Source organism: Odontesthes bonariensis, chromosome 9, assembly GCF_027942865.1.
Source record: "Odontesthes bonariensis isolate fOdoBon6 chromosome 9, fOdoBon6.hap1, whole genome shotgun sequence".
In the NCBI taxonomy this organism is placed as follows: domain Eukaryota; kingdom Metazoa; phylum Chordata; class Actinopteri; order Atheriniformes; family Atherinopsidae; genus Odontesthes; species Odontesthes bonariensis.
Window position 1 is genome coordinate 19,082,584 of NC_134514.1, and position 284,250 is coordinate 19,366,833.

Genomic DNA, 284,250 nt, shown 5'->3' on the forward strand with positions numbered 1-284,250 from the left:
GGGGTAAAGATTTAAAAACAAAGATGAGACCAAAATAAACCGTTACAAAAGCGAAATAAAGCCAAAGTGTGCAGAAAAACAATATATGCTGATGATCCAACTAAGTCCAGCCTGTGGTGTCATAACCTGGGCTATTATGTCTTATTCTGCACCCGACTCAGTCATCATTACCGTAGATGAAGCAGAACATGGCAACAACAGGATGAGCTCGGTTGTGAAAAGAAAAATGTGCCAAGTTGTTTTCAAATAGAGACCATTTAAAGAAAAAAAAAGAAGAGGATTAATGCAGCAAATACAACATTCACTGTGCGTGATGAGGAATATGAGGCAATTTCGCAACATCAGTTCATTACCGCTGCCATTTTCTCTGCAACTGCATCCTGAAACACTTCTGCGAGTGTCAGCCAGCAAACAGTATGAAACCAGAGCATCACGTGGGGGTCGTGATTGGAGATCTAAGCCAGACCAAAAGGGCAGGAGGTGGAGTGTAGAAAGCAGAACAATAGCTTGTTTTGGCCAAGGCCCCACGGTGTTGCCATGACATTAATATGTGGCAGCATCTGCACTCGACAGTGACATTTCATCGCGATTCATTAAAGCAAGGAACAAATGGTGTCACATGGGCATGATTCCAATAACATTGCAGCTTTATACGACACACTTACAGTTGTAAGGTTGCTTTTTTAAAAGAACTTCAAACATCACCAGCTGTCTTCACTACAACCACAAAGCTGCCCAAAAGAAAACTCAAAGGACATTTTTAAAAGCAACATTATTGACAGAAATGCAAAAAGGGAGATTCCTTGATGTTCACCGGAGGCTGGTAATCAGCCTTGACAAGAACGATCCGAACACAGCGCCATGTTGTTAGAGCAGCGATGTTCAGAGTTTAATGCGCACAGAATAAGAGAAAACACTTTGAGTTGTGGAGCGTGTTCACGGCGCTTAATCGGTTGCTTTTTAAAAAGAACTTCAAACATCACCAGCTGTCTTCACTACAACCACAAAGCTGCCCAAAAGAAAACTCAAAGGACATTTTTAAAAGCAACATTATTGACAGAAATGCAAAAAGGGAGATTCCTTGATGTTCACCGGAGGCTGGTAATCAGCCTTGACAAGAACGATCCGAACACAGCGCCATGTTGTTAGAGCAGCGATGTTCAGAGTTTAATGCGCACAGAATAAGAGAAAACACTTTGAGTTGTGGAGCGTGTTCACGCCGCTTAATCGGCTTTAAGTGCTTGGACCAGAAGGTAAGTTTAAAGGTTACAAAGGTTTTGTTTCCTTCGATCAGCAAGCACAGATGTTCGCGTCACAAGTTGAACATGCTGCTGTTTGGAAGGTTGGAAAGCCTGGTTTTAGGGCTCGAGATGACAAAAGGTCCACCGTTACAGCCACTAAGTGAAGGCATTAAAAAAAAATAGAAAATAAAAATTCACTATAATCAACAGTTTTTTACAACATGAAAACTCACTGAATATTGTGTCCATTTCATCTTTAATCTGCGACTTGTTTTTAGTACAAATAAATTACGAAAGACACACAAATTAACCGAAACACTGATTGCGCACACACAGACACACACACACAAAAAAAAAAAAAAAAATGTCATTGCCATATAAGGACGACGAGCCTATGATAGGAGCTGGAAGAGGAGGCAGCTGAGCAGCAGGCATGTGCACAACAGTTTGCTGTATTCACAGATCTCAGACCTGCCGGTTTAGACCTCCACCTCGGTCCTGTCTCACATCTATTCCCCCTTATTGGCATCTTTCAACTGAAAGGCAGGATGGCACAGATCTACAAAAAGGTTATAAAACACAAACATCTTGTGTGGACGCCGTCGTGTCGAGGTCACTGAGGTGATGCGGAGGAACGAAGGAACTTCCTGCCTGTCTGAAAACTCCAACTGCAGACTGAAAGCCATCGCAGAGCACAGCAGCGCAACGCTGTCGTTTAGCTTGTTTTTGTCTTCTTCTTCTTCCGGTCATTTCACAGGGTTTTAAGTGTCCTCACATGAGCAGCAGCCAGCGTGAGCTGTCGGACATATTGTATCTGCCACTGACTGCTGATGGACAGTGATGTCACTGGGGTGGGAACCCGTCTCCCCCTGTTGTCACTGCAATCGATCCATTGAACCAGTCGAGTCAGATTCTGCTCGATGCTGGTTTATCACCTTAGGATCTGCTAACACACAGACGTGGTGCGTGGACAGTGCTGTTGCCAGACCTGAGGGCTACAAGCTGTTTTAAGTATAAGGGTTTAACTGTATTATTATAACAATAAATAATATAAAGCCAGCAATGACTGATTCATTCATGTTTGCTAAATCATCTTTCCCATATGGCCATTACAAAACCGCTCTAAGTATCACTCTATTATGCACTTTGTGAAAGTAAAATCTGCTCTTTTTGTTCTTCTTCCCCCAAACGCTACATCAAAGTATTTCTCTGAGTTGTATTTATCTATTAATAGTTGTAATCTAATTGAGGATTAGCTGGATATACCTAAATTTTAGTATACAGACTATGTCATTTATATGTAAATTCAAAGTATCTTTGCTAGATTTAACAAACTGCCAAACACTGGCAGGAAAGCAGGTGTTAGGAAGAGGCAAAGGACTGTTACATGTTTACTGAGGTAGCAGGCGGTTCTTAGTTGAGGAGATTTGGTGGAAAACACATTCACCTCTGCAGTGCGAGTGTTAAACAATAAGAGGGTTTGCGTCCCACTGACTTTTTAAAAACTCAGTGGCAAACAAAGGAACAAACAAAAAAAAACAGCATAATGTGTATATAACATATTCATATCTATACAGTATAGGAACAAAAAGGATATCGTTATGATGTAGCTAAAGATGTTCAATATCCGTTTGTTTTTAATGGCTGTGTACATGTGTGTTGGAGGGTTTGTTTTATGAGCAGTGCATCCTCACTTTTCACAAGCTAAATTTAGCTGAAACACCCAGTGGACAATAAGGCGTTTGGTGACATTTTTAAAAGGCATTGTATTGTTTGTGTGAAGATGCACACAAACAGTCAAAACTGCAAATGAGGGGAAGTTGTTTCTTTCAGCATAAGGGATGTGGGATCAGTGTGTTAAGTGAGACCTTTTGATTACACTTATACAGTGCATGTACCTGTCCACAGTGAGAGATGGACATATCCCTCTGTCTCCCAGCTATGAGAACGTCACACGCACACACGCACTCCCCCCAGCAACACACACACACGCACACACACACACACACACACACACACACACACAGGCAAAACGGTACCAAATCTCAGCCACAGGGTGTTAATGCGGAGTAATAAAGAGTTTACATCTCTTTATCCTTCTCTTTTTTCGTCTCCCGGGTGCTGCTCTTTAAAAAGTCGCTCCTGAGGAGCCGGCAAAAGAGGACAATATTCATTGCCGTCATGATGGCCATTCCCACGCTGCCCAGCGTGTAAGCCAGGAGAGGCACGTTGTCCCTGTTGAGCACCAGCCAGCGGGTCATCCAGGCCAGCGTGTTGATGCGGAACACCACATACGTTCCCAGGTTGATCAAGGCGTTGACACGGTAAGGGGTGCCTGTAGCCATGTTGGCCATACGCAGGTTCTGCCTGAGGTGGAGGAACACGGAGTTTACCTCCACCAACAGGGCCACCACGGCAAAGCCAACGTAGCGACATGACAGCACAGAGAGGCCGAAACAGGTGATCACCTGCAGAGGAGGACAGAAAGAGACAAAGTTACAGTGTGGTTATGACATTCAAAAAACATCATCAAGTGATCAAGGTCTCATCCATTGCTTCATAAAAGAAAACTCATCTGCTGATTCTAACACTACAGAGGTGGTGACATAACCTCTTTACGTTACATATTTCCGCTGCGATTCCTTCGAAAGGTCACCACTCCCACAGCTCGTTTCTGCTGAGCAGTGCTTATGAAAGTCTGTGACGTAACTGACAACTCATCTCCACAAGGTGGCAGCAACGAACCGCGCTGAAAACGGTAACCTTAGGCAACACGTCACGGCAGCCCCGTCTGCTGACTGCACTCTGAGCAGTTTGGTGGAAACGAATTACAGAGAGAATCTGATGTGTTTGGACAGAAGGGAAAAGCTTTATCCAACATGCTCCCAAAAACTCAAAATATCATTCAGATGGTCTAAAGTTGCATTGATCCAAAAGAAAATAAAAAAATCCTCATTCAGAGCACAGCTTGGGCATTCAGATTAAAGATATGCCCTTAACGGGGAGGTTTGACCTTCAAAAACAACCAAAAGAAACAAGGGCTCTAAAAAGGGACCACAATCCATCCTGTTACTTTTCACAGCACAAGTGATGGCTGTCAGCATATCTAAAAAGGCACTGCTGCTCTAATATTACCTTTAACAATCAATTCCTCATTTGAGGAGTTAAAAGATTTTCAGAGAGGACCCTAATTCACTCGGGCTAAGCACTTACCATCCAAATCACATTGCCAGCTCAATGACAAACTGATGGCAACACCGACACTGATCTCAGTGAAAGCACCGTGTTTAGCAGCAAACAGCCTGCCACATCAAAGACAGTTGTGTCAACAGGGCCAAAGTGTTTTGTTTTTTTCGAAGCTACACGCACGGACAACACACACGCTCACAAATAAGTGAGATCACGCTGCAGCGCCGGGCGGTCATTCGGCACTTTGGGAGGACAGGTGCCTCTCTGACGCGGACTCTGAAATCTCCCGGTAAGGTGACCCGTTTCAAAGATAAAGAGTTTTGTAACGAGTGGGCGTGTGAGGAACTGCAACCTAAATAAAGGCGCATAATTTTTCATTCATGTAATCTTTCTTTTTTAAACACAACCAATGAAATACATCTCAGGGGCTCAAACTCATTTTAATCTAATTGCAGCAGCTTAAAAGTTCCGTAATCAGTATTTGTGCTCGCCATTATAATTTCTTTCGGCTTTAGACTGAATCCAAAATGCTGAGCAGGGGGACGAAAATAAAATTGAGTCATGCTAAATGACAGGATATTGAGTCAAATCCTCCATGTTGTGACAAATGTGAGAGCAAACCGCCCAGACACAACTCCAAAGTAACAGGGAGCAGAGATGAACAGGACAGATTCTTATCATTTGACACACACAATACATCATCCACTGAGTGATGTTTACCAACTAGTACCAGCAGCATACTTGTGATGCCTACAACACCAACTAAAAACAAAACTCGCCACCTCGTTATGAATACAAACCCATTTTGACAAGTACGATCAGAGCGAGAATCACATCTGTTTAAAAAGATCAGCAAAGAGCTGACAGATGAGGAAACAAACGAGTGTATTGTTCACATTTACAAAATTGTTTTCAGTTTTTTTAAATCAAAACACCTGCAGTAAATTTAAAAAAAATCTGAGGGAGAGGTCTGTTTCAGGCTATACAACCAAACAAGAACCCCACTCATTCATGTACAAACATACCGAGACCTGCCCAGAGCTGCTGCCCACACAAAGTAGTGGTCTTTGAAGCGGGCTCATCTAAAGTCTAATCTGATCTTGGAAGATAAAACAAACACGGGACAGAACACGGGACAGTAGAGGTCAAAACATACCCTTATACAATGCCTTTATAAAGCGATTTGATAACGAAGGCTTGAAGTTACATCAGGACGTTGTAAAAGAAGTGGATGCGCACATAACCCCTTCTACATTTGGTCAATATGAGATACTTCCGGAGGTTTACATAAAATGCCTCGCACGTGTCTCGTTTTATGGTGGTTAGCTCTTTTATTGGCGTTTGTTCTGTTCATGTTCTATCTGCCAATGAGTCAGCCGTCGCCTGTAAACACAGATAATACAGCAGCTCTCAAAGTTACAAAAACTCTAAGCTCAGTAATCCGTCAGCTTTCCAAGGTTTCTGAAAAACCATAAAACCAAGAACTCAACCATAACCTGGCAGGTGCACGAAGTGACTGAAAGCTGATCAGACCATATCAAGTCATCATCAGGTGAAACGTCCCCTTACGGCCGAGCAGCTGGCCAAAATGATCCTGTTGATCTGTGCGAGCATGGACGGGGTCTCTGCTGGTCATCCATAAAGAATAGGGGCCAACTCCCACTGTCAGTACTGTTGTCAACACTCTAATCTGAGGGGGACTCACACTAATCCCTCCCTCGCCAGCCCCTGGATCTATCATGATGGAATTGATTCAGCATTAGATGGATTTGCTAGACAAAGCTCTGCTGAAGCATGGCTTTTTTTTTTTCTTTTTTAACATAGAGCAGCAAAGCCTGCAGGGTTCATCTGGAAACTCTGTTGGTCCAAAACACATATTTGAACAGTGTTTAAAACTAGCACACGTCAAAGGCCAAATGCAGGTTAAACTTTGGTTTGTCAGGCAAATAAATCGAGTTGGAATTGTACCAAACGGTTAGAAATTATAAAGACATGCCAGTATGAAGAATCACAGATGTTTTTAAAGAAGAGGATTAAGATGAGTTTGCATTGGAACAACTGGGGGTAATTATTTCATCTACGACTGGCAGGTGAGTCAAAAAGACAAAACAACTTAACTGAAAGTGTAACGTATGGCTCAGATATCTGAGGAAGATTACGTGATATGGTACGGCATTTTGAAAGGGGAAGAACCCAACATATTCAGGGAAATATGTCAACGGGAAGATTTTGTGAATAATTTGATCATTTGAATATTGCTTTGGGCAAACAGCCAACAACAAAGAGGGTTAGCTTTGATGAAAAGATGAGCAAAAGAAACAATCAGGACAGAAAATGTTGTATTCTTGAGTTTCACCCCTCAGTGTCCTACTCCTCCATTTAGTACAGCACATTTTTCGGGTGGGTATATAAAGCTGAAAGGGAGTACATGTTTTGCTGTTACTTTGTCAAATTTTGATACTTTACCATTATATGACATCTCAAGTGCTTTTTGTTGCCCCCAAACTCAACAAAGAACTTTTAAAGTTAATTTAGCTTAGGAATATAAAGACTCTTTCTGGTTGTTAAACCTACATATTAGCCACCCGTGTGAAATCAAGGCAAAGGGCTGAAAAACAAAGAGGTGTGTTTGTTCCCTGCATCGTTCTCCCCGTGGGCTCAATTAGGCATTCTCTAAACCCTGGTGAGAGACCTTCAACTCTTAAATTTCAGGGGAGAAACGCTGAGTTCAAAGGTGGTGGGTGACCACGGAAAACAGTGATATGGAGATGGTGAAAAACTGACAAAAAGGAGGCCCGTCAATTTCAGCCATCAGTGTCACAGGAGGAAAATACATTGACAATAAATCAAAGTCTGGTTCACATAAAAAAATTAAAAATAAAAACTTTTGCCAAGATGGTAGATATTAGCTGCTATCTGTAAATGACCCACCATGGAAATCTGTTCTCTAAGGAGAACGCCGACAGGAGACCCTAGTCCCTAGCCACCTAGCGATAGCTGCACCTGTTACGGTGTTTACTGCTCGGAAGCAGGGGACTGCTTGGTCTGCTCTTCGGTCTGCACAGTTTTACATTGGACGCATTGATATCAAGGGAGGCAAAAATAGCGCCAAGCGAAGTGAGGTCTGACTTTTTCCTGGACAACATTTTGTGATGCAAATGTATTACTCTTTTGAACGGATATTTTTTTGAGAAGCAAAACGCTTTATTTTTTTGACCCCAGCCAACTAGCCGGACTACCTTCGTGGACCCCAAAACTCGGCTGGAATTCGGCTCACAGGACGCAGCGGGGGGTAAGTCAATGTTCATAAATGATATTGCTAATATGGGATGTCATACAGCTTCATGTCAAAAGAGGCGAACTATCCCTTTAAGCAAGTGTTCTCCTATGGGCCGTGCACAGACAAAGCACATTTTTGTGTATCACGCATTTGGTTAATCTCTTAGAATTAGGCAGCAGCAGGTTGGCATGCTGCGTCTATGAAACAAAATATGAGATGGAGCAGAAGAATTCAACTATTCTTCTTATATGCTACTGCAATCAGGTGGAGACTGTCTAAAAATGGCCTGCAGTCAGAATTGAGGGTTGATAGCACCTGCTCATTCACCCGAGTCCAACTTTAACCCCTCACACCTCACGAGCAACAGACAGTAGCCGGTTTTGGACTGTAGGAACCTTTGGCAGTTCTAATAACCTTTTAATCCGCGGGGCCGTTTTCTCCCGCATTCGGACATACAGGAACTTGGGGCTATCTCCCTCAGTTCCTATAACCCTTTCAGCTACTTCTCCAAGGCTGGGTCTTTTCAGGGTTCTATAGGAACACATCTGACGGAGGTGTTTGGTGGTTGGTAGCTACGCCCCATGTCATGCTGTCACGGCTGAAATGTTTACTCATACGACACAAACACAACTGGAGGGTGTTTAATAAGTTAAACTTACACGTTGTCTCCTTTGTCTGCAGTGCTCTGCTCTCCTTTCTTCCTTCATGAAATGAAAAAGTATCACCTGCGCTCGAGCCTTCATCTCCTGACTCTCTCTGTGGGCTCTTCCAGCCTCGATATTAGACGCCTGATGTGATCGTCCATGATTAATATCACCATCATGCAGACCATAAACACGGTGGCCTCCCCGCTCTCCATATTAGCTTCTTTGTGGTGTTTTTTCTTCTCTCCTTACTTTTACCGGGTTTTGTTTTGTTGTTGAATGTGGCGCTAAACGGCTAAAGTAACACGTCGCTGACGCAGACGGCTGCGCACGGCGCATCAGTCCCGACCTGGTCCCGACTCATGTGCGAATGCAGACTGAAACAGTTCCGCTGGGGAAGGACAGTTATCAGAACGAAATTCGAGTAGGACAGTTCTGATAACTGCGTTCTTAGAACGGTCTGTCCGAAAGCGGCTATTCACAACTCATGTGTATTCCTTTGTAAACTGCCCTGTCTATCTAAAATGACCCGCTTTTTTTATTTTTAAACAGTTGGAGTAGACTCAAAGATATGACTTAATATATTAAACCGGTTCCACTCTCTTCAGCTTATTACTTTTCAACCAGGCTCGGTCAGGGGAGAATTTCAAGTTTGGCGAGTCTTTTGTTCAAATGGACAACGTGGGCGTTGAGTGACAATGACGCCACGTGGGAAAAAAAAAAAAAACGAAAGAAGATGGCGCTGGAAGTTGAGGGAGGTCATCACAGGAGTTCAACGCGGTCTACACCAGCGTCTGTGTGTGAAATCTTCTCGGAGCCCACAAAAAACAACAACTTCTCCTCTAGATTCTCTTAGCAGGAGGGGTCAAAGGTGTCTGGGTGTTGTCAGACGTGGTCTAAAACAGGTGGGTGGAGTGTAAACAGGCCTGGTGGGAAGGGGGGGGACAACAGGACAACAACCTCTCTCACCACAAAAACCTTTCATCTCGGGAGGGAAAACCAAGTAGCTCTGGTTCATCCAGAAACGGGGGAAGGGCAAAGCGAGTTATATGTTTGGTGTCGATGTAAATACATAATGCACATAATTCAAAACAGGAGACGTGTGAGCGAAGCTATATCTTATTTAGGCTCCGTGTTACCTAAGAGTTCTGAGTCAGGGTGACCGTAGGTAAGGTAAGTAAAAGAAGATGTTTGTGCAGGACACAGACATAGAGATTCCCGGACAAGGCTGTTTTTGGCCACATACTCAAAGAGCACCTTAAGGTATAAGAGTCGGAGAATCTATTGTCCACAGGAATCCTCCTGTAACGTTTTCCATTTCACCGATTTGTTTTCAGTGCATGAGGCCTTCACTTTACATGGGCGTCCTCTTAAGCACCTAAGAACACAACACTGTTTCACTTAATGGACAGGCAGCACTTCCTTAGTGAAGGCCATAAAGAGACAGGAAATAGCCTTGTGAAGTTGATGGAAAGGAAACCTCTAGGAAGCTCAGTGGAGACATGACAGCCATATGGTGATAGGTAGTCCAACAATGGGGTGATGAGCAGGTGGGAGGGCCGTAAAAAAGGCTCAGTCTATGAAAGAAAATGGGGGGGGGCTTGAGCCAGTATTTATACACACGCAAAGCAAACGGAGGAAGTCCAAAGTTTGAAGAGACACTGGCTTATCTCAAGACCCAGGGAAGGTGGTCTTAACAACTATCATGCAGCCTGTGTTAACTCTGGTCAGCTGACAGCTGCACAGTAAACCACTTCAGCCCCTCCGTGTCACAGACATCTGATCAGAAACTCAAGGGATGCGCACAAACACAGTTATGGTAAATATGAGGAATTAGCAATGTGTGGCTTTTCATTTGTAACTGTATGTGTGTGTGTGTGTGTGTGTGTGTGTGTGTGGAGGGGGGGTTTCCATCGTATGACTGATGAGTGACTTTTGGTAAATTGTGGTCACTTGAGGCATTCAGGCACTGGGTGTGACAGGGTGAGCAGTGGCTTGCATTGACTTCGGTGTTGTGTATGCGTCAGCCATTGTGACATTTCTCAGAGAGGTTAGAAAAAAAAAAACAAAAAAAAACCAGGAGTGCCTTTTCAGAAACATCGAATATACATTGTGCCCATTATGCTCCTGTAAACTCCTAAAACTGTATGACTTTCCTTGTATCAGCAACACCTTGGAAACAACGTGATCTTATACAGAAATGTTCAACTGTGCATCTGTAGCCCCTTTCACACGAAACACATAAAATGCTGGGCGTGTACAATGACGTAGGCACTTTCTCGCCAGTCCTTCCAGCAGAGGTCCATCCTTCACCGTCCCCGAAATGTGGCGGTAAATAATGTCCTCTGCTCGGGGGCTGAGGAGCTCGCGGACCTCCTTGTCTCCCCAGTTGGCCAGCTTCAAAAATGTTTCGAACTTGATGTAAAACAGAGTGAAACTTGTCCTCACCTGTCGCTGTTGTTCTGAATCAGCTGTCCATTCTGTCTTTTAAACTCCTCACGTCACGCCCACGTCCGACCCGCGTCAATTGCTTTCACACCAAATTCGGCAAAAGGACTAGGGTCCGACGCGTTTTGAAAGGCGAGTCGAGTTGACACGCCAGCCCGGGTCGGCCGTGTGAAAGGAACAGCGGACACGCTAAATTCGCGAATTAAACGCGAGTTATTCCTCAGTGTGAAAGGGGCTTTTGAAAGGAGCTGTTTATCATTTTGAGAAATTACTTCCTTTTTTTTTTTAAAACTGAAGATTAGATGTGATGATTGACACCAGTCTCAGATCTGAGCAGTAAATAAGTGTACAGTAGGATGCAGTAAGTTAGTTTGACTTGGCACAAAAACTGGATAGACCGGAAAACATTTAAATTTGGCTCCCGCAGTTTCAGCATTCATTCTTAGGAAAAAAACTAAAACAAACCACAATCTGTCATATTTAGATCTTTGTACAGATTTATGGACCAACCTTTTGTGAGTGTGTGAGTACTCTGCTTCCTGAAGACAGAAAGGTTTTCAACAATTGTGTTAAGAGCGTAGTTTTTCAGTCCCAAAATAGTCCTTGAAGCGATGAAAGTGTACAACACACAGATGATTTTACACACACAGCACTAACATGAGAACAAAAACCCTGATACTAACGACAGAAATCTCACGTTGCTATGAAACACACACACGACAAAAACAACAACAATGAAATGTTTAACTCCTCCTATTACAAATCCTCAATCTAAGGTTGTTACTACCCTGTGACTATACTCTCACATACTTTCACACCCACATGGAAAGTACTCCGGTATTCCCAAAGCAGTTGGATCTCAGCCAAGTTTGTTCAGTCTTTTTTCATGCTTTGGTTCAAGGTGTGTCGACAGGTGTGGCACCGGCACTTGCTTTAAAAAAAAAAAAAAAAAAAAAAAGAATCTCAGTTTACCAAGCGTCAGCTCCGTCCGTTCTCTAAACCCACTATTGGATAAATAGCTCCACTAACAGCATTCCTGGTCGTTATGCCAACTGGAACAAACGTCACTTTCTTTCCTCGCCCAACTACTTTTTCCCCTCATTTAGGGCAAGTTATGGAAGTAATGCCACGAGTATGTATGATTGTGCAATAACCGCTCTTCTCTGACTCCTGAGGGCCGAAGACACTGCATTGTAAGCGCTCATCCACACCTCAGACAAACACCTTTTTATTGCACAGTCTTGACTCCGCACGCGCTCTCAACTCTTCAATTTTCAGAAACAAAACTTCTGCTCTTGAGATTGGACCATTTGTTCTTTCATTTCAAATTCCAAAAGAATAACAACACTTCCCTTTTTCCTGTCTTTACTGCCACTCTGGATGTTCAGTATTACTCTGGTGAGTGCAGTTTGCACAGGCGGGCATTATGCAAGCTTCCCACCATCAAATGCACATACATATAAACAAACTCATGCCTCAACTTCATGGCTCTACATTTACACTGTTAACACAGAAGACCCGACTTGCCCAACTACTCCAAACAGTAAAATTTTAGGCTTCTAAAAGTGCCTCTTTACAAAAGAAGGCACGTCCATAATTTGGTGGATATCATTATTTGTTGCCTTTGCCTTAGATCAGAGTGAACTGCCTCTGACCCTGAAACAATGGACAAGGAAATTCCTCAATATAGGACATACCATGAGGGCGTAAAGAAAAGACACCTCGCCACACAAACCAGATATAGCTTTACCAACGTACAGAGGCTCTCATTGGTTCGTAGCCATGTGTGGGGGCGGAACAAGCTGCAGATTAGGTGGATGAGTGGGAATGGGGGAGATGTTTGGAAGTCATACCAGGATAGAGGGGTGGAGAACAAGGCAGCGTGTGTGATATATGGAGTAGGGCTGCAGCACAGAAACACTGCGAGGGGGTAGCGGACATTTGCCGAAGCCATGTCAGGAAGTATTGTGTGTGTGTGTGTGCGAGTGTGTGTCGCTCTTGGGAGCCTGAGGTTCATGTGGAGACCAGATGTCTGCCCTGCTGTCTGGATACACACAGAATAGGGATACCCGTGGGGTTCCCGCCTAGAAGACAAGGAAAGTGACTAACACACAAACACACGTAGCAATCACTCCTGGCCCAAAACAATCCGATGCACATGTTCCACTTTGTTTTGCAATGTGTTATCTCTGCCACTGGCCTTCATTGTCCTCAGTGTGTGGCATGATATTGTTGTCTTTGTGTTGCACAAGCCATCTCAGCTCACTCAGCTGTTTGTTTTACTCATATTTCAGCTGAAACAAAAAGGAGTTTCCAGCAGCTTGTGGTGTGCAAACGTGATGTTGAAACTGGAGACGTGGCGAAGTAACGCTCGTTCCACGTGGTGCGTCACGCCAAAGTGTGGGTCAACAAGGAGGAGCGAGAGAACCCACAGATTGTGGACGGCTAGATAGACATCTGTTCTCTGGCTACCAATAAACAAAAACATAAATAGTAAATGCTGCTGCCATTAACAGTCGAGATGATCCAACTGTTCTATGCACAAAAAGGCAACAATCTTAATTAACATTCTTGCAGGACAAAGTGGAAGGACTAGCTATAGTGAGCCAAGTACAGACCTAATAAACCAAATGACAAACATGGGGATACAGGTTAATCAAGTTCTGGAGAAGTCAAGGATATGGATGATCTGTCGCAGACTTCCAGTAACATTGGCTGTGACAACCAAAGTATGTTGAAGCTTTAAATGTGGCATCCCCTGATGGCTATGTGACACTGCTTCACACTCCTCCCACAAATATCCATTTTCATTGCTGGTAAACTGAGACCATTCGTGTCTGAGGTTGGTACAAGACCACGAAGACCAAGACCGGACTGCAGTCAGATGTGAAAATGTGGATTTTTAGATTACAAACACATTCACGTGTCGCATCAGCGGCTGGAAATCAACCCGACTCCTCAACAGGTTTCTACAGTATACAGTGTGTACCACCCAGCAGTGGAAAGAGGCTAAAAAACACCCACCTTAATAATTAATGAGAGTCTGTAACAAGTCTTTTTTGGTGGCTGAACGACCTCTTCTAAAAACCTTGACTATAACTTAACTTTTAGTGAGCACATTATACAATTTCTGCAGTCACTGTTCTACGTTTGTTGTGATTTATACCTGAAAAGTCACTTATACTCTATATTTGTGACTTGCCACTTTGGTCGATCTTTGCAATTAAAGAAATTGCAGGTGACACCACATGCCCACGGCTTTAGATGGAGATTACATAATGCAGACAGGAGTCAGCACTGAAGCTTAAAGAGCCAATTAGCCTGCGATGCCCAGAGTTGCTGTGGACGGGCGTCCACTTTGGCCCACGTGTGTGCGAAGATAACCAAGTTCTGCTTAATGAGAGAGGGGTGAGCAGCAGACGTGCTGCAAAACTTCAAACCCCTGCATGTGAGAGGGCAAAGAGAGGGCAGAAGGACTAAACTGATCCCTGGTCTTTCTAGTGCGTCTCATCTATCACATTTTCTAAAGAGAACAGTTGGATATAGCAACTGTTACTCAAGTTCTTTCCTTCTTGGAAAAAATGATCTGCCTTTTGGCCTCCGTTTGGCATCCCTCTTCTCACATTTTTAATTACAAGCTCACTATTTCCAAGAGTCGTGGGCAAATGAGGCTAAAACACACTCAAGGGCTTTTCTTTTCTTTTACAAGAGCAGCAAACAAACCTTGGTACCTCATTAACAATTTCCCAGTAAATTCAGCTCAAACTATATTAAAAACTACACACCATACTGCTCAGTCACATGAAAAGGGTTATCATCGTATCATTGCTTTTCAAAAGCCCTGAATGGCACTTTATGTCGACAATGTATTAGAAAATCTAAGGTACTTATAAGAGGCAGCGCTATTTGTAGCAGAGATTTTAGATCTTCCCATTATCCAAAGGTTGCTGCAGACAGGACCTTGTCAGGCATGAGTGACTGTGGCATGGCCCGCGTTTCTCTCAGACAGCAATAAGAAGCTGTAATCCCAACTTCAGTCAAAAAGAAGGAAAAAAACTTTCCATGGAATGTTTGACTGTAATTTCTCCCGGATGGCATGAACAGAGATCAGCAATTCTCTTGTTAAACCACATGCTGGCTCACCATTCACTTTTATAACAGATGAAACCCTCTCAGCCGATTACAGACGTGAAGACAAAGAGAAGCCATCTTTATGTGTGGATTAGAGCAGACAACCTAAACAAGGAAGCAGGAGGGTCAGCAATAAAGAATAGAGGGTTTGATAGATCAAACAGGGATTGGTCGGGAAAAATAAAAGTCTGATTTACAATCCAGAAACTCTCTAATGGTTATTATAAGGCTGTACTTGCTAAGGTTACTGCCATTAAACTAGACCAACATGTCAGTACTGTACATATTGCGCTTCACTATATCACGCCACTGAGAGTGCGTGACAGGTGTGGCGGCTACTGTGACACTCAAAATGTATTTTTACACTTGTTTTCAGACACAGGCCACCTCCCGACTCTGCAGGGAAACAACATTCAGCAAAGGTTTAAAATAAAAAAAATAAAAAAAGAAGAAACAGTCATTTCTGACCTGTATTGTTGTGCAAATTAAATTAATTAAAATTAATTAATTAAAAAGTTTCATTCACGACACACCATCAGATGTCATCTTGTTTGTCTCCTCACACGTGAATGCTTTGCATGCACCGTGACTTATTCACATTGGGACGTTTGCTAGAAGTACCTCATTAAATAACTTCAGGTCACTGTGTTGCTTCCCTCATCACAGAGAGTTCCACTATTCAACCACATTCCTACCTTTACATTTTGGGTTTGTACGTGTCATCATCCGGGCAACGACAGGTTGCCTTATTAGTGTTGTACATATGAGAAAAATGGGGGCGGAGCTTAACCAGAGAGCAGCCTTCTGCTGTATGAGACGCTGGTCCTGCTGGGTTCAGACTTCAGATGATCAGCGTTTGCATATCAAGCCCTGACTTGGTTGTGTTGCTTTTTGAGCACAAAACCAAATTTAGGACAAACTTATGAAAAGGACGTGGATATAAAAGAAAGAAGGTACGATTTGGCAGAGTTTGAAGAAACTTGAACAACTTGCACAAGACTTGAAGAAATCGGGCAGTGAAAATAAATAATTAAATAAATAAATTCGGAGAAAAGAATGAATAAAAGTCTTGATGATGGTACAATGAACGCAGCAAATGGAATAAGGAGACAAAGAGTTAGCTCCCTGAGAAGAACAGAGAGCCATGTGAATGAAAGAGTCTCCATCCCTCCCACACTCTAATGACGAGTTGAGGCCAGCTGGCCAAAGCACCCATTCACTGGACTTACAGGAAATGATTGAGAAAAAGAAGAGACTTTCCGAAAAACAGAGGACAGCCACCTTCTAGTTGACTCTGTCAAGCCTTTTGCCACCAATAAAAGGCCATCACTGGAACTGGTTCTGAGACCTGATCCCAAGGGAGTATCAACATTTTCCACACCAGAACACCGTCTATTAAATGACAATAAAAAGGACTGTGCCCCTATCGTTAGCAACGTATAACACAACACCTAATAAATTCACTTGAGGAAAGATTTTAAGTTTTTACAACAAATCCACAATCAGACCTTTAGCTTTCAAAATGCTTCTCAAAGTTAATGACCAACAACCTTAAAAGTTTGCAAAATAATTCTTCATGTGTAATGAACTCTACTGATGGAGGTGAAACCAGCAAAGGAAATCTCAGAAATGCTCCGACTTTTCCTGCAGGCACATGCACACATTTAGTAGGCTCCCTGTTGTGTTGGCTATCATTCCTTGTGGGTTTTTTTTTTGTTTTTTTTTTAACAGGGAATTCCTAAATCTTTGACTTTTATCATTTGACCAAGGCGTGTGGGCTGGGAGATCATGACGTTTCCCCCTGTGGGTTTGTAAAAAGACGCTCCCATCGTCAAGTTCCCGTTTTTGATGCGGGTTGTTTCTGTGCATACGACTTCTAGGTTTGATGCAGTAGAAGCCAAATACAAATACAAATCTACTCAAACTCCTTAAGCAAACATTTTCTGTGAGGCGAGTTGAAAAATATGCGACAATGAGAGAAAGAGCTTGGCAACAGAAAGCGATCCACAACATCATGCCACTGTTTTGGATGTGGGCCATGAAGCTGGAGGTTACCTCAGGTTATTTCTTTTGGTAATTTCTTTCCTCAAACAGGAGAGCATCTCTCAACATGGCAGCATGCTGAGGATCACCATGTCATGAAGAGGACGGCCTTTCACTTGAATCTGAGTAATTGTTGGGCAATCGTGTGAACTAATGGAGTCGAGTAGAGTTTAATGTCCCAAAGGACTGAAAGAAGGTTGAATGCTTCAGGGCGAGGGTGTGGGGGGAGGCTGTCATAGTAGAATGATTGTTCTTTGTAACCGGACAAGAAAGACCTGTATTTTGTCCTTCTTAACACATGTGCTTCCTACAGGTGCATCAGTGCATCATTTGTACGTCAGGTAACACTGCGTAAATTTAAAAAAAAAAAAAAAAAAAAAAAAAAAAAAAAAAAAAAAAGCACAAGGGTGACCGCTACAAGCGCACGCTGAAAAGCTTCGGACTGCAATAGTCAATGTGAAAAATCTTTGGCCAAAATATAGTCTTGGATCAAAGCTTGTTTTTATGTGTCGACGATGTTTGGAGCACCTACCACGATGTGATGAAAGAGGAGCTCCCAGGACTGACTCAGCTTCTGGTTGCACACCATGTCAAAGAAGTCATAAATGAAGTAACCTGTGGGGACAGACCACATTTGGCGAGAGTTAATGTCATCTTCTGGCTCAGCAAATCATTAATTAACCAAAACGCAACAGATTCTTTGGACAAGTGCAGCCTTGAGCTAATCAAGTGTGTCAGTGGGGCCCTGCTTCCATGACGACAGCGACGGCAACCAGGATGCTTCTTGGAGTGGGGCTATTCATATCCGCCACCCCCACCCCCTTCCCCGCCACTAGCTGTATCCATGGCGACAGCTTTTAAAGAATACTGGAAAAATAATGAAAGGTTGAGCATGGGTACGGCGAGATGCGAGGGAGCTTGGGGCTTTGGTGAGCCTGGAATAACCCCATTAAGCTGGAAATGTGACACCAGGACCCTTTTGTTGATGTGACATCATGCTTGGGTTCTTCTCGCTGCAAAAAAAAAAAAAAACCCACCTGCTGCAGAACCAATAATCTGGGATATCATCTGGGTGTATTTGCATGAAGTGGTCTGCATAATTATTCTTACAGTGTCAGTGTTAAAAATGGAGAGGAAAAACCTCAAATCAATACTGTCAGGGTGGAGTTTGTCTCAGGTTTCTTACCATAATCAGTCAAACAGAGGATGTGACTTCATGAACTGAGTGCCACTTAACTAACATCTCATATCTTGCCCTTGTAGATCTATAATCATGCATTCAGTAGTGCTTGACAATTATGCATTTAAAAGCAAGCGGGTGTTACAAATGAGAAGGGGACACAGAAATGGATCTTGTTTTTCCCCCCAAGATGGGCACCATGGGAACGATGCCAATGTGAAGCCCAGGCTCTGTACAGCTAATGTTCACACTGAGAGCAGGGAATCAGACGCGGCTTGACTTTCAATGGCTTACAACCCAAAGCTTGAAAATGAAAAAAAAAAATCTATATATGGGTCATAAATGCTTTTTTCAGTTAAAAGACCGTCTATAGACAGTGGAATGCTTGAATTAAAGCATCAATCCTATCTAAAAACCAGTTAGTCAAGCCACATGTTTTCAGGTCGATGCATGACCTTAGTGACTGCTAGAATGGCTGTAAAACCTGATTAAGATATCTGGCTTCGACTGATAATGACTTTGTTGCTGCGGCTTTATGCTTTTGGGTCTGCAAACATTTAACTTGCATCGCATTATAGGTACTCTGTTGTGCTGTATCAACACTCAATCCCTTTTTGTATTGGTGCTAACTCACCACTCAGTTACAGCGAATGAGTGAAACAGCGCAGGAACGACTCTTAACTGTAAGCAACGTAAAAATGTGAGCATTAATGACAGATGTTCAGTTTTGCACCCATAAACATTAACCGTAGGTGTGAGACATCCTCTTAGTGGACGAGGGGAGAATGACTTATGGCGCGTCACTGTGAGGTTAGGAGTGTGGTAACACAGTGAAGAAGAATGAGCAACACTCTCCTCAGAACTGGGAGAGGTCTCAGAATCGCACCATATATCTGGTGAGACGGTTCAAGTGCACGTGTCCGTGGGGGCAACTCTAAGCTCTGTTACCACGGCCATCCTATGTGGACGGCTTGCATAAATCAACTGGCTTTTTGCGTAGCTGCCATTTTGGTGATGTCACATGAAGGGGTTACGCCTGGTGCCTGGGACTGATTATAATGCCCCTCATTGATCTTCACATACCAACACTGCTCCTCGGTTTGCCAGCTTCCAGGGTCGGGATTCCTGGAAGAATGTCAAACATCCCGGGAATCCTCTGGGATCCCTGGTTGCCCCGCACAAATCCCCCCCCAAAAAATTGCAGATTTAAGGGTGCTCATGTGGTACTGGTTGCTCTAGAATAATTGAAACATAAATGAGAAAGAGGAAAAACATGGCCAGCTGCCATCTAAAGAATGTGTGGTAGCATGCACTCCAAGGTTTGAGAACTCATAATCAAGTTAAGACTAAATTTAATTTGTACAAGCCTATAACTTGGTTTACAGAGAGTAAATGGCGATACTTGGTGTAGCCTGCACCGATATACCAGTAGGACCATTCGTTTGTCTGTTTCCCTGACAGAAAGATGATCAAAAACACCATCAGGTTGAATTTCAAGAAACTTGAAGGCAAATAGGAGCATGGGCTAATAAAATTATTATATATTTTTTTTTAAAAACAGCTCGTAAAATGTTTTATGCGGATCACGAGCACTTTATTTTGCAGAGCACTCAGAGACACTCATTACGGCTGGGAAAATGGCTCCTGGTTCTTTGCAAGAAAAGATTTTTTATACAATCATATGATTTTAAAAAAAGTGTACTGTGGCTGCACCTTTTGCCATTCTCTGTCTAAAGTAAGCTTCGGTTAAGTTCATCTATCTTTAAGCCCCCCCACCTAAAAGGCCAAAGTCTGCTATGATTGTTAAGCTGTCCCAGCAAAAATGAGGCGACTGGTTATTCATGACATCTTGTTTTCATTGAGTTTATGGGGAGTTTCTGTGCAACATTATCTCAGAGCTGTATGTAAAGCTCATGAGCAGAGATAACACAACCACCAACAAAGAAAAAGATTGACACAGTTGGTCAATATTCAAATAACCCTCATCTCCTGCATCTATAGGCTACAGAGGACATAATCATATGCACTTAATGATCCATGCACGTAAATGTTCCCTCTTAATAAACACCCGGCTTCTCAGTGACATATATATATATACACACACACACACACACACACACCTCAGGACATCCACTTGGTCTGGATCTCCTTATTTGTCAGCATGTTTGTGAACAATTTCATTGATATAATCGGAGCGGTTCAAGTTAACAGTTGTAGGCCTAATCGGCGCCAGCTGCTGTCGGACAAAGCAAGCGGTCACTCGTGTCTTGTTCAGTGCGCCTGCAATGTCATGTCTGCTATATGTGCAGCAGCCCTGTCAGAAAAGTTTCCACTATGTCCGATTGTCCCACATTTCATCACAGATCTGCTGCGTTGTGTTAGAGTGGCGACAGACAACTCCACAGTTTTTGTTTTGTTTTTAATCTAAGATAGATCGATCTTTTTTGCATGCTTTGCTTTGAAGCATTGCTTTGTGCATCTTGGAGGACAGATGCGCCTTCCCAAAGGATGGGATAAACACACTCAATATTCAGATACACGAACTCAATTCGACCGCGCCTAAACGCCTCAGAAATGCTACTCACCGATTGAAAAGGACACCAGAGAATGTGAAAACACAGAGTGGGTTTCGATCAGATCTTCAGCCATCTGCGGGTGAAGGAAAAAGCTGAAAAGATGGACACAGAAGTGAAAAAAAATGTCTCGGTCTCGGGAACATTTACAGCAACACTTTCATACTCAATTCAACAAGTTTTAAGAGGCTTATGGGACGTGGGTAAACAAATGACAGCATGCAATACCAGAAATAAAGGTAAAAACACAGTGATTAAAGGCACACCATTAACCAACACGCTCGCGACATACTCAACATTTCCAAAACCAATCATTTTCAATCTGAATAGAAAAGGGTTTTATTGAGTTCGACCTACCAGAGCACAGCCCATATCGCCGTGATGAAACTGTGCACGAAAGATGTGGAGATATTTCTCCATTTCCACGCATTCCTGCAGGCGGACTCGGGCATGGGGAGTTTACCGACCCCAGCATTCACAAGTCTGAAGAATGCGAAGGAGCCCCCGGTGGTTAAAATCACAGAACTTAGCTCCATTGCTGAAAGGTTTATGTCTAAAGCAGCGAGGAGGTTTCACAGGCCGGCGGGTCCACGATGTGAGCGGTTGGAAAGCGGCGGAGACAATTCCGAGCGTAGCACCACGGCCCAGACCGACACGCGACAGCGGGCTCCTTGTTTGCGACGGTCGAGACAATCACTTTAACATGCCGGTGTTTCTTCAGTCATTTCCGATCACCCGGACTCAGAGAGGCTTTCAAAAAGCGTTTTTTTTTTCACGTTAACCGTCCAAACAAAAAAAAGAAAGGAGAAGGCGAGGACAAATGATTTCCCACTGACACAGTCTAAAACACTGATTTCTAGTTTTCTAAATGAGTCCACTGTTAAACCTCTGTGGTCACACGCAGAAGCGCCGGACGTGAATGGTGAGTGTGGACTTGAAGCCTTGTTGACAGTTGTGAAACCGCCCTTTTGTAAAGCCTCATCCCCTTGCTTGTGTAACTTTTTGACATCAACAGAAACCAAGCAGCCTCTCCCCGCCCTACTATAAAGAGGCGCGGCCAAAGAGCACGTTTTACGTGTGGAGCGCCCTTCAATTGCTGTCGGAAATGATCTACCACCACCCCCCTCCCATTCAAATGTCTCTGTCCTATCCAGATTAAATGCACAAGCCCAGAGAGAGACTGGAAAGTGAGGCGAAGGAGAGGAGTAAATGAACATCTGTGGAAATAGACGAGACATAAACCAAATCCCCAAAAGTGAGTCACAACAATAAAAGGAATAACAAAAATGATCAGAAAGGGATAGTTTTGCAACAAAGAGGTGGAAATCAACTAAAAGTTTGGACCCAAATTTACCTCAGCCAGTCACAGATTGGTTACAAAGAAGCATGTTTCAAAAAGGAGAACATAATAATACTAACAAAATAATTACAAGGAGGTGAACGATCAAAAATGATCACGAAATCTTAAAAACCATCTAAAAGATACACGATCAGCGGAAATTTTTTAACAGAAATCGTTTGACCTCGTTTTGTGTCTCTTTCAGTCTGGATGCCTTGCCCACTGGATTGAGGTGAGGGCCTTTCACACATCTGTGCCAACGTGCCTGTTGTTTCATTTCATCAAGTCCGTTGAAAAATAAATAAAAAACTTAAATTACAAAAGGAATGCGAAACATGCAGATAATTCCAGCCATGAGTTGCTAAACATGTTTTGTAGGATAACAGTTTAATTCTGCTTGGAAAACATTTAACGTCTGAGGATGTTGGCCTCTCTTTATTTCCTAATACAAGGAACATTGTTAACAGTGAAATAATTATATTTTCCTACGACACAGACATAAGCTTAATTTCCCTAAACTATTTCAATCTTACAATCACAATAAAGTGCCACATATTATGATACTGCATCTGCTGATGTGTTGTATCATTAAAAACATGTATATTAGGAGACATAATTTGTAAACGTATCAGTGGCCACAGCAACGGACAAACAACACAGAAGTCTTAGTTTTCAGTCCTTGTTAGCTTTGTTCTGTTTGACTCCTTAAATCCAAATGGATTCCGGCAGTGTGGGTTATGCCGCCATTTTTAAGAGAACCAGAATTCACCAGAAAATACATTTCCCTCCAACGATGTGCAAACTTACACAGAGCTCTTGAACGCAACTCACCTCATAGGCTCAGAGAGCCCCGCGGATTTGTGGGAATATTTGTTTATTTCATGTGGAGCTGGAAATCGTGGAAACTATTACAGAGGTCTGATTTTATGGGTGCACTCGTACTGTTTCATATTCTGACTGAACACTGAAGCATGAAGACATTTCACCGGTTTTTCATTGAGCGAGAGACCAGGAGGGAGCTGCTTTCATTCAAGCCCAACTGTGCACATGAATGGCTGATTGCATCTTTGGCGACGCAGCGACACCCTCCGGATAAAAACACGAGGCATTATGGTTACATGTAGATAGTTACAACACATCCCACCACCCCATTGGAGAAAGCAAGATACTTTTTGTCGAGCAAGATACTTTTGTGGAAAGTGGCCAACAAAAAAGTGAGTACGGTTTTGAAATTTTTATATTATTAAGTGTTTTAATTTTCAACTCCAGTTCACAGGTTCACACTGCGCTTTTTCTCTTCTATGTATTAGATTTGTAGCTGTTGTTGGTTCGGCACTGGAGCAACAACACGAATAATAATTCAAAAGAAACAGTCAGGTATTTTTATGAAGCGAGAATAAAAAAAGTGAAATGCTTCTAAACTGAGTATCAAGTAGCTGGAAAATTAGCTGAATCTACCAGGAATTACACGGTTTCACAACAACAGTCTTTAAGTATTATTGTGCGTGTATAATCCCGTGTTTTGGATCATTTTAAAAAAAAAAGTTTTAGATAGCTGGGTTACAGTTTTCCATTAAAGAAAAATAAATATCATTATCTCGTGGCTGTAATTTGGCAGCCGTCAGAAACCGTTTGACGTTTAAAGCTGAACTTTATCCATTTCTGTTTTCAGTCGAATCGTTTTGTCACATAGACGCTAACTTTTACCAAAGTGCTTTAAATATGAATGTTTGAACAAAAGGCTGCGAGCAACTCAAAGTGTGAAAACGACCCAAAAACAGTAAGTTAGAGGGGCGCCGTTGGCAGGTTGTCACGTAAAAATGTCCGTTAAGCGGCCAACAGTTCGCTGCTAAATGTTCCTTCCGATGAAAATCCGCTGCCGGTATTTTCGTGTCTGCAACCATCGACCTCTCTGACTGCCGTTCAGTCATCTCCCATCGCTTCGACCCCATCCTGCCGCTTAGGTGGATCACGGATAGCCTTTTTTGTTTGTTTTGTCCCTCCTCGGTTACTGTTGGTAGTGGGAGGTGCTCGCGGGGAGCACGTGGGATGGGCCGGGTGTCACAAGGGGAGTTGTGCTGAAAGTGCCGCTGCTTGACAACACAAGACACTACCGTGGACCAGCTTGTAGGAGCGGATGCTGCGTTTCTGACCGCTGACAGCTGAAGGAGGGCACAGGTGAGCGCAGCATCACGGAGCTTCGTGTTCGTGCAGTTTTTATATGTCTGATGCACGTTCATTCATGTAAATAACATCTGCCGACCTGTCATCTGTGGAAGGTGTTGTTGGTTTATTTAATCCCTTCTTTTCTAGCTACACATATACATGGATTTAACTGAATGAATGGACTTAACAGCAGATAAATGTGTCATGTAGCTGAATGACACTGTGGCGAGCTCAGGTTGAGATTGGCAATGAAGAAATGAGGGAAAGTGCTCACTGAGGAGAAGTGCTCTCTTATTGGCATAAAATAGCCATGAAAATGAATGACTCTTGCTCGTGGTGCTATCCTCACAATGTCGAAAAGGGAGCAGCTATCTAACTAAAAGGCACATGAACAGAACAATTGCGATCACTGTACTGAACTAACCCCAAGTCATAGCCTTTCAGGAAAGGAGAACGGAAAAAAAGGCAATTATTGCACAACAATCTGCAAAGCATCATGGGAACCCCATCTATCCATTTCCTTATACCTACAGTACTTTATCTGTGTTTTTTTTCTGGTTTTATAATGAACATAAAGGATAAAAGAGGCAACGATCAATACTGTTAAACTTTAACTAAGTACTTCTTTATTGCTCTGTATGTGTATATTAGAACCACCCATTATTAACTGCAATTCGGGCCTTTATCGGTCTGATAATCCGCCTGTTTGCTTAATTTTTTCAGGAATGAATAAACCAGGTCAAAGTGAACAGCTGGAGGAGGTGACGGAACTGGTTTGTCAGGAGGCTGATCTCCAAGATGGACAGTGAGTAGCAGTTTGCCTTCTCACTTGGAAAGCATCGCATTTAAAAAAAAAAAAAAAAAATGATCAAGGTACTGCCAATCGGTCACACAAAGCTTCACCACCTCTCTCCCTTTTTGCACTTTTGTTTTTGTTCGCAAAGAATGAGAGAAGTCACCGTGGGGGATCAGAAGGTGTTGTTGGTCCGTACCCGGGGTCAGTACAGCGCTGTTGGAAGCAAGTGCTCTCATTACAACGCTCCTCTGGTTAAAGGTAAAGCCCTGGTTTTCTTTCAGACAGTTTCTCTTTGCATGTGCACAACAAGGCCAGATCTGAAATAATGACTTTCCAGGAGCACTGGTGGGTGAGAGGGTGAGATGTCCCTTTCATGGTGCCTGCTTCAATGTGAGAACTGGAGATATTGAGGAGTATCCGGGTCTGGACTCTCTGCCCAGTTATAAGGTAAAGCACAATTTAAAAACAACATGTCACATCAAATCTATCCTCCCGATACAAAAGTTAAGCTGATTATTTATTTATCAGGTAAAGGTTGAAGATGGCAAAGTTTATGTTTCCATCAACAAGAAGGTAAGCGACAAAAGTCACAGGCACTAAAAATGATCAATGTTTTCTTTAATCTATTCTTTAAAAAACTAAAAACCATTTTTCTCCTCAGTCTCTGGAGCTGACGAGGCGAGTGAAAGAGATGTGCACGATTCAGCCAGACATCAAACATACTATTCTGCTTGTAGGAGGAGGTGAGATCAAGACATAGAGAGAAGAACGGTTCCCTCTCCAGAGCCATTTTATCTGTCAGTTTGGAGGAAACATCTGTGCTGTTCTTCTATTTAAAAAAAAAAAAAAAAAAAAAAAAAAGAGTTGCATAGCATGATCGCTCCCTTTTTAACCTTATCTTTATAGCTCTGTGCGTAGCTGCCGGTCTCAGGGTTGTGGCCTCTTCTGATTCATGCGTTAAAGTGCCCCAGGTTGGGAAAACAAGGCACCGCGGGTAGTGATACTGCACTAATGATACTGATAATGTAACAGTTAGTCTGAGAATATTAGATGAGTTCAAATCACGTGGTAAGTCACATTCTGACTCCATAAACACAGGGCTTCATTGTGCTTTCTTCTGTGGGTTTGGGTTAAGAAGGATTTCTTTTCTCTGCAGTGTTTTATACTTTCTTTGTCACTGCTTTTGAATCACAGAAAACGCCAACAACAAGTTGAAGTTGAATGTGGGTAGGATGGGGAGGCTGGATTTTTCTACTCTCATCTGGTACCGTGATGAAAGTTTACCCTGCGAATCTGAACATGTTTCATTTTCAGACCGAGGCGGTGCCAAACAAAGTGACAGGCTTGAGCTGCGTCATTTCAGACACCCCAATCCTTTTTTCTCAAGCACAAAAATGTGTCTCCTTCAAATACACGGCTTGCACGTCATTAAAGATGTACATCAGCAAGCTTGTGACCGAGATGAAGATTAAATTCAGACAGTTTCACACCGTGAACATCAATTATGGGATTTCTGTTCAGGCCCCGCCTCGCTGGTTTGTGCTGAGACGCTTCGACAAAACTGCTACCAGGGACGCATCATCATCATAACCAAAGACAGCCTGCCTCCGTTTGACAAGACAAAACTGAGTAAGGTAAGTAATACGGCTAGTATTTATGTCTTGCCCTTTAAAGTAGTAGCTTTGGTAGTTTATTTTCAGTTTATTAAGTGGTATTTCCCCTTTCAGGTTATGCATGTGGACAGCAGCAGTATTCTCCTCCGGACGAGTGACTTCTATCAACAATATGGGATAGAAGTGTGGACCCGGAAGGAGGTGGGAAGCAACACCGGGAAGCTGTGCGAGGTGTTCGGGATGTGCTCTCACCCTCTCGGGGATAGTACATTTTGCTGCGAGTGCTCAGTGTGTGTGTGTTGGGGTGCAGGTGGTGTCCGTGAACCCAGCTGACAAGGTGGTGAAGATGAGCAATGGAGCTTCGCAGCGTTATGACCAGCTCCTCATCTCAACAGGCTGCAGGTGAGACCCGCCACCCTGTTCTTTTCCTTCAAGACATTTAGAAACGAAAGCAAACCCGCAGCAGGTTTTGAACTGATTGAATAAATGTGTGAATGTTTTGTTGCGATGGTTCCATGAAGTGCAGCCGTTTAAAGGAGTCCTTTTTTTTTCTTTCTTTCACAGAGCGCGGCCACTCAGCTGTCCTGGTTCCGACTTGAAGGGAGTGCAGTTGCTGCAGAGCTATGAAGATGCTCAAGAGATTCACACCTCGTCCCTCGGACAGAAAGCCGTCGTCATCGGAGCGTCCTTCATAGGTCTTCGCTGTTCTTCTTTATCGAGACGTTTGATATTTAAGCTGACGCAATTTTCCTCAGTCATGGCAAACTCTCGCTGCTCAACAAGATGTTTTACTTAGTAAAAGTATGTTAACACTGCAGATCACTCAGGTTTTTTTGATTTACAAATTAGGTATGGAGGTGGCGTCATACCTGTCAGACAAAGCTGCCAGCGTTGCTTTGGTTGGCAATACTCGATACCCATATGAGAAGTCTCTGGGACCGGAGATTGGCAAGATGAGCATGCAAGTATGGAACAGTGAGACAGTTATTTTTTTCCAATCATCCTCTCTTCAATAATTTCAATGACTGAAACACTGCTTCTTCTCTTAAGATGTTGGAAGAAAAAAATGTGAAGTTCCACATGAACGACCAAGTGACCGAGATCAGAGGAGAGAACGGCAAGGTAACTCAGCCTTTATTCTGCTCGTGACGGCTGGATATTTTGGCTCGTCATCATAAAAGTGGAAAAAGGTGTCACTCGTAACAATAACGATAAATGCGAGTCTCTCCGTGAGACAGTATGGACAAGAGCAGCTCCCTGAAACAGAAGCTTCTAAATTTTATTCTGTGATATCTGTAATGTGTCAGAATATCCATCAAAAACGTTAGCTCAGTACTGCTATTATTCTAAGGTACATCATGTTATAAATGACTAAACTCTCTCCTTTTTTTTCCAGGTGAAGGAGTTGGTCCTGAAGAGTGGCACAATCCTGGAAGCTGATGTGGTGATTGCCGGAGTTGGTAATGGTGTTCTCCTCCAAAGTGTTGGGATGTTTAATTAATTTATTTGCACAATAATGATGAACTCTATTGTGCTAAAATGCCAGTATTATAAACCAAGATAGTTATGACCTCTTTGGAGAGGAAGGCCTGCAAGGCTCATTCAGACACTTTCATTTCTGACACTTACCCAGTTAAACACAACAATGAGCAGTCATTCAGGACATGTAATTCCTACATAAACAGATGAAGAAGCCTGTAATGCTCTGCCAACAGAAAAAAAGGATGAATAAAAAAATCTTTCTCTCCTCAAATCCTACAAAGATTTCAGTGAAATAACGTAGACCTCTAAATTTAGGAGGATTGTTTGATATATGACAGGTATCGTTTCTATTCCCGAAGATGAGCAAATGTGTGACAATAACACAACGTATTGAAGATCTCGTTAAAATACACATTTTTATCGCGAAAGACGGTAACTATTCAACAAACAAAGTAACTTGGAGCTTCCTCGAGGTGTGATGCAAAAATCAAACGCTTCCAATATGTTTTTTTTTTCTTTTTTTTTGCAGGCGTAATTCCCAATTCCGACTTTTTAGCAGGCAGTGAGGTCGCAGTGGATTCAAAGAAAGCCGTGATTGTTGACAAGGTAACTAACGCACTCGAACAAGCGTGAGGCCTAAATCCAAACTCACATTTTTGATACTCAAGCACCAACACGACTTCACAGCTTAGATTGAGGCATCCAGCCTTTTTGTTGAATTTTTTTTAAACCAGATAGAAGTATTGCATATTATATAAACTTCACAGCTAAGGTGTTTGAGTGCTTTGTGCTGCGTGTTCCCTCAACTATTCTAACAGTTCATGAAGACCAATGTACCGGACATTTTCGGTGCAGGAGATGTTACCTCCTTCCCTCTGACCATTCGTGGTGGGCAGCAGATCAGCATCGGCCACTGGCAAATGTCACAAGCTCACGGTAAGAAATACCTCCGGTCTCTTGATTTCTTTCATTCTGCGCAGATATTTCTTCACGAACATGTTATGGGTGGAACTGCTGCGACACCCGGCTTTAACGTCATCGCCGTTTTGTTTTTTTTCTGTACCAGGAAGAGTAGCAGCTCTGAACATGCTGAAGAAACCGGCCACAATTGAGTCTGTTCCTTTCTTCTGGACTGCTCTGCTTGGAAAGAGTATCAGATACACAGGTCGAGTTTTCAATGCGACTCTAATGTTAGAATATTAAAGATGTTTCTGCTCGTACCGAATCTCACGTCCCACTCTTACCTCCTCTTTTCAGGCTATGGGGAGGGATACACAGACATCATATTCAAAGGCAAAGTGGAAGAGAGGAAATTTCTGGCGTTCTACATCAAGTGAGCAGCTGGGCAGTAATTCTTCATTCAGCCAAAGACTAATTCTTGCTATCGATGTTAACTTTGTCTTTTTGTTGCTGACAGGGATGAGGTGGTAGTAGCTGCGGCCAGCTTGATGTTTGATCCCGCTGTGGCTCAGGTCGCAGAGCTGATGGCAAAGGGCAACGCCTTAACAAAGGCCCTGGCTCAGTGAGTGGCATCTTTAACACTGACTGGACTGCAGTCTGATCTACCATTTCAATCCGTTTGATACATGAGATTGTGGCGGAATTCTGAGTTGTGATTTTGAATGGTAGAACTGACAATATGATCAAGAATCTAACCGTTTATTCCTCACGTCCTGATCTGTGCAGAGCCGACGATCTGAGCTGGCTGCAGATGTAACCAGATGTTTCCAGAAGCAGAACCTCTCAGCGATGGCGTATGTCGCCTTTCTCTATTGTTTTTCTCTACCTCCTTCTTTCATAGTACCAAATTGGATTGCTCCATTTACTGCCTCTGAAGAACCAATCAGACTTTATTTCTGCTCTCACTCAACAGTGCTGTTACCATAGCAGCACATAAAGCTCTATTGAATTTGCCCTTTGGGCACTCCACATAATCAGGTTTCTTTGTAAGGAGTGTAGTGGCCTTTATAGTTAGTGTTTACTTCTAGTTTAAAGTGGTTGCCGTCAAATACAGCGCGCCAACACAAACGTCCAGAAAGATTTTGTTTGACTATATTTAGTGGTATAGTTTTTTCAGGTGAAATAACAGGTCATCATGCTGGGGTTCAGCTCTGCCCAGTAACACATTCTACCCGACGGATTTTTGAAAAGATGTAAATCAAGGCACAAATGAACCATAAAGATTAAAGAGTTCAATTGCTCTTTGAGCCTGGATAGAATGTATTTAGAAACCACTTAAACCAGATAAATATTTGTTTGATTAAAAACAGACATAAAATTATCGAAGAAAACAGAACAGAACATTCCTAATAAACATCTACAGAAATAAAACCAGTACAGTGTCTCTATGGGGTAGGGGGTGGTATTTATATACATTCTTTTCTTTTTCTTTGAATTGTTCTGGTTTTCCCTTAGAAAATGAAATCTTTACTTGCTTTCCAAGATTTTTACTTTGTTTTACTGTTATGGACTTGGACATATTTCCAACTCTGTAGCCTTTAAAGATGAAGAGGTAAATATAAAGTATAGTGAATGAAACTCGCAGTTTTTAGAAAGTCCACTTTTGGTATTATTGTCGTTTTGTTTTCTTGCAGGCAAACAAAATTTGGGTGGAAGAATATGATGTTAATCATCGGTACCGGTTATTTTACATTCATCTGAAACTCAAAAGACATCTGGTATTATCATATCCGGTAAAACGTTTACACATCAAGCCACATGGTTTGCTCAACTATGGAATCCTGCATGCAGCAAATAGTGAAAAACATGCAGAAAGTCAGGGACTCCTCTGTTTCATGTGTACTGTAATGCCTTCATTTGTCGTCATTGAACTGTTTACATGTCTCTCATTGTTAACCTTTTGTCAGTGTTTAAAATATGAATAAAAAATGAAGGCAAAGCAGTAAAGAAAGCAGTTTGTAGCATTCTTTAAACATCTCATTTACCTAATTTCATTTCACTTATCTGTCAGGAGTTTCAACCCCCTGATTGTGTATTGTGATATATTTATTATTGGTCTGTCGGGGTTTCTGTGTCCCCTCGCATTATTTCTTATCTATTAATAACTTAGCTGGATGGGCACAGAGAGCAATACTATAAATACGATTTCTAATCAAATTTCAAACACATCATACGTTATCATCCTGTCTAAAATTTGTATTTCTGTTTTAGTGTTTAGTTGCCAACAAATCTGACATTTCACTCTCTTATGGGTTCACTCTGTTGGCAGTGAGCACACATGATACAGTTTTGTTATTCAAAATTCTGTCGGCACTCACAAATATGTCTTATGACGACTTTTTGTTTTGACATTGCACATAGGGACATAGGACTCGCACTAAGTGCACTTTATTTTCATCCTCAGACAATATTTACAGGTATATATTCTATTTATTACATTCTCATTTCATTATATCTGACTTTATTCTATTTTATTGTGTACAGTTTTTTTACTCTAATGTGTGCTTTTAAGCCGTGAGTCGTAAGAAAATTTCGTTATCTTGTAAAATGACAATAAAGACTCTTGATCATTTAGCCCTTGGTTTTCCTCAGTATATCTGATTCACTTGTGGCTGTGATCTTCTTCAATCAGTGACTAGAATCCACACGTAATTAACAACCAATGGCAGGTAATCAGTGCTATAAAATCTTGTATTACACTGTTCACACACTGGATGCAGCAGCCTCTTATTTGCCTGTTTTGGAGCATTGTTTCACAGAGGACCCCCGTTTGTCAGCCAGCAGAAACGGGTTGAGGTGGCAGCACTGAGAAAATAAACAACACAATCGTCACTCAAACAATCTGCAACCAAAAAAAAAAAAAAAAAACTTTATAGCCTTATATTCACAGTATATCTGGAATATCAGCCACCTGTGTCGACTCGGAGCTGGAACTGTGTTTATCGAACATCTGGACTTTGAAATCCGAGGAGAACCGGGAATTCTGGAGGATCGCTGCCATCTCTCCATTTACCTCCACTGCTACGTCTTTCTGCAAGGGAGAACAACAAACCCTGACCTTGGATATACATGCATTATATCTTAAATTAAGATTATTTTGACATTTATTGGACGGACAGTTTACTGCCCCAGGTCAGTAAACGTCTCTGTGTAAATACTGATAAGGCAACACTTCAGTATTAGCCTTGGCCATCACACCTTAAAACAGTTGGAGGAATGAAAGTCCAGCTGATCAGGGAACTCTGCCACAGTGCCTTTGTACGTCACAGTCGCACCTGACATCACTGGACGTTTGGGCAGCTTAAAGAGCCTGTAAGTGCCCGAAGCATACCTGATGTCACCTGGAAAGCAAAGAGCTCAGCTCAGTTGAAGAATCGTTTTTTTGTCCCGTGCTGTCTAAAGTTATTCTTTTGTTACCTGCTTTTGCCTTGAGCTCACTGCTGTGGACCTCGATGTGACTCGCTGAAACGAGATGCGGAGAGCTGAAACCAACGTCGTGAGCCAGGGAGATGAGATCTTTCCAAAACAGAGAGCCACTCATCCCCTCTCCTAAGCCCAAAAAAAGAGGCGAGTTTGTAGAGAAAAAAATACCGTGTGACACTGATGCCTCCCTTTTAGTTCACTAAGGAGGAGCCATTTTACCCCACAGGACTGGATCCTGCTTCATGTGATCGGGAATGACGCAGCTGGCATACATGTCGCTGAAGTAAAGTTCGCCTCCTACCTGTGTAAAACCAGGGAGAAATTAAACACGCTGCAGTCTGAAGTTTGTACACTTCTTTGCAGTAAGGTGTGGCTACTCTTCGGACTTACCTTTAAGACGTCGTACGCTTGTTGTAGCACGTTTCTTTTATCGGGGCACAGACAGATTACACAGTTGGATCTGCGATTAGAGAGAAAAACCCTGGTTTAATATCTTGTCAAGTCTTTTCCAGGTAACAGAAGAATAACAGCTATAATTTTAACCTACATCACAACATCTATTGAGTCCCTCGGTATGCCTGCCTCAATGAGTTTCTCCATGTACCCCTTGACAAAAGTGATGTTGGGCTCCTCATAGCCAAACTTGCACTGATGGTACTCAACATACTGACGGGACGCTGTGATCTAAAGAAATTGAGGTGAAATCAGTAGTAAAAACAGGACAGGGATCTAGTGTGATGCGCCCAGCTGTGTGTCATTACCAGCTCCTCCGTCATATCGATCCCAGTCACATGTCCACTCGGCCCAACAAGTTTACTGAAGGCATAACAGTCCCGTCCAGAACCACTGCCGAGGTCCAGGACTCTGCAACCATCGAGCTTCGCTGGAAACGGAAGACCACATCCAAAGAACCTGGAATAGATTTATAGTTGGGGAGGGTTAAATTTGCAAGATAACAATGCCTTTTTAAAGAGAGACAAACCCCTACTAACACAGCCTGCAGTCATTTTCAAGATTTAGATTTTAGAAAGTCAGTTCAAAGTCAGTTGGCCAGCAGTACCTCTTGGTGACTTCGGGGTGAACCAGACTCAGAGCTTCTGTGACACTTCTGGGCGGCGGACGGCAGGGCAAACTGCAGGAGGTAGCACTTGTTTGTAAGTCACAAGATGACTCCAGTCGACTGCCATAGTATTTCTGAGTGTGTGACATATAAGTTTACAAATTTAATATGATGAAAGTACCTTTACAGACGCTTCTTTAACACTTAGCTGCCTTACAGACTGTTGTAGGTCTGATTCTATTGCTATTTGATTTCTTTAATTTACTCTCGAAGCGTTCATTTTCCTGTGATGTATTCATACATATGGGCATCAGATTAGTTCAAGTATGAATTGGGAAGAAAACATTTGGTGAAGTTCAAAACTGGCACAGATTTAACAGTTTTCAAATATGTATTCAACACAGCCGTTTGAATGAAAAACTAAGATACTTCAAGACCTCCAAAGACAGCAGTAAGAAAATCTGTGATGACAATTAACGGAACAAACAAGTGTTACATAATATCCGCGTTGCATTGGGGAAACTTCCCCATAAACTTCGAAATGAACGCAAAGCTGGTGTTTCTGATCTACACTCGGCTCTGAAGTACCTTCACGTTGTCGCGCACGTCGTCGCTTGTCGCCATTCCGCTGTGAAACCGTGAGATGCAGTCACAAACTAGTAGAAAGGCAGATGTGTGACCACAACATACACACATATATATATATATATATATACACCACAGCTGGTGTATGTGCCCGAGAGCAGCCTTTTCCGCTTCGCTTTTTCAGAATAAAGGCGTCATCTGCTATTCTATCCACCAACAACAGTGTTGTATATCCTATGTTTAGATTGCATTTTTTTTGACATGACAAAGTTTCAGTAAATAGAAATGGAAAATCATCATAGGATACACAAAGGTCCACTAAGATGATTTTACATTAGATTTCAGAAAAATGCATGATGCCCCACAGCCAATAAACAGGACAGAACATAAAGAAATCTGAGCTCGTGTAAAATGATGAACTTGATGATGCCATTGATAAGTTTATGAACTGGTATGAGGTGAGGGAGAGGAATAACCTGTGCTTGTCCTCCATGTTTGTTATTTAAACCCAGCAGGGTTGGTTTTTTAAACCTTGCTGGACGTACTCCAACACTACAGGGGGCAGTAGTGTGACGGATGTGTGATCATCCGGGTATTCACAAGAAACCGCTTGTTCTACGTTTGCGCATTTTTTTTTTACGTAGATTCACGTCCACTTCATGAGAAGAAGCGTTTAAATCTGGCGTAAATCTTGACTGTGAATTTTACGGTAGTGCGTTAATCGTGCGGCTCGCGTCGTGGGTTATGCAGTTGTGTGAAAACAGCTCAACGCAACACTGACGCGGAAAAAGACAATACGCCTTAAGAAGAAGAAGGAAATGTTGTAGTAGTTGATTTAAAGTGGTTCAAGGCTGCGTTCGGCGTTAAGAAGACGCCTTTGGAGTGAAGGTAGCGAGGTGTGTATTGTTGAAGACGCTTTCATTTTTGTTCATGATTAACGCGCAGCCGTTAGCCGCTATGCTAATGTTAGCATTTGGCTAGCTTATAGCCCCACGCTTGGCACATATTTGATCATTTCCGTGCGTCGACTAGTGTGTTAAATACCACGAGTGCAGTTTATTGGGACGAATTGTTAACAAAAACCCGATGTTATATTGCAAGTTTTCGTCAAATTTCAGGCGAATTATGCAAAGTGTGATGGTGTGTAAGTGTTTTTTTTTTCTTTCTTCCGCTGGGGAAGCCATGTTGAGCTGAATTAACAAGCATGAGGTTATAGTTACGCAAATAACTTACTTTGCCCTAATTCTTTGTTATTTATATAGAACAAATAGTCAAAAGCTTTAATGTTTAGGAGTTATTTCGACTCAATAGGTGTTTTAAAGAAAAAACAATTAAATGTTATAAAGTTTCTCGTTCAGGCTTTTTTTTCTTCTTCTTAGTAAAAGTAAAGGTACTTATTTTTTTTTAGGACCTGAATACCCATTTCTTAGTGTATGAATAACATGCAGTCCAGTTTTCCTGATATGCAGTAATTTTCATTTGGTGTATTTGTTTTGATCAGTGAGGCAACATGGCAGCTACCTTTCCCTATAGAGGTGTCCCTCCAGGGATGCCACCAGTTGTTCCACCAGGTGTGCCCCCAGGTGTTCCTCCTCCTGCGCCTGTCCCAGACTACATGTCTGAGGAAAAACTGCAAGAAAAAGGTATATTTGTTGTCATTTGCTTTTGCATTCATGTGGCTTTCTAATAAGAAATAAGTTATATTATGGGTGGATGGGATTAAATTTACAAATGTGAAATGTCACCCAATCTCACAGCAAGAAAATGGCAGCAGCTGCAGGCAAAGCGCTACTCGGAGAAGAGAAAGTTTGGCTTTGTGGATGCCCAAAAGGAGGACATGCCACCTGAGCATGTCCGCAAGATTATCAGGGACCATGGTGACATGACCAACAGAAAGTTTCGCCATGACAAGAGGGTCTACCTAGGGTAAAACTGAATTCTGTGTTCTTGCTATATGGATTCAAACCCCTGATAGAATTTAATATTTGTATGTTGTGCAGGTATAATGTAATACCTGCCAAAGTTTTAAACTAGTTGCCTTTATGCACCCCTTATTATTTCATTGTTATTCAGGAAGATCAGTTGTACTGTAGCTTCACTACATCTCATCTCATGTCTTTGCCCTTGTTGAATAGTGCCCTCAAGTACATGCCCCACGCAGTGCTGAAGCTGCTGGAAAGCATGCCGATGCCCTGGGAACAGATCCGAGATGTGCCTGTGCTCTACCACATCACCGGAGCCATTTCCTTTGTGAATGAAATCCCCTGGGTCATCGAGCCAGTCTACATTGCCCAGTGGGGGTAAGAGAAAGTTTGGACTTCCTTGCTCTAGTTTTGTGGCAGCTGTTTGATTATTCACATGATTGTCAAGTGCAATGTTGATATTTCTTTAGTATTGGGGATCATTGGTAGTTCTTATCTAAACGCAGCACCATGTGGATCATGATGCGTCGTGAGAAGCGCGATCGACGACACTTCAAAAGGATGCGCTTTCCACCATTTGATGACGAGGAGCCGCCTCTTGACTATGCTGACAACATCCTTGATGTGGAACCCCTGGAGGCCATCCAGATGGAGCTTGACTCCGAGGAAGATTCTTCAGTTGCGGAGTGGTTCTACGAACACCAGCCACTCAAAGATACTTCCAAGTGAGCCTTCACAACTCCCTTAAAACTCTTAAAACTTAAAAAATGTTTCATATTCAGCTGATGTTTAACTTGAAAGGGAAAAAAACTGATTTGTGCCTTTTTGTTTTGTTTTTTTTAAATTTAGGTTTGTGAACGGAACAACTTACCGGCGCTGGCAGTTCACGCTGCCGATGATGTCAACACTGTACCGTCTGGCCAATCAGCTTCTGACAGATCTGGTCGACATGAATTACTTTTATCTGTTTGACCTGAAGGCCTTCTTCACTTCCAAGGCCTTGAATATGGCCATCCCAGGAGGACCTAAGTTTGAGCCGCTGGTCAGAGACATCAACCTGCAGTACGTACCTCCCATCTGTATCAAACAATATATTTTTATACTGGACTGTGGAAGTCACTTGGCTTGAATACCATAGAGGCATTTGCTCAACTTGTTTTTATATATATTGTTTTTTATGTTAAATGTTTTGTGCTTTAGATGATCTCTATGTTTCTCTTGCAGGGATGAGGACTGGAATGAGTTCAATGACATCAATAAAATAATCATCCGACAGCCCATCAGGACGGAGTACAAAATCGCCTTCCCCTACTTGTACAACAACTTGCCGCACCATGTGCACCTCACCTGGTAAAAACCGAATTCTTAAAAACTGAGCTCATTGAAATGTAACATCAGTCAATCCATGATACACAGATGTGAAGTTAAATGGTCAACTGAATTGCTTATTATGTTCATCCGCCATATTGGCTGTAAAACGAGACACTTGTGTTTCCTAATCTGCAGGTATCATACACCAAATGTGGTGTTTATCAAGACGGAGGATCCTGATCTACCAGCGTTCTACTTTGATCCGCTGATCAACCCCATTTCTCACAGACATTCTGTCAAGGTTTGTGTTGCAGATTATCTTTGGCAGTTTAGGATAAAAGGAATATTACCTTCACAAAATATCAAGATGACTTTTTGAGTTAAATCCTCTTACAAAGGCGCACTTGCATTGGTCTGCTTGCCTGTGCGTAAGAACTGGAGGAATAATAAAATGAGTGGTGACCTTTGATATATTACTGGCTGCAGCTGCAGATAACCCCTTACCATTCTGATATCGCTTCTGATCACGTAATGGTTGAACATTTAGCCGAATAATGCGATTTCTCTCTTTACAAGTAAAGGCTCTAAGGTTGTTTTTCTATTGTTTTGCCCCACTCAGAGTCAGGAACCTCTACCCGATGACGATGAGGAGTTTGAGCTTCCCGAGTATGTGGAGCCCTTCCTCAAAGAGACCCCCCTCTACACTGACAACACAGCCAATGGCATTGCCCTGCTCTGGGCTCCGAGACCCTTCAACCTCCGTTCTGGTCGGACAAGGCGAGCCATCGATATCCCCCTGATCAAGAACTGGTGAGAAAACTGTCATGTTGGAGCAAGAGTGAACTTGCTCTGCTTGACTGATTTTTATTATTATTTTTGTTAAATCAGATGGGTTAGCTTTGTGGGAAATGTGTTGTTAATCTATTCCAGATGTCTGCACATCTACATTTTATGAAAAACAGAACAAATTTGTGCTTTTAAAATGGTCTACAGGTACAGAGAGCATTGCCCGGCAGGACAGCCAGTGAAAGTACGTGTGTCGTACCAGAAACTGCTCAAGTACTACGTGCTCAATGCTCTCAAACACAGGCCACCCAAGGCCCAGAAGAAGAGGTGAGCATCATTGGATGTGGTTTTCTGTTTTACCTTTTCTGTTTTTTCAATTTAAAGCTGCATTTGCTCATCAGTCAGTTTTTTTTTTTCTTTAAGTTTTTGCCTTTGTTTTCTTTCAGATATCTGTTCCGCTCCTTCAAAGCCACAAAGTTCTTTCAGTCCACAAAGCTGGACTGGGTGGAGGTCGGCCTGCAGGTATGCAGACAGGGTTACAACATGCTCAATCTGCTCATCCATCGTAAGAACCTCAACTATCTACATTTGGACTACAACTTTAACCTGAAGCCTGTCAAAACGCTGACGACAAAGGTACGATTTCCAGAGTAGATCCACCCGCTATTAAACTTGGATAGATTCATGTCTCAGGAAAATTAAAATGAAGTTTTAGGCCAAAAAAAAGTGCTCATTACCACATGAACCTTTTTTAACCTCCAGTTGTTGTTGTTGTTTGTCCTCCAGGAGCGAAAGAAGTCCAGATTTGGAAATGCCTTCCATCTGTGCAGAGAGGTACTGCGTCTCAGCAAGTTGGTGGTGGACAGCCATGTGCAGTACAGACTGGGAAATGTTGACGCTTTCCAGGTTGGTTTGATTCAACTTTGCACAGTTCATCCCATTTAATTAAGACAAGTTGAGCCACAGAGTATATCTAAGCACCATGTCTTGAGTTAAGGGGAGTTTCGTCATTGTGAACAAATGTTTCATGTCATGGGGAAAATACTTTTGTTTTTGTTTTTAAAGCATTTAACATGGCTTCAAGTTGGTATTTTCTGTTCTTCAGGAAGTGTCCTTAGTGTCTCTATTTTAACTTTAAATAAAATTCTTTTTTCCTGCCTTATAGTTGTCTGATGGGCTTCAGTACATCTTTGCTCATGTGGGACAACTGACAGGCATGTACCGCTACAAGTACAAGCTGATGAGACAGATCCGGATGTGCAAAGACCTGAAGCATCTCATCTATTACCGGTTCAACACCGTGAGTAAACTCATGATGCATTTGAACTGCTTCGACACAAATGGGAATTTATTTTTCTATCAAAAACTACACTTGAAGCCCTAAACCTTTATTGCGTTACCTTCTGTTTGTTAAATCAGGGTCCAGTGGGCAAGGGTCCAGGTTGTGGATTTTGGGCCCCTGGCTGGAGAGTGTGGCTGTTCTTCATGAGGGGCATCACTCCACTATTGGAGAGGTGGCTGGGGAATCTGCTGGCCAGGCAGTTTGAAGGTATGTATACATATATCTGTATTAACTGTTTTAGCTACTAGAGATGTGATGCGCACATTTAGAGATGGTCTGTGGGAGGATATGTGCCAGTTTTAGCAGCAGCTTTTTACTGTTTTTCACAACAGGACGTCACTCCAAGGGTGTCGCCAAGACTGTGACCAAACAGCGCGTGGAGTCTCACTTTGATCTGGAGTTGCGTGCCGCAGTGATGCATGACATCTTGGACATGATGCCCGAGGGTATCAAACAGAACAAGGCCAGAACCATCCTGCAGCACCTCAGTGAGTCCTGGAGGTGCTGGAAAGCAAACATCCCATGGAAGGTCAGTGCTTACTGTGACAGTCTCAATCTCACTACATGGAAGTAGATTGTTTGAGACAGTAGCCCCTTTCACACTGCGACCCGCTACCTTAGCGGGTCCAAACTGCACCTGCGACCCGCGTCGAGCAATGTGAACGCTTGGCGTGTTGGTGACCCGTGTCGCCTGAAGCCGAGTTCAGGGGGCGTTGCCTAGTGGCAGAGCGTCACACGAAACACATAAAATGCTGGGCGTGTACAATGACGTAGGCACAAGCCATGTGTCGGAGGTAGGCTTAAATAGAGAAGAGAAGAGTAGAGTAGAGTAGAGTAGAGTACTATTTATTAATCCTGAAGGAAATTAAGGTGTCAAGTAGCAAACATATATCAATACAAAAAACACAAGGCACTATACACAACATTGCACATATAACAGCCATATAACTCTTCCATATATTACACATAAATCAGCCATATAGCTCTTCCATACAATCAGCAAAAAAAATCACCTTGAGGACCTCGTTTTTGCAATTGTATATGCAGTTCATGAAGATGTTATTTGACGGGGTGTGGATGGTTACAACGTGGGATGCTGCCGAAGAACATATGCGGAGAATACAAGAGCACTATAGTCCCCGAAATGTGGCGGTAAATAACGTCCTCTGCTGGAGGCTGAGGAGCTCGCGGACCTCCTTGTCTCCCCAGTTGGCCATATTAAAAAATGTCTCCAACTTGATGTAGGCTAAAACAGAGTGAAACTTGTCCTCACCCGTCGCTGTTGTTCTGAATCAGCTGTCCATTCTGTCTTTTAAACTCCTCACGTCACACCACGACCACGTCCGACCCGCGTCAATTGCGTTCACACCAAACTCGGCTCGGCAAAAAGACTAGGGTCCGACGCGGGTCCAAAGTCGAGTTGACGGGGCAGCCCGGGTCGTCAGTGTGAACGCAACAGCGGACACGCTAAATTCGCGGATTAAACGCGGGTTATTCCTCAGTGTGAAAGGGGCTATTGATTCAAACAAGTACTTATCCCTGTGAATGCTAAACTACAATATTTTCCTGAATTTGGGACTGAAATTGACCATTTCTAATATAAAGGTGTCAGTTTTTGAATTTTTCTTTCCATGTCCTTTCAGGTGCCAGGCCTCCCCACTCCCATTGAGAACATGATCCTGCGTTACGTGAAAGCCAAAGCTGACTGGTGGACCAACACCGCTCACTACAACCGTGAGCGTATCCGACGAGGAGCCACTGTGGACAAGACGGTGTGCAAAAAGAATTTGGGGAGACTGACCCGTCTGTACCTGAAAGCTGAGCAGGAGAGACAGCACAACTATCTGAAGGTAACATGCAAGAACATTTATGCTCGTCTGTGCTTGTAAACTAATTAGCTGGTTTTGTTAAATTCTAATTCTTTTTGTATCATTTAACCTTAATATAAATGCTCTGGTTATTACTTACTATTGAGCTGTATGTATTGTCGGTCTGCTTGTTTTTGGACTCCTCTTACAAAGGCGCACTTGCATTGGTCTGCTTGTCTGTGCGTAAGAACTGGAGGAATATAAAAATGAACGGTGGTTTTCTATTTGCTGGCTGCAGTAGCAGTTTGCTCCTCACTGTTCAGATATTTGCTCCGATCATTTTTAAAAGAATTATTAAAAACAACTTAATACACAAGCAATGAAATGTAAAAGTGCAGTTCCATCACACCATCTAAACAGCCAAAGCCTTTAATCTCACACTTTGAAACATCTTTATTGAATTTTCTTATTTTTCTGCTCACAGGATGGTCCCTACATCACAGCAGAAGAGGCTGTGGCCATTTACACCACCACTGTGCACTGGCTGGAGAGTCGGCGGTTCTCGCCCATCCCTTTCCCCCCGCTGTCCTACAAACACGACACCAAGCTGCTGATCCTGGCACTGGAGAGGCTCAAAGAGGCATACAGGTAAACATGCTTGGAACATGACCAAATTCATCGGCAAATGTTTTCTGTCCAAACACTTGTTTTATGTACATTTTTTACTTTATTTGCCCCCCAGTGTGAAGTCTCGTCTGAACCAGAGCCAAAGGGAGGAGCTGGGTCTGATAGAACAGGCCTACGACAACCCCCATGAGGCCCTTTCCAGGATCAAGCGTCACCTGCTCACACAGAGAGCATTCAAAGAGGTCAGTTCAAAGGGGTGCAGATACTTTATGGGATGTTTTTTATTTTTTTTTACCGAGGATGTTTCTTCCTTGAAAAAGTGGATTTGAAGCAGAGAAAAACAATCCGCCTTTTTTCCTGGTCTTGTTCAAGACCTTTTTTTTTTTTTAAAGACGCATGTCTCAATTCACTATATTTGAATTATTTAAAAGTGTCAGAACACTGTCTTCTTTTGCAGGTTGGTATCGAGTTCATGGACTTGTACAGCCACTTGGTGCCAGTGTACGATGTGGAACCCCTGGAGAAAATCACTGACGCTTACCTGGACCAGTACTTGTGGTACGAGGCAGACAAGAGACGCCTGTTCCCACCCTGGATCAAACCTGCTGATACCGAACCACCACCACTGTTAGTCTACAAGTGGTGCCAAGGTAAGGCTCGCCCCAGGCTTTGTTACATAGGCAACGAGTTGGCGTATCGTATCTAAACATGCTGTGGAACAATCCAGTATGGAAACTACAAATTTGGAAGCTCTCAGATGCCTGAAGCTTGTTCCTTCCAGCATGGTCCCATTTGTTTTGTTTTGTTTTGTTTTTTTTCTCCGAAGGCATCAACAACCTGCAGGATGTGTGGGAAACGGCAGAAGGAGAGTGCAACGTGATGCTGGAGTCTCGTTATGAGAAGATGTACGAGAAGATTGATCTGACGTTGCTTAACAGGCTGCTGCGTCTTATTGTGGACCACAACATTGCTGACTACATGACAGCCAAGAACAATGTGGTCATAAACTACAAGGTAAGCTCTCGCCTGTTTAAAAACACTCTTCCCATTGTGTGCCAGTTATGCTTTTCCTGGTATTTGAGCTCAGCAACCCCATCCCCCGTCTCTTATTTTTCACATAGGACATGAACCACACCAACTCGTACGGCATCATCAGGGGGCTCCAGTTTGCCTCATTCATTGTCCAGTATTACGGCCTGGTGATGGACCTGCTGGTGCTCGGCTTGCACCGTGCCAGTGAGATGGCCGGCCCACCTCAGATGCCCAATGACTTCCTCAGTTTCCAAGACACCGCCACAGAGAGCGCCCACCCAATCAGACTGTACTGTCGCTACATTGACCGCATACACATCTTCTTCAGGTGGGATTGAAAAGCCAAGCGGTCATGATTGTTTTACCCAAAAGGTATCAGAAAAATCGAAATTGTGACGACTTTTTTTTTTAATATATATAATTGGTCTTCCAGGTTTTCTGCTGACGAGGCCAGGGATCTGATTCAGAGGTACCTGACGGAGCATCCAGACCCTAACAACGAGAACATAGTGGGTTACAACAACAAGAAGTGCTGGCCTCGTGATGCTCGCATGAGACTGATGAAGCACGATGTCAACCTGTGAGTTTATCTTTAGATCTTTTGAATTTTCAGCCGGTAATTTGTTGAAATTAATCTCATTCTTTGTGAAACATTTGATTGGTCTGATTCCCAGTGGACGTGCGGTATTTTGGGACATCAAGAACCGTCTGCCCAGGTCTGTCACCACAGTCCAGTGGGAGAACAGCTTTGTGTCAGTCTACAGCAAGGACAACCCCAATCTGCTCTTCAACATGTGTGGCTTCGAGTGCCGCATCCTTCCCAAGTGCCGCACCAGCTATGAAGAGTTTACCCACAAGGACGGAGTCTGGAACCTGCAGAATGAGGTGAGAAATAAACAGCAGATTTGCTAATAATTGCTTTCAGAGCTTTAGCAACTGTCCCCAGCAGTTATTATTTTTATTTTTTTCTTCCCTTTAGTGGCTTTGAAGTAATCTTGTTGTGTTTTACCATTGTGTTTAGGTAACTAAGGAGAGGACTGCCCAGTGTTTCCTGCGTGTGGATGATGAATCAATGCAGCGTTTCCACAACAGAGTGCGTCAGATCCTGATGGCCTCCGGATCCACCACTTTCACCAAGGTTGGCAGAAATCTTTTGTTCAATAAACTACCCTGGTGACATAGAATAGAAATAGAATAGAAAAATACTTTATTCATCCCCCAATGGGGAAATTCAAATTAGTCAAGTAGCTCAAAAAATGTTAAGTATTTACAATGATTGTATATTAGCAACAATAATAATAATACCAATTCTAATAAAAATACTACTACTACATGCAGGTGGATAAAAGTGAGAACAAAAAGAAGCCTTTATAACAAAGTCACCGTGTCTTGTTTTTAATTCCAGATTGTGAACAAGTGGAACACCGCTCTGATCGGACTGATGACGTACTTCCGCGAGGCTGTGGTCAACACACAGGAGCTCCTGGACCTGCTGGTGAAATGTGAGAACAAGATTCAGACGCGTATCAAGATCGGCCTCAACTCCAAAATGCCTAGCCGCTTCCCTCCTGTAGTCTTCTACACTCCCAAAGAGTTGGGTGGCCTTGGCATGTTATCCATGGGTCATGTGCTTATCCCACAGTCGGATCTGCGGTAAGTTCCCATTCAGCTGTACCTTTGTTTTTGTAAATATCTTTAACTTGTTTCTCTTGTGTGTCGCCTGGTCATATCAGCCACTCAATTGTCTCTTGTTTTACCAGGTGGTCCAAGCAAACAGATGTGGGCATCACACACTTCAGGTCTGGAATGAGCCATGAGGAAGACCAGCTCATTCCTAACTTGTATCGTTACATTCAGCCGTGGGAGAGTGAGTTCATCGACTCTCAGAGAGTCTGGGCTGAGTATGCCCTCAAGAGACAGGAGGCTATTGCCCAGAACAGGTACGCTGCTCAAAGGCTCGTCAGTGCTGACGTGTTTTGATTCTTTGGAAATGCTCTTCTTTACTGATTTAGTAGATATCGTTTTGACTTGAAATGCCTTTTCTTTGTTCCAGGCGTCTTACCTTGGAAGATTTGGAGGACTCGTGGGACAGAGGAATCCCCCGGATCAACACGCTTTTCCAGAAGGACAGACACACACTGGCTTATGACAAAGGCTGGAGAGTCAGGACAGACTTCAAACAGTATCAGGTATGATGCAGATGCCCCCTGATGTGTTCATCAGACGGCTAATAAATTATATTCAGCATATTCAGAGTGCCTTTTGATTATATTACATGTCTGAAGTCAAGAAGGTTTAGATGGCTAGACATGGCTAGATTTTATCAGGACCAGTGACAATTAACACCCGTTGTTTTCACTTAAATATGCCTCTTAACATAAATTGTTTTAAATATTTTTAACCTTAACAATGAACACCAACGTGCACCCACTGATTGTGTTGGTCTTTCTGACTTGGGTGCAGGTGCTGAAGCAGAATCCGTTCTGGTGGACTCACCAGAGGCACGACGGTAAGCTGTGGAACCTGAACAACTACCGCACAGACATGATCCAGGCTCTGGGTGGCGTGGAGGGTATCCTGGAGCACACCCTCTTCAAAGGCACTTATTTCCCCACATGGGAGGGTCTCTTCTGGTGAGAGCGCTTTAACCCTAAGAAGAATGAAGTTGCTTTTAAGGCTGCTTTCAAAGAAAAGAGAAAAAACGCATTTGTTTTTATGTTTGATTGAATGCATGAAAAACACTAATTGTCTTTCTGGGCTTTAGGGAAAAGGCCAGTGGCTTTGAAGAGTCTATGAAATGGAAGAAGCTGACCAATGCCCAGAGGTCTGGTCTCAACCAAATCCCCAACCGTCGCTTCACACTTTGGTGGTCACCCACCATCAACAGAGCCAACGTGAGTAAAAACCTGCCGATGTCGAACGCGATTGTGTTCATTTTTGTGTCGGGAAAATCTGCACCGGTTTACAGCATTTGTTCTCCTTCTGTTTCTAGGTGTACGTGGGTTTCCAAGTACAGCTTGACTTGACAGGAATCTTCATGCACGGCAAGATCCCCACACTGAAGATCTCCCTCATTCAGATCTTCAGGGCTCACTTGTGGCAGAAGATTCATGAGAGCATTGTCATGGATCTCTGTCAGGTAGGTTTCTGTTAGTTTACTCTACTTATGTCGTTCAACAGGTTTATTTATTTATTTTTTTTGTACTTCTGAAGTAAAAATAAATGTCCCTCACTCTTCTCGTAGTGTGAATAAATGTATATTGTGTTTGGTGTTCAGGTGTTTGACCAGGAGCTGGATGCGTTGGAGATTGAGACGGTGCAGAAGGAGACCATCCACCCCAGGAAGTCATACAAGATGAACTCGTCCTGCGCAGACATCCTCCTCTTTGCGTCGTACAAGTGGAACGTTTCCCGACCGTCTCTGCTGGCTGACTCAAAGTAGGATTTTTCACTAAATGTGTTATTACAAGCTGAAAGTGTAATCTGTGAAACTCTGAAAACGTCACATAGGGCGTTTTCATTTGCTGTGGTTAAAATGCACATTAAAGCCAGTTTGTTTTTGCCTGAACTAAAATGTCGTCCTCCCACAGGGACGTGATGGACAGCACCACCACACAAAAGTACTGGATTGACATTCAGCTCCGCTGGGGTGATTACGACTCTCATGACATTGAGCGCTACGCCAGGGCCAAGTTCCTGGACTACACCACAGACAACATGAGTATCTACCCCTCCCCCACCGGAGTGCTCATTGCGATTGACCTGGCTTACAACCTCCACAGGTGCTGATTGTCGAATTTACAGATTCTTGACTTTCTGTAGTAGATTCTTATGGATTAGCTTGTTTGAAGACAGGCTCAAGTTTTATTCCTCATGTAATTTTGATTTAGCATCGACACTAAAAAACAAATTGATTTTACTGCTCAGCTGTGTTACATTCACTTTTTTGAAAATTGGAAAAAAGTGGTAAAGCCTGTTGAGCGATTGCTAGCAGCTTTGTTGGATTTTGGCATCTGCTTGTTTATGTCTGCAAGTATGTTCTTCAGTTCCCTTTCAACTCTTCACACTAGCTTTTAAAATGCCTTTACACGGTGGCTTGAAGAGTGTTGATTTTCTCTCCTCTAGTGCTTATGGTAACTGGTTCCCTGGGAGCAAGCCCCTGATCCAGCAGGCCATGGCCAAGATCATGAAGGCCAACCCTGCCTTGTATGTGCTCAGGGAGCGCATCCGCAAAGGTCTGCAGCTGTACTCCTCTGAGCCCACTGAGCCCTACCTGTCCTCACAGAACTATGGTGAACTCTTCTCCAATCAGATCATCTGGTTTGTGGATGACACAAATGTGTACAGAGTCACTATCCACAAGGTGAGAAGTGTTGAGAAAAGGAGTGTTTTAATGTTGTAAATATGTTATATTTACAAAAATATATAAACTATATATATGTAATATGTTGAATTCAGTTGCATATATTCTTAATATTTTCCAACAGACCTTTGAGGGTAACTTGACAACGAAACCCATCAATGGAGCCATTTTCATCTTCAACCCCAGGACTGGACAGCTCTTCCTCAAGATCATTCACACATCTGTGTGGGCTGGACAGAAACGTCTGGGACAGGTGCAGCGACAATAACCACACAGTTTCAAAAACTTCAATCATTCTGATTGTTTCAAGAAAATTTCTTCTTTTAATTGATAGAAAATTATCTTTCTACCAAATTGATGCAAACTTCAGATTTCTTTCTCTCTTCTTAAAAAGATTTGTACAAACTTTAAATTCTACAACTCTGCTTGATTCTGAACACGAACACCCTTATCAACCCTTTCACAGGTCTTGCCCATAATTTGCTCTGTTTACTTTTAGGAAACTAATTTAACTAGATCTTCTTTTTTTTTCATCTCATTAGCTGGCCAAATGGAAAACTGCTGAAGAAGTCGCCGCCCTGATTCGCTCTCTTCCTGTGGAAGAGCAGCCGAAACAGATCATTGTAACCAGGAAGGGCATGCTGGACCCTCTGGAGGTGAGACTCTATTTATGCTTAGAACTGCTATGACAATTGAAGCAATGAATGGATCATCTGTGTAGATTTTTAACGTCAAAACCACACTTCTTTTTTTTTTTTTTTTTTCTCTCTTTCAGGTCCACTTGCTTGACTTCCCCAACATTGTGATCAAGGGCTCAGAGTTGCAGCTGCCCTTCCAGGCCTGTCTGAAGGTGGAGAAGTTTGGAGATCTGATCCTGAAGGCTACGGAGCCACAGATGGTGCTGTTCAACCTTTATGATGACTGGCTGAAGACCATCTCATCTTACACAGTGAGTTTCACTGCCAACTAGGAGACAGATCAGGATTAAATTGGTCAAACTGAGAATCTGCAACATCACGGAAAAGGAATCTGCTTTTTTTTTTTTTTTTTTTTTGTTTAAATAGTGATGACAAGACAAATTTTTCTTTGAGGTTAATCCCAACCAAACGCTTGTCGTTTTGGTGATGGCAGCTCACTCCTCTATGTAACTGGAGTGTATGGTTGTCTGGTCTACTTCTAGGCATTCTCCCGACTCATTCTGATCCTGAGAGCGCTCCATGTCAATAACGACCGCGCCAAGGTCATCCTGAAACCCGATAAAACAACCATCACCGAGCCCCATCACATTTGGCCCACGCTCACCGATGAGGAGTGGATCAAGGTGGAGGTGCAACTCAAGGATCTCATTCTGGCTGATTATGGCAAAAAGAACAAGTAAGAATTGTTCCAAGTTAATTTGGCTGTTTTCAGTACGTCAGAATTACTATCTTTAAGGAAATGAATCTTTTCCAGCTCTGCAGAGCCAGATAAGTCTAGACTTACATTTTGCAGTAATAGCATTTATCTTCTTTCAGTGTGAATGTGGCTTCACTGACCCAGTCTGAGATCCGTGACATCATCCTGGGTATGGAGATCTCTGCTCCGTCACAGCAGCGTCAGCAAATTGCGGAGATTGAGAAGCAGACCAAAGAACAGTCGCAGCTCACCGCCACACAGACCCGCACCGTCAACAAGCACGGCGACGAGATCATCACCTCCACAACCTCAAACTACGAGACCCAGACCTTCTCTTCGAAGACTGAGTGGAGAGTCAGGTGTGTTGACACTTAGTTTAAACTTTACGCTTTGTTTTGAAGCATTTCTGCACTCTGGGATGAGTAATAGTGTGGCGTTCAGTGTTAGTTTTGAATCAGACGTGATTTTATTATTTTCTTGTGGCTATAATTCTCCTTTCTCAGGGCCATATCTGCCGCCAACCTCCATCTCCGAACCAACCACATCTACGTGTCGTCTGATGACATCAAGGAGACAGGTTACACCTACATCCTGCCCAAAAATGTCCTCAAGAAATTCATCTGCATCTCAGATCTGCGAGCACAGGCACGTATCTGCTATACTACACCGCCGACGCAGTAGTGAAATATACTGCTGCATAATATACTGCTCTGTGTCAACGTCCTTTGTCAAGTCTTTGCAAAATAAGGAGGAGAATTACTGTCCTTGTCCTGAAATTCCAGATTGCAGGTTACCTGTACGGCACCAGCCCACCAGACAACCCCCAGGTGAAGGAGATCCGTTGTATCGTCATGGTGCCTCAGTGGGGAACGCATCAGACCGTCCACCTGCCAAACCAGCTGCCTGGCCACGAATATCTCAAAGTACGACAGGCTCGGAGACCTCTCCGGCTCATTATTGCTCAAATATGATAAATGTCACTCAGCTTATTTGCTGGCGTTCTAAAGTGCACCTTTTGTATTTATTTCTTTTTCTTTCCTTGAACAGGAAATGGAGCCTCTCGGCTGGATCCACACGCAGCCCAACGAGTCACCGCAGCTGTCCCCGCAGGATGTCACGACCCACGCCAAGGTCATGGCAGATAACCCTTCTTGGGACGGAGAAAAGACCATCATCATCACTTGCAGGTGAGTTTAAGTTCAAGATGGCTGCTCTCTTGTGTTCTGTAGTATAATATGGAGCTGTATTTTTGTCTTGACATGCCTCAGGAGTAAGCGGGGGCCATGGATACGATCGCTGCGCTCAATTTTTGTTTTTCCAAGGAAACTGAAAACCTACATAATGTTTAAACTATAAAGATTTTAAACATTGTGTCTTGATACAGAAAGCAGCTTGTTGCACAACATAACTGTGTGTAAAAGTAGAGTTGTCTCTTACCGAAACGTGTTTTTGTTTTCAGCTTCACACCGGGCTCGTGCACACTCACAGCTTACAAGCTGACACCCAGTGGGTACGAATGGGGTCGCCAGAACACGGACAAGGGCAACAACCCGAAAGGCTACCTGCCGTCCCACTATGAAAGAGTGCAGATGCTGCTCTCTGATCGCTTCCTGGGCTTCTTCATGGTGCCTGGGCAAGTCTCCTGGAATTACAACTTCATGGGTCAGTAGCCTTCGTCTTCACTTTTATTTAGCTTTTGGGGAAGCTGCCTTAAGTATAAATCCTCGCCGCATCTCACAGGCCCTCAATGTTGAATTTAATTTGTGACAAATCAGTTCATTCTTTGATTTTCAACTCTGCCCACGCGTCAGTTTACTTGATTTTTACCACAAATCTGCTTCACGGCTCAAAAGCTTTTACCGTCAGGTTGATGAAGTGGTGGATTGACATGAGTGTATGCCTGTTATGCTCCAGGTGTGCGCCATGATCCCAACATGAAGTACGACCTGCAGTTGGCCAACCCCAAAGAGTTCTATCATGAAGTCCATCGGCCATCGCACTTCTTAAACTTCGCCTCGCTGCAGGAGGGGGAGATCTACAACGCTGACCGTGAGGACATGTTCGGCTGAGAGTCGGCGCTCTGCTCTTATGTGTTTTGTTGACGGGTCTGCCAGAATCCTGTGGAGTTCGTCCAGAACAGCCTCTGTATTTTTTTCTTATGAACACATGTAACTGTGATGTTTGGGGAATTTTTATGGAAAGGCTTTAGGACCTTTTAAGAATCTTTTTATTATTATTTTTTTCCTACAAATGTTTTGTTCCCGCTCCTATTACTATTACAATAACATTTTAGTAAGTCTTGGAATTTTTGTGACTCGTTGTAAATCTGTGTAGTTTTCCGTACACAGGACTTTGGGGTAATATTTGACATTATTTCGGAAAGTTGAAGACCTGCTTCCTCTTTGCCTTTGGCGAAATTGAAATGAAATTGAAAGTTGCATTTTCGTATCGGTTATTCCCCGTTACTGTGTTCTTCTGTACATCCTGTGACATTGTAGCCTGGGTTTAAATAAAGATCACCTTTTTATAAACCTTGTTTTGACATTTTACTCTTAGTGCTTCTTCTGAAATGTAGACTGGGGGAAGTAAAATATTTCTCTTTTGACTTCCTTCCCTCTTTGATGGTTCAAAATAGCTCCACAAGAGCACTCAAGTTTTGGTTTCACTGGCTTGTTCAAGCACGTATCTTGGGTGTTAAAGTTGGACTTGCTGTTAAAGACCTGCTGTATTTCACTCTGGTTTTTAGTGAAGCTTCCATCTTCCATTTAATCTCACTGCTTCCTATTGTTGCTTTGATAGTTGCTTTTATAGCAGTTCTGCCATTTATGGATGGTTATAGGTCAGAGTTCCTGGCAGCAAATATAAAGACGAAACCCAGCGTTCACGCTCTACTTTGTGCATCAGTATGCTCGACTTGGCAGGCGAGTTGATGCATGTATTTGTGCTCTGCTCGCATTACATTGGTCAGAAGTGTAGGAGGATCCTGGAGCGGGCACACTGCAGAATCCAGCCTGGTAGCTCTACACCGCTGCTTGTGTTGTGGTGCGCTGCAATGTAACCGCTTCAGTAAATGTGCCATTAGAAGAAAAGCAAGGAAAGTTCAGACATGTTATTGGCGCGTTGAATTGGACACCCACACAAGCTAGTTCGAAAGTTTTCGCATAAATCTTGTCACACGTCGTGCTGACGGGCCAGTGTCGGTTTCGATTGCAGAAACGGAGCATGTGAAGCGAGTTGTCGGGCTCAGACATGGAGTCGCACACGGAGACCCTAAGCACGCAGGGCTGCTTCCACACGACTTTTTCTGCTCTGACCGTCGACGATGTGTATGAAATAGCCAAACTGGTCGGCACCGAGGTGGAGAAACTTATCGATGGCTACGGCAAAGAGAGCGTCGAGGGTCTGGTGCCGAAAATGGTGAAAGTCCTGGAGCTGCTGGAGAGCTTCGCCTCCAGGAACCATGCTCACCAACTGAGGGAAGAGGAGCTGCTGAAGACCTTCGAGACCATACAGCTACAGCAGCAGAAGAAACGCGGAGTGAAAGACGGCGAGGAGGGCTACGATAAAAATGAAATACGGGTAAGAATGTAGAGCTTTAACTCCTGCCACCATTTTGTAAACAGTACACAAACTGCGTTTTACTCGGTGTAAAGTGGGTGCGCGCGCGTTGTAACCTCGTTAAAACGGTGCACTAACTTTAATGTACACCGTAACGTACATTTCTGGCGAATAACAGCTACTTAACTGACGGGCAGAAAGGGGTCTTTATAGTTAACGCCCCCCAAATGTGTTGATAATACTCTAATTTGAGCTGCAATAAGCTTTTAAGTGGTTTATATTTGGGTAGCTTAAACGGACACTGTTTATTTTCTTGACGTTACCTGATATAAACTGTTATGCAGTAACTTGCCATCATGATGATTTATTGATATCAATCCGCCAACCAGACACAGCAGCCGGTTGCCACTGCCTCAAGTCAACCACTGAACTGACAGCTACTTCAGTTAAAAGAGAGGACTTTTAATGAAGCTTAATATTTCATTATTTCATTCATTGTTATTAACAGCAGTGATTTAGGTTGTTTTTGTGTTGAATTTCGCAATGTTACTGTTGTCGAAATAGAGACTAGTATTTGTAAGTTGCACTGACATTTTTCTGGTATTTGGATACTTAAGTAGCATAGTAGCAGTTATAATTTTAATTATTGCTACACATCAAACCGAAAGCAAACTATTTACCTGTTACCAACACTCAATGTGGATGAATAACTATGATAGATGAATAAATATTACTACGCTTGGTTAGTAAAGAATTTCTATTTTGTTCAGTCTCCTCATAAAGTGAAAACTAACGAGCCACTGCTGTTGTTCAGGAAAATACACACACACACAAACTTATCCACTCTAACTTTTTATTTCCACTCTGATGAGTTTGATTTCTGTTTTTTGGGGCTTGTGAGTTACATGCAGGATATGCTTGAACACGACACGAGGAGCAGACATAAGCTGCACAGAAAAGATGAGGTTAACCAAAAACAAGTACTTACCACAGAGCTCTGTTCAATGAGGGCGAATATTGATCTGAGTGCACCCAAAACAAAAAAAAAGGAATTAATTAAAAACAAGGAAAATACACACACATTCACAAGAAAACATTGTCATGACACATTAGGTCAATCCATCATTTGAGTTCAGCTTGGATTGATAGAGGAGTATTACATAAACACAGCGCTGTCGTGTTGAGTCGACCTCTGACCCATAACAGATGGTTTTGTAATGTCAGAGTAGCTTTTGTTTTGAAATTCCTGGCTTGATCACACTTTAAAAGGACAGAAAGTAACTATTGGTTCATGCTGTTGACCCGGCATCGCCGCTCAGTTTCTGTTACATGAAACGCCTTGTCCTTTTACACATCTTACCCTTTACACTTTACACCAAAGTGTGTTTTAGACCTGACATCATTACCCCAAAGTGCCGTTTATGGAGAGGTGTGGCTCTGGGTAATCAGTCTTTGTAGCTGAGACGTTTTGGAAGCAATATAACATCAGCACATCTGTAAATGCCTAACAACAACATGACACACCCGCTTTGTTCGATCCACATTCCTAAGTCCCTGTGGGATTTTCTCTTGCGCACGGGGCAGTTACATCAGGCCTGGCTCTGAGGTTATGGTTTTGCAGTCTCTCCTTGTTGCTCTGTGCAGGAGCTGCAGCAGAAGGAGCAGCAGTGGAAGAGGAGGTGTGAGGAGCTCCAGGTCCAGGTGCAGCACCTCCAGGAGGACAGAGAGGAGCTGCAGAGCAGGCTGAAGGGCAGCCATGCACAGGAGGGTATGTAAGCTTTACTTCAGTAAACTTCAGTCCAACGTGAAATATTGCGCTCTGGTTCTTCGACAGAGTTGAGGTACAAAACTGAAAATGTCCGGGCCTTGATTTAGCTCCGCCATAATGTACATTATCTCATTTTTCACAAAGAGAAATACATCCAAACATAGTTCGAGTGTTTCTGATTTGCTTGATAAAAAGCACAGTTTTTTTTGTTGTTTTTTTTCACCTGCGTTCCAAACAAGCAAATCTACCTTCATGCCTTCAGGCTGCGCCGTTTTTTTTCTCCACTTCAGTCCAGGAATGGAAATCTATGTAAATATCTCAACTGTGTCGAGGCTTCTCAGCCAGTTAGATTGCACATTCAAAACAGTGGGTTAGCAGCAGGACTGCATGCCGCCGCTAAAAGCGGTCGAGCTGGTCGAGCTGGTCCACACAGTGTTTGCAGTGCAGATATTTTGCTGTGTTTTCGCAATCTCTCACGGGTACGAGAGGGCTCAGAGGAAGGCTGTGCTTAATCCTGTCAACACACTGAAAACTTGGCTGCTGTGCTTGGTTTACATTTGACACTTTTGTTTTATATTTTTGAAAGATATAGTGAAAGAGAGAAGACATCATGTATGATGCTGCGTTCACTGCCTGTCTCAGACGCAGCTTAGTAAGGTGACCCAGATGGTGGAGTCACACTGCTGGCGCTTGTTTTCTTATGCTGAAAAGGAAAAACATGCTGGCTCAGTGTTTGTAGGATTTATTTGTCAAGAGGCCATGAGGCAGGCGAATGTGGATCTGAATTTATCCCGTGGATGTTCCTTATCGTCACACAGCTGAGATCAGGTTTAAATATTGCGTTGGCGGTTTCAGTTCATCAGCAGAGGTTTGGTTTTAGGAGGTCACTTTTGTCTACGGGCTCAGTTTATCCAAAAATCACAAAAAAAACACGCAGTGAGGTAGATTTGGTTTTATTTGCCCAGGTTGAAACATCCACCCAGAAATTTTACCCTCAACTCCACACAGTACAGCAGTGGAGAATAGAGAGTCTTTCCAAAATAATGTTTTAGTTAAATTAGATAACCAAGTCTTCAGTCCCAACTGTTGTACTTTACATATTTGCTCCTATAAAAACTGTGAACAGTGATTTCTCTCGCTCTTTCCTAATTCCTTGGCACTATGGCACAATTTGTTTGGTAACTGTCCACGATTGAGTTGATAATCTAGCCATTCCACGCCTGAAGTCGTGCCACAGATTTGATTTATAACAAGATTCCAAACAAGTTGTGTTATAATGATTTAAAAAAAAAAAAAAAAAAAAGAGGGGAAGGGAAGCGTTTTCACTGAAACAATGCACCTTCAAGGCCAGTGTTTTCTTTTGCCCGTGTGTGTGTTTGTTAGATCGCGTTCAGCGGCAGGAGCGGGAGGTGATGCTAAAGCTGAAGCAGGTGGTGGACAAGCAGAGAGATGAGCTGCGGGCCAAAGTCCAGGAGATTGCCACCGTGTCCAAAGAAGTGGAAGCGGTGAGGGCACGCCAAACACTCGTGGCCACACACTCTTACTCATTAATAGGCTAACTTGTATGTAATTGTCTCCATGTGATCACATGACCACAGTACCAACAGCAACAACCCTGTGTGTGATCACATGGACACGCAAGCACTGAAATAAAAAATTATGGTTGAGGTTTTAAAAATGTATTTCCTTAAACTCAAGTTACCCTTCTCACAGGAAAAAAGAGCAATTTTAATGTGATTGTCATGCTGAAATTGTATGTTTTGCTGGGGTTTTTTGTTGTTTTTTTTGCGTACGTTGCTTTGTAATGTACACACACAAAACCACACATTCCTGAAAGGGGAACTTACAAATGACCGTGAATGTCAAACACTGAAAGATAGGAAGTGCTTGAACTATCAGGGAAAGAGGGCAGAGACGATGCACATAGTTACCAGTTGAAGATTACAGACAGGTCCGGCCACTGTTTTCACCCCCACACAGCTACTGTGTGTGTGTGTGTAAGTGTGGGTGTAGGTGTGTGTGTGTGTCTCTCTCTGTGGGGGTTTTGGAATGATTGTTTGCACTTGTGTGTGTCAAGGAGCTTATATCACATGATTTAAACAGCAGCCAGAACTGGGTGTGTTTGTTAATACTTAGCTTTCTGCTCCCATTTAGTTGTCCTAAATGAAAGGAAAAGAAAAAAAGACCCGTAATCTTCAGCTGAGGGAATGACCTTTAGGTGACCGTGGATTCTTCTTGATTTTACTCATCCAATATAGACGTAGTATTTTTTTTCTTTCAATGTTTTTCGTCAAGAAAAATGCGGCATTAGTTTTGTTACTATGTCGTTTTGCTCCTCTGCCCCCCCCCAGACTTTCTGTCCTGACCCCGCACATAAAGTGGGTTCACCGCTCCTCTCCTGCTGCTGTGGTTGGATACATTCAGCCAGAATGACTCTGACCGTGGCGCTTTGATTGTCGCCGTTTTCATAGCTGCGCAGAAAAATTTTAAGCGTTTGTTCTTGCTTTGCTCTCACGGCCGCTGATGTGTGTGCTTGGATGTTTGTGCAGCTTCAGGAGCAGTTGGAGCGCTTCATGAAAATGAATGCGGAGCTGCGACACAAGCAGAATGTGCTGGAGGCGCAGCTGAAGAGCGTCGTGGAGAGGAAGGCCGACATGGAGGCTGACCTCAAAGAGAAAAACAAAGAGATAGAAAAACTCCAAGCACATCTGGATAGTACCAACAGCAACAACCCTGTATGTATTCCTCCTCCTCCTACAAAAAAAGCGCTCAGTTTACTCTGTTTTCTTTGATTTTAAAGCCTGAGAATATGATAATGTACTAATAACATATTCTGTAGGTAAGAGTACGTCCAGGGGCTTTTAGTTATGGTATGAAAAATCAGCATTCACTGACTTGCGGGTCAAAAAGATCTGGGAATGAAAAAGAGTGGACATACACTCTAAAATCCCCCCAAAACAGAGAATGTAGTGATTTGCAAGTAATTGATACACCATATTTAAATGATAGCAGTGCAAAGACAATTAAATTAGAAGAAATTAAATTAAATGAGTTTTTTCGTTGACATATGTTGTAATATTGAATACAGTGTTAATAACAGTGCCAGTAGAAGACTGAAAAAGTTGCGTATTGCCATCAACAACAAAAAGAAAGCACTTTGTCTGGACTTGGCCTGATTCTCCTGACGATTTCTGGTGTGCATTTGAGCAAATGGTTGTAGATGGGCTGAGTCTTCCTGTGAACTCCGTGAAAGACGCTGTGAGCTAAAAGTTTTACAGTTTAAGAATAATGTTTCACGACAAAAAAAAAAAGACAAATGCAAAGAATATGGCAAAAGAATCCAGATAAATCTACGTGGACAAGGAACGAGGCTGACAAACGGCATCAAATGGCTGCGATCTACAGCACTGCGTTAAAAGGAGACATATTTCTGTCGCGTCACCGTCAGTGAACGCGTTTTACCACAAGACGCAAGTTGAAGCTGAGAACGGAGAGAAAAAGTTTAAATGAACAAGCTCCAGAAATCCCAGGCTCGTTTAAGGTGGACTGAACAGCATACGCAGCCGTCCTGCAGCAACACAGATGTCATGTCAGATAGATGGATGGATAGATGGATGGATGGATGGATGGATGGATGGATGGATGGATGGATGGATGGATGGATGGATGGATGGATGGATAGATAGATGAATGGATATGCTTTCTAACAGTTTTCCTTCAAACTACACAAACTTGTTTCCTCAGTTATATGAAGAGGTGATGCAAAACAATACTTGGACTGCTCCTGTCCCTACTTTTGAAACCTTTTACTTTTGTCAATCAACACCAAAATGAACAAATAATATTAGAAAAACAATCATTTCTGAGTGTCAACATCTGAACTGTTTTCTTTGTAGACTGGGCTCACAGAGTTTTGTAGTTTGATGAACCCGCTGATTCTCCTTTCAGTCCATTGCAAGTCAGACAGCAAATAAGTCGGGCAAAAAGTCGACAACTGACCAGAAGGATCCCGATCAGCCATGCTTCACCAAGAAGGAGGTGCGTGACATCATTTTTGAGAGGAATGAGCTGAAAACTAATCTCTTCCTTGTGCAAGAGGAGCTTAACTACTATAAGAGGTGAGTCTAGCGTGTGTGTGTGTGTGGACATTTTAGTTTAGATTCTGGTCTGCTGGTTGTTGAATATGGGGGTTGTATAGTTTCCTGACACTGATGCATGTAAACATTAGCGATGTGTGTCGTGTCTCTGCAGGGAAATCTTGAACGAGGAACGATGTCCAGGTTTCCTTTTAGAAGCTGTCCGCTTGGCCATCAAAAAGAAAAGAAAGTTTATTAAGGCCAAGATGCTCGGGATTCCTGTTAATGACTGCAGCAGCAGGTCTGCCAATAGATTCCACATATCCGGTATTCCCAAAAGGGTCTGTGAACATGCTTCAAAGGTGAAGAATCTTTACTTTTTCTCTCCAGTGATGAGGAAGACAGGAGTTCTCTGTCGGGGCGGACAGAAGTGGACGGCACAGAGGTGGACGGCACTGGCAAACCAGCAGAGTCACGGATACGAAACCTGTGAGTTCATCTCCACGGCTTTACTGCTCTGCACCGTTTGGTGTTTTTATTTCAGCGTCTGCCTCTGCTTATGTTTTGTGGCTGTGTGAAAATCTGATTTCCTCACATGCCTGGGTTGAAACTGTTGATTGAATTGTTTTGACTATTCAGGCATGTGATTCACTGAAAGCGCTGTTAGTTCCGCTGAGCATCGGCTGAAGCACGATAGTGATTACGTGTAGAATCAGACAAAACATGCTGAACTTTACCACGCTACCTCTTGTTAAATGTAAATAATGAGCAGCAGCATGGAAGGCCCAAACCCAGCCTCTATTAGAAATAAAGCAGAAAGAGTTGGACATCAGTCTCCCTCCACTGACTCTGCCGCTGACCTCAGATAGTCTCTATTACTAATCTATATTTAGCTGTAATCCCTGACTACACATCTGACCTCAGGCTTGTCTCTTTCACTCTGTCGGCTGCAGCTTTGGCTTCCTGACGCTGTCGGGGAGCTTCAGGAGTCCCACCCACGTAAACAACTCCGCCTCCAGCTGGGAAATCATCGGAGACACAGAGCAAAGTGAGGAGGAGCAGCGGTCGTCCTCTTGAGCTCGGTACCAAGTTTGCACTGTGAGATTTCTTCACATTTGTCAGATGCCCTTCTTTCCTCAAGTCGCAATCTTGTACCAGAACACGCGCTTGTGGTTCAGGGAAACAATTATTAGGACACATGGATGCAAACTGCGTGAAAAACGAGAAAGGGGGAGTGATTTTTACTCAAATCCTTCGGTTTTCTCACTTCAGTGTCTGTTTTAACCGCAGTTATCACCCTCTCTTAATAAGAGGGAAACTCCTGAACTGTAATTTTACAGTATAAATTGTACAGTATTAAGAAGAACACTTTTAGATTATTCCTTTTGTAAGATTCAGGTTTTAAAGCAACAATCATGTTGTTCTTCGAAAAAAGTTTTATTGTTCATAGGTATTGAGAAATATAATTTTACACACATATATTTATGTACAACCTCAGGCTTTTAGCAAAAACCAAAGACAGCAAAAGTTCGAGCAATTCCTTAAACTCCTCCTCCGCAAATGTTTTACGTCTTTATTTTTTTTTCCTGGTGGAAAATGAATCTATTTAAGGGAAAAGTTTGAAACGCGAGTGAAACTTTTTGTATGTTTGCAGCCAGATTTAAGTGACTCTGAGCACTGAACTGCACACAGACCCACAAAAGTTTCAAAAAAGTGAAAGGACACGTCTTTAATACATCGCTTATAACCTTTCACAGTGTTAAAACTGTAGATGAAATGTGCCAAACTAAATGAAGCCCTGTGGAACAGGCTTTTAATTTCTCAGTGAACAAAACCATAGATATTCAGCATTTCTTGGTACCCTTTTTGAAGCCTTAAACTTGTTCTTTAATGTAGACAAAAATCACAAATCCCATGTTTTGACTTTCTCCATCGTATAGATTCATCTTCCAAGAAAATAAATGAATAGAAGTGAAAAGAGCAATTTGAGGTAGGAAACCCTTGTTGACACAACACGGGATGTCCCGGTTGGTCGCTGTTGTGCGATTAAACACAGTAAAATGTGTTCATCTCTGCTCCACAAGAGGGCAGTTGCTAGTTCTCTGAAAAGTGAAGACATTTCTCCTTTAGAAAGGATCCTTTTAACAACTCATACCTCCACAGGGAAAAAGTTGAAGCCTTTGCTGAAGTTTTTCTCACAAGCTGAATCACTTTATGCACAAGGAAAAAGAAAAGCAGCATCCATAGAACCAGGTTCTTCCATCATTAGAAATGTATTTTCTTCTTCTTCAGTCATCAGTCTGTGGACAGAGCCAAAGCATTTGGTTTGTGTGTATTCAATGTTGTTTCCATCTCTGTGTATTTGGCCGGAGTAGCGGCCTCGCAGGTGAAACTAAATGTTTGCCTCCTCGGAGACTCGTGAGGTGGATGAGAAATGAGAAATGACTGAGAAATGTGTTGGGTGTTCTTTGGCCTCATGACCTCCGGCTGACATGTTTGTATGAGGCCAACACGTTGGCTGTGTCCGACCCCTCCTCTAAATGTCTCATCCCAGCACTACTCAGACAGGCCAGTGGTTACATGTCATTGAGGGACTATAAATGAACTCCAGAGAGAATCATCTTCTTTATATCTATTTTTGTAAGAATGCTTGTAACATTTCTGCTGATGACACATTTAAGAACTGACCCACCCCCAAATGTTGATTTTCTCAGATGTTGAACTACATTAAACTCAGAATACATACTGAATTGAATGTGTCAGTGTCATTTTTTTCTTCCTCATCCATGAACCAAGCTCACGTCGTTTCATTTCAAGATTAATTTTCTGGGATCTCAAAGTTATCATGTGACTCTTGCACAACTTGTAAGAGATGACGAAGGCTTTCTTCATCATCTCCTGTAAGACTGTCAACAATAGATTCTGGGAACAAGGTGCACACCAGAGGTGTGTATTGGTGTTCGTTCGCGCCCTTCTTGTGTGTGTGGCGAGTTTTGTGTGTTACTGTGCAACCATCCTTATAAAGCTCTGTGTCTGGCTGAATAGAAGGAAGTGGCTCTGACTTCCCCAGGAAACGGGGAGAGGAAACCCGGAGGCTTCGACCTCTGTGGCTGCTCTGGAGCCACAAGACGACTCACCGGAGAGAGAAAGAGAGGGTGGAGGGTGGACAGAAAATAGAGATACCGCGTCTCATTGTGCTCCCCTCTGGAAGTAGCACAAGTTGAGGGGAAAGAAGGCCGAACGCTAAGACAGGAGCATTTTTGGTTTCAGGTTGTGGTTGTGGACTTTGCGTGGAGATGAAGTTTCTCAGAGCTCTGAGTGCTCTGCTCTGCTGCTCGTTGTCCTCTGCACAAACACTGGATCCTGGAGGGAAGAACGTCTGCAAGGATACGAGGTACGCTTCACCTTCACCTTCACCCACACCCGAAAGACGTGTGATGTTTTACTTAGTGTGGACAGCAGCAGCTAGCCAATTAAATCAAGTGTTAGGCAAGGCAAGGCATCTTTATTTATATAGCGCATTTCATACCACTGGCAACTCAATGTGTTTTACATAAAGACAAGGCATTTAAAAGAACAGCATAAAGCAGCATAAAAACAAGCAATTTAAAGAGAATAAAAAAAAAAAATAGAATAAAAAATTAAAACTGACTTAAGGTTTACTGACTTCAAACGTTACTGACTGAAGGTTTTTGGTAATTCTGGTCTGATTGAGAAAATCCAGGTACACATGCTCTTGTGATTCATTTTAGTGCCATGAGATTGTGACTCCTGAAGTCCACCTTCTTAAGGAATGTTGGGGTCAATAGTTTAAGAACAGGCTGAAAGCCTTTTTATTTTCAAAGCCTATTTCTGGTGTTTGCTGCTTCTTTTTAGACGTCTGTGTTTTATTTGAAAAGTTTCCGATTTTTCAGGCTAATTCAATTGTGTCATGAATATTCAGGGCCCCCTCCACCCTGGTCTGTTGCTCTGGATGGCATCAACAGGGAAAAGAGTGCACTATACGTGAGTTCATGTAATCTAATGACCCGCTGTCTGAAGAAATGATGCCGTTCTATCCTCCGTATTTGGTTTCTTGGTTTCTCATTGACTTGCATGCTTTGTGTATTCGTGTATTTGTATTTGTGTGTGTGTAGCTGTCTGTGAAGGTGAGCAGGCCTGTCTAAAGAATGAAGTTTGTTTATATCCTGGAGTGTGTCGCTGTCCACCTGGCTACTACGGAGCACAGTGTAAAACACGTGAGTTACAACAAACAAGAGCAGCCGTTTGGCATCAATGAACCCATGTGAAAGAAGTAATCATTGAGGATCTTATTGGATAGAAAATATGAGAGTATATGAAGTATAAAATAAAGTGATGAGCAATCTCTCATATTTTTTACATATTGCCAGGAACAAATTGAGATGGCAAACATAAATAGAAATACAGAGTTCATATAACTCTGAATTCACAATTTGGTAAGAGCACCATGATTCTTCAACAGAACCTGAATGAGAAGCTGTTAGTTGTTGGAAAGGAACAAAATAAAGGAAATAAATCGGAGCTTATCCCAGCTGTCATTAGGTGAGAGGCAGGGAACACCCTGGACAGGCCACCAGTCCATCACAGGGCCAGAACAGAGACAGACGAGACAAACAACCATCCACGCTCACACTCACTCCTAGGGTCAATTTAGAGACACCAATTAACCTGACCTGCAAGATATTGGACGGTGAGAGAACCCAGACGTACATGTGCTACACCCATAATATCTGCCATGAATCTGTTTTGAGATGAAAACAACTGTTTGACATCTGAAATATGGATGTGAAATATGCTGTTTTTGTTTAGTTTTTCAGTTTTTTTGCCACATTTGCTGTTTAAACGTTCAAAAACTGAAGTACAGTTTTGAAGAATAAAATGATCAAGCAGATGAGTCCAAGCTCATAAAATGTTATTCCAGCATTTGAGTAAATGTTTTTTGTTCAGTGTCATTGCTAAGAGAAGGTTTTTCTGGCCCTTTCAAGGTTTCCACCCTAAATTGTGTTTCAGGCTTGTCTTCAAACAGAATCAGATGCTTTTTTTTTCTCATCGGGCTACAAAAACAAACCAATTCTTCACGCTTACAAAGCAGCACAAGGACACAAGTATTCAGACCCGTTGTCCTATCACTCACAGCAGAGACGTGCTACTTTTGTAGTGTATAAAAATACATTGCTTCTACTCCTGTAAGTTGTCTTGGAGAAGCTTCTACAAGTCATTAAGCGTAATTAAGAACCCATGTGTTTATATAAGGTGTCACATTGATGATGTGTGGGTGAGAAATCTTCCAAACAACAGTTTGGCTACTTTAACCAATAAATAATGAGGCGTCCTGGTGCTCTGTCATGGTGGAACATTGAGGTAATCAATTTGAATTAGTCTGAGGAAAAGTATAATTAACATGAAAGGGTCTGAAGATGTCTGATCTGCACTGTTTATATCTTCTGCGTGTGTATTTCTGCCACCAGGATGTCCCACTGAATTCTGGGCTCCTGACTGTCGTCAGGTGTGTCCGTGCTACCCAAATGGCCGCTGTCATCCTGTCACTGGTGAGTGCACCTGCAACCCCAACCGCTGGGGTCCGCTCTGCCAGTACACCTGTAAGTGCACCCGACATGGCCACTGCCAGCCCATCCACGGAAACTGCACCTGTGAGGAAGGCTGGTGGACGGCGACCTGCTCCAAGCCATGCCTGTGCTCGGGGGGGGCTAACGGCACCAACTGTGACCAGCAAACAGGCCGGTGTCAGTGCCGCAGGGGCCACTGGGGGATGAAATGTCCCAACTACTGTAACTGCAACCAGTCTCCGTGTAATCAGCGTACCGGTATGTGTGAGTGCGTGGAAGGCTCGTGGGGTCCCAGCTGTGACAAGAAATGTAACTGTGACCTCACACACAGCAGATGTGACCCGAGCACCGGGCAGTGCTTATGCAGCCCGGGATACCAGGGCGCTTTGTGCAGCGAGCCCTGTAAGGCTGGGACGTACGGCAGTGGGTGTAAAATGAGGTGGGTATTTGTGTAGGTAAAACACCTGTCTGCCTCCACCATGAACTTCTGCCTCATTTCCTGACTTTATCTCCTTTTTTGTAGTTGTGGTCACTGTAAAGACAAAGAGCCGTGCTCTGCCACTGATGGAGCGTGTGCTGCCTGCGAACCTGGCTGGAACGCCACCCGATGTGACCACCAGTGCACGTCTGGTTTTTATGGTGACGGCTGCAAGAATAGGTGTCCACGATGCAGGAGTAACGAACCCTGCAATCCACAAACTGGCAAATGTCAGCGTTGTGACCCTGGCTGGAGCGGACCCAGGTGTGCATGCTTGTTTAAGGCAAACAGGAGCAAAAGAAATGACTAAATAAATAACATACAACCAGTTACAATGAAATGGAATCCAGATTTTTTTCTAGTCTATTCTCTCAGTCGATGTTGATATAATCGCAGCCTACACTGTTTTACTGAAAGACAGAAATATAATATCAGCAGATTGGATCAGATTAATCCTTGAGGTTAGCTTGTGATGAGTGTGCATCACCCAGCTCTTTTTCATTGGTTCACCTTTACTCACGAAAAAAAAAGAGATTCATGAAGTCATACTTTATAGTTATCGCTGGCAGAGCTTACGTGATCCTGTGTTGAGATCTGGAAGCTATGTGCACAGCTGTTTGTTGGAGGTTTGAACATTTGTGAGCTGACTCTAAGTGCACACGGACGATCCAATCCAGTAGAGAACAGATGATATGGATTTGGTTTGAAGGCTTAAGTTGCAAAATTAGCATGTTGTGTGTCTATATGTGTGATAAAACTTAGCTTTTTTAAAAATGTGTTCATCCAAAAGTTATCATGTGATCCTTTAAGGGTTAAAGTCTGGATGAACGGTGTCTCATACAGTGTATGTGTCAATACAAATGTCTGAGACCTGAGAATTATTTCCACCTGGAATGTCCGTTAGTCCTTCGTGTGAGGGACAGCAACAAATAAACGGGGATTTTTGTTTTGTCTTTGTCCAGGTGTGAAGAGGCCTGCCCTGACAGGACGTATGGAGACGGCTGCAGCTTCCTGTGCAGCCCATGTTTCCATGGTGACTGCAACCACGTGACAGGAAGATGCGTCTGTCAGCCAGGCTTTCAGGGAGAGAGGTGAGCTGGCATGTCGAGGCTCTAATGAACGCAGTGTTTATCCACGGATAGCATGTTGGTTTTTACTTAAACACACACACACACACACACACACAAACACACAAACAAATCAACCGGCCACCCAGAGTCCCGTTAATCTAACTAACTTTGTTTGGAGAATTTGAAACAAAGAAAAGAAGGAAAAGCTAATGTGATACTAATTCACTCTGTGTTTTAATTCACACTCTAATTTTGTTGAGTAAGAACCTGAAACCACAGCAGATTGATTAGAGCCTTTATTCTCAAGGTTGGCTGACCCTGAAATATGTGCAATAGATTTGTGTAGAAATATAAAAACTGGGGAAAAAGCTTTAAAACGTGCTCATATTGTCTGAGGTTTTAATCACACTGATAGCTGAACAGTCCCCACTGTAAAATAAAACCCCAAAAAACAAACAGATTGGGCCGCCCTACAAAACCAATCAGAAATGTCGCTATTTTGTTCACGTTCAACTAATCTCACTGGAAGCTAAAAGCTAAACCTAACCGGCCAAGTTTACATGCCTCGTTACATTGTCCAAACGGTTTAAGTTTGGGCTTTTACCAATCGTATGCTGTAGCCGTAGCTAACTTTGGCTTCAAAGCTCTCAAACATCAAACCTATTTTTTCCCTATTTTTGTTTCTTTTTCGTAGCCCGTTAACTGACTGGCTGCTGGTCTATTGAAATGCATTCAGAGGTTAGCAATGACCTTTGGAGATTGAAAATGAACCAAAAAGACCTACAGACTTTTTGACATATGACATGTTTGAAATGTTTCTACATGTTCTCCTCATCAAGGAGGTATTTTAGACAAAGACAGTTATATAAATTCATGCTTTGGCAGATAGCTGAGAACTGCGGCGCTGTGAGCATTACCTCTATTCAGTCTGGCAGTATAAGGTTAACACTGTTGTAATCCCTACAATTCATCCTACTTTTAGATGTTCTGTACTAAAATAGAGCATGATTCACACACAACCCTCTTTGTTTAATGTTGTGGCCTAATTATGTGATTCCCTGTATTTTCCAGCTGTAACAGCAGCTGCCCTGCCCTGCAGTTTGGACTCAACTGTTCATCTGTCTGTGACTGTGGCGAGGGCGTCAACTGCCATCCCGTCACTGGTGCCTGCCCCAGCAGTATGTTCAGCCGTACCGATGTATGTGTATGTGTCAGCTATGTGCGCACGAGCCTAAAGTTCATCACGGGATCTGTAATGTGTGTCTACCAGGCGGTCAAGGTGCGGTACTGGCTGGTGTGCTGGTTCCTTTGCTCCTGCTGCTTCTTGCTGTACTGTGCTGCTGTTTGTGCTGTGGAGGAGGTCCTGCTGATGCCAAAAACAGGTCTGCTCCCACCCTTATTCATCATGTTCACTGACCACCAAGTGGAAGCTAGAACATGTGTGCATTTCACTGAGTGAAAACAATTTCTGCTCAGCCACACTTATGTCTAAGTTTCATCTGTATTTATTCTAAAAACACACATTTTCTGACAATAACTGTTGCTGATGTACCATCACAGACAGATCACTGGGTGAGAGTTGAAAACCCTTCTCATTAAATCTGTGGTCCCTCCCTAACAACCCTGAGAAATTTAAAGAAGGTTCATCATCGGTTCACATGCTTTGATGCATCATATCATCTCTTATCACACTCTCCCTTACTAGCTTTATTTAGGCTCCTGTCTCTTTAAGGCCCCCAGAAGGCTCAGCCTCTCTCTTGATGCCATTGCTCAGCTGATTGGTCAAAAATGGCAACGTGAAAGACAGCTGCTAATTTTTTTTACCCCCTCTTATTGGCTTGTGTCTCTTGATGATGTAATTTGGTAAAAAAAAAAAAGAAAAACGGGGACTAGAAATGAGGAGTTCAGGGAAGTAAATCTATTCTGTGAAAGAGAATAACTTTTTTTGCTGCAGACTTTTGACTTGCAACAATGATGCATTTCAGTAGTGAAATTCTTACCATTTATGTGAACCCACTTCCTCTTAGTGCGACTGTAGCTGATGGCGGATTGTCAGTAAGGATGAAATATCACGTCTACAGCGTCTTGGCAAACATTGGTGCGGCCCTCCCCTGTATCTCTGACTGGTCCTCTGGGCTGCCTCGAGTCACTGGTCAGTACATCCCACAGTATTCGTAGTAATGTTTTTCAAAATGCTTTGCAAATGGAAAACTTTCGCACAAACCACATGCTCGGACAAAGACTGCATTCATGCAGGTTAAGTGATAGTGACAATGGGCCCTTTTGAGTCTCCATGGTCTGTGGAAGAGTGACTGCATGAGTTACAAACTCAGCGTGAATTCAGTAACTGTCTGAAAAGCAGGGCTGCGTGGAGTGTCAAAAATCATTTAATCATTTAACTCTCTTCGACTCTGTTTTTGCCCTTTGTTGTGAAAAATGAACCCAACAGCACCATTTTAAACTTGATTGTTAAACAACTGACTGACACACTATTGAATTTTGATTTACAAACGTTTTTTTTTCAAAAACAAGCCTTGTGTGGACTGTGTTCAGCATTATTTAAGATATTCTCTAATCGACCTTTTATGCCTCTCATACACGCAGTATCTCATCATGACCCAGAGCTGACTTTCAACCACAGCTTCATTGAGCCTCCGTCCTCCGGCTGGGTGACTGAGGGGTCATCCTTCGACAGTGATGAGGAGGAGGGAGAGGCTCTCTACTGTGTCCCTCCAAGAGAAGGTAGGGGCAGAAATACTGTTGAACTAACTTAACATCGCCCCCCTTTGGTAGTGAGCAGAACTGCCACCTCAAAATTACCTCTGACGTTGTTCCGCCCTCAACTCTCTACCTCTTTGACAGACATCCCGGCCGTGGCGGGTGGAGAGTTCCAGGAGATGAGCTCCAAGTGTAACATGTTCTTAGACCCATCAGGCTTCAGCATCGAGGACATTGCCTCACCCTTCAACATTCCCCGTACCTCCAGCAATGCCAAGTCAAAGCGACCATCTGTGTCGTTTGCAGAGGGCACCCGCTTCAGCCCCAAAGAGAGACGTGGCTCTGGTCAGGACCTCGGGGCGCCCCAACGCAGCAAAGCTAAGACGCCTTGGGGGGTTCTGATGCTGTCCACTCTTCAGGGAGGCACTGCTAGAAGTGGGGAAGAAGACGGAGGAGAGGATGAGGAGATGGAAGATGGGGTGGATGTCCAAGTGACGGACAATCAAGAGTCAAGCTGTGAGGTAGTGGAACAGGAAGTAGACAGAACCCCATCCCGGGCGACCGTGGGGCCGTCAGGGCGAAGACGGACGATGTCCAACACAACTGGTCACAAAGGGACCCTCGCCTCAGCATCAGAGGCCTCACATAAAGTTACCACAGTTTACGTGACGGTGGGTAAGGCCGGTAAGCCCATAACCAAGGCAGAGCCAAGCTCAGAAGGGCCCGTTCAGGCCATGCTGCGGAGACTTGGCAGCCTCCAGAGACAAAGGGACCAGGAGTCTAGCAAGTCAAAGCCAAAGTCGGCTGAAGGGATCACCAAGCCTCCCAGGAGGAAGTTGGGAGCTCGAGCGACTGTGTGGGAGCACGGTGGACCACCCGCAGGGGAGCCTGGAATATGTAAGCCTGTCAGGAGGAAGCACAGTTCCCAGAATCCCTCTGACTCAGCTGGTCCAGATGATGCTCCACCATCAGAGGGCGGCGCTCTAAAACGACCGCTGTCGTCCATTTTGAAGAGCTTGCCAGAGGCGGCCCGAGCTGACTCAGGGACAGATCTGAGGGCTGAAGGACACTCATGGCAGGGCGTTGATGCAAATGAAGAGCAAGCAGAGAGCAGTTACCTGACTGTCGGACCAGCAGGAGACACCACAGAGATAATCGCCAACGAAGGAGCTGTGGTTAATGTGAACGATGAGCCCTGCTACGAAAATGTCTTGATTCAACATTCATAACCTCAGAGAAACTATGTCAGCAGGTCTGATAGTAAAACAACTGCGTGTTTATTACTCTGAAGTCATAAAAGAACGATGGTGCTTTTACTACAGTTTTACGGAGGTGCGGTTTACAGGACTACATTTCTACCGAATTCCTGACAAAACATCTTAAAACACAACAGCTTTCAGCGTAATTGATTTAAAGAAAACTGAGACTACAAATCCTGTGACCCCTGTTATCTGGTGGGTTACTCGGATAATACCACTGCTTGCATTGTTTTTATTTACTTCAATGATACTGTTCTGCTTCTCACATTAGAAGGAATAAAGAAATATAAAGGCACATGACAGAAATATCCTCACGGCTGTGAAAAAGGTGTGTGATCAGAGTGTAGTGAACTGTGCTGCTGCTCCGTCAATGTGTGTTTTGATGTGACTCATCCTTCAAACATCTGTAAAAAGCCACAAAAACCAAACTGGGTGTCCACTGTATTATGAAGAAGCTCGGCTGTATAAATCTCCGGGTTTGTTTTTACTTCCTCGACCTCCTGTCAACGTTTCCCTGAGCATGAACCCACCTGCCGTTTATTCTGCCTTTCACGCACGGAAACCCCCATCAAAACTTTAATGTTTCTTGTCATTCAGTGTTTATATGATAACGAGGAACGATACGAAACGAGTAACATGTGGTGGATAAATGGTCTGAAAACACAACACTGAACAAAGCAATGACTTGTATATTTGAAAAAAAAAAATCAGAAAGTTGACAGATGCAGTTTTCTCTCTCAGGTTGCTGAAGCTTTTTGGCTTTCTAAGTTGAGCCTGTTTAGACTGTAGTTGCGTTTGACAGAGTTGGTCAGCTCATGATGAAAACGCACGAGATGACCGTTCAGAGAGTCAGACGGCTGAACTTTGGCCGTGTTGACTTTCACTGATCGCCGATGTTTGCAGCTAGTTACGGGTTATAAACATGTATGACACACTTTTTACGCTCAGACTGTTTCTGTGAAAACGACTCATCGGTTACACACTTATTTAGCCACAAAGAACACAGAAATACATTGAATCTCTGGGACTACTTCTTCTCTCCTCCGGTGGTGTCTGAACAGCCGAGCCAGTACTTGGCGATGGATCTGGGGTATGGCGGCACGGCGGGATCGACTCTCTTAGTCCTGAGGTCCACTCTGTAGTATTTATCTAGAAAGCACATTAAAGAGGGCAGTCACTTAACCATTTCACTTCCATTTGCTTTGAGTAAACTTTATTTGGTCAACTTCTTCTCCTGTGGACTCATTTTTAAGAGATCAAAACCCTGCTTGTGTGACTGAATCATAAACTAGAAAACAGCACCACTCAATAAGAGAGTGCAAACAGGAATTTCTGTGATTTTAGTCATTTGATTCTTTGTCATGTGGACAAATGCAAAGCATGCGAAACTCGTTACTTTAATAAGTCTTCTGTGATGAGACAGACGGAGAGGGAGGGATGATCAAATTAGCTGTAGCCTCCTCCAGCTGCCTGCCCTCTTCGTCATCAGTTTGCCTGAAACCTCTCTGTGTACAGATACGACCTGAGATGACTTTTTGTTGATTTGATCTAACTAAGACTGAAGTGGTGAATTAAACGTGCTGAGACATGTCACAAAGATAATCCATCACCCTAGTATGAGCATTCAGTCGTTAACGTGTGGATCAGAAATGGCCGTGCTTTCTTTGGAATGATGGGAAAACCTGGTTGCACCTTGCAGTCATGATGTAGATTTGTAAATCTGACCAAATTAATGTCCTCCTTTGGATAATGAAGTTAAAATGGATTTGATTGGATTAGAGCTCCCATGAGGCTTTGGCATTGTGCCAGTAAGACAACAATTCTCATGGGATATTTAGTTAATTACTTCTTACATTCTTTTATTTTGCCGTTGTATGTGGTTCTGTAAGCTTAATGCTGAATGTTTCAGCTCATTGCCGGACAACTATTATGGTGCAGTTAAACCACTGGTTGTTTGTCAAAAAAAAAAAAAAAATGGCGGTAGTTTTGCTCTTTCAGCACTTCAGATGAAATATATGAAGTTTTGGTAATTTGAACAAGTCACCCTGGGCCATGAGAATATGTAATGAGCTCATTTTTTTTTTCTTCCCGACAGAATTATGAAACTAATTTGCTACACAGTTTTATGTCTGACTGTGTAAATATCATTGTTGTAACACCCTTCCACATCCGAATGATCCCATTAAGGAATCTGTTCCTGCTGTGTTACCTCCTTTGAAGAAGAAGACGCTCTGTACGGGCATTTCCCCCTGGAAGAGCCTGTCATCTCTTGAGTCGTAGTTGCCTCTGTTGTTCGGGTTGTAACGATCTCTCCGCCTGTCCTGGTCCCAGTCCTGGTTCCATCCTCTGTCCCAGTCTCGTCCAAGCCTCTTCTCCATTTCCATCCTCCTCTCTGCCATTCTCAGACCCATCTCCATCCCTCTCTCAGCAAACTCCTGACCCATGCTCATCCCCTGCTGTGCCATGGACCCCCAGTAGGGCGAGCGGTTTCGCCTCCTCTGGCCCCACTGCTGGCCCCACTGCTGGCCCTGCTGTCGACCCCACTGCTGGTCAGGCTGGTAGTCGTGTCGGCGTGCTGTGGGAGGAACGTAGAGTCTACCGGCCATGGCTGCATTCACCGGTGACTTGAGGCCTTTCCAGTCTTTGTTAATGAAGTGGTGTTTGTCATGATGCTGAGGCACTGAAGAAGTTAAAATAAATTAGGATGCAAGCTTGCTTCCCCTACAAACATAGTCTATAACAGCTCGACTTACTGTCAGAGAAAAGCTCGCTGAAGAAGTGCTCGTAGTTGTTGTAGTAAACATCTGTGTAGCGCCTGAACAATGTGGACGGAGACCTCTCAGACATGGTGACACACTCCTCATGGGATGGCTGGTGCAAAAACTCGTACACGTAATACTGGTCCGCTGAAAAAAAAAACAGCAATACAGAACAAAAACTATTGTCAAACTTTTGAACCTGAGCAAATATCCCAGAATAGTGCAGATATGGCTGGAAAATTATAGATAAAATAATATGGGGCCGCACATTTGAAGAAGAAGACCTTCTCTTTTCCATGGTGACCGGGAGAGGGCAGGGCAAACGCTGCGTCCACATAATCGGGAATCTTGTCAAAGCCCACGCTGATATCTCGAGGATAGTCATCCTCCAGCTCGCCATCGTCAAACCTCCAGTACTTGTTTCCCTTGATGAAAGTTTGGACACGTTCAAGCATTACGTTATTTGAGAACTGACATTCAGTTAACTGGTACAACTCACCTTAAAGATGTAGGTCTTCCCCTGACAGTTCATGCGTGTGAATGCGGCATCAATCGGCCCACTGATGCCCCACACATCTTTTATGAGCTTTGGGTAACCGGCAACCACCGACTTCTGGTCCAGCTCAAAAAAGTACTCCCCTGCAACGGAAAAAAGGCTGAAAGGTCATAAACAAGAAATCCCAAGAGGAACGCCGGTAAAACTTTGGGTTACATCAATGTGTTCCTCACCTCTGAAGGCGTAGGTGGAGCCATTTTTAACCTGCATGAAGGAGTCAAAAGGCCTGCCGCTGCAGACCTTAGCGTCTGGGTCTGGGGCTGCAGTGGTGGGAACAGTGGTGGGAACAGTGGTGGTCTCAGCGGTTGTAGGAGCTGCAGTCGTGCTGGCATCCTCGAGTTTCACAGTGTGTGAAATCGGTGAAACTCTTTGACTTATTATCAGTGGGGGTCTGGTCATTTGCAGAGTGGACTCTCTCTGCTGTTGCCGTCTGTGGTTGAAGTCTGGGACGGGACGCTGGGTGGACTTGAACTGACGGCCGGCGACTACAGAAGACTGGTAGCCTGCTGAACGTCCAGGAGCTTGAGTCGTGCCTTCAGACGAGTCATCGTCATCCTCTGCAAACACAAACGTGTCTCCACGAGCTGAAGAGAACAACAGGGATGTCAACATCCTTCTTTCTCTCACATTGACACGGGGAGCACTTGACAACATGACTGAGGATTTGGAGGTTTCTTACTCATCATGCCACAGATGGGCTCAAAGTCAGAGCAGCAGGATTTGTAATACTTGCACATGGAGTCACACTGGCACTTCCTCTGAGAGTCAAAGCCGTTTTCGCAGCGGTCCAGACAGGACTCTTAAGATAGAATGACGGATTTCATTCACTTTCACTTTTTGAACTGCCTCGGTCATACGTCATTATTCTGAGAGAATTAATGTTGTTTGATTGATAAAGTTAGATATGATTGCAGATCCAATGAAGCATTCGTGAATGTAATTACAGCTGAAGATTTCTTGGTTAATTGATCAATACATGGCAACATCGCTGTTAAAATGAACATGTTTTGGCTTTATAAGCATAATAATTGGCAAACTTTAATTGTTTTATAAGGTTTCAGAGGTGAATTTGTTTGGATTTGGACACTTCAGGTCATTTGTGATTCACTTTTCACTTGTTTCCTAAAATTGTCAAGTGAACCAAAAGGCAAAATTGTGGCTCTTGTCCGTTTAAAGTAAGTTACGAACAGAGGACATTTAACGGTTATGTCTATTTTCACACGTAAATCGTTGATTGGAATACAATTTCTTTGAATTTTTACAATTCTTATCTTTAAAGCAGGTTTTCTCAAAATGAGATTTTTACATTCTCATCCATAAATCTCAATATGAGACACTAAACCTTCCAAATTTGATTTCTACTAATGTTTTGAAGATTTTCACAGATGAATTGTGTTTGGATCTAATTCAGACACAATTTCTTGAACATTTTATGGCTTTTTATGGCCACTGAGGATGTTTTCTGATTTACTGAGAGTTGAAAAGAGATTGACGGCCTAACGTGCCATCAGAACATAAGAAGATTTTTAGGAAATCTATCAAATTTGCACATATTTCAATAGACCACTTTTCTTTTTTTTTAACATTTTAGACAGTTTGTATCACAAAGATCAAATGCTAAAATTCAGCTGTGATACAGATCAATAATCGTCCCATATTCACCTACAGTGTCTTGCCGTGACTCTAAACATAAGCAGAGTTTGGACTGCTGTTCAGATCTATGTCGTTTGAAGACACCGGCTGATGCACTGGTCACTCGTGAACAGTTCTTAATGCATTGCCCATCATAGTTGGCTAAAGAATGAATTAATCATAAAAACAATTGTCTGATTACCTGTTAGGATATTTGTTATTAGCGGTGCTTAAAAGTTACCACACAGATTAAATGAATTAAAACTCCAAAGAGGCAATTTTGTTAGTAGAGTTTACAGCTTTAACATGCACAGTAGTTACAATATAGATTTGAGTACATTAACAGGCCTGTGATAAACTAAAACTGAAACATGAATAAAATCTGATTTTTAATGTAATACTCACCTTGTGCGACGAAGGCCTCAATAAGAAGAGCGAGCAGCAGGACGGCACACGGCCTCATGTTGCCTCTGTGGTGTCAGCAGCCAGACTGAGAGACTAACGATGGACCATGCGCTCCCAGTTATTGGAAACATGTGTCAGTCACCCCAGTTCCCTTGTTTACTTTAATCTCATTTGCAAACCGCCTTCTACTCGAGCAAACAAACACAGCGAGAGAAAGAGATCAATTGGAAACAAAAGTTGAAGACTACACAATCCATCGACCTCTGACCAAATTCTTTTGTGTTTTTACGACATTCAGTGTTTTTTTTTCTCTTTGCAATTTACTCAATTAGCAAAATAATGATGTGTCTTTACTGAACGTGTTAAGCATGAGTTTAACTTGCTGTGTGATGTTATTCTGAGGCTGGCTCTTACAACAGTGTAACACAAGCCGACAACTCAGAAACAATCTCACAGCTGTATAAAAACATGTGACTGCAGCCTTAAACTTTTGTCTCTTTGTGCATGTGTTTGTAGACCCGCCAAGCTTGAAGCAGAACAGATGAACGACTCCAGAGAAAAAATAAGAACCAACAAACACGCAGACAGACAGACAGACATTCCCCATTACTTTGATAATTAATGGAAGTCTTTTACCTCGCAATCAAAAATAAATAAAATCCCGCGCCTTCAGGCATCAACTCCAGGCTGACCAGAAAAACTGCCGGGCTGCAGAATCTCCGACAGATCACTGGTGACCTTTTTTTTGTTGCCACAAGTATATCAGTCACCTCTGTTCTGTTTGCCGTTCAGGGTGTCATCACATGACAGACACACAGTAGCTGCAGTGGCACAGGGTGAGGAGGTCAGCTGACAGATCCACAGGGTGAAGGTAGTAGGTCACATGGCAGGACAACAATATATAAGGTGCCTTGCAGTTTCCTACGTGAGGCTTCCCAGGATCAGGTGGAAAAAAGATACAATACAAATCTTTTCATTTCCTTACTGACATTTCACCGGCTTGACTCACTCCTGCAGTCATCTACCGTGAACAGCCTTTCTGATTGTTGTGGATGATGTTGAGAGCATTCCTTCAAGTCATTGGGATTTGGAAGGTAATAACCAGCACAATACTACCGCTTTGTGAAATATCCATTGTTAGGGTTAGTTAGGCCAGATCACCTAAAGATACTCTGGATCTATATATTGAACCTGCTTCACAGCAGAGGCCCTGGACCTGATGGTGCAGCTTTTACTGCTGTTCAATGTTGTCATTCCTTCTCAAAACTCTTCAAATGTGTTCGGGCATTAAAGAGACCAAGTGATGAAGAGTTTCAGGTGTCATTTTGTCCCATTCTTCCATGCAAACACATCTTAAGGCCTGGAGCAGTATGTGATCATCAGTTTTTTTTTTTTTTCACACATTCACCTTCTTCTTCCATACTCGCACATTTCTAATGTGTGCAGAATGAGCTTTTGCATGGTCATGTTGGGAAAAAAAAGAGATTAATAATCTTAAAGGCAGCATGCTGCTCTGAAATAATAATAATAATAAAAAAGAACTTCTCCTGCATTAATGCTGCCATCACAGAGGTGTAAGAACGCTGAATAGTTTAAAGATATTCTGCACTTTAATGGGAGATATGTGCAAATCCTTCCAATCTTTCTGATGAACCAGGACCCCTCTTGCTGTGAGGCGACTGCAAACCACCACGGCCTTAAACTTCCCAACTGTGTTGCATGATTGTATTGCAAAAATGGATGTACGTTAGCAAATATGATGAGGCCAATGAGAAATAAACAACATCTCTTAGGTTCAGGTCCGCAATTCAATAAAAGTCAAAGTGAATGTTTGTGTTTAAAAAAAAATAAAAATCACACATAATACTGGTAGATTCTACACATGACCTCCAAGACAATATGCTGAAGAATTATCAATAAATATCCTAACATTTGTGGCTCCGAGGTTCCTCCAGCAGAGGGCCCGTAGTGTTTACATTCTGCTGTACAGACAGCCTTAATGCGCATGTTTGTCACCGGCTGTGATGAGGGGGGAAAGGAGGGTGAGCGCCTCTGTTCCTGAGTATCCCGCGGTAATATCCGGAGGTGAAGAGGGCATAAGCAGCCGGAGGATGCGAAACGAAGAATGCGATCTGGAGCTACAGGAGAGAAGTATCATATGTGCTCCTGATGTATGAAATCGAGGCGTCTCAGAGCATTGTTGTCTGGAGGAGAGAAAACCACAATCCTTCTTTGTCCTCAAAACCTCAATGAATGAAGAAACAGACAAGAGTTGATTTCCCTCATCGGTAAAGGGCAGAGTGGCTCACTGTAGCATTGTGCATTTATTGTCCTGTGCCCGGAATTGTTTCCTTCTGTAGGGTGAAAAAAAAACGACTTTAAGATATGATGAGGATAAAGGAGACAAAGCAGCGGATGTGGAGCCAGAGCTGAGAGCAAAATCTGCTTATGATGACAACCAGATTGGGGTGATGCAATTTGGTCAAAGCTGTCACTTTTGATTTGCAGGGGAATCTTTGGTATATCTGCAGGAGCGGGTGTGTTTACAAGGCGGACAGCAGACCGCATTACGGGTCAAAACAAACACCCTCCGGTGCTGCAGGACAGGACGCATCCGCTGACGCGCTGCCGGTAGATGCTCTTTTCCCTGACGCTCTTCCTGTTCAGGATCTATCGACATCTCTCCATCATGTTCAGCTCAGAGAGACTCACTGTACCGGATTATGTCAGTCGGCTGCAGAGAGGGAGGAGCGGCTCCGGAAGCGACCCCAAGGCGGTCTCTCCCGGTATCAGTGCCGACGTCCAGGCGGTTTTGGACACCTCAATCCCCGCCCTGCGCTCCGCCGTCAGGAGGCTGAAGTTGGCAAACGAAAGCTCGGATTCAGACGAAACCCGCAGGGCCGTCGCGGAGATCTATCAGCTGGTGGAGGAGGCTTGGGTTTTGCCTACAGTAGGCCGTCAAGTGGCCGAGGAGATCTGCAACAGGATCCGGCTGGATGGAGGCCTGGAGCTGCTGCTTCAGCTCCAACAGACACCTGATGTGGAGATCATCTATGAGTCTGCAAAACTTCTGGAGCAGATACTGATCTCAGAGAACAGGTACTCTCTCTATGCAGTGTCGGTTTGAACACCTCTGCAACAAAAGCATGTTTCCGTTTTAAAGATTTTCTGTTGAGTTTCAGCTGAGATTGCGTCACATTATGACAGAGAGAACAATGGAAGCAAGATACCAACACGACATGTTGGAAGGCTGTTTTCACTGTCTGTAAAATTAAAAAACCACATAAACAGTACTGTGCAAAATCTCAAGAGACAAAATCTCTTGAATTTGAAGCCAGATGTTCTTGTGGCCTTGATAAAGAACTATTGCTCTAGTGGCCTTGAGCAATAGTTCTCCAGGCTTTCTGAAGGTTTTTCAAAGACTGCTTTTCCAGTCCAGTTCTTGTGCCTGAAAAGGCACCCAAGTGCTAACAAACAACTTTGCAAAGAACCTAATTCAAATTGTATCCTTGGGCACTTTGTTACTAGCAGCCTGTTGAAAAGCGACATGATTTGTTTAATTTCTTTAGTTTAATCCACAAACAATGCCAAAGACAGACCAGCAACCACCAACAAGTTGATTTCCAAGGAGGTATTAGTTGAAAACTTGTCATATCTCAGCACGGTGAGCAGTTTGTCCTTAAAAAAAAATCAGGGTACTGGACAAGTGAAGGACAAAAGAAGTTGCAGGCATAAAACATTTCTATGTCCAGCTCTGTTATGGCTATTTAACGTTTGGGCATATTTGTCTCATTGTTGAACAGTTTAGCTCATAAAAGCTTTAACACTGTGAAAAACACCCAACTCAAAAAAGACTTGTTTGAATCAACCAAAACTACAGGCCTCTGAATTCATAGTGAAATAAAGTAGGAAAGCAGTCCTCGTGTTTGAGAAGCTGAGAAAGGTGAAATCTTTGCTTAACATATCACTTGAAGAACGTCTGTTAATTTCTATTGATACACTAATTCTTAAACTGGTGTTTTCAGCACAAATGAGCACATTTGTCTTAAATTGGAATCATATCATACCACAAACCTCTGTTGGCAGGGACTATGTTGCACGCATGGGTCTGGGGGTCATTCTCAACCTGACTCGACAGCAGGAAGATGCCCAGCTGGCTCGCAGTGTTTCTGGCATCTTGGAGCACATGTTCAAACACACAGAGGAGACGTCGGTCCACCTCATCTCTAACGGCGCCCTGGACGCCCTCCTCTTCTGGTGTCGAGGGACAGACCCCACCGTGCTGCGTCACTGCGCCGTGGCCCTGGCCAACTGTGCCATGTACGGAGGCCACCGCTGCCAGCGATGGATGATCGAGAAGCAGGCGGCCGAGTGGCTTTTCCCTCTGGCTTTCTCCAAAGAAGATGAGCTCATTCGCTTCCACGCCTGCCTGGCTGTGACCGTGTTAGCTGCAAATCGAGAAATCGAGAAAGAGGTGGTGAAGTCCGGAACCCTGGAGCTGGTGGAGCCGTTCATCGCATCTTTGGACCCAGATGACTTTGCGCGCAGTTTATTGGACAGTGCAGACTGCATGCAGGGGAGGACGGCGTCTGACCTGCAGCACCTCTTGCCTTTACTGGATGGCACAAGAGTGGAGGGAAAGTGCATTGCAGCCTTTTATCTTTGTGTTGAGACCAGTATCAAGTCCCGTCAGCGCAACACCAAGGTACACCCACCATGCCCCTGCCACAGGACTCAATTTTTACACATGTGTAGGTGCTTTGCTGTGACTCATAATTTCTTCTCCTTTCAAGATATTTCAAGAGATTGGTGCAGTGCAAAGCCTAAAAAGAATCGTCATGTACTCCAGCAATGGGACAGCCTGTACCCTGGCCAAGCGGGCGCTGAGCATGATGGGAGAGGAAGTGCCGAAACGAATCCTGTCATGTGTGCCCAACTGGAAAACCTGTGAGGTCCAGACGTGGCTGCAGCAGATTGGCTTTAGTGCCTACTGCGACCGTTTCCAGGTGAGTAAAAAGTGAACGAGTGTCTAAACCACAGAAGGATGAACTCGTATCAGTTAGATGTTGGTTTGTCAGCGATGTGTCTTATTTTATAGGAGCTTCAGGTGGACGGAGACCTCCTGCTGAACATCACAGATCAAGATCTGAGCTCCGATTTGGGCATGGCGGCAGGCCTCACCCGCAAGAGGCAAGTGATTTAAAAAAACAAACAAGAAAAAAACTTTCAAAACACAAGTCTGAGGCAGTGTGACGCTGACCCTTTGGTTTACGTCATCATCCAGGTTTCTGAGAGACCTACGTGTGCTGAAAACTTACGCCAACTACTCCACGTGTGACCCAAACAACATGGCCGACTGGTTAGCCGAGGTGGATCCTCGGTTCCGCCAGTACACCTTTGGCATGGTCCAGTCAGGAGTGGACCGCAAAAATGTCCAGAACCTGACCGATCAGCAGCTCCAGCACGACTGCCACATAGACAACGGGGTCCACAGGGCAAAGATACTGTCTGCCAGCCGCAAACCGTTAAAACCATGTCACACAGATGCCCAGCCTCCGGGGCCCGACGTCTTCATCAGCTACCGTCGGACCACCGGCTCCCAGCTGGCCAGGTCAGGACTGAGAAGGAGAGAAAGCTGGATAATAGAGTTTATTGTTTTTTTGTTTTTTTTAGAAAAACAAAAGCCACATGTCAAGTGTTTAGATAAAAAAAAAAAAAGGTGATATATTTGTCAATCTTTCCTCAGTCTTCTGAAGGTGCACCTGCAGGTTAGAGGATACAGCGTCTTCATCGACGTGGAGAAGCTGGAAGCCGGTAAATTTGAGGACAAACTCATTCAGAGCGTGCAGAGGGCCCGCAACTTCATACTGGTCCTGTCTGCCAACGGGCTCGATAAGTGCATGGGTGACACCGGCATGAAGGACTGGGTGCATAAGGTGAGAGGAGTCCCACTCTGGGTAGGTTAGGTGACTTAGATGTTCTACATATGAGTTGATTGGTTGCCTAAAAAAGGGCCCTGCACATTCAGATGGTTCGTTAGCTAAAGTTTGACAAACGTAGACAAAAGCGAAATCGCAACAGCCTTCTGGGACACACAAAAAGTTCAAAATAAAAGCTTTCTCTGGAATGCTGTTCTGTGCTTTCTGTGCTTTATAAATTATGTTGCTGTTGGGGAAAATAACGTATAAATCAATATGTTTTGTGCACTGTTTTCTGTGATATTTTGTTGATTTGGGACCTGCGTTTCGCTGCATTTTCTAAAATCTTCCTTTTAGTTGTTAATGGCGGTACGGTAAAGGTCACCGATGTGTTGGGGCTAAAACAAGGATCACAAGACGCTGCGCTCTCAAGATTCCAGCCGTTAAGGTTTTGTATGTTCAGACTTCACACTTTTCACAAAGTTGAGGAGAATATTGTTTATTTTGCAGGAAATAGTCACGGCCCTGGCTGGCAAGAAGAACATAGTTCCTGTCACAGACAACTTCATGTGGCCTGACCCCATGTCACTACCTGAAGACATGAGAGCTATTCTTAACTTCAATGGAATTAAGTGAGTATCTGTACACTCAGCTGTACTTAAGACGGCACATTCTGATAAGGACCATTGCGTTTATCTTAATCACGAGCGGCGATCCTTTCAACTGTGCGATGACAACGCAGTCTCCGTTCACGCTATTATTGATCTCTCACAGCCTCGTATCTCAATCATGAATATTTTATCGGTGCATTAGGTGTTTGGCAGATTTGTTATATAACCACGTGAGTAACATTGGTTAGTTTTTGCTGCCTCTCCACACAGATGGTCTCATGAATATCAGGAGGCTACGATCGAGAAGATCCTCCGATTTCTGAAAGGACACCAAGACCTAATTGATGGGCCAGACGGCTCCAAAGGGCAGAAGAAGAAATGAGGGGACACAGACAGATGTTGACCACAGCTATAAAGACTATTCCTGATGCCCAACTTCCACATGTCCCACAGAGAACGGCCTGTCAGCCTTCCCCGCTCAGCCCAAATGCACTTGAAGCGAATGATGATTTGATTATATGCTCACACAAATGCTTGGTGAATAGATTTAATCTTTAAACAACAAATAACATAGAAAAGGGAGTTTCAGATTGTAAATAGTTAACTGTAAGCCTTTAATGTTAGTGCCCACATACTGCTGTATATGTGTAACCAGGCTCAGTATACCAGTGGCGGCTGCTGACTTTTAAAACAGGGGAAGCCCATATTACGCGTTCAGGGTTGTAGTGGCTCGTGCCATCCCAAAGCAGAAGATAGCAAAGTTAAAAAGAAATAGTTATAACATAGCTGTGTCTAGTATGACAAGTATGCCCAGCAAATACACAGAATGAAGGTATAGACTTTGAAAATTCACACAGCAAGGCCAAAATCAAGTATGATCGAATCTAAGGCCTGTAAATGGCTGGATCTGTGGCTGGATCAGAATCTGTGGAGCATTTTTCCCTGTCATAATGAATATTTAGAGTTTGATGGTGGTGGTAAGTATTCTTAAAAAAGGTAATATTTGTGAATGGGCAGCATGAATTCTGGAAAGAAACAACTAAAAGTATGAGTGAAACTCCGACAGCACTTTCACAGACAACCAGTCTCTTTCGTATCCGCTTTGGGACTGAAGTTCCAGCGTGCTTCTCCCCGCTTAAAAATTCGGCTGCCACAACATCTCTCATGATTGACAAACACTAACTCCAATCATCACGACACAGCCCCTCATATTGACACGCCCACGTCTATTCTACCCCCAGAGACGCCGGGCAGCCTCGGAAGTGATGAGTTTTTGTCGATTTAGCCAATGATGACCTAGAATTGTAGAAAAAAACTTGACTCTCCCGCCCCCTCCTGAAGCCTGGCTGACAGTGGCGGCTTCATAACATGATTTCCTCAGCGAACGGCGGCGATTTCAGAACAAATTACTTCAATAAGCTACAGAACAACATGTTGTAGTTATGAAAGTAAATGCAGTATTGGGCATATCTTGTGTTTTGTGAATAACTGTTTTATTGTCAATTTAACATTGAAGATGTAGCAATTTCGCCAGAGAATGGGAGAGGCTGCCCGGCTTCCCGTGTTGTCTCTGAATAGCCGCGGCTGCGCTGCAGTATACGCCTTCTGTATCTCAGGTAAATAACTGTGATTGAACCAGCCGCCAACGGCGCTCGGCAAAATCCTCACTGGGAATTCCTGAAGCATCAACTAGATAATCCGTCTCGACCAAAGTTGCTGTACATGCAGTTATCTTTTGTGTAACCTGTATACTGTAAAATAAATGGACTGAAGCAGATCTCTGATCTCAGTGATGTTACTGTTTTCTATTCTTAGTCTGTAAAGGCAAAGGAAGAGTGAATATGATGTCATCCTGCCCAGGAAAAGATGAGCCATCTCCAATTTAACCAGACGCGAAACGTGTAGAGACAGTGAAAAATAACCGTGTGGTATTCAGTGCATCTTTTCAGTACTCAAATTAGTAAATACTTTAAAAAAAAACAAAAAAAACTGTACAATTATGTGACGCATCACACTTTCTTCTATCACTGCTAACCTGAAACCAAAAAGATTTTACATCATTTCAGTGAGACGGATTTCTAAACAGGAACAAATCTGAACATCAGGCTTTTCAAACTTAAGACGGTTGCATGACTGAGACAAAGAATAGACATTTTTAGTGGTCATCTTTGTTACACAGTACCTGTGAAGGATGGCTTTGATCACTTTACACACCAAACTGCCACCCAGAATCAACAATGATCCTCATGCAGATTCATTCACGGTATCCGTTTGTGCATTTTTAAACCGACTGGCTGCTTTTGTTTCCTCAGTGAACGGTCTCCATTGCGAGGTTGGCGGCTTGTTTAAGTTGATCGCCCACTGGCCCTTCACATTAGCGAATTTATTTTTTCCTAATAAGGAGTTGATGGAATTGATGACTGGACTTTATACTCTGCCAGTCTACTCTTTATAGTGAATACAGTCGTATTGGTCCCTGCAAATATATATGTTCTTTAATGAAGAAAGCCACCAAACACAAAGAGGAGGATTTTTCCTGAAGTTGTCTTCTCTCATGTAAATGTCACCGTACAGTCTCATGTGGTGGGTGAACATAGCAGTATTACCCCAACGGGACTCTTCCTTTATGGTGCCATAAATCGTTGTGTGCTGGCCCATCTGTTGAGTGGATGTGAAAAACAACAAAAAACCTCCCTTTCAGTGGGCCTGCTTTTCTCTTTACTGCCCCCCTCTGGGCCTCTGATTCAGGATGCAAATGAGGGTGGGCCAATACCTTCACTTATTTTCATCCCTTTTCTTGATAAAGCTCTTCATTAGACGGGATGAAAAATCCTGTGGCACACAATGCTGAATGCTTCGTGTGACATTTTAACAAAGTGTATCGTGCGATACGTTTAAGTGACAAATCCTGACATGGTACAGGTTTTAGAAATTGTTTTTTACAAGAAACTATTTGCTGGGAGTTTTAATTCCCCAGCACATGTCAGAGAATCAAGTGTATTCTGGTTGTCACCCTAGGGGATTACTGCGGTAATCAGGAACTACACCCGTTTCAGGTAAATGAAATGTTGCAATGAATGAATAATCTACTAAAAACAGCATTGCACAGAATTTAACTATGTTTTTAAATCTTATATTTAGCAGCGGTAATGTATGGTGTACCATTACATCTACCAAATTCAATAGATTAGAATAGAAATATAAGGGATGCATGATGCATTAGGAACACATTCAATCTCAAAATAAAATCACAAATGACATCTTGTTCATCGTGCCATTTGTGTGAATGTGAACATAAAACAAAGCTGAAACCTCCTCTATCACGTAGACAGAAGAAGTTTCACCGTAAAGTCTATCAGGAGGCTGTTCCTCGTCCTTTGGTCTCGATCTCTTTGGTGTTGTTATAAGGAAGAATTTCATCATTGAGCAAACTAATAAAAACGAACTGGCACATATCCGTGTTCAGACAACAGTCTCCCAGCATCACAGACACGACGGATGCCTCTCTGTCAGAGCTGCTCCCCTCCCTGACTGACAGCAGGATGAATGTTAAACCTCTGATGGGATCCTGCCCTCTGCTTCTCCTCTGGTCACGATCCTGGGGACTCTCTGTGGTCTAACCTCTGATCCAAACATTGCAGAGTTCTGGACAGACAAACATGAAATATCATCAATATTTCATTGCCCGGATATTTACTGCAAATAAAACGTAACGGTTGACGAGAAAAGAGCAAACTCACCCAATTATTCCTGCAGGGATGAGGAGGATGATGGCAGCAAAGAGGAAGGGGAAGCCCCTCATGAAGTGCAGGGTGGCAGGGTAGAGGGAGTTGAAGAGGCCACTGCCCACCAGAAAACACAAGCTCTCTACACAGGCAACGGAGGCAAATAGTGCACCTGGGAAAAAGCACATACACGCACAGCTAAGTATACAACCTGTGGGTCACAAGCTGTCCCATGTGACAAAGACCATGCGTTCAGATCAAACTGCACTGTCATTCTGTCCCTGCACAGCTGACACACTGAGCCAGCTCTCAGTTCCAGATGTGTGCCGACTGCTGCTGGTTTCCTAAATAAAACTCTGTGTATGCCACTTTAAATTTATAGCCTCCTAAAGGCTATTTGCTTATTTACCGGTCGAAACATTGTTTGCATATGTTTGATTACTGTTTTGTGCTGCTGGCTGTGGAACTAACTGCCCCTTGGGAATAATAATATATTATTGTGTCCCCCGATCTCTGAAGCACCCGGGGGCACTAAAGCCTTCGGTTTTTCACAACCTTTGCACACAATCAGGAGCTGACCTTGCTCTGATGGGTCCACCAACTTGGACAGCTTTGACCTGAGCACAGGAGTTGCAGCCATGAAGAGGAAACACAGACCATAACCTGGACAGAAAAATGAACAGATTTGCACAACTACATTGTTCAGTATCACTGAAATAATAACGAGTCAATAGAACCCTTGTAATATTGTAAATCAAACTGTAAAAGATCCCATTAGTTGCCACGAAACACGATTAAAGGCTTGTTAACTATTATAATCTTTCCCCGGGACAACAAGCAGCGACTGTAATGAGTTTTTTTTTTTTTTTTTTCCCACTGGCTTGAAGTCAACACACACAACATCTGTTCAGTCTATCACTTTGCAGACATGTACATATGACAGCACTATCTTAGTAATAATGTTAGAGCAGGGAAAGACATTTCAAGAACTCATTTCTACAAGCTGTTAACAAAACATCTAAAAGTTACAGACACGCTTTCGAGCCTCTCACCTGTGAACATAAGCTGGGTGGTATCTGCCACAGAAAACACCACCAGCCCAATTACATTTGAGGCCAGACCCACAAGAGCCACCCACGAGTCCTCCAGGCAGCGCTGCATGATCTTCAGGCCCAGCAGACTGCTTAGGTAGGCCAAGTGCTGAGCTGCCGATCCATAGCCAATGAGGGCCGACCCCCAGCACAGTGGCGAGCTCAGCTCATACAACACATACAGCTCCTTGCTGCCGAAGTGAACCATCACCACCAGAAAGAAGCACAGCGTGTACAGCCACAGCTTGCCTCTGTGAAATCTTCCGCCACTTTCGCTGCTGCTGCCTCCTGTTGAGTAGAGGCGCCAGACAGCTTTATGGTGGCGTGTGGTGAGGAGCTTAGCACTTGGGTCTGGCAGGACGGACTCACGGACAAACAGGTAAGCGTAAAGAGCTGAGGCCAAGTTGATGGCCAGGGCCAGCCAGAACGGGTTGATGTAACTGAAGAAAAAACAGCAGAATTAAAGATTATGTTTTCTTTTTTTAAAAAACAGATGGCAAAAATGTTATTCTTGAGCATAGTCATTTCTTACCCTTGTGCCCGCCGCCACTGACCTCCAATGATGCTGGCGAGCATCCCTGAAAGGCCCAGACAAGCCTCCAAGACTGCCACCCTGAAGGTGCGGGACCTCCTATCACTGACGTCAGCCACATATGCAAAGCAGCCAGCCAGAATGGCATTAAAATCACCTGAGAGGCCACTAAGCAGCCTGCCCACGAGAAGGTAGACCACTGGCAGCCTGAGATACATCACCACAAGGTAGACCCCTACCTGCAGGGCCAGGCCAATGTTGGGGATGATGAGGACGAGCCTGCGGCCTGCGAGGTCGCTCCACGAGCCCAGCAGAGGTACCACCAGCAGTCCGACAGAAAAACCTCCCAGACTGATGTACAGGTTCCAGTGGGCTGTCAAGGTCTCCACCTCCTGAAAAAGGACCAGTGTAAAGAGCAGAGTGAACAGGTGGAGCCCTGAATTAGCCCAATCAGATGCTGTAAACACCACTTCTGGTGTTCTGTTCTGAATGCTCATCATATTCCTCTTGCTTAGTTTCAACTTGTGACAGTTGTTCCTCTTTGTTGAACGGCTTCAGGCCGCCACAGCGACTATTTAAATCTCGTGATTGCTCTAGTTACCTTTAAAAAAAAAAAAAAAAAAAAAAAAAAAATCACTGCATGTGCAGTTCAAGCACAGATGATCCGGGATCTTTGAACTGTTTCTTAAAGAAAACCAAAGTGTAAATAGTAAAAAAAAAACTGGATTCATCTTTTTTATGTTTATTTATTGGAGCGCTTCACTCTGCCAGAATAATTAATATATTCTGATGTTACTTTTTATTCTACGGAGTGCTCATGTATTAGTTTTAATTGCCAATAATGTACAACAGGATTGTTAAAAAAAAATGCAAATAATATACTTTTGCACGTGATGCTTTTCAACATCAATTACTTGTCAAAGTAGCACTAAGATGTCGTGTTTGTCCTTTTGACTGCTTTTCATGCAGCTTTCTCAATAACTGATAGAACTCAGGAGAAGAAAAACAGCGTTTTTGGCACCGTTTCTTCAACTAAACCAACAGGTAAAATTCATTTGCAGAGTTGTGACTTTAAAATTGACACCTTTTCTCGGGGTGTTGCTTCTGTCCGCAGCAACTTACAGACCTTTTTTCACAGCAGAAATGATAACACAATCTACTTTGCAAAGAATAAACGACTGAAGGCTGGACTTTATTAGGGGGAGACAGGGCCGTGGTCCCGCTGCTGGTGCCACAGGAAGCGCTTCAGGACACTAATAACAAAGAATTAATTAAGGTAATTAGCTCCACCTGACCCAGAAACTTTACACCGTTTGTGAAATCTTCACATTTTCAGCAATATGTCAAATCTGAACATTTAACGAGCATTTTCCAGTAACTGTTCACAAACTAAAGGGCAACCCCGCAGCTCCTTTATTTATCGACCTACACAAGTTAACTTACGGGTCACCCTGACTCTTAGTATTTCATGATACCGTTAAAAAGGACTTTGGTTGACTACCTTCTGCAGAGGGTCGGGGGGCACTGAGCTGTTGCCGCATTCCGACCTTTTGGAGCCATTGTAGCCGAGGTCGTCGCTGATGCGGTCCCACAGATACTGGGTAGACAGGGGGGCCTGAAGGACCAGAGAAAACATGGAGAGAAAGAGCACCGGCTCCACGGACACCGGCGGGGTGCATGTTAAAGACGGTCGTGCAGCCCTGGTCGTCGGTACATCAGCCTCCTCTTTGTGGCCGTCTGTTGAAGCGGCGCTGAGGACATCTCCGGGCAGGATCGCTGCGGTGTCCGACTCGTCCATGTCGAAACCGACTGTGCCTGAAACTATGTATTCATAAAGTATCTGGCGACCTTGTAGTCATAGCTACAAAGCTATGTGGCGTTTCTTTTAGCTAAAATAGGCTGAAGGTAACTTATCTACTAGCTCAGCCAAAGGAAGGAAGTCGCACAATAAAGCAAACAGTCAGCGCCCTCTTCTGGACGAAGGGACGAACTACAGTTAAATTATTTTGTTATGCTCGAGCAAGTTGGCAGTGGCCGCAACAGGTAACAGTTTATCGATCCACCTCCAGCAGCATACAGTCAACTATTACCACTCCTAAATACATACACATAGGTTGAATATGTATAAAAGTTTGCCTGCTAACCACAAACGTCAGCGTTACATTTGACCACATCCTGTTAACTGGTATAAGGTTTCCTCAAAGGTGAAACAGCAAATGTTTATCATTCAAACACGTTAACTGAACTGAACTAAAAGTTGGTTTAATATTGATTGACCTCAGAAGACCTCAGAGCTGGACTGATGTGGTCCACTTTTTTGGTCTTAGTGAGGACTCGAGCAGCAGAGTTCTGAATAAGCTGCAGTTGTCTAACTGACTTTTTAGGTAGACCTGTAAAGATGCTGTTACAGTAATCAAGCCTACTAAAGATGAATGCATGGACTAGTTTTTCCAGGTCCTGCTGAGACATCAGGTCTTTTAACCTCGATATATTCTTAAGGTGATAGTAGGCTGACTTTGTTACTGCCTTAATGTGTTTTTCCAAATTTAGGTCTGAGTCCATCACTACACCCAGATTTCTGGCCTGGTTGGTAGTTTCTAGGTGTATAGATTGAAGTTCTGTGGTGACCTGTAATTGTTTCTCTTTGGCTCCAAAAACAATTACCTCAGTTTTGTTTTTGTTTAGCTGGAGAAAGTTGTGGCACATCCAGTCATTAATCTCTTCAATTCATTTAACAAGAGCCTGTACATTGCCTCGGTCTCCTGGTGACATTGTAATATATATCTGCGTGTCATCTGCATAGCTATGGTAGTTTATTCTGTTGTTTTTTATAATCTGTGCCAGTGGGAGCATGTAGATGTTAAACAGAAGAGGTCCCAGGATGGAACCTTGGGGAACTCCACATGTGACTCTTGTGTGCTCAGATGTAAAGTTACCTATTGACACAAAGTACTTCCTGTTCTCTTAGTATGTTTTGAACCAGTTTAGTACAGTTCCGGAAAGACCCGCCCAGTTTTCCAGTCGTTTCAGTAATATATTGTGGTCAACTGTATCAAATGCAGCACTGAGATCTAGTAAAACTAAGACTGACATTTTTCCACCGTCTGTATTCGGACATATGTCATTAAACACTTTGGTCAGAGCAGTCTCAGTGCTGTGGTTCTGTCTAAAACCTGACTGGAAGGTGTCATAGCAGTTATTTTGTTTTAAAAAGTAATTAAGCTGTTGAAAAACTGCTTTTTCAATGATCTTACTTAAAAATGGGAGATTTGAGATGGGCCTGTAGTTGTTCATTTGTGTCTTGTCAAGATTGTCCTTTTTCAGCAGATGTTTGATTACAGCTGTTTTTAGTGGCTCTGGAAACACACCCGACATTAAAGACAAGTTCATGATCAGTAACAGGTCTGACTCCAAAATCTTTGAGACCCTTTTGAAAAAAGCTGTTGGCAGGATGTCTAAACAGCAAGAGGAGGAGTTCAGCTGTCGTAAGATGTCCTCCAGGTCTTTGCTGTTAATGGATTGGAACTGTGTCATGGTGTTTTGGGTTTTCGGTGGAGACGGTACATATGTTGAACCTGCTGCTGATGCACCAACTGCTTGTCTAATATTTTGGATTTTGTCTGTGAAGAATTTGGCAGCTCATTGCAGGCCATGGTGTAATGAAGTTCAGTTGCCACTAACACAGGAGGGTTTGTTAGCCTGTCAACTGTAGCAAATAAGGCCCGAGCATTATGACTATTTTTGGTGATGATGTCAGAGAAGTAGGACTTTCTTGCATTCCTCAGTTGTAAATTATAAGAGTGAAGTTTCTCTTTATAGATGTTATAATGAACCTGGAGATTTGTTTTTCTCCATCTGTGATCAGCTTTCCGACACTCTCTTTTCCCATTTTTCACCAGTGTGGAATTTCGCCATGGAGACTTCTTCCTTTCCAGAGATAATAGCATCCATAACATTTAACATTTTAGCATTAAAACTACTGACAAGCTCATTGACTGAACCCCTGGACGGGGCAGGTGTTAAAGAGAAGACCTGGTTAAAGATCTCACTACTGTTTTCAGTTATACACCGTTTTGAGATCACTGCTGTTGAGACATTTGTGTGCAGTGAAATCGTACTCTCAAAGAAAACACAGGAATGATCAGACAGACCCACATCAGACACAGAAACCTTTGAAATGCTCACACCCTTAGAGATCAGTAAGTCTAGAGTGTGGCCCCTATTGTGCGTGGCCTCTGTTACATGCTGAGTCAGCCCAAAGTTGTCCAGAGTGTTACTCAGGTCTTTAGTCCCTTTGTCCTGAGGGTTGTCCACATGGATGTTAAAATCACCAACAATAATTACAGTCAAAATCAACACAGATCATAGAGAGCAGTTCATTGAGGTCATCAAAAAAGTCTGCACAGTATTTGGGGGGCCTGTAAACATTCAGAAACAGGACTCTGGAGGAGGCCTTTAGCTGTACAGCCACATATTCAAAGGACTGAAAACTTCCAGGAGATAACTGCTAACATTGAAATGATTAATTAAATAAGACTGCCACCCCTCCTCCTCTCCTGCTCACTCTGGCCTCGCTGATAAAGCTGTAACCAGGAGGGGTCGACTCAATGAGAACAGCAGCGCTGTTATTTTGCTCTAACCAAGTTTCAGTTAAAAACATCAAATCCAGGGTGTGCTCAGTGATAAAATCATTAATTAAAAGTGTTTTCCCAGCCTAAGACCTAACATTTAATAAAGCCAACTTGAGTGTTTTAGAGGTATTATTTGCCCCCTCGTGTTTGGGAGCAGTCTGTGGCACACAAGGTATGTTTACTTTTTTTTAAAGATCTTTCAGAGTGCAACTCTCTGTGTTTTGACTGGGCCACATTTCTCCTTCTGTCACCTAAAAGTACAGAAATTATAAAACCTTCTAACAAACAGGGTCCCAGCTTGTCCTGGGAAAAGTCACAACTGCCATAATCCTCGCAGCCCGGATCCTCTACACATCACACATCAGACTGCGGAGACAGAACATGATGGCGGCGTGGAGGGACAGGAGGGGGTGGGGCTGGGCGCCGTTGCTTCGGCTGCTCTGCTAGGGGAGGGGCTCGGTGGCGAACCTTTGGCCGCTCTGGTGGGGGGTTTATGGGGGACAAAAAGGGATTGGGCTGGGGGGCAGATCTGAGCCCAGCGTTGACCCGCTCCATCATCTGCTCAGCGAATTTCAGGGGAGGGGAGGGGAGGAGGGAGAAAGGGAGGGTGAGGAGCGCAATGACCTGTCAGGGGTTTGGGGGCCTGGGGAAGGTCCTGGTCCCTGGTCCTGGTCATTGGTGCTGTTGAGAGGGTTGGGGGCAAATAAAGACCCCTCTTCTTGCCTCTGATGTCTCTCCTTTCCGAAGCTCTTCTCGGGTGGGGGCAGATGGAGTTCCTCCTCAAGGTTTCTGCTGGGCTTTGTTTGTTCCTCTCTATGAGATAACTCCTAGTTTATCTCAGTCTTGGCACCGGGCACAGATGGATGACGTAGGAAGTAAAATAGGTTGGAGGTGAACAGTTTCACCCCTGTCTTGTTAAAATTAAATCCATTTGCCTTAAAAAGAGGCCTGAGTTCCCAAAAAATGTAAAAATTATTGATAAAATGCACTGAGTGGTCAGCACATGCCGATAAATGCCATTTATTCAGTGCCAACAACCTGCTGAATCTTTCCTCTCCTCCTCTGACGGGTGGTACAGGTCCACTGATGAATACAGCTGCATTCAGCGAGCTCACTGCGTTTAATAATCCAATAAAGTCCCGTTTCAGAACCTCAGATCGTTGCTTGGACACATCGTTTGACCCTCTATGCAGAACAATGTTTGTCACAGTTGGATATTCATCTGCAATTTCAGGAATTCTCTCCTTCATATCGTTGACCATATCCCTAGGATATTGTTCAGGATGAATTCCAACAATAACCTCATTATTTTCTGTCATCTAAACACTGGGCACATTTGGCTGCTCGCAGCAAACCAGCACTATAGAGTTAATAATGATTTAATGATGTGAAATAGATTGAACTCTAGGCTCTTGCTGGATCATATACTGTTCAGGTCAGTTTGACATGAATAATTACAGGTAAGTACAGGGAAATGCTGGAAATGAAAGCAAACATTACCACTTTGTTATGAGTTGGAAATTCTCTTTACTGTAGACGGGTACTTTCCTTTGTGTAATCTTCTCGTTGAGACATGAGTCAACATTTTGTCATGAGCTGGGAAAGAATCAACCTGTTAACACAGCAACATGCAGTTTACATTTAGTTAAGGCTGCACATAAAGACTTATTTCAAATCTTATTTCAAACACACACATCTGTCTTGTAAAAGACTTGGACATTAACTATAGTACTGTAATGTGATCATCATTACCAGTTTCAATATTAGCTCTAATTGAAACTTTTTATAATATATAGCTGACTTCAAACAAGTGGGGTCATCAAACATATGGATGTGCAGGCCAATAGTTACTATTAATGAATGTGGTAACAGATGTACTGCTTGGCAAAAAGTTACCACCTGGATTTAACTGAGCCAATAAGGAGAGTGCCTGTCATCTTTGCCATTTGTTGAGACCACGACAATGTTTATTAAGATCCACACACGCAAAGCAAACAGAGTTCAAGCTGCTGGAAATAGAATGATATGTTTTTATCTTCCTTGTTGGCATTGGCACATTCCAAGCTGACACTACCCTCATTCATCAATCTCAAATTGTGATTTGCTTTAGGGAGCATGAGGCATAATTTGGTCGTTCAGTTGCCAAGAAAGGTTTTTATTTAATACATTTCTTTTCCCCTAGGAGTCCAGGTGAGGAGGAGACGTGGAGGTAGAGGGCTGTACAAATCCCAGTCTGAAAGGCAGAGAATAACATTAATATTTAAATCATGTGGGCCAAGAGCTGATTGGCTCAGAGAAATCAAGCCAAAATGTTACTGTAATATATCAGAGGAGGGGAGCAGTTGTGTGGAAATTGAGAATGAAATGTTTATGACAGTGAAAGTGTGAGAGCCTCATAAAGGAATGAAGACACAATTAGAAAGATTATGTGCAAATATTAAATTAAAAGATCAATAGGCTGTGCTTTTATGTTACTCTACATGCAGTTTCAGAAATATGAAAGGTCATGTCGGTCACGTTTGTTAAGATGTCAGCGCTCTTGAACCAACATTATTAAACTGACTTGTTATCATGTCCAATCTTTAAAAGCATTTGAATAATGAGGATAATTCATTTTCAGTGTGAAAGTATTTGTTGTTCAACTCTAAGGGACCTTCAAATTTGTTGACCTTTTTACAAGAAGACATTAATCATTGCTTTTTGACAGAGACAATAACTTCAGGATGGGGATCTGGTTTGCCAACATTTTACCTTGTGGGTGGTTTTTCACTGGAATCAAAACCTCCATTAAGGCGTTTACCTTTTATCACCTTTTGTCATCACTCTCCCTGCCGCAGGACTGTATTCTCTCAGTGAAAACATTTTATTTTCTTTAGTTTTATAAGCTGTAGTCACGCTAGTTGTTTCGAAAGCATTCATGCAGAAACTTTCTCTTTTTTATATTCACACACTTCTGGATCTATGGCTGCATGTCTTTTGGGGTCTACTCGGGCCTTTATTATTCTGTTACATGAAAAACTATCAAATCAGCTTTGCTGTATGTGGGGCTTAATGTGAGCTGAGCGTACATCTCTGTTTCATTTCATTTTCATCAGGCTGCCTCCATCCTTTATCATATTATTGATAAACATTATTGGTCCATATCCGTCCCACTGTCACCACACGTTCCACATGCGTTTAACATCCAAAATCAGCCCGTTTCTGTCCAATGTGGAACAAAATGGATAATTTAAACAACTGCTCAGCTCTTACTGTCCTGCAGTTTGTCTGAGCAGGCCTGATTTAAAGGATTTCTATTTAGTCTGAACAGCGTGCAGGTTTCTGCAGCTTTTTTAGCACATTGTTACATTATTGTTCCCTAAAGTTAAACTCTTGCAGATGAGACGAATGACATTTTGTTTTATCTCAAAGGTCCAAGTTAACATGAGCTCACACGTTTGTGTCTCTCTGTGAATTAAGAAAACTCAGTTTCAGCCTTTTTTCTGCCCGAGTAGTTGTTAACAGGAAGTGTTTAACAGTAAAAACACACAGCAAAATCCAGCAGCCTCTTGCATGTTTACCAAGACAACAAAAACTAGTGCTGCTCCTCCCGTTGTTATTTTAGCAGTTTTTACTTGGCTGCAACAACAGTTTTTAGACTTAGCATCCAAAACCTACCTGTTAAACTAGAGAAACAAGTGCAAAGGTCTAAGTACTCTCACGTAATAAAACCATGCTGTAAATGCTATGTTGACAACCTTTGTACCAGCAACAAAATGAATAAAACGTGAAACTTTGGTAACAGGGGATTTTATGAAATTGTATCTATTATGATGTGCATATTTTCCCTTCCATAGTAACCTGCTATTCTTTGGAAACTTAATACAGGTATTACTATAGACTAGTCTTACAATCACTTACGTCAAATTAAGATTTTACTGCTGCCCTCATTCTCTGAATCCGCAGAGTATGCTTGGAACATGGGTGTAGTTTTAATACAACCGTATCCACATCTTCAATGCAGTAGTTTACTACTGCATTGAAATGAAAGATGTTTGATAATCCATCCAGATTAAAGACATTGGTCGGGAAGTATGTTTGTGGTTTTACATTCATGTGCAGGAAATAAATCAGCGCCCTTAGATCTCAGACCACAGTCTCTGTGTTTCTGTCTCAGCTGAACTCAGTTCCTGTAAAGTCACGGCTCTCTGAGTGGATGGTGCACAGTTGTTAGCATGGTGCATGCAAAAGGAAAAAAGAGGAAATATTCAGAAAAAAAACCAACTTTCTTCGCTCAGTATCACATGTGACACAATTCGTTTACAATGAATACAGGACGCAGTAAAAACAGCCAAAGTTAAACGTGGGAGGGACAGCAAAGGGGAAGAGACACAGCATAAAAAAAGCAGATTTACTACAAATGTAGCCTTGGAAAAATCTGTAAAACAAAGGGGAAACCTGAGTTTAAGAACTTACTGGTTTGCTGTAGTTTTCTGTGCCTCAAGTGCTCTAATAAACCTTTTTGTGGTTATGTTTAATATATAGTCTACAGTGAGTATTGAGCATGTCAGGAAGCACGATCCATAATTATTATTTGATAGTCTTGATGATACTGGACTAGTAGACACTGTGTCTGGCTGGCATCTTTTTCTCAGCGACGGGCATCATGGAAATAAGACAATTGTTTCAAACTGTATAGCGGCCGTGAGACAAAGAAGACTCCAACAGTTGTTTTCAGATTCTTGTTGACTCTTACTGGACCTTACCCAGGTGTTTATCCAGTATCTGAAAGGCTTGTTCACATTTTAATAGACTTATTTTGAGAGTGAACCACATCTGTAAGATATCTCTGTCCATACTCACATACTGACACATATGAGCAGACATGTGAACAAGAGTAAAGACCACAGAAGACCACTGCTGGCCTGACCCTTGTTGCTTTTTATCTAAGTGCCTCTAAGTGTTTGTTATAACTGGAGAAACAGGTAGCCGAAGTGGAACCCCACCCTACGTCATCCCCCTGATGGTTGCTCTTTGACACAGACTTGTCTTCTGGTCTTGGACTGACTGATTTTTGTAAAATGAATAACAAAGTTATTCATTAAAGACCACATGAAATGTCTGGAAAACGACCTGGAAATGTAATCATATCACCTTCCTCTTCTTCTGGTGAGGCAACATAAGTAGGTCACAGTTTCTGCTGGGGTGAAAGTCCATTAGGCGAAGCAGCAGGACTGGACAAGTTCTATTCAAGCGTCTATTTTCACTCAGTATTTGTACGTGAATAACCTCTGTTAACATGATAGTAAGCTGCAGTAAATGTAGAAAAGCTTAAAACTCCAATATGTAATGTATGTTTACAGTGGACACTTTGGGCAGTTTACGAATCGATTGTTTTCACTTCCTAACTAGATTTTTATTTACTTGGACGAGGTAAACATTGTCCGATCACCATTGTGTTTGTTAAGAGCCTTCTATTCATCATTACTCATATTGTATTTGTACACCCTTTTATAACTCTAAGCTTTTATATACCAGGACAAAATGAAAATGATATTCTGTTCTTTAAAGGGCCTCAAGTGAACAACAAACTATGACATGTTATACAATGTTTTTATCTATTTAACAAAAACTAAGGCAAGTTGCAGAAGCGGTGTGTGTAAACATTAAGTATGACCCATGCAAAAATGGTAACAATACCATTTTTATTTTCTATTTTTTCTATATTTTCTAAGTTTGACTTTCTATCCATTGTGGAGGAATTTGGCCCACTTCTTCACAACGTTGCTTCAGTTAATAGAAATCTGCAGGTATTTCTTCATGCACAGCTCTTGTAAAGCCCGTCCACAGCATTTCAGTCAGGTTGAAGTCTGAATTTTGACTTGACAATTGCAACACCTTGATTATTTTCTCTTTTCAGTCCCTCTGTTCCAGATTTGTTGATGTCTTTGGGATTGTTCTGTTGCATGGCCAGCTTTCAGTCAAGCTTTGTCTGTCCAACACATGGCACCACATTTGACTCTTGAGTACATTGGTATACAGAGGAGTTTGTTGTTGAGTCCGTGACTGCGAGGTGCCCAGTTCCCATGGCTGTAAAACGAGCCTCAATCATTGGCTCTCCACCACTGGGCTCAACAGTTGGTTTGAGGTGTTTGTGCTGATGTGCTGTGTTTGGTTTTCTCCTTTGGTCTCGTCTGTCCAAAGGTTATGTTCCCAAAGTCTTCTGGTTTGAACAGTTGCAACTTTGCAAACACAAGCTGTGCTCTTTTTAGAGAGAAGAAGCTTTTTCCTACAACCCTTCCAAACAATTCATACTTGTTTAGTCTTTTTCTAATTGTACTGTCATGAACTTTAACGTTTAACATGGTAACTCAGGCCGGCGGAGTCGTAGCTCTGTTGAAGAGTTCTCAATCTTCCCAGAACATTGGCAACTGTCTTGAAAGTTTTACGTATGTGAATAAGCTTTCTCAGTGTTGAATGACGGGTTCCAAATTCTTTGTAAATTACCTTACAATCCCTCCCAGGAGCAAATAATTATATCATATATAATTGCTGATGTCTTTTGTAAGTGCCAAAGCAGAAGATAACTTAACTCCAGTTCTTCTATAAACTTGTTTAACCCTCATCTGGATGACAGAGAATCTACTCTGTTTTGCTTCTGGTTAATGATGGACTCTGTCTTGGTTTATTATGTTTTATTATCACTCTTTCAATTATCAGCATTAGGGAGAAAGAGTCATTCTTTTATTTTATTTTCAATGTTGCTCTTGCTTGAGAGATCCCTTTAAACGTGACATTAAAAAACATGATGACAGAGAGGCATATGAGGTAATTACAGCTGAAGACAGAAAGTTGTCAGGATGAGCCCTGCTGGTATTTTTTGTGCTTGTTTCCTGTACGCTGCTGGTTCTGTGGTTTTCCAGGTGGCGTCAGCTCATACCTGGCTGTTCAGCAAAGACAGTGACTACAGCTGGGGTTTTTGAGATGCAGAAAATATATATTATTTGTGTATGAATCAATAGATATCGTTCTCCTTGATGTAGGGCAGTAACTCAACTGTTGCTAGAACAAATGATCAACATGATAATCAGTTCTCTGCTCAGTCTTTAGGGTTTATCAATATTTTCTGGACAACCCAATGGAAAGTACTTATTCACTGCTGCATCGCATAATGATAGAAATGCAGTTTCATTGACGATGTCTGCTCTCTTTGCTTTGCTCTGCAACTTTCAAATGTACAGTCAACAACTTTCATAAGCAGCGAAAACTCACTTTGCTGACTCAGTGCTTTAAAAAAAACTTAATCCCAGCTCCTTCCTGAGCTGTAGCCTGATAGTCTCAAGGTCAAGCCTGTACAGCAGTTCATGTTGTGCTCTTCCTTAGACAAACTACTTATGCAGCATGAACTTTTCTTTCGTCCTTGGTAACTTAAGTTGAGCGTGTCCTGCTCTTGCCTATAAGCAACGAGGCATTTGCTGTTGCTCAAAAAGTGGAAGGGTAGTGTTTTGTACACAGTGGGGTGACACAATGATTAACACGCATTTTAAAAGGTGCAATGCAGACTTTGCGGAGCCCATGTCCTTTTGCCAACTAGACATGAATAATGATGTCACAGCTTACCTTTTTCTTTTTATCTATATCGAGAGCATTTGTGGTCAGTAAGTTATCTAGTGGCAATAAAAACTTAGGCCACAGCAAGATAGAATATAATATTTTAGACTGTACTTAACAGTAACTATGAAATAAGAAGCCGTCAATAAAGTTTTTCAACTCTTCTTTTCTTATTTCCGTACTATCTGACCTCTGTTATAGGCTCTAGTTCAAGCCCCCTCACTGCCACTTGGTCAGGACTTTGACCAAGTGGCAGTGAGGATGTTGGAGGATGCTTTGCATTAGCCCACTGAGGTGATTTAAAGCTCATGAAGACCACATCTGCCTATAAATGTTGGATGTTTACATTTCTTCCCACACTATTGAAATGAATATGGACTGCCTCTGGACTGTGGCTGGGAGGAAGTCTCGCACAGTTACAGAACATCCCTCCATCTACCATCTCCACCCTGGAGTGTTTGCGGAAGGTTTATTTTAGCACCCACAGCTATGAAGTTTGAAAGGCACATTAATACCACATTGTAATGGAATTATATGTAAGCAAATACTTTGGCACAAACAGAGCTTCCTCTCATTTGACAAAAGTGATTAGACAAAGTGGTGGGATGCAAGAAAATGATGGTTAGATGATGCAGCTGTGTGACATGTTCTAAAAAAATGATGTCTCTTTAAAAAGACACTCTGAAGTAAGGATATCTCATTTTGTTAGATGCCTGCCACTGCAACCCCTCCGTCCTTGTGTCTTTTCCCGACTCTTTTGCTTGCATCTCTCGTGGTAGGGACTGAGACGAGAGGAAAAAAGTTAGGTGGAGGAATCAAGTGTGTGCAATTTGGGGAACAGAACAAAGGGGGAAGGCAGGAATCAGAACCAGTGCCGAAGGATAAAATGTGACACAATAAAACAGGAAGTGGCAAACAAAACCTCAAGTCACTCAAGAAAACACTTTTTTTAAAATGTGAATCTTAAGAGTGCAGCAAAAGCTTTACTCAAATCATTCAGATCATAGTTTTTCATTTGCTGATCCCAATGCGTTATGAAAGTATTCACAGATTTTTTATTTTATTCATAAGTTTTTAGTGTTTGTAAAGACAGAGCTTCTTCTTCTTAAAGCTAGTAGCAGCCCCTTAAAGCAGCCCCCCCACTGACTGATGTTAAATCATTTGTTCTAAAATCCTTTGATACTTCCATCAGCTCAGTCATGATCTGCGTGAGTGTCCTTTTGTTCCAGGCAAATGCCAGTGATTCACTCGCTGTATGTCACGTTTCCCTGCACCATCTCTGCATCGCTGACTTTCATACAGCTATACCTGATGGCATCGCCCTCTTCTACGACACCCTTAAAGTCGTAGACATTGTGAGGTCGATCGAAGATTAAACATGATCTATAAGGCTGCATACTGACATACCACAAATAATGTTTTGGATAAAGGGTCATATCCAATTTCTACGTAAGCAGCTTATATTAATCCCTTTATTGGATATTTATTATCTGTTTGCATGAACACAATATCCTGTGTATTACCATGGAAACTGTGCTCAGGCAGAATGGTGAATTATTGATATCATTAGATTGGTTTTACTTTCATGGTGTTGACAAAACATTGTATCCCAGTGGATCGAGAACCATTTATAACATTATGTGCATTATGATGTGGTAGTTCTCTATATGTTTATGGCATAGACTGGAATCACCCTGAGGTTTGCTGGAGTCAGAACCATGAGACTGCCTTTAAAACATGATGTGGAGCCATGTTTCAGCTCAATATCTGTCTGAAATGTCTTCATATTCACCAGGAATCAACCACAGGAGGTCTGTTGTCTTTGTGTTTCATTTTGAAACTTATTTGTTTAATTCAGCAAGCACAGTCTCTGATTTCCTTGGAATACGGATATTCTAATCGCGACCCTGTGGTGTAAAGTTTGTTTATGGTTTGGTTGAACCAATTTCAGTCCATTTGCATACAGTAAATCATTATCCAGACGGTCAAGTAAGTGGATCAGAAGTTGATGCTTTTACAGCCAACAATTCCATTTCCATTTCAATTTTCCATTTGTGCTGCTTTTTAGTATGAAAGGTGCTATATAAATAAAGTTCGATTTGATTTGGATTTGATTCAAACTAGGATTAATGTTGTCTTAACTCACAAATCATGATATCTAAACAAGGGTTTATGCATGCTGATTCTTGTCAGAATTGCAGGGAGTGTCTTGTGGCCAAACGTTCACAATGTGAGTTCTTGTTGTGTCCTTAATAACAGTGTTACACCGTCCTATAGTGAAGATCTAAGATTATACAAATGTAAAAACGTGTTCTTGTTTTTCATCATTCTGTGTGGTAAAAAGTTTAACTTCAGTTTTCGGTCTGCATGAAGGCTGGACAAAAATGTCTAAGCATTTTAAACATCATTCCTATTTTCTTAGTTGGTCACTTGGAGATTAATCTCACAGCTCTAAACATAGCAGCTACTGAGATTAATTTTGTTTTCATCAAAAAGACGAATTTTCAGCTTCAGGGAAAAATAGACATTTACAGTAGCGATGCAGCTAGTTCATGGGTTCATTGTTTGAATTTAATGATGGGCTCAAATCTCATTGCCATCCAAAGGATTAGGACCACTAGGCCCCCAGTTGATTTAAAGAGAGCAGTGGGGACAGAAGGCAAATCCCCTCAAAGGGTCAGTGTGGGGAAAAAGGTAAAATGATTGAAGGTAAGGAAATCTGTTACAGGACACTGATTGAAACATTTCATAGAACTTCTTAGCTGGGGCCGTATATCGACTGTACGTGAAGCCCTGAGGCAAAGGAGATTTTAAAAAGGTGGAACCACGGGACACTGAGGTCAAAGGTTTGAGCAGTTATGAAATCCAAAACATTTTTGTTTAATCTATGGACCATGCCTCTGGGAAGGGCTGAACCACGGCAGCGCTCACAGGAATATCTTTCTTTCTCTCTCTCTCTCTGTCGATAAACTAATTCTCACAGTTATGGAAGTTCAGGAAGGTTTGATGGATGGCTGTTATCAGAGGTAGGACAACATATTCATGTTCTGATATGTTCTGTCTCTTTGTGTAAACGGCATGAATGAGTCCCAGTTTGTGTTTTCTAACTTTTAACGTTACAACTGGGCTGTATATTTCTCAGCTCGAAAGCTAACGTTGTTTTTTAACTTTTGTTGAAGGCCCAATGTTACGGCCCATTAACAAAAAACTAGAAAGATGTGAATGAATAATTATGTGCAATTATCAGGCATTATGACAAGCTCAACCTCTGACTGTAACTTGCACTTATTTTTCATAACTTGCCATGAAATGGTAATATAACATTTTGAGAGCAGTCATTAGAAGAGGCAGCTGCACATTTTATTATGAAATATCCCTAGGACAGGGAAAGTTATTACTGAATTTATATAGGCTCACCTTGAGCCAGAAAAGTAAAATATTCAGCGATAAAGTGCACTGCCTCGGGGACTCTGAATGTTTTTTAAAAGACAATCATAAATCTCTATTTCAGATAACTTAAAATACGGAATTTGACTTTCATTCTGGGTTAATCTTACACTAATCTTCTGATTTACAAACAGATTTATTAGTGGAGAAGACCATCATGATTGTTATGAAAGGTAATAAAAAACATTTTTGTGTTGTGGGGCTGTAATGGTGAACATGTTTACTCTACATTTAAAAAAGCAGGACAAGCCTGGGTTTATGTAAGAACTTTCACCAAAGGAATTCTTTAACAGATGATGGTAACAGAAAACTGCATGGGTGTTGCTCATGAGAAAAAATAATAAGAAAAATTAATCAATCAACCCTTTCATGTAATGACAACATGTTCTAGTAGGGCACATGGAGGAGCACAACACTTTTAAGGGAAACATTTGTTTTCAGATTTCCCTGAACGTGAAATGATGTGAAGTCAAAGGTTTGTCGGGATGAAATTACACTGAGCCTACTGTTCTTAGACTGACAGCTCTAGGATACTTAAAACCTGTTATTTGATCAGTCAAAAAGCCTGGGAGCAAAGTCTTCTACGGTTCAGTTCTAACTGTAGACCTTCTTTGCATTTCAAACACTTTAGATGCTGTGAAATTTAAAATTTGATAAAAGCATCCTGCCCAGGGTGTACTTTGCCTCTCGCTCCAGCCCCCTCCACCCAAAACCCTTAATTAGATGCAGCGGGTATGGAAAATGAATGAATGATAGATTGAATATGTACAGGGGCAACAAAATTAGATAATTAAAAGATTAGATATATCTAAAGAAACCTCTTTTCCCTTTGTAGATTGCCTTGGTTTTATATGTTCATGCATATGTAACGGATACCGTGGCAACGGCACCGTAATGACAGATTTACTGCTGTAACACAGGAGAGAGATGAGGAGACGGTGTTTCCGGTTCTCGAGCTTTCTACAGCAATTTATTTAAATAGTCTTCAACAAGACTAATTTTATGTTTCACATATTACATATTCAATATCCTCTTGACATCACAATGTTTCAGTGTACATGTCCGTACAAAATCATATCAAATCAAATAATGTCAAATGCAAAGTTCACAAACTCTTCATACTTGTATCCAATTTAATAAAATGAAATATATAAACAATGGTAATCTTAACCAGCTAAATGTTCAGGATCCTTATAAACTCCCATTCACAGTATTTTACCAGTATTAAGTCAATACAGTACTGCAGGGCATGCTCAGAACTAGATAAAATGTTTTATATCAATTCAAATCTCCTTTTTAACTTATACACATTCGTATATGAACTGAGTACAAAACGATTTAACTGATGGTGGAAAGCTAATATACAGTAGCTAACAAGTACACTTCAAAATAGAAAAAGATAAAACATTTCGGTGTGCACATGCACGGTGTGTGTGTTAAAGGGGAACTCCGGGGCATTTGAAGCGCAATCCCATTGCTAGAGGTTGTCAAATACTGATAGTAGGACACAGACTGGTGCAAATCGGCGCTCTCTGTGCGGCGATTGCGCTGTTTGCGCAGCCTGTCATGCGAGGCTAATACGTGGTGGCTAAGGGGCAAGTGCTAACCCTTCCACGTAAAACAACAACTTGCACACTGCAGAAACGTCACACCACTTTATAAAACCATCCGACAATAAAGTCACAAGCCTTACCATCAAAACCATATGCATGGTTCTCACATTAGGCTACTGGCATGGGGACGTTACAAAACAACTTTATAAACAGCATGTAACTCACCGGTTGTTGGTATGCTCGCGCATGTGAAAGCCCAAAAGAGTCGATGGACGATAATCCCATATACAAAACAATTATCTTCTCTAGAAAAACTGCGTTCAAGTATTTAAAACATTACAACAATATTACTGGGCATGTATTGAAACTGCCGTTTTGACAAGAAATGACGGTATGCCGGGTTGCCACCGTCCTGCGTGCTTCTGTCTCGGCTTGTATGGTGTCGCGGGGCAACTGATTTGTCACTCACAAAACAAGTTAAATTGTCGCTAGATTCAGCCAGATTGAGCCCGAAAGTTGCTAAATTGCCAAACCCGTCACCCGACTCTGCCCCCTGCTGGTCTGGAGTTCTAAATGCATAAATTCTGAGGATATTTTTTCCCCAAAATAAAATACAGTTATATATTGTATTTAGAGAACACCACAGTTCTTATTTCCCACCACACAAATGCGACACTTTTGTGGTCGTCACACATAGGTTATATATATATAAATATTTATAGGTTATATATCTGTTCATGCTTTCTGCAGGCTTTGGAGTAACACAGGCTGCCATGCAGACAGTAACTTTTTTCTGGAAAGTCCTCAGTTTTCTCAACAAAACAATGAAAATCACACCCTGGATGTATTATGGCTCTGTAGTAAAAGAATCCAGGTGCTAAACTAACCTGTCTGTAGTTTAGACATGTCACCCTCTGAAAACATTTGGTCCACTATACACTGAAAAATATAACAAAGGAATTCTTTAATAGACGAATTATGATCAACTATTTAAAAAGTAGGTAATAACATGCAGGTTTTCCTAGTAGAACTAAGCATCATAATAGGATGAAAAGAGTCATTTTACCTCAGGGGTTTTAAGTTTGTGGCTAATTGGCGTAGAGCAACAACGGGAAAACATTTCCCTTTCAGAACCACAGTTATTGGTTTCCTCAGCTGTCAAACAAGTGTTGTTAAAAGAAAAGTTGATACAACGGAGTTAAACATACTTCTGTTCTAACTTTTTGATATATGCCACCGTCATCACATTCAAATTGAACATAGGTTATTAAAAAAAAAAATCAGATACTATCTGATCAATCCACTTATCAGTCCATGCAGTGATAATTGACCCTAGAGTTTTGCCTGTCAAATTTGCCATTAGTAAATTGGCGCCAGAGTATGTGACCATATAATTTCAACCACATCATCAATAGACAGACAGCTTGGAAGGTTACATTTCACACTCTTGGCTTTCTCCAGGTCAGGCACTTTGTTGGATCCAAGACCTTACTCTCTCTCGACCCAGTCATGTACAGTGATGTTGAGAGGTTCCTCATTTCCCGAAAAGGTCTTACCCTTTTTATCTCTTCCTTCTATGCACTGCTCTACTCTCTTAGTCCAGGTGATATCACAAGCATTGCACAGAACTGGGAGAGAGATCTTGACACGGAGTATATTGAGGATGACTGGCAAGAGGCCATTAAAGTATTTAAATCCACCTTTCCACATAATCAGAACTCTCCCTGAACCTCATGTTACTGCAGTAGATAAATACAGTATGCCAACGTTGTTAGCTTGACATCACAAATGCTAAAAAACAGTTATAGCATGGATACTTTCACGCACATAGACTGCATTGAACATAACATGTAATGCCATGTAATATTATAAAACGTGATTACCTACAAAGAGGATTTAAGCAGTTCCTTCCTCTTGTGATTTTATTCCAGTAGAGCAGTGGTTCCCAAACTTTTTGTGGCCAAGGCACACCAAAAGACAAGTAAAAATCTCAAGGCACACCTGTGTGCAACATGACACTTATAACACGTGTTATCATTCATATCATGTAAAATATCTATAAATGTGCATCATTATTTACTAATGCCAAATAAAATGTGACAAAAACAACTATATTACTCATGAGATATTTATTAACGAAATATTTAAAAAATTAATTTGAAACTTTATCAAATTAGGCTTCATCAAAGCAGCAACACATTCATTTAAACCAGACAGGTCACAAAATTAAAAATGAGGCAAAGGAAACTCAGCAGAAATCCAGCAGAGAGAACTGTCAATGCAAGGAAGCTGCATTGTCCATGGTTCTAAACTACAATTTATCAATGCAACATTTCAGCAAGAAGTTGCTCAATCGCGTGGTGGGAGATGCTTGGGTACTACGATGCAGAAGCATTAGCTCACTAGCAGTTAAAGGTAGGGTAGGAGATCCTGGATTTTGAGCGAAGCTGCATTTTAAAAATACATAGGTCAAAAGTCCCAACCCTTTTCTTCACTTTCCCCCCGAAGGCACGCCTCTAGAGTACATGAACGCACACGAGCACGAAGGTGCACGAGCGCTGTTCTGACAGCAAGCATCGATCGTTTGCCGTATTTAGTATTTAGTATTTAGTATTTAGTTTATGCTAACTATACGTTTAATAATGCTAGGTGCTAGCCAAGCTGGCTCTAGTTTAGCTTCCTGCCAAGCTTCTGGACACATAATTCGTTCATGGAGCAGGGTACGCGCACAGGGGGAAGGAGGGGGAGGGAGGAGCAGATTGCAGTTTGATAGACGGCATCAGAATTCAATCATCGTTATGATGATCATCAGTATGATTGGATAGTGTTTTTCCTAGATTGTACGTTCTAGAGGCCACTAAAACTTTTCATTTTTGTATCAAAACCATTAATTAATTGGTTGCAATGGGGGTGTGAAGAGTATTTCAAGCAATATGTAAAAAAATGCTCCAGAAAAAGAACCCCTACCCCACCTTTAAGTTAGTATTAGCTAACTAGGAGTTAAGTTAACATTAGCTAACTTCTCACGACAGGACGCACTCGGGCTGAGGATTGCTGACATCCCCGGTCCAACTTAAGCCATTAGACGGGTAACTTTCATGATACTGTGAGCTGACAGTTTATTTTCTCTTTTCTTTCGGTGGTGGGTTGTCGGCAGTCTCTGCACTGGTGGTTGGTGGTTTGCTCCGCACCAAAAAGCGCTCCATTTTCCCTTTCTCTGTTTTAATGTTGTCCTTCAGCCTTTGATGTGTCACAGTCTCATAATTCCCACCTGCGCAACTGCGTTAACAGTGAAATATGGGTTCTCTGAGGATTTAAAAAAAAAAAATTATGGAGTTTTCCCAGTGTTTGGTAACCACTGCAGTAGAGTGAGCGGATGAAAATTCCATTCACTTGATGAAACCCTGATTTGCACATAAGCGAAAAACAAGTCTACCCACAAACAGATGTGAGCCAAAGTGTTTGGCTTCTTGTCTAAACAAGGTGAGGCTGTGTTTCAGTTTTATGCTCCTAAAATCTGGAACAGCCTTCCAGGCTACATGCCCATGACAACGGTAACGGCAGATAAACGCAGAACATTTCGACAGATGTGCCTATCTTGCACACGGCGACGGCGTTTTTAGGAGTTCAAAACGGAGAAAACGCAAATGCCCTCCAGAGTGGAGATCTTGAAAACGATCCAAACCTCATCTCCTTCTCCCTTTCCTTTTTATTTCTCAAACTCCTCTCATCAGAACCATCTTTAAAATGTGTGCAGGGCAGGGGGAACAAGTCCTGCCCCCCTGAGAAATGCCCTGTCCATCCAAAGAAAACTGGCCAGAAAAAAAGGCCACGATTTATTATCTCTGTTTGTATCTTGTATTGATAGAATAAATGCAGGTGGTGATTGAAAAAAAGCATATATCTGCAAAGTTGATAGCTTTATTTTTTTTTTTGTTATGGTGTTTCCCCCCCTCCGTAACCTTAACCCCTTGCTGCTGAATAAAAAAAGGCGATTTTCACATTTTCGGTTGTTTTGACATGAATGAATTTGTTTCAGAATTTGCTAAGAGTAACCGCAGACTTGTACTGTAGATAATGGTCCAGGTCAAAGGTCAGCTATTCATGAATACCAGTAGATGGTGCATCCCAACATTTTCAATGTCAACATTAAATTTCCATTCAGCATAGCCAGGCTTTTCAAAAAAAGTTAGTTTTGTTGGAAGGTGGGGACGGATGGGTGTGGGGGGTGGGGGGTTGCTGGTGCACCATAAGCTCATCTGGCCCACAGCCTAATATCATAATGACTACAATGGGCTATGTTTCTGTTCTAGCTCTCATGTAGTAATCATATGTTGTATACCTTTGATTTTATTGATAGCTTGCTGTTGGTTGCATACATCATACAAGTTCTACATTTCTTTACAAAAAAACCCCCAAAAAACAAAAACAAACAAACAAACAAACAAACAAATTCATAAAAAAAATTCCACTGAGCCACAAACGAGATCTGACATAGGCCTACTCTGAATAATTTATAAACAATTTAAAAGTATTCCAGATGGATGTGACTGTCTTGAAATTGCCAAGATAGAGTGGTAGTTGGGTTTCATCCTCTCTTACCTTAACCATGCCTCTGAGTGTTGAACACTTTGTTCTTCTGCTGGACAATGGATGTAGATTTTAATTCCGGTATACAACAGGACTGGAGGGTAATAGTATTGTGGTACTCTCTGCTTTATTTATTCTCTTTAGCAGTTACTTGGTGAACACATTTCTTGTGACCCTGATGGCATTGTAATGGTGCGTTTGCATGCATCATACAAGTTCTACATTTCTTTACAAAAAAAACAAACAAACAAACAAACAAAAAAAATTCCACACTGTTAACAAAATTGACGGTCATGATTTATGCTAGTGTGACCATATTTTCATTACCGAATTATTACTATTTTTATTATTATGCTTGAAGTTGTAGTAGTGGTTTGCCACCGATTTTTTTCAGGTATTGTTTTCTGCCCCTCCAGATGAGCTAACTGCCCACCCACACATGCCATTCTGGTCACACCTCTGGTGCAGGAGCTGCACAGTGCTAATGGGATTATAATCAATTACATTTGTAAAGCACTTTTCATTTCATACGGAATCTCAAAGTGCTATGCTGATGGTGGCAGACTACTGGATTGTAGCCACAGCTGCCCTGGGGCACACTGACGGAGGCAAGGCTGCCATGCATCGGCGCCATCGGCCCCTCCGACCACCACCAGCAGGTGGTCAACCTAACATGCATGATTTTTTGGACAGTGGGAGGAAGCCGGAGTACCCAGAGAGAACCCACGCATACACGGGGAGAACATGCAAACTCCACACAGAAAGGCCCCAGCTGGGTGTTGAACCTGGAACCTTCTTGCTGTGAGGCAACAGTGCTAACCACCACACCACCGTGCAGCCCATAATTATTATTATTACTCTACATCATGGTGACTACGACAACCTCATCAGTGGTTATCTCACTTAGTCATGAAGTAAACTTTTTGTTGCACAAGAAACTGACATTTCCGGACTGACGGCATCTATCTATTCAAATAGCCTGTGCTTTCAGTGTTTTCTTTCCTGCATCTGGCATGTTCTTGTACTTTTTCAATCTTCAAGTGTCCAAATTATCTGGCTTGTGTTTACTTTAGAACATTTGTTTGAATGCTTTAGAGTCAAGGGAAACTGTAAGAAAGCAGGGCACGGCGCCCGCTCAGTGCCACTGGCTGTGATCACTGGTGTATCTTATTTCCCATTCAGACAAGTAACCATTCAGCGAGGCAAAGAAAGACTGACGAACAGAGAAAAAGAGCGCTGCCAGCTGCCAATGACTGCACCAACAAATCTTTGGGAACCTGTTGGAGCAGGTTTTTCTTTCTATATTTCTTATCACTGAACTAGTCTGGACAAGTGCCAGACACACACACTCATTCATTCATACACACACGGAAAATGACGATGATATTCTGTACTGCCCAAATCCGAAACCAACCCATCAACTATTTTCATACACATTTAGAGAGGCAATTTAATCGAAGTGCCTCACTGTCAGGGTGACGGTGGCTGGAGGTGCACAGATCTGCAAGGGAAATGGGATCAGTAGAGGCTACAGCTCTGAATGAGAAACAACAAACACAGAGCCGGTTTTGAATCCAAAAGTTAGGTGAGTTTGTCTGTCAGTTTTCCAGTAGCAGATAATATGGTGGAACAATGTTGCAATTTTTGCCTTGATGTACACTTTGACATTTATCTATTTCTTAGACACACACTACACTACTGTATTGTTAGAATATTGTTGCAGTTCTGCAGTGTTATTGGTTGCGCTGCTGTAGAAGCTGAAGGATGGCTCATATTTCTAAACTTTGAGTGGCAGCCTCATGTCATGCAAACACAAAGTCATATGATTCAAACAGTTGATCAGATATATCTGCTCACGTCCTCTGGTGACATTAGACACGGCAAACATGTGGTCATGTTGTAAACATTTGTTGACAGCTTGTGGTGAGAAAGTGAAGAAATGTGCTGATGGTAAGCTGATTGTGAAAGATGATTTGTGAATGTACCAACTGTGTGACTGCCTGTGATTCTCATGTTGGACTTAAAATTTCTCAATGAAAATCTACACCCAGGCTCAAGATCCTTGGAAAAATGCACCAGATACACTGTGTATCACGTAGACGGAGGTTTTTTTTTTCATTCACACTCAGACTAGTGAGATTCCTGAAACCACAGATTCTACACTGCATCTAAAAAAAAAGACACAACCCGTCCTCACCAGGCGAAACCACAAACTGTTCACTAGTTCAAACCAATCAGACAACACTGGTAAGTGCTTTGCAGGTGTGTCAACAGCCAGCTTTTTTTAATAGTTGCAAGATTGGTTTTAAGATGTTTTCGCTCTGATGGAATCTGATGGAAGATCAGCCAAAGCCGCAGTAAAACCATTGCCAAGTCAGTGCTGACACAGAACACTTTGAGTTGCTGTCTGAAGATCAGCGGCCAGTACCACTACGACTTTAGAGCCCTCAGATGACTAAGGCTGCGATTCGGAACTGAGTTAGATTGAATGATTAATATTGGGTTTATAAAGTAGAAGTTGGTCAGCATCAGATAAATGAAAATGCATTTTACAGTTTGAATAGAATAAAACAAGAATAGATCGTCACAGATTAGATGCACCCTCAAGATTGTACAAGAAAAATGTTATGTCAGTATTTCAGTTGTTTGTTTTTAAACATAATCATGTTCTATGAGTGCAGCTAAAATGAAAAGACTGATTTGTAATAATCAGGGTTTTTTCAATTGTATTTTTCAGATTATTATATACATTATGGTAAAACGAGATTATATCCTTGAAGTCACGGAGCAAATTTGAAAATAGAAATGCATGTTTCTTGATAATTATTGTTAAGCCAGCTAAACCACCTCTTAAGTTGTTATTTTTTTTTATAATCAACCTCTCTGTGGGTCTTATGACTAATTTACCACCCCTCCAAAACTGGGAAAACAAAATGTCCATTTGACAAATGAAAATTCAGAATTCAGGATTTCAAATGATATCTGACAACAGAGGCAAAATGCCGCAAAGAGATAAAGTGACATTTTCTCTGTAGGCGTGCAAAAACAATGTAAAAATACATGTTCATTTCAGGACTTAAATGAATAGTATTTTCTGAAATGCTTTGGCAGAAGAAAGAACCACATGTGAGATTGTTGAGAGAATTGCTGCAAGAATGCAAGAGAAAAATATGCACTGGTTATTCACATTCAAGAGCTGCCATGTTTAAATTGATTCAAATTAATTTCCATGAACCATTGTAGCAACAAATGGACACTTATGAAAAATTGAAATACGAAACATGTGCCCCTCTGGTCGTTTCAATCATCGGTGAAAACAGATCAGTTTCTGATCCTGACTTGGCAGGGCCTCACAGGCTAAATGTGATCTTGATAACATTCACTACTGCATGAAGGTGTTCTCCGAAATCCTCAAACACTTTTCAACTCTGTGGATCAGATTAAACTCTTCAAGAGGTGTCAGAGTACATAAAAAATAGCCTGCTCTCCCTCTCCTGCAAAATGCATTTACACAAATCAAACGCTGTGAACAACCACCTATGTCCGGACATATGTTAAAATATTGTTTTTTAAAGTTTTGGCAGATGTTGCACAAACTGAGTAAAGGCGTTGCCCTCATTTTGGAAAGGAGCTTCAACTTTGCAAGCAGCTGATTTTTAAAAATAACTGTTTAAAAGAGTCTTTCACAGGCTCTGGAAGTCTCTTCAGTTTTGCATTGGCTCTGGCTGGTGGCACTGTGTCTGTCAAGCAGGTGAGAGGTTTTGTTGCCACGGTGCTGAAAAAAAGCAATCTCTCAACTTTCACCCTGACACATAAGCCTCCTTTGATTTGAACAGAAAGAGCTTTGATTGCTACTTCTCACTCCTTGCACACGACATACAGAAGAGCCTGATTCCGCGTGGTCTGCCTCAGCGCTGTTCAGCTTTACGTGACCTAACAGTTATCATGGTTTGTTGGCAGTTTTAATGAGCTTGGCTTATGTCAGGGTTGAGGATACCTTTACTGGAATCAGGGCCACGTGTCTCTCACCTCCGCTGGGATCACATTACATTTCTTCACACTCAGTCCAATAACCTGTACTGGCTTTGAAATGAGTCCACCTGCTCCCATGCCTGCACTCATGCTGTCAGAGGATGCAGTGTAGTGTATCTCCTAGATTTACAGTAGTAAAATGACACTGAAGATATGATCTCAAAGGATCAGTGAACACAAGTGCTTTTTCAAAACATGGGAAAACTGCTTCCTGTTGTGTGGCAATAGCAGCATCAATAAAAAAAAACACTAGTTGGGTTTCCCTGTATCATTTTATGGCACAGTTTGAAGGGATTGCTTTCTGGCTTGGAATTATTTGAGATGACTCCACTCTCAGATGTCTCCTGTCTTCAATGCAACAGCCAGCAGCATGTTAGCTTAGCTGGGAAATCAGAAAACTGAGCATTTGATATCTTTCCTAAAGATGCCACAGTAAAACATGTAATCCACTTGTCATTTTTCAGATTCGGCATAAATCAAGTAGGCCAGATTAATTTGTGAACCTAAAGGTGTTGGTATAATGTGAATTTTGCAGTGGTAATTGTCTAACAAAAAATGACAGCAAATTAAATCTTATTTTTCATTTCTCAGCATTAAAGACTTTAACTTTAATCCCCCAAGGACAGATAGCTTTGTCTGACATGCAATTAAAGCTCCTTACAGCGTTTTTTCTGCAAATGATGACACCTTCTCTTTCAAATTTAGTCTCTGCTTTTTGTTTTCAATCTCTTCACAGGAGCAGATTTTGCCAGAGAATGCCATTCTCAGCAAAGTTTTCCCTCAGCAGCAGCAAGTCTCACACATCAGTCCCTCAGGCCAGTCTACACACCTGTGAGCCTCGTGGAACGTCTTGCCAACAGATGGCAGAATATCAGGTATGAAGTTGCCACGGGCATTTCTCTTTTAACTCAAATGACTTCCACTGTGCAAACATGGAAATACAAAACCCTTTCTGACTGCTTTGTGTTGCGTCTAGTTGCTGCCTGATGAGTTTGTGATTTAAACTGAACATACATACTTTGTCAATGGTCTTTGGTGGGTTTTCCAGGGTCAAATGTCTGGACTTGTCTGTTCTTTAGGCAAACTAAAACTTTTACCAGTACACTTTGTAAGGGTTGCGAGTCAGGCAAAAAGGCTGAGAAGGTTTTTTTTGGTTTATGTGCCATGAGAGAGCAGAGTTGCCGGTATCGGCTTAAGAGGACTCCCAGACAGTCCCTTGGTATTTTCTTTTCCTCTTGGTTAAAAAAAGAAGAAGTGGAGACAAGATTCCTATGACAACAACACTTCTGATAAGTTTCTTAGAAGTTCTTAAAAGTTTATAAAAAGTTCCAAGTTCTTATCATTTGGAATTAGCATCTTTAATGATGTACTTACTGTCACTCCCCAGACTAAAGAGGACAGGGACGCCTGCTTCCGCCACAAGGAGGGTAACACTTTCAGCTTGACGACTGCTGCTCCGAACAGGAGACACAGTGCTGATGGGACCACCTGTTCAGGATCAGGGCAAGCATCAGAACAAGGCCCTGCTGACCGTTTCCACCCGTACCGTCGACAGTTCAGTGATGGAGCAGTGGGTGCAGCAGACTGTCTCCAACAGTGCTCCTCTTCCTTTAGAAGTCTGCAGGAAGTGTGCATCCCTGACACTTGTTCACGCAGCAGTGAAGTCCTAATGACTTGGGATCACTGCGATGGAAGCAATCAGGTTTTTAGATTTATGGTGTGCTCTTTTTGTAGTCAATAACGTGTCAATAATCAGCATTGTCAATCGTTTAAAAAAAATGTGCTGTACCATTGCTCAAGTTACCTCCAAACAATTTTTAAAGTTGTCCTCTTTTTTCCAGAGTTCATACCCAGAGCTAGCAGCTGTACCAGCAGAGCCCTCCAGCTTCCTGTCTCAAAGCTTTCCGTTGTACAGCTCAATGAGCCCTCGACAGCAGGTCAGTCAGTATGCTGCTGAACCAAGAAGGGGTGCAGACCGGATGTGAACATTATCATTATTATCATTTTGCTTTTTCTATTATGACTGATCTGAGATTATGAGAGATCTGTCTGTGCTAGATGTCAGGTTGTGATTTTTTTTGTGTGTGTGTGTGTGTGTGTTTGCCTGTGTGGGTGCATGTGCTCCACAGGTCTTATCAAAACTGTATCCTAATGATTATCAACCAAACAGCTCTAAATATTCTCTCCAGAGTGTCTCCACTCAATCACACCAGGAGAGCACCACGCAGTCCCTGTTTCCTAAGCCCATTTACTCATACAGGTAACACTGGATATCACACCAACACTTGCCTGCATTTATTATGTGGTCATGGTTAAAGCAACAATATGCACAATTCTGAAGGGATTGTTTTTTTATAGATTACTCTGATATCTGATACTCTAATTACTGTTACTTTTTGCTGGAAAAATAAGAAAAATAAGCTCCACTGCATACCATTGGGCTACCTTAATGATGGGTGCATTGTTTATACAAATGTACACATAGATATAATGCTAATGTGAAATATCTTCTTCATCACTGCAGCATCTTGATTTTTATGGCTCTGAAGAACAGTAAAACAGGAAGTCTGCCAGTCAGTGAGATCTACAGCTTCATGACTGAACACTTTCCATATTTCAAGGTATTACTACACACACTGATTTTAATAAGTAAGTGACTAAGTATCACAGAAAAATAAGAATCTCAGAGAAAATAAACATCACTGAAGGAAAAAGGAAAAGATGAAAACTTATCGTGTGCAAAATAAAAAATATATAGAAATTGTTAGTCTAACGGAAATCATACAAAATCAAGCGTCTCAAAGCAGGCTAACTAACCAAGATAAAGCACCTGATGTTTGAATCAGTCCTGTGTGTAAATGCTCGGATAAACTAAAATAGGCCTTGATCCTCTGTACAGGCTCTAAAGTGCCATCTTTTTGCATCTTTTTGTTAAAACACTGAAACGTGAGCGTAGCAAAAAGAACACAAAACAAATTTTTGTAATTTTGTAATTTACAAATGAAAAGCAGGTGAGGCAATCAGCGAGGGAGACAATGTGTGATACAGGAAGTAAACACAAAGGAATACGCCTGGCGTAAATTAAAAAAAAAATTAAACAGGAAGCAGGGCAAGAAAGTGAAAAAGTAAATCAGTATTCCACAAAACTAATCAAAACATAAAAACTCAAACCATGACACCACAGAGCAATATGAGGACCGCCGTTCCCCCACAGGGAACGTTACAACATATCTAAATTTTTGCCAGGATCTGCTTTAAACCCAGAGTGATAATTCAGTTTGGTATTAATTTGGCAATTTGGCAGTGAATTATATCTACATGCCATGACAAGTGCCCACTGGGCTGAATATAGAAAACATTTTCAAATTAGCATGTTATGGTGTTTGGAATGTTGTTTTTAAATCGCCTGCCTTATCTATTTTCTGACTTTACAGCCTATGTTTCAGGTTGTGGGCAGCTGTTTGGAAAGCAGCCATTTATACTGTAACCTGTATAAACAGACATCTGTATATGTCGTTAGATTATAGCCGATGGGTTGCCTATATAGTGCCTTCCTGAATATGTATGTCATGAAATATTTGAGCTCGTTCCAAAGATGAGTCTCAACTCATCTGATTTGTAGGTAGCTGGAATCCTTTGGAAAATCTGCTCTGATCATCAGGGTTCAAACGTCCTGCAGCTGCCTCATTTAATTCATATTAATACACAAGGGTGGACTTCTAACTTGATCATGCCTGCAAGCTGCTTTCTTAACAAAAAGGCATGTGTAGCACAGAGTAGCAGGTATTTTATGGGGATAGTTGATGTCAGTTTCAACACACAAACCAACTACAGAGGAAAAAAAAGAGAAGCTATTGTTATCAAAATGTACACAAGTGTATTTTTGTCGTAATGTTATTCATAAAGATTATTAACCAGACATATAACCTCATCCAGGGGGAATAGTGCACTAATTAGGCTGCAGAAGTTGGTCTTACAGAAGTGTTAGCACAGCCCTGTTGAATTTTTTTTTTTTTCTTTTCTACAGTACTTTGAATGTCCAACATGACAGACTCAATCGTTCTCAACATCTAGGATAGCAGAGAAATGTAGAAATGTCAAGAAATTAAACTTTTCCTGAGGATTGTTACAATGTTGGAACTTGGCAAGGCAAGGCAAGGCAAGGCAAGGACACCAAAACGTAACATAAAACTTAAGACATGAGTCTGTAGCGTTATGCACTGATAATGGATTATATAACAGAAAAGGGGCACCACCTCCCAATTTCATTATTAACCTTAATTTGGTTACAGTCCTGGGAGGAGAAACTGTTAAGGTTATGAAATAAGAAGTCTCACTGAAATGAGTTCTGTTCTGAAGAGACAACCGATGCTTAATAACTTGTCTGTGACGCTCTGATGAATTATTACAAGCATTTATTTAACATTCTACAAGCATATATATAGAGTTGATAAAGGGACAGAATATGGGTAATTTGCAGTAGTTATAATGAAATACGGTTGGGAGAGAGAGATAGCTAAACTAAGAGGGATGAATGATGGCTTGTTATGTAATGCTAAGTCTGGCCTTCATCCGCAGGTAAAATGGGTATTCACTTCGGCCGGTTGCTTCCTAAGGATTCCAGCTACAACCACCACTTTCCAGAGAAAGGATTCAGCATGTCCACCGCTTTTAAGGATTTTAGAATTCAGCACCTTACTTCGTGGTAGAGTAGGAGATCGCGTGGGTCTTTTCTGATGAGCGTCGTTGTTGGAGGCCGTGTTTCTGTGGTAACCAGCGGGGTGATGTCAATCACTTCTTCTTCTTCTTCTTCTTTGAGCAGAGTGTCTGAGATCGGGCCGGTGCTGTCCAAGCTTAACCAAACACTCGCGGGTATCGGAACCAGACTTAGATTAAAAAAAGGCGAAGTCTAAAAATGGGAATTAATGGTTAAGGAGCAAACAAAAGAAGCTCCAAGAGGACGAGGGAGTGAAGACAAAAAGCTTAAGGATGTGAAGACAAAAGAGTGGTCAAGGATTTGAAGACCAGAGAGGTCCAAGAGTCACAAATTTGAAAAACAAGAGAGGCCGGACGAAATGGCGCGTCTGCGTTTTAAGCTTGGTGTGACGCTTCAGCTTTCGACCAATCAGCGTTTAGCTGACCCTTAACCAAAAGGCTAAAAAGGGGGGTTGAACTGTAAGCTCAGAAAAAAGGGGAATTCTCTCTTCCAAACGTATTCACCTATGTTACACTGATTTAGATATAATAAATAATAAATATAATGTTCATAACAGACAATAATGTTGCATAAGAACAGGCATAAACACAAATATGAGCATGAAACGGTCATCAACACAGGATACTTCACATTATTACACTGAAAATTATATGACAATCTTTTGGGAATTCTTGTTAATGAAGGCAAATGCAACTTTTGGTTAATACCTGTAGAATTTAAACCATTGGATTAGGCATTGCAATAATGAAAACATTAAAACATACATGGTATTTTAATTGTCTGATTACTGGCTGATACAGAGAAAAGTGTCCGTTATTCATGTCCTCTGGGTGGCAATGTGGCTCCACGGGAGGATTTCTATAAAAATAATGTTTTAGTAACTTCTTGAATAATCTTTGTAGAAAAATGTGGAATGTCTTAAAATGACCTGTGGACTCATCCAGTCCCGATTTTCACCCTTTTAGTCCAAGAAAGCCGTAGCTTCTAGTGGATTTTCACTCTCTGGGAAATCGAGAACTGAAACATTCCTTTGGTTGAAACAAGGAAAAAGGAGTAGTTTTTTCTCACAAATTGTGTGCAAACGTGTGCCATCCACAGATGGTTTGAGGATTCATTGTCCCATCTACATGCATGTTTAAAGTTAAAATCTGTGGATTATTTGAAGAGCTCAGTGTTGTATGCAAGATGTTTGTTTATAAATGGCAGTGGCACGGCCACCTTGTACCTTGCACATGTTTAAAATAAAAACATGAATATATTAACCTGTGTATTATTTGAATAGCTTAGTATTGAATGTACAATAACAGAGTAGCTATGTTTATACATGGCACTAGGCCCCGTTAAATATAAAACACAATTGTATGCCATATAAATAGTAGGGGGGTCCCTGGCCTGAAAAACGTTGAAGACCCCTGCATTAAGAGGTTTTTTTCTTGGTCATAAAGTTAAATGTCTCTTAGTTGTCAAGAAGGAAGAAACAAATGTCCTTTCTCTCCCTTCCTGAGCATGCTACAAGTCCCGTGACATTCTCAGGTTTTTACAAGTCCAGCTTTACTGTAAGAAAGAGCCCACCACAATACCACATCTTAGACAAATGTATTATTTGCAGGTTTAGATTTAAGTCATTTCTGTGGAGTGAGATAGAAACTGCGTCTGCGGCTGCGTCAAGGAACTACAGCCTCTGAACATTGGGAACCTGCGTAACCAGTCGAGCCTTATGTAATTCTACAAGTCCTATTCCAGTCTCTTTGGATTTATGCAAATCTAGCTCATTGCACATGTAGCGACACAAGGCGTGATGGTGAGGGCAGTTTAAAGATTTTAATGTTGCCAGACAATGTTTGCTTGTGAAATATTAAAATCTAATGACTTTCTATGGGTTTGATGGGAATATTAAATTAGTTTCAATTTGGAATTTGATCCGCTAGATGTTACTATATTGCAGACACTGGACCTTTAAAAGCAACAATTTGCCACCTTTTTAATCTCATGTAATGACTGTCACTAATAATTCGTAACTTTGGGTTTTGAATAGCTTTTCTGTCAGAGCAAGTTATTTAAAGACTTCCCAAAAAGAGAATAGTTTCAGGGGTCTAAACAGCCAGCCTGTGGTATGATGCATACTGGTATGTAGAAGCTGTAGCATGAGATCATAAAACTATGGTTTCTCACACATCTCCTAGATCAAATCATCCCTCTCTGCTTTCAGACAGCTCCTGATGGGTGGAAGAACTCTGTGCGACACAACCTTTCCTTGAACAAGTGCTTTGAGAAGGTGGAGAACAAAAATGGGAGCACTTCTCGCAAAGGCTGTCTTTGGGCTCTTAATCCGGCCAAGGTGGAGAAGATGCAGGAGGAGCTGCATAAGTGGCGTCGCAAAGACCCTCTGACGGTCCGCAGGAGCATGGCAAGGCCAGGTGGGCTCGCAAAACATCTCAAAAATCGTCTTTGCTCGAGAACATGTCTATTGACTGAAAATCAAAACTTTGCTTTTTGCAAATCCGTTTGACCAAAATTTGTTCTGTGTTAAAGGTCTCAAACTGTAGTTTAAATGAATCAAAGCTGGATTCTAATGTGAACTTATCGTCTTGCCTTGCCTTTTTAAAACTCAATTTGAAACACTTTTTTCATAGAAGATCTTGATCGTCTACTGGGAGAGAAGCCAGAAAAGCTCAGGTCTTTGCCACCATACACTTCGTTATCCAGAGTGACCACTAACTACAACACCACTTGTGCACCAGCCCAACTTCAACCAGCATGCCAACACCCTCGACGTTCACACTACACCCAAATTCGACCTCAGCAGCCCTACCACCTCCCCCCTGCAGCTCCTCATCCCAGCAACTCATTTGGCCTGTTTTCTCCCTCTGGAGAGCAGTGTGAAGCTGGGATCCCTTCGGCCGGGGGTTGTCTGAACTCACTCATGGCTGGAAGGATGCCACCTCTTCACAGTGCTGCCTTGCAGACTGAGTACAGTGTTGGCCCGAGGGGCATCCAGGACATGTTGTTGGAAGGAGACACCAGTTATGACATTGACACGCTCAACCCCAGTCTCACTGACGTGCAGCTGCAAGGTAAGTGAATCACAATGATACAATATGACAGATGGAAAAAAAAAACAACGACTAATAAGCAGAAACTAACTAACTCTCGCTGTGGTAATCTTATCAGACTGCACACTTCTTCAAGGCAGAAAGATTTTCTCAGCCTCATGAAATATCAAAACTTTGAAATGTTCAGGTTAGACAGGGAAGATAGTGTTGGGCTAAAGCTGACATTTAGGCATCCTAATGTAAGGAAGATTAGTGGACACAGGAATGTGAGCACGACATCTTTAGTTTTGATGACCATGTATGTTTTTTTTAGGGTTTTTGCCTCCCTAAGGGACTGTGACTAGTGAAAAATATCATAGTAGAAGTCAATAGTAGATGGGAGACAAGATAGCGCCACACAAGTGATGCACTTGTGATAGGAACCCCAGTGTTCCCTTTTTAAGAAACAATTACTCAGTTACATAGTTTGGCCACCAGACAGTGCTGACAAGTTTACTCTCTGTCTGATGTCCAGCCGAGCTGAACATGACTGGAAACTGCTGCGTCAAGCCAATGTTTGTGTTAACTCTAACAGAACTTTCTCACAGAGGACATTTTGGCATTTTAGCATGAACTTTGTTGTAATGAAGCGTAGGAGAAAGTCCTGAGAGCGCAGTAGTGGAGCAGCATGCACATTACCAGGGCCCTTCAGCTATGAAGTTGAGTTACGAAGTCTATTATCTACTGCTCTGTTTGTGCTAATGTTAGATGTTAGAATGTTAAAATAAATTGGTCTGGTTGCAGTCAGCCAGTGATCAATAAAACTCTCCATCTCACAGAGCACCTTTGCACAAAGGATGGGTGTTCTGTGGCTTAGCTTAGTTATGCAAGGTACCTGGCTAAGCCTGCACTCCAAACTCTGCCAGGTTTAATTCAGGACCAAGCAAAGAAGTAGAGAAAAAAAGGAGAATTCCATCTTTTGTCTATTTATTGGAAAGCAAATTGTTGTGCGACAGCTGCATCTGCGCTGAACAGCAAATGGTGCTTTCCAAAATATTACCCTATATTTTCCTTTTTGCAGGTAACTTGTGGGAGGTGTTAAGAGAGGACAGTCTGGCGTCGGAGCCACATGTTGCCACCACGACCTCCTCTGCCACTGTTGTCCTCCAGGACCATCACGTCCAGTCCAGCTGCCTCCACGCCCTGCCTCCTTTCAGCCACATGTCAGCGGGGAACGATAGCGGTGGCGGTAAAGCAGCGTATGAGGATGAGGACACAGACGGAAGCTGTTGGAGCGGACTGCATCCTGTGGGCTACTCAGGAGTAGAGAGTTTGGCGGGGTACCTGACCTCCTGTACCACATCTGTTTCCTTAATGTAAACCTTTGGGCTCTCCATCCACTCTGACAACTGATGAACTAGTGCATGTGGTCCTGTACGGAGAAAACTGTTGCAAGCAGCTTCATGCCACAGCATTTGCTTGATGGTGTTAAATCCATCAGATCCTGTATTTGTCACTGCATGGAAGAATATATGGGGGACGTGGCCATCAAGATACTCGTTTAAGAACACATTTCTTTCTTTCATTTTTAAATTTTTTTTTCCATGAATCTTTGCTATTTCTTTTGATGAACTAGAACATGATGAAGTTACAAATGGAAAAGTAAACGGGGAAACATTTTTTTTCTACATTCCTCACTGAAAGTCTGTCAGATTTATATGCAAACACAACCTTTAACTGTGTTGTGCTTTTTATTTACAAATGTCATATTTCTGTTGTTCTTAGGTCATTTAAGATTATAAATTGTTTTATATTGTCAGCTTTTTTTAGTCATTTGATATAAATTAGGTCAACTTTAACCGCAGTAAAGTCAGAAAATACTAAAAGAGCAGTTAATTGGCTACAATCAGTATTTTTGTACCAATGTTTGAAATGTCAGTATGTTTAGTTAATGACTAAAAACTGTATTGTTTTTTTCATTCTCATTGTTCATAAAGCATGTTTTCAGTTGCAGCAGGTAGATTGAGGTATTTATTTTTTTTGCTCTGAAAAAAGCAAAAGCAAAAGCTCACGGTACACAACACGCTCACACAAGACGAGAAACAGCGGTGTGTTTAACAGCCAGAAAGCCACAAATATCTTTCGGGAGTTGCTGAAGACCAAAGCCAGAGCTAAATGGAGGTTGATACAAGGATGAAACTGATCAGGTGCTCCAATACACGACTCATAATTACTGACGACTTGTTGAATTATTACCCGAGACCCCAACATCCAGATTTACTGGTTTACACACGCCGTCAAACAAACTTGATTCGTTGATATTCACCATTGGATCCAATTGGACCTGAGCAAGTGTCAAGCTGTTAGTTGGTTGACCCTGATGTCTAATAAGAATGTTTGTGTGATGACTGAGGACAGGTGGTGTCATGGCAGCAGTGCAGTAAGACTGTTGTCACAGAAGATGGCAGCAAAGACTCTTTGTGAACCGCAGCTTGTTGCATCGGAGAAATAGTCTTCCTCTTATCGTCTGCTATTATTTTAGCTTTAATGTTTACAACATTTTGTAGGCTGAAAAACACAAGGGTAATATTGTTGAGGGTAGTTTAGTAGCATGAGCATCAAATGTGATTGGGCTAATTAACAAAAGGCAAGGTCATCATTTTGGAGTCAAAGCTTTCCATTTAAACAGTAAAATAATGCAATTAAAACGAGAAAAAACAGCGACACTGTAACTGCAGTATACCTTAACTATGTCTCCTTTGAGTCATGTCATGTTAACCGGATAAATGTTCACCCTTTCTGACTGTAAATGATTTTCTAATATGGCTGAAGGGTAAATAAATGTAAATCAAGGTTACGCAAAAATCCCATATTTATTGCAGTGATGGAATTTCAGCTGTCAAAACTTTACATACTTTTCCATTTTATACTTAAAACATTTATCATTATAGAAGTACACACAGTGTTCAGTACTACAGAGAACGTACCGGATATCAAAACTGGTATCTGACTTTTGGCTACCGTATGTTTTCTGACACCTCAAAATGGCTATTTGTTCAAAAAAAATACTCCTGATGAAGTCGTACTATGAACATGAAAACATGAAACAAATGACACATTCACAAAGACAAAGTACACATCGCTGTCATTCAGCTGGATGATAACTGAACACAGGCAGAGGAAAGAATCCTTCAGATGGGTGTGCTACTACAAATTTAAGAAACTTCAGGAGTATAAATGTAATGAGATACCAATACAAACTATATTCTGTAAATCTGAATAGACTAAAATTTGTACCCTTTCCCCCCTCTCTTTGTCTCTTAGTGCATTTCCGCCTCGCCTGGTTTAGTGAGGTCAAATAAGACTCCTTTATTTCTTCATTTTAAACAAAACAGGAAAAAAAGAAAAACAAAAAATGCTCTCCTGATATCAAGTGGAATCCACATATACAGACTGAAATCAACAGTATGTACAGACACTGCATGTGCTTGCGGCCCACATGCTCACTCACGCACACTGATTCAAACCGATGATAAAACTGGCAGGATTTACTGTTCCTGCAAAAAGAGGCAAAGGGAGGAATCTGATTGGCCAGGCGGCTGAGAACCTGAATGGAAATGCTTGGAGCTAACAGGAGTGAGATGAAAGTATCTAATGCCAGTGATTTGTCCATTAGTTCACTTGTTTCTGGTCCTGAAGGGGTATCTTGGAAAATGTTAAGGACCTGCCAAAGGTCTTCCTATGGTCCCCCACAGTAGGAATAATCTGCCTTGTTGTGCATCACCAGCTTGTTATCCACAAAGTAGAAGCTGTCAGACTGTGTCTCATAGGGGTGCTGGATCATCTCACGCACTGAGAGAGAAGAAAGACAACACTCAGGATGAAGTAACTTTAAATATACTCAATCTGGGGGCATTCGTCCCTTGTGGTTATGAATGCACTGGACTTGCACTCGTGACTCTGTTTTATACTCACTCATATCCTCAGACAGAGCTGGGAACTCGTAAATGTGCTCGCATGTGTTCTTGCTGCTGGGCATGCAGAAGCCGAACTCGAAATCAAAGCTCTTCAGCAGCTGGTCGCGGAAGTAGTGTCTCTCAATCATGCGGAAGTTATTGATAGGGGTGTCTCCAACTGTGAACTCCACCCTGGTGAAAATGAATCCACAAATATGTAAACATATGAAAACTCAAACTGCTTAAGGTAAGATAAACTTACAGGTCAGTTCCAGTTAATTTCAAGCCTTACTCTTGTGGCTTTGGCTGTCACATTTATGATATATCATTGCATTTATCAAAACAACTACTCATGTATGGGAAAACATGGCTACTATCATTACAACTAAGTCCACTGAAGTGAGAAAAATGAGCCGATAAAACAGCTGATCCAGATGATCTAACCTCCCAGACGGTTCATTTTGGTGATTAAACAGACGTCTGTTCTATTCAAATTCTTCATTAAGTCAAATGCTTCCAAAGATTTTATAATCTTTGTTGAACAAAAGTATGAAGTCAGCTTTGCAGTTATCCACACATTATGTGGGAATACAGAATTTAAATGCTGCTCTTGCATCAGGAAGACTCCCATACTGCATACTGAGGACATCTGTGGCATGATGAAAGCATGAAACTAAAGTCATTTTTAGACATAATAACATGCAGGGTTTGTTTTCCTGAACACTGTGGGACTGGAATATAGAGTAATTCACAAAGGTCATAAGTGCGACTACTTCCGAACTCAAATTCTACAAAAGTCGTCATTGTTTTCTTTCTTAAACTTTTTTTTTCTGTCCTAAAAAGCTTTCAAAAGCTTTTCCAATCACTTTGGGAATATAAGATCATCATTACAGATTTGATACTTTATTGGGGGAAAAAAAGATAGATGAGATGATAGATAAGAGAGAAAGTGTCAAATGAATTTATTGAGGATTGCCCTAAGACAGTGTGAGGTAAGTGCAAGTTTCTGCTAAGCCATGCAAATGTGTTTGATCAGCGCCAGCCATTCATTTGGACCAGTCTTGTGTATCGATGGAAGAATTGTGTAGATCCATCCTACAATGTTGTATATGGTCAAGAAAGTATATATCACATATCCCATGTTTACATAAAACTAAAAATCCATCTCGGTTTCAATTTGATCGTTCTTCCGGATGTTTTTGTCTATTAATTGTAGCATCACCATTAGGTGGAATAGGATAGCATATAGTCAAACGGAAGTAAATCAGTCTTTTTGACATGAGCTAAAACTTCTAAATTACAAAATTTATTGGAGTTTTTTTTTAACCCATTTTTGTAAAGTAAAACTATTTGGACATGGGGGGCAAATTTCAAGTAAACTGGATGAATGGTGTACGCAGCCTGGCCTTTTCAAGGCAAAACATTTCCCCTTAATTCTGGCCAGTCACCTGGAAAGGTTAATCATATAACAGAGAACTGTGCATTCATGCCGATGAAGATGAGATCTGTTTTTGGAATATTTGAATTGTTTGTGAGATCCAGCACAACTTTTAAATGTTGTGATGTGTAACAGTAGAACATCTGGCCGGCACGCTTTATATGTTTACTTGAGGGGGTGGGACACAGCAGCCAGTAATGTTTTGATGTGATCACAGGATCAGTTTTAACGTGAGCCATGATGTTGAATATCTAACCTTAACCAAGTGGCTTGTAATGTGTAAAAAAGCAATGAAACAAGCGAGGGATAGAAAAAACTACATAGCTCCGACTCTTTCAAGATCTCTCAAGAATTAAATGTGATTTGTGTGTCAAAACTTCTGTGGCACAACCACCCCTCCCCCCACAAAAAAAACCCACATCTGTGGATATAAATCAATGAATAAGATACACATGACTCTTTCAGGTTTTTGTCATCAGACTGTGTTGTTTATTTACAAGGCAACAGATTGGATTGGTATATTTTGGAAAGCAATTGGAAATCCTTAACAAGTCTTTTTATCAACTTATTGGTTTAGCAGCTACTGGGCCGCGCTTTAAACTGACAGTCAATACATATTTCTGGTGCTACATACAGTCAAAACATGAAATCCGTAGAACTACATGCTTTATGAATAAATCATATTCTACGGACACAGATCCTTGTCACTGCCCCCAGATTATCTACATGAGTCATTTGCTCAGTTGTGTTAAAAGAAACTCAGTCAGGGTAAGAGTAGGAGTCTGATGATGAACACCACTCAGGAGCTCTGACAGTGACTTGGTGCGTGACTCATCAGATGGGCTGGACTGCTCTGTGTGTTCACACTGATCATCATCGGCCTGTTGTCCCACTCTGAAGCCCACTCACCTCCTACACCCTGTCTTCTGTCACAGCAGCAGGGTTGACTGCAATTTACTCTTCTCTTTTCATTTGTTTGTGAGGAACACACACACAATACATGTTGACTTACGTGGCTCCAACCTGCCGTAACTGTAGGAAGGCTGGGGTGAACTGGTATCGGACGAAACGGCCGGCGTTGGGGTCGCACTGCTTTAAACCGCCTGCTAAAGAAGAGGTGTACAAAAAGGAAGACTTTGTTGCTGTAGTTTACTGCATGTGCAATCTTTTCCATACAAAACAATTAACAAAAAAACAACAAAAAAAACAAAACAAAAAAATTCTCGATAAGAATATTAAGCTTTTGTCTGCTTTATAAAGCCTGAGTTTGGGACTGACCTGGTGTTGGAGGTTTGGTGATCTCAAACAAGACTGTCCCTGTTTCCATGTCACGGATCTTAAACCTGGTGAAGTCAATCATGTGGACGTTTTCTTCTGGGGAACAGAGGTAATCTAAAAACATACACGGGTATTAGCGGTCAATTTCTTTTCAATTGTTGGCAACTCATGTGAGGCAGCAAGTTAAAACCAGGATGAAGGTTTTCCCCACAGACCACTGCATTGTAACAAGATGAGCAGAGTTAATTGTCATGGTCTATGAGCTTTTGTTTTTGTCTTTTGGTTTCTTGGTTTTCCTTGCTCCTCCTTTTATTAAGTAGAGTTTGCCCTTCTGTGCGTTCTGTAGCATTTGCTTCCTGTTCACAGCTGACTTTTCTGTTCCAGATTGCCACACCTGAGCCATGTTATCACCTCCAGTATGATATATATTGTCCATGTTCTCCTTTGTTCGGTGCCAGATCATAGTATGGTGTTTGTTGCTGTTGCTTTTGTACTCGTCCCCATCAAGGTTCCATTGTTGTTATTCGAGTCAGTCAGTTTGTTATTCCTTTGGTCCGTTTGAGTCCAGTTTGTAGTTTATCATTCCTGCCTTGGCAGTACCTTTAGTTTAGTTTTCAATAAAGCCTTTGCTCTTATTCATCACCTCTCCTCGCCGCATGTTTTTTGTACAAAAAAGCAGGGTGATTTAAGCTGTGGGATAAATGCAATGCATTAAGAAGTAGAACATTTTCCTCTGAGACATAGTAGATTATAGGTAGTGAAGTGAAGTGAAATTTATTTATATAGCACTTTTCAGCAACAAGGTGATCCAAAGTGCTAGAAAGTCAGGACAGGATCAAACTCAAGTAAAGTGGAAATGCCTTAAAGTTGTTTGTTTAAATAAATGCAGTTGGTTACATTTCACCACTTTAATGTACTTTTGTCTTATTTTTCAAGGTAGAAAAAAAAACTTTTTAAAATTTTGTTTTTAAGTTTTTCCGTTTTGTTTTCTTTGATACTTGCAGAAAATTTCACAATTAAAGACACAAATCCTTAATCTGGATCGGCATGTTGACTTTGACTCCAAACTCGGCTTCACAACATTGACAATAACTGTTCTTGACACATTTCTTGTCCCTGATGATCAGATTTGCCCACGCTGGCGCTTGTACGTGTGTGCGGGTTTTTATTTGCGAGTGTATGTCGACGTGTGTGAGACACGCCCTACCCAATGGGGCAGGATTAGACCTAAGAGGCTTATCGTGTTTTACCATCACATGGACCGACTGGTTTCACAGCACACACACACGCGTGCGTGCGCACGCACACGCACACGCAAACGCAAAAACACACACACCCATTATCTATTTAGGGTTATGCTAAGGGCAGCTAATTTTAGGAATCAATGTTGCATAAGTGTTCAAGTGTCTTTATTATGTTTTTTTTTATATTGCCTATAGATTTACACTTATTGCCAACAGGCATGGAGCTGTCTGTGTTTTAGTGCGCATGCACATACACAAAGTCGCACACGAGCATTCTCTTGTATTTCTAGGGGTTAAGGAGCAGATGGGCTGCTCAGGCTTTGGCCACCTGCTCAAAGATATTTATAGACCCTTTCATAAAGTGCAGAACACAATACCTGACACCTTGACTGAAAATGCCCCTCTTGTGAGACTGTGCTATTTAAAGCATGCAGTGGAAAACATTCAGGACTTTGAAAGTCAGTGTAAAACCATATAACTGAGAGCACAGATCAGAAAAGACAGAACTTATTGTGCGTGTAAGGAGATTCACCGACTGATTAATGCTAAGAATCAAGGACATGAGATAGCTGTTTCATCTGTTTAGTTCTTGGATGGCCAGGGAACGTTCTGAAACTGATGGTTTGCATAATTTAGATGCAGATATAATGTTCAGACCGGTTCATATTCAACCAAGAGCAAGGACTTCACAATCTTTATCTTTAAAGAGCAGAGGAAAGAGATTATGTCGAGGCTTATTTATAAAGCTACCTCAGAACACATAAAGTCTCACTAACATGGAGCTTATGGGAAGTTTAAAACTTTTCAAGATGTACACAAACTCTGATAAACAGCCGAGCTTCGAACTGAGCTTCAGATAGGCGCTCTTTGTGCTCTGTTTAGTTTAAAAAAAGAAGCATTCACATTAATTTGTACGTGTGAGTATATACTGTTGCATCTTCCTTCGCATGCATCGCAGAGTGACCCTTTGCTCAGCTGTGGTTATTCTTTACGTTTTCATTCTGTAGATGTGTTTCCATGGTGAACATCACAAGGCTGGTAGTGAGATTTCCATGTAAAGCTGCTCTGGCTCAGAAATGCAACTCTCTTTATATTGCCTTCTAAACTGGTAAGAGGGTTAGAGAGCCGCTGTTTGATGCAGTGCCCTCTAGTGCCAGGTCATTTCATGTGAGGGACTTATCTACTCTGAGAACATTACCAAATGTAAGCTTAAATATAAGCCTACTGAGTTTCCTCTAAAGCAACACCCAGGTAAAACATTCAAACAGGATTTACAGAGTGCAAAACCATGTGGCCAAAACATAATCACAGCAAAGATTTTGTCTGACAGGACTCCAAAGATTTCAAACCATCATTTTCATCAAACACTCTTATATAATACTGTGAAAAAACTACTTTTCCCAGATGGCAGAAATGAGCTTCAGATGTTTAGGCTCCTCATACTAAGAATATACAGAAAGTATCTGAAACATGATTCATACCTGTCAATTCTATCTAATTCTCTTGATAAATATGATAGTAGATTAATCTTGGATTGTGTAACTGCTATAGGAGAGTCAGAGAGGAAAAGTGTTTACCCTTGGTATCCTGTGCCAAAAATAATTCATTTAATTGCAGCTTTTAAATGGATTTTCTGAATGGAGGATGTATTAGATTTGTTATATTAACATTTGTCTGTGTGATTCTTCCTGCTGACACTAGATCCAATAATCAAGCTGTACAGAGAGTAAATAACACCAACTCGAACTTGCCAATAAAGAAACGGAAGCTTCAGGAGGTGTCCCCGAACCATAGTCATATTATTTAATTATTCCAATTAAAGGGGGGGGGGGGCTCTTTTCTCTGAATGCAAAGTCCCAAATACTCAAATTTCTGATTTTATAGCTCCTCTTTAATCAGCAATCTGATGGAAGAGTTCCCCGAATGCATCACATGGCCATGACTGAGCTCACAATCTTTGTGTGCGGATGACCGATAGATGTTTTTTGTGAATAAGACAAGATTATTTGCCAAACCTGCTGAGAAAGACAGATGGATCATTTCATCTGATAGCCCAGCCAGTGAAGTCACTTTCACACAGAACAGCAAATTCTTGCACTGCACGCCTGGCAGTCATACAAGCCTCGTATGACTGCAACTCCCTGGGTCATACCAGGCAACAACACTGTGCAAAATCCCAGTTTGATTTCACGGCCTGTGGCTTGACTGATGACAACAGACCGTATTGCCTTTCAGATATTCGCAGGGGTAGTAAAAATTAGCCTTCTTCGGGTGACTTTTGTTCATTGACAGCATAATTAGGTATAACTGTGGGAGAGGAAACTGACAAAGTTCTCAAACTGAATGATGAGTGCAATTTTTAGGTGGTAAGAGATAGAGAGCTGGTGGAGAAACACAAAGAAAAAGTATTCCGTCACATTTTTCTGTAAGGACAAACCAGAGGCCTGGCTGAGCAAAAATAACAGAAGCTTGTACGTTCATTAAATGCTAAACTTTTTCTTTTGACTAAAACATTATTTTTTGTTAAAGACATGAAGAATTTCAGCGTTCATGAAAATGTACAAGTGGGACTAACCACCCTTTAACCACCTCAGCAGTGTGTTCTTATAGAGCTTATATATGCCTATGAGAGTAATTAAATGAAATACGTTAGACTGCTCTCTTTTTTCAGAACATTATGACAAAAGCACAGCTCCCTGTATGTTAGCTTGTGAGTTTGACTGCCCCATAGGAAGTTCTGGAAATATGTCTACATTATATAAAAAAAAATCATTAAGGAAATAGTCACAGACTTTTGGCTTCTGAATTATTGCAAAGATCAATGCTACGCTCATATTTTCTCAGAAAATATGTAGTAACCTGCATATTAATGTAGCCTGGTCATTTCCTGGTGCATAAACTTTCATAAAAACCAACCACCAGGTTGTTCATGTTCACATTTCAGCTTTTGTACAAACAGAAGATGGATGATAAATATTGACACTGGGATTATGTAAGTCACACCACAGCTTACATGTCGGAACCTTGTGGCGAGCATAAACTACCGAAACTGCTTTATATATTAATCTGTCACATGTCACATGGATGTCTGATAGGGTGGCACATGGTAAGATTGAGAGGATTTCGAAGATGGTTAACACTGTGACAACCACACATGTCATAAATGGATGGGTGAGAATGTTAAGAAATTAGCATCATAATAGCTGAAAGTCTCTAACTAGTGAGAGACTGTAAGGCACGTTTAGAAAACATAAATAAATCTGAACGTGAATAAAAGTTTGGACTACAATTCAAACTTTTTTTAAATGCAGAGTTGAATTTCTCATACTGAAATACCAAAATCATCAAAATTGGATTATATAATCACAATCCAAGTCCAAAGCTGTAGAAAATGGCTTTTGAAGGCAGTCCTCTTAGAAAATGGCCGCCTTTACTTTTTCTTCTCATTCTTTTTATGCTCAGCAACTGGACTTTGTGAATAAAGTAGGTTCTCTAGGAAAACTTGTATTTGCTTGTATTACAAAGACTCCAAGATTATTTCACTAATCTGCAGCACCAGGCTTTGATTTTCTAGTTCCACAAAAGGACAATCAGTGGTTTCAGAGGACTCACCACAAACAAAGTAAGTTCCCCCAAACTAGCTGTGGAAAGGATCTGAAGGAAGAAGGAACCAGCATTTGGAAGAGTTTCATCCTATATCAAGGCAACATGCTACCACTCAATCTATGAGCTCCTTTTAGTAGGGACATGCGTTGAAGTATTTCAGCACACTTTTTGTCTGCCTGATCTAACATCATATTAATATTTTTCTTAACAAAAATCAAGTCTGAATTCAGGGGAAACTATTCTGAGTTTGTACCATCACGGAACAATAAAACAACGGAGCTTTTACTACCTGTCCTATTATGTAATTGCCAAACCTAATATAGTGCCTTAATTGATTTCATTTAGAGGAAGCATTGGGCAGATTTAGCTAACATATGGAGAGATGCAGGCTGGCCATTTACAGTTTTTATACTAAGTTAAGCCAACAAGCTGCTGGCTATTGCCCTTAAATGTAAGCTGTATTAAGTCTCTGTTTCCTTATAACTCAGCCCTGACATAAGTTGCTTTAATGATGATAAAAAGGAGAACTAGAACACATTTACTGTTACTTAAACCATCCTGTCTCTAATAGGTAAATGCAGCAAAGAGTGTCAGAAGTATTGCCCACTATATGGGCACATGTATCCGTATAAAAAACATCCAACCAATCACTGTCAGTTACGACTATTACTCCTGCTATAAAGTATGACGTCATGCAATAAAAACAAAGAAAATATGGTACATGTGCAGATGCCTCCGTTCCTTCCTTGACTCACACACACACACAAAGCGCTCCACTTCACTTCCTTCAACACTGTCACCTAGCAACACTCCTTCTGATAGTGCGCCAGCTCGATCAGCGTGTCTTTTTCTTTCCCTTCATCCACCTGCCTGCTCCACAACAACAAGACAAATCAAAGGAGAGCATCTTAGGTTAGGTATCAGTGGTATGCAAATAAAATGTTCCGCGGCTGCGATTTGATGAAGATGTACCTGAGGCCTCGTCTTCTAGAGGAAGTAACGTTGGCTTTATTTCCCCACCCTGAAGCATGTGAGGAATACAAACTAGGGCAAAGCATTAAGACATTATAATTTCTTGTCCCTGTGGGGAAACTTGCCTTTAACTCCCAGCACAGGTGGTTTGCTGTAATTACCCCACATTTCTGCAATTCATTTCAAGATCTTCCAAATGTGAATATCTCTTTTCAACATACAGGACTTTTCTGTGCGGTTGCTGACAATCAGTCTCACCCATGCTTAAAACACATTAGTCATCAACCCTAAAGACCAAAGACATCCGGCTTTTGCTCGACATTATCATTTTCATTCAAATGGAACACAAAGTCAATATGCTCTTGAACAGAAGCCATTAGCAGCAGCACCTCTAAAGAGTGTCAAATTAGCTTCACGTCTTTACTCATGCTGTGTTCCAGTGTTCAGATGCACAAAGTCTGTCTGACACCAAAGTGGCAGTCACACAGACCGAGCGAGCTGCCACATATAGCTCCTTAATCCTCAAGATTAGCCCGGAGTTACAGACTTCCAGCCATAGGGATTGACTTCACATGCCTTATTCTTTCCATCTGACTCTGCGGTCTCTGATCAATGCCGAGAGTTTGTGTTGAATTCATCTCAGGACACGAGAAAAACACAATGCAAATGAGTTAGAACTTGTCCTCATGTTTAAATAATCAACAGCCGAGGGGCGGGCTGGTGACATTACCACTACGTGTTGATGTATGTACAGCGCACCTGTGTGGCAGGCTGTTTCACGTCTCTCATTTAAGAGTACCTTCAGGCAAACTGGCAAATGGTGAGGTTCATAGATGGGTTGCATTCTTAGCAGCTGAATGCAGATAGGATTCTTTCCTCTTATCTTTCTCCAACCGGTGCTACAGCTGAGGAAAAAAAAATCTGATCTGTTTGAGAGGAAATATGTTGCTACTGTGGTGGAGAATGGCAGTCAATCAAGATCACGACTAATGAGAGAAAAGACAAAAGAAGCCCTTTTGCTCCCTTTACCTGTAATGTAACAACACCACTTTGTTGGAAATATAGTTTGTCTTTTCTTAGTTAGAGTTAGTACATCTCTCATTTTTACACTACATATAAGCTGTTTCTTCTAAGCTACGCAAACTTTATCTTTCCTTCAGGGCGTGACATATGGCAACACATTCGTAAAATCACTACAGAAGCTGCACAAGTTAAGAAGAAAACTTTTTTAGTCATCAGCCATAGATCATCAAAGATCAATGGATGAAACCCAGGATCACAAGGGTGAATTACGAGCATGCGTGATCAAAGCTCACTAAGAAGAGTCTGTAGTTCAGGTGAACCATAACACCGCTTCATTATGAAGAATGATCTATCCTCTGTCTCCCCAGGCAAACGTTCACACACGCATCTGCACAGTTAGGAACAGAAATGACTTGTCTGTCCACGTTCCACTCTTGCCCTCCACCCTAAGATCAGCTGTGTGCACAGTTTGCATGCAGCCTGGGAGGGTTTGGCACAAATCACAGCGTGATGCAATCATAAACACACACAAACGTCCTACTTCGGCAGCAAAAAATCTTAAGTATTCAAATACGAAACATTTATCCCGTAGGTATTCGATGCAAAACTAATCCTGCAAGCAAACATGAGTGACTGATTACACAAGAGGTTTTTTGGGGCAAGAGATGCACACCGAAGAACTCAGAAGAAAGTATATCTAAGTAGTTGCCCTTTATTATTGGCTACCTTTGCAAAGCTTAAAGTCTGCAAATGTCATACATGAGAACAAAGGCTCCTTCTGTCAGTCTGCTAGATATATAAAAGGGTTTTAATGTAACTTGTGCACAGGCTACTTTGCAGAGATGGCATAACCAGTTGGATTCATTCTGTTCACAATCATCCCTGTTTAATCTAGTTTAGATCTTCTAGAAAATTCATCCTCTCATGAGGTAGTCATCATTGCATCATTCATATGCAATGATGGCTATAATATGATTAATATTTCTATCTTGACTGGTAGTTCTAATTCTCTACAAAATAACCTGAAGAGTTTCAAGAGTAACATACCTTAAAACTACAGGCAACGATCTGTGTATAGCGCGTAAATGCAAGGTGGGACGTTTGTATGCTTCTCCCATGAGAGCCATATGCAATATAAGCATGTTGTATATTTAAATGGTGCTCGAACAATTAAAGGCATTGGAAATCTCAAGAGAGCTGAAGTGCTAAATAAATTTCCGATGTGCATTTCATCCGGCTCTAGAGGGAGACACCCAAACAAACACTGAAGCTGGTTGTTTGATGGGGTATACGAGGCTTTGCCGTATCTGCTCCTGATGGGTTAATTAAAAAGAAAAAAAAAAAAAACAGAGAAAAACACAATTGTACAAAAATATGCGTCTGGTTCAGAAGACTTAATCTGAAGACACCAAAACAAATCAAGATTTAGTTGATCCGATCAAGGCCCAGACACAAATAAAAGTAATAAAAAATAAATAATAAATAAAACCCACAAGTTGTTCAATTTCATGAGTTCATCAACAACAACAACAAAAAGACTGCAAACTACTGGTTTAGATTTTACACGACAGGCATTCGCTGAGACGAAGGTGTATGTTGCTGCTTTCTATATTATGACCTGTGTTTGTGTCACCAGGATTTTTTTACTGTCCCAGGCTCATCTTTTTTACGTCGACCTGAACATATCAGCAATTACAATTACTGAATGCACACATTTGCAGTCCCACAGTCATCTCCCTCACCATCATAAAGTTTCCACCAGCAGCTGCCTGGTTAAAAAAGTAAGCTCAAACATTAGTTCATGAGACAGCGTTAATGTCCGATGTGAGAATAATATGAAAATGGAATATGAATATACCATCTTTCTCTCACTGAAAGAATAACCTTGTGGCAGCTGTGCTTGGAAGATTATGAGAACTGGCTGCCCCGATCAATATTAATTAAAGCTGTATCCAATGTGTTGGCAGACATCACAGAGTGGAACTCCTGCCTGATAAAGAGTGTCTCTGTGTGCCTGACTTATTAAAGCCCAATAATTGATCACCCATTAGTATAAAAGGAACAAGGACACTTTGACTGAATCTTCTGGATGAGGAAAAATTAGCCACCATTGACATTTTGGGTAAAAAATGCTGGTCGAACCCATGATCTTCTTTGTTCTTATTTGTGTTTTCACACTATAAAGGGGTTGTTTTTCTATTTGTCTGGATTTACACCAGTTAATAATCTTGGTGTTGCTGTTTTATGTGGTATTATTGAACAGTAACACATGATACCATGATAGGCTGGCTTCATATCTGTTATTGGACAGATTAAGACGAGAGCAAAAACTGAGATCATAAAGAATTTATGACGTGACTAAATCATGTAACAATGAGAGATGTTAGTTTTTGGTTAATTCTAAGATTGTCCCAGATGTCTGAAGAAAAGAGGACAGCAAACGCCATCTGCACCGACCCAATTTCTGTTTTTTTTTTCCCAACATTTTCCACTGTGCGACAGAGATAATGGTCTTTAACTGGTTCCACTTAACATTGCAGGTTTCCACTTATACCTCCGCAGTCGCACTGATATCTCAATGTGTCACTGTGCAGTGACACACCGCTTATTCCAGACAATGCATTGCACACTTCAAAACCTTTTTTTCCCCCCTTTGCTGACGTGCCTACTGATTCAGTCATTTAACAAATAGCTAGGTTAACGGTAGTTAGCAGAGACTGGCATAAACACACCCCAATAAATACACACGAGGTATAACAGCCTTTCAAGGGGCCTGAAAGTCAGTAGATATACTGTCAGTATTTCCAGTATTGCCTCCTCCCTTTGACATTTAGATCGTTATCTTTTTTATTTTTTGGCTATTTTGATCAAATTAACTCCAGATGGAAGGTTAATATCAGGTAATATCAGGGGACGTGCTTGTATAGGGAGGTTGTTGGATTCCACCGAGAATATTTTGTGTCTTAGCTGTTCAATTTTTAATTATTACCCGTCTTAGTATTGTTAGCCACAGGCATGCTTACCTGACAGAGTGATCTCTTAGAAATACATTAAATAAACACAACCTCTAGCAATGCGTTACCTGATGTTTGTAAACCCAAACTCATGACAGAACGTGTCATAGCTGCACTTGTCAACGGTGCAAAACCCTGCAAATTTCACAATGAAGACCCCAAAGTTCGATAGTTACTAAGCTTTCCATTTCCACTCCCTGCAGGGATGCAGCTTATATCTCAGGACAGCACCTGAGATATATGCGTCTGGCTACTACACTTAAGTGTCCGTGTCTTGACAAAAATTCAATACTGTTGATTTTGCCACAAGTTTTTTTTAGGCATGTTAGTTCAATTTCCTGCTTTCAGTCACAATTTGACTAGATTTAGGCAAAAACCTATTCTTTTTTTTGGCTATGATTGGGCTATGATTAGGAAAATACATACAGTATAGACATGATGTTTCCTGGAACCGGGGAAACAATCCATCTCTTTCCTCTTCCATGCCCATCAGACCCAGTCATTTCTTTCTTTCTGTGAGATGAGGCTCACCGTTCAGATTTTATGGAGATTTGGAGGGTGCACGAACCATGCAGGTGAGGTCTAGACTCAAGTGAATGATCACTGAGCCTGAGTTAGATGTTGCGGGGAGGGTCAGCAAGTCACTCCAAATAATTTTGATACAAAAGATGTCATACGGGTTGTTTTAAAGCCCCCTTTGACCAAGGCGTGGTGCTAAAATCTCACAGCAGAGCGTTCCTTCATTACATCCAATGGTCTCCACATATTTGTAAATAGTAAACTGCTGAGTGACCAGTATCACGTTATTTTTTTCAAATAACTTGCCAAAAAACTGCCCACCAAGCCCCCAAACAAACTGTACTTGAACACAGGCTTATGTTCAATCTGAATCCCATCATTACGTCGTGTTAGACAGCTCTTTGAATATCTTTAAAAATTTGTAGAGGCACGGTTCTGCTCTTAGTTAGCAGAAGATTCTCATTTTTTTGCTGCTGCAATTCAATTGCACTTACACAGTGAGACATGGTAGATGACAGGAAAAACAGGAAAGTGGATACAACAGAGAACTATTTCAATACAAAATAATCCAGCGGACGCACAGTCCGCACTTGTAAAACAGTACAGTACCTTACACGGTGGAAAGTTTTAAGAACATCTAGTTCGATTTGAACCACAGATAATTCCACACCTCTGCTGTCCATCCGTAGTACTGTACTTCATGATGTGAGGTTACTACATGATATGAGCATAATGTGTGCAGGCCTAGCAGACATCATGCAAACATTACACTGACAATGTGTTGTTTTCCTTGTCACAGCAGCGCTTCTCATATGCCTGGATTATACTTCTTTTCTGCTATGCCAGTGTGACAATGAGGCTCTGCGCATCATTTATTATCACAGAACCGAGCGTGAAAGGCTGAATCTGGGTTGCCCGATAATGGCGGCATGTTCCTCCCAAAAGCACAACTGGAGAAGTCATTTTCACTGCAGGATGAGGCATTTTCTGCACCTCTCTTTCTCAGCTGCAATTTTCTTTCTCCTGGAGCAGAGAACAATAGTCGGAATTGTGGCACACTTTGATTATCTCTGAGAAATATATACGTGGTTGAGCCTTGGTAGCTATCTTTGACATCCTTCCAAGCAGATTCCAAACCCTTTGTGTGAACCCAAGTATCATCCAGCTATAATTCAAATCCACAGAAATTCTACTGCTGGCAGATTACAAAGGGCATCTTTGACTAATAGTAACATAATATTTTCAAACTTTGTCTCTAGGGTGATTAATTACCTGACATGTATCACTTTGTTGCAGAATGCTGTGTTACAGAATGCTGTGTTACAGCCATCCTGACATAATCCAGATTACATGTCAGTGGAGAGCAGAGATTACCGCACCATCATGAGCGATTTAGGAATTATCGCACTGATGCAGCTCCGGTTTTGTTTCTTCACTGAAAGGCTACCAAATAAAAACAGGATGCGACTGTCAAAAGGGGCAGTGTCACAGATTGGACTTCCCTTTTCCTCGCTACAGCTATAAACATAGATTCATGTGAAAGGAGACAGTTGATTACTACATGTCAGTTTAGCTTTGCATGCTGTTTTTTAAAATTTTTCATTGTCCATTTCTTTAAAATCAATCCATTTGAGAGTGAAACCAGGTTTAAATCTGGATTAAATATTTTCACTAGAGTGTCACACTCCAGCCAACTCTCAACAAATAGTGTATAAATCACAGCGAAGCCGTGACATGTTACACTGACACAAAATGGGGCCAAAATCGTCTGTTATTTATAGACACACCCATGACCTCGTGTGATTTTATTCATGCAACAATTTAGAAGTTTGGCCTGAGGAAACGATATAAGACAAAAAGTCTTTCTGAGCCATCAATCCCCTCTTACAATCAGTAATGATAGTCTGCTCACACTCGCTAAAATGATGAAGCTGAAAACTAGTAAATCTGACCCAAGACTTCACACACAATTTTTATTATTGACCTGTAATGTTGATATTTCTAAAAACAAGAGTGCAGTAATTATTTTCATTATTCTCAGATCTTCATCCTCCTGGATTTGTTGCTTGTGTGTGTGTGTCTGTGTGGTTGGAGGGGGAGGGGGTTGTCAATTATTAACAAGATATAAGAGCACCAAATTATAGAAGGGATGGCAAAAAATAAAAGAATACAAAAGATACTGCTCCTCTATAAATAGCTACAAAAGATGCATGTAATTCATCATCTAATTGGTGTTTTGTGACATTTCTTAAAATAAAGTATTACTGTACATGTTTTTACATTTCATTTCCTTCACATATGGTGGGAATCTTTGTTTTTGGGTATTGTTTTCGACTCATTGTATATAAGCCAATACGACCGACTGATTTCCTTTTCTACACGCTCTGCTCTTTAAATATTTATTGTCTGTTTTGTGCACCTTGATTAGTGCCAAACAAACGAATTACATTTCCTTTACTTGAGAAGTTTTGGCTCCAAACCAAGACTGGGTTTCAGCGTTAAAAGTGTGTTATGAGGAATTTGTAATTTTTTTCTTCTTGAACGACTCATCGAATGTACAGGAGATACCTGAATAAGAGAGGAAGTCTCAGTCCAGTCCGACTCCATCAAATGATACAGACACTGTTTCTATTACATAAAGGGAAGCTCAGTAACAGTACTCTTTTTTTAATTCCCACTAGCTGTCTGGAACAAGCTATAATCAGAGGATCACATCTCGGGCCACCTGTTACCTCAGAGCTGGGTGTCTTGAGGTGAAGGAGTAGTTAGAGCCAGATTTTTTTTTTCTTTCTTAGCAGGATTTGAGTAGCACAACAGGAAGTACAAACATCCACTCTCATGTGTCTGTGGGTGTACAATCAGACACTGACAGATAAGAATGACTGCAACCATTCAAACTACTAATGTAGAATTTATTGTAAGACTAACTTAGCAAATAAATCTCAAATACCATCTGTCCTCAGAACATATAAACCTTCTCACTGACTGTAATGCAGGTTGGTTAAAAGTGGTTAGTGTTATTCAAAGCTATAGAGACTCTCTGAGGTCCTCTCAGGCTGTGTCGCTGTCCATGGTAGCACAGTTCCTCCAGACAGGCAATAAATGTAGTAAACAAGCACAAGACTCAGAACAGGGAAACCCTAACAAATGGCCTCCACATTTCTTCTAGAATTGTAATGTGTTAACCCTCCTTTCGGTCGTGCCAATAACACCAGGTTACTTACTCTTGGTGATCTTCTGTAGCCCAAGCACATCCTCGGGTGTTATTACGGTATTTTTGCGCAATTCTTCTTCGGTTTTTACTGGGATCCCCATGTCTGTTGAGTTGCAGCCTTGCTGCACTTTCATGTCCAGCAGAAGAGTGTCGTTAGGTGCGCAACCTGGCAGGGACTGAAGCTTTCTTCTTGATGCTCTCGGCGTCGCGTCGCCGCAGAAGCAGATTTAGTTGCGTCGAAGCCGTTGGTTGCGCGCTGGCTAATATGCCGTGCAGCAAACAGGCACTGTGCTGCTACAAGAATAACTCATTCTCCATGCCTCCTCCCCTTCTCGATCCGGTAAAAGATAAAAATCAGCTCTTGGCTCCCTCCCTCCTGCGCTAAAGGCTCATCGGCTCTCCCACAAGCTATTTAATCCAAATCCTGTGGCTTTAAAACCGACCAGTGGTGCGTTGCTACCCGTCTGCGTCCCTCTTCATCTTCTCATACAGCAGAGCGTGCATGGCTGGGCTTTTATCAACAACAGCAACTGGAACTTGTCGCTCACCTCAGTGGAGAGCCATTTATGTTGACCTCTTTTAAGGTTTGGCAGTGCTTTGTGGCCCGACAAAACAAAAGGCTGAAACGGAATAACATGTTCGGCTCTGTGGTGGGACACCTCAGCGATATATCATCTACGCTCTTGATTTAGGGAAGAAGTACACCTTTGATGTTGATGATATATTATCTCTCTGTGCCCACAAAGAGTAACTAGTTATAAGGCAATGGTACTAATGTCCTGTTGCATTTTGTCCTCATGATGAATTTAATTCTCAACACTGGGCACAAGGCAGGTGCTTCTTTTAGCTTCACCTCCAAACCAACTGGTAGCCTATGCCAACTATATTCAGTCATTTTCAGGAGGTGGTGAGGGGTGTTATTAAATCACACTACATGAGCTCCTAAAAGAGAGGGTGGCAACGACCGAGTGGATTAAAAACATGAAAATTACTAAACATAAATCTACCAGAAAACGATTATCTGCTGTTGTAAACATATTCCAGATGTGCAGCTTTGGGTGTCCAGAAGAAGGAGGTAAAAGGTGCTAAATCAGGCTGAAACTCACTCAACCACCACTGAATAAGATTCATAAATTGAAGTGTCAAGATTGTACTAAAGACTGCTTGATTATTGCTACATTTTTCTAAATGAGTGACATTTGATGAAGCAGATGGATGGGCCTGGATCACTCATGGATTCCCTTCACAACTTCAAGTTCGGTGCCAGCAGGGTGGAGGAGGGGAACCGGCATGGGCCGCTATTATCAAGCACTAAGAACTGAATATTAATTTCTGAACCTACTGCCAATATCTAGAAGGAGGTCAGTTAAAGTTGATTATAAATCTATCAAAAATACTGACAGATACCACATGTGGAAAGCTTGTGGTAGCCATTGAAAAGAAGCAGGTGGTCACCAACTTCTATTTTATGTGCAAAAAATGTATTGAAGGGGCATTTTGTCACTTATTCTTACTGTTGCCACAAAAAAAATTAAAGCAGGTAGGTGAAGTAGGTTTTTTATGTAATGTTTTGTTTTAAGGGTTAAAGTTTTGTTTGATCTTTTTAAAAATAAATCTCCATTTTCACCAGCATTGTTCAGTGTTTAGTGGTCATATACAGAGGATTTCTGAAGTGTTGACAGTTAACCAAAACAGCAAAGTTGCCTGACCTGAGTTTTCTGTGGATGATCGCTGCGTGGATGCTTGTTGTACCACTCCTTTGATATTTTCTTCGAAGAAAATAAACAGCAACAGAAATGAGATCAAATCTTCCAAGTAAAATACTTTTATTCAATTTGTTTCCATTGGAAAGTTGCTTTCCAGATGCCAGCATCCCTGAGAAAGTGTAAAACCTCTGGACAGCCCCATCAGTGAGCTGAAACAGGCCAGCGATAAGATATTTACACATCAGCAAACTACAACCCTGCACAGCCTCCTTCCTGTTGTTTAATCACAGACAGATCAGTCATCCAGCCATTTGCTTTGTGATGGGGTGATAGTGCCTCCCCCTGCCTTGCACATTCACTGCAGGGCATGAGCAGAGTTGAGAGCTATCCATGGTAGTACTTTGCGAGTGATACTGTCTATCGCTTTACTCTTTTAAAAAATTGGTGGATCCCAGCAGAGGGGGAGCACTTTGCTAAACAGGCTTATTGGCATAGTTTCAGCTTAAAACACGGAGGCAAGTGAAAATAAATATAAATTAAAATGAAAGAGTTTGATTGCATGTGTTGAAACAAACTAATAAACACAAACTAATAAATCTACTACCACCCCCCACCCCCTAAGTTATGAATATGATAGATTATTTTTTATGAGGTCTGTAGACAGAGAGTTGCTACTGTTCTTACCAGCATTATAGAATAATTTTCTCATCCCATTTGGAGTCATTCACAGTGCTATATACAGATTTTACCAGTAAAAGCAATAACAGTATTCAAAAGGCATTAGCTATGTGGCTAAGTGGCTGTTGATGAATTTTTGAGGGATGTTTAGCGAGCTCTTGCTGTTGACTCCTGTAAGCCGTCTGCTGGACACGTCTATGGGGTGAGCTCAAAGCAGCCTCGGCGGTGCGTCTGCATGTCTCTCACCCTGCGGATGGACTGGATCTGAGGGTGTTGGGCTCCCCACTCATTCCAGTGCTTGAAAGGGCCCATTTCAAAGACATACTGGTAACCACGGTAGCCAGGGTACTGGTAGCCCACCCAGCTGTGTGAAGAAACACAGAGAAACAGATGTAGCTTTAAAGTTTTGCTTATGACCAAACTTCTCATCTTGTCACAATGGAAGTGATCTCTTCACTTTGCTATTTGTCAGATGGATGTTTGTAGAGGTGCTTGCAAAGATCAGTTTAAAAGATCTGCTCTTTGACCGATGGAGCGCGACTCTCTGACATTTATGGCCCAATAACCTGCCAACAAGAAAAAAGCAACCTAACAGAGATGACCACAAACTGCTTACGTTCCACCGGTGACCTGAAGACTGGCAACACGGTCCTGGAAGCCATATGACCACAAGCTTGGAATGTCCTCGTCACACACTTCCATCTTACGACCCTCAAAGTTTGCACTTTCATACAGGCAAATCTTGTGATCCTGGGGGTCCTGTAAGAGAAATACATTGCTTCTCAATGAGTGACTGTTTTCCTACAGATACTGTAGATGCTGGTGCAGCTCCTGGCTCACTGCCCTAGATTGTATCCATTACAGAGATAAAAAGTAACCAAAGTGTCACCCGGATCAAGCATAGAAACACACAAGTAAGCACAAATATAGTTACTGTTGTGCAATATCGATTGTGGATCTTAAATGTCATCTAAGAAAAGCTTTTGCGCAAAAATAATCCCTAAAAAATATACATCTGCAATCATGTGAAAAGCACTTTTCTCTGAGCCAGTAAGAGACAGATGAGAGGATCGCTGGATGTGAGGCGTGAATAGAGGCTGACAGCAGTAATGAAAATACGCACTTTTTGCCACAGCAGAACAAAAAGAAACAAAAGCTCCAAGCCAATGACGACTCACCATTCGGACTGGCCTGACCGACATCATGCAGTCACACCTGTAGCTGTTGGACCAAGTGTCCCAGCGGGGGTACTCTCCCCTCTCCAGCATGAACATCTCACCACACAAGTTCTGCTGCTCATAACCCACCCAGCTGTGTAGTCAGACAGAGAAGTACTGCAATTGGTCATAGAGAAAAGATATTCTCTGCTGTAACGCATGTGAATAGCAGGTTTGGTGACTTACGGTCCATTCTCTACCCTGATGGAGCCGATTCTGTCGAAACCCTTCTCAGTTAGGTTACGGCACTCTCCAAACAGGTCCATCCTGCGGCCTTGGAAGTTCTCGAATTCATAGAGGTATATCTGGATTGAAATAAAACAAACTGAGAGTGATGATTTCTGAAGCCTAATGTTTTGGAAACCTAATTTTTTTTGTCTGAGCTTGCGTTTTATTTTTATTTTTCCTTAGGGTAATAACAGAAGTAGAGGTACCTTGTGACCGTGCAGCCCTATGGCCGAGTGGCTGCCAATGCTGCCCTGAGCACCTGAGTGAGACATGATCAGATCTACAGAGAGAGGAATCACAAAGTCCGTCAACCATCTTCAGAGATCATGAGGAGGGTAATAATAGATTTTTGGCTCCTGGAGGTGTGTCATAGCTGCCCTGTGCAAATGCCATAAGCTGAAGCATGTTTTAACCAATTTCAATCTATTCAAATTCAATATGAAGACGTTCATTCTTTTAAAACAACCAAAATCAATGAAAATATTGTGATTTGAGTAGTCATTCATAAAGAACAGAGCACAAATAGAACCTTTATTATCATTGCGATCCACACAATAACATTAACAACAATAACTCTACAGAAGCTATTACTATTAGCACTCACTTCTCTACATTTTGAATATGCAGACAATCCAGGCAATATATATTTTTGGCCTTTTGAAATTTGTCCAGATGTGAGACTCACCCCGCTAAGCTTTTGTACCTTAAAGCCCTGCTTTAACCCTCTCTTAAGCTTAATTTGCTGAGGCCATAATTGTGATTAAACCTAGCTTTGTACGCCAGTGAATAACCAGAATCCACAGTTAATTTTTTAACCACATGCAGCAGCATTAAAACCGTCATTTGCGTCGGTGGGATCTCGATCCCTGTGCAGTTGCCTGGTGAGAGCTTAAACCAATAGAAGAGAAAGAAAATAGTCTCAGATTCTGACATGCCATCCTCTAAAAGCATATTAATAATTTTGTCAGCTGAGTTGAATAAAAAAAATCCCACATAATGAATAGTTTTTGTGCAGATTTGTGCAAAAAGTTTTTTTTTAGTTTTTTTTTTAAAGTTACCTATAAGCTAACGATAATCTAACTATAGTTAACCTTTGAATGTTTTACCTGCTCAATCCTTCCTAACAGCATTTATAACTGCTGCTGCCCTCAAAGTGGCTTTTCATATGGAAATTTCCCCAATACACTCCCTGAGATTTTGTCCTTTCCCTTAGAGCGAGAATAGTAAATAAACATCCTGTCGAAACCTGCCTTGTTCCATTTTCAAGGATTAAGGGTTGGACAGAGCCTGTCATCATACACATTAATGTTACCACAACAAGTGAGCAGCCTGAGAGCAGCTCAGCTAAAAAAAAAATCCACCCCAACAGGGTCATAACACATTCACTGATGCGTTTTTTTAATATTCCATCTAAAGTTAAGATTTAAGACAAGAGCCAACCCTTGCTTGGTTGTCTCAGTCCAAGGAGTAAGTCAACAGGCAAATCCCAATATTTCCCGTAATGTCCAAAGATTCACAGAGAGCACAGAGAGTTAGAAAACCTTAGAGTGGACACTTACAGTTACAACTGAAGGCTGAAACGCGCCGACCTTTGGAGAGAATGATGGACGCAGGCCTTGTGAGTGGGGATATATATATACATTCACATCCAGAGCTGGCCTATACACACAGGATTCTGGTCTCTGATTGGCTGTGAACTGTTTAGAGCATAGGACGGGGTCAGAGGTCATGCTGCTTATCCCTGGACAAATCGTGCTGACAAAGCTGCCTGTTTTATTGTCCAGCACCATTGTGAGGGGACTGAGGACAGTCACTGCCATCAGCAGAAAGTTTGATTCATCCCCCACACACACACTCACGCACCCACTCACACAGTTACTTTTGCTGCTGCCGCTCACACACTCTCGCCTTGTCTTTCTGTCCGAATCCTTTTTCTGTTTTCAATCTTTCCTTTCTGTCACTTTCACCAGATTTTCTGTGGTTATTTCTGTGTTTCGCCTCCATATTTTTTTTCTTTCTCCTTTTATCTTTGGTGCAGGGAGGCTAAGCCTTTGAGCCCTGGGTCTGCAATGTGCTGACTGCAGGAGCGACATCAATCTCTTTTGTTCAGACAGGCGAGTATTGGACACTCTTCAGCACATGGACATGCTTTATCCATACATACACATCACATACAAGCCACCCTTCATATGCCCAAATACAATTTGCGGTACACAAGCAACAGATTATGTACCTGTTGTGAAAACAGAGTAAAACTACAACTGTTTTTCATGAAGAAAACTAATAGATTTATCACTTTCTCTGTTTCCTTGCTCCCGTTTTGTTTAATATTTTGTTTCTTTCTGTGTTCTGATAAATGACTGTACTTGTCATTTGTAAAAAACAGTTTTCTGTCTCTCACACCTGGTGTATCTTATAACTGCTGGCAAAATGAAAGGCAGATTTGTTGTCTCGTGAGAGTATTTAGCCAGTGTTGTGCTGTCTATTTCCACAAGTACGCAAGGTTCCGGAGAAGCACAAGTCCCCTTCATTTTTGTTCACAGCCTAACGGGAGCACAGGCCCCGGGGACAGACAACCTATCAGGGCTCCCAAAGAAGTTCCAGCCTGGTATCACATCTGTCAAATCACCTCAACCTCTTGACAGTGCATTATGTTTTTGAGGCATGTAACGCGTTAACACGTGTCGGCACCACAGAAAACAACGAGTTTCACCACCACACTGACTTGGTTACCAGGGTGACAAATCCCAGCCAATGTGATGGTGGTCACATCAACGCTCCTGTGAAAAGACTTGAGACTCATTCAGTGAGAGAAGAGCAGAAATAAAGTTATCTTTCTGTAAGGCAACATCTGGCTCAACCGAACCAGGTAGTTCATACATGCATGTCAAACTGTTGGATTCCAATCTTAAAGAGAGACTACTCCAAGAGGTCACTAGCAGCATAAATACAATTTACGAGTTGTACCCTGAATCTGTTTGGAGGATTTGTTGTGTACAATCTCAGAAATGAATGCATCCACAAGATGTATTATTCAGGTGGGCAATAGGTACAGTGTAGGGGCTAATGTGACCACATGTCCTTGATTTATTGACCCTTTATACCATCTATTTGTTGCATTGTTGCTTATTCTGCTACGGTCTTAGCATCCTACATATACTAATCCCCTCTAAAATTGCCAACAAGGAGCCCTCTGTTGCGTCCTCTAGTGGTACACAGTCAGTTGCCAAAGTGAACGCAGCATTTAAAAGCAAGTGTGCGTGTGGTCCAAGCAGAGTTGAGAGTGGAAGACACAAAGAACCGAAACACAAATAAATCAGTTTTATTGACTCAACATGTTATTCTTCTAAGAATATTCAACTCTTGAATATTCAACTTTTTCTCCCCACTGTCACTGTGTGCTTGAAGGGAATTTTTATTAATTCATGGTTTAAAACCGGCACTATATGAACAAAACTTACCTGAACTGAATTATCGCTCTACCTTACAATCAAACACAGAACTGTACACGAGTGGATTTCCATGTAAGTGATGCTTATATCAGTTCACTGACGGCAGCCACACACCTCATCTAGCCTGGACACGTTTACAGAGGTGGATTCTGTGTAATTCATTTAATAGTATAGAAAGGAAAAACACTGCATACAACACAGTGAAACATCACTGTCTACGTACCTTTGTGCACACGTGTAAGTGTGTGAATTCCTTTGTGGGCTGAGCGTGTGAATGCATGAACAGGCCGTTGTGTGTCTCTGTCCATGACGATGCGAGCGCATGACTGAGCATGTGTGCGTATAGGAGTGAGTGAAGAGGTGAAAGGACCAGAGATTTGGGGGTCAGTGGAGATGGACAGAGCAGAGATGGAGTGCAGCACACCAAAGGAGGAATTCGGTAAGTAAAATTGGTAAAAGACAAATCCAACTTTTCTTTGAAACCTTTTTGAGTCAAATGTCTTCTTAAATCCAGAGTATAAATCACCAGTTGGAGATTAAGAGGGACATTTTTTCAACCAATTTCTATTTTTTGTACCTTCCACTTGAACTGCAAACGCTCTTCTCATTTTTGCACCAGAGTGAGTTGCAAGACTGTGATGATCTGTTTTCTGGACTAGGCTGTGCCAGGATATGGTCCGGCCCTCTGGGCACAGACCATTAGGTACTTGTGCTTATCTGCACTGGGCACCGTGCCCTACGTCCAGTCCCACTGCAGCTAGCTAAACCCCAGTAGCTCAGTGATGAACAATGGACTGGACCAGCAATGTGCTGACTCCTTCCCCGACCCACAGGCCCAGCTGCCTTACAGCACCAGCATGTATAAATAGGTCCGTTTAGTGCGGGGGTCAGGACATCGTTTTTGTGGAGCCCCCTGTGAGCACTGAACAGCTATTCTTTGGGGCCGGTCAGGTAAGCCATCCATCCATCTCAACCCTCACTGTTCAGAGCGCTGTGAGTTTACACTGATGTGTCTTTTCTCTTGCGTCACTCTGCTGAGTCACATAGATGTAAAGACTGAGGGCAGGCCTGCATGTGCACAGTCATACTGACCATGCACATCAGGCCAAAGTCAAAAAGTGAATCCATCAAGTGTGAGCACGAAGTTGATTCTGAGGATGACTTCGTACCCAAACGTGTACAACATCACGCATTTGATTATTTTGATCAGGACTCATCCCACTAAACGAACTTGCACTTATGCTAATTTATTAGGTGATGGATTATTCAACTGTTCAAAAAGACTTAAAGATGCGATGCAGTCTGTGAGATAATTCAAAACGCAACATGACGCATGCAGTACTGGTGAACGTTGCAGCTTAAGTGCTTCATATTTTCATTCAGCCAGTGAACATTCACACGAACATGCTCTCTACTCTGAAGGTGAATCAACACTGAGATACACGGTAGCATGGCTCTGAATAATCCCACCCCACTGGGACCATGGAAGGTGAGTTGGATGACTTACATTTTGTTAATTTCATGCTTGGCCTGAAATAATGTCAATGATGTATGTGTTTGTGCACACATCAGCGGGTGCGTGCGGCATGTGCATACTACATGTATGCATTTGTGTCCTCTTCAGATCACAGTTTATGACCAGGAGAACTTCCAGGGAAAGCGTCTGGAGTTTACCTCGGCCTGCCAGAACATCATGGAGTGTGGCGTTGACAACGTTCGCTCCCTCAAGGTGGAGTGTGGAGCGTAAGTGAGACAAAACGCTCTGCAAGAATCATCACACAGGAGACGATGCAAAGCTTATGCTCGTCTGTTTCTGTAGACAAAAAGATATCGGAGCTAATCTGCGGACATGTATTCTAAAAACTGTATCTGTTACTGGTTACAATCATAAGCTTGCACCTGAAATATCTGATAACTGAACACGCATAAGAAGCCATGTTTGTTCAGGACAAACATGGCTCTAACATCTTCCAGTCAAATATCCCAGTGATCCAGTAGTGCTGTGTACATGTAACTGTGTGCTTGTCGCTGACAGCTGGACAGGATACGAGCACTCCAGCTTCTGTGGACAGCAGTTTGTGTTGGAGAGAGGCGAATATCCTCACTGGGAGTCGTGGAGCGGCAGCAACGCCTACCACATCGAGAGGATGATGTCCTTCCGGCCCATCTGCTCTGCTGTGTGTTTCTGTGCCTAAAAACAGTAGCATCTGCTTTCTCTCAGTCTGACTTCTTGCATACTCCTCCAAATGATCCTTTGATTTCAAGAACAAGAAAAAAAATTACATGATTTGACTCAAGATTTCCCAGACCTAATGTATATTATTAGAGTTTTTAAATCCCACCCACTGTTAATGATGATCTGTGTATTCATTTTTGCCAAAGGACTGTCTTTGGCATCTACAGGGTGGACAGGAAAAGCAAATGAATTGCAAATGTTTAGTTGACAGCACGAGCATAAAAATAATCTTTCTACTATCCATGTACATAGCTACCAAGGGATATCTGGTGTTTAACAACTTTGACCATCTCGTGTGCACACAGAACCACAAGGAGTCCAAGATGGTGTTGTTCGAGGGGGAGAACTTCATGGGACGCCAGTGGGAGATAAACGATGACTACCCCTCTCTGCAGGCCATGGGCTGGGGAAACAACGAGATTGGATCCATGCAAATTCAGAGTGGCGCGTAAGTCTGTGGCTCAGTCATGACAGGCCTCTGACAAAGCTGGCATGAACACAGAGGATTAGCGGCCTGTTGTATGATATGATAGCGAACTGGACGTACAGTAAATAAAACACAGGACAGTGTTGCTTTTAGATGTTTTTCGAATGTGCAGCATTGCACAAATGACTTTGCAAAAAAATTCCTCATCATGCAGCCGGTGCTGGCTATTTGCAGCCCACTTCATGCAACACCAGATTACTCCCCCACCCTGCTGAAATCTGTGCATCTAACCTTTTATTACAACCTAAAGAATTGTCTTTAGATTACTTCTAACACGTTTTTGCTCTCATGGGTCTTTGTATGTAGTTAATTATAGCACGATTATCAGCTTTTATACCATGAACGAGATATTTAAACCTGCTGTCAGACCTCAGCTGAGTTTCAAAGTGGTTTCTTCATAGTCGCCGCCTTCTATTCGTGTTGTTTGAGGTTTGGTTATTTCATGTCACACAGGCTACATTTCACCCACTGTAGACACCCTATTATTTTTTACTCACTGGTCACTTGTCTCCTCCTCCAGCTGGGTGTGCTACCAGTTTCCAGGTTACCGTGGTTACCAGTACATCATGGAATGTGATCGCCATGGCGGCGAGTACAAACATTACAGAGAGTGGGGCTCCCATGCTCAGTCCTTCCAGGTGCAGTCGCTGCGTCGGATCCAGCAATGAGACCGGCGGCCATCTCTCCCAGCCTCTCACGCTTTACCTCCTCCACATCCTCCTCCTCTTCCTCCCTTCACCCAGTCATTCCAGCGCCTACTGGTGCTTTAACAGCAATTTTGTTTTGTTCTGTTGCCAACTGTGAAAAAAAAGAAAAAGAAAGAAAATGATGGGATGAATTGAGGAGAGAAAATAAACAGCCATCAAAGAGAAGCTCCTGACTGATGTCCCACAGAGGAAAGAAGAGGAGGAAGTCAAAGGGTCTCAAGGTGGCAACAGGGTGGTGGTGCCACTCAGAGTCACATACTTGGGTAAATATGGTGCTACCAGTGATCAATAAACAAGGAATGGGCAACTTAAAATAAAAGACAAATACAAAAGTCTGCTGCTAACCTGAATGGTGCTGAGTTGTGATTTATTTCCCTTTTTCTTGAAAGCATGAGCAGAGCAGTCTTTTTAACAGGCACTTAAATCAATAACTAAAGTAAAACTTTTAAAATATGCACAAAAATTAGATGCATTGTGGCTACTTCATTTGCACATGAGAGCCATTTTGTACGAGGTACTCATGCCATGTTTCACAATTCATCAGTTAAGTGTAGGAACGATCGGGAAACATTAGACAAACATTAGAGTTACATCACAAATCCTTTCTTAGAGTTGACCTTTCTAAATGTTCTTCTTGTATATATATAAAAAAAAAAACTTTTCTCCTTGACCTACACAATCACCCTTAACTACTATCATTACATTTAAGGCATTAAAAAGGTCAAGCTGGAAGCATTCCACCAGGCATACCGTGTGGGGGATTTATCTGATCCACGGGTCATGTTCATTTTCGTTGGGGAAAGCTTTTGCAATTGTTTGTCGTTTTAACATAGAGCACCTGCTCTGACAAATGATTGACTATATCGTAACGTTACTGTTGCAGTAACTGTGTCTGACAAGACACGACGAAAACACGACGCTGGTGGCAGTACTTATACCGGGGCCGTCAGTGTTCCAAGTACGGAAAAAATAAATGAACAAAATTAAGTTCGAACTGCTTCGGTCCACCTTAAAAAGTTCCGTCATCGAGGAGCTCCGCCCTTTTGAGGTGAACGGAAGTGGATGGAAGCAGGGTGACCAGAGTGGCTCTGACAGCGAAAACACATATGTTGTCGGGGAGCTAGGGCCCAAATTAATCGACTCTGGTGATTGTTCTTCGGTTCGAAAGTCCGAATGGTGTAGAAGTGGAAGATAAGTCAACATGGTAAACATCTGTGAACGTTTCCCGACGGCGCTGAAACTACGAGTGTCACTTTTCGCCTTCCTCCTGCCTCTTGTTGTCTCTCTTGGCGATGCCAGGCTACACGGGACACGAAGCGTCGGCCCCTCGACGGAGGAAACGGTAGAAACTTACAACAAATACTACAACTATGTTGAGCTAACCACCCGTTTACAGTCATTAGCCCAGAAATACCCTCATATTGCGAACCTGTCAAGCATAGCTCAGTCTGTGGAGGGCAGAGAGCTCTGGGTGATGCGGATCACCGTGGAGCCCAACAAAGACACAGCGGGGAAACCCAAATTTAAATACGTTGGGAACATGCACGGCGATGAAACCGTGTCCAGGCAGGTGTTGGTTTACCTTGTGGAGTACCTGTTGACTAAATATGGGGAGGAACCGCGGATTACAGAGCTGGTGAACAGCACGGACATTTACATCATGCCCAGCATGAACCCTGATGGCTTTGAAAAGTCCATAGAAGGGGACTGCGCCGGCGAAGCCAGGGGTCGAAATAATGCCAAAAATAAGGACTTGAACAGAAGCTTTCCTGACCAGTATGACGGGACCACTGCCGATTCAGATAGCGTCCCCGAAGTCACGGCTGTGATCAGATGGATCCTGGAGAATAAGTGAGTATTACTCATCTCTGACACACACCAGCAGCCTTCAGTCTTAAACCCATGAACCTTATCGTTCCTGTTAATGAGCAAACTGCATTATTTGTGCTTTCTCATGTTTGTATAAATACATTACGATTACACACCGAGTCACATTTCCATCACCCAAATTGGTGATGTGTAATCGGTGACCTCTGTTCTGGGACATGATGACGGAATAACGTGTGAGCAGGAGTTTATTTCCATTTCTACAAACAAGTGGTCCAGCTTTTTGATCGAGAAAATTGGAAGAGCAGACCTCAACCCTTTCACCTGCACAAATATATCAGTTAGGCTCCAGGACTGTTATGCGAAAAGGAAATGTTCCCTCCTGGAACGATATTTCCTCTAGATCCGCCATCAGTTGAGTCATTTCCGCATGAGGTTGGGTTTGCAAATCTTTTTTTTTTTTATTTTTTTTTTTAGGCACATCTCAACACATGATCTGCACACAGGTAAACAAACCGGCTTAGACGATTCGGAAGTCGCTCCAGAGCAGAAAGGGTGGTTTCCATTCGAGTTGTGGGCAATATTTCCGACGCGTTACCTGAAAAGCTGCGAAATTGTGCAATGTGTGTGCGTTTCCTTCCTCTGCAGCCTTCGAGTGATTTAGAGCTGGTTCAGAGAGATGCGGGTGGTGTGGGGGGCAATCCCCCTGTCAAAAAACAAAACAAAAAACAACCCACTGACGTTTGATAAAAGGAAGAGACATCATGAATTAATGAACGTGGTCTAAAGCCCGGTGACTATGGAAGTTAAGAGTTTGAACAATTAAAAAACAAACAAACAAAAAAAACTCTTAGGCGGGTAATCACAGCCCTGTATTTACTTGTAAGTCGTCATTTCTGTCCAGGATTTATTTGCCGATCTTTGCCGACAGGGCCTGTCTTCATTCACCTTTACCTTCAGCTGATATGCTTCAGCTTTATCTTGAGCTCCTTGCACGTAGTTTTTTTCGCTCCTTGTCGCTGTTTTGAGGTTATCTTGGAGAATTTGCATGAAGACAGCTTCGTGGAAGTGCAAACACGAGGTGTTTGCTCTGCAGATGGGCGTGCGACCGATTATTTTGTTTACTTACCATGTGACACGATCAGCTGTCAAAGCCATTAGATAATATGGCAAAAGCAGACGAAGTCTGAACAGCAATAATTATCTGACCAGTTACTCAGTCTCATTACATCCGCTTCCCCAGAGGCTTGATCTGTAGCTCTTAACTGTTCTTTAAGGCTGCCGCTGTAATCCACCCCCCCCTCTCTCTAGATTTGTGCTGTCGGGGAACCTGCACGGCGGCACCGTGGTCGCCAGTTACCCGTTTGACGACTCTGCGTCCCACCAGCGCCAGGGCTACTACAGCCTGTCGGAGGACGATGCTCTGTTCCGCAACTTGGCCCTGGCCTATTCCCAGAAGCACCCTGTGATGAAGACCGGCGAGCCCAGCTGTCCCGATACCCCCGATGAAGTTTTCCAAGATGGCATCACCAACGGGGCCCAGTGGTACGACGTGCCGGGTGAGGCGACCGAGTTTATCCATGGAGGAAGGAAATGCAGAATAATCTCAGTGTTTTTTGGTGTGCTGCAGGGAAAGGTCTCTGGCTCCTGATTGGGTGTGGTGTTAAGAGAGGAAAAGTTAAAAGTCTAGAATCACACAGGCATTCTTTTCACTTTACAATTGATAGATGTCTGCGCAGTTCTTCTTCTTCTTATTATCCGTGAAACTTCAACATTGGCTGATTAATAACACCTTAAGGCTTCAGCTGCTGTCCTGAGAAGGTTTCCCTCCTCTAATACAGTTCATGAATGAAAATATCTGTATTTGCTGAGCAGACGTGGTTTGTTGAAGTTAAAAGCCCCCTTTTTCAGTTGCCTCCCCCCTGACTCGATGGCACTGAACATCTGTTATCTGTAAGGCCTCAAAATGAGTTAGCGCGGTTGCACTGCTGTGATCTCTGTCAGAGTTGGCATTTATCACAAAGCTGAAAACCGTAAGCTCAGTTCATTACGTGTGTCTGCCAAAGCCCGTGATTACTGACTGTATCGGAGCAGCTGAGGACTGTAGGTATTTACAGGCTGAATATTTGGCACACCTTGTGTACCAGCATTTACGGCCCCCTCTGCCCTTTAAATGTGTGTCTTTTTTTACCTGAAACTAAATGCAGCCTGGGCTGTTTCTCTGTCGTCTGTATAATTCAGGTTCAGTGAGCAGGAACTTGATCAAAATTACTGCTGCCTTTGTTGGCTTTTCAGTGGAATGAGTGTGTGTGTCTGAAGCCTCCGGATACGGTGCCAATTTAGTCTTCACATGTTTTAATTTCAGGTGAGGGCAGTGTGCCATTTGGTGACTGCTCGTGCATCGGAACAAATCGGCCTCGGTCACAGTGCTTTCCTCTTGATGAAACACCAGCTCCCCAGAACCAGCACCTTATGCTCTTATTCTTCAGTTCACTTCTTTTGAAGGTTTTATAGATTTTTAGTGCGTCAGCTCCCTAATTTTATGGGTGTACTTGGCCACTCTGTTGTGCAGGTGCCCCCTTTTTCCTCCCAAATTCTGATTGGGTCGTTCAAAACATGACTTATTCACGCAAATAATGTTTTAGTGAGCCTTTTTTTAAAAATTATTTTTTTTTTTAATCAAATTGTATACTTTGATCGAGTTTGATTGTGCTTTAAACGGCCAAAAGTTTTGAAACAAGTATTTATTCAAAATGGATGGTAGATGTGTCAATGCAAGTGTGGCCACCATTTGGAGCAGCAACGTGTAAAGTTGAGCTGACACAGAGCGTCGGAATACCTTTTAAATGGTATGTGCTCGTCTTACAGGTCACCCTAAGCCTCTCATGATATTTACCGTCACGTTATTTGTTCACCACTCAACTAACCGAAGCTGCGAATCATTACCCCAACCTCTGGAACACGGTCTCAAATAGTGTTCAAATTCAAGAAGTCTTTCAGCTGTTCTTTGTCATAAAAAAACCCTGAGAAAATGGCCATTTTAGCTGAGAATGACACAGTTTGATTGTAAAACAGCTGGTATTCAGGCAGAGGTGGACCCACGCTGTTAACATGATGAGCCAGTCATTAAAGCTCTCGGCAGCAAGCCTTTTTTCCTCTTATGTAAGGGTGGAGATGGGTATCAAGAAAAGAGTAAAGACACATGAATAGACGATGCTTTTATCTCTGAACGGCTGCAGCGAGGACTATAGCCTCTTGTACATGGGGCGCCTGCTGTACCCACTACGCCACAGACCACCCCCATCCTTACCCACCTTTTAAAGCTTTTTCTTCACTTTCTAATGCCAAAGCGTTTTTTTGTGCAATTTATTCATGTAATTCATTCCAACTGGTCCAAATGATAATGGGTCATTTGTTGAGAGCTGCTTGCTTGGGTTGTTGTGATGAAGAACCACAAGACGACGAGGCCCAGAGTAAGATTTTCCGTTATGGAAATACCGTCGCGCTGCAGGGTGATAACCTGAGTGCTGCTGGTTAGCCGTAGCCATGTTTTGCATTTTATAAACAACTGACAGCCGTGTGACAGCTTTACCTGCTTTGTCCTGACGTGCGTTTGACGGAGTGAAGGACTTTGGCGTATTGAAATCAAACACTGAAATCATTTCACACGACACGCATCTCTGTGTGTTCCACAGCAAGTTCAGCTACTGGCTCTGGCTTTGGATACATTGTCTGTCCAGTGGTTTCCTGCTAAGCTCAGGGCGTGTCGCTGGATTTGGTACATGAACAGGATATTTAAATTTAGGGCTGCTGTTGTCTGCCCATGTGTCGGCCCCGCTCTTTGCTTGCAGGATGTTTCCTTTTAAGTGATTTGTTTTAATAAGAGCTGTACCTGCCAGAGAAGACGACTGAATGCAGAGCTGGTGTTTTCTTATCACTAACAGGCGATGTATTCTAAATGCTGCATTTGGTTTGGTTGACATAGAGCTCGCTGCCACCACAGCACTGAAGGACAACTCCTCCCTTATTTGACTTCAATCCAAAATGTTTCCTCAGGAGACTTCTGGAACGCTGTCTCAAAACAGGCTTTTCTGCCACAACAACGCCGTTGTCATCAAGAACACCTGTTTGTCTCAAGTTCCACACGACCTTCACATTAGCTAGCTACTGTGGGTTTGCGTATGGCCGTTTGTGTCTTGCGTTTGGCTGTCCACCGTGTCCAGCATCTCACCAAGGGTCGCTGTGGTGCAAGCCAACAAAAACGTAAACATTTTTATGTAATGTCTTCTTAATTTGTCTAAATCAACACATGCTTCTTAAGTCCAAATCTACTTCGGCATACACGGGTCACAAAATGGAATGAAGAACATAAAAAAGGGGAACTTATAAATGGCCAGTACGAACAGGAAGAATGATCACGACAAATGAAGCCTGGTGCAAATGTCTTTGTGGCAGAAGTTACATTTCTGTAAGGTCTTGTCATCAGACAAGCAGATGAGCGTGTTGCCCGGTGCTATCTCGGTGATATCTGGTGGCTGTTCAGGGGGTGTTTATGGGTATGATGACATTAGCACTGTATGTAATGCAGACTGAAGTGCCCATACAGAGCTGTGCTACAGTAAAGGTTAAATGTGGCTTTATTGTGCATCTTAAGAAACTAAAGTTTGTTCGCTAAGATCTTTTTCTTTTGTTTTGTTAGTGTTTGCCGTCTGAGCACTTTCACGCCGACTGTTTTAAAAAAAAAAAAAAAAAAAAAAAGTGACAAAGAGTAGCTGTTTGGTTTGGTTCCTGCAGCCAGCCGCCCAGCATGTAGTCATGGGAACCCTCCAGCCAGGGAGCCTGTGACTACTCACTGTTGCTCCATAGGGATGACCTGATCAGCAGGCTCCTCTGCAGTGTGTGTGCTTCTGTTTGCTTTACCAGGGAGCACGGTGGGTGGCAAACTGCAGATGTCATGGCCTGCTGCCACACTAAATACTCTCTTTAAGCGAAAAGGGACAAAGACGGCCTCAAGCCCTTCCAGAAATCGACTCTTTCCCTGCTAATGAACAAGCCAGTGGGGTCAATTTGAGGAAGCATCAGACTAACCTTTAGATTTAAGACAATTCCTCCTCTATGTCTAATTGAACACTCTTGAATGAAAAGACAGATGAGCTGGGCTGTTTCTAACATGCTTTGTGTTAACATTGCTGGCTTGTTATCCAGGAGGAATGCAGGACTACAACTACCTCTATGGAAACTGCCTGGAAATCACCATGGAGCTGAGCTGCTGCAAATATCCTCCTGCTGCCGAGCTCCACAGGGAATGGGATCTGAACAGGGAATCCCTTCTGGCCTACATGGAAAAGGTAGAGCTTACAACAAACAAGTAAATCAAGTTATCGCCACAACAAGTGGCGGTCGTGGCTCAGTGGTTAGAGTCGGTCGTCCAATAACCGGAAGTTTGGCAGGTTCGATTCCCACTCTCGCCACTCAAAAAAGATTGGTGGAACTGACAGCTGGAGGGGTGTCAGTCCACCTCCTTGTCACGGCCGAGGTGCCCTTGAGCAAGGTACCGTACCCCCATGCTCCCCGGGCGCTGAATGGCTGCCCACCGCTCCAGGTTGGCATCTGTCTCTGAGTGTGTGACCCTGTGCACACCCTGTTGTCAACAGGTGCAGGGGAGGACAAATTTCGTGTGTATGCATGACCAATAAATCGGATCTTAATCTTAATCTACAAAACCCGTCTCCTTGTCTCCCAGGTGCATATAGGCGTTCGTGGTTTTGTGAACGATGCAATCAGTGGAGCAGCCCTCAGCAACGTCAGCATTGTGGTAACAGGCATTCGCCACAACCTGACTACTGCAAAACACGGGGACTACTACCGCCTCCTGCTCCCAGGAATGTACAATATCACAGCTGTGGCTCCAGGGTGAGTCCTGCTAATGCTTCACACAGGTGGATTTAACAAAAAGAAGTCATTCATTGAAGGACAAGGTCACGTGACGGTCATATATCAAACTGCGGGCACTTGTGACAGCACGGTGGGCTCAAGTTTCATTGCAGTTCTCCCCCCCCCCCCCCCCTTTTAATTGTTATGTTAACCTGGTTCTTCCAGGCTGTTGCATAAAAACATCTTAAGTCCCATGTTTTCGCACAGATTGGAGTGTTTTTCCAAAGGAATGTTTTACGTCACTTACTTCCTCTTAGAGTTACAAAGTAACTTGTTGCTGAGGTGCGGGCAAACGCATTTCTTAAGTTCAGTGTTGAACTTCCTTGTAGAGTTTAAAAGGAAGCTCTAAATAAGTGTCTTTGTTTCTAAATGCAGGTACCTGCCAAAGACATTCAACAGTGTTCAGGTTGTTGAGGGCAAAGCCACGGAGCTGAATTTTACCGTGTTGCCTGTGGGGGCAGATATCGTCTCTCTGACTACAACCTCTGTGCCGTCCACCAATGATCCAAACTTTTCCACCACAAACTCTTCTAACTCCACCCGGACCATGGGGGATCCCCCTGTCCCTCCACCTGTGCACCAGCCCATCCGGCCGCAGGAGTTTCGCCACCACAACTATGCTGACATGGAGTTGTTTTTACGCAAGTACAGCAGCGAGTTCCCCTCCATAGCCCACCTTTACTCTATTGGCCCCTCCGTGGAACATCGTGAGCTCTATGTCATGGTCATCTCAGACAACCCAAAGGTTCATGAGCACGGTAAGTTTTAGGAGGCAGTTTATGACAGGAAGAGTTTCTTTTTCTTTTCTTTTTTTTTTTTTTTTTTTTTTTTTTTCCCCTAAAAAAAAAACAAAAACTGATTTAAATTCTGCGTGTTTCTCTCTGCCAGGTGAGCCGGAGTTTAAGTACGTGGCCAACATGCACGGCAATGAAGTGGTGGGCCGCGAGTTATTGCTCAACCTCATTGAGTATCTGTGCCGTAACTATGGTTCTGACCCGGAGGTCACTCAGTTGGTCAACAACACCCGCATTCACATCATGCCCTCCATGAATCCTGACGGCTATGAAGTAGCCACTGAAGGTGAGGGATGAGGACACGTCCGAACCATGTTAAGTTTTTGGAGATCTACCTCTCGTTAAAAGATGCCTTTTTAATAAACAGGTCAAGCAGGCTTTAGACAAACTGCTTTCAGATTCAGGAGTAAAGGTGTAACATTGCAGGTCTTGGACAGTAATTTGATCATTTGACTAACTGCTCCCTGAGTATATGTTGCTGCTATCAAATTTACAGCCTTAGTAAGTGAAAGGGAGCTTCAAACCGACCAGACGGCATTCATAAAAGGGTGCTTTAAGATTTGTGAAATTTCTGGATGAATATGACCCGTAATGCCCTAAAAGCAGAATACTACACTCAGTGTGACCCGCAGTAACTACGACTAAGTATTTCTGGCTGGAAATTTAACCCCAGTCATGCATGCAGAACAGCTTGGGCTCCGGTATGTTAGTAGGTTTCCTCCCATGAGCTCCTCGCTTCAGATGTTTTTTACCCCCAAAATCCACTGCTTTGGTCAAGAATTCAGGATTTTCTGCAAGTAATTCCGGTCAATACGCACCGAAAACGGATTTGAACCATGATGCAACTTTCACCACCATTGTTCTAGTTTATCTGACTGATTTCTTAGCACCACCTCTGTCTGTTAATGCCTCATAGTTGATAACTGCTGTCTGACGGAGGTGGACTTACAGGCTTACAGACACACACAGATGGCTCATCGCTTGACTTTGCTTCCTTATAGGCGATGTGAAGGGCTACAGAGGGCGGAACAACAGCAAGGATTTTGATCTGAACCGCAACTTTCCGGACCAGTTTTTCCCCACTGCTGAACCCAGACAGCCAGAGACTGTGGCTGTAATGAACTGGCTGAGGAGCATCCCTTTTGTTCTGTCAGCCAACCTCCACGGAGGTACGGCCTCATGTTGAACTTTTAGCTCAAAAGCCTCCAGTCTTTCATTGTCGAGGCCTTCATTTGATCAACTCGTATTCATGACTTATTCATTGCTGGTGAAAGAAATTCACACACTTTGACGTTTACACCCACCGTTTACAGCAAATGAGCCACACTGAAATGTATTATCACCACTCGTGTCTCTCTGCCCCGTCTCATCTTTTTTGTGGAATTCAGGTTCTCTGGTGGTCAACTACCCTTTTGATGATGGCAAAGATGGGTTAAGTCATTACAGCAAGTCGCCTGATGATGAAGTCTTTAAGCAGGTGTCAAGGGCCTACTCACAGGTAACTGGACAACGTTGCTGTGGGATTTTTTTTTTTCAGGCTTTAGAAAAAAAAAAGAAGATGTTTTTAACACTTAAAAAATGTCTGCTGACTGCTTTATTTTTTGTTTGTGAACAAACTGTGGCGCCGAAGTGTCGCTGGCTGCTTCAGTCTTTTTTTTTTTTTTTTTTGGTTAAATCTGAGGAGAGGCAGTGTTTCAAACTTGCCTACAATGGCACCCATTGTTTGCGATTTGTGTGCAGGAGAATCCTCTGATGCACAAAGGACACCCTTGTGAGGACCTGTACCCTGAGGAGTATTTTGAGGATGGCATCACCAATGGTGCCCAGTGGTACACTGTTCCTGGTATGTCTGCATCTTTGATATTTGACCCTCTTTTTTTTCATCATTTGAAAATGATGCCTGGCTTCACAGAGTAATGCCTTGATAGATGCTATAATCAATAAACAGTTTATAAAGACATATGTCATAGTTTGTTGACGGCTGGTTGGAAGCTTACGTGCTGTCATTCAAGCCGGCTGCAGTCTGAAGGATATGCTTCACCATCTGTTTTATTGTTGATGGGACCTTTGCTAAATGAGCATGCTGCTATGTTGTACAAAAACTGGAAACTCACTAGAAAAATGTTTACTGGAAAAAAGTGGCAAATAGTATAAATTAATTAGTAAGAAGGTATTTCTGCATTGGCTTCACTTTTTGCCAAATTGACCTAAACTGTTAAGATTTAAGATTGGAGATGGGTGTTAAAGGGGAACTCCGGGGCATTTGAAGCGTGTTTCCATTGCTAGAGGTTGTCAAAAACTGCTAGTAGGACACAGAGAGGTCCAGATCTGTGCTCCCTGTGTGAAGATCGCTCTGTCCGCACAGCATGTCATGCGAGGCTAATACGTGGTGGCTAAGGGGCAAGCGCTAACCCTTCCACGTAAAACAACAACTTGCACACTGCAGAAACGTCACACCACTTTATAACCCATCCGACAATAAAGTCACAAGCCTTACCATCAAAACCATATGCATGGTTCTCACATTACTGGCATGGGGACGTTACAAAACAACTTTATAAACAGCATGTAACTCACCGGCTGGTTGTACGCTCGCGCATGTGAAAGCCCAAAAGAGTCGATGGACAATAATTCCATATACAAAACAATTATCTTCTCTAGAAAAACTGCGTTCAAGTATTTAAAACATTACAAGAATATTACTGGGCATGTATTGTTGTAATGTTTTAAATACTTGAACGCAGTTTTTCTAGAGAATATAATTGTTTTGTATATGGGATTATCCTCCATCGACTCTTCTGGGCTTTCACATGCGCGAGCCTACAACCAGCCGGTGAGTGACATGCTGTTTATAAAGTTGTTTTGTAACGTCCCCATGCCAGTAATGTGAGAACCATGCATATGGTTTTGATGGTAAGGCTTGTGACTTTATTGTCGGATGGTTTATAAAGTGGTGTGATGTTTCTGCAGTGTGCAAGTTGTTGTTTTACGTGGAAGGGTTATGCCCCGGAGTTCCGCTTTAAAGGAGCCCCTTTTCCCCCAGGTGGAATGCAGGACTGGAATTACATCAACACCAACTGTTTTGAGGTGACCATTGAGCTGGGCTGTGTCAAGTACCCCTTGGCCAAGGAGCTACCAAAATACTGGGACCAGAACTGGCGAGCCTTGCTTCAGTTTATACACCAGGTAGCAAACTCATATAAATATATACTTAATGAAGAACTCTTCTTCACGTTTGCTCAGTTTTGAGTGCATTCCTATTTATTTGGGTTTTCTGTAGGTTCACACTGGAGTAAAGGGAATAGTTTCTGACATTGAGGATCACACAGGAATTCCTAACGCCACTATTAGTGTGGAGGGGATAGACCACAGCATCACTACAGCTCATACTGGAGACTACTGGAGACTGCTGGTCCCTGGGACTTACACTGTCACTGCCTCTGCCCATGGGTAATGTTTGGTTTTCTGAAAGTTGGACACGCACAGAATGTGACATAAAGCTCCCCGTATCTCTGTGTCCCATTATTTCCAGTGCCACTAACATCTGCTAACCTTCACTGTTGCCTTCGCAGTTACAAACCAGTGACAATCTACGCCACAGTGTCAAAAGATCGAGCCGAGATAGTGGACTTCAGGCTGACTCGTTTAAACTCGAACAGCCCTGGCCAGCCTAATGTCCCTTTCCCATCTGAGAGGGAGCTCCAGAGCTTAATCAAAGAGCTATCTATCGGCCAGGGTTTGGAACAACTGGTCAGGAGCACAGCCACTGATAACAGCTTTCGATACCGACGGCCTAAAGAGCTGTCGGGCTTTTTGAGAGGCCTCACGCTTAACTTTCCTCAAATTACATTTTTACACAGGTAGGTGGATTTTAAATTTCTCAAAGCTTTGTATTAACTAGCCAGCGTAGTTTTGCTTTGATGTCATATCTGCATACCTCTGCCAAATGCCAGTGTTGGTTACAGCAAGTTATTTAGAGATTTCCTAACCTCAGGGACTCTTTATGCTGCTTGGCACTGAAATATTACTGTAGTTCTGACCCGGATTCTGGTTTCTTTTCTCCTTTCTTCTGTGTTCAGTTTGGGCCAGAGTGTGGAGTTCAGAACCATTTGGGCTCTGGAAATTTCCAACAAACCAGCAGAAGCCGAACCATCGGAGCCAAAGATCCGCTTTGTGGCAGGGATCCATGGCAACGCCCCAGTGGGTACAGAGCTGCTGCTGGAGTTTGCTGCCTTCCTGTGCATCAACTATGGCAAAAACCCTGCCATCACCAAGGTGAGGCTCTGCTCCCTCCGGTATCTAAGCGGTGACATCCTAAGCAGTGATTTAGAAACAATTTTTGAGCTTTCTGAAGATTAAATTTTTTTTCTTTTGACATTTACATTCATTTTGCTAGAACAGTGGAGATGGACCATATGTTTGCGTTACATTGACATTTTGCTATGATAATTGCATTGTTCAGTCGTGTTGGTAACTGTTCCCTCTCCTTTCACTTCTTCAGCTGATCAACGAGACCCGGATTTTCATTGTGCCGTCAGTCAACCCCGACGGACGAGAACAGGCTGTCGAGAAGCAGTGCACGTCCACCCGGGGCCTGACCAATACCAATGGCAGGGATCTGGACAAAGACTTCTTCGGTCAGCTGTACTCGTTTGTTTGTGACACTAAAAAAAATTCAGTGTTTTCTTTTTCAGACTACAACTGTCAAAGAGTGATTATAGATGCAAAAACAGTTACCAGAAGAAGAAACCGAAATACACAAACGTAAACTCTATTTTTATTTTAACACCTCTTTTCCGATTTTAACAGGCAATGCGTCACAACGTGTGGCGGAGCCTCAACCGGAGACCAGAGCGATGATGAACTTTATCCTTGACAAAGGCTTCACTCTGTCTGTAGCCCTGGACGGTGGCTCCCTTGTAGTGACCTACCCTTATGACAAGCCTGTCCAGACGGGTAACATCACCATCTGTTGTTTATTTATCTTGCTAGGATGTACAGATGACGCTGTGTTTGCACATACATTTTTTTTTAGTTTTTGCAAAGAGTTTTAAAAGAGTCTGAGATTTGTGACTAATCCAGACCTTTTTTTTTTTTCTTTTAACTTTTGACAGCCTTTTTTTTATTATTATTTATTTATTTTTTTTACAATCATTCAGTCATTCATTTGATGTTTTTCAGTTGAAAATGAGGAGACAGTGAAGTACTTGGCAAGCGTATATGCCAACAACCACCCCAAGATGCACCTGGGGGACACGGGATGTTCCAGTAATGGGCAAAGTATGACATTTGAGTTCTATAATTGCCTGTCAGGTCTGTCACAGATGTCAGCCGTTAAGAAAATCCCTATTATTAATGGATTACTTTTCTGATGCTCAGTCAGCAACATCCCAGATGGAGTTATGAGGGCAGCAGAGAGACAAAGTCACTTGGGGAGCATGAAGGTAAGCCTTTTCACCCTGTTCTCTTTGAAGGCAAATGCAGTTATTAAATAGGCTTCAAAGCCACCACTTTATTGGACAAAGATTTTCAGTGAAGATTGGCTGTTTTGAAAATGATTTGGCTGCATGTTTAAAGGAGACATTGCAATTAGTTTTAAGGCGTGGAGTGAGGCACTTGACTTCACTGTGCCCCTCTTTTCAGTGTGGTCTGTGCTAAAGTTTTAAGCTAACTTGAAAGTGTAAATTGAGCTCAAGTTGCACTCTTGAAGCATTCTGAAGAAGAGAGAATCAGTGCCTCACTTTAGAGCTAATATTAGCCCAAAGGGCAAACTGAACTCACACCTGTACACACACCAAAACTAAAGAAAAAATACTTCTTATTTTCAAACACTTACATCTCCCTCATCTTCAGTTTGAGTGCCGACGGCCGGTACTGAGGACTCTTTTAGAGTTTTACACACTATGTCCTAAATTCCAAACCTATGTAGTAATTCCTAAATCACATATCAGTTCCATAAACCCGGGGCTTCACTCTCGGTCCTCTGTGTCTTGGTTAGATTTTAGAGGTAGATTTTTTTTAGTGGCTAATTTTAAGAGCTGCTGCTTATAAGGTTTGTGGTGCATTCAGTCACTAAATGGAAATTAGAGTTTTCTGAGTTTTGACTGGGGAAAAAGAATTAAAGAATGCCAATTTGGATTTCCTAGTCTGTGATTGAGAGTTATTAGCTCATTTCTCTCTTAAGTTGAGTGAACTATTGCAGATGAAAATTTGCTATTTACTTGCAAAGCTAAATGTTTGAGCTGAAGAGTTTAAACGTCCCAATTTCAAAGTTCAGTGAATGCATCACGATTTGGACTTGATATAAAGATGAGTAAGCAGTGCAGTTCTATTCTCAGCTGAGAGCGTCATGTACGTGTCCTCCTCAAATCTAAATGACATATATTTTTAGAGCAAGAGGCCCTAAACATAGTATGGAGGTTATGTTTTTTCAAGTTTCTAGTGACTTCAGACACCCAAATGTATGCTTTCAAGCACAGAAGAGAGTTTTTTTTTTTCTTCTTCTATAATCTGTCCCTGTTTTTCAATTCTTACTGTTTGAACAAATCAAACAAGGAGTCAGGAACTATCTTTTTTTTTTTTCCTAGTTTATTCTCATGTGACCTTTTATTGCTACGCACTTTCCAGGACTTCAGTATGGACTTTGGCCACTGTCCAGAAATCACAGTGTATACTGGCTGCTGTCTGTTCCCCGCTGTTGATCAGCTGTCCACACTCTGGGCTGAGAACAAGAAGGCTCTCCTCAGCATGCTGGTAGAGGTATGATGCAAGATTTAATCAGCATAACAAAAACAGGTTTCGCATTGCCACACTCTTGTCAGAAACACTATAGATATTCAAAGAATTCATACATGGACTGTTCTAGATCTACTTCCTTCATACTTTTACTGATTTTCTGATTTTGCAAGGCACTCCTGACGTTGTTGTAAATTCTATGGAATTGTGAAATGCCTGCATTTCACAAACTTGTTGCAGTGAGTTTTTTTTCTTCTTCTTCTCTATTTCCACCCCATCCAGGCGCATAAGGGGGTGCGAGGAGTGGTGAGGGACAAAAGTGGAAAACCTATTGCTGGTGCGACAATTGTACTGAACAGAGGGGTGAGAGTGTTTACTTCAGAAGGCGGGTACTTCTATGCCCTTCTCGCCCCCGGGAACCACAACATTGAAGCCATCGCCGACGGCTACCAACAGCAACGTCAAAAGGTACGCAGCCGTTTACGTGCCGTGCGTTACGTTAGCTCGAGTCGTGTGCTTTGAGGCAAGCTCAACACAGCCAGGGTTTCCTTGTGTTGGTTTGCTCGGCAAAAAACTTAAACCTCCGCTCAGAGGTGACGGCTACTGTGACGATGTTCAGGCTTTTCCTGCACATAAAGAAAGAAATTCCATAATAACCAGGAAATCATTATTATTATTTACCATATGAAACTGATTGAATAGTCACTGATTATATAGCTCTAATTTGTTTTCTACTCTGTGTTCGATCTGATTACAGCAGTATGGAACGGACTACATTATCCAGACGGTTTAACCTGAGACTTGAAACTGCTCAGGAAAAAAAACTAGAGGGTATAGATCTGTGAGGAGTGTAACTTTACTGTTTTGCAAGCACCCTTTGAGTAGCTTGTAGGCTCTTCACCTTTGGGACAAAATATAATGACGCAAGTGCTATTCAAATGAAAGACATTATCAGAACATGCGTCTGAAAAACAAGGCGGAGCTAGGACTGTGCTTTTAAAGCCCCTTTGTGTAGTAGAGTTAAATCAACAGAAAACCCCCATCACTCCCTTCCCCCCCTCTAAACATGTTTGGAAAAGAAGCCATCAGTGTTGCCCGGTTTCAACAACATGCAATTCTGTTGTTCAAGTGGAGATCTACTCAGTGCACAAGGTATCAGCAGCTGACACCTTTGACTCTTTATTCGCTGACAGATTATCCCACTTCAAAATGGGCAGATTGGGGTTTCATAGTTCCCAACAGTTTGATATTATGCAGCTTTTCAAAAGATAAACCTCATTGCAAAGCATCAAATGTTCCATCTTTCATTCAGACTCGGCAGCAAGGGAAACAAACTGACAACATAAACACAAAGCAAGCAGAAATATGTCATAGAAAGTCTTTGGAGGAACGTTACCATGGTTCCCCTTTACAGTCTATGTCTGCGTAAGGTGTTGGGCGAAGCACGCAAAATCTCTCGGTCACCTCCAGCTTTCCGTTAGGACGCTCTGAAATCTGAAGGGTGGGGTAGGCCAGCTCTTTGAACAGATGCTCCTTGATGGTGAAGCCGAGCTGCAGGCTGTAGGGTGTGAGCTTCCCACAAGGTGTAAAGAGCAGGGGATCCACCACTGAGTGATACGTCTGCTGGTAGTCTGGAACTGTGAAGCCATGGATCGTCAGATCCCCGCTGGTGGCCCCCTCCTTGTCCCCCTCCTCGTTCCTCCCGACTTCTGTGCCGCGTTCCAGACCTGAGGGATCTGGAAGAACAGCAGCGTTCCTTATGTATCTGTCATCCAGGGGTTTCTGGGGGTCTCCTTCCCTTTGCTCGCACATTAGGTCCAAATCACAAGTTGGAGCCAACATGTATTTCCTCTCCTTAATGGTCTCCCCATACTTTTTGGGACATCTAATACTCTGTCGTAATTCATACGGACGCATCTCATACGTCTGGAAATAGGAAGTGAAATCAGTTTGAGTAAATTCTGAAGCTTTTGTGGGTTCACAGAACAACACAAAAACTGTTTGTATATTTAAAAAGGAAAAAGTAACACTTACTATTTGTCAAAGTCTTTGGGTTTATGCTCAAAGCAATTTACTCAATCAGTTTGGAAACCGTGTGGTTAGAACTCTGAGGTCTGATTTTCTCATCATTAACACTGCCTTTAAACGCCGGCACCGACAAATGAGACGGAGCTGCCTTGCTATGAAGAGTAATCAAGCAAACAACAGAAAAATTAATCCTCAGAGTCTTGTCATTTACCTCTTAGCTGAATAATAGGATTGCCATGAGCCAGCACAAATTTTGACATACAGAAGACACACCTGCACCAGATTGTACTAAGCAGTCACACCTGCAAATGAGAGTTGCCAATTAGATGATTGATTGATTTGTGTTATCAAAGCAGCTTTAAAAGGCTCATTCGGAGTAAAAGCGAGGGCGGATAAGATGTGGGCAAACTTGCTGGTTTTTTTTTGGGACGCACGCTGACATTTTGAGTGCATTAAAACTAATAAAAAATTGTTTTAAAAAAGTGAAAATCAATATTTGTTTTGGTATTGCTTGGCTTGGTTATTTGAATGGTTTTCATGAGCGATGACACATCACTCCAACTGTTTGTGAAATTCTGGAAACAAATTTTTCTAGAGCCTAAACTGATGTGAACACAGCTTTCGGTATTAGGAAGGAAAAACCCAAATAAGTACAGAAAAACGTACGACTGCTTATGTCGCCATCTATAAATCATCAGAGTTTAAGATTTGCACATGAAACATGTTTTTTTTTCTTCCAGGTTGTGGTGTCTTCTTATGAAGCTGCTAGATCCATCATCATTGAGTTTGACATGGACAACAGCATCTTTGGGTTGCCTCGACAGTTTGTTGTGGCCAGTGCAGGTAAGCATTGCAGTGAGAAGACTGTTGGTTAGTCTGTTGGCTGCGTTGACATGTTGTTTGTTCAGTGGAAGTTGTATTGGATTATTGTAATTTCATGTTATGTTTCAGTTAATCCAAACAGCTGTCGACCGGGACCATCTGTCTCACTGTCTGTTATTTTGTATTTCTTTATCTTTAGAGTAGCCTATTATTGCTCCTAATAAGGGGTGTACATGGTACTCGGAGCAAACAAAAAACATCACACAAGCATACAGTCAAACATTGTGTATTTCTCTCCCTCCTTGCAGCAGCCTCCATGACGGCCTTAGTAGTGACGGCGTGCATCATCTGGTGTGTGTGTGCAGCCAAGTCTAATCGTCAGAAAGATGGCTTCCATCGCTTGCGACAGCACCGCGACGATTACGACGATGAGATACGGCTCACCTCTATGGGCTCCAAGAAGTCTCTGCTCGCCCACGAGTTTCAGGACGAAAGCGAAAGCGAAGAGGAGACGTTGTATGCCAACAAGATCTGAGGAACGTTGTACCAGTTTGGCTCAAACCGCTGACCCAACAAGGAACAGAATGAACTGGAATGAGCAGCTTCTCTGTCTTTCTTTACAAGTGATGAAGACACTTTTTGTTCCACCATCAAGTTCTTCGGACTCGGCCGTGGTCACTCCGTTATCGGAGTTACTAAATGAACAAATCTGGCTGATGTTTAGCACGCTTGTTCTTTCTGCCGCAGCTCTATTTGACTGGCCAGACAGAGGGAAGAAGATAATAAAAAAAGAGATGAATTAAGAGGTTTGGCCCACTGTTGTCCTCATCCGCCCTTTATATCAGCCTTTTTTTTTTGTTTCCGAGCCATTCAAGAAGATTCTCAGTCCACCACCTGTCCTGCCTGGCTTGGGGAACAAGCCAATAAGTCCAAATAAGTCTTTTTTTTTTTTTTTTTTTTTTTTTTTTTTTTTTTTTTTTAATTGTTGTGCAATTGTTTCTGGATGTAAGTGCTTTATCTCCCATAATCTCCCCCTGGTATCTGTCATCCCCATGGATTTATTTCAACATTGCCTCAAATTAGGAAATTAAAACTGATTTGTTTCTTTTGGTTAAGGTACCAGAGCTTCCCTGATAGGTCCGAGCCTTCGGGAGACAGAATCGAGCACCGTGCCTTGGCTGTCTTATGTAACTGAAAGCGGCATTTCAAATAGTTAATACTTAGTCCACGCTGTAGTTTGATCCATCCTATACTCAGGGGGCACAGAAAGAAAGGACTGCTGAATCCAAGTGTTGCACTGTTTCTGCACAGGTGACTTTAGGCTTTCTGACTTTGTTTCAGCAGTTTTATATTTTTTTGCAGTAAATTGATCGTTTGGTGTGTAAATCTGGGAGCAAGCTTCCAAAAATCATCAGGGAGAATCTGTTATACAACCCTGCCTAGTTAGTGGAGAGTGCTGCATGGTTACTTGCACTAAATGGAAAGCAAGGACCGTCCCATATCGTTGGCCAAGAGAAGAAGTTAAAAAAAAACAAAAAACGATGACTTTCCAAATGTGTTCATCGTCAAAAGAATGTGTTTCGAATTCCTTGTTTGTTTTTAATGTTGCTGTAGAATGATTTGTACGTGGAAAATTACTGCCGACCGTCATGTCATATTAGGTTTGTGCCCTCTTTTCAATCACAGGTATGTCTGAAATCTGCAACTGAAGCGTGCGAGTTTGGTTTTCTGCTGAAAATCTATCTATCGGAGTGTTAGGAGCTGCCCGTACAACCTAAAGGTCGCGTGCTGAAGATCAATTCTCCAAACCTATGATGAAACAGCGGGGCTATGATGTAAATCTTAATCCAGATGTGACTTGAGGGAAATGTAATGCGGTATTTCTTTTAAGAAAAACTCCCCGAGTGTGAAGACAGTCCAGCTATTTTGGAAGGTTTTTCCAGTGATGGGGAAGCTATAGAGAGATATTTTATTCTTTGGTTATCATGTGCTCAAAATGGCACAGAATTCCATCGCAACCACCAAAATAATGATGAATGAACAACAAAAAGAAAAGATACTCCTGAAAATGATAAGAGAATTTAAGAAATAAATAAATAAATTTTTATCACAGGGCTGTCGCGAGTCTTTAAATGTGGGAGTTTGCTGCATGGTTTCTAAGCAATACACAGCGTTCTCTGAAGAGTTTGCCCTGGTTTCCAGCTATTTTGAACAGACGTGTCCTGACATCTGTGCAGGGAGACGGATTTGTAAATTATTTTTCTTATACTGTGTTTATGAAGCCTGTGTGTGTGTCTGAGTGAGAGAGCTTTTCAAAGCTAAACGTGTGTCACTATGTTGGTGTGAGAATTTTACATAAACTGGATAAATCGGCTGTAAATATTGTTTGCCAATTGTAAATGGGTGGGGAGTGCACTTCATGTTTACCGTAAAGTCACGTCGGCACAATTCAAGAGTCTGTGTGATCCTGACATGCTAACGTGCACAACAACTCACAAAACAAGGAAATAAAAACCTCTCAGCACGTCTCGCCTTTGTGTGGCTTTTTCCACGGGCCTTCCGTTACTCTCTTGTGACACTTGTCACGGACCTCCCAGCAGTGAAGGAGAAAATCGTATAGAAAAGCAAATAACCGAGCATGACTTGTATTTCAAGTTCAGAGTCAGCACATTATAACTAAGATCCTCAACATGTTTGGGAATTCAGTTTCAGTGACACTGGACTGAGTTGCACAAGTTTCAGAAATGGGGGGATTACCATTCTCTTTTTCCTTCGAAGCATCAAGTTAATTTCGTGAATGTTTGTGTTTCTAAGAATGTTATATAAATAATGAAAGCCAGGGACATAGTAATGTAAATAATGCTTATGTTCATTGTATTTTAGTCAAATCCCATCAAACTGACATGGTAAACGTGAGCTTCTCCAACATGAGGTCATCGAAAAGTCCTTTCCTCTAGAATGGATATTCTTAATAACTTGACTAACTGGGACAGTGAGCATCTGTGACTCATGAAGTCGGGTGGTAATCATCATTTGAATCTTGAATGTTGTCTACTGCTATGAAAGAACAATTAGTTCACGACAGTAAGAGATATCCCCATGATATCAGGACATTGTCAGATAAAGGATGAACACAAAGGCACTGTTTTTCAGCAAGGAACATTTTATTGTTATCAGCATATTTGAAAACAGTCATCACACAACGGTCAAGCTCACACACAGTAGCATTTAAATATGAAGCTGTTCAATTATAGTTTCAGACATATATTAAAAAGACAATTCTTTTTAATATTCTAATCTATAATAGTAGTTTTTTATATTAAGTTTATCTACATATTAAGTATTTTTTGTATTTAGCCTAGAAAAGGTTAATTCAACCTGACTGTGCACTGAGCTGTAGCCAGTCCTCGTGCTGGTAGTTGGTGTCATACCTGAAAGTCACTGTTGAGGGCGATAAAAACACTCTCAATTTGTCTTCCGCTGACACGTGACCCACACTTCAAGTTGGTGACGTCGCAGAACAACAAAGATGGCAGGAATAGGAAGCAGCAACTATTGGGAAGGTAAGGAGCCAACATCTCTATTTATTTTACAATTTACAGTACTTTAGCCTCATTTGCTCCTGAGCTTATAATATCAGGACTTAATTTGTCAGTGTCACTGCGTGGTTGGGTCTTACCTTCGTGATTTAAACGTATACGTGCCTTTACAACAACTAGTTAGCCCCAAACAAGCTAGCTAGTATATCGCCATATAACTGAAGTTAATGTTACTCCTTAAGCTGTGTCGTTCCTTAAAATTGCTCCTCAGCTTGGTGCATCAAGTCCTGGCTGTTAATAAGCTAATAAGACTCCAATGAGGACATGTATATATCCACATTTTATTACTTAGTTCATATAATCTTGATGTAAGTTACCCAGTCGTTGGACACTTTTGTTGCTATTTCTTTCGCTTAAGCTTTCAGTCAGCTGTGGTGCCAGAGTTAAATAGTGTTCCGACTATTTAAAACGCGCTGCTTTTTTGGGGGGGCTAACGTGAAAATCGACTTAGCCGCTGGCAAGCATACGCTATTCGTGATTGACACATGTGTCTGTTTTATACATTTACTTTTGACATGTATTCATTTGCACTTCTGCCACGTCTACTGTATAAACTCATTATAGTTTCTGGTTCCCCATTTGGGAAATGGTCAGTAACTACAGCTGTGCTTGTGTTACAGATCTGCGAAAGCAGGCCAGACAATTGGAGAATGAACTTGACCTGAAACTGGTCTCCTTCAGTAAACTGTGCACAACCTACAGCAGTTCCAGGGATGGACGTCGAGGGGACACGTAAGATTAAGTCTTTTAATTTCCTCTGCACGGTCTGTACGTATTTTGAAGTAAACAGTACAAGTGATGCATAGATTTAGCAAAGCAGCTGTAGCTTCAATGGAAAAATAAACAGTTAACCTGATAAGCCTCTTTGGTTACTGCTGTCTTGTAGATATTTATAGTGGAAAACTGCTTGAAACTGAATATCCTTTGAGTCTGGATTGACAGTTAGATAAAAGACAAACCATCTCGTCATTTAAGTATTTTTAATTTGAGACCAGGTAAATGATTGTGTCACTTTTTTGATCGTTCTAGTTTATAAGTTGTTTACATTTGATTTTTTTTCAATGTTGTTAGGAAACCCCCCCACCCCCCAAAAGGATGAAACATTTGTAAAATAACTTGCATGCATCCCCAAGTTGCTCATTAGAAAAGCTTGACGGAAACAGCTAAGTTCAACACGGATTCACGAAAATGTTCACTTTGCAGTAAATGAGAGGAGATGGAAGCAGCTTTGAGGTGAAAAACGTCTGTCACAGCAAACTTTTAACTCCCACCAGTGATCACATGAATATTTGTGTCTTTAGAGAGTAGAACTTGCTGAAACTCGCTCATCTGAAAGAATAATCAGAACTCAAACAGCTCAAATTTTTTCTCAAACTTTGGATACACCGTCCGTTCAATTTAGATTAATTTGTCCTCATCCTCTGTTTACTGCAGCCATGCATAACACAACCAAGGTGATTCACTCTACACAAGTTATGGAAACGTGCCAAATGCAGCATTTGGCAACATTTCAGAAACGTGCTTTAGATTTATTTGCCAATTGGATGGAAACCTCTACCTTCCTTGTGTACTACTGATGTAATTTGATATAAGGAAACGTATGGGATCTGTGTCTGGATTGATTGTTTTCCAGAGGACAACTACGTGATCACTGCCGATTTTTAATGTTGATGGTGTTAATTAATAAAACATCTAAAGATAACGATACTCATTTCAAGTTATCTGAGTAATTTCTAACTACTCATTTAATTTCTAACTTCATTTCTAAGAGTTCTTTTGTTTGCACTGTTTGCACTGCAGAAAAGATTTTATCACATTAGTTGCAATCCTTTTTAATATCGCAGTTAATCATTTGATATCATCAGTGTATAATTTCATTGTAGAAATAGCCCGTCAGTAATCTGACAAATGGCGTTAAGTTGACTTTCTAATTGTTTTTCCATCCTGGTGTCTCCCTCTGCAGTTCAGACACCACCCCACTGCTAAACAACTCCACCCAGGACAGGATGTTTGACACCATGTCGGTGGAAATCGAACAGCTGCTGGCCAAAGTAAGTCGCTTCTCCTCAGTCAGTGGCCAGTGAAGGGTGAGGGAGGGAGACAAAAAAAAAAACAAGGAATATTAATGGTGCATTTATGACACCAAGGAATGAGCAAACTGCAGAGATCAGTTTTCTAGAAACTTTTAGTCGACTGCTGAAGTAAATTTAAAAATGTTCCTTTCACAGAGTGACTCTGCAAACAACAAAATCTTAACAGGGAAAATTGAGCTGTGTTAGCATCATTTCTAAAGTCTAAGACGTGAATAAAAAGTCACTGACGTAACTGATAATTTGGCCTGTAACACGAGCGGTAAATCCTCAGCTTGACATGTGTTGTGCGAGTCCTGTTGGCTCCTTTGGTTTTGATATTTGCTTCCATCTTCATGGTTTCCTGGTATTTCCATCGATCCGTCCCCCTAATCTTCCACGTCTCTCTCAGCTGACTGCAGTGAACGATAAGATGGCCGAGTACTCGAACTCCCCGGGCTCAGCTTCTCTCAATGCTGCGCTCATGCACACGCTCCAGAGACACAGAGACATTCTACAGGTTTGCTCCCTGATTACACACTTTATCGTTATTCCTCTTGTTCATCCGTTTTCTCTACTTTCCGGATTTGCTTCACATCTTGCTGTTCTTTTTAAACACTCTGTGGTTAAAGTTCACAGAAATATGTTAATTAGCACTTACACGTGTCCACTTTGTCCTCTTGTGTGTGCTTTTTTTTTTTTTTTCTCTCACTCTTCTGCTTTTTCAATCTCATTTACGTTCCACTCAGGATTACACGCATGAATTCCACAAAACGAAGGGCAACTTTCTTGCCATCCGAGAAAGGGAAGACCTTCTTGGGTCTGTGAGGAAAGATATCGAGTGAGTATCTATTCATTAAAGTGCACATAATCTATTAGTCGTGTCATGTGTCAGTGCCTTGCTTGTGTTTTGATCTTAGCGGGTGTTGAGGAATAAAAACCGCCTGGTATTTTTCACAGGGCTCAGTCGCCGTAGACTGGATTCCTGGTGGGGATATTTAAAGCTTTCCAAGCCGGCTCTTGGAAAAATGTTGTGTATTGAAAACTTTGAAGATTCATAGCCCGTTTGGCCTCGTGTTGAGAAAGTGTGCCCTCTCTTCAGGTTGGCTCAGTTGTGAATGAGTGTAATGAAATGAGTTGGAGGCTCCCCCTGACCATGACTCTTGTGGTTTTTTTTGTAATGGTGTATTGATCTGCAGGACGCAGCAGTAAGCTTACAGTGAGCACTGCAGGATTCCTATTGATCCCACTCCATCTATCAAGTCTGCAGATGTCTGCAGAGGCCTTCTAGATGCACAAAAGTTCCACAGAGCTGAAGTTACTTAAAGCTGAATTGGAATTTTTTTTTTTTTCTTCTTCTCACGTTTAACCATTTTAATGGCTGAAGGCCTCTGGTTTCACTGTATAATCATTTAATCCCTTAAATTTTCCTCTTTTTTTTTTTTTTTTTTTTTTTTTTAAAACTAGTGAAACATTGTGCTTGTGGCAAATACTTCAGGTTTTCAGCTGCAGAAAATGCAGAGGTGATTAAACGTTCAGGGGAATCCGAAAAACTATTTGCAAATGCGCTGGAACTTAGTTGCTAACAGCTCACGCTCTTCAGCTGTGTTGGGTCATTTGGAAAAGTATATAAAATCGACTAATATGCGCAGTGGATTCTACAAATTCCACAGTGTTGCTAAAAACAAAGACGTGTGCTTCCAGGTACTTTAGTGGTGTTGTTAGCTTGACGCTCAGTCTCACCGTGATTAATGTGCCCACATGGGCTCACGATTAGGAACCGTTAGAGCTTACAGGTACAGGATTTAGAATTAAATTTAACCCCTGCGATTTAATACATAGTATTATTGTACATACAATAGGAGTAATCCTCTACATCAAAGTAAAAATGCATGTCAAATGACACGAGATTGTTATTAGATGTGTCTGATAACAGTAGAAAGGTACTCCCCTCACGCCTCGCTATAAAATCTTGCAAGTTGTTGCAGGAGGAAAGCGTTTTGACCTGAGTGACTGAGCAGAGTGTCGCGTTAAAGCAGCTTTCCAAGAGCAAATGGTGGCTGGGATGTTCCAAAACACGTTTTTTTTTTTTTATTATTTCTCAAAATGATTGCAATAGACGCACTCTTTTATGTACGCTGGTGAGCAGTTGCTGTAATGTCGCAGTGCAGCGAGATTGGAGTCATAGTATACGCTTGGGCTTTTCATTTGAAAAGCAATTTGCTCATAAAGCCCCCCTCATTGATTTCTGCTGATAAGGCGTCGGTGAGTAATAAGAGAGGACTTGGAATTATATAAAAGCAGCCTCTTCTTCATACCTCAAAGTCGCCGTATGTGCTCAACTGCCTTGTGAAAACAGACAGTACTATGACTCAGCTCGACCGTAAACACCATTTCCACTGAAACGATCAGAGTGCACTCAGGAAATTGGCGACAAATTTGATTTAAGTTTACTTAGTAGTTTTAAATGGTATTAATGACATGGCACAATATGTACTAAAAACAACAGGATTAGTTTCCCTGTGTCATAGACAGAGACTCAAAATGTGATGTTATATAGAACATATAACGGAGTAAAATGAGTTTGGCGGATTGATCATTTTATTGAATAATTGGGTCTTGATCAGTGATTGAGATTTCTGCTGCAGCTGAGGCTTTTGTTCACGTCTGTCAGGCAGAGGGCAGCAGAGATCTTGGCCATAGATTAAACCTGACAACAGAGAGGGTTGTTTATGCTGCAGAAACTCAAAAATCCATGCTGATTAGAATAAATGGTGCACACCAGCTCATTTGTGCAGACGCCAAAGGAGCAATGTGCCATTGTGTTCAAATCTTTCATCAATATCAAGCAGTTTGCCTCCAGACTCTGTCGACAAAACATCCTCTGCCCCCAATCTCACACCGACACGCATTTCTTGAGTGCAGCTGTGCCATTCATAATAAAAGCAGCAGGAGCAGAGCTGAGGTCAGACATAACGCTTGGTCTGCTCCTGCTTTGATTTTAAATGTCAGCAACAAAAATGACAGCTAGCCTGTGATTTACATTAGTGCCCTTTTAAAAAGCCTTGCCGGAGTGATGAAGCTGGCTGTCGGTGCAGGCGGTTGAAGCCCTGCAAACGCATCAGCCCTGCTGCTGGGGTAACCATCCTCGGCTCAAGGCTGCCATTGTGATGTGGGCTACGTGTACACTATACATCTTCCCCATTCATTGGCATTGTATAGTGCACTTGGGATGAAGGAGGTGCATTTGTTCTCGGTGTGCTTGCTGTTAGCTGGGTGGGGTTGGACGTTAATGGTATAATCTGTGTGTGCACAGTTCTCCCTCCCTCCGTGCTCTTTTATCTTATTCTCGTTCAACAGGAAGGTGGGACTGAGTTAAATGACTAGAAACCCAGGAGAGTACAGGCTAGTCAGCTGTTCAAGGATGCTGATGGCTAGAGTTGCCTCAGGCAGAGGAGAACGGCTGTGATGTCTTTGCTCAGTGAGTGGTGCACCAGCCCATCTATTAACTTTGACCGTGTTGCTCCCATAAAGTTTAGGAGAGGAATACGTCGTTTCTGTTGCTCCAATAGCCCGACATCTGTGGTGGCGTCACATCGAACCAACAGTATTCTTTTACCTCCTGTATCTGTGATTTAACGGCTCAGTGCAGAGTTACTCGCACACTGCTATTACAACCTATCACCCTTTTTGGACCAGTTGCATTTCTCTCGGGTAGTTTGCGTAAACCAGCAAAGCTCCACCACGTCACCACAGTGGAAAAAGACGATGTGGTAACTGTCAAAGCTAAAAAGGGTACCAACTCGGATGCCTCTGTTCCTAAACTTGTAGATTTAAACTTTTTTTTTTTTTTTATGCCCACTGTTAGTATCCTACATGCTGAAAAGACTGTTGGCAGTTAAACTTACTGCAGTTTATTGGGATCTTAAGACTTTGTTCATTATCTACTCTCCTCTGTTGACTTTGATTGAATATATGTATAAAAATGCCATTCGGTTTACAGTGTGTTCTTACATTAAATAAATGCAAAACATGAATTAATTTGATAATTGATTGAAAACAAGAGTGATGTTTTAACCCTTTTGTCTTTTCAGGACATACAAGAGTGGCTCTGGGGTCAACAACAGAAGAACGGAGCTTTTCCTCAAAGAGCACGAGCATCTGAGAAAGTAAGCTCGCACTTCTCTGCCACTAATGCCACAAATCTGGAGTCATCCCGACTGAATTTAGCAGAGTTTTTAAGGACATTTTGTCAGTTAGCGTTGGTATTTCAACCTCAGCCGTTCTCAGAATAAAACTGTCGTCTTGCCAGAGCTGTACAGCCTTTCCCGGAGAAGCGGTGGCCACTGGTTTGGAAGAACACTGCAGATCATTACCGTCACTGATGCTTAGCTCTGAAACCCCGGCATCCTTAGAACTAAATCTTTTATACATTTAGTTTCAAATCAAGTAATTTTGCATTCATTAATGCAGCATTTGCATCCCATTTCAGGATCGAGGTGATGTACATTAACAGTCATTGGTTCCCTGGTTTTGAGACGAACCGTTTCATGCTGCAGTTGTGGACCTCATTTTTTGTATTTGACAGGATGTATTTTCTAACAATTTTCTTGCTTTATTGCATAACTTTGCATCTTAAAGTTGTGCATCTTTTTATTACATCACAACAGTTTAAATCGCAAACTCCAGTTACCTTCTATCATATGGCTAAGTTGGAAGAAACGCAGAACAGCATGTTGTTGTTTTGTAAAACCTGTGTGTGTGTGTGTGTGTGTGTGTGTGTGTGTGTGTGTGTGAGAGAGAGAGGTGTGACATGCACCCTGTGTGGAAAGCAAAATTGAATGTCAGCAGGGCACGCGCGCACACGCTCAACCAAAATGCACAAAAGCAACAGAAGAGCTTTTTCCATTGCTCAGGTTTGATGACCCCATCTGTTTATTTGGACAAAGCATTTGGTTTTAACCCACGTCCGGCTTTGTCATCGTGACCCGTTTCAAGTTTTCAAAGCAGCTATGCTGCAGTTATTCCCATAAAAGACAACAGCTCATTCATGAACAGGCTTTTACCTGCTCTGGCATCTTTTATTTATTTATTTATTTCTCTTTTTTTCTTTTCTTTACAACAAAGAGGTTTGTGGTGTGATACAGAGGATCGTTTTTTTGGTCGGGGAATAATTAAAAACGACATTTTATATGTTCATGATGTAGCTATTGAAGAAAAGTCTGATATTTATTAAAAGATGACCACTCTAGAGTTGCTGTTTGCATCTCCTTCACCACATAGCCATCCATCCGTCCATCCATCCATTTTCTATACCCACTTAATCCAATTTAGGGTCGCGCGGAGGCGGCTGGAGCCTTTCTCAGCTGTCATTAGGCGAGAGGCAGGGTACACCCTGGATAGGTCGCCAGTCCATCACCACATATCCAGCAACATGTGGGACATAGAGGATTTTAATTGTTTTGGATTCAAACGGATTCCCAAAACCCCATCTCGCATCTGGGAAAGAAGCACACGAACGGTACGGCCGCTCATTTTATTGCTGTCTTGCACGGCTGTATTACAATAAAACTTTAGTGCAGAACGCCCCAAGCTCACTGCGGCCACCTGCATTCCCAGCACCGAAACACTGGTGTTAATCCAGTAGAAGTCATTAGGATATTGATAATGACATTATCTTATTAAACCACAGCCCGTATTAAAGGGTTTTCCCCAGTCGCTGGTACAGATGGGGCGGGAAAGAGGAGACTGAAGAAGATCGAGTTACGCTTGATTGATCCTTTTTAGGGCCATAAAACTGGGAGGAGGGCCCGAAGAGAAAAGGGATGGAATGTGTTTTGCTGCCAGAGCAATGATCTGATAACTCTGAAGGCAGAGCACAGATGCTTAATAAGGGAACTGAGTTTAAAAGCATTTGTTTAGCAACATTTGCATCGTCTTTTTTGAGTTATTTATTTTTCAGAATATTTGCACCATACTAGTTGTGGGGTTGTCATTGTGAAGTTCAAACTATGACAAATCATTTATGTGTCTTTTCCCCTCACGTATCTCAACCTCTGTTTTCTGTTTAAACACTGGCTTTACCATCCTGTCCATCTGTCAGGTAAAGCGACTGCAAGTCCCGTTATGAGCTGCTCCTCTGCTGCAGGACCCTTTCAAAGGCCCAGACTCCTTTAGGTGTTTTTTTTTTTTTTCTTGGGCCCCTCCGTTTCAACCGCAGGAACCAGGGGCTAAAAAGAGCTCCATGGAGAAATATCAGCCCACTAAACCGCCCTGGTAGTGACGCAGTACTCTAGAGAATTTCCGGAACTTTTGGGATGGTGGCTTGCAGTGTTGAACATTTCTGATTGGTAGAGTATTCCCGACGTTTTTTTCCACCTTCCTTTTTCAGTCATTTAGGGTTTAAAATCTAGAAGAGCTGTACAGCAGGAGCAGTTCTTCCTGTTTGTTTCACTGTGGGTTTGCCCACGCCCAACAGAAACGCGTAACAATGGACAGATTTAGAGTCGTGGTAGTTACTTTTATTGGAGCTGCTGTGTCTTTGCTGCCGCTTCACTCTGTCTCTTTCTTCAACCTCGTTCATCTGTTGTTTTTTTTTTTTTTTTTGTTTTTTTTTTTTTTTTTGTTTTTTTTTTTCCAGCTCGCTCTGCTCGGTCTTCATGAATAAACTAGAGGGAGGGAGGGGCCGGTCCATTAAAAGTTTATGTTGGAACAGCTCTAATGGTAGTTGTTGCTCTGATAAGGGCTTTGAGGCAAATGAGGCAAACATCTTACACAATTACCTGAATTTGAGAGTTTATTTAAACTCTGGTAGATTTAGTGTAATATACAATAAGCATTGGCATAGGTAAGGGCACTTGATCCCAATTATACATTCTTGTAAGTTTAGTTCTGAAAGCCTTAATGCTTTTCACCTTAAAAGATTATGTGGAACCCCTTCTCTCTCTTACTTCCTGCAGTTTCTGTTTTTATTTTTTTTATTGTGATCAAATGTCTCTGTAACTAGATGCGCTCTTTATCTTTTGATTTCTCTCTGTCTATCTAGTTTTCCTGGCTGAGTCCCCTGCTTTTTGTCTAACTGGCCTCTTGCCCAGTTTGAGAAGTTTGGTCTGAGCTGCCAGCTCCCAGATTTGCTTATTTAATCGTGTTCTGAGGATTCATGGTTAAGTGCTGGCCCGCCCTCTCTCTCGAGTTTACTTCAGAATCAGTTTGGAGAGTACTGAGGTTCATTTAGAGCTTTACTCAACAAGCATATTAAATTGTGTATGGAACTGTTTTGTGTCAGTTAATTTAAGGGTTTTGTTCATAGCGAAGCACGTTGGATAAGGAGGTAATAACCTAAATGGCTTTTCTGTATGCGCTAAAAGCAGCCACTGACTAGCCCAAACAAAGTGGTTTATACATTGCAACTGCACTTCTCTGGTATGACACGATAGCGATTGTTTACCATTTATTGCCATGCTAGTGAGAGCAGCTCATATTTCAGATTGACTTTAGTGGGTCTGAAGAGTTTTTATTCTTTGCCGCTCTGGCCTTTCAGAGGAGGAAAATGCTCCCAGCTTCTCACCAGTCCAGTTGCAGGGTGTTGTCTGATCCATCTGAGCCGTCAACAGCAAAGCTGAGGAATACTTATGCCTCTTATTACAGGCAGCAGCACCACTTAATCTGTTACTAATGTGTTTGTAATCTGCCATTTGGCTCCATTCAGGCAATCGAATGTTTTCTTTGTGCTTATCTTCTGAAATAATAGGCTTAACCTTTCAAAGTGTCTGTATTTCTTCTGTTCAAATTGCTGTATTTATTCACTTAGATTTTTGTTATGGTCCAACTTTTGACGGCCTTTCCGTAGTAGTAGCCTACCATGTGATTTGTTTAAAACGACTTTACATATTTGCCAGTCAATTTTCATCCAGCTTTTATCTTTGATTTGTGACCACTTCTCTTATTTTTTGCTAATGCATCTCGGTCTCTTCAGCAGTTGCCAGGATTTACACGACTGTTTCTTTTTGATTTACTGGGCCAATTCTCTTGTTTGCGTCATAGTGTTCTGAAGGCCAACTGGACAGAGCGTTACTCACAAAAAGTTATTTTTAAGATGTTTTTTATTAACTATATCCAACCCCAATTCACCTCAAAGGTGGAATGCTGTGTGTGATTTTGGATGAAAATGGAAGGCAATGATTTGCAAATCTCATAAACTAATATTTTATTCACAATAGAAGGATAAAAAACCCCATGAAATGTTGAAAGTGAGCCATTTTTACCATTTCATTAAAGATATTGGCTCCTCTCAAACTTGATGGCTGCAACTAGTCTCAAAGGACAGCGCTGTGCTTTCAGTGATGGGGGTTGTCTCCACCCCGTCATGTCTCAATTTTTCCAAACCTTAATGAGCCTTTTTTTTTTTCTTTTTTTTTTTTGTTGTTGCAGCCAGCTGGGACTTCCAGACCAGATCAGAACTAGTTCATGGTTGGTGAACAAATTCATCAGCACGGCGTCAGAGAATTCTCACCGGCCCTCTTAAATTTTGAATGAGCAGTCATGTTCTGCCTCTGTCATTTCCTCAGTAGAGCCGCGTCTGCCAAATCTAACTCCGACATTTCTCAGCTATGAGCAAAGCACAATGCATGCTCTATTGTTAGTTGCCCTAATGCACTCCTGACAGCTAAAGATCTAGAAAAACCAGGGGATTAGATTCATTTTTGATGTCAATTTCCCATAACTTTCATATAGTCTTGGATATTTTGACACATTGATGCAGTTCAAATAAAAAGTGGGCATAGCAGTAAGCAGTCTGTTGGATTCTGTGTCCATTTGCTTGTGAATGGTTTAAAAAAAAAAAAGAAAGCAAGACGGCATGTGGTTAGTGTGGCTTCATTCATCACACTGGGACTGGCAATTGGCTTGAAGCTAATGAGAAATTTAACGACTGCAGCAAAACACATCTGGTGAGGAGAAACGACAGGAACCCACTCAAAGCTGAAACCCCAGAATACCTCGAATGACAATCGAGTCCGTCCCACCCGTTGCAGCAGTGAACTGGTGATTTAATTTTTATTTATTTATTTTCTTTGAGAACAAAGCATGAATCTTTTGCCACATTTCATCACTGCAGATTAGAAAACCATGAATCATGTTTCACCTCAGTTCTCAAGTGCTCTCTTTTCCTATTCGGCTGATGCTTTATAAGGAGAATACTGTCATGGAAGGCTGGAGAGTTGTCTGTCCAGCTAGTTTCATCCTTAATTTAAGATCCCTTCGATGTGGCTGTTTTGCTTTCACCAGCCCATATTCATCTGTTTTGTTTTTTTTTTTTTTTTTTTTTCCCCTTCCAAGGGTTTTACTCCTGTGCAGTCCGACTATCTACTTATTGTTTTCCTCTGCACCTACATGCTCTCACAATCCAAGGACAACCAGTCTTCACACTGTTTATTCAGACAAAAATAACAGTTTGGTACCTGTGCTGGGAGTTATGATCCAAGAGCAAAAGGCTGTCCAGCCCACAGTGCAACCGTGTATGACGGTTCAGTCAGCCGGGCCACCCACAGTTTTGGAAGGTGCCATCCACACTAACTGTGCCTGCTAGAAGTCTTGGGAATTACGTATGTCATCACTTCTAAAAGCGGCTGCACACTGCAGTTTTAGCCGTCGCATAAGTTCGCTGGCAGCCGCAGTTTGCAGCAGGCATCTGATGATCCTGGCTGCAACATCATGCCACATGTATACAGGCTGCTCCATGATGAGATCCGCTGAATCGTGTTATGTTGCAACTGTAGAGAGCAGCACGAATTCTTGGCATCCCGCAGGGCTTAGAGACTCAAAGATGACTGCCCTATTTACCGCTTCGAGTATTAATTTGTTCACGGCTTTGCTACTGTGAGGAGAACTGCTCACACACAGATTTATAGGCGCAATTAGTGAAATGAGAACAATGCAGCGCAATGTCTTTGATTATTATTCATGTCGTGTAAGTTTTCAGAAGTACATGAACTGTAACCGATCAACCATCCAAAAGGATTAAGAAGCTTTGCGTGTAAACATTAAAAATCAAGTTTTAAGAAAAAATCGTTTCCAGAAAAGTCCAAAGTGGTGGGTTTAGGGGAAGAGTTTGGTTTGTAACCCCCAACCCCTCCTATCCCCTCACCTCCTGTAATTTTTGAAGGGTTGGGGTTAAAGCAGCCATCGACTTTAAATCTCTGCATATCTTTAGGCGCCGAGATAAAAGTATCTCTGAGTTAACTCGGTTCAAGAGAATCAACAAAAATGAACAACACCTTCCATCAATTTGCAGTTTTAGTGTTTCTAGTTAAAATTCAGTCCTGTACAACTGTACGTACAGTCTGTTAATAGTTTTACAACGTTAGCTTTTGAACAACTGTTAATTCAAGTCATAGTTGAAGGCAGTTTCCTGAAAAACATTGTATTGACGGATGTTTCTATTTTTTTGAGGCTGAAAACACTGAATATAACACAGCCCAGTAAAATACCACTGGGAATGACTTGGTACTGAACTGTTTGATTAAGTGCACACATGTCTTATTGAACCATCAAACTTTGTAAAGTTACTTGTAACGGCAGTCAGCTCCATGGCTAAAATCACCAGAAATTTACTCTGCAAATTGCATATTTGTATTATAACGTCTGTCGTTAAAGTGAATTAAGAAGCTTTGTGTGTAAACATTGTTTACACGTTTGGGCTGCACCATGCCACTGAGCCGTGTGACTGCCAATCTGAGGTCAGCGAGTTCTGGGACCTGAATGTACACTGTATGTAATTTTGAATTACATTTGCATCTGTCAATATCTGACCAGCATCTTTCTCTCTCCTCCTCCACTCCTGTCCTGTAGCTCAGACCGTCTGATGGATGACACAATAAGGTAAGATCTGCTTTCTGTCCTGTGTATTCATTAACATTTATTTGCAAATGTGACCTCCCCAAAACTTGACCATTAATTGGCTTGAATATATCAAGGCTAACACCTCCTGTTTGGGCTGAGCCTCTGTATAAAGTTGCCTCTGCATTGCAGAAATGGCACTGAAAGGATGGTAAGAAATGAAGACCCACCTGCACCCAGAAGAGAATAAATCACGAATACTGTTACTCTCATAGTTTTTGTTGCCGTATAGATGATCTTGATTTATTTATTTATTTTTGTTATGTGCTGTGTAAATGCCATTACTTCATAATATACTTAGATTTAATCCAGAACCTAAGAGGGACTTGATTTAATCTGCAGTGTGTTTATGTGCCCTCAGTGTGCCATGCACGAGTGAGCAGAGTTTTTAGCACATCCAGCAGATTCACATTGAAATCCTCATTAAGAGTTACAGCAGACTTCCTCCCACCATCAATTTTTCAAATATCCCCGACTTTAATAAACCTGTCCATGCCTTTGCTCATTTTTGTTACTGATAAGTCAACCGGGACAGTTTTATGTGCACCAAAGCCTTGGGAGTGTGCCAGCTGCTTGTCAAACGGTATCTTCTGAGCATAAAATAAAGAAAACTGTCACTCAAACAGCCCTGAGCAACTCCCTCCCACCCCATTGATTTACTGGTACCATCCATCTCGCTGCTCTTTTGTCTCATTTCCCTGCTACACAGATTACTGATATGTTGCTCAGAGTTAACCAGCTGCCTTCCTTTCCAGTGGTTTCGTCGTGTAAGCAGTGTTTCCTCGGGGACTCGCTTGAGCAGCTGCCTGATTGAGGGATTTAGTTCTTGAAATGGTGCAAGATGCTGTGTAGTTTCCCACCTTCTTTGCCTCTTTCTTTCTCCTCTAATCTGCTTATTTTTCCACATTAATTTAGCTGTAATGAAATCAAGGCAACGCAGTTCTGTTCTTTTGGGCAAGTTTTTTTTTTTTTTTTTTTTTTTTTTTTTTTCCCCTGTAATTTTGTTTAAGTGGTGAGGATGGAGGGTGTTGCAGTATGATGTACAGACTCTAAAGCACTCTGGGTTACTTTATTTAGATTCACTCGACAGGTTACAAGTTGCTGGTTTCTGGGACTCCTGTCTCCCGACTGATCGCATGCAGTGTCTCCTTATCTTCCAGCCACGATTCTCATGAGCTGGTTAACACTGAGATAAAGGGAGGTCGAGGTTGCTGAAGTCGGCAAAAGTGTTTCCTACTGAGTGAGGAGAACATGATCCCCAAAATGCAGCTCCAGGCCAAGACTGCGTACTGTCCCCTCAGCAACCTCCAACCGCAGGAGATGTTGTGACCTCAGACACCCATACTCGCACACATCTCACCCACCACACGCTCTGTATTACAGCAGATTGTGCTGTGATTGATTTTCAACTGAAACACAGACTGTTCGTGCTGTTTGTTCACTGCTTTTATAATGAAAAACCGGCTGTTTCCTGAGAAAATCGAAAGTTACGTATGTAACTACGGTTCTATGAATCCTGGATGACCGCCAGAGGCGGTGCTTTCAAGCACTGGATGATACATCTTGCGCATGCGCAGGTCGAGTGTTTATACCAACAACGTCACTCGTGACCCCCTGCTGACCCCGGAGAGCCTATATACTTCCGGCAATATCAGCAGGTCAGTCCTTACAGAATCTTCTCGCGAGTATACGAGGATTCTGAGTGACAGAACGCTCTGGCGGTCATCCAGGATTCATAGAACCGTAGTTACATACGTAACTTTCGTTCTATTTCATCCTTACTGACCGCCAGAGGCGGTGCTTTCAAGCACTGGATGACTAATACCAGAAAAGTCACGAGGAATCCAGCACCTACTCACTTTATTGAGAGGAAGCAGCAGAGTCGGGCAGCAGGACCACAGCCAACGGGTTGGGAGTGGCAACATTCACCCGATAGAACCTGGAGAAGGTACTCGGTGACGCCCATGACGCTGCCTCACAGATGTCTTCCAGGGGAACGCCCCGTAGGGCTGCCCATGAGGTCGAGACAGCTCTGGCGGAGTGGCAGCTCACCCCAGCTGGCTGGGGGAGCCCACTTCCCTCATATGCCTGGGTGATGGTGTCCACCACCCAGTGAGAAAGTCGCTGTTTAGAGAGCGCACAGCCTCTCCGAGGGCCACCGTAGCAGAGGAAGAGCTGGTCCGACTGCCTGATACCGGCAGTCGCGGCCACGTAGGCTCTCAGAGCCCGCACAGGGCACAGTAGGCGTAACCTGTCCTCCCCCTCCGGGGGAACAAACTGTGCCAGGTGGATAGGTCTGTTGAGGTTAGATGAAGACAGCACCTTCGGGAGAAAAGCGGGGTTCGGCCATAGGGAAACCTCTGAGCCATCCGAGTTCCACCTCATGCAGGAGTCGCTCACCGACAGAGCATGCAGCTCCCCGACGCGCTTCGCTGACGCGATAGCGAGTAGAAAGGCGGTCTTAGCGGAGACCCACCTCAGCCCTGCCTGAGCAAGGGGTTCAAAGGGAGGCGCGCACAGGGCGCCGAGCACCAGGTGCAGATCCCATGGTGGGGTGCGCCGCACTCGTGGGGGGCGCAGCCGCCGCGCACCTTTCAGGAAAAGGGACACCAACCTGTGGCTTCCCACCGTGCCGTTATCCACTCGAGCATGCCGAGAGGAAATGGCCGCCACATACACCCTCAGGGTAGCGGGGGACCGGCCGTCATCCAGGAGTGACTGGAGGAACTCCAGAATCCTAGGGACAGGACAGTGCACAGGGTCCTCACCCCTGTCCAAGCACCATGTAGTGAACAGCCGCCACCTCTGTTCATAAAGCGCCCGGGTAGAAGGCGCCCTCGCGTTTAGGATGGTATGGCAGACCTCGCCAGAGCACTCAGTCAGCATCGGGTCGGGCCCTGCAGTGGCCAGACCCACAGCTGCAGGCGGGACGGGTCGGGATGCCAGATCCGACCCTGCCACTGAGACAGGAGATCCCTCCTGTCGTGGAGGCTCCACGGGGAACCGCTGCAGAGCCTGTGCAGCAGTGGAAACCACGTCCTCCCTGGCCAAAAGGGGGCTACCAACAGCAGCCTGTGGCCCTGCTGGAGGACCCTCTGTAGCGTAGGGACTATCAGAGGGATCGGCGGGAAAGCATAGAGGAGAACCTCTGGCCAGTCGTGGGCCAGAGCATCCTGTCCCAGGGGACTGCTCTCCTCTGTCAGAGAGAACCAGAGGGGGCAATGGGTCGACTCTTCTGAGGCAAAGAGGTCCACGTTTGCTCTGCCGAAGGTGGTCCAGATATTGAGCACCACCTCCGGATGGAGCTGCCAATCCCCCGGCGGAGGCTTGCCACGGGAGAGCAAGTCCGCCGTCTGGTTGCGTTCCCCGGGCAAATACATTGCCCTTAGGCTGGCTAAGCGTGGTGCTGCCCACAGCAGGAGGTCCCGGGATGCCTGCAGTAGCAGTGCAGACCTGGTGCCACCTTGGTGGTTTATGTGGGAGACGGCCGAAACATTGTCCGACCGCACTAGTACATGTCGGCCCCTCAAGAAAGGGAGGAAAGCCTGCAACGCTCTGTGTACAGCCCGCAGCTCTAGTGCATTGATGTGCTGTGAGCGGTCCCGCGCCGGCCACAGCCCCTGAGCTGTCCGGTTCTGCCACACGGCGCCCCACCCCGAGAGGGAGGCGTCCGTCGTGACTGCCTCGCGACGGGATGCAATGGAGCCCATGGGCATGCCCTGGAGGAGAAACGAGCGCTTCTTCCACGGGGCCAGGGCAAGAAGGCAACGGTGGGACACCGCGAGCCTCCTGTGCCGGTGTCTCTTGGCGTCCAGGTGAAAGCTGTGCAACCACCTCTGGAGGGGACGCAGCGACAGCAATCCTAAGGGGACCACAGCAGCCGCAGCTGTCAGTTTCCCCAGGACGCGTAGGAACTCCACGTAGTGGAACCGCCTGCCTTCCCGAAACGGGAGGAGGTGGCGGAGGATGTCGTCCACCCGCCGCGGCGACGGGCAGGCCATCATGGTGACCGCATCGAGGGTCACCCCAAGAAAAACTGTGCTCTGTGATGGGACAAGGCCACTCTTTGTAAAATTCACCCTGAGGCCCAAACGGGCCACATGGGAAAGAAGACACGTCGTGTCGAGGGCCGCCTGAGACTGGGACGGCGCACAGACGAGCCAGTCGTCCAGATACGGCAAGATCTTCATGCCCCGCGACTGTAGGCGCGAGAGGGCTGCCGTCACACACCTGGTGAACACCCGTGGGGAGAGGGAGAGACCAAACGGGAGCACCCTGAACTGGAAATGACGCCCCTGAAAGGCGAATCGCAGAAACTGCCGATGGTGTGGCGCCACAGGAACGTGAAAGTAGGCATCCTCCAGGTCTATGGAGGTAAACCACTCCCCTCTGGAGACCGTACGCAGAACCTCTGCAGTGGTCAACATATGGAACCTCAAGACCTTCAGGAACCTGTTGAGGTTCCTGAGGTCGAGGATAGGTCGGAATCCGCCATCTTTCTTTGCTACCAGAAAGTAAGTCGAGTAGAACCCCCCGGGGTGCACCTGGGGGTCTACCGGTTCGATGGCACCCTTGCCCAGGAGGGCGTACAGCCCCTGGGCGAGGGCTCGGGCTTTCGCCGGGTCGCGGATGACAGTCATCCTGACTCGGCCATGGATCGGGGGCCGACGTCGGAACTGAAGTTCGTACCCGTGGGTCAAGGTGGAAAGAACCCACGGGTCCCTGGTGGAAGCAGCCCAGTAGCTGAGCTGCTGCTGGGGAAAAACGCCGACGGTCGGCCCCGTGGCCTCAGCGTCGGGCCCCCCGACCTCTAGAGGCTCCAGGGGCACGACGGTCGGTACGTGAGACCTGAGGACGCCCAGGGGGCAGTCGCTCAGGTGCCCGAAAGGGCTGCGCCTGCCGCTGAGCAGGCTGTGGGCGTGAGTACTGGGGCCGAAGGAGGCCCCTGGCCCGTGAGTGGGTGCCGCGCTGCGGGGCAGCTGGACGACCCCTAGGGTTGCCAGGCGGCGGCGCGCTTCTGTGAAGCTCAGACAGCTGCTGTCGGGTCTTCCCAGCTTGGACCGTGCGCTCGAGGGCTTCCAGAGCCGCGGAACCAAACAGCTCCCCCGGTTCCACCGGAACGCTGCGGAGGGTTCTCCTGCAGGCCTCCGAGAGAGGGGACTGCGCCAACCAAACCTGGCGGCGAGCCTGTACGAGAGTAGCCATTACTCGTCCCAACTCCCTGGACATCAGTGCAAAGGCCTGTAGAGAGGCGTCAGTAATACCGTGGACAGAAGTGTCCAGCTCAGTCTCCTGCAGGGATGACGACAGGGCGAGCAGCAGGTGGGACATGGAATTACCCATGCGAGCCATACGTGCTGCCGCCTCATAGGCCTTCGACAGCAATTCATCCGTAACCCGGCACTGGGGGCGAGGACACCTCGCCTCCTGTCTCAGAGCCTCATTGGGTGAGACGATCAGGGCGGCTATAGTGGGCTCAACCGCTGGCATGCGGTCCAGGCCGAACTTGGAGGCGTCCTGCATGGCTGCCAGGGTCCGAGCATCAGCTGTCGGACGGGCAGGGGCCCTAGGGTCCCTCCAGAACTTCTGTAATTCCCTCAGATACTCTTCTGATGGAGGTACAGTTAGTTCAGCGGGGGTTGAGGAGCGCCTGAAAAAGGCACTGGCCGAAGCTGGTTGAGCCTGCGGCACGTCCAGCTGTAGCCTGGCTAGAGCCGTACGGATGGCGGCTCCCACAGAGCCGTCCTCACTACGACCCGCAGAGCCACGGGCTGAAGAAAGGGAGCCCGCTGCAGAAGGATGGGAGGCTTCGTCTCCCAGGAGCACGTCCGGAGCGTAGTCCTGAAACATAGTAGCCGAAGCTGCTATGGAAAACGCATCCTCCTCCGGCCCGAAGGAGGCCGCTGGAGGAACAAGGGCACCTGGCAGGGTTGCTCCAGCCCCAGGCTGGAGAGCCAGGAGGAGGGACTTCATGCTGTCAAGCTCCGCTGTCAGCTGATCCACTCTAGAAGTAAGCCCGGACCCCTTGGCCCTCTTCCCGGAGGTGGGGCCTGCAGTCTCAGCAGGCCGACGCCGTGGTCGGGTAGACCGAGACGGGGCCAGCCGCTGGTCAGGGGTCAACTGAGGAGACAAGGGAGGGCCCAACAGGCGCTCTACCTCGGCCAGCCTTGCAGCCCTGACAGCATGAGGCAAAATGCCACAATTCATGCAGGACTCGTCTGAGAGACCCTGCCTCAGATGTCCTAGGCCGAGGCACGAAGGACACAGATCATGGCCATCCTCAAGCTGTAGAGGAGCCATACAGGCCGAGCAGGAGTGGTTGTGATCCATGTCGGGACCACCTCTAGCTCTATATATATATATATATATATATATATACACACACACAGTGTATTTGACGATAGTACGTATTTATGAATTCTTATTCATATATGTCTTCTTCTTAGTTATAGATGAATGCTGGGAGAGGGAGCCGTAAACGGTGCCTTCGCCAACAAACAACTATAGGCCCCGTGGAGAGGGGCAAGTTATGATTTTTTTTTTTTTTTTTTTTTTTTTTTTTTTTTTTTCAAAGAAAATTCTTTACTTATAGATTTTCATACAAAAGAAAATCCTGTACTCATAGATGAATGCTGGGAGAGGGAGCCGTAAACGGTGCCTTCGCCAACAATCAACTATAGGCCCCTTGGAGAGGGGCAAGTGAAGGTTTTTTTTTTTTTTTTTTTTTTTCCAAAAGAAAATTCTTTACTTATAGATTTTCATACAAAAGAAAATCCTGTACTCATAGATGAATGCTGGGAGAGGGAGCCGTAAACGGTGCCTTCGCCAACAATCAACTATAGGCCCCTTGGAGAGGGGCAAGTGAAGGTTTTTTTTTTTTTTTTTTTTTTTTTTCCAAAAGAAAATTCTTTACTTATAGATTTTCATACAAAAGAAAATCCTGTACTCATAGATGAATGCTGGGAGAGGGAGCCGTAAACGGTGCCTTCGCCAACAATCAACTATAGGCCGCCTGTTCTGGGAGCGGGGGGCGCACACGCCGCCGTGCACCAGGAGAGGGGCAATTGCTGTAATTATACACTGTCTATAGTCGGATGCCGGGAGCGGGAGCCGCACACGGTGCCTTCACTGACAACCACTATAGGCCACCTGTGCTGGGAGCGGGGGGTGCACACGCCGCCTTACACCAGGAGAGGAGCTATTGCTGTATTCATACACTGTCTATAGTCGGATGCCGGGAGCGGGAGCCGCACACGGTGCCTTCACTGACAACCACTATAGGCCACCTGTGCTGGGAGCGGGGGGCGCAAACGCCGCCATACACCAGGAGAGGGGCTAGTGCAAGTTCTATTTTAGCTATAGATGGATGCTGGGAGGGGGAGCCGCGGACGGAGCCTTCACCGACAACCACTATAGGCCACCTGTGCTGGGAGCGGGGGGCGCAAACGCCGCCTTACACCAGGAGAGGGGCAGAACAATAGCAGCAACAAAATCAAAGAACCGGCACAACCGAGTTGGCCGCTTAACATAGGCAGGTTACAGATGCCGGGAGAGGGCTAGCAATGTAGCCTTCACCGACAATGCAACTATAAACAGACTGTTACTCACGTGCAGCGCACAGCACCGGGAGAAGGAGCGAGCATGCTACCTAGACCGGCGCTTGTAACAGCTGACAGTAAACTTCATCAGCCGAGGGAAAGAAAAAAGGTTACATACCTCTCGGCAGTTCGTTGCGGTCTCTGAAGGGCGAGCAGCTCGCAGCCTCGACGGAACGTCGCGAGACCACCAGCAGCGAACGATGAAGTAAAAATTGGTTTTAGAATTCGTCTCATATGCAGACGCAGTAACTTACCTTGCGCAGCGAGAAGATGAAAAAGGACTGACCTGCTGATATTGCCGGAAGTATATAGGCTCTCCGGGGTCAGCAGGGGGTCACGAGTGACGTTGTTGGTATAAACACTCGACCTGCGCATGCGCAAGATGTATCATCCAGTGCTTGAAAGCACCGCCTCTGGCGGTCAGTAAGGATGAAATAGAAATACAGTTTATAGGGAAATTGACATTTTTACTTTCAAATTGACATTCATTTCTCACCATGCTGTTCAGCATTTTAAGAAAATTTAGTATGTAGGACTTACTTAGGACTATGTAATCGAAGATTGTTAACAGGTTGTGAAGATGGGTTGTGGTCGTCAATTTCCGACAACTCAAAACTGAAAAGGACTCAAAGGTGTGCTGAGTATATTTTATTGATTGTTTGGAACAGATGCCAGAGAAGCCAAACACAGAGCCTCGCATGTCTCCTGCCAACTGTCCGGCTGCATTTTCCCACTCTGAAAGTTACAGACGCCCTATTTTCAGAGCAAAAGAGGCTGAATATCTCAGACAATCTTCAACTTCAGTATTGTTGCTGCAGTACTGTTACAGTATTGTTGGAGTAACACTCATTTATTACATTGATAGTCTCTTTTTTGTTTTTTTTCTTCCTAAAAACGAACCAGGTACTTGTACATAACCTGTTTTGGAAGTTACAGAAGGGGAATTCACACTTCTGAAATAAAATTGAAGTAAAGATGGTTGCTGGGAATTGACCGGACATTTTCTGTTAGACATGCGTGAAACTTTGGAGCCTCGGATGGCTCCGTCCTTTTCCCTTTTAGCTGGAAACGTTCCCGATAATTGAGTTTCCAACCACATGATGACTCATTTGCAGTGGAAGGCACTTAACGCTACTCGCGAGAGCGACCACTCGCAGTATTGTCACTTTTACACGTATTTCTTTGTCTCTCTCTCTCTCACTCTCTGTAGCATTGCCATGGCGACCAAGGAGAACATGACTTCCCAAAGGGGCGTGCTGAAATCCATACAGAGCAGGGTCAACACACTGGCCAGTATCCTTAATGCTGTAAATGTGATTGTTGTGTGTGGGGAACCAAATAGGAGACCCATAAAGGTAAATTGTACAGGCAGAGTTATTGGTCTGAAATCACTGCAGCTTGTTCAGAAATCAATGCTCACAAATGGCTTTTTTCCTTGTGTTAAAGGGGTTCTTTGTTTTTTTTTTTTTTTTAGAAGTAATAGAGAAGTACTTGTTACAGGTTACTGTAGGGGATCAGATCCCATGTCTGTGATCTTCCTCAACTTCTGACTCTCCAAGATCGTTTCCCAACCATCAACAATCTCATCCAGCGAATCAACCTGCGGAAGAGAAGGGACTCTCTCATCCTCGGCTCTGTAATCGGCGTCTGCACCATTCTCCTCCTCCTCTATGCTTTTCACTGAAAATCTAACCAGATTAACATTTCAAAGATGCACAATTCATCTGGTCCTTGTAGCGTGGGGAAACCACCCCCCCTCCTCCCCAAAGACTGAGCTCGGTGATCCGGGGGACCACGGAGGAGGACTTTCATTTGGTCCAGTTCTGGGACGGCAAAATAAAATGTTCATCTGAGCCTGTATTTAACTGTGGGACGGATGAAGGGCCGGAGGTTAGGTGTTCTCCTACCTACAAGGGAATGGAGACCAAAAGTAAACATAAGAACATATTTCTTAAAAAAAAAACAACAAACAAAAAAACTATATTGATAATTAATCGAGAAAGAGAAGCTTTCTGTGGTGTTGAAGGTTTGAAGAGACTGTGAGGCTGGGATTCACCAGGCGAAGGATTTTTATTTTTTTCTGTTGAATGTTTTTATTAATTGATGCGTTGGGACTGATTGTTTATTGTGAGCTGTAAAATGTGAATTAATAAATTATTCATATAAGTATGTGTAAAAGAAAAAGTGTGTGACACCTCTTAGGTTTACATTTAAAACCTTTCTAAAATTTGAACTATTTTTTTAACTCAAGTTGGAGAAGTGAGTGAAGCCATCTCATGTCTGAGCAGGTTTTAACCAGCTGGATCCCAGGAGCCATCTTTCTGGGACCGGGTCGCAGGGACAGCGGTTTAACCTCCCTCTTCCCAACCCAGTCAAGAGATATTCTCTCCAGAGGTTCTTTTATCTGCCCCTAGGCCTCCTCAAATCCTGACCAGACGACCAAACCACCCTAACTGGCTGCATTAGATATGGAGAAGCAGCGACACCCCCAACCAACCCTTCGAGTCCTTCTAACACCACTGATCTTATAACCACAGATGAGGGTTGAAACGTAGCTGGCTGCTTCACCTTTTGCCTCTCAAAATATTTTTTCTTAAACTTAGGGTTTTTTTTTTTTTTTTTTTTTTTTTTTTTTTTTAAATGTCGGTAGATTTTACTAGAGACAATTTCTTTTGTTATGTTTCTGTTGTTAGCAGGATTCTTTTGTTTTTGTTTCTGTTAGAATGTGCATAAATGACAGGGAGATTAATTCAGGCAGCTGTACTTTGGCGCCTGGCCTGTCCTTTGCTTTCAGGGATAAATATATCAGTTACTCTGTTGGCAAAGTTGGCGAGCAGCTATTCTAATTATTGATTAATTGTTAAAGCGACACTAGAGTTACTGGTGAACCTTAACGCTATGTGCTTCTGACTCATTTTTAAGTACATTGACTTTTGCACATTCCTGCACCTGAAATTACACGGGATTTGTTTAACTTTTTATGACAGCGGTGTTGCATCCCACAAGTCTGTCAGATTATGTAGTGTTACTTTAAAGCGAGGGCAAAAGGTGTAAACGGTCTGTCCAGTGTGGACGTCTGCTGCATTTTGTACAGTTTGAGTGTCACGTCGGCTGGTGGACACTTTTAACCATTTATGAATTTGATATTTTAAAATTTTTGATAATACCAAATGTTTAATCAAACTTCTTATTGACAAAGAATGTTGCTCATCTGCAAAACAGTAACTTTATTTCTCTTTAACCTTTAGCACTGTAAGTTATGATGTGCCTTCTAAACATAAACACAGGTACGCTAAGATATTTCTTCAGGTTTAAGTCAAAGACTACTAGCCAGCAAGGTATCGACCATTGGTTTGTGAAGTGCTGTTCTGATGCTTTGAGTTCAGCGTTTCACCAATGCCATCTTAGCCCTATTGCAGCCAGAAGTGACTACATCTGGACAAAAGAATGAGTGCGAGTTGGAGATCAGAACAATATGTGGCTTTGAGGACTAATGTTGAATTTCTTTGCAGCAGGAGTTGGCCTAGCTAATGACATCATTATGATTTGAATGAAAATCTACTGGCTCGGTATATGATGAGAAGTTGAAAGCTTTTAAATGGGATTCTGTTGGAGCAACAGATGTTTTCGAGCCAGCGCTTAGTGATACCTGAGCCACATTGGCCTCACCTTTGACTGTTCACTGCCATCGACAGCCTGTAGTTAAAACACAATAAGAAGCCTGTGATTTTTATTTTTTTTTCCCATTTATTTATTCATTTTGGATGCTTCAAGTGCAGTTCTGTCCCCAGTCTCCAGCTGCCTGGAGAGCTGTTGAGTTTCATAGTCACTCCGTGTAATCACAGTTATGACGGAGTTCTCAAAGTCATTGGGAATAAGCTTCTTGGCTGACTCCCCGAGGAGTGGTGCAATGTCATCAGTCACAGCCCGTTTCTTTGTGTGCACCCCTTCAAAGTCTGTAGGAGAGGAATGAAAATGTAACAATGCTGGATGACTGCCTTTTGAGAAGGATAGCAATTTCTCCCACTTCATAGTGTTGTACATCCAGCAGATTCTTTAGTGTACTGCCATTTGATTTTGATCAAACGCGTGCGCGTTGAAGGTGGGAACTAACGCGTTAAACTTAGAAGAGGCATGACGGGGTTAAACTAATTCGATTAAGGTCTTTGTTTGTGGAGGAACTTGAGTTTGAGAGCAAGCTGTGGGAGAAACATCAATGAGCTTTTTTTTTTCCTCTCTCTTTCAGGCTGTCTGTTGATTAGAATCCAAATAAAATCATCTTGCCTCAATGTAACGAAGAGGATAAACTTAGTTTCATGCCCTCATTTCCTTTTGTTTTGACTTAAAGGTTGATTACCCCCCCCCCTCCCTTTTTTTTTAATGCTGATTTGGATTTTTTCTTTTTCTTTTTTTGTTTTAAAGTCGATCTGATTTGTTTTTTTCACTTTTTATTTTTTACAGCAGGCAGAAAACAAGTTCCATCTTTGACAGACTTTCTACTGTTTTGCTTGAGAGGAAACCCTGCGCTGAGGTCTAATTTTGGTTCAGATGTTTTGTACACAGTGTCAGGAGTCCGCTGAGGTGAAGCTCCTGAATATTTCAGCCACTCAAAGCGAACACCACCCACGCAGAACTAAGCACCACACTCCCTCTTACTCAGAAGTGTCCTGGTACAGCAGCTCCCAATGCGCACAAAGTGTGTTTGTCTCAAGCAGCTGGAGTGGAAGACAGTGCGGTTTTTATAGGACTGAGCTTGCTCCTGTGCTGGCTTTAAAACTGAACAACCTGCCATGAATTCATTTTCATTTTCCTCCCCCTCTGCCATTTACACTCTGGAGCTGCGGCTGCCATGATAAATGATGTTTGCGTTCTCTGCAGCCAAGTTGTGTATCAAGAGCTGCTGCATGTATAGAGTTCAGGTATAATAAAAGCAACGGCTGTGCAATATGGCACAATCCAATATAACTGCAGCCATAACATAAAGCTGAATCAATCTCACAGCATCCCTCTCAATGAAAACTGAACATTGCACACTCACAGATGCAGTGTTGCATTCCATTACGTGCGGATGTGTGGCTCCAACCCTTTTCATACCCATTTGTTTGAGAGGGAGGTGGAAAAGGTGCGTACTTGATTGGTTTAGACGTTTCTACATGTTGTCAGGGACACTTAGTACCATTTCACAGAATTCTAATATGTGTTCGTTATTGTGCTACTTTTGTCTAGATTGTCCTGATGCACAGAAGCTGAAATTCATTCTCCTATAAGGATGCAATAACTCTGGGAATGTTCGGTCTTTTCTCAAGCACCATCCTCACATCATAATTTTCATTTGTTCAGTACTTGGCTGTAGTTCCAGTTCCTCCCTTTGGCTCTATCACTTGGTCCTTCCTCTCCTTTTTTCATTCTTGTGGGTAGATGTTGCTTTTCTTTTGGAGATCAAAGAGGAGTTGCCATTCAAACGGCTGCTAAAGCCAACTCCAGTCCTTCATCCTTAAAAGAAAAGGAGCACCGTAGCTCTGCAAAATAGAAGCTTATGGGCGAGGGTGAAAATTGGGATTGGGCCCTTGGTTTAGGTCCAGCTCACTAGACTTAGATGATAAACACATCTGCTGAATGTTTTTGATTGTTACTGTGAGAAACGAATACTTGGATAATGGCGCAACTGTGCCCTCTTATTAAGTTTTCTAAACTCACTGTGCCCTGCTTCGGGTCATCGACACACACAACTCCTCAAACCCTGGTGGTTACCATCAAGAGACAAAACTTGGACCATGCATGGTAACGTTTATTCCTGACATGCAAAATGTACACCACAGAGATGAGAACCGCCACATACAGTATACTGGAAAAGAAACAGCAGTACATAGAGATGAGAGGACGTTTTGAACTGTTTTACTGACAGAGCAGTGCTTAGCAGTGCTTAGGCTGCTGTGCTCCTGACCATCATTTTCAAAGACGGTAAAATTTGGATGCAAGTGGAAACTACAGCAGTTCCCTACAGTCAATAAACATGGGAGATCTTTGGATTTTGCTGCTTGCAGGTATTTGAAAGTGATCTCGCCGTGCAGATATGAATTGGAGTGGTTTTAAATAAAAGCACATTTTTGCAGAATGACTGCGCCAAATAGGGTTTACCAGGCAAGGGTCGCACAACCTTACATGGATGGTGTGCAGTTTAGGACCACCTTAGCCTCATTGTGTAGCTGGTGTTTCAGTTGTATGAGCCCTTGAACAAACTTTGGAACTCAACAAATGGCATTCATTTTTTCCAAATGTTTTTGTCCAGATGTCTGTGGATTTCAATTTTCACAGGCTTAAAAAAGTTTAAAAAAAAAATCATTAACAACAAAATAAAAGCAAAGCATTAGAATTTTAGAATTATGTAAGATGTTTTTCTGTTTTTTTTTATTTTTATTTTTTTTATCTGTGCATGGAGCATAAGCCTGTGATATGTCAATACAACACTCCTGTGTATCTGCAGGTGGAAGCTAATACATAGAGTTCACCCTTAAAGTGATGGATACAATTTGTCGTGCTTGGATTTGAAAGGGAACTTCTTTAAATGCTGACCCACTCATTTACAAAAACAAGTGTGTGTCAGCCTGTTTGGCTCATAGCATACGTGCATATTGCATATATATTTTCCATATAAATACATTTCGTGTCAACACAAGGAGAAAAAAACATTCAGTGAAACAATGGCTTTTAACAGTCAATGTATAGCAATGTAAGAATGTTAATAGAAAATGGGGAGCAATGGTGTAGAAAGGTTGCAAATGTAAAATGTAAAAAGGAACGTAAAGGTACTAGATGAAGGAGCACAGACAATACTGGTGGGCAGCAGTCATTAAGTCTGGGTGTGTGGTGAAACATTTCAGTCTCTGCCAGAGCAAAGCAAGGTGAAGAGATTCTGGACAGGTGGAGTGTGTTAGAGGATTAGATCACATTCCTCATGTGTCCTAGAGTGGTTCAAACTTTCCACAGATCAGCTAGCAAACCTGCTAGCCCCTTAAGATAGCAAACAAGTGATAACAGTCCAAAAGAAGGCAAAATATTGATCATGTACATTCAGGCATGCAGTTGGTCGAATTAGTTTAGTTTGAACACAAAATCATACTCGGTAAAAATAAAACAAATTGTCTTCCCTGTCTTCCCCGCTCTCAAACCCTTGAATTTGCACTGAAGTGCAGACATAGCAGCCATTTTGACAGTCTTAACAAACCCAGCACCACGTGGCATACAAACATTTAAAAAAAATGTACATATGCATTGCATGTTTATATATTCATATATCCATATTTCAAATATATTTGAAGCTGAATATGCTTTAAATGCAAGAGGTTCAGTCAGGAGTATATGAGGGTTAAATGCACCTGTTCCAAGTTTGAAGACAAATCCAGAATTATTATCTATTTTTTTCATTATTATTATTTTTTTTAATGAGCCCCATCACAGACATAAAAAAGTCCATCATTCACTCTCCAGGCATGTTAATCCTCCTCTTCATTTTAAGAAGTCCGTGTTCCTAAATTAATCTTTTTGGAGCCCCTCCTGACCACACACACACACACACACAAATCTCTACTCACTTTTTCCTCCGTTTGAACCTGAACAATTTACATCAGGATATTTTGTCAAGCAAATGTTACTGGATTCTAATGCATGCATCTCAGAATATTTTTTCCCCCATTTGTTTACTTGCTGAAAAACCATCTCTCATGACTTGCCCATTTTTTGCATCTGGAATTAGTCATGATGTAACTACATTAAGGAATAATCAGATTTTTGAATTTTTCATGAAGTAGTCTTGTCTTTTTTTCCCGTGTTGCATTTGTGGTTTGGCTCTTCAGTCCTCTAGGTCAGTGCTTTACAGCTAAAAAAAAAAAAGAAAAAGAGAGAGAACAATGTCAGGAACTAATCATAATCATTATTAGGACATGTGTAGCTGACGTGTTGAAGGTTTGCCCACTACAGTTGCTGGAGTGCCAAATCAATACACACACACGCAGGTTGGAAATGTGCTGCGTATATGGATAAAGAAAGCACATCACACGTGGTGTCACGTACCACATATCATATATCACCATGTAATGGTAATACTGTAGGCATCCTCTGTTGATGAACAATTGCTGTTTAAGCACTGTGAGTGCAAGTCAAATATCATATCTCAAACAAATTAAGCTAATTTCACATATAATGCAATGAGGACCGTCAGGAAAGCACCATTTTATCTCGAATTTGTGCTGCATGTCATTGTTGTCGCACCTGAGATCTGAACTGAGATGAAGACTATGATGATGACCACTCCCAGGACGAATGAGACGATACTCAGCAGACGAGCCAGTCGACCCAGCCTTCTGGCCCCATCAATATCCCCGGACTGGAGACTGTTTCTAGACTGGGGACACAGAAAAGAGCATAACAACCACATTGTCCCAAATAGTGCAGAGACTTTAGGAAGATCTGAAGGAAACAAAAATCTGACCAATTTGACATCGATTTCATTTATCCAACCACGACAAGAACTACTATTAGGATTCATATTCCTGACTGATTGATAATGTTATTGTCAAAGATGCTTCAGGGAATTAAATCTTTTTCTTTCTTTCTAAAAGACTGAAATGCAGAACAGACACTACAAACCAAACCACACCAATGTCAATTCTATTCATAACACAATGTGAAAACTTCTAAAAGGAGGTAAAAACCTTTATTACATTAAATCTGTTATTGTTGTCTCGCTGAATTTTAATGCCGATGAGAGGTAGTCGTTCTTTAATGGCATCCTAAAAGTTTCTGAGGTCTGAGCAGTTTTTATCTGACTGCAACAGTTCCACAGATCAGGAGCAGCCACTGCCACGAAGGCATGACCGCCTCAATGTTTGTGTATAGATCTTGGAACATCTAAGAACATCTACTTGGTCGACCTCAGTGTTTCAGATGAAGTATGACAACGTAAATGTTTCTATCGTTATGCTGGGGCCGAACCATTAAGAGGTTTAAAAGCAAGCATTAAATCTTAAAATCAATCATTTATAAAGCAGGTATCCAAAGAAATGAGACCAACACTGGTGTAATACAATCACACTTTTATGGGCATGTTTGAGTGTCATCTTCAAAGCAATAGAGAAGAATGTTACGTTTACTGAAAGACTGACCCCAAAGTTGTAAATTATGAGAACAGGACAGGGCCCAGAAATGTGCTACAGAAACCACCAGTGTGTCACCATTCTCATTGAGCTGAGTCCAGGGTTCCAAGGATGGAGAGCTCTGGCTCATTAGTTTGAGTCTATAGATAGCCACGATATTCACATTTCACATTCAAGAGGACCTCGTTTAAATAGGAAGCATCCTGAAACTAAGGAAATGTTTACATTTCCATAATAGGCTGTGAAAATGTTAGAGAAAAGTGATAAGCTAACTTTTATCTGCCAGAAACTATAATGTCACTAGCCAATCTTCCAGGGAGCAGCATAAAAATTCAGAGAATGTTTCCTTTGAACCACAGCAGCATCTGACTGTCACATGTTAAAATACTTATCAGGTGCTTTTCCATTACTTGAGAGAAAGAGAAAATAACACATACCCTACAGTAATGCTGAACTGTCAACAGTTTCTACACTGCTGGAAGGTAAAATGGCAACAATAATTTATTCCCTGCTGTCATCGGTGAAACTGTCTGTTTCAGACCAGCAGATTGGGATTGATTGACAATTGTAACTCGCAGAGCCAATTGGATGGAGTAGCTGAGAGCGTAGCAGTGTGAAAGGGTTGTATATTATTTTTATGCCGCATGCGTATGGCTTTATGCATGCCGCAGAATCGTTGACAGGATGATTTACGTGTCTATGTGTGAGACGTGATGAATGGGAATCCCTCAATCTGAGCACGATGGTTTCATGAGGGAGCTCCACTTAAGCAAAGCTCTTATCTTTCTTCAGATCATCTTTTATTTTGTCTTAAACTTGGTCTTTAATTTAATCTGTTTTCAATTTGAAAAACTGTTGCCAGGTGCGCTTCCCATTCACAATACTGAACAACAATCAGTACAGAAAAAAACAGGAGCACATCATGAGTACCGTGCCGCACACGCACTAAAAACACGCTGCAATTAAACTGCTTTCCGTTTTAAAACAAAGAATTATTTATAACATATATTCTACAAGCTCATTACATAATGTTCAAAGAGATTTAGCACGAGAATTATCAACTTAATTCCCAGATGCCTGATGCTCCCCTCCAAAAAAATTAGCTGAGTCATAGTTTAAAAATGTTTCTTTGGGTTTATAGAAATGAAGAACATGGGTTTAAAGAAGACTGCAAGTTCAAGCTCTCCACACAGAGTACGTCCAGCCTATGGAAAGTCAATGTTTAAAAGTAACTCAATGACAAACGTAAGAATTCATCTAACAACTACACTATACAGCTTCTGGAAAACATGCTTTGGGATTGATGAGACTGCCCGTCCCTTGTCTCCTGCCAATCACTGAAAAGTTAAAGCTGAATGTATCAAAATGTGAGTTGATTATCACATGTCCACCAGCTGTCAACTGAAACTGACAGCTGAGGTTTCCACGGTGATGTCAAGTGCAACATTCTATCCGACTCGGACTGAAAGCTCACTAAAACATTTCAAAGACGCAGTTGACTGCTTAGAGGAAGCCTGTAAAGCATAATGAAACATGACGGGATCTTTGGTATTTTCTAGCACAAAAAGTGAAGGTATGAAAGTGAAGACTGGCTTTGACTTGTCAACTCTCAATAGTTATGTATTTCAAATGTCCATTTTCAGTTCCACTTCAACTCTTTGGCAGATACAGATGCTCTCATAGCTGCGTTTCAGTTTTATGCTCCTAAAATCTGGAACAGCCTTCCAGAAGATGTGAGACAGGCCTCAACTCTGACAATGTTTAAATCCAGGCTGAAAACAGTTCTATTTAGCTGTGCACATGACACCTGAAAGTATTTTATCTGCACTCTTCACTTTTAAATGAATTAATTAATGATTCTTTTTTATGTTTTTTTGGAATGATTTTATGGCCTTCTTGTGATTTTATGTAGCTGTAAAGCACTTTGAATTGCCTTGTGTACGAATTGTGCTCTTCAAATAAAATTGCCTTGCCTTGCCTCATATTGTCTTAAGGCACTCTTTGATGTCATAATGCAAACTTCATACTTGAGGTTCCTCCACAATACTTCACAGCTGGAATAAAAAGTTGCCTTTTGTCTCCATCTTGCTGTAACAGCAAGATTCTTCTTTTTGTATACTTCGATTCAGATAAAATTTGTGCAATCCCTTTTTGACTGTAGGAGTGTGCACTTTGACAGCAAGATTGGCAGGAGTCGCAGCAGATCCAGGGGTCATATCTTAGGGGTGTTGGAAACGTCCTATGAAGCCCTAGAGTCTGTTTGCTGTTTCGCCTGGACATGAAAAAGCAGAAACCTTCAATTTAAAGGCTGATGGAAACCTTAAGTGCTGTCCATGGTGCTGAAACCAAAGGCTACAGTTGGTGCAGTACAGCAGGAAACCTACTTCTTCCTCCTCTTCATCTATATTGAATTATGCAGCTATATCTCTGTAAGTTACTTTCCTAAATTCAGATACACAAATTCAGTGCATAAACACTGTAATATCAAAATGTAATCACAAATTGGCTACATGTTAAAGTGAGTAATTTAATGTGCCGATTAACTCACTTTAACCAACATAAGAGCACAAAAATACACAGTGTGCAACAAACCAAAATACAGTGTGTCTGTCTCGTTGCTTCACAGACTCTCCACCCTGAGATAAATGAGCTGGGATTGTCTCGGTATCAGATAAGATTTCACTGCAGCGAAAAAGAGAGAAAAAGAAAGAGCCCTTCCACCACCTTCCTTTATTACCTGCTGGTTACTTCATCCTTTTGCTCCCATGAGCCTATCTGTCTCCGGGTTGTCTCTGGCTGTCAGATCTCACAGTGCTCATAATCCATGTTGGGAGGTCCAATGACCCTGGTGCTGCTGCAGGTAGGGAACTACTGCCACGTCACCCATAAATACACTAAAATGCATTCAAGTTGTTCTATTTGTGTGTGAAACAGATCCTTTATCATTTAATTATTTCCAAAGTGCTTTTTCCAGATTGTTAAACATGCAATGTGTGCTTTTATCAAACAAACATATGCAAAGATATTGTTTTATCCAGGAGTTGAAGAGTGCCAATTCCATTGATTATCATGGCAAATCTTTTTTTTTTTTCTAGGTTTGGAAGAAATTTGGCAAAGAACAATCACTTTAGGGTAGAAAAAAAGCTGATGTGATAAGATTTCAATATGACGTTCAGTCAAAAGCGATTTACCACGTTTCACCCTGAGCTCCTAACTATGACACTCGAGTGAGAAATGTTTTCTTCCCTTAATTCCCAGATGCCTGATGCTCCCCTCCAAAAAAATTAGCTGAGTCATAGTTTAAAAATGTTTCTTTGGGTTTATAGAAATGAAGAACATGGGTTTAAAGAAGACTGCAAGTTCAAGCTCTCCACACAGAGTACGTCCAGCCTATGGAAAGTCAATGTTTAAAAGTAACTCAATGACAAACGTAAGAATTCATCTAACAACTACACTATACAGCTTCTGGAAAACATGCTTTGGGATTGATGAGACTGCCCGTCCCTTGTCTCCTGCCAATCACTGAAAAGTTAAAGCTGAATGTATCAAAATGTGAGTTGATTATCACATGTCCACCAGCTGTCAACTGAAACTGACAGCTGAGGTTTCCACGGTGATGTCAAGTGCAACATTCTATCCGACTCGGACTGAAAGCTCACTAAAACATTTCAAAGACGCAGTTGACTGCTTAGAGGAAGCCTGTAAAGCATAATGAAACATGACGGGATCTTTGGTATTTTCTAGCACAAAAAGTGAAGGTATGAAAGTGAAGACTGGCTTTGACTTGTCAACTCTCAATAGTTATGTATTTCAAATGTCCATTTTCAGTTCCACTTCAACTCTTTGGCAGATACAGATGCTCTCATAGCTGCGTTTCAGTTTTATGCTCCTAAAATCTGGAACAGCCTTCCAGAAGATGTGAGACAGGCCTCAACTCTGACAATGTTTAAATCCAGGCTGAAAACAGTTCTATTTAGCTGTGCACATGACACCTGAAAGTATTTTATCTGCACTCTTCACTTTTAAATGAATTAATTAATGATTCTTTTTTATGTTTTTTTGGAATGATTTTATGGCCTTCTTGTGATTTTATGTAGCTGTAAAGCACTTTGAATTGCCTTGTGTACGAATTGTGCTCTTCAAATAAAATTGCCTTGCCTTGCCTCATATTGTCTTAAGGCACTCTTTGATGTCATAATGCAAACTTCATACTTGAGGTTCCTCCACAATACTTCACAGCTGGAATAAAAAGTTGCCTTTTGTCTCCATCTTGCTGTAACAGCAAGATTCTTCTTTTTGTATACTTCGATTCAGATAAAATTTGTGCAATCCCTTTTTGACTGTAGGAGTGTGCACTTTGACAGCAAGATTGGCAGGAGTCGCAGCAGATCCAGGGGTCATATCTTAGGGGTGTTGGAAACGTCCTATGAAGCCCTAGAGTCTGTTTGCTGTTTCGCCTGGACATGAAAAAGCAGAAACCTTCAATTTAAAGGCTGATGGAAACCTTAAGTGCTGTCCATGGTGCTGAAACCAAAGGCTACAGTTGGTGCAGTACAGCAGGAAACCTACTTCTTCCTCCTCTTCATCTATATTGAATTATGCAGCTATATCTCTGTAAGTTACTTTCCTAAATTCAGATACACAAATTCAGTGCATAAACACTGTAATATCAAAATGTAATCACAAATTGGCTACATGTTAAAGTGAGTAATTTAATGTGCCGATTAACTCACTTTAACCAACATAAGAGCACAAAAATACACAGTGTGCAACAAACCAAAATACAGTGTGTCTGTCTCGTTGCTTCACAGACTCTCCACCCTGAGATAAATGAGCTGGGATTGTCTCGGTATCAGATAAGATTTCACTGCAGCGAAAAAGAGAGAAAAAGAAAGAGCCCTTCCACCACCTTCCTTTATTACCTGCTGGTTACTTCATCCTTTTGCTCCCATGAGCCTATCTGTCTCCGGGTTGTCTCTGGCTGTCAGATCTCACAGTGCTCATAATCCATGTTGGGAGGTCCAATGACCCTGGTGCTGCTGCAGGTAGGGAACTACTGCCACGTCACCCATAAATACACTAAAATGCATTCAAGTTGTTCTATTTGTGTGTGAAACAGATCCTTTATCATTTAATTATTTCCAAAGTGCTTTTTCCAGATTGTTAAACATGCAATGTGTGCTTTTATCAAACAAACATATGCAAAGATATTGTTTTATCCAGGAGTTGAAGAGTGCCAATTCCATTGATTATCATGGCAAATCTTTTTTTTTTTTCTAGGTTTGGAAGAAATTTGGCAAAGAACAATCACTTTAGGGTAGAAAAAAAGCTGATGTGATAAGATTTCAATATGACGTTCAGTCAAAAGCGATTTACCACGTTTCACCCTGAGCTCCTAACTATGACACTCGAGTGAGAAATGTTTTCTTCCCTCTCACTCAAGCGCCCAGATACACTCCAAAGTCTCACCTCCAAGACTGCAACATGAAGCTATGGTACAATATCCCACTGGAGCGTTTATTGATCTGGACTCATCTCAGAGTAGAGCAGAATCAGCACCTTGAATCAATGCAAGTCTCTTTCAAAAAACAGAGCCTATTTAGCATGCTTAGAGGACAAACCTCAATGAAAAAAGGGGAGATTTACTAAGATGCAAATATTTTCCATCAATAACAAAAAGCAGAGAAAGAAACGAGGAAAGGCTTCTGTGTCAACAATCCTAATGAAAAAACCAGTTATTTTGATCAATCTAAATTTCTTTAGGAGCGTGTGTATGTGTGCGCGGGGGTTACTGGGGAGCTCCCTTTGCTTGACTGATTAATGTCCTAATTGATTCGACTAAGCGCATCCCTTGTCACATTTGTTTTCAGGAAGGGAAATTCTACCCTCAAAATGTCTTGAATATTTACCGTGTGCAGACATCCGCCACACATTCTTACACACGACTCATGCTCTTTCATGTGTTCTGCAGAGGAAGGTGGAGGCTGGCAAGGCGGTAAGTGCTCCTTTTTCTTGCTCGTGTCATTAATAATGGAGAACCAGTAGCAGTCGGGTGGAAAAGGCACAGCGTATACCAACAGGCCAGTTTGACCAAATTAAAATGTTTAAATTGCATCCACACCCATTATTTTCTACAAGATGTTCATTTTCTCCTCGTTTATCCGCATGCTTTTACCTTAATTTAACTTACAAGAGTCAATTTTCCCACTTTAACCTAAAAGTCCTAATCTAAGAAAGCTTTTCAAGATCAAATGATTTTATGTTTGTAGTCATTAATAATCATTAAAAGAGAGAACACAAAGCTGTTGCTAGGTCTCTTAGTCCCTTTGTTCAAATCAGTTTGTTCAAATGAAGATGTCTTGGGGAAGCTAGCAGGGCTTTCAGGTTCAATCTTTTTTATACTAGACTCTTCATTAAAATTTCAAACCACTCAATGCGACCCAATGATCAAATGTGTCACCATCAAGATGACTGTTCTGAGTTATTAAATGTGTTCTAGCTGCTGCTGTACGTTATAAATTTTGGACTGAATTTACATCTCAGCCTCTGAACTGAAAACAGAGTTCAAAGAAGCCACCCATGAGCTCGCGACACCAAGACACAAGGCTGCAATGGTATATGCTCAATTCTATTAGTGCAAATAGTCCAAGGTCAAGTTTCACACTTTGGTCCATCGCACAGGATGCTATTATCAAAATTAGAAGAGCATGCTTGTGCGAGTGATGTGTTTGTCAGAACAAGATGAGATTATCATACAGTTCACCTGCAGACTGTTGTGTGAAAGCACACTTTTAGCTTAATAGGTGGCATGCAGAGTCGGTAGAGGAAAATGCCAAACAGGAGAGGTTTTGTGCTGATTGGATTATTTCTAACAGATAAGAGGAGTTACAACAGTAATTAGTATCTATTGGTCCTTGTAAACGTGCGATGCAAAAATTAAAATCCCTGTGAAAAAAAAGAAAACCAATGTTTAAATCTGAGTGAATCACTGGTGAAATATTTACGAGTTATGCTACGTATGCTAGCGTGCTAACATCATTTAATTAGCAAACACAAAAGCACAGCTGGGGCTGGGGGTACCTTCATCTGTCTGCAGTGTTTATTCACAGGCTGTTGTATTGGACCTATTTCTGCTACTGTTGTTTAAATGTTCAATGCAGTTTCACCTTCAGATTCATAGACCGTACAGACAGACTGCCTTAGTGTTTTATGTTTCTATATTTCAACATAACTCCAAAAGTGCTAACGTAGAGGAAGGTACACTGATCATGTAGTGATTACTACACATTTAGCTGTGGCTAAATGGCCCTACTTGCACAATTAGAAGATCTTTGACTTTACCAAAATAGCCCCTCGATGGCTGGTGACACAATCACCATGTCTCGCAAAAGCTAGTTTGTTCTTTAATACTTTTTTTTGTTCACAAGGTATTAGCTTTCCGTATGCTCACTTATATTTACTGTGAAATGAGCATATTATTTCTTATATTGGCTTAAAAATAATAATAACAACCAATTTCTTTTAACATGTTGCACTCGAAGAGTTTTTGGAGCGAATTTTTGAAAAAAACAGAAGTCCACCAAGACTTGTAGAATATTGAACATTGTCTTATCATGCTTGTGGCCTTCTTTAGGGTAAAAAAAGTATGAAACAGAAAAAACACAACTATGGGGAACTAAATGTGGTAGGATGGGTGCATGGGTAGATGTCTTCAAACCTATTAATCTCCCAGGTTTGAATGAAAAGTTCCAACCATTAAATCAATGTCAATTCAAAGTAAGAGAAGAACAAAGTAAAGGACAATGTAAGGCATCCTTAAATCTGGATAAGAAAGATGAAAAAAAAAAAAAAAAAATCTTTGGAGAGTTGGGCTTTCTGTCTTTAAGGCCGAATAAGTACAGTATCAAATGCTTACTTCTTCAGTATTTGACTGCTAATAAGAAGTAATTTACCTGCGCACACACTCACATATGCACACACCAACAGTCACTCCTCCAGTGCAGCATTGCGTCTCCATATTTTACAAGCAAATCTGCAGAGTGTGCAATAATGCTCCTGCAGTTTGGGCATTCCCATTACTAGGATAGGCTAGTCTGGGCTGTGAAAACCTATTACCCCCGCCTCTCCAATTCCCATAATTGACTGCATATCTTTTGTGTTTTCCAGCCACAAGCGTTCCCCTCCCAGAGCATCTGTCAGCGATCTGTAGCGGCAGCCAGATGGAAGTTAGCTTTTAGGAAGGAATGCTGTTGGAAGTGCTGCTAAATGATGATGGATTTAACCTTTTCCTCTTGCTAGCAATGCGCCATTCCACACATACAGGCAAATGTTTCTTTTAAACACTTAAAAAAAGCCGCAACAGATTGTACTTTGTTGCACTTAAACTTGAATGTCATTACACTGTGGAGAAGACTACCCTGTTCTTTGATCGTTGGACTATCAAAGCTAGCTTTATACTCTTTGCTCACTGTCTTTTTGAAATGGCTACACAAAAGCTAATGTGTGGTTTATGTTGTGTGCACTTAAATTTCATGGCATACAGACTATGTCACGACCACCATCGAATTACATAATGGCAGAAGAAACTGTCCAGCTCTGCTTGCAGTTCGGCCCATATCGCTTATACAAAGTTGGTTATATTTAAATCTAATGAAGCATTTATTTGAGAATACACGAGGGCAGTTGGATATTTTAAGTTACATGAAGCTGATATGCTGAACACAGTGGCTCACTGTTTCTTATGTTCACATCTATTCAACTTACTCCTGATGAATGTAACTATATCATTTCCATTTCATTTACCTCTGTTTAGGTTTTCTTTTAGAACTTCTGAGGTAAATATCCTTATGTTTATTTTATGTTCACCGGTCTCCCCCTGGCAAACGATAACAATAGCTGGGGCGGTTTGGTGTCATTTCAGCCGTTTGTCCACCTTCATCTGTTGAAAAACAGAAAGAGCTACAGGGATGAGTGTGTGACATGGTCCTTCTCTAAAGGAATCTCGAAGACCCATCAAAACCCAAGAATATGCATCTATTTGAAATCCTACAAAAACATCAAAAACTGCTTAGAAGTGAAAAAGAGAAGTTGAAACTGTGCGGTCATATTTGACTATGCATATTGTACTTGTTGTAAGAGTTCTTCAAAGGCTATTCTTGAGGGTGTTGAGATGCCACATTCTGCTACAGTTTAGGAAGAAAAATGCATTGTGTCCACTTTTAGAATATAAAGATGATGGTTAATACATAGATCTTGTTTGATACGTTCATAGAGAAAACCTTAGGTTAGAATTACAAGCAAGTTTTAAATGATAAGGCTGTACTTAGTGTGGTAAATATGACAAAGAAGTACAGCAGTGGAAAAACTCCTGGCATGAATTGAACCTGAATCCAGGCCACTGGAAGCTGAAGAAAACCCACCGACAATGCAGCTACAGCTGACTCACTCCATCTCTCCAACTTTCTGTTTCTGCTTCTGCCACAATTTCCTGGAGTCTGGATGGTTTCCTCTAACCTCCCATCATTAAGACCATTACAACCTTATCTCTATTCAGCTCTCCGCAAGTATCTATTTCACTTGGGCCATGAGAGTATTAGCACTTAGTGGTGGTCTTGCACTCTAAAGCTGTATCATGTGGGATCAACCACATTACTTTTTATTCATTTGTGCACAGCCAATGTTCTGTTTTCCTCCTCTGACTTGCTTGCACTTATCTGACATCACCCTGGTATCTGATTCAGTTCTTTCTAATCAAGTCATAAGAACTACTTTATGCCCATTTGCTGCCTCTCTCACATCCATCTGCCCTTGTAGAGAATGATGTTTTGATCTTCTTTGGGAGGCCGGTATCCCCTTTCCATACCCCCAGGAAAGATAGAGGATGTTGATCGCTGCCACAGAGGTGGCTAACTGCTGCAATCCGCCCTCTGCAGAGAAACTAAATTGACTTCTCTCGCCTTCTATTGAGTTTGTGGCCAGCTCCAGTTTCCCCCTCCTTTACTTTTCTTTCTTCTGCCCTCTGTCAGAGCCTCTCCCTCTCAATGCCATTAGCAAGCAGCTGACTTATGAATGTCAGCGAGAGCGGGATGATGGCTCGGGGAGGTGCAGGCTGTCTTATAGATGCTGCCTTATATTTGCTTTGGTGCAGAATGCCCAAAGGAGTGATATTACAGAACTAATTGGTTTACTTCATTGCTTTTGCAATGTTTCTCCGTTGATCTGAATTTGGCTTCTGGCAGTGTGAGGTGTAAAAGATAAGGCAGCTGTTAAGAGACGGACATTGTCAGTAATATTCATGTAACTTTTATGAAAGATATTTATAACCTTGCACATTCTATTTACATCATTTTAATAGACTGGTTTATTTTAGTATATTTTTGAAGATATTCAAAATTCGGTGAGTTTCCAGTTTAGAGGAACTAACAATCATGAGCGGTGTGGAGAACTAAAAACTTATCAATAAACAGGGTAAAGGTTGCTTCTGCATTTGCCTCATTGAAATACACACTGCTCCTTTGGGTTTCACAGTTATTACTAACTAGACTTATCAGAAAGCAAAGCTTTCCACATCTGAATCATGCTGGAGTGTAAAGCTCTGACAGCTTGTTGAAGAAGAAAGTAATTACATACTGAAGTAATGTGTTGACTGGCTGAGACGGTGAAAGCATCCTCAGCTTTAGAAGAAACTCCTTCCCTTTCAGGGATTTTTTTTATTGTAAAAACTCACACTAGCCTACTTCAAAGACAAAATGTGAATCTAAAATGAACACGGTGAGATCTACAAACTGGTGGGTTGAACATGTTTGTTATCAACCACATGTAAAAGCACAAAGCAAAAGCTGCTGATCTGCATGAATCAGAGGCTCAGAAGACATCCCTCCAGGCATCTTTTAACAAGCTTGTGCAGTAACAAAGAACATGGATTAAGGGCTCTGCCCTGATTTACAGTGTGATTTGGCAGTATGTGGTTTCTTTGTGGTGCTCTCACCTGAACACAGCCTATTCAAAACACAGGCTGATACACTGATTATCCTTGACAGTGAAACAGCGGATTAAGTTACAAGCAGAGACACGTTAATCTAAACATATTTTGACACATAAAGATATCGTTCTTCCTAATGCAAGCATCACATGTGCGTTACATAAGCTCACCTAAAGAGAGATCATAGAGATTTTAAGTAGACAACTGAACAAAACTATTACAAAAAAAAACAAACATTTCTCTATTGAGAAAAAGGATGAACGATTATAGATATTTTGGGTGATATATATAAATATATGTAAAACCTTTTTTTTTTTGTCTCCAGTGCAGCAACAACTGCAAGTAATCATCTGCAGCAATATTTGATCAGTCCTGCAAACCAGCTTGGTGGGATTTTAACCCATTCATTTGGAACAGAATGGCTTTAATTCTGGGTTTTTGGATGTGCTGTAAAACTCTTTTTCACAACCTTTCTATTGGTTTTAGCCATATATAAATATTAACTTCATTCTTCTTTAACCGTTCTTTGGGAGAACTGATTGTGTGCTTGTTGCACTGCTGCACAAACCACTTTCTCTTAGGATTAATTGACAGGTATCCCTCAGAGTTAGAGGGTGCAATTCACAATTCACTGTCCAGCAATCATGGCAGGCTGCCAGACTTAGTAGATGCAGTACAACAGGCCCGAAGAATGATATAATCACCACCGTGTTGCTCAGGTGGAATGAGGTTCTTACACTGGAATGCAGTGTTTTCTTTTCCCCTGATCATAACGCTTTTCAAACTTTTGTCTCGCCCATACATACATATATTTTTTTCACAGAGAAAACTGCAAACAGGCAGTTTCTAATTTTCACACTTGCTCACTGAAACTATGAGCTCCGAGTCTTCATTAATAACCCCTCCATCTTTGCTCCACACCTCTCATCACTGCAGAGGGCGACTCCAGCCAAGTGCCCCATTGAGCAACGTGCACTCGATTAGATGTTCTGCAATTCAAATGTGGATCACATATTGAATGTACATGAACTATGACCAAGGTTTTCTGTCCCTACCGAGCAATTTATCTAATAGAGTTTAGCTACTCAGCACTGACAGCATGCCAAGCATCTGAGGCTGGCTGGGATGGCTTCAGTGTCTTAGCTGGGTCTTGTATCAGCATTTCCAGCATCCTGAAACTTTCTGCGAGAGGATTAATCAAGTGTCAGCGGCTCTAAGGCAGAACACCAAGCAACTGACTGAGATCATGTAAATCCCCAGCAAAGGGAAAGCTAATGAGACCCAAATGTGTTTTAGGGTGTGTCAGCCTCTAAATTGGGGATTTGTGTTTTGTTTTTTTAATTTATTTACTTTTAGATGATTTGAATTTTGAGCTTTTGGTCAGGCAAGCCATTTTAAGAGGCCGCCATGAGTTCTGCTAAATTGTGATGGTCTGTCAGTACTTTGGAATATTACAAAGGAAGTCCTGCTACTTGATCAGTCGAAAATGACCACCTTGATGTTTAGATTAGATTTATAAAAACGCCTACTCAGATGTTGCTGTTCCAAGAACAGCCCAACGCCCAGCTTCTGAAGTAGGCTATAGCTTTTCAGTAGTTTTGTTTCAGGAATAGTGCAGCAGTACTTACCATGATGGAGTACACCAGTGCGACAATGCTGACTGGCCAAACGGGGCAGAAGCAGGAGAAGATTACCAGGATGAGGTAATCCTTGGGCTTCGGGGTCTCTTGGACGGTCGCGTTCCCGGTGGAGGAGCGGCTCAGACTGGCCCTGGAGGGGGAGAGGGGGGCGGCGGCGGACAGCTGCCCGGCGGAGCCCGACCTCAAAGCTACGCTGTGGCCGTTCTGGTCAGCCTCCAGGCCCTTGTCGCTGCCAACGTTGACAGTGAAGGAGGTGGACATTTTCATCCCGTTTCCTCCAGGCTCGGTGGTCACCGCCAGGAGTTTCTCCGTCTCCTGGAAGTCCGCAGGTTGGGCGCTCCCTCCGCCCTCACCCAAGTTGGACTTCTGGAAGTCGGTGTCCGTGTTGATGGCCATGTTGAACTCTCAGTTAAATAGTGGATTATCAGAGAATCAGTATTTGAGAACAGCTTTAAAACTAATTACGAGACAGAGAGCATCCCATAATACAGCTGAATGCAAGTTTTTAGAACTGGTCTTTCACGCTTGAATCGACTTTGATTGAACAGACTAACAAATGGCGTGAGCGCAAAAATACGAGATTTTTTCTTTTTTGAAAAGTGCTGTGGGGGTATGATGGATGAAACAAAAGAAACCAACAAAATCAGATGACAGCACCGTTTCTCTCCCAGTTATCTTTCATCCTCCTGAATCACTTTCCTTTTCCTTTTTTCACATCCGCCGCTTGAGTTATTTCCAAAGGGAATCAGATCATGAAAAAAATTCCTACCCCTCCTTTCTGATATATCCAGATATTCCGCTTTAATCCACTCCTACCACTGCCCTTTAAGTGTGTCTGTTCATTAAAACGTGGCTCAAAAGTTTTACTGTCCTTTTAAAAACAAAGAGGAATGAAGAAGATGCGTCTCTCGCACAGCAGAGCCCACAATGAGCCACTTCCCCCCCTCTTCTGTCTTCACGCCGCAGAGCCACAGCCACCCTTCTCAACTTGGGACCACTGTCAAGATCCTAAATTCTTAGAGAACATTTCCGGTGACCAAAAACAAAATAAAAGCTGCATTTTACAGCGAGCTTTTGGAAAATCCACCTAAAGTAAGACAAAAGAAGCATCAGGGTGTTCCCCTCAAAACATACAGAATATAGCTGTTGTGAAAAAGTTACTTCATGTTGCACCTAGGTTTAAAACGCTATTCAAAGCGCTATTCTCCTTTGCAAAGCTAGATGAGTTTACATAAAAAATAAATAGACCAGTTGTGCCTCCTGCATATATAACGCAGACCATGAATAAGGCTCACAAAGGTTCAGACTCCAGCCCCATCTTTGCCCATAAGGAACCTCCAAAAGTGCTACGTAAACGGGAACATTTTATGTTTCTCTGAGCGAAAGCATTTTCCAAGAGAATGCAATGTAACACTGAAGAATACGATGCACACAGTTACTAAGATAGATACATATCAAGTCAGAGATTTTAGAAAGTTCAAATCAAAGACAGAAAGAATAAAATCCACAAAGTCTAAGATACACATCTTCATATTGTCATGTCAGACGGTCTAAAACATTTTGGGTTTTATTTTGCAAACATGATTATCAAACTTCCGGTATTAATCTGCTTTTCTCCGGCCAACTCGACTCGTGCCTGTGCAGGATGAAGTAGCGCTATCTAGCCCTCCTCTCCTCCTCCTCCTCCTTGTGCTCCCCCTCCCTTTCTTCCCCTCTTCCCAACATCAGCACCAGTGGTTTCTGGGGGAAAGCCAGCAGCGGATTGTGCTGCTATGCAGAATTTGAGGTAGTTCCGTGTTTCAGAGATGGAACAGTGGCACAGACACGCACCACAAATCAACTTACCCTCAGTCAAATTTGTAAATAGCGCCGAGGAAATTCAGGTGTGTAATGTTTATACATGTTTTTGGATGTGAAAAGAACATTCCCTTGAGATAAATTGCGTTTTAATTTTTTTTAAAAATGTTTTTGTATTTTCTTCTGAGCAGCCATGCCAGCGCCGAAAACGCGTAAAGGTGGTTGAAATTAGATGAATGTGTGGACACGATTGACTTAGTTTTTTGTTTCATCCACTAGTATTGATTTTCTTTACCACTGGTGCAGTAGCATCAGCTTATTTCCCAGGACGACTGCCGCACTCCTCCTTGATCTGTGGGAGTGACTGGGGGGGTTGGGGGCAGCGCACGTATCGATGAAAGGGGATTCCCTGAATGAAAGTGAGCTCTCGGTGTGATGGTATGTCAGTACCGAACGGTGATATTTCAAATGTGCTCTTCACTTTGTCTTTTTTTTTTTTTTGCCCCAGTTAAAAGAAAACCAAATATGTTGAAAATTCATTTTTCTGTCACTCAACACTTTGCATTAAACCCGTTTTGTTAAAACTGTACTAAAGAGAGAGGAGGGGTAGAAGTAATAGTTTGTTGTCTTCACAAGAGGCAGATTCCTGATGAGGATGCGTGAGGATGCTGCTGAGGTTGAGGATAATCTCTCAAACTGTTTTAACTGTAGCCAGACTGCCACCTTGTGGAGAGGCAACGTATGTGCAAGAGTCTGAGGAGGCCCTTTTTCACAATTTTGTTTGTAGTATCATTATCATCTTTCTTTCTTCTTTTTTTTTTTGCTGGGCAGTGTACAAACGGACAATTATTCACTCAATCAAATTTGACAAAATATCAACCAGCATTGGAAAATTGAAGTTGTGTTCGTAATGGTTTGGATTGAAAAGAAAGACACTCAGACAGGGAGGCGTCTGTACAACCTTCTGATTTATTAAGTTGGATTATTTGATTGGATTCTGTCTTTCGCTGTCTTGGAGGATCCACACAGCACAGCCTGTATGTAGGTCAGGGCCCATAGCTGGTGACATTCTGAAATCACAGTTTTGCTACTCTGCCGTCAATCACTTTTCAGTCACAGTGGGTCAAAACATGCCTTTGTACGTGTTCCTGTCCTCCTGGTTCTTCTCCTCCATGCGCATGTTAAGCACTGCCACTTCCTTCTTTACTGCCTTCTTCATGCCGGGGTCCAGGTCCAGCACCCTGCTGAAATCCTGTCGAGCCTCCGCCTCGTTCCACACCTCCCTGTGGGCCTTCCCTCTCAGGAAGAAGGCCTTTTTCATACCTGCAAGACACATTCAAACAACACCTGTGTCTGACAGCTGCGCTTCATGTGCGAGTAGCTCCGCATTGAGGCAAAAACGTGTTAAAACTGTTTATAAAACTTTCATAGAGTCACATGTTTGGAATGGAGACTGTGTGTTGAAGTATAGGCAGCAGCCCGGATATTTACAGCAACCATAATGCTGCACACACAAACACCCACACTATGAAAACAAGCTCACGGTATAAAAGTCAGAATAAACTGTAAACCTTCATCCAGCTGGGATGTGATAATCTATATGGGTTCATTATGTCTACATCACAGCAGCGCATGTATCAAACCTGGGTGCTGATTGATAATGTCCGTGGTGTGCTCGATGACCTCATAGTACTCTTCCATGAGGAGGAGACACTGGCAGTAGTTAAGTGTTAAAGTGTTTGCCATCTTCTCCAACTTCAGCCATGGGACCTCCCACGCTTTCTCCTGAAAAGGGAACGTACTTGAGATCCATATCTACACACAGTGTGTGGATGATCTGTGTTCAACAAAATACTGATAATACTCTTAAAAAAAGCAAATCAGCAGGCCTCCTATCTCGGACCACTCATTAGAAGTAATTACCTTGGTCTGGATATTCTTGATGCAGATGATGGCCTCCTTGTATTTCTGCGTGGCATCTTCGTAGTTTCCTTGTTTATAGAGTTTGTTTCCTTGTCCATGCAGCACTGGGACTACCTTCAGCCTCTCATCATCACTCAGAGCCCATGTCTCCCTGTTATACTCACTAGGCTGCTGCACCTGCCAACCACATGCACATACATGAGAATGAGTTTTTTCAGGTGTCCATCAATTATGGAATTTAATGACATTTGTGCTCCCGGGATTCTCTTCTTGATAAGCTTGAACCTTCTGGTGTGTAACCAGCTGCAGATGTTTGCCTTCATTTAGCTTAATTGATTGAATTTGCTTGCCAGTATAGTTCTTGTTAGAAGTAATGCAAACAAACAACTGTGGTATTCTCTTCTTTCTCACCTTGATCAACTCTAGGACAAAATAGAGCGGCTTTGGTTCCTTCATCAGCTCATCCAGGTCGTCATAGCCAAGGCTGTGGTACGCAAACATGTTGGCCATACCACACGTGTGGAGCTGCCATTCGACTGGGTCTTTGCCCTCCGCAATGCATCGCATACCCTTGGACACAAGCGGGTAGACGCCAGTGTGCTGAATAGGATAGAGAATCACAAGACAGCACTTCTTAGAGTTTCTGATTACGCTGCAGTGGATAAACAACTTGGCTCCAATGTCTCTTTGGCATCCTGACCGTATACCCAAAACCACATCGAATGGCTCATTTCTATAATGTAGAAAATATTTTTTCCAGTTGGTTACAGAGTTATAATTCCAAACATGCATAATCAGGTTTTAAGACGTAGGATGAGGAGCTATTAATCTCCCTGAGCTTAAATGTGAAAACAAGAATTACTTAAATGTACACACTTCATATTCCTGCTTATAAAGTCCTCAAAAGTAACATAAATTACATGATATTCTAATCAGTCTTACATTAGACTCAGTATGATGAATTTGCATATATTTTCGAGATGTTTAATATTTTCTACAGCCTGTCTCTATAGTTCAAGTTACGGTTGTCCTCCACTGGACGGGGGTGCAAAAACCAGTAGAGTGTGTGGTGCAGCTATGTTATTCAGAGTGAATAAATGCTCTAAGCCCCATCAAATTTAATCAGAGTGGAGGGGAGTCAGTAGTGCTGAGTCAGCAAGAGTCAGAGCCGATTAGGGGAGAGTGAGGCTGCTGTGGATTAATGACAGTACGCCTCAACCCATCTGTCTCTGTTAGTGTGCGACACATAAACGTGCACTGTAACAAAAATATACATCTTATAAGGTACACATGCACCAACACATATTCAGAGGTAATATATTTGCTTTGCTTGTATCTGGTATATGGGCATATATGTTTTTTTATTCCCAATGTCAGTGGTAGAGACAAACATATCACATAAAGAAAAGAGCTCACACGGACACCGCATCACTAAATTCACAAATATGCACAAAATCACTGTCCCTTTGGGTTTTTGGTCATGAATAATTGTCATGCTCTGCATTATGTAAAGATTTTTTTATGCAGTGGTGTCCTTTAAGTTTCCTCTATAAACTTAAAAAAACCCCACATTAATCAGTACATTTTCTGTTTTACACTCCTGCACTCCCATTTTGTGAAACCCTGAGCTATCAAGACAGATGTGTCATAGACCTTCAAACAAGGGGTTTAACATTATAGCTGCAGCGTATTAAACTTGTCTGACTGTTTTCATTGTTTGCTTCTTGTCGAAAGCAGTTACTATAACTTCCACATCTGCAGTTTGAGGTCATGCTGGCAGAAGTACAATTATTTTCTGAATCAACTGAGACAAAGTAAACAAACACATACATTTTTTTTTTTTTTTTTATCATTCTTCCTTTTTTTTTTTTCTGGAACTCACAATCGTGTCACACCAGAACTCTGACACCTCACCGATCCTCATGGATCCCAACAAGGTCTCCCAGACGTCTAGTTTAAACATGTTGCCGATCACTATTTCCATGGGTGTCCCCACCACTTTGCTGTCATCTATCACTGTGCGGTCATCATCACACAGCTGGGTGCGGAAGTGGAATGTCACCTGTAACCACAGAAAGAAGCAACTGTCTCGGAAGAACAACCATATTGGTCAATATTGTAGGAATGAGTTCAGAAAAATACAAAGAGTTCAGTGACCTGTGTCAGCTTTAAAAAAAAATAAAGATTCAGCGACTCATCAACATGAGACAATTCAAGCGACATAACAACTCGAAAGGCATAAATAGTTGGTGCCAAAAGTGCAGGTGATTAAAAATACCATGAAATTAAAGCGTGGGCAAAAGAGTTGAGAGTTGGGCAAAGGCGATTCAAAGTGCTTTACAGATACATTAAAACAGTAGAAATAAAAAGCATTATTTAAATTTTAAACAAAAAAGAAAGAAATAAGAACAATAGATAGAATCAGATAAAATCAGTAGTTAAAATGTGATTAAGTTTTGAAACTCAAGCTTCAGATTTGGAACTTTATTCAAATGCTGCTGAAAATAGGTGTGTCTTCAACCTGGACTTAAATACACTGTCATGCATCTTGATAAACAACACAGTAATGTAACATCTGTGAGTATGATACAGATATTCAAATTCAAAGGTGGTTTCAGATGCGAAGAAGGTTCATCTTTCTTTATGAAAAGTGAATTTGCAAGTAAACACCACTCGATAGTTTTGAGTAATTTCACCAAACTAATCCATTTGGCTCAAACTTGAAACTTTACAAATTAAAGGTAAGAAAATATTGCTTATGTCATTGTATAAATGCCCTCTATCAACCTCTACTGGCTGTCAGTGGGAACTGCTACAACTTGAACGTCTCTTTTGTCATGCATCTTGATATGTTATGTTGTGTCTGAGGTGTAAGCTATGCTGTTAATCTTGCTGAGCATTCTTGTTTACTGTTTATCTGAAGCCTGTTGAGAGACAGCACACAGCTCCGGAACTTCACGTACCAACAGTGGATTTGCACATATATAAAGTACACATCTGACCTATTTAAGATTGATATTAGTCCAAAACAGGTTTGTTTTTGCATTGTCCTGACGGTGCTGTTCCTAATACAATTACCACATGCACGATTAAGTGCATTATGTTATTACAGTTACTGGATGAAGAACGCTGAAAGTAGCTTTGTTTGTTCGGTTTTATTTTCCCCTAATTTCACTTGTCCAGTTCAGGGCCATGCATAGTCAGTATTTACCTGCAATGTGGTCAACAAAGACTCATTAGGAGTGTAGAGAAATAAACTTAAGGCTATGCAGAATAATTCATACCGCATAAGGAAAATGTTACTTAAAAGCACAAGGGCACATTATTTAACATTTAGGAGTTAAGCCATGAGAACTGTTCTAGATTGATTTAAAAAAAAAAAAAGTCAATAAAGCTTTAATCATCTACAGTACCTTCGACCCAGTGGTTAATTTTGGGATGTCTCCGGTTCCTCCATGCAGGATGGTTTTCTTGACTCCTTCTGATCCAATCAGCAGTGTGTCTTGCATATCCGACATCTTTGTTGTTTTTGTTTGTCAGCTTTCAACTTGAATTAGTGAGCATATATCTTGCCTGAACGATATGTGGGGTACAACCTGTATAAAAGTGCGTTGAGGACTCGGAGGTGTTGATTCTAGTGGATTAGTTTAGGTAGCTATAATGAGATTAGAAACTTCTCCTCCTCTCCCTCTAATCAATCATCCCTCAGCTCTGGCAGGCAGCACTCAGAATAAGAGACGAATAAATTGGAACAAGAATTTTGGAGAGCTACAATCAGAGCAACACACGATAAAATGAGTCGAGCACGGAGAGAGTTTTTTTTATTTTTTATTTTCTCAGCTGAACGCATCGGTGCTTGTATTGGTGAGGAGTCCACATCTGTTGAATGTACTGTAAGAGGAGCACTGCTGCATGTGTGTGTGCGTGTGTATGCTAGAGAGAAAACAAGACAAGAAACACAAATAGGTCTGTGAGAGTAGGACGTGGTTTCCATTCCAGAGGAAATTTCCAGGATTTAAGTGGATGGATGTGGTGATCTGAAAAATGCAGAGAATACTGAGGGATGCTGGAGCAGACAATTATTGTGTGCACTCCTTGACCTTGTCTATTAAACATCTGTCTCCCATCTGGGTAGAGTGTGTGTGTGTGAGAGACAGAGAGAAAGACTGTAATCCAGGGCTCCAGTAGTGTTTGCTAACAAAATCTGCAAACAGTTTTAGGGGGCAATTATTCTCAAACATTACCCAACGTTAATGCCTTATTCTTGACTAATTGCACAAATAGAGAACACCAGAACCACCTTGGCAGTGCTCACAATTTTGAAACTTTACAGCTTTGTGTTTCCTCTGCGGAACAAAATGGAGGAATCGGTATTTCACCATGAAGTATCAGGCAGGGCTGCTGTCTTATCACTGGTCAAATAAGACCTCCATATCCCTGGAAACTGCTGCAACATGTTATCAGGTTTGCCCCCCTTTTTTCTTAAACAGCTAACTAACAGGATTGGGCAACAGTTCAGTGTGTACTTGGCATCCCCTCAAGGCAAGGCAGCATTTACACCCTCTTGTGGAATAGAAGGTTGTGTGTCTTTATATGTGTATACATAAATATATATATTAATAAAAATATACAATGCTGCAGTTCACAAAAAAGTCATCTCATGACAGAGCTGCTCATTTTATTTATAGTATCTAAAAAACATTATAAGATCAATATCATGATTTCATGATATAAATAATTGAAATATATGAAATACCTCCTCATAAGTTTTGTTTGTCTTTTTTCTCCATATCCCTCTGTGGTTCGGAAACTGCACAACTCTGAAACGCAACATGGGCATGTGGTTTGTTGCTTCTCTTGAATGACATTCTTGTGTTGCTATAGTTACACCATCACATCTCTGAAGAACGATAATAAAAACTTTGGTATCAATCTGTACTGTTGAACCTCTGTCTTTAAATAAAAACCTGAGAGAAATTTCAAGAGGCTGTTTGTCCTGAGGACTGGTGACTAAGTTATTTGTGTCCAGCGAGGGGAGGGAGAGCAGCAATCTATCTGACCTGTTGGAAAGGTTACACTGTGACAGCGCTGTGTGCTGTAACTGCTTTGTGCCCGTGTTACTTACATTTCTTGCGTCACACCACCTACACATTTCTCTATTGATCTGCCTATGAATGTCTTGGTGCATTTATGTGTGTGTGTGTGTGTGTGTGTGTGTATGTGTGCATGTGTGTGTGTATGCATATCTGATAAATTTTTGCAAGTACAATGTGCTGTAGGAAATCGAATGTGCCAGTTTTCTGAAACGCGAGTTTCAGCTACAAGTAGTCTTTTCAACAGGAGGTACAACCTGGTCTTTATCAAATATAGTTCTTCTTGAAATCGACTGCAGTAGTTCCCCTTTAACCAAGTTATGCTCTATTTCTGGAAAGTACGGTCACGGATTTCAAGGGGAGAACTGTTGTAAAACCTGTGTAAAAAATCCATTCACACCCCTCATTCATATACATACCTCATTCATATACATAGCACACGTGGGAGGGCTGCTTCCATGACGCACAGCTTCTACGCACACAGAACAATGTTTATGAATGTGTAAACCTTTTGTTCTTCTGTGTGGGACCAAGGCACATGGAGAGTTAGCTAGTGAGGGAGACAGTTGGACAGAAAACCCTTCCTTTCTCTCTCAATGACATGTAAAGTTGAATTAGAATTTGACCTGCAAGAGGAAGAATAACAGTCAGGGGGAGGTGTTTCCACCCATTCTTCACTCACATACAGTAAAATTAATACTTGGAATATTTTAAAGGAAGAATCCGAATACATCTTCCTACAGCTGAGATCGGGGGGCAAGCTAACATGTCACAGAGCATCTATCATGTCTGTGTTTGTGTCCGTTTATGTGTGTATCTCTGAAGTCTCTAAAGCAGGGATGTCCAAAGTCGGTCCTCGAGGGTCGCTGTCCTGCAGGTTTTAGGTGTTTCTCTGCTTCAAGACGCCTGATTCAGATGAAATGGATCTCTTCAAAAGATTATTAAATTCTGCACAAGCCTGCTAATGATGCATTGATTTGAATCAGGTGTGTTGAAGCAGGGAAACATCTAAAATCTGCAGGACAGTGGCCAAGTAACAGTCTCTGCCAGAGAGCAAATATGATATCATAATTTCAAAATGGCAGAAGAATATTTCCCAAACTAGAAATGCACTCAGAGAGTGCAGACCTCCGCCAACCGCCAACCTACCTGTGGATAGCGAGCCATGTATGGACATACGTTCCTGATGTGGGCTACTTGTTCTTTGGCGCTGTCAGCAGAAGAGGCATTCCCTTCTCCCTATTCATTATTGAACAGCAGTGTTCGCCGTTATTAATTATTATTAATATTATTATTATTATTATAATGTTTTGTCGGGAAGCAGTGTTCTTTCGGGAAGCAGTGTTCGCCGTTATTATTACGCTATATGCAGTTATGCACACTGCCTTGCCGTTGCAATCTTTTGTTGTGCTAATTACAGCAAATCCGCGCACTATGCATTCTGTCTGGCTTTGGCTCTGTTTGGCTGTGGCACCTTGAGGTCGCGCCACCTTGTGGAGGTCGCGCCACCTTGTGGCAGGTCGCAAGATTGCAGTACGAACAGACGAACGAACGAACATCCAGACATCCAGACAAACCAACAGACAAACTCGGGCGATCACATAACCTCCTTGGCGGAGGTAATGAAGTCTAGACTCTGGTGCTGATGACTGTGAAAGAATACAGAGCAATGGTGGATATGTGGATGGATTTGATTTAAAGCCAAATGTGAGCAGGTTCTTTTTTGACTTGTGTAAAGAAGGCTTTATTGGTTGATGATGTCACTGCTGTGAGTTAACTGTAAACAAGATGAACATGGGATCTGCCAAAGGGTCAACTTTTGATGGTAAAAACAAAGATCAAACATTTTTTTCCACTAGTCATGATAGTATCAAAGGGCAGAATTAACTCCTCCTGATCAGTAATCTTGTGTTCCTCATGAAAACTGCTCCAGCACTGATTGACAGTTTGGACTCAAAGAGACATGTTTAGGGATGGGATTGGCTCAGTTGGCATACCTGGGAGTCTAAAATGTGATAATAGCTTTCCAATGTGAATAGTATTTTATTGTGTATTTAAATGCCTGACCATAATGTTTAACTAACTAACAAACTAAGTACTTTAAATGCCTTGAAGAGAAGAACAATAATATACTAAATAAGTCCAAATGAAGACCAGTGGTCATCTGTAAGTGCAAAACAGCAATATTAATGTTGGACTTAAACACAAGTGTCATGCCTCTAAGTAGGATTTCTATGCCCCTTCTCTCCCTCGATCTTGTTACGCTGTTTGTGTTTTTTGTTTATGACCCGGCATTACTGAATGATTATAGAATGATGTTCTCCTGTCAGAATTTGCTAGTGGTACAGCTGGTGCATCACTTACTGCAGTCAAAGATAACTGGCACTATAGAGCTGGAGAGCAGTTCCCTGTGTCTTGAAAATGGACTCAAAGGGCTCTTGACCAAGCATGAGTATGTGACATGTTAAGGATGAGTGCATGTGTCTGTGTGTGTTTTGAGTGTTGTGACCAGAAAAACAGAGGCGGTCAGCATCCCAATCGATATCACATTTGATATGAATGACTAAGGAACCTTGCTAACCTAACTTCATGACGGTCAAGGTGTGGGATCTTTCTTCTCTGACCCACTTCCTTTGGCCTCGCTCATTCAGGCATTGTTGCCTCCTGCTAGTTAGAGGATGTAATATGTTGCAGTTCATTTTCTTGCAGAGGACACCTGCCAGACTTTACACTTCAGGGGAGAGAAGTGTAAGATGAAAATATTGCAGAATATAGGTAACACTTTGGCCTCCGGTGGAAACACATGTCTTTCTTTTGTAGCTTCCGCATGCGTGACTGCATTCTTGTAGACCAGAACCCGCAGAAAGAGGCACCCTGTACATGTGCACAAGGAATCAAGCTGCTGTCAAGTGGGGGTTTTAAGGGAGGACACGGATGCGGATTTTCCAAAAGTAAAATAGATTTATTTAACAAAAACAAAGTATCAAAAGGAAAGCGCGGCTGAGCCGGATAGAAAAACCTGAACTGTGGAAAAATTACAACAAAACAAAACACTTGGCATACTATGGAAAAAAAAAAACTTAACTTAGCTGTGGCGTGGCGTGCTGTGACGTGGCGTAGCATGGGTGACGAAAAAAGGTGCAAGGATCTCACAAGAACTGAAAGGAAACCTGGAAACTAAATACTGTGGATGGTGATTAAGGATGGAGTGCAGCTGAAGGAAATGAGTGCAGGTGACGTGAATGAAACTAATCAAGACCTGAACCAAAAACATGATCTAAACTAAGAACTAAAGACATTATCTAAAAACCAAACATGATCTAAAAAACACATGTCATGAGTCCATGGCATGACAGAGCCCCCCCCTCAAGGGGCGGATCCCAGACGCCCCTAAAAAGTCTGAGGGTGGGAGGGAGGGGCTCGAAGCCGGTCATACGGGGAACCATAACCCCGGTGGCATGGCTGCAGCGGCCGACCAGGCACGCGGCAAGGGCACCGGCCTCGGGCGGCAGGAGACGGTGGTCCGGCGGACGCCCGATGACGTGGCAGCAGGCGGTGATCCGGCGGACGCCCGGACTTCCGGCGGACGCCCGGACTTCCGTCGGCGTGGCGGCAGGTGACGGCGGTGGTCCGGCGGACGCCTGGACTTCCGTCGGCGTGGCGGCAGGAGGCGGTGGTCTGGCAGGCGGCCAGACTTCCCATGGCGTGGCAGCAGGAGGCGGTGGTCTGGCGGGCGGCAAGACTTCCCATGACGTGGCAGCAGGAGGCGGTGGTCTGGCGGGCAGCCAGACATCCCGTGGCGTGGCAGCAGGAGGCGGTGGTCTGGCGGGCGGCCAGACTTCCCGTGGCGTGGCAGCAGGAGGCGCTGGTCTGGCGGGCGGCCAGACATCCCGTGGCGTGGCAGCAGGAGGCGGTGGTCTGGCGGGCGGCCAGACTTCCCATGGCGTGGCAGCCGGAGGCGGTGGTCTGGCGGGCGGCCAGACTTCCCATGACGTGGCAGCCGGAGGCGGTGGTCTGGCGGGCGGCCAGACTTCCCGTGGCGTGGCAGCAGGAGGCGCTGGTCTGGCGGGCGGCCAGACATCCGTCGACGCGGCGGCAGAAGGCGCCGGTCTGGCAGGCGGCCAGACATCCGACGGCAAGGGGAGAGCCCCCCCTTAAGGGATGGATCCCAGACATCCCCAATATCTGGGGGTGGGAGGGAGGGGCTCGAAAGGCCTGCTCTGTGGCCTGCTCTGTGGCCTGCTCTGTGGCTGTGGCTTGGTCGGGCCCCGCGGCCTCTGTGGCTGTGGCTTGGTCGGGCCCCTGTGGCCTCTTGGTCTGGCCCTGTGGCCTCTTGGTCTGGCCCTGTGGCCTCTTGGTCTGGCCCTGTGGCTTGGTCGGGCCCCGCGGCCTCTGTGGCTGTGGCTTGGTCGGGCCCCGCGGCCTCTGTGGCTGTGGCTTGGTCGGGCCCCGCGGCCCCTGTGGCCTCTTGGTCTGGCCCTGTGGCCTCTTGGTCTGGCCCTGTGGCTTGGTCGGGCCCCGTGGCCTCTGTGGCTGTGGCTTGGTCGGGCCCCGCGGCCTCTGTGGCTGTGGCTTGGTCGGGCCCCGCGGCCTCTGTGGCTGTGGCTTGGTCGGGCCCCGCGGCCTCTGTGGCTGTGGCTTGGTCGGGCCCCGCGGCCCCTGTGGCCTCTTGGTCTGGCCCTGTGGCCTCTTGGTCTGGCCCTGTGGCTTGGTCGGGCCCCGTGGCCTCTGTGGCTGTGGCTTGGTCGGGCCCCGCGGCCTCTGTGGCTGTGGGCTCATCTGTGGCTGTGGCTTGGTCGGGCCCCGCGGCCTCTGTGGCTTGGTCGGGCCCCGCGGCCTCTGTGGCTTGGTCGGGCCCCGCGGCCTCTGTGGCTGTGGCTTGGTCGGGCCCCTGTGGCCTCTTGGTCTGGCCCTGTGGCCTCTTGGTCTGGCCCTGTGGCCTCTTGGTCTGGCCCTGTGGCTTGGTCGGGCCCCGCGGCCTCTGTGGCTGTGGCTTGGTCGGGCCCCGCGGCCTCTGTGGCTGTGGCTTGGTCGGGCCCCGCGGCCCCTGTGGCCTCTTGGTCTGGCCCTGTGGCTTCTTGGTCTGGCCCTGTGGCCTCTTGGTCTGGCCCTGTGGCCTCTTGGTCTGGCCCTGTGGCTTGGTCGGGCCCCGCGGCCTCTGTGGCTGTGGCTTGGTCGGGCCCCGCGGCCTCTGTGGCTGTGGCTTGGTCGGGCCCCGCGGCCTCTGTGGCTGTGGCTTGGTCGGGCCCCGCGGCCCCTGTGGCCTCTTGGTCTGGCCCTGTGGCCTCTTGGTCTGGCCCTGTGGCCTCTTGGTCTGGCCCCGTGGCCTCTTGGTCTGGCCCCGTGGCCTCTTGGTCTGGCCCCGTGGCCTCTGTGGCTGTGGCTTGGTCGGGCCCCGCGGCCTCAGTGGCTGTGGCTTGGTCGGGCCCCGCGGCCTCAGTGGCTGTGGCTTGGTCGGGCCCCGCGGCCTCAGTGGCTGTGGCTTGGTCGGGCCCCGCGGCCTCAGTGGCTGTGGCTTGGTCGGGCCCCGCGGCCTCTGTGGCTGTGGCTTGGTCGGGCCCCGCGGCCCCTGTGGCCTCTTGGTCTGGCCCTGTGGCCTCTTGGTCTGTCCCTGTGGCCTCTTGGTCAGGCCCCGTGGCCTCTGTGACGAGCTCAGGCCCCGTGGCCTCTGTGACGAGCTCAGGCCCCGCGGCCTCTGTGACGAGCTCAGGCCCCGCGGCCTCTGTGACGAGCTCAGGCCCCGCGGCCTCTGTGGAGAGCACAGGCCCCGCGGCCTCTGTGGAGAGCTCAGGCCCCGCGGCCTCTGTGACGAGCTCTGGAACGGCTGGGGCCGGGGCCGGCTCTGGAACGGCTGGGGCCGGGGCCGGCTCTGGAACGGCTGGGGCCGGGGCCGGCTCTGGAACGGCTGGGGCCGGGGCCGGCTCTGGAACGGCTGGGTCCTGGGGCTGCGGTGCAGGTAAGGAGGAGGAGCTGTACAGCGCAGCTACCTCTTCTGGCTCCAAGCCGAAAATTTCCAGTGAGGCAGTGCGCTGTACAGTCCTGACCTCCTCCCAGATAGCTGACACCGTGGGTAAGTGCTGGAGGACCCGTTTTTGCACAAAGAAATCCAAAACGTCATTAGAGGAGTTTAGTTTCTCCCAGGAGGTGCTGTTCGGTCCTGAGCGGCACCAGAAGTCCCCGACCAGCTCCCATAAGGCTGAGTAATCCGCCGCGTCCATGGTGGTGAGATCCTTCTGTCAAGTGGGGGTTTTAAGGGAGGACACGGATGCGGATTTTCCAAAAGTAAAATAGATTTATTTAACAAAAACAAAGTATCAAAAGGAAAGCGCGGCTGAGCCGGATAGAAAAACCTGAACTGTGGAAAAATTACAACAAAACAAAACACTTGGCATACTATGGAAAAAAAAAAACTTAACTTAGCTGTGGCGTGGCGTGCTGTGACGTGGCGTAGCATGGGTGACGAAAAAAGGTGCAAGGATCTCACAAGAACTGAAAGGAAACCTGGAAACTAAATACTGTGGATGGTGATTAAGGATGGAGTGCAGCTGAAGGAAATGAGTGCAGGTGACGTGAATGAAACTAATCAAGACCTGAACCAAAAACATGATCTAAACTAAGAACTAAAGACATTATCTAAAAACCAAACATGATCTAAAAAACACATGTCATGAGTCCATGGCATGACAGCTGCAGACTTGATAGACTTGAAGGCTGGTTGGTCACAACAAATTGCTGGGTACACTGTCACTAGCACACACATATGCACACTCTCTAATGACAACATTTACATCAAGTGCACTCCACCATAGGGTTGCACACTCGTCAACTAACCCAGTCCTGTTATTACTTGCCAACTGGACCTGTATATTCTCTCTTCAGAGCCAAAATATTGCTTGACAAAACATAGGACCTAGTATAGCTTGGTATTTTCATTCTAACAAACAAACTTACTGACCGAAGCAGCGGACCTTTGTCTGCTATGGTGGCCTAAGGGAAACGTTATGTAGCTTTTCTCACATTAAAGGATAAGACCGTTTTTTTGACATTGGGCCCTTGATTTCACATTATAACATGATGTTCTACTCACCCCTGCTTGTTGTTGGTCATTTGGAGCTGTTCCGAAGATATTCGCGAGGCGTCTGGCTGCTCTCTTGAGATATTCGGCCATGAAACGGTTTCCTATGGGCAAGTTTATACAGGCACAAACTATGCTGTTTATAATTTATTAATTACTGTACACTAGCACTGATAACGTGGAGGTGCGTCGCTTACTTAAAAAAATCCGGGTTACTAATTTTGAATTTTAGCCGAATGAATTAATAGGCAGCAGGTCTGTGGGCTGTCTGTGGTAGTAGCACGACGAGGACGTCAGTAACACCTACTTTATGACAAAAATTCAAAATTACAGTAACCCGGATTTTTTTAAGTAAGCGACGCACCTCCACGTTATCAGTGCTAGTGTACAGTAATTAATAAATTATAAACAGCATAGTTTGTGCCTGTATAAACTTGCCCATAGGAAGTGGCCGAATGTCTCAAGAGAGCAGCCAGACGCCTCTCGAATATCTTCGGAACAGCTCCAAATGACCAACAACAAGCAGGGGTGAGTAGAACATCATGTTATAATGTGAAATCAAGGGCCCAATGTCAAAAAAACGGTCTTATCCTTTAAGGAATGATTCTACTCATTCTTAAAGTTCATGCAGTAGGACCCTTCTCCTTATATTTATTCTCCTCTGTCTTGTCCCAGTATAGTCATGCAGATGAATGCCAAATACATAGTGAGTGAGGTCATAGTTGTGATGTCCATTTCTTTCATGCAATCTAAGTGACTGTGACGTTAAATACCTTCATCATGCAGTTAGAAATTAAGTAAATTAAGTTAATGAATTGTTATCTCCGGGTACTCCGGCTTCCTCCCACCGTCTAAAAACATGCATGCTAGGTTAATTAATGTCTCTAAAATTGTTCCTATGGAGTGAGTGTGAGCGTGTGTGTGGTGGGCTCCAGCCCCCCTGCGACCCGACCGACGGATTAAGCGGGTATAGAAAATGGATGGATGGAAGTTAATGAATTGTGCAAACATGTAAAGCAATTTGGAGTTGGTGAGTATAACAGCACATGCACAATATCAGGCTTTTTTAAAAAAAATTTCATTGCTGGTGTTTTACTCGTGTCATTACAATGTCACTATGCACAAATGCTAAAATTTTTTTTTAAGACAAGTCAAGACTATTATGGTCTTTTTATTAAGTCTTGACTTCTCTAGTCAAGCGTTACCGTTTTTTAACTAAAGTGTAGTATTTTACGATTTGTTTAAAAAAGCTGTAAAAGCAGAATAAATATCCTTGCTTTGCCACACCAACAATAAATACTGTTGTAAAAAACATGTTTTCTTTAGCCCCCTAGATCAGGAACCCCTCAAGATTGTTTTTAAAAATTTGAAAAAGATCAATAAAGCTGGCTAATCCTTCAGACATAATGGATTTTCATATTTGGATGTTGTATTTAAGTTTTTTAAACCGCTTGTCTGATATAATGATCAAAGTGCCCAAAATAAAGAAAAGCTGCACACACTGATTTAATTCATGCCTCAGCTAGCAACAATATTGTAAACTAGGTTCTGGAGATCTTTCGGTTCCCTTTTCCATGTTTCTACACCAATAGCCCTAAATAACACAGGTGTTCATGTCATTGTTTGCCATGTTACCACCACATACTCCAATTTCTGGAGAAAACTAAAAAGATTGCATAAAACTTTGGCAGCCTCCCAACAATGTAATGCAATGAGTCAACAAGACTCAATGAGTGATATATATGTATATATATATTTTGAAATAAAACTTAAATAAAACCAACAGAGGTAATGAAAGGGACATATAACATGCACAGCACACTTGCAAGAGTAAACTCTTGCTCATGCAGAGGTCAGAGTAATTTCTGTCTAAAACCTTGTACAGGAGACTGTTGATCAAATAGCTTATCACATGTGTGTGTGCCTCATTGTGCAGTTTTGTGGCATGTAGCTGTCCCAATTTACAAAATTTTCAGGAGCAGCTTTCACTGGAGTCTGTTGAAGTCATGCAGTTGGTAACAACAGATGAGCTGTTTCTGGAATGACAGCTCAGATTCCCGAGGTGCAGACATCATTAGCTGCACTTGAGTTACACTCATGATTTACTTAATGCGATTTCTGCAACGACATGAAAATGAATTTTCATCCCTTAGTAAATGCTTAGTCCCTCAAGCATTCTACAGCATATGCTGATCTTTTAGCCTTTGCACAAGGATGTATATTGTTGTGCTGTGATATTCATGGCTATGTTATGTCCTAATCTAAGCAGTTAAAGCTGCTGGACTTTGGCTCTGCAGCTCTTCCCAGCCTTAGCTCCCCCTGACCGGGCCCCTGCTGTACTGCTCACTGCCTGGCCTCAACCTTTAGCTACATACCAGAACACATAGCAGCAAGGACAAAGGGCAAAATGCACATGATACATAAAGACACTCAAATAGACTATGTTTCTTATGCAAACACAAATACAAAAGTATGGCACATGAAATATTGGATCTGGTTTTGTAATAAGCAACAAGGAGGGTTTAGATGGAAAGCTGAGACATAAACCGTAGATGTATGATGACTGTTTTACATGATAACAAAGTCAAGATCAAAAGGTAAAAGCAGAAACAGCATGAGGACATTACACCTAAAATTAGCCGTGTTCTTCTATGGATCACAGAAGAGGATTGTGAGAATTGGAGGAGACAGAATCATAATAAAAAAATCTATTCAATTAAACTGCCAATAAATCATAGCATGTTTCAAAAGCAAGCTTACGAAGTTAAAATCATTTATAAATCATTTTCGTTTTTGCTAATGGTGATAAAAAAATAATTTAGCTTGTCCATCAGCAGAGAGTTATGCCAAAGTCGTTGAGCTCTTATAGGAGACATGGAAAAAATATCTGTTCTCTGTGTTTAAGAGCATTTATTTGGGTATCTGCAGTCCCTACCAACTCAAAAAGAAAAGAAAAGAAAATACATATTGTTTTGGGCCCCCTATATCTGTATCATTCAGTGAGCTTCAGATCTGCAGGGTAAAATCACTTTACTCTACAAGGTTATCCAGCCGTCTCCTTCTATATCTCTGCCTGCTGCATTTGTTGTTCCTTGGAAGTGGAAAGTTGAGACACTTTTGCTCTTGTATTTTGCTTTTTCCTTTCACATGAAATGTCATCATTGGTTTTACTTTTAAATTCAGAAAATAAATGAGCTCATACTTTGCTACCACTACTTTGAATTATGTTTTATATTAAAAAAGAAAATTGTACTTCTAGCTGGCATTGTATGATTTTCTGCTGTTGGAAGGTAGGAATTTTTCATTTGTCATTGAATGCACCATTCACACAGCATGGTGACTGCAACAGTCATTCTCTAAAAACATAAATAAAACACAGGAAAGGAGCAACTGAATATTTGAGCTCTGAGCTCTGAGTGGTGTAAGGTGTTCGTTGTGTTTTGCAGTGCATGTTTAAACAACTTTGCCAGTTCAACATATGACTCACTGTTCCTGAAAGAGGGATCAACAGGTTATTAGCTGCATACAGGCAATCTGCAGATGATGCAAACATAAGTATTTGAGAAAAAAAATTGCCAGTCAAGTACTTTTACAGTCAGTTTGGTGTGTGGTCTGAGCTCTATTTAGGCTATTTACTGTATGCTCTCTCATACAGTAATAATGTGCTCAAAGGGTAATTGAGTATTGCAGATCTCAAAAAAGGCAGACTCTGAGGAAGAGAGGGGCAGAGCGAAGTCAAGTGGGCCACTCTAAGTTCTAAAACTAATCCCTTTGAGTGGGGGTGCAAATCAGTGGAAGAAAAAGTACTGTCTCACTGACCAAAACATGTCAAAGTCATTTCACCAAGACCTCAGGAAGTAGTGTCAGCTTGTGAAAAAAAGAGTATAATATGTCTCCTTTAAAGAAAACACTAATAACACCCTCTGTCTCTTGCATTTTCCCCATGGAATGAGAGTTACAGCTGAACTGCGGGAGCAACAGATGAGGTGTAGTACAGACCTGTCTCTAATCTCTCTTTTATATCAAAGATTATTGAGAAAGTTGTATTTAACCAGCTCAAAGACTTTCTGAATGAAAGTGGAAGTCTTGATAACTTTCAATCAGGCTTCCGACGTCATCACAGCACTGAAACAGCTCTGGTCAAAGTGTTAAACGACATCAGGTTGAATACTGATTCTGGTTATGTTTCAGTCCTGGTTCTGTTGGACTTCAGTGCTGCGTTTGATACTGTAGATCACAGGATCCTGTTGCACAGGCTGGAATACTGGGTTGGACTTTCTGGAGCGGTCCTTAACTGGTTCAGGTCCTACTTAGAAGGCCAGAGTTATTTTGTTATAATTGGCAGCTGTGATTCTGAGCGAGTGGCCATGACTTGTGGAATCCCCCAGGGGTCAATTCTTGGACCTCTTCTGTTTAACTTGTATATGCTCCCTTTGGGTCAGATATTACAGAACTTTAAAATGAATTATTAACAGTTATGTAGACGATACACAAATTTATGTGTCTCTGTCACCAGACGACTGCAGCCCAGCAGACGTAGTGTGTCAGTGTCTGGAGGAAATAAACACCTGGATGAAAGAGAATTTTCTACACTTAAATGAAGACAAAACTGAGATCATTCTGTTTGGTAACAAAGAGAAGAGGGTCAGCATTGGTAAATATCTTGAGACTTGGGCCCTTACAATCACTGACCAAGTTCGTAACCTTGGAGTGTTGATAGACTTAGATTTGACTTTCAGCAGCCACATCAAAAGTGTCACCAAGGCAGCTTTTTACCATCTCAGAAACATCAACAGAATTAAAGGTTTTACTCTGGCTTCCAGTCAGTCACAGAATAGATTTTAAAAGCCTGACGATGGTTTACAAATCCCAGAACGGTTTAGGCCCAAGATACTTCTGTGATATGTTCAGAGAATATAAACCCAGCAGAGCTCTTAGATCCAAGGACTCAGGTCAGCTGGTCCAGTCCAGAGTCCAGACTAAACACGGAGAAGCAGCATTTAGCTGTTATGCTGCCAACAAGTGGAACAAACTGCTAGTGGAGATTAAACTTTCACCAAATGTAGACATTTTTAAATCCAGTTAAAAACATTTCTTTTCTCATGTGTCTATGCATGAAATCTACATTACATTACATTACATTACAGTCATTTTGCAGACGCTTTTAACCAAAGCGACTTACAATAAGTGCGTTCACGATCTGCACGATATCTTTTAACTTATCTAGACTGTTGCTTGTTTTTAAATTAATTTAAATTAATTTTAATTATTTCATTTGTTTCTCTTTATATTCTTTTATGTATTTTTAATGCTTTTTCCAATCCCTGCTGCAATGCTTTTATTTTATGTAAAGCACTTTGAACTGTTTTGTACATGTAATGTGCTATACAAATAAATCTGACTTGACTTGACTACAAGGTGAGAGGTTTGGCAAAATAAATGGTGGCAACGCCCTTAAGTGATTTGAAAATGAGAGAAAACTTTTTAGATGAATTCTTAATGCCACGTGTGCAATTAGGTAAGAAAGGAGATAATGTGATTATATGTTCAAGATGAAGATAAAGATCAGACTATTTTATGGATCGATATAAGTATCATTTGCATAAAAATGAAAGACAGTTTTCAGTAGCTTATACACTTGGACCAGTGTAACATTTTCAAAGAGAGCAGTAAATGGTCCAAAAATGGCCCCCTGAGAAACATCATACGTGATATTTTCAAAGTCAGAATAAGCATCTTTCTCAAGTTTTTCCTATAAGAAGTCACAAGATCCTCAAAATAAATAACAAATAGATAATACGACAATGGGTTTTTTATTGGAGTTACATTCAGTTAAAAAAGTAAACTGTAAACACTTTTCTCACTTAAGGCATTAACATTAAGTGATAAGAATAAGAGGGCAACTATGGTTCGGGATACAAAACTAATCTTTGTCATTAAAGAGAATAATAATGTTAGGATTTACCTCCTGTATTGGTTGCAGTGGAGCTGAATAAGCCTCTGACTCAAGACAGCCTGTTGTTTATTCAGAATGTTATGTAGAAGGAGTGCAGTGTTTGTGCATGTCTGGATGAAGTTCAAGCGCTAAACAAATGGTTAACTCGCTTAGCAACAACAGGGTACATCGGGCTGAGCTACAAACATAAAACTTGACCATGGCACCAGGCAATTCTTTGCTAATTTACACAACTTCTTTCAGGTCACAGGAGACATTACATAACTAAGAAATACTTTGGAGAGTAGCTTGAAGAACATATTGTAATATCTGTGTACAAGTATTAATCAGTTAGCTGTAACATTCCAAACAATGGACATATACTTTAGGACAAAAATCAGAAACATACTGTAAAAACTTCAATCAATTCAAAAGTCATATTCAAATATGGCAAATATTATTAATATCTTGAATTTATTGCCAATTTACTTTTAAAGTGGTACATTTATAGACTGTATCTGTAGGTGTAATGTCTTATGGGTGACGTGGGTCATCAGTGGTATCAGTAATAATTGATGGTATAGTTTGGTTGTGACACTGACAAAGACTAGGCAAGTCCTCCTGTGCCTGACCTAACATGCCTTATAAGATCTAATGCTACTGTTTCTTTTTGAAGGGAAGCTAATTTAAGGCATTTACAAAGACATATGAATATCCACAGATATAAATATCCCCCTGGCATCAGCAAGCCCAACAAAAATATGAAAGAACCTCAATATTGAAACAAATCAGTGACATACCATACTTGTGTAATTTGTGCTCAGGCAAAACAAGACAGCCAGTTGCTGAAATCATCAAAGTTTAGCCTTATGACGCAGCGTTGCCACAGCAGCACATCAACAAGCCCTCATTTCATTGTCTGTTTCTCATTTAGGAGCATGCAAAGACAGAAAAGTCAAAGACAATTAAAATAGTTTAATTTATCAACAGAGTTCTTGGCAAAGCAAACCAAATTCCAGATATATGACAATAGATTTCTGTTTTTGTTTTCCATGGAGGAATAATTGCATTTGATAATATTTTTTATTAACATTTTCATAGACAAATACAAAGCCACAAACAACTGCTTTTCCATATATTGCAGCAAAAATGCTGCTTGTTCAGGTTCCACCTTTTTTGCAGTCTCATGTATTGTTCTTCGGCTAATTATAACATCGCTTTACAGAATCACTGTACTGAATGATAAATGGAGGCAGCACCTTATCCTGTCTGATGTACAGCTGTTCTATTTCATCCTTACTGACCGCCAGAGGCGGTGCTTCAAGCACTGAATGATACATCTCGCGCATGCGCAGGTCGAGTGTTTATACCAACAAAGTCACTCGTGACCCCTGATGACCCCGGAGAGCCTATATCTTCCGGTGACATCCGGGGATCTGTTCCTTTTCATCTTCTCGCTCGCAGGTATTACCACGCCTACATACGAGACGAATTTTCAAACCATACGTTACTGCTTCATTGTTCGCTGCTGGTGGCCTCATGACGTTCCGTCGAATCTGCGAGCTGCTCGCCCTTCAGAGACCGCAACGAACTCCGCCGAGAGGTCTGTAACTTTGTTTATTCCTCGGCTAATGAAGTGTACTGCCGATTGTTACAAGTGTCGGTGCAGGCAGCGTGTTCGCTCCTTCTCCCGGTGCTGTGCAGCCGCAAGTAAGTAACAGTTTTTTGTTTATAGTTACGTTGTTGGTGAAGGCTATGTGTTTGCTAGCCCTCTCCCGGCATCTGTAATCTGCCTACGTTAATGTTCACTCGCGGTCGGTTTTTTCTCTGTTGCAACTTTTGTTTGCTGCACTACTGTTCTGCCCCTCTCCTGGTGACGGCAGCGTGTACGCTCCCCGCTCCCAGCACAGGTGGCCTATAGTTGGTTGTCGGTGAAGGCAGCGTTTGCTGCTCCCCTCTCCCAGCATCCATCTATAGATAAATAGATAATAAAAAATAACTAGCCCCTCTCCTGGTGAAGGCAGCGTGTGCGCTCCCCGCTCCCAGCACAGGTGGCCTATAGTTGGTTGTCGGTGAAGGCAGCATTTGCTGTTCCCCTCTCCCAGCATCCATCTATAGATAAATAAATAAATAAACAATAGCCCCTCTCCTGGTGAAGGCAGCGTGTACGCTCCCCGCTCCCAGCACAGGTGGCCTATAGTTGGTTGTCGGTGAAGGCAGCGTTTGCTGCTCCCCTCTCCCAGTATCCATCTATAGATAAATAAATAAATAAATATTAAAAATAAATAAATAAGTAGATATATATATATATCTATATATATATATATGTATATATATATAGGCTGGTGGCCTACATGTATGACAACCACTCCTGCTTGGCCTGTATGGCTCCTCTACAGCTTGAGGATGGCCATGATTTGTGTCCCTCGTGCCTTGGCCTCGGACATCTTAGGCAGGGTCTTTCAGACGAGTCCTGCATGAACTGTGGTATCTTGCCTCATGCAGTCAGAGTTGCTCGGCTGGCTGAGGTAGAGCGCCTCGTGGGCCCTCCCTTGTCTCCCCAGTTGACCCCTGACCAGCGGCTGGCCCCAGTTCGGTCTAGCCGACCCCGGCGTCGGCCTGCTGAGACTGCAGGCCCCACCTCCGGGAAGAGGGCTAAGGGGTCCGGGCTTACCTCCAGAGTGGATCAGCTAACAGCCGGGCTTGACAGCATTAAGTCCCTCCTCCTGGGCCTCCAACCTGGGGCTGGGGCAAGCCAGCCAGGTGCTCTTGTTCCTCCGACGGCCTCCTTCGGGTCGGAGGAGGATGCGTTTTCCATAGCAGCTTCGGCTACTATGTTTCAGGACTACGCGTCGGGCGTGCTCCCGGAAGACAAAGCCTCCCGTCCCTCTGCAGCGGGCTCCCGTTCTTTGGCCCGTAGCTCTGCGGGTGGTATTGAGGACTGCTCTATGGGAGCCGCCATTCGTACGGCTCTAGCCAGGCTGCAGCTGGATGTGCCGCAGGCTCAGGCAGCTTCAGCCAGTGCCTTTTTCAGGCACTCCTCACCCCCCGCTGCATTAACCGTGCCTCCATCAGAGGAGTATCTGAGGGAATTGCAGACATTCTGGAGGGCCCCTAGGGCCCCTACAGCTGATGCTCGGACCCTGGCAGCCATGCAGGACGCATCCAAGTTCGGCCTGGACCGCATGCCAGTGGTTGAGCCCACTATAGCCGCCCTGATCGTCTCACCCGATGAGGCTCTGAGACAGGAGGCGAGGTGTCCTCGCCCCCAGTGCCGGGTTACGGATGATTTGCTGTCAAGGGCCTTTGATGCAGCGGCACGCATGGCTCGCATAGGTAATTCCATGTCCCACCTGCTGCTCGCCCTGTCATCATCCCTGCAGGAGGCTGAGCTGGACACTTCCGTCCACAGTGTTATTGACGCCTCTCTACAGGCCTTTGCACTGATGTTTAGGGAGTTGGGGCGGGTCATGTCAACTCTTGTTCAGGCTCGCCGCCAGGTCTCGTTGGCGCAGTCCCCTCTCTCGGTGGCCTGCAGAAGAACCCTTCGCAGTGTTCCGGTGGAACCGGGGGAGCTGTTTGGTTCCGCGGCTCTGGAAGCCCTCAAGCGCACGGTCCAAGCTGGACAAACCCGACAGCAGCTGTCTGGGCTTCACAGAAGTGCGCCGCCTCCTGGCAACCCTAGGGGCCGTCCAGCTGCCCCACAGCGCAGCAAACGCTCACAGGCCAGGGGCCTCCCTAGGCCCCAGCACTCACGCCCACAGCCTGCTCAGCGGCAGGCGCAGACCTTTCGGGCACCTGAGCAACTGCCCCCTGGGCAACCTCAGGTCTCACGTACTGCCCGTCGTACCCCATGAGCCTTTAGAGGTCGGGGGGCCCGGCGCTGAGGCCACGGGGCAGACCGTCGGCTGTTTTTCCCAGCAGCAGCTCAGCCACTGGGCTGCTTCCACCAGGGACCCGTGGGTTCTTTCCACCTTGACCCACGGGTACAAACTTCAGTTCCGACGCCGGCCCCCAACCCATGGCCGAGTCAGGATGACTATCATCCGCGACCCGGCAAAAGCCCAAGCCCTCGCCCAGGGGCTGTTCGTCCTCCTGGACAAGGGTGCCATCGAACCAGTAGATCCCCTGTTGCACCCCGGAGGGTTCTACTCGACTTACTTTCTGATAGCAAAGAAAGATGGCGGATTCCGTCCTATCCTCGACCTCAGGAACCTCAGCAGGTTCCTGAAGGTCTTGAGGTTCCATATGCTGACCACTGCAGAGGTTCTGCGTACGGTCTCCAGAGGGGAGTGGTTTACCTCAATAGACCTGGAGGATGCCTACTTTCACGTTCCTATTGCGCCACACCATCGGCAGTTTCTGCGATTCGCCTTTCAGGGGCGTCATTTCCAGTTCAGGGTGCTCCCGTTTGGTCTCTCCCTCTCCCCACGGGTGTTCACCAGGTGTGTGACGGCAGCCCTCTCGCACCTACAGTCGCGGGGCATGACGATCTTGCCGTATCTGGACGACTGGCTCGTCTGTGCGCCGTCCCAGTCTCAGGTGGCCCTCGACACAACGTGTCTTCTTTCCCATGTGGCCCGTTTGGGCCTCAGGGTGAATTTTACAAAGAGTAGCCTGGCCCCATCACAGAGCATGGTTTTTCTTGGGGTGTTTTGATATGTTTACCTGCAGTGACTTCTTTCACGATTTCACTCTTACTTTTAAAGTCAGTTTGAGATCTGTCCAAAGACGTAGCATGTGTGTCCCATTTGAAATCTACATGTAACCCAGTCCAAAATTAAAGTATTTTGTATTGAATTAAGTTCAGGAAAAGATTAATAATTCAGACTGTGTTAAAAAATGTTGTCTTAAATATGTTAAAACTGTTATAAATAAGTTGTGTGCCTTTAAGTACTTAAAATACTACGGTATAAGAAGTTTAAATATGTTTATAAAAACGTAATCTTCATTATATTTTGTTTGAAGAGCCCATGTATGTAAGAGGAAATGATGTAGAGTCAAACTAATTTCCCAGTCTGTGATTGGTCAAGGATCAGGAACTGGGAGGAGGGTAGAACTGAAACAGGAAGTGAGCGATAGCATGAGAGAGATTAACCGCGCTAACAACACGTGGCGAAGTTATTAGAAAACGGGTGTTTTGCTGATATTTTAGACTTTCAACTCGACAGTCTATGTGCAGATATCAACTCTACCTTGTTGTTGAAGCTACTGTGATTATTTCAACTCGGAATTTGCTGTACAGTAGTCTTAAAGTTATATGTAATGCTCGCTAATGCATTATTATTCGCTAACAAAGTGGACATGGAGTACTGAAAGCTAAATCGGCTAACAGAAGAATATTTTAACTAAGGTTTCCGTCGTGGGAGCTTCCAGAGTTAAACTTTATGCAGAGATATGAGCTTACACTGAAAGCTATGTGACTGTGCTGGAAAACCATCTTCACTGGACTGTTCTGCTGCCTGTTGATTCCTGTGGACCGAGAGACTGGTAGAGGAGCTGAATACATCCTGCACCATCATCTTCTTTCTGGCTGGGACTAAGGACAGGTGAAATTCCAAGGAGGTTCAAGGTTTCCTTTTGGAGTAAGGTATCACATTTCCACGCTTCACCATCATATCAGGCCTGCAACGTGGGGTTTATTTTCTGAGACTATTTAGTTACTTATATGCCGGCTTAGGTGGACATTGAAGTGTGGGCCCATTTTAGTTTGCATATGTTGTGAAATCAAAAGACTGAAACATTGTTGCATTCTTGTGAATTTATTACTGTGTTTAATATATGTTCCTGAAGTCTGAACTTTTCTCCTGTGTGTGTGTTTCATTATTTCTGATAGAGGAGTATTTTGAATAAGGAATAGAGTTTGGGTATTTCATTGCATGTATTTCCCTTTACAGTGTATCCAGAGTTTATTATTCCTTCTCAGTCATACTATTAGGTGAAAAGAACATAAAGAGCTATTGTCCTTACGCAAAGGTGAGTGAAACTCGACATAGGTCTAAACACGAGAGTGTATAAAGAAGTTTATTAGAACTATTAGTTGTAAGTTAATGGGTTTTACGAACTCAGGAGCCCTTACCCACTTTAGATGGGTATAGGTGGGCTACATAAATGGAGGCACCGCTGGGATCCTGTGTCTTGAGTTTCTTGATACATTAGCTCAAAGTACTTTTCTGAATGTTATTGTTAAAGGAAAAAGCAAGAGAAAATGCAGCAGACCGAGATTTTTGCAAATAAACTTAAGAACTGGTGCCGAGGAGAGGGCATAGATGAGAGTCATGCGTTGTTGACAAAAGTCCCTGAAAGTACAGAAATTGCGCAAATAGAAGAGACATTGCAGACGATAAAGTGTCTCGGGCGTGTGCGCGTGAGGGGAAGAATGTTGGAAGAATCAACAGATCAAATATTAGTGCTTTGTGAGTGCAGAGAGAAACTAACAAATGGAGATGTGCCAAATGAAGTACTAACTTTGGATGAGTTGGCAGTATGGCCTATATTCACTACTGTAGAATCTTCAAGTGCTGAGGAAGACTTTAGTGTCAAACTAAATGCTCTTTTACAAGCAGAAGGAAAGACTGTAGAGGATGTACATGCTCTTCTCGCTGGTCCAGAGCCAGTTCCCTCATCCACAGAGTCCCTCATTCGTGCTGTGAGTGATCTACTGGACAAGGCAACTAAACCTTCAACGGAAAGTGGAGGATATCGCCGCCCACGTATCTTCTCAGGCATAGTGCCTACTCCTGCAGGTGAGGAGCAATTTGATCATTGGTTGGAGCAGGCATACATGATGGTGGAAGTGAGTGAATGTTCCCCTAAAGAGAAAAGACGGAGGATAATGGAGAGCTTAAAGGGCCCTGCATTAGAAGTTATAAAAGCAGTTCGCCTTTCTGATCCAGATGTCAGTCCTGAAAAGTGCTTAGAAGCCCTTGATAGTGCATTTGGGATGGCAGAGTCAGGAGATGATTTATACTTTGCTTTTAGACTGTTGCAACAGCAGTCTGGAGAAAAACTGTCAGATTTCTTGCGAAGACTAGAACGCTGCTTGTCAAAAGTAGTGCAAAGAGATGGCCTTCCTGCTACAAGCATGAACAAAGCCCGGATTGAACAGCTGCTTAAAGGCGCAGTAGGTTCAGACCTAATGCTAATTCAGCTCAGATTGAGGGAACGAAAAGAGAACCCTCCAACTTTTCTTGAACTATTGCGTGAAATTCGTGCTGAAGAGGAGTATGAAGCATCTCGGGCTAAATTAAATCCATCAGTACGTACTATCCACCCCAAGCCTCAGGTGGACCACAATCATTCTGAAATTCAGAGTCTGAGGGCTGAGATAAAAGAAGTAAAGTCAATGTTTGCTGCACTTTCTTCACAACCCCTTCAAAATACTGCAGATAAACATGAAACATGCTCCACTGACAGAGAAAGAGTTAAAGAAACGAGTCTTGACTCTGAAGTTGTGGCTCTAAAGAAACAAGTTAAACAGCTACAGCAAAAAGTCAAGTCCAAAGTATCACATCAGGTTGAAACACCACCAGCTGTAATGACAGTGCACACTCCTAACAGACGCTCTGACGTGGAGGAACGTTTTTGCTATCGCTGTGGAGAAAGTGGACACATGGCAGGTAAATGCAGAAGTCCTGAAAATCAAAATAAAGTTATTCAGAAGCTTATTCAAGCACTCAAAAAAGCTAAAACTACGAATCCACTGCCTGCCACTGAAAGTGTTGAGGAGAACAGTTGTACAGTGAGGAAGAGTGCAGTGGGCAACCTACAACCTGTTGGGCTACCAGAAGGCTTAATCGGACCACCATCCTTGGAACCTTTAAAAATTAATGGCAATGTATGTGATGCCCTACTAGATAGTGGTTCCCGGGTCAGCATCATTTTTGAGGTACCTGTCTGACACACCGATTCACCCCGTCAGTAAACTAGACATATGGGGTTTGAGTGATTCCAGCTATCCATATCTTGGCTATGTGATAGTAGATATGGAGTTTCCTAAAAAGGTGACCGGAGCTCCAGCTACTTTGTCAGTCTTAGCTCTGATTTGTCCAGATCCACCTGGTCCAGACCAGACCCCTGTCATAATTGGAACCAATGCAAAAGCCAATCTTCCAAAACGCTTGGCTCAGCTGTGTGAAGAAACATCTGAAGTGCATATTCAGACACTAGGAATACACAGCGTTCAGCCTGAAAATGTAGAAAGAAATTTGGATTTAGAAGAAGAGAATGAAGAGGTCGGCTGTATAAAATGGGAGGGTCCTGGAGACCTTACATTTCCTGCTGGAGGTAAATGTAGAGCATCCTGCAAAGTGGATGTAGAAAAGCCTCTTTCTGCTGACATCTTGTTGGTGGAATCTTCAACCGCAAATCCCCTTCCTGGTGGTGTGCTGTTGCAAGCCATGGTTATTCCAAGTAATGCTGTGGATGTGAACCAGCTAACCTTATTGTTTCAGAATGAATCCCTGAAAGACATAACAGTACCAGCTGGCACTGTTGTGGGTTGCTTGTGTGTTGCTGATGTTGTCACAACAGTTTCCACACAAAATGCAGTAAATACAGGGTTTGATGCAAGTCTGATTAACTTTGGAGAGTCGCCCGTGCCAGAACCGTGGAAGCATAGACTTCGTCAGAAGCTATCTGAAAGGGCAGCTGTCTTTTCTCTTGATGAACTGGACGTGGGACTTGCTAAAGAGGTGGAGCACACAATTAGACTGTCAGATCCCCGCCCATTTCGGGAGCGCTCCAGACGCATCACTCCTGCCGATATTGATGATGTTCGCCGTCATATACAGAAACTGCTAGCTGCAGGTATCATTAAAGAGTCTAAAAGTCCGTATGCATCTCCCATTGTAATTGTAAGAAAAAAGAATGGAGATGTAAGGATGTGTATTGATTATCGGACACTTAACCGTCGAACTGTGCCCGATCAGTACACCACACCCCGCATTGATGAAGCTCTCGACTGCCTCTCAGGTAGTCAGTGGTTTTCAGTCTTAGACTTGAGGAGTGGCTATTATCAGATAGCTATGAGAGAAGAGGACAAAGAAAAAACAGCTTTTATTTGCCCTCTAGGATTTTATCAGTTTGAGAGGATGCCACAGGGTATTACAGGAGCTCCTGCTACTTTCCAACGCTTGATGGAAAAAGCAGTAGGTGACATGAACCTCCTTCAAGTACTTGTGTACCTTGATGACCTTATTGTCTTTGGAAAGACTCTGGAAGAACATGAGGAGAGACTCCTAAAGGTTCTTGACAGACTCCAGGAAGTAGGGCTCAAGATTTCTCTGGATAAATGTCAATTCTGTCAGACGAAGGTTAAATATGTAGGTCATATAGTGTCTGCTGAGGGTGTTGCAGCTGATCCAGCAAAAATTGAAGCTGTTACCACGTGGCCAATGCCTACTAATTTGAAGACTCTGCGGTCATTCTTAGGATTTTGTGGGTACTACCGGAGATTTATCCAGGATTATTCCTCCATTGTTCGGCCATTGACTGACCTAACTAAAGGATATGGACCCACACAGCGTGGGAGGAAACCCAAAAAGGGTCAAAGCAAGGTTTATCTGGATGAGCGGGAGCCATTTGGAGGAAGGTGGGATCAGTCATGCACCGACTCATTTGAGAAAGTAAAGCACTGCCTCACAAATGCCCCGGTCTTGGCTTTTGCTGACCCCAGTAAAGCCTACATATTGCATGTAGACGCCAGTCTCAATGGCCTAGGCGCTGTTCTTTATCAGGAGTATCCGGAGGGACTGAGACCAGTGGCGTTTGCCAGCCGCAAGTTAAGCTGTTCGGAAAAGAACTACGCTATTCATCATTTGGAGTTTCTGTCTCTTAAGTGGGCGGTGGTAGAGAAATTCCACGATTATCTCTATGGAGCACGCTTCACTGTACGAACGGACAACAATCCCCTAACTTATGTCCTCACATCAGCAAAGCTTAATGCTACTGGGCATCGCTGGCTGTCGGACTTATCAGCCTATGATTTCGACATAATCTACAGACCGGGGAAAAACAACATTGACGCTGACTTATTGTCGCGAATGGAGCCGGGAGAGAAAGATTCTGAGTGGCACAGTATATCTCAAGCTGGAGTAAAGTCAGTATGTCAGAGAGTTGACACCCATGGTTACTCTGCAGAATCCCCTAAATATGCAGAACAACTTGGAGCTTCTCCTGAGTGCATCCCTGACGTATATGCTTATCCTACACGTTTGCAGCTCCACTCACTAGGACAAATGTCAAGACAAGAATTAATCACAGCTCAAAGTGAAGATTCTCTCGTAGGACCAACCATCCAAGCACTAAACTGTGGAGAATGGCCTGATGACCTCAAATCCAGTCCGGAAATGATGGCTATGAAAAGAGAGATTGGAAAGTTAAAAATGGAAAATGGACTGTTACATCGTGTGAGTACAAGTCAGTCATTAGAAACAACTCACCAACTTGTCTTGCCTGCCAAGTTCAGGACAATTGTGCTGAAATCCCTTCACAATGATTTAGGTCATCTAGGAGTTGAAAGGACTACTGATATGCTCAGAAGTAGGTTTTTCTGGCCAAAAATGTCCACAGATGTTGAGCAGTACATAAAAAACTGTGGAGAGTGTGTTTTGAGAAAGACTCCATGTTCAAAAGTAGCACCTTTGAAGCAGATAGTTAGTGCTGGGCCAATGGATCTTGTTTGTATTGATTTCCTTTCCATGGAACCAGATTCCAAAGGTATCAGTAACGTGTTAGTAATCACTGACCATTTCACCAGATATGCTCAGGCTTTCCCTACTAAAAATCAAAAGGCTCTCACAGTTGCTAAGATTTTAGTGGAGAAGTATTTTGTGCATTATGGACTCCCAGCGCGTATTCACTCCGATCAGGGGAGAGACTTTGAGTCTCGACTCATCAAGGAACTGTTGGCGCTGTTGAGCATTAGAAAATCTCGCACAACCCCGTATCACCCACAGGGTGATCCACAGCCAGAGAGATTTAACAGGACTTTGCTGTCCATGCTTGGAACATTGAACCAAGAAAAGAAAAGGCAATGGAGCCAGCATGTTGTACACTTAGTGCATGCTTATAATAGCACTAAGTGTGATGCAACTGGATTTTCTCCATACTTCTTAATGTTTGGGAGAGAAGCCAAACTCCCAGTGGATGTATGCTTTGGGACACCTCTGAATGAAGAGGGGAACCATGAGCATTCCTCTTATGTTGCAAAGTTGAAAGATAGCCTGCAACAGGCTTATGAGATGGCAACTGAAGCATCCAACAAAGTTCATCTGCGTAATAAAAAAGCATATGACAAGAGACTCGGGTTTCACAACCTAGAGCCTGGTGACAAAGTGTTGCTGAAAAATCTTGGTTTAAAAGGGAAACATAAGCTTGAGAACCGCTGGTGTGATGTTCCCTATGTTGTTGTGGAGAAGATGCCAAATCTGCCTGTCTATAAGATAAAGCCGCAAAATGGAAAGGGAAAGTTTAAAACTTTGCACAGAGACAACCTCTTGCCAATAGGAGACTATGTGCGTTTACCAGTAGTGGATAAACTTCCAGAGGTGAACACAAAGTTACCAGAAAAAGCACAAAGAGGAATTAAGTCTAAGAGACACAGAAATGATCATTCAGTTCAAGTGGTGTATGAAGAGTCCACTGAGTCATCTGATTTGGAGTGGGAATTACCACACAGACCATACCGGACATATCTTGAGGGAATACTTCAACGACACAGCAACAGACATGAACCAGAGGAGACTGAGGTTCATATTGCAGTGAATGAAGACCTCTCACATAGAGCAAGCCCTGTAGTGGAGGAGTCAAACTGTGATGATGTTGATCCAGAAACGGAGTCAGAATCTGAACCTGGACCTGTCTCTAGTGAAGATGACAGGCCATGTCCGAGTAGCTCTAATAGCAGAATGAGTCCTGCACATTCAAGACCAAAGCGTACAATAAAACCAGTAGTGAGACTTACTTATGATGAACCTGGTAAAGCTAGTGACAAACCCATCACTATTGTTCATAGGGGTGTTGTCATAAAAATACAGAGTTAAACTATTTGTTAAAACTGCCCTTCCCATTTTTGAGTTACGTGTGTGTTCATAAAAGTCTGTTGAGGACACCAGACGTTTGGAGGGGGAGGGTGTAACCCAGTCCAAAATTAAAGTATTTTGTATTGAATTAAGTTCAGGAAAAGATTAATAATTCAGACTGTGTTAAAAAATGTTGTCTTAAATATGTTAAAACTGTTATAAATAAGTTGTGTGCCTTTAAGTACTTAAAATACTACGGTATAAGAAGTTTAAATATGTTTATAAAAACGTAATCTTCATTATATTTTGTTTGAAGAGCCCATGTATATAAGAGGAAATGATGTAGAGTCAAACTAATTTCCCAGTCTGTGATTGGTCAAGGATCAGGAACTGGGAGGAGGGTAGAACTGAAACAGGAAGTGAGCGATAGCATGAGAGAGATTAACCGCGCTAACAACACGTGGCGAAGTTATTAGAAAACGGGTGTTTTGCTGATATTTTAGACTTTCAACTCGACAGTCTATGTGCAGATATCAACTCTACCTTGTTGTTGAAGCTACTGTGATTATTTCAACTCGGAATTTGCTGTACAGTAGTCTTAAAGTTATATGTAATGCTCGCTAATGCATTATTATTCGCTAACAAAGTGGACATGGAGTACTGAAAGCTAAATCGGCTAACAGAAGAATATTTTAACTAAGGTTTCCGTCGTGGGAGCTTCCAGAGTTAAACTTTATGCAGAGATATGAGCTTACACTGAAAGCTATGTGACTGTGCTGGAAAACCATCTTCACTGGACTGTTCTGCTGCCTGTTGATTCCTGTGGACCGAGAGACTGGTAGAGGAGCTGAAAACATCCTGCACCATCATCTTCTTTCTGGCTGGGACTAAGGACAGGTGAAATTCCAAGGAGGTTCAAGGTTTCCTTTTGGAGTAAGGTATCACATTTCCACGCTTCACCATCATATCAGGCCTGCAACGTGGGGTTTATTTTCTGAGACTATTTAGTTACTTATATGCCGGCTTAGGTGGACATTGAAGTGTGGGCCCATTTTAGTTTGCATATGTTATGAAATCAAAAGACTGAAACATTGTTGCATTCTTGTGAATTTATTACTGTGTTTAATATATGTTCCTGAAGTCTGAACTTTTCTCCTGTGTGTGTGTTTCATTATTTCTGATAGAGGAGTATTTTGAATAAGGAATAGAGTTTGGGTATTTCATTGCATGTATTTCCCTTTACAGTGTATCCAGAGTTTATTATTCCTTCTCAGTCATACTATTAGGTGAAAAGAACATAAAGAGCTATTGTCCTTACGCAAAGGTGAGTGAAACTCGACATAGGTCTAAACACGAGAGTGTATAAAGAAGTTTATTAGAACTATTAGTTGTAAGTTAATGGGTTTTACGAACTCAGGAGCCCTTACCCACTTTAGATGGGTATAGGTGGGCTACATACAAATCAGAACAATGCTGGGCTGCAGGTGTTATTCAAAATTATGCAGAGGTGTTAATGTTCTGTTTGCACATTGATTACTGTAATGGAACTGGCTTATGGTTTTATTGTCTCATATGGTTCCAGCCCTCTTCTGGTTGGTACAGCACTTAATACCATGAAGTCATCCTATTACAAAATCCTGCCTGCTCTACTGTCATTACTCATTGTTGAAAGTAGTTCTGCGCTGTCATCAAACTATGTGATGAGACGTTCTGACCTTTTCTGCTGGGCCAGTGGGGATATGAGAGGGGGAAGTGGGATATTGAATGTGATTGAAGTGCAGCCAACAGAGAGCGACAGGATCGACCTGAGTATTTCCCCCAACAAGCTGGTCTAATCTGCTATTTAGACCAGGTCAACAGATTAAATGGGTGTTGTTCAGTGACCATCCTGTCTGACCTCAATACACTTAACCTGGCTGTGGCGTTAAAACCAATCTTCTACCTGTTTTTGAAGCAGACGGATAACTCAGAGATTTAAAATATGCATGAAATCTAAAGACTTCCTAAATCTCAATTGCTAAGCCACAACATCAGATGAAAAATCTTCATCTAACACCTCCTTAAACGTGGAACCTGTGGACTGACTCCCACACCTTTCAGTTTGACTTCAACTCACCACCTATAGATGTTCTGAGTGTCTTAAAAAGGACATGGTTTGTATTGCTTTAGGAGATAATATAGTATAGCAAAGTTTAGTGAATAATGCATCAATACCGGCCTTACAGTATCACAGTCGACTGGTACAGTCTGCATGACTGAGCACAAACCCAGTGAACTTGGAGGGCTCTGCTCACACACCCCAGGAGAGATTATCTAAGCAGAAGCTCTGTTTGAAACCAAATGTCATTTCCTGACTAAGAAAGATCACTGAAAAAGCCAGACATTTGACTGGAGAAGCTGATGGTGAGCACGCCTCTCACACAGCAGCGTCTGACCATCTTTAATGTGGACCATGTTCTCTTAGGGCGCAGTATGGGGCTGAGCCGGTCCTTGTCCTCATGAGAATCTATTGACAATTTCCTCAAATATGCGTGAGATGCACACAGAGAGGGACACTCCCTGAAACACAAACACACATTCACAATGCTTTCCATCTCAGGAGCATTGTCACACGCAGCTAGAATCAAAACCAAGCCTGCTCTGACATGTGTGCTGCATATCTTCAGGCAAAGCTGGGAGGAATGGCCCATTTGTAAGCTGCACCACCTGATACTACACATACATTAGAGCTGAGATCAAAGATTAGATCCAATTAGAAAGTATTTCTCTGACGACAGTCTGTGTCGGACATGTAAGAACAAGAAACATCAAATGCGTTTTTTCCAGTGTTACAAAGTACCAAAATTTCTTCAAATAATAATTTGATGGAAGTTAACCAATGCGCTGGAAAAGACTTATTTCGGTTTAGAAGACAAAACAAATATCTCCATCCAACAAATGTTATGAACTGTATCAAACCTTATTGAATCTCACGGAACTGAACCGCACCAAATCTTTCTTGATAAAAATGTCACTCAGTGACAATGTACGCAATATACAGTATGTGGACAGGTATTTGAATACTGTCTGAGGCAGAATACACACACACAACCACTATCAAATATTTCTTAACAGAAAAAAGGGCAAAGAACAACACTGAAGGCTTTTCTTTGTGGAAAAGATGTTTTCTTTATCCAGCAAGAGTTAGATTTTTCTATCTGGCTACACTTTGATGATTTGATTGGTTGAAATGAGCCTGTTATGATCCTGTCAAATATTTTCTTTTAAATTGTCTGCCATTTTCCATTTTTCAACTACAAATTACTTGATGATTCTGTTTCTTCTTTGGCTCATCGATCCACACGTTGCGTTTTATTTGTTTACAGTAGTACTTAAGTACAAAATTTATCGAGTTTAATCCACTGCTTCTTAATCGAATAAGCTATTCATGGAAGTAGGAATGGACAGATACAGCAGAATAGTGTGTGTCATGCACCCACAGTTGGCAGTTGAGCATCTATATCCAAACAAGAACCAGTGCTTGCTGCTCCTTTGTTGGAAATTGGACACAGACCACGTTAACCAGTCCCCCACTGTCTCTCTTTGTGTCTTACAAGGGATTAAGTTGTCAGGTTACAATGAACTCTCAGCGCCCTCCACCCAGACAAAACCTTCTTAAGGTGCAGGCCCTCCAGTTATTTATAACCCTGTTGGGTAAGCCTCCACTCTCTCCACTTCAGTGCACAGACTTGTATGGGTGTCTGTGAGCTGCCTAATTATGTAGATTCAAGGAGAACACATCACAGTGGTTGTCTAAGTGAGTGATTTAAAAAAAAAAACAAAAAAAAACATCACAATCTGAAATTGTGCGATGCTCCTTGTACCTACTTGTCTCAGCCTCTCTGTGTATGTCTGCTCACAGCTATTTAACAAGATTGTCTGGCTGCTGCGCTGTGGTTAGACTTTCCGAAGAATTACGTAATGGGCCTTTACTGAAGAGCACCAGACTGACAGGAGTGTGCCTGACGTCACCGCATTGCATACACACATACACACATAATGTAGGGTGCAGTGGTCTCCTTTTCTTTTGTGATATTTTCCTGCATCCCACTCTGCTTCCCTTTCCCACTTTCTCTCTCTTCCTCCTCACAGCCCACCTATCTGGAACTAAGATCTATTTAGGGAGCTCGGTGCCGGCCAAGTATCGGCTGCAATGTGAAGAACACATCATGAGTAGAGGCTCCTTTGAGACAGGATGCGTTCGAGCTTAGGTACTATGTTGAGTGCTTGAGCTGTGCTTGGTGTACTCTCTCAATCCTGGACTGTACATTGATTCCACTTTCAACTTTAAACCTTTTTGTGTTACCTTTGAGACATTTTTACAGCTTTAGAAAAAACGTGCACTTTAGGATTGCAAATTCAACTAAGCATTTCAGGATTTTCTGGTCATCTCCATCGTACAGTGACATATAACAATATGCTTTAAAGACAGTTGTTGAGCGTTCGAATAAATAACTCTGTATAAAACATGCAGGAGGAGTAACAGAGGGTCATAGTGACACATTTCCAACTTATAAAGACTACAGGTCTGTAAAAGACAATGTGAGAAAAATGTACCTCTCCACATGTCAGCTGCTGCCATTTCTTCCAGTGCTTTTGAGCTTTCCTGAGAGTTCATTGCATTTTGTGCACATCTAAAATGTAATAAATGGAGCAAAGAAATATTTCTAACAGGCCAATGTACACATGACGCTATATTATTCACAAAGTAAATTATGTAAAAAGAAGAAAAAAAGCTGTTAAATCAATTAAAGTTACATTCTTTAAAGCCTTTTCTACAACAATACATACATTGTTTTACTCTACAGCGTTCATATTTAATTATGTACATTGGCATACACAGACTTTCAAAAAAACTACTTTTCATGAGAACATGCTGTTATGTGCTGTATCAAGTGAAGTTTGGGTGTGAAACGATCGTTTTTATAAACTGAACTAAATGAACTAAATGTTCTTTAATAACATTCTGAAATAAGTGTTTGGAGATTTTATGGTTCTTGTGTTCTTTCTTTCTTCAGCTTTATAGTAAAAAATGATAAGAGATTATATGTGATGTGGTGCTGAATGCTTCCACAAAACAGTCTATGAATAAAACACCAAGTCATATGCAATTTTATTACTAAATGTACTACGTGTACACGTGTATGCACACACAGTATTCTGAACTTTTAACCAAACCATTGTGTGTGTCATTGAAAGCAATAAGATGACATCCGAAGGGTGCAAAATGTGTAGAAATAACAATATATGCCTAAATTGGTGTGCTATTTATGTACCATAATATTACATTAGTCACATTAAAAAAAGACAGCCATTCATAAAAAGTCAGAAAAAAAGTTTAAAAACCCACAGCAACAAATACATAGAAAATCTGCAAGGATCAACGGAAATGACCCGGGATAACCATAACTGTGGAATCTGACAAACTGTTGCATCTCTTTTTATTCATCTGGCCCACCAGCAATAAGAAGAATCTCTTTCCATTTTTCTGTTTTCACTTAAAGTACAACAGCTGTTTAGATAGTAGGCTTGTATAGTTCGGTATTTAGTGTTTAATGAATGCATGCTTTGTATCCTTTCAGTATCTCAGCAGCACCGTGCAACACAGTGTAGCTTTGCATTAGCTAAAACTGACCTTAGCGTTGCTCCGTTCCCATTTTATAAAATTTTTTTCTATTGATTTGACCTGACTCCAATGTGAAGGCCTCAAAGGGAATTCCCTTCATTTTTAATAAAACTTGCCTCAGTGGCTGAATGTGATAGGCCACATTTTATTGAAGCATTATGTTTTTGTGTGGTGACTGCACCCCTGGGACCTCATTAAAACATAGTTGGAAGGAGTCCACTCTTCTTCATATTCCCAGACCTAATTTAGAGGAATGACGCTTTCCATCTACATGTAGATTTCCAATTTTGACAAATGCGAGCACACCCAGACAAACTTCACTGCCCTAGATTTACTACATCCTTAAGCAGCTGTCAAAGATAAATCAAGACTTTTCATTTCTAGTAACAGAAGACAATATGGATCTAACACTACACGACTGAATGACCATATGCAAATAATATAGTAACCCCGTTTACATTTTTCTGAATACATGGAATTACCAAATCCTTCTTGTGTTGAAGCAAAATCTAAAGTTAAACGCAGGTTAGGCACCACACTCAATCACTTAGTATTACATTATATTTTCATAATCATGCAATCACAGTTATTAAAACACATCCCTGGACAATCCAGTTTACTGATTATCATGCTTCCTTTGCAACAGATTAAATGTGTCTAAACTGTGTGTAATCAGATCACTTGTACTGTACTCGGAGCATTGATTCAGTTCCTGCAAGCTTTTGGCCACAAGATTCACTTCTCCATCTCCAGGCTAAAGGTCACGGTGGATTGTGGAAGCACGCTGCGCCACAGGCGACATTTGCGTCACGACGAGTATTGAGTCAGGTGCACTCCCAAGGATCTCGCTGCCAGCTGCCGTCGAGGCAGGGATAATCTGCCTAAGCAGCTTTCACATGATTTCACCCACAGAGAAGAATTTAGGAGAGGTTTGTAACCTTCTTCAGACCTGGCCTTGGAGCTTCTTCCTGCTTTGACTTAAGAAATGAGCAAGGAATGTCTGAAGGACACTACAACAGACACTATATTTAAAGAAAAGAAAGAAAAAAAAACACCTTCTTGTGAAGTATTCGTGTAGAGCTTTTCCTTTAGTGCTTTGCTCTCTGGGTTAATTCATTATTAAAGTCTGCTAAAACACATCACCTGCCACTCCAATAGCCATTAGACTGAAAGGACCATTTGATAAGAAATGATAAAGAGCACAAATGAGATCTCAAATAAATTGAATAAGCATCTAGAAGGATAATATCTCTTCAGCAGATACAGGGCAGAGTTAGATTTAAGTGCCCGAAAAGATTATGGGAAGTTTCTGTGACCTTCTCTGCAAGAGCCAGAAGAACTCAAGTTAATCTACTAGCAGCTAGGGGTAAAAGTCAGCAGCCTGCGGTCCTCAGACACGGTGCAAAGATGTGACTTGTAAAGCAAATTCCAAAGTGTGGAAGCAACCCAGTGCTTGGTGGAAAGACAATCTCAATCTGTGTCCATGCAAAGCTCTGCCCTTTGGGTGCACGACAGCTGAAAGTTTAAAGTTTTAAAAATAAAAATGGATAAAAATTGCAGGTTGACAAGCAAAAAACAAAAATGGAGAACTTTATTTTTGCTGAAAACAATACAAAACTGAGTACAAGAGGAAATAATACAAAGCCATAAAAATTTAACTGAAAGCACTTCATTTGGCTATCTATATTGTTTATTCTTGTCTTTAGAATTGTGAAAAGCTATCCCCCGCTGGACTTCTTACCATATTCTCCATTCAGTAAATTGAGATTATAACCTGCGGAGTTGCTTGTGTAATAACCGTGCCTGTTTTGTGATGTTAAAGTGCAGTTTGCTGCAGTTTTAAAGAGGAATATATGTTAATCAAATCATGATAATTTGAACCTGTTATGTACAGACTGACAAATGAGCAGATAACTGCTCAGCCTTACCCAAATAAAGTATAGTGCTTGTCACCATCTCATCTACAGATATGGCAAATTGCTTGAGTAAGAGTTTACTATTACTGCTAACTGAGCAGCTCACACCTTAAGAGGATTACTATTTATGTTCCCACTGGCAGTATAATGTATGTCCCCAGTAGGAAGTGTGTTTGCTAAGTCTGCAAGCCTGGAGAGTGGAACACTAATGTGCTGTGCTGCAGCTCTTGACATGTAAGTGTGAACCAAGCACAAAGCACTTACACAGTTAAAATTTAATGATAAAAATCCTATTAAAAAATGTATTTCAAATGTATTCCTTTTCATCTTTGAAACTCCTGGTGACCCAGAGCCCCTGATGCCATTAATGAATGTTGATGGATCTCAACGGTTTCTCTTATTCATTTATCTTATTGATTTCAACAATTTAACCTACTGTAAAAACGTTAGAAAGTATAGAGCTGAAGACCATAAAATGCATTTAATTGCTTTTGAATTAGAACATAAAAGGCCTGCAATACTAAATATATTATGACTGATGTTTGGTGTGTATGTCAAACCAGCCTTCTGTTAGCAGCAGCTGTGTGCTCATCTCATTCTGTGGTTATTTTGCTCCCCACAGCTGGCAAAACAGCTGGAACAGGTACAGCCTCTCTGATCTGGTGGCACAGGCAATATTCATGTGATTCTGAGAGAAAAAACGCAACGGGTTGGATACTGGTGGATTTATTTATTTGGAAAGTTTTCCATGTTATATTTGTTATCCTAAAATGGATTTGTTTAATTTTCAACCCCAATCCTCCACTCAGTTCCTCACAATTAGAAGGTGTAAACAAGATTTTGGACTGGTTGGTAAATCAATCAGCAGTGAATATAGTTTTATATAAAGTATTCATACAATTCTCTTCGTGTTCAGTTTAACAACCTTAAGCAGCAACAGCAACCGTAGGTCCTCTTCCATCAACCATTCTTCTTGAATGAGAAAAAGCTCACCCAATCAGTATCCTTCTGGTCTCCACGGAGATGCTCTATGGAGGTTCCGGCCCAGAGTCAGACTTGGAAACTCCAGGATTTTTATTTTTACACTTTTTTAACTGTATGCTTTGGGGGATTGTTGTTTTGTTGAAATATAAACCTTTGATCCTGCCTAAAAAGTTTTTCGCTCAGGATTGATCTACATTCTTCTGCATCCATCTCATTCCACTACCTTTGCTAGTCTCCAAGTTCCTGTCACTGAGAAACAATCCAACAGAATCAATAAAAACATTTTTTATTCTCTTATCAAAGATTAGTAAATTACAGGGGAAAAAATGATTTCAATCCATTTCCAAATGTTTCTGAAACCAAAACTGAGGAAAGCTTGAAAACTTCTAAAAGCTTCCCGTCAGCGCTGCACACACACACACACACACACGCGCCATATCCTTTGCTGTACAGGCCCCGTCCTGCTGGGTCAGGTGGATCCATCTTACTGCAGCCGCTTTTCCTCATGCAACCTTCCTTTTACAATCTCTTAATGCACTCACAGTCCAATTCCCTGGGAGCGGCTCAAGCAACCGAGCCATTGACTTGAAACAAACGCACAGAACACATAAGGTCAGGGCGTGACCCTTGTATGCACTGTTATGACGTATTTATGCAGAGGATTGGCTGTGCTACCTAAAGAGGATGTACAGGAGACAGACTGGAATAATCCTGTGTTGGTGTCTCCCATGTCCGTGTGCATGTATGTGTGCGCATGTCTGTCAGTGAAGTAAAGGAGGATTGTGGAGGTGGAAGGGGATGAGGGAAAGGTCTGCCAATATAAGGACATGAAGGTAAAGAGGAGCAGACAAGAAGATAAGGAGATTGGGGCACATGGGCAGAGCAAGGAGCCTGACCACACTGAAAGAAGCTGATAAAGAGGCTGATGTACATCAGACAGGCTGAGCAAGAAGTCTGGAACCAGTTCTTGGTTCCATCTGTGGTGTTAAGTAAGAGCTCGGGGAGAGAGAGAAGGCAGCACAGAATATGTGTGCAAGGGAGAGTAAGCCGGGGCATCTGGTTTTGTTAAGGCCTTAGAACATTCTTTCCCTCTGTTTGACGCTGGCTGGCAGCTTTTAAAGGGACACGTTTGCTCTTACATCCTGCTCTGAGCATTGTCCTCTCTCTTGGAGTTTGATTTATGGCTGCTAAAGGTCACAGGAAAGATGCCCGTCTGCCTGCTTATATTCCTGTTACTTAGCATCACACTCATGGTTGCTACAGAGAAAAAATGTTGATGACAACAGGCTTGAGCTGTCTATCCTTTTAATAATTTATTTCAACAGTTTTACATTTTGTTCTGTGCAATTACCAGTTCTTTAAAAAACAAAACAAAACAAAAAACGTCTTTGTACTAACAATACACAGCAATAAAAAGTCATAAACAAGGACTACTTTGTCAATTAATTTATTTTAGGTCGATTTTTAGCTACCAATCTTAACATAAGCTTTCTTTTCAACACTGAAACTTTCACAAAAACATTTGACAAATCAAAAAAAGAAAAACATGAATTTGATTTTCAATGAAGAATCGTGACTTATTCCTGAAGCAAGGGGCAAAAGAAGCTACTTAATATGACAATGGGATGATACAAGCCGGGTGAAACTTAAATTCTGCCAGTATTGTATCATAAAATTAAAATGTGATTAAAATCAAATGAACAGCATAAAAAGTAATCCAGAATGACAGACGCCTTCCATGCTGCAATAACCGTTGTTACATGATACAGCAGGTGTCATGGTGTGAATATGAACACATGAACGTGCTGCATAAGTGACATGACTTTCATGCTTATAACTTTATATGATGGTCAGAGGTGAGATTTTAGTCTGTCATTATCATCACGTCATTCCCGGGAATGGGCCGAACCTCAGCGCAGGAAATAGCCGACCACAACAGTTCTTCAGCTGGCAGCTTTAGCTGATACATGAAAACATAAAGCTTGCCAGTGAAGAACTGCTGTAGGTTAGCCACTGAAGGAGTTATATGCATTATAACCTGAGAAAAAAACATATGTGCTGAGATTCTCTGCTGACAGAATATGTGCAGAGAAAAACTGCAAAGTAAAAGAGAGAGAAACTAAGAGAGGCTAATATGATGAGACACCTGTCAGTCAAACTTGTTAAAACCCAACATTGCTTTCGTCAGGCAAAATTACAAGTGAGCAAACTCAATGAGCTGCTGGGGCCAAAACTTGGTCCGACAAATGAAATAAACCATTCCACGGTTGGGGTTGCACTGACACTGCTAACGCACTGTTAGCATTCTCTCAGCTTCTGCTATAATTGAACACAGAAGTATTTTCTAGCTAGCTAGCTGGGCCTCTGCTTACAGCCAGGAACTCCTGATAGAAAACAGCTCTTGTCCTGTGGGGCAGTTCAGTTTACAGCAGTCATACACGGCTGAATGAAGGAATTTTATTTGCAGTTTGGACACTTCCACTCCCTTGGGTGTGTGACTGTTATCACAAACATGTAAAGTATTTTCTTAATTCACATGGGGTGCAAAAAAAAGTGCGTTTCTATAAATGCCATTTGAAGAAATTTCAGGAGAAGGATGAAGCCCTTAAAATTTCTGACATTGGAACACTACAAGTATGGCCTCATCGAATGTTAGAAATGTGACAAAAAAAACAAACAAAAAAAAAACCTTTGTGTGATGTGCCACTTTAGCAACCCTTTTCAGCTGGCCACCGAGTAAAATTTGCAAGTAGCCCAGGATCTGTCTTGCCTGGTTTCCATTCAGCAGGCCTGACTTCAACTATTGCAGTCAGTCTGTCTGAAAAGCCTTTCCCTACCAGCATATTCTTTCACAGTTCAAGGACAGGACTTTAGGCAAACTAGCTTCCAGCAGCTAGGCGAACCCAACAACCCCTGGAAACTCAACGAACCCCACGCTGCTCTAAGCAACGGTGGAAAGCTCTGGACTGCAGAGACACACAGACACACAGACACACTGCGACCACATGGTCTTCATCCACTGAGACTCGTTTGAGAAAGAATTCTGAATGGGCCGTTGGCCTTGATCTTGTACTGCATCCAGAGGGATCCATTGTGTGTGTGTAATATTGGAGATGAGATCCAGGGCAAAGGCCCCTCCTTTGTACTCATTGAGTAAATTAACAAAGACACCACCTGATAGCACCATTAGCTTTTGTTAGTAGTGACAGGATTAGTTTCTCCTGGTGTTCCACAGATTGTATTTAAACTGGCTGATTACAGTTTTGCACAAGGACGAAGAGAAAGGGAGGTAAACGGTTACAATGAATGAGAGTAGAATACTGTAAGGAAAAAAATATATAGTGAAAGCAGAGCAGCAAATGCTCATAAGGTTAGGGATCAGCACTGCTATAGGAAAACTAACTGGTGACCATGCAATAACCCTAATATGACACAGAGAGGTCTCAAATCTAACAACTTGGCATTTTAGATGAAAGCGTCTGTAGAAAGAAAGAAGCACTACGACAGAAAAAAAACAAACATGCGGCGCTCAAAAGAACAAGTTTCTTTTTCTGGGTCATAACAGCTTGAAATGTGACACTATAGAGGACAAAATGAAGAAAGTTGTCCAATATTTTGTACTTGTGAAAAAAAAAAAAAAAAAGAAGCTTCAACTGACATATCTGGGTGTGTTTAAAAGAGAAATTAATAGGGAAAACAAAAATCAAAAGCTGCTTAAAAAGTAGAAAAGACTAAAATGTATTTACCCTCTTTGCACACCAATTACATGCATTTATTGGTTTTCCACAAGACATGAGAAACAAAGTTAAGCCTCTGGCAAATTAAAAAAGCCTGTTGTGACAGAGAGCTGCAGTTTTCTTCCCTCTAAATGTAATTTTCAACCCCTATTATTTCTTAGCTATGTTCTCTCTCTGCTCATATTATGTTAAGCATGCACACAACACGTACACTGAGGCCATCCCAGAGTGGAGAACACAGTGTACCAGAGGACTGATTTATTACGCAGAGCTGACGATTCCCAGGACAATTACAGCCAGCCTAAGCAACAGGCTGAAAATGGCTTCTCAAAGTGTGTATGAACAAACACACAAGCAACACAGAGTATTTGAGTGATTCAGGTATAGTTGGCAGTTTGCTGGTGACATGTTTACCCCTGGAAGAAACAGCCTGCCATCTCCAAATTGAGTCATTACTCGAAAGGTTAACATGTACCAAGGCGTATCCCATGTGTGTTTGTCTTCAGCTATTCTTGAGACAGCAAGGTAACTGTAACAGGGAAGAGACAGAGGAAGTAAGAATCAAAGACAATCCTGTAAAACACCAACTAGTCCATAAGAGGGCTTGAGATGATTGTTACCTCAGAGTTAAGGTAACACATTAGTAGATGTGTTCTAAATGACAAAGTTCTTGTACAGAAAGTGCTCTGACATCACGAAGCGGGTTCTCCCTCATGGGGTCAGAAACGCCTTTGCTCACCATCGCAGCAACCCACTTTTTTTTGTTGTTTTTTTGGGGGGGGGGGTTGGTTTGAGCTTTAACGTTTTTTCTTGATATATCCGATTTTAAGCAAAATGTCTCAAACAGCACACAGAAGATGGAGAACGGATTCAATTTAAAAATGCTTGCCAGTAACAACATATTCCAGAAGCCCATGCAGGGAATGACTTGGCCATCACCAGAGAACAGGAAGCCCCGTGAATCATTCCAACAATGTATTTTATCGGGAGAGGAAAAACAAAAACAAAAGCCTCCAGTAAATATTGTGATATTTACACAGATTAAGTGCCATTGTAGGTTAAATGTTTCTCCAATAAGATGAGACAGAAAAATCCAACATGAGTATAGTACCATATGTAGATGTAGGGCTAATACTGGAGTCATGCATAGTTTATTTCTATATGGGAGGCTGGATAATCTTACACATGTGCTTGGCGTGTTATGAGGATGAAAGCAGCTTTGCAACAGATTCTTGCAAGCCTCTTATCTGTTCTTCAAACACTTCGACAATATCCATTTCACAACCATCATCAAGCAGTCGTCTCTTTTGGAGTTGGAAATATGTTTCCTTTGAAAGCTGCAGGCTTGGCAGAACTGCTAAAGTTAGCTTTATGACTGCAACATTGTGGCACACCCCAGAATAATTAATTCACAGCCGGCGTAACAATTGCACAACTCAAGTCCAGTTCGTCCCGTACCATCCTGCTCCAATAAAGCAGTTTTAGACCAACACCCCCACCCCCCTCAAAAAAAAAAAACTGGGTTTTTATTTTATTGCTAAAAAACAGTCCGCTGGTATTCACTTATCTAATCAAGTATCAATGAGGTTTTTAAATGTTCATTGGATTTTCACTTTAGAATTTGTTTGTACTACATAAATATCAGTGCCTGTTCCAGTAAAAATATAGTCCGCTCACAATGAGGGACAGACATTGCGGTTTTGTAAAGACCGCTGCCTCAGAACAAGAGGGTTCCCAGTTTGAACGTGCCTTTTTTGGTGTAAAGTTCTCCATGGTGGTTTTATACACTTACAAAAGACATGTTTGTATTCTTCATGGTATGTACACAAATCTCACTTGGATGAGTGCCCATGCCGATAGTAAAATGTGTCATTGTCTCAGATACGACTGGCCAGGATACGATCATATATGCACCCGAGTGAATCCTTTTCCCAAGGCCATGACAGATTGCTTTCAAGTGAACAGCAGATCAATATACATGTATTAGCCAGTGCTTCCCCGATACACATTTGAGAGGCATTACATAGTAAAAAGGGAATGCATTTCAGGAGACATAAAGAATCACATACACATGCTATCACATTGCAGAGGTGCGATTCTGATGAATATGCATGCTAACACCAGCATCCTGTCAGAGCAGGTTTATCATTCATGCTTCTGGCTTCTCATATTGATCACAAAAGAGATAGCATGCTGAAAGTGACTGGAGCCTGTTGCAGTGAACACGATAAAGGTTTAATGTGTATGCATGAGACACGGGAGTGGGTAAATGTATGCATGCATAGGGATATGGTGTGGAAGTTGGGTTCGGACGGTGCCACCATGATCTACAGATGCGTGACTGGCTTGTTCTTTTGCAATGTACAAAAACACCATCTGAATCACAGAATGCAACAAGACACTGCTGACAGAAAATGAGGGAGTACATTGTGTGCATTGCATTTTTCGTGCATCCACATATTGCTCCCTACTTGTGTCCGTGGCTGCTGTTCATCCCAATTTGAATTCAAAATGTAACGTAAGCTGGTGTAAAATTTTGTTAGCTTGTTAATGCGCCAATTTCGTCCAAATTGGCTGAGATGTTTGCTTAAGGAAGACGGTGATGTAAGCTGAAGGGAAGTCAGCAGGTAGGACAGAGGAATGGGAAATGGCCCTTCCAATGAAGTCCTGCAGAGCATCTACAAGGATCTTATACAGATGATCTGTGGCCAGCAATGTATGGGAACAGTAGGGAATGTGTGTGCGGGAAGAAAGGTAGGTGGAGGGTGTCACCCTCTGTGATACCATCACAAGAATCTTCCTGATCCAAGCGTTTAAAAAAAAAAAAAAAAAACACACACAGATGAGACAGGAGGACTTAAAAAAAATAAAAAAATAAATAATCAGTGAACATTTGCGTGTTTCTGGCACAAGTGCCCTGTGAAGGACACCAAGGCTCACCAAGTTTCTATACACACTCTCAGACATGCACACACACAAGGGGACACATAAATTGATACAGGACAGTGAGACAAAGTTCCCAAGACAGTCAGATACAGAGGAGTGGAAGCAGGGGTGTGAACACTGGATAAAGAGGCCCAACATAAAGAAAAGATTTGTGTGCTTCCTCTGGCTGTCATCTCCCTTCCTACCACTGGGGAGGAGTGTGTCAAAGAGTACATTGTTTGGTCCTATGTATCTGTTTGTGCCCGTCCCTTGCTTCAGTTAAATGCCTCTGTAGCCCCCATGAATACATCCTTCCTTTCTCTCAGCATATACATACACCCTCCCCCTAAAACTAGCAGTTTAGTTGGCGGGCTGAAAGACAGGAAATGCCTGTCGGGCACATGAATGAGAAGTGGCAGCTGCCCATGCATGGTACGAATCCAGAGTCGTCAGTATCATCCTTTCAGCCAAACTATCCTTCCTGCACAGCAAGAGTCACACAGAGGGATGAAATCCTCTTGTGATCGATGTCATTTATTTATTTATTTATTTATTTTCAAACTTTCCACCACAGGCTGTACAAGACATTTATGGAACACAACTCTGCAACTGTCGGAAGACAAAATATACCTAAAATTGATTGTTTCAGCGTGGGCACTGAACACAGCATGAAACATAACTAAAACTTCAACTCGTCTCCTTTTCCTAATCTAAAAGATAGATCTGCCTGAAAACGCCCAAGGGGAAAAAATGTGTTTGCAGAAAGCAATGCAGACCTGAGAGGTGAGTCAATGTGATATCAACTTGTTTGTGGGACAGTGAGGCTGGGCCCATTCTCTGTCCAGGTGCAACAAGCTTTCCTGCTCTCCCACTGTGAGATTTGCCTCATGTCTCGTGCTTAATCTTCAGCTCTGCACTAATAAGTTAAAAGATCTCATTTGATTTCAGAAAAATAAATAAATATACAAACAAAAATAAAAACACAGCAAGGGATAGTCAACTGCCATTCAACCAAATGCTCGTCCCAGTCATCGAACAGGGTGTGTTTATGTGTGTAGGACACATGGCGGGTGTATATTAGGCTGAAAAAAAAAAAAAGAAAGAAGAAGGATTCTTGTATAAGTGTGTGTATCTGTGCGTGAGTGTGTTTCCTGCTGTTCCGGCCCCAGCTGTACCCAGCTGGCCTAAGAGCACAGTGTGCTAAGCTAACAGAGACATTCACCCCGAGTTGGTGAGCTGGAAGAACACAGTGGTCCAACACCCTGCATAAAACGAAGCCAGCTCCACTCCGTTACCTTCTGAAGCGAAGCTGCGAGCTCTCATAATAATACACTTCCATATTTCATCGGCAGAAGTTACTGCACAGGTGTTTACTGGAAACACTAGATATGCCATGGCGCTAGTATCCGACAGTCTAAACAAAAACTTGTCCTGATGGGTTGAGCTGCCTCATAACTACACTGTAATTACTGACACACTATACAAAAATAAATAAATAAATAGTTTGAATCTAAGGAATCTTCCTTTTTTCACAAAAACTTGCTTCTTTCAACAAAACTTTAATTTTCAGTTCCCTGGTTTACTCCCTACTTTCTACATGTCAGGTTGAAATAGCTACAATGCAACAAGCTCCTGACATTCTTTCACAGCAATGAGTTATTGCACATGGATTTAGTGTGAGGCAAAGTACATAAAAAGAATAGGGTGGTAACCCACTTGAAGTGCTTATGTGCAATTACCTATGCAGATGTGTAAAAACCTTACAAATAAGGCATGCAGCATGTGATCCTTCAGTTATTAAAATTGTTATCCATGAATTGTTATACATTAGTTTTTCTGTCTATCAGCAAATTATTTTTGCTGTAGCTTACACTCATACTTCATCTAGTACACAGGTAGGCAAACATTGGGTTAGCATAGCAACGTGCAATATCAAAAGTGTGCTCCACCCTTTATCTTCTATTCATCACAAAGCTTTTTGCTGTGCACTATTCTGATGAAAATGTCTTGTCAAAGAAAGAGCAAACCAATACATGATTTGTTGCATTCTTTCGGCAATGCTTTACCTTCCTTTAGTCTGTCTTATGTACCCTCCCTCCTCCTCTTCTTCTTCCGGTGCACCACTTTAGGCTTCCATCTGCGGACTACCAATCTTTCATTTTCTTACATCTTCCGTTTGCCTCGCCTGATCCATTTTGCCCTTTCATATAGTCTTCCTTCATTTTCTCCTCCTTATCCAGCTCTCCCTGTGTCTTTAGGTTGGTCAGTTCATTGAGGCCGAGTTACATTCCTGGGATGCCTCTTGCATATGGTCCGCATTCCAGCCGGTCTGCTGAGAGGCCCACTGCTCTTCACTGCCGGCCCTGCAGAGACCATGACAGTTGCATTGCTTCAGCCTCAATGCCGCTAGCTTTAGCTGAGCTCAGGCCATGGTTGCATGAGGCCAGACCTTATTAAGCCCCACCAATCAAAACTCAGAAAGGCCCAGCCCACGTCTGCTCTAATGTTTCATTTAGCTCCCTTTCCTTGCATACTGCTGTAAGTGTTTTCTCAGTAGATGTTCCCTTGGGCTACTGGAGCTGCCTTTATGTAGCCGTGTGCAAATCTAACAAAGCACAGTAGTTAAATTCTTTATCTAGGTCACCTATAGAAAAGTGTGAAAAACTAAACTTAGACAGTCTTTATAGAGGAACTCACACACATCAGGGGTGAAAATCCAGGGAAAAAGTTTCAGCCCAGTTTATCCAACTTACTAGGTGCCCAACTTTAAGGATGTGCTACAATAAAACTGCCTGGGATTACTAAAATAAACTAGTGCAAGTTACCCATCTGTATTTAGCAGATAAAACTAGTCATTTTAATCTCTGCAGATAGCATCGTCATTGGGCAAGCATGCAGAATGCTGCAAGTGTTGGACATACAAGTTTGTTGCTTGTCTGGTTAACGCCACATGGAAAACGGATGATGGATCTCTCTCTCCATAAAGGAAATATAATTTAATCTGGGAAAGAAAGTTGGAATGCTGATAGTGTTGCATCACCAGCTATTAAATGTCAGACTTCCCTAGGCGGCACTCGCACATCCTCGCCCTGTTTAAACATACACCAGCAAGCGCAGACAGTACACCTGTCCGTCCATCAGAGCATACATATACACATACAGCATCACAGCACCTGCCCCGGAGATTTGGTTGTCCTAAACACGATCAGACACACACACCTTCACAACTGCATGTGGATAACAGATACAAAAGAGATTTATAAGCTTGAGAGGAATTACCTGGAAGTGGTCAAATTTAAGAGTCATGAGGCTGTCAGGGTGTGGCCATAGAATTGTGCAGCCTCACTGCAGCTACTGCATTTCCACCGCAGATCCTCCCCTCCTTGATTGGCCTCCAGTAAGACTCAGTGTTCAGACCTGCTCAGTTATACCAAGTCACTGCAAGGGGCGGTCATTCATGAGCTTAAATTAGCAGTTTTTAAATGATACAGTTTCACCTTCATTTTCGTGGTTTTGAAAATGACAGCAAGACTGACGGGGCAAAACAGTTCCACATCTGTCGGCGGGTGCTTGGAAACTCGTTTGCCACAGATTTATACATGCTTCCACAAAACGTGGAAAATTCTCATGCACAAAAAAAAAAGAAAGAAAGACAAATGCATTTTTGCAGTATCCAGTCAAAAATAACGACTTTCAGATGGACTTGACATTCAACTCTGAATAATAAAACACAAACATCTGATACAATCTTTCTCCTCTCACATGTCCTTTCTGCCTGCCCGTGTCTGGGGAGTGGCGCTATGGACGTCACTGCTGGATGGCCGTATTAATCAAATCTAGCTACACGGAGATGATGACTGTGCCAGATAACTACAAACACTAACACACATACATACATTTAGGCGACTCTGAACTATCAGAGCCCAGACAAAGCAAAAATTCATATAAGAAGGTAAAGATAACAAAGCAAGTGGGCAGAGGAGGGTGTGTAAATGTATACATTTATAATCTTACTGAGAGCCACAATATACCAACAGAGCGCCTATTTGGTGAATACGGCTGTCATCTGGAAAACACTTCAGCTGAAGATTTATAAAGTAATTTCATTCTTCCCAAATAATCTGTTGTTACACTTGAAATGGCTCCTGGCACAGCAGATCAAGTTTTTATTCAATTAGACAACACAACACTGCTGTGTACTTGTAACCCGGGCCATTCCACGTGCATTTAAATATGACTCCTCTAATAATAACTTCACATCCATTTTGCATACCAGTCTTTAAACACTCACAATGTGTCATTGTAGCTTGAGTCAACGAGGCCTTGTAAATACATTCTCACACTCCTGTATGTGGACCCAGCTCAAACAGCGCACTTCCTGCACGAAGTGTGGGTGGGAAATGTGCTGTGACTATCACCGGCAACGCTGATTCTCTCAAACTACAGACCCGGGCCTGAGCATTCAAATGGTGACATCCTGACAATCCAGATGCGTCCAGTGGCACTGGGCTCTGGCCTAGCCTGCGCCATCATGTATAATTCATGATTCATAAGTAAAGAGAAGATAATTACAGCAGGCTTGGTAGCTACTCTTGAGGAACCGATGGGGGAGGCCGAAGTGAAGCTTCAGCAAATAACAAGCCTTTCCAAAGAATCTCTGCCCTGAAAAATCCCCCCCCACAAGACATTGTGTAGAATTAATCATGCAAGATTGTCAGTATGGGGCCTTGTGAAATAATCTATAAAAGGGATCTTCTTAATTAATCCTCAAGAGCACGGCTATGGGGGGACAAGGTCAAGTGATCTACCAGGAGCTTCCACAGATCAGACGACAAGGTCTGAGCCGTCATTTAGCGGCCGCATATGGGATGCAGGTGGAAAAAGCCTCCAACTGCTAAGCGAAATACAAAGAGGGAGAGTTACGGCTCATCTGCGACCTGACTCGACACGATTTTCCACTTAAGAATTTGAGCTATGGAGTCTGAGTTTTGATGAGTTATCAGATTTGAACTCATTGCCTCCCTCAGTGTGGAAACCTTTAAAGTGAGATTGTACGAGCCGGAGTAGGAGGTGCTGAGAACACTCTAAAAATTACATAATCCCTGCTGCTACAATTGGAAGAAAATTGGTGGCAGAGTACATAGACTTTATAAACTTGCAACAGGTTGATGAATATGCTGAATGCAGCAAAGCAACGCATAAAAAAGGGAAAACAACCACAATTTGACCCTACAAGGTGTCCTGATTGAAATGTTAACCAAAGATCATCATGAATTCCACATTTTGGTTCACGTAAAAGCAACCCAGTCTTACCTCGATCAATTAACTCCTCTGTAGATTCCTGGAGGACGACCCTGATGCCGTGATCTAAAAGACAAGATCTTCTGCATGCACCTGGAGACACAGAGGAAAGACAGCATAAGACAAGCTTGAAAGGGGAAATGAATGACGCGGAGGGAGGGAGGAAGAAAGAGAAAAAAAGAGGAGGAGGAGGGGGAGGTAGTGGTGGTGGGGGCAACTCTCCACATCCATGTTGCGCTGCAAAGGGTGGGGCCTTGAGGAATTCACTCTATCTGCTTTCCTCACGACTTACAGCTTATCGTAATAGGACTACACGGGGCCAGTCTGAATGTGCACTCAATTAAGATCGAGTTAATGTGACAAAAACGCACGAAGAGTGAGGCATTCTTTGACAAGTAAAGACTACAGTAAAAAAAAAAAAAAAAAAATGTAAAAAAATAGAGCAACTTGCATTTCCCGTTCTCTCCAGCTTGGATTTAGATCAATTCAACGACTGGCCTCGACGAGGACACACCCGCTCAGACCCGGTGTCAGAAAACTGAGATTTCACATAGGCCTCGGCCGACAGTAACTACATCCTCGCTGCTAAATCTTTGCCCTGCTTTGGTTTAAACTCACTGCCTTTAACACTGCCGCACGCCCTCTCCTGTAGCTTTTAAATGTCCCCTCCGCTAAAAAAAAGTTTGCTAAATATATTTGACAGTCGCACTTACTTTGGCTCTGGTTAATCCACTGGCACCTCTGAGAAATGAAAGTGTACTCGTAAAAATATGCGCAATTTATGCCGCTCTAAGAAAGAGCTTTTAGGATCATTAGACTCTCTTCGGACTGTTTCCCCCCACGCCCAGTTTGCCTGTGGCATTTAGCGAGGCTAGCGACTGTAAAGTTGCCACGTCCGTTACATATCACACTCTTATGAAACCAAAACGACCTGCAAAATCAGTACAAACTGCACCACTTACTTCCTAAGGGCACAACAAACCAATTAATCAAAGCTACCGTGAAGCAGTTAGAGCAAAATGGTGCGCAGTTAACATGGCAATACATTTGTAGGACCTATGTAATATCCTCTTAAATCAAATGACTTGTTTTTTAAAGGCCACGCTGAGTGTCTGGACGCTCTCTGGAACAAACTGACGATCTTTAAAAACATCTTTCAGGGCTGGCACCTTAAAAATGTTCAGCCACACCTTAACTCTCAATCAATTTTTTTTTTCTGACAGTTCCAGAGGTTTCGACGGAACGTTATAAATCACAAATTCACTCCGACCGAGAGAGTCGCTTTGAGAGCCTCGCGCACTCAGGTGTTAACGTTAAATCTCCAAAAACGACACGTAAAAACGGTCCAATGTGTGTATCCGGTTGTCCGGTCCCACCCCGTGCTCCTCGCCGCGGCTCGAGGTTCCTCCCCGGTCTCGCTCTTCTGTCCAACTCCTCTCTTCAAACCGGCTTCACACTCCGATCAGCTGGCAGGACCGTGACGTCGGCAACTTCCAAAGACCAATCAGACACGAACCGGAAAAATCATCACTGACCCCCACCGCGCACACACGATGACGACCAGCCGAATCGACCAATGACAGGGCGGATCTCTGTGAGAAACAAGGCGGGCTCTATAAAAACTGACCAGTGATATTACATCCGCCCTTGGGAGGCGTTTTATCTTAGGGCCTATTAGGTGTCGGGAAGTATTACGTGTAAAAGAGTTGGGAACTTTTTCTACAACACCAAGACACAGATTGATTTGAATTCATACATTGTTGAAGAAATTAAATCTTTGTTGATACATTTTCACTGCAGCTGATGACAAGTCACACTTAAGCACCAGGTTAAGTCCAGGTTTAATGTTGTTTTAGCTTTTGCTGTAATGACTCCTCACCTCTGAATCTCCATCCTTGTAGTATAAGGATGACAGTTGAAGCGATTTAAGCAGCTATGGTTTAATTCCTGGGATCACTAGGATAACTACTTGGGCTATCCACCCTGACAGTTATTATAGTGTTGTTAGAATGTCCCTGCACACTCAATTAGGTGCAGTGTCGGTAATTTCACCCCCAAAATAAATTCAATTCAGAGCTGACGTAGAGCTGCCTTTTCTAAACCGAGACATACATTATGTTGAACGTTTGGTCAGACATGTGACCCCCCCCCCCCTCAAGTCATCCTCATTATATTCTCCCTAAGGGACTCCTGACAGGCCTCAAACACTGACTTCTAAAAAAACACAAGACTCCTCAAGCATTTTCTGTTGTTTTCCAGCTTTCAACTTTGCATCTTTTTTTAAGCAAACACAACATTCCTGTGGTTTGGAGTGAAGTAAGAGCCGGGCTCTACCACCACATAAATGACTGCACTTCTCATGGATGGAAACCTCAATTGGAGGCTTGCTTGTTGAAGTCCAGATTCCACATTTGGAACAGTGAATGGAATGTGCAACATTTTCCCTTCAAACCAGAGCAAAAATGAAACATTTGTTTGCCAGCTGTGGAAGCAACTCCATCTTGAGGACTGAAGGTGACATGAAGATGCACATGATGTCATTTAAATAATAAGGTCTTTGTTGAGCAGCTCAGCCAGGCTACTGTCTGGATACAATAGCAACAGAGTTTGAGGATTCAGTGGGACATGAAACCATAAACAGTAGATCTATTGCTTAAATACAGAAGCAAGTATAGGATCTTTGATACTGGCAAGCAGTGCACAGCGCTGCATAATTAAAGATACCTGAAATCTTCTCGAGCCGCTGCAGTGCATGCATGAGCCAAATCGTGAGCGAGTTTCCTCTTTACTTTTTAATGCGGTGGGTTTCTGTGTGCACTCTGCACACTTGTAGTCATATTCTGTTGTGGAATTTGAATGTGATGATCTGTCGGTAGTTAGACTTGGATCCGCACATGTGGCAAGAAACACACAAATGTGTGTTTAAGCTGTATGTGCATTCGCATATCCAAAACTTTGAATGCATATATTTGTGTCAGAGAGATGGGTAAAAAGAATGCTGTTTGTATAGCACCATCTCTGCTCATCTTTGATAATGAAAATCAAAGCCAACAACCTGTCTTCCCTTTTGTTGTAATATATTTTAAACCAACTGTAACACAATGCCGCCACAGCATGGTGACACAGCTTTTATTCCTTTCCTGAATTTATGTTGAAGCATTCACAAAGCTCGGCAGGAAAGTACCGCAAACCAGTCCCCCCTGCCCTCAGCCTTCTTGCATGGATTCAGTCCACACTGTGAGGTGGCTGTTTGATCCAGGAGCAGACTGTCGCTGTCTCCCCTTTTCTTTGCCCCCTCTCTCTCTGCTTGTTGACTTGAATTCACCGATCTGTTAATACCTGAGAGATGCGGTTTCACAAATGCACCTGGGCTGCAGAAGTAATAAAACTTCTCTGGCAGTCTTACCTAAAAGTAAACACATCGAGAGAAATGCAAAGTAGTATTTTGCAATGGGTAAACCTCATGCCGAGCCACATCACAGGCAACAGGAATGTTTTATCACAGCTTTGTTTGCCAAGACTTTAAGTTGACTGAATTATTTTATTCCACAGAATGACAACTGTACCTACTAGTGTTTTCCTTGTACCGGGATAAAGCCTGTACAAATTCACATGATAATGCAATCTGTTCGATTTTATACATTTAGACTTGTTGTTTTTAAAGTATTAAAGGTGGAAAAGTGAATAGGAAGAATTAACTCTGCACTTTGGACATTTTCTCGCACCGATATAATGATTGAAATGCATCACAACTGGATGCACTTTTAGGAGATTTTTCAGTCTGAGCAGGCAACATCAGAATACATCTTACAAAAGGATTAATCTTGGCTATAGTCATGTTTGGTCATATATATATATTTCTTAGGTTGGTAGTAGTTTATCAACTAAGTCTAATTCCTAATTCCATTACAAAGTTTGCATATTTGAGCATAAGAGGAGGTGCTTGTCAAACGTCCAAAGAACTTCAAGATTATATGAAGAAATGTACAGCTTTACCTCCTTATAAAAGACAGGAATAGCTGGTCTATGTGCACTGCCTTGCCCTTTGTGTTTTAAAGAGATAATTCTGAGCCAAACTAATGTATTACAACACCAAAGTCAAACAATAACACAAATAAGCCAACCAATCAAGGCAGTGGAAGACCAGTAACTCTGGTGTTCTGTGAGATAGCATAACTGATTTGTCAATGGTGTCTGGTGGCTTTGAAGACAGCCTAGATTAAATACCCTGCTCTCTTACTGCACTGTAAACTGATGGAGTTTTTTACACACTAAGTAGCTAAATACATTTCGCTGCAGACCCTATTCAATATATTATTTATTATTATTATTATTATTACCTGCCTGGTCGAAAAAAATGTGTACCAATAACATGTCGAGTCCCAGTCACGCAGTCATGACAAGTCATAGCATGTGTCACTGCAAATGGCATTTAGTGTGATGACACCCTGCCATGTACTTTTACCCTCATTCTAACCATGTGCCTATTTAATGGCATGAAGACACAAATAAGACCTTGAAATACTATAAATTAAGCACAACATGTTTCAGAAATGACATGCTATGTTTTTTCTGAATATCATGAGAACATGTTGTAGTTTTCATGCTGGCCCTCATTTACCAAGAATTCTCATGATAGAAAACATTTTCTCATGATGGTGGATCCTATTCACTGACCGACTTGGCTTGTGAAGCTATTGATCTGACCAGTTAGACTTTTGTTGGTGACTATGAGAGTTGGTTTATCTAACGAGCTTTTCTTTAAAAAATGAAAAAGGTTTTGCAAGGGCCTACCTCTTTTCTGAATGGTTTCTATGCAGGACCTCCCAGGCCACCTTCCATCTTCTTCTTTTAAGTTGAAGTGTGCTGACCTCATACAACCCCACTTCAAGGAAACTTCAGTAACCCTGTAAGCCTTTGCTGTCTTTGGTTAAGGTGCTTTAAGTCCTGAAAGTAGATTGATGGTGCCATGCAAAAACAAAGTACACACTAAATGATGTTGGTATGCTTTGAAGCTTTTTGCACACAGTGTTGTCACGGCAAAACCATGAATAAGATAACTTACTCACTTCAAAGGAACCCAACTATCTCTTTAAAAAATAGTAGAGCTTCTCTCTCCATTTTTCATGAGATAATGGTTCCTGCAGTTCCCTGGCTGCCTGAGACCATGTCACCATAGCTGTACACTACTGATACGGGAAAAAATCTTTCAGACCAACAAATAAATGATTTAATAATCCTGCTACCGTAAACCTCTAACATAAAGACGGAAATGTTGCCCCCAGATGCCTGCATGTGTATTTAAAATAATAGTAGGTTAGCAATTCACATTATGTTAGCTAACTTAACTTTTTATCTGCATGACAACAAGTCCCACACTACCATGCAATGTAATCAAACTACTTTATGTCTTTTATGTTGTTTAGATTGAAAGACCCCTTTCAGCAGAGATTACACGCTCTGTATTGTACTGCAAGAATTACTGTATAAAATGCAACAGACTCTCCTTTAGCTGGGAGTTAAACCACTGACATTGCAATTATGTGGAATGCACCATGCACAGTAATCAGTGTGTCGCGCTCCATCTGTGACTGGCTTAATAAAAACGCCTGGTTACATGATTTAGCTCAGTTCACACCACAACATAATTACAAAATTTCAAGTAATAAGGCAAACGTGAATTACTGCAAAAAAAAACAACAACAAAAAAACCCTTGAAACTCTGAAGCCTTGCTCCTATCAAAGTAGTAGGTGAATTACAAGGGGCATGTAGAAATGTGTTCAATACTGCAGGTGAACAAGAGGTTAATCGATATGTAGCTGATTCTTTATGTCTTTTGATGCATGTAAAATGAATCATATGCCTGAGGGGACACATACCTCTGCCTTTGGTGTACAAAGGTGGCCTGAGTGAATCAGCAATATTTGCAAGACACCAGCACACTCTGTCATCCAGCCTTTACAGGAAGATTTGCATCACAAAGTAAGCAAGCCTTCATGCTTTTCTTCCAGTGCGATATTTTCCAAATGTATTAGTGGAACCATAAAGCTGTCACTTCCTGTGTGACAGCTCCCTTTAGTCATCATCTCACAGAAAACTGAAGAACAATGACACACGATTTGATGCATTCTCAGATTAACATAGGCCCATATTTCCTTTCCCCTCTATCTATACACTCTACTTTTGCCTCTTCCTCTCCTCTTAAATGTGATCTTGCCCTTGAGTTTATAAATATCTCTCTTAAATAGATTTAAAGAAGCAATTGGGGGTTTTCCAGGCAAGAAGCAATCTGGAGGCTGTTTAAGTCCGGTAATGGCTCTCCAAGGCAGAAAACACTGCATTGTCACACACTTCAACAGGTGTGTGTACTATCTGCTTCAAGTGAGCAGGGATGAAATCGAGAGCCTGAGGCTGTGAGTCAGAGGGTTCATTTAGTGCCACACTGCAGAGGATATTACCAAGACCTGGTCATAAAGGATTAAGGTGTTATTGTCCATGAGAGAGTGGCTCTGTAAAAAAGAGGTTTTATTTGAGATCTCAGGTATCAAGACTTTTCAACAACAGTAACTAAATTTCAGTATTGAACTATCTTAATACATTATTTTTGAGTTTGTGTAATAAAATTAGCTGAAATCAAAGAGGAATATTGCAAGCCTGAATGGTATAAATGATGGTGAAATTCTTTGTGCAGTCAATAAAAGGGAAAAGTAAAGTTGGAGCTCCACCCTTATGGACATGCACATGCACATCTGTGGATGCTATTATTGCATAGTTTTTCTTATTATACAACTCCACAGTCCAAAGGACTGGGAATTATGTAGGTGTCTCCTAACACACACTTTCCTCTGGGCAATTTCCCTGCATGAATTTTTGCATCCTTGATTATTTTTGTACTCTTCAAAACATGACTTCTACAGTTGCAAGCGGCAATGAATGTTTTCAGATAGCCTTTCTTCAAATTCAGCGTTGATCAATTTTCCAGGGTATACACAGTAGGTGCCCTTGTAATCATATTGTGAGATACTTTTTGGCTACCTTAGAACACATTTGTGACCGTTTTAATGTAATACTCAAGATTGAAAAAAAACCTCAATCGAAAAACATGCTTGCATGTTAGCATTTTCATTCACTAGTGAATCAAATTAGGAGCAATCTTTAGAAAAGTTGCAAAAAGGAAATGTGAATCAGAAATGTTTCCATCAGTTCGAATGGAATAAACTAGGCTGTGTAGTGTCCCCAGAGGCTGCCGGTACAGGCAACGTTGCAGGTGATTTTAATTCAGTGGAAGATGTATCTGTTCTAACCCGAAAAAAAAAAACTCAAGGAGAAAAACAACAACTGCGGTGGACATACACAAGCGGAAAATGGAGAGAATTAAACTTAAATGATTTTAACCAACATTAACTGTAACTTATTTAACTTTAAAATGATAAGTCATTTGCGTGTGTTTGTTTACAGACTCAGAGCTGAAGCAGCTGGTTAATAACATCATTTTAATCTTTTCCCCTTGATATGCAGTTAGTGTTCATGAAAACTGACAACAGAAGAAACAAAACAAACAAAAAGCCCAACTCAAGCCAGCAAATAGATATTTTGTGCATTAGAGGAAGTTTTCTCAATTGTTAGCTTTTTAATTCACCTTTTCTTTTTTAGAATCTTCTAAATGCAAAGAACAGCTGTGGTTTGGGCTATATTTACATGTATGATGATCTCTCTCAGAGAAAGTTAGAAGCAGCAGAATGTCTTAAACATTTACTGTATACACAGTTCCCGTGGTCACAGTTTTGGACCTATTTTGCTCAATAAATTGATTCTGCTCCAGCGCATGTAAACATTTTAAATGGCCCAGCAGAGCTGTAACCATAGCTCAACTCAGCTGTGCATGTAACTGTGCTGATTGTATTTGCTGCATATATGAATGAAGGTGTAATAAATGAGACACAAGATTCTGATCAGGTGATTACAAATTTTAGAATAATCCACGTTGGTCATTTTACTTTACAGTGGTTCCCAAAGAGTTATTTTTTCAGGTTCATAAAGTGACTCAATAAAACCACTCTAAATCACTGACTGACACAGCAACGATACCACTGTCTGCATTTCAGTATTTTGAATCGTATTCATTCACTGATATGTGTGTCTGCTCCACTAATTCACCATCAATTCTTTCCACCACCCAACTTACCTCTGATCAAGTACTCTACAGCTAAACTGTCCTCAAACAGACATCAGCTGGACATCACTCACAAGGGAGTGAGGGAAGCACCTCTGCCGCTTTAAGAAAGGTTTATGACAAAAAGAAACTGATTAGTTGTGCTGGCAGTCAACCACGTGGAGTGCTGTGTGGAGACTGAAGCCAATGAGAAACTCTGCTGAGTGGAGGTTACAAAAGCAGTCTGAACCCAATGACTCAGCAAATTTGGACGTGTGTGAGATGACACTTTGCAGTGTTTAAAGGGCCAGAGTGCAAACTTGCAGCTCCCCAAAAGAAGGTGAAAAATGCACTTTCAGAAGCAGGCCAAGGGTTTACACCCTCTCTCTGAGGCAAATCATGAAAGTATGTGGCCGATGTGGCTTTGCAAGGTTGCTGGTAGAGACTATGGAGTCTTTGGTGTGCTGCACTCACCTTCTCCACCTGAGGGGTACTGTCTGTCTACATACTGGCTTCACAGTATATGTTTGTTGTAAAATGACTTTGTTAACTTAGTTATTTTTGGGCAGCCACCCCAGGAGGACTCTTGAGGCAGTTGTAAAAAAAACCAAAAAGTTGTGCATTAAAACTGTGGGCATGATGATCCCCAGTGGATTAGCTTTGGCTTAATGTTATACGTAAATAATAATAATAATAATAATAATAATACATTTTATTTAAAAGCGCTTTTCTCATTACTTAAAGACACTTTACATAAAAAACCCATAAAATCAGCAAAACAATATAAAATAGTACACTAAAAACACATTAGACTGAGGTTAAACATTAAAAGCAATCTTAAAAAGGTGGGTTTTTGTCAGAGATTTGAAGGTGGACAAGTCAGTACAGTCACGGATGTGTTTGGGGAGAGAGTTCCAGAGGGAGGGGGCAGCTGCAGAGAAGGCTCTGTTGCCCCAGGTTCGGTGCTTGGTTCTGAATGGTGGAGTAAGGAGGTTAGCATCAGATGAACGGAGGCTGCGGGATGGATTGTGGCGATGAAGCAAGTCAGTGAGGTAGGACGGGGCCTGGTTTGTGTGTGAGGAGGATTTTGAACAGAATACGCTGTGGAACTGGGAGCCAGTGGGGGTTTTGGAGGACAGGAGTGATGTGATCATGGGTGCGGGTATGGGTGAGCAGACTTGCAGCTTAGTTTTGGATGTTTTTTCCGTAGAGGATGCTGTTGCAGTTGTCAATTCTGGAAGTGATGAAGGCGTGAATGAGGGTTTCAGCAGCAGAGAAGGAGAGTGATGGGCGGAGTCAGGGAATGTTCTTGAGATGACAAGATATACTTCACACAAACACACAGGGGACGCATCCCACAGTGGAACATCCAAACCAGACCTCTGAATGGGAACTGTAAGGAGATATGGAGACATCAATCAACCAGCAAAACCAAACTGTACTTCTAGCTGAAAGTACAACAATTCAAACAGGACCAAAAATGTGTTTATAAAAGGAGTCTCATGCAAAACTTACCTGTTATCATATTACTTTCCAAGTGTGAAATATATAAGGTGCTCTAAATTACTGAAGAAATATTTTCAAGAGAAAAAGAAAAAAGCATCTTTTTCCAACAGCTTAGTGTTGCAAAAAACGTTATAGCTATTTTGGTCCACAGCCCAAAACATGGTTTCACATGGCAAACCTTTTTTTTTCCTTTTCCAATTGTTGGACCATCGTCAAGAATTTAAAAGGGAGCTTCGTAACATGTAAACACTGTCAGAGTGTCTTTCTTTTTAAACCTAACTGATAGGTTTTTCTGCCTGAACCTGAAAATGAAACTAATCAACAAGTGAAAATGAGAGTTAATTATGACCACATATAATGCAAAAATAAGTTGAAATGGTAAATGATCATAAAAAATAATTTAGAAAGTATATTACACAAACAAAAGAAAGAAAAGAAAAATGTTGATGAAATGTTCTCATCTAAAAACTTATGGCTGTGGGACACAAACCACCAGAGGTTGCTTATTCCTCAAACTCAAGTTAAAGGCCAACAAACAATTGCCCCATGGGGACATATTTGGGTGGAGAAAATTAGTGTCCTTGGTTCCCAATTATTAGATAGTGTCATAAAGAGGAAGGGTGATGTAACACAACAGTGAACATGCCTCTACCCCAGCTTTTTTGAGTGTGTTGCTGGCAATATCTTTTTTTTTATCTGCTTTTTTTTTACCAATGTTCTAAACAAAAAGAAGTTGGTCAGTGAAGAAAATATCTTCTTTTATGCTTGTATCTGTTTGACAAAGGTTCAAACTAATGAACAACTGAAAGATTTATTAAGTGCTTGCTGGATTTTAGAGAACATACCAACTTTTCTGAAATAAGATGTGTGTGTGATCACTTTTAATTCTGTATGCCAGAAAATTTGTCCACTTGGGATGACTTGTAAATTAGGTCACTCTTTGGAGCATAAAACTCTAGAAATGATTTACAAATCTTACATTAAAAATCTATTCTGTTCTGTGCTTCCTATAATCCGTTTCCCCAAACACGACCATCTGTGTCACCCTCTCATTGGTGCGTACAGATTTGCAGCTGATAATGAGTTGGCTCTTTCAGCTCTATTATGGATTGAATGACCCACATTATGATGTGGCCAGGCTCTGTTCTCTCTGTACTGTAACTCGGAGCTGCTCTGTGCAGAAATCAGTCCTTTGAGCAGCAGTGGAAAGTTCCATTAGACCACAGGAGAAGATCACAACAGTTAGCATAGCACAGCACACCTTTGTGACAAGATGGGGGCTGCATATACATGTACTGTGGGTAGCTGTAATTCAGTAACTTCAGCCATCTCCAGTATCTCAGCTACCACCACAAAAGGAAACAGGGCCTTTTAAAGGCATAGTTTGTTACTACATATTGTCAAAGCACTGGTCTGACGTTTTGGGAAAGTGGCAAATATGTCATTTAAATGTTATATTTGTGAAGGTTTGTTAGACAACTAAAGGAAAGCAGAGGGGGCAGTGAATGTTAAAGTTGATATTTACTTGTCACTATTTCATTTTTATTCATGCTACTTGGTCAATGTATGCTCTCTTTGTGTAATAGTCATGACAACTGTTGATAAAGAAGATTTTTGCTTTCAGGAGATTACGCATTAGTCCAAAGTGCTGCCGCTGTTATGCTCATTGTACTCTTTTGCAGTCAGTGAACTGTAACCGCTGCCTTCAGATTCCTTCACCTCTCCACGTTTAGCTTGTTTGTTCCAGGAAATGTTCTTACTTAAACCCTGAACTCTTTGAGGCTTTCTGTCTTCACAGCCAAAGCCACAGAAGGGAATCAGCTGTTTCCTCATTGATTCATGTGATCCACATCCAGCTGTTTCATAAGCTTGCTGTAGCTGTGATGTCAGCTCTATTCATTCAAGTGTCTGTAGCCAGGAAACAACATAGAGGAGGATTTTTTCATACACAGTTGACTGCACTAGCCTCTTTGCTGCAGTTGTAGCTTTTTTTCTCCTTTAAGTACAAAGGGTTACTTAGTCCATGTGTCATTTGTTATATCATCGTACCACTCACCCAGTATTTCCCTCAGCAGACAGAGAACTCTGATCCCTTTGCACGTGAGGGTGACGAGGCCATGGCAATGTGCAATCGTGCTTGGATTACGGGAGAAAAGCATTTCCACAAAGTTTATCTTGGTTACCACATCCAGGGCCAAGGCCTACTTACTGATATGATTAGCCTTGCTGGTGGAAAAGGAACACATTATCCTCAGACAGTCTGATCCAACCTCTGTTCTTTCCAAATAGCCTTATTTATCTCATGCTTGAGACGACTAATGATGATAGTAAGTAAACTTCATCCCCCTTTTTTTAAATTGAAAAAAAGGACAGAGCTGTTGAAGCTGATACATGGAGACAGCTTTGGGGAGCTGTGGCTGCTGAAAGTGATGACTTCACTCCAATTGGGAGACTTAGAGAGAAGACGCGTTTGTGACAAGTGGGAGCTATTAGAGCTGACAGGCCGCTCTCAGACACTTTCTATTTCCCGGTATCAAAGTGCCAGGGCTTTCCTTTTTTTGCCCAAAAGATAAAATATTTATATTCTAATAAAAATCTCTTGAGTCATTTTAACTCAAAGTCTCATATTCATTGGATCAGTTTGTGCAAGTGAGTTCAGCACTATCAATACTCTGACAGGTCTGCCTTCCATATTGCACCATGTGACAGTGTTGCAGCAGACAGACCAGAGAGCAGGCTCAGTACCGGCTGGCACTCTGTTTTCTGACATGTGCTTTCAAGGATCAATAACCTCTTACGTAACATTCTGGTTTGGACTGGAGGCAAGATTCCAGCTGACTGGAACATGTGAAAGGGCTTTGACTGTGTTGACCCACATTTTCCCTTCCTCCCCAGATCCCTCCCTCTCTCCTGTCGTCCAGCTCCTCTTCCCTCCATTTGCCCAAATGTTTCTATTACCCCCTCACGCCTTACAGGAGAGCAGTCATATAGGCAGTCAGACTCAGACTTGGGTGGGTCAGGCGTTTCCATGACATGCCCAGACATGCACCCACACAGAATGAAAGACACATGTGGCGGATAGCTTGTGGCTAAGCAGTTGCTTTTATTTGGACAAATGACATAAGCATGCAAGCACACTCATGGAAAATGTTTTACTCTCTGTAGCATTCCAGAAACATACATAACTGAGAGCTTTGGCTGAGATTTTGAGATCATTCCCTCTCTACCGTGGCCATTTTTAAAGGTTACAGATTGGATTTTGACAATTACATCAACCAACAGCGGGAGTTTGATTTATTCAGTTGTTGATCTGCTTTTTTGTGCAGTGGGCTGTGTCACATGGCGAGAGGTGTGGGAAGACAGGTCATTCAGTACCAACTGAAGAGCAGGAAAACATTTTGTTTTATTGTCTCTGGAGCGATAATGCATTAAAGTAATATTCTCACCTGCTTTAAATAGGACTTTCAAAAGTGTGTGGACATTTGATTTCACAGAAAAAGTTAACAAGATCAATTGAAGTCTAATTAATTACACTCCTATTCAGTTTAATCCAGTTGATAAAATGCAAATTGATAAAAAGTAGCTTTGCAAAGGAAACCTTAGGATCACACCAAATCTTCATTTCCCCCAAACCTGTCCTGAGTATGCATAGGGTTGCAGGGGATAATGAAGAAGGAATATGTTTTAAAAGGTCAAAGTCAAACACAAACAAACACAAAAACACCCTTCTAGCAAAACCTCTTGTGGTTTTCAAATTGCAGATAACCAGCTGAATATTCCTACATCACCCCCCCCCCCCCCCCCCCCCTACCACTCCATTCATTGCAGGTGGAATTGCAGCAGCTAGTATTTGCCAGTGTTTGTTTGCCCATTTTCAGATACTGTAGTGGCATGGGCACAGTTCAGTGTTTGAATACACAAAGTCAATAGTATTTTTTGTGTTATGTATCTGGGGCCATTTGATAACACCTGAAGCTTGCTCAACTTTCTGAGGCTTTGCTGAAGGTGTTGGTGCTAGGATGACTATTTCAATACACAACATAACCTTGTTGTGCCTCCAGGCAAGTAGAGAGATCAAACTGTTTGTGTGTGTTTGGGTAACACTCCCTTTACCCCACATAGCCACGGCAAACACACACTTAGTACCTGCAGCAAGTTTGCACACTACATTGTCCATGCAAACCTGCATGATGTCCCTGAGTAGTCGGACAGTATTACAGATTGAGACTGAGGTGAACATCCTGGTTTCTTGCCACATTAACCCGCCTGACTTTGCATCACAGTAAGCTGATTAAGTCACCATAGACGTCCTATTTAAGTGTTTGCTTGAATGCAACTTCCTCCTCCTCTTAATCTTGTATATCTGTCAGTTAATTGTCAGCAGCTGAGTGAAAAGCATTGTTTGAGCAGTGAAATGTCTCCACTGCGACTTGAATCTTTCTGAGCAACAACTAAACCAGCCAGCTGTAGCATTGCGCTGCTTAATCGTGACTCATCCTGATGGTGAAAACAAGGAGTGTTCCTTGACATACACAAACAATAACTCTAATTCTAGTCTCAGTATACTGTATATTTTGTCTCTCTGCTTAGTGTGTGTATAATTGGAAAATTATGAAGTAGCAATGACTCCCACCTACTCCTACTTTAAATAGACAGTTATTAATGAGCCTAAACATGTGTTTTCTTGTTTTCTGTAAATCCTAATATCAGTCTTGCTTCTCTCCCATTTCACTAAAAAGAGAAGATTGTACTTTCCACATTTAATATCCAGTAACTGCATTGGACACATGTAATCTTTAAGCCCAAACGGTTCAGTCTGAGGCATTTCTGCTTTGCCTTGGCAGAAGTAAAAACTGAGCCTACTTAATGCTCTCAGAAGCTGCAGGCTGTTATCAAATCTACTAATCTCAGTTACAAAGCACTTACTTCCTAAATACACATAAAATAATTATGAGCCTCGGTGCTCATAGATGCAAATTATGAACAGACATCTATCCATTATGGTACTTTCTCATGGGCTAAGCTTTAAAGGTGGTTGGCTGGGTGGGTGGGCAGGTGCAGCAGTAAAGTCAAATAAACTCTGATGAGACAC

General features: G+C 42.5%; 17 protein-coding genes across 21 annotated transcripts; 9 read left to right on the forward strand and 8 right to left on the reverse strand.

Annotated features, from left to right (window-relative positions):
• Window positions 1-754: 754 nt before the first annotated feature.
• tlcd2 (TLC domain containing 2) lies at window positions 755-21,717 on the reverse strand. The gene is made up of 4 exons (XM_075473525.1): window positions 21,087-21,717; window positions 20,742-20,824; window positions 17,509-17,591; window positions 755-3,709 (listed from the first exon to the last, which is right to left on the reverse strand). The coding sequence occupies exons 1-4, from the start codon at window positions 21,263-21,265 to the stop codon at window positions 3,323-3,325; spliced, it is 732 nt and encodes a 243-aa protein (XP_075329640.1). The 5' UTR covers window positions 21,266-21,717; the 3' UTR covers window positions 755-3,322.
• Window positions 21,718-23,060: 1,343 nt separating this feature from the next.
• Window positions 23,061-31,540, forward strand: aifm4 (apoptosis inducing factor mitochondria associated 4). 2 transcript variants are annotated; one of them, XM_075473527.1, is made up of 19 exons: window positions 23,061-23,282; window positions 24,958-25,039; window positions 25,179-25,288; window positions 25,368-25,477; window positions 25,559-25,603; window positions 25,692-25,773; window positions 26,552-26,664; window positions 26,758-26,844; window positions 26,954-27,045; window positions 27,208-27,338; window positions 27,493-27,608; window positions 27,694-27,765; window positions 28,040-28,103; window positions 28,655-28,731; window positions 28,944-29,061; window positions 29,192-29,290; window positions 29,383-29,458; window positions 29,543-29,647; window positions 29,812-31,540. In XM_075473527.1, the coding sequence occupies exons 2-19, from the start codon at window positions 24,960-24,962 to the stop codon at window positions 29,840-29,842; spliced, it is 1,608 nt and encodes a 535-aa protein (XP_075329642.1). In that variant the 5' UTR covers window positions 23,061-23,282; window positions 24,958-24,959; the 3' UTR covers window positions 29,843-31,540. The 2 variants fall into 2 exon arrangements, with proteins under 2 accessions (XP_075329642.1, XP_075329641.1); XM_075473526.1 differs by lacking the exon at window positions 23,061-23,282 and adding an exon at window positions 24,120-24,246.
• Window positions 31,338-34,313, reverse strand: LOC142388366 (arsenite methyltransferase). Its single transcript, XM_075473528.1, has 10 exons — window positions 34,157-34,313; window positions 33,569-33,702; window positions 33,270-33,420; window positions 33,056-33,192; window positions 32,899-32,968; window positions 32,728-32,809; window positions 32,503-32,634; window positions 32,284-32,426; window positions 31,997-32,116; window positions 31,338-31,890 (listed from the first exon to the last, which is right to left on the reverse strand). The coding sequence occupies exons 1-10, from the start codon at window positions 34,262-34,264 to the stop codon at window positions 31,813-31,815; spliced, it is 1,155 nt and encodes a 384-aa protein (XP_075329643.1). The 5' UTR covers window positions 34,265-34,313; the 3' UTR covers window positions 31,338-31,812.
• Window positions 34,314-34,868: 555 nt separating this feature from the next.
• On the forward strand, window positions 34,869-51,270 carry prpf8 (pre-mRNA processing factor 8). Its single transcript, XM_075473530.1, has 43 exons — window positions 34,869-35,049; window positions 35,655-35,796; window positions 35,911-36,079; window positions 36,289-36,453; window positions 36,582-36,800; window positions 36,925-37,137; window positions 37,300-37,425; window positions 37,582-37,687; window positions 38,006-38,196; window positions 38,380-38,499; window positions 38,619-38,808; window positions 38,959-39,078; window positions 39,338-39,472; window positions 39,592-39,721; window positions 39,847-40,043; window positions 41,158-41,364; window positions 41,807-41,970; window positions 42,065-42,191; window positions 42,407-42,599; window positions 42,776-42,963; window positions 43,071-43,309; window positions 43,415-43,561; window positions 43,656-43,866; window positions 44,003-44,119; window positions 44,387-44,634; window positions 44,742-44,921; window positions 45,035-45,170; window positions 45,445-45,614; window positions 45,746-45,875; window positions 45,974-46,120; window positions 46,259-46,419; window positions 46,572-46,763; window positions 47,107-47,344; window positions 47,469-47,597; window positions 47,887-48,000; window positions 48,120-48,293; window positions 48,525-48,718; window positions 48,859-49,098; window positions 49,243-49,384; window positions 49,522-49,662; window positions 49,787-49,926; window positions 50,199-50,401; window positions 50,654-51,270. The coding sequence occupies exons 2-43, from the start codon at window positions 35,664-35,666 to the stop codon at window positions 50,806-50,808; spliced, it is 7,041 nt and encodes a 2,346-aa protein (XP_075329645.1). The 5' UTR covers window positions 34,869-35,049; window positions 35,655-35,663; the 3' UTR covers window positions 50,809-51,270.
• Window positions 51,271-51,709: 439 nt separating this feature from the next.
• On the forward strand, window positions 51,710-60,891 carry rilp (Rab interacting lysosomal protein). The gene is made up of 8 exons (XM_075473531.1): window positions 51,710-52,318; window positions 53,942-54,065; window positions 55,449-55,570; window positions 56,615-56,800; window positions 58,014-58,183; window positions 58,317-58,442; window positions 58,532-58,630; window positions 59,095-60,891. Exons 1-8 carry the CDS (start codon window positions 51,989-51,991, stop codon window positions 59,216-59,218), a joined length of 1,281 nt encoding a protein of 426 aa, XP_075329646.1. The 5' UTR covers window positions 51,710-51,988; the 3' UTR covers window positions 59,219-60,891.
• Window positions 60,892-61,242: 351 nt separating this feature from the next.
• Window positions 61,243-71,034, forward strand: scarf1 (scavenger receptor class F, member 1). The gene is made up of 11 exons (XM_075473532.1): window positions 61,243-61,535; window positions 62,085-62,146; window positions 62,278-62,379; window positions 63,631-64,168; window positions 64,253-64,471; window positions 65,170-65,298; window positions 66,349-66,455; window positions 66,548-66,659; window positions 67,305-67,429; window positions 67,882-68,019; window positions 68,140-71,034. The coding sequence occupies exons 1-11, from the start codon at window positions 61,438-61,440 to the stop codon at window positions 69,222-69,224; spliced, it is 2,715 nt and encodes a 904-aa protein (XP_075329647.1). The 5' UTR covers window positions 61,243-61,437; the 3' UTR covers window positions 69,225-71,034.
• vtna (vitronectin a) lies at window positions 69,197-74,673 on the reverse strand (the record flags this gene model as incomplete). The annotated part of the gene is made up of 8 exons (XM_075473533.1): window positions 69,197-70,403; window positions 71,464-71,934; window positions 72,008-72,160; window positions 72,282-72,438; window positions 72,513-72,652; window positions 72,743-73,153; window positions 73,249-73,368; window positions 74,607-74,673. Coding segments are annotated over 8 exons (1,641 nt in total), but the record flags the coding sequence as incomplete, so codon positions are not given.
• A 1,961-nt stretch (window positions 74,674-76,634) lies between these two features.
• On the forward strand, window positions 76,635-81,880 carry sarm1 (sterile alpha and TIR motif containing 1). Its single transcript, XM_075473534.1, has 8 exons — window positions 76,635-77,705; window positions 78,693-79,311; window positions 79,400-79,612; window positions 79,705-79,796; window positions 79,891-80,217; window positions 80,353-80,542; window positions 81,035-81,156; window positions 81,406-81,880. Exons 1-8 carry the CDS (start codon window positions 77,242-77,244, stop codon window positions 81,515-81,517), a joined length of 2,139 nt encoding a protein of 712 aa, XP_075329649.1. The 5' UTR covers window positions 76,635-77,241; the 3' UTR covers window positions 81,518-81,880.
• On the reverse strand, window positions 81,051-88,417 carry slc46a1 (solute carrier family 46 member 1). Its single transcript, XM_075473535.1, has 6 exons — window positions 87,985-88,417; window positions 86,484-86,875; window positions 85,913-86,391; window positions 85,440-85,523; window positions 84,876-85,032; window positions 81,051-84,780 (listed from the first exon to the last, which is right to left on the reverse strand). Exons 1-6 carry the CDS (start codon window positions 88,279-88,281, stop codon window positions 84,726-84,728), a joined length of 1,464 nt encoding a protein of 487 aa, XP_075329650.1. The 5' UTR covers window positions 88,282-88,417; the 3' UTR covers window positions 81,051-84,725.
• Window positions 88,418-109,675: 21,258 nt separating this feature from the next.
• foxn1 (forkhead box N1) lies at window positions 109,676-122,084 on the forward strand. Of its 3 annotated transcripts, none has more exons than XM_075473537.1 (9): window positions 109,676-109,879; window positions 113,063-113,201; window positions 113,714-114,028; window positions 114,168-114,263; window positions 114,456-114,586; window positions 114,851-114,947; window positions 119,253-119,460; window positions 119,677-120,117; window positions 121,157-122,084. In XM_075473537.1, the coding sequence occupies exons 2-9, from the start codon at window positions 113,082-113,084 to the stop codon at window positions 121,453-121,455; spliced, it is 1,707 nt and encodes a 568-aa protein (XP_075329652.1). In that variant the 5' UTR covers window positions 109,676-109,879; window positions 113,063-113,081; the 3' UTR covers window positions 121,456-122,084. The 3 variants fall into 3 exon arrangements, with proteins under 3 accessions (XP_075329652.1, XP_075329653.1, XP_075329654.1); XM_075473538.1 differs by having other exon boundaries at window positions 119,680-120,117; XM_075473539.1 differs by having other exon boundaries at window positions 114,516-114,586.
• A 579-nt stretch (window positions 122,085-122,663) lies between these two features.
• Window positions 122,664-140,840, reverse strand: unc119a1 (unc-119 lipid binding chaperone a1). 2 transcript variants are annotated; one of them, XM_075474419.1, is made up of 5 exons: window positions 140,350-140,840; window positions 126,748-126,861; window positions 126,482-126,572; window positions 124,051-124,223; window positions 122,664-123,927 (listed from the first exon to the last, which is right to left on the reverse strand). In XM_075474419.1, the coding sequence occupies exons 1-5, from the start codon at window positions 140,471-140,473 to the stop codon at window positions 123,815-123,817; spliced, it is 615 nt and encodes a 204-aa protein (XP_075330534.1). In that variant the 5' UTR covers window positions 140,474-140,840; the 3' UTR covers window positions 122,664-123,814. The 2 variants fall into 2 exon arrangements, with proteins under 2 accessions (XP_075330534.1, XP_075330533.1); XM_075474418.1 differs by having other exon boundaries at window positions 126,482-126,575; window positions 140,350-140,839.
• A 2,078-nt stretch (window positions 140,841-142,918) lies between these two features.
• crybb1l3 (crystallin, beta B1, like 3) lies at window positions 142,919-144,440 on the reverse strand. The gene is made up of 5 exons (XM_075474420.1): window positions 144,375-144,440; window positions 144,127-144,245; window positions 143,902-144,034; window positions 143,340-143,482; window positions 142,919-143,087 (listed from the first exon to the last, which is right to left on the reverse strand). Exons 1-5 carry the CDS (start codon window positions 144,438-144,440, stop codon window positions 142,919-142,921), a joined length of 630 nt encoding a protein of 209 aa, XP_075330535.1.
• Window positions 144,441-149,070: 4,630 nt separating this feature from the next.
• On the forward strand, window positions 149,071-151,228 carry cryba1a (crystallin, beta A1a). Its single transcript, XM_075474421.1, has 5 exons — window positions 149,071-149,109; window positions 149,245-149,363; window positions 149,656-149,797; window positions 150,162-150,304; window positions 150,864-151,228. Exons 1-5 carry the CDS (start codon window positions 149,071-149,073, stop codon window positions 151,009-151,011), a joined length of 591 nt encoding a protein of 196 aa, XP_075330536.1. The 3' UTR covers window positions 151,012-151,228.
• An 865-nt stretch (window positions 151,229-152,093) lies between these two features.
• cpda (carboxypeptidase D, a) lies at window positions 152,094-171,714 on the forward strand. Its single transcript, XM_075473540.1, has 21 exons — window positions 152,094-152,901; window positions 154,189-154,436; window positions 158,083-158,225; window positions 158,621-158,790; window positions 159,187-159,569; window positions 159,700-159,891; window positions 160,607-160,774; window positions 160,994-161,103; window positions 161,346-161,448; window positions 162,649-162,791; window positions 162,886-163,055; window positions 163,178-163,465; window positions 163,685-163,880; window positions 164,107-164,242; window positions 164,415-164,561; window positions 164,787-164,885; window positions 164,985-165,049; window positions 166,233-166,364; window positions 166,623-166,808; window positions 169,109-169,211; window positions 169,499-171,714. The coding sequence occupies exons 1-21, from the start codon at window positions 152,252-152,254 to the stop codon at window positions 169,723-169,725; spliced, it is 4,059 nt and encodes a 1,352-aa protein (XP_075329655.1). The 5' UTR covers window positions 152,094-152,251; the 3' UTR covers window positions 169,726-171,714.
• Window positions 171,715-172,683: 969 nt separating this feature from the next.
• gosr1 (golgi SNAP receptor complex member 1) lies at window positions 172,684-195,518 on the forward strand. The gene is made up of 9 exons (XM_075474423.1): window positions 172,684-172,753; window positions 173,410-173,521; window positions 174,753-174,840; window positions 175,271-175,378; window positions 175,608-175,699; window positions 178,953-179,027; window positions 185,707-185,736; window positions 194,563-194,645; window positions 194,912-195,518. Exons 1-9 carry the CDS (start codon window positions 172,720-172,722, stop codon window positions 195,034-195,036), a joined length of 747 nt encoding a protein of 248 aa, XP_075330538.1. The 5' UTR covers window positions 172,684-172,719; the 3' UTR covers window positions 195,037-195,518.
• Window positions 195,519-199,139: 3,621 nt separating this feature from the next.
• Window positions 199,140-215,521, reverse strand: trarg1a (trafficking regulator of GLUT4 (SLC2A4) 1a). Its single transcript, XM_075474424.1, has 3 exons — window positions 215,114-215,521; window positions 201,621-201,753; window positions 199,140-201,228 (listed from the first exon to the last, which is right to left on the reverse strand). The coding sequence occupies exons 1-3, from the start codon at window positions 215,519-215,521 to the stop codon at window positions 201,215-201,217; spliced, it is 555 nt and encodes a 184-aa protein (XP_075330539.1). The 3' UTR covers window positions 199,140-201,214.
• Window positions 215,522-217,941: 2,420 nt separating this feature from the next.
• On the reverse strand, window positions 217,942-222,363 carry aipl1 (aryl hydrocarbon receptor interacting protein-like 1). The gene is made up of 6 exons (XM_075474425.1): window positions 222,259-222,363; window positions 220,728-220,907; window positions 219,257-219,445; window positions 218,846-219,022; window positions 218,566-218,707; window positions 217,942-218,245 (listed from the first exon to the last, which is right to left on the reverse strand). The coding sequence occupies exons 1-6, from the start codon at window positions 222,361-222,363 to the stop codon at window positions 218,046-218,048; spliced, it is 993 nt and encodes a 330-aa protein (XP_075330540.1). The 3' UTR covers window positions 217,942-218,045.
• Between the last annotated feature and the right edge of the window lie 61,887 nt (window positions 222,364-284,250).

What these genes read in the sequence shown, in the direction of transcription:
- scarf1 (XM_075473532.1), top strand. Translation starts at nt 61,438, where the DNA reads ATGAAGTTTCTCAGAGCTCTGAGTGCTCTGCTCTGCTGCTCGTTGTCC. An exon ending in GGGAAAAGAGTGCACTATAC is followed by an intron (nt 62,147 to 62,277) that starts GTGAGTTCATGT and finishes GTGTGTGTGTAG; the next exon opens with CTGTCTGTGAAGGTGAGCAG. An exon ending in GGCAGTGGGTGTAAAATGAG is followed by an intron (nt 64,169 to 64,252) that starts GTGGGTATTTGT and finishes CCTTTTTTGTAG; the next exon opens with TTGTGGTCACTGTAAAGACA.
- cpda (XM_075473540.1), top strand. Translation starts at nt 152,252, where the DNA reads ATGGTAAACATCTGTGAACGTTTCCCGACGGCGCTGAAACTACGAGTG. An exon ending in AGATGGATCCTGGAGAATAA is followed by an intron (nt 152,902 to 154,188) that starts GTGAGTATTACT and finishes CCCTCTCTCTAG; the next exon opens with ATTTGTGCTGTCGGGGAACC. An exon ending in ATGTTCCAGTAATGGGCAAA is followed by an intron (nt 164,886 to 164,984) that starts GTATGACATTTG and finishes TCTGATGCTCAG; the next exon opens with TCAGCAACATCCCAGATGGA.
- tlcd2 (XM_075473525.1), bottom strand. Translation starts at nt 21,265, where the DNA reads ATGGAGCTAAGTTCTGTGATTTTAACCACCGGGGGCTCCTTCGCATTC. An exon ending in TCTGGTGTCCTTTTCAATCG is followed by an intron (nt 17,592 to 20,741) that starts GTGAGTAGCATT and finishes CTGTCCCCACAG; the next exon opens with GTTACTTCATTTATGACTTC. An exon ending in TCCTCTTTCATCACATCGTG is followed by an intron (nt 3,710 to 17,508) that starts GTAGGTGCTCCA and finishes CCTCCTCTGCAG; the next exon opens with GTGATCACCTGTTTCGGCCT.
- aipl1 (XM_075474425.1), bottom strand. Translation starts at nt 222,363, where the DNA reads ATGTCGGATATGCAAGACACACTGCTGATTGGATCAGAAGGAGTCAAG. An exon ending in AGTTCTGGTGTGACACGATT is followed by an intron (nt 219,446 to 220,727) that starts GTGAGTTCCAGA and finishes TATCCTATTCAG; the next exon opens with CACACTGGCGTCTACCCGCT. An exon ending in CATTATCAATCAGCACCCAG is followed by an intron (nt 218,246 to 218,565) that starts GTTTGATACATG and finishes TGTGTCTTGCAG; the next exon opens with GTATGAAAAAGGCCTTCTTC.
- slc46a1 (XM_075473535.1), bottom strand. Translation starts at nt 88,281, where the DNA reads ATGGACGAGTCGGACACCGCAGCGATCCTGCCCGGAGATGTCCTCAGC. An exon ending in CCCCCGACCCTCTGCAGAAG is followed by an intron (nt 86,876 to 87,984) that starts GTAGTCAACCAA and finishes GTCCTTTTTCAG; the next exon opens with GAGGTGGAGACCTTGACAGC. An exon ending in GGTGGACCCATCAGAGCAAG is followed by an intron (nt 85,033 to 85,439) that starts GTCAGCTCCTGA and finishes GCTTTTTCCCAG; the next exon opens with GTGCACTATTTGCCTCCGTT.
- aifm4 (XM_075473527.1), top strand. Translation starts at nt 24,960, where the DNA reads ATGAATAAACCAGGTCAAAGTGAACAGCTGGAGGAGGTGACGGAACTG. An exon ending in GCTGATCTCCAAGATGGACA is followed by an intron (nt 25,040 to 25,178) that starts GTGAGTAGCAGT and finishes TTGTTCGCAAAG; the next exon opens with AATGAGAGAAGTCACCGTGG. An exon ending in CTCATCTCAACAGGCTGCAG is followed by an intron (nt 27,046 to 27,207) that starts GTGAGACCCGCC and finishes TTTCTTTCACAG; the next exon opens with AGCGCGGCCACTCAGCTGTC.
- prpf8 (XM_075473530.1), top strand. Translation starts at nt 35,664, where the DNA reads ATGGCAGCTACCTTTCCCTATAGAGGTGTCCCTCCAGGGATGCCACCA. An exon ending in CTGGCTTACAACCTCCACAG is followed by an intron (nt 46,764 to 47,106) that starts GTGCTGATTGTC and finishes TCTCTCCTCTAG; the next exon opens with TGCTTATGGTAACTGGTTCC. An exon ending in GCATGCTGGACCCTCTGGAG is followed by an intron (nt 48,001 to 48,119) that starts GTGAGACTCTAT and finishes TCTCTCTTTCAG; the next exon opens with GTCCACTTGCTTGACTTCCC.
- trarg1a (XM_075474424.1), bottom strand. Translation starts at nt 215,521, where the DNA reads ATGGCCATCAACACGGACACCGACTTCCAGAAGTCCAACTTGGGTGAG. An exon ending in CACTGGTGTACTCCATCATG is followed by an intron (nt 201,754 to 215,113) that starts GTAAGTACTGCT and finishes CTGTGTCCCCAG; the next exon opens with TCTAGAAACAGTCTCCAGTC.
- rilp (XM_075473531.1), top strand. Translation starts at nt 51,989, where the DNA reads ATGGAGTCGCACACGGAGACCCTAAGCACGCAGGGCTGCTTCCACACG. An exon ending in GGGCAGCCATGCACAGGAGG is followed by an intron (nt 54,066 to 55,448) that starts GTATGTAAGCTT and finishes TGTGTTTGTTAG; the next exon opens with ATCGCGTTCAGCGGCAGGAG. An exon ending in GTTAATGACTGCAGCAGCAG is followed by an intron (nt 58,443 to 58,531) that starts GTCTGCCAATAG and finishes TTTTCTCTCCAG; the next exon opens with TGATGAGGAAGACAGGAGTT.
- sarm1 (XM_075473534.1), top strand. Translation starts at nt 77,242, where the DNA reads ATGCTCTTTTCCCTGACGCTCTTCCTGTTCAGGATCTATCGACATCTC. An exon ending in ACCGGCTCCCAGCTGGCCAG is followed by an intron (nt 80,218 to 80,352) that starts GTCAGGACTGAG and finishes ATCTTTCCTCAG; the next exon opens with TCTTCTGAAGGTGCACCTGC. An exon ending in CTTAACTTCAATGGAATTAA is followed by an intron (nt 81,157 to 81,405) that starts GTGAGTATCTGT and finishes CTCTCCACACAG; the next exon opens with ATGGTCTCATGAATATCAGG.
- foxn1 (XM_075473537.1), top strand. Translation starts at nt 113,082, where the DNA reads ATGCCATTCTCAGCAAAGTTTTCCCTCAGCAGCAGCAAGTCTCACACA. An exon ending in AACAGATGGCAGAATATCAG is followed by an intron (nt 113,202 to 113,713) that starts GTATGAAGTTGC and finishes GTCACTCCCCAG; the next exon opens with ACTAAAGAGGACAGGGACGC. An exon ending in ACTGCGATGGAAGCAATCAG is followed by an intron (nt 114,029 to 114,167) that starts GTTTTTAGATTT and finishes TCTTTTTTCCAG; the next exon opens with AGTTCATACCCAGAGCTAGC.
- gosr1 (XM_075474423.1), top strand. Translation starts at nt 172,720, where the DNA reads ATGGCAGGAATAGGAAGCAGCAACTATTGGGAAG. An exon ending in AAGCAGCAACTATTGGGAAG is followed by an intron (nt 172,754 to 173,409) that starts GTAAGGAGCCAA and finishes CTTGTGTTACAG; the next exon opens with ATCTGCGAAAGCAGGCCAGA. An exon ending in TCGAACAGCTGCTGGCCAAA is followed by an intron (nt 174,841 to 175,270) that starts GTAAGTCGCTTC and finishes CGTCTCTCTCAG; the next exon opens with CTGACTGCAGTGAACGATAA.
- unc119a1 (XM_075474418.1), bottom strand. Translation starts at nt 140,473, where the DNA reads ATGAAAGTGCAGCAAGGCTGCAACTCAACAGACATGGGGATCCCAGTA. An exon ending in TTACGGCAGGTTGGAGCCAC is followed by an intron (nt 124,224 to 126,481) that starts GTAAGTCAACAT and finishes CATTTTCACCAG; the next exon opens with GGTGGAGTTCACAGTTGGAG. An exon ending in AGCTCTGTCTGAGGATATGA is followed by an intron (nt 123,928 to 124,050) that starts GTGAGTATAAAA and finishes CTTCTCTCTCAG; the next exon opens with TGCGTGAGATGATCCAGCAC.
- crybb1l3 (XM_075474420.1), bottom strand. Translation starts at nt 144,440, where the DNA reads ATGTCTCACTCAGGTGCTCAGGGCAGCATTGGCAGCCACTCGGCCATA. An exon ending in CGGTCAGGCCAGTCCGAATG is followed by an intron (nt 143,483 to 143,901) that starts GTGAGTCGTCAT and finishes TTTCTCTTACAG; the next exon opens with GACCCCCAGGATCACAAGAT. An exon ending in CTTCAGGTCACCGGTGGAAC is followed by an intron (nt 143,088 to 143,339) that starts GTAAGCAGTTTG and finishes TTCTTCACACAG; the next exon opens with CTGGGTGGGCTACCAGTACC.
- cryba1a (XM_075474421.1), top strand. Translation starts at nt 149,071, where the DNA reads ATGGCTCTGAATAATCCCACCCCACTGGGACCATGGAAG. An exon ending in CCCCACTGGGACCATGGAAG is followed by an intron (nt 149,110 to 149,244) that starts GTGAGTTGGATG and finishes TGTCCTCTTCAG; the next exon opens with ATCACAGTTTATGACCAGGA. An exon ending in ATGCAAATTCAGAGTGGCGC is followed by an intron (nt 150,305 to 150,863) that starts GTAAGTCTGTGG and finishes CTCCTCCTCCAG; the next exon opens with CTGGGTGTGCTACCAGTTTC.
- LOC142388366 (XM_075473528.1), bottom strand. Translation starts at nt 34,264, where the DNA reads ATGTGTGTATGTTGTGGTCACACATCTGCCTTTCTACTAGTTTGTGAC. An exon ending in ACGTGCGCGACAACGTGAAG is followed by an intron (nt 33,703 to 34,156) that starts GTACTTCAGAGC and finishes TCACACACTCAG; the next exon opens with AAATACTATGGCAGTCGACT. An exon ending in GACTCAATAGATGTTGTGAT is followed by an intron (nt 32,969 to 33,055) that starts GTAGGTTAAAAT and finishes CTCTAATCGCAG; the next exon opens with ATCCAACTGTGTAATCTGTC.